At 43.4% G+C, this 204,928-nt stretch overlaps 3 protein-coding genes across 12 annotated transcripts; all 3 read left to right on the top strand.

Moving 5' to 3' along the window:
* The first annotated feature begins 1,153 nt into the window (after nucleotides 1–1,153).
* creb3l2.S (cAMP responsive element binding protein 3-like 2 S homeolog) lies at nucleotides 1,154–33,590 on the top strand. The gene is made up of 12 exons (XM_018254781.2): nucleotides 1,154–1,607; nucleotides 23,362–23,581; nucleotides 26,900–27,087; nucleotides 27,388–27,475; nucleotides 28,502–28,689; nucleotides 28,817–28,963; nucleotides 29,112–29,170; nucleotides 29,776–29,844; nucleotides 29,990–30,089; nucleotides 30,245–30,374; nucleotides 31,588–31,801; nucleotides 32,383–33,590. Exons 1-12 carry the CDS (start codon nucleotides 1,509–1,511, stop codon nucleotides 32,456–32,458), a joined length of 1,578 nt encoding a protein of 525 aa, XP_018110270.1. The 5' UTR covers nucleotides 1,154–1,508; the 3' UTR covers nucleotides 32,459–33,590.
* A 1,111-nt stretch (nucleotides 33,591–34,701) lies between these two features.
* Nucleotides 34,702–125,382, top strand: LOC108712247 (diacylglycerol kinase iota). Of its 10 annotated transcripts, none has more exons than XM_041587881.1 (34): nucleotides 34,703–35,541; nucleotides 79,773–79,872; nucleotides 80,802–80,897; nucleotides 81,136–81,210; nucleotides 82,207–82,263; nucleotides 83,945–84,010; nucleotides 84,374–84,445; nucleotides 85,099–85,215; nucleotides 86,348–86,422; nucleotides 86,861–86,956; nucleotides 87,089–87,171; nucleotides 87,844–87,904; nucleotides 88,023–88,136; nucleotides 88,273–88,410; nucleotides 88,681–88,759; nucleotides 90,603–90,658; nucleotides 90,785–90,847; nucleotides 91,595–91,668; nucleotides 92,049–92,160; nucleotides 97,911–98,110; nucleotides 99,058–99,120; nucleotides 101,696–101,796; nucleotides 104,937–105,016; nucleotides 106,199–106,237; nucleotides 106,778–106,847; nucleotides 109,409–109,449; nucleotides 111,369–111,496; nucleotides 112,647–112,775; nucleotides 114,268–114,293; nucleotides 115,050–115,087; nucleotides 119,675–119,795; nucleotides 122,301–122,337; nucleotides 123,444–123,543; nucleotides 124,837–125,382. In XM_041587881.1, the coding sequence occupies exons 1-34, from the start codon at nucleotides 35,378–35,380 to the stop codon at nucleotides 124,951–124,953; spliced, it is 2,988 nt and encodes a 995-aa protein (XP_041443815.1). In that variant the 5' UTR covers nucleotides 34,703–35,377; the 3' UTR covers nucleotides 124,954–125,382. The 10 variants fall into 10 exon arrangements, with proteins under 10 accessions (XP_041443821.1, XP_041443824.1, XP_041443820.1 ...); XM_041587882.1 differs by having other exon boundaries at nucleotides 83,942–84,010; nucleotides 85,099–85,200; XM_041587880.1 differs by having other exon boundaries at nucleotides 34,704–35,541; nucleotides 83,942–84,010.
* Nucleotides 125,383–141,793: 16,411 nt separating this feature from the next.
* Nucleotides 141,794–166,998, top strand: ptn.S (pleiotrophin S homeolog). The gene is given in 6 exon segments (NM_001197277.1): nucleotides 141,794–141,991; nucleotides 155,552–155,649; nucleotides 155,966–156,139; nucleotides 157,324–157,485; nucleotides 164,707–166,179; nucleotides 166,334–166,998. Coding segments are annotated over 4 exon segments (486 nt in total). The 5' UTR covers nucleotides 141,794–141,991; nucleotide 155,552; the 3' UTR covers nucleotides 164,760–166,179; nucleotides 166,334–166,998.
* Nucleotides 166,999–204,928: the final 37,930 nt, after the last annotated feature.

Here is a 204,928-nt window from a genome sequence, read left to right as displayed (position 1 = left end):
GGTTCAGGTTTGTCCCGTGTCATCAGGTAAGCGCCACACGTGGAGTGTAACACCGACACAGGGGTGTCGAAAAGGGTTACATGTATAACAGAGCATTCTGTCCCAGTGGCTGCACAGGTCCTATCTGATCCCCATTGTAAGCAGCAGTCCTGTCCTGCTTTATGGCAGCTGAGATTCTAGCTTTCTGTATAACAGAGCATTCTGTCCCAGTGGCTGCACAGATCCTATCTGATCCCCATTGTAAGCAGCAGTCCTGTCCTGCTTTATGGCAGCTGAGATTCTAGCTATCTGTATAACAGAACATTCTGTCCCAGTGGCTGCACAGATCCTATCTGATCCCCATTGTAAGCAGCAGTCCTCTCCTGCTTTATGGCAGCTGAGATTCTAGCTATCTGTATAACAGAACATTCTGTCCCAGTGGCTGCACAGATCCTATCTGATCCCCATTGTAAGCAGCAGTCCTGACCTGCTTTATGGCAGCTGAGATTCTAGCTATCTGTATAACAGAACATTCTGTCCCAGTGGCTGCACAGATCCTATCTGATCCCCATTGTAAGCAGCAGTCCTGTCCTGCTTTATGGCAGCTGAGATTCTAGCTATCTCTATAACAATTCTGTCCCAGGGACACAGAGACCTGCAGCTGTAGTTTATACAGAAACCGAGCCCCGTCCTTATTTCAAACCAGTAACGTTATATTTGTGTGGCCCGCAGGTATATTCCTGTCAGATAACAAACACAACACTAATTCTCACAGCTCATTATGTGTAACACTCGTATAACATTTCACCGTTCCAGAGGGCGGGACCTACACTGTGTTGGTCGTCCTGATATTCTTGTCGCTATTACATTGGCCGCGCCATTTTCCACCTCCCACCTCATTGGCTCTTACGTACGCCCATTATCTGATCGATCCCAGCGTTCCTGTTACTGTAAAACAGAACATCGCCTTCCCATTGGATGGAGCTATAATCAAACAAACCTGGTGCCGCCTACATTCCAATACGATCCTGGCGTGGGTTTCCTGAGGGGGGTGGGGCTTATGGCTGCTTCGGATTGGCTGTTGTTGGTTAAGAAAATAAGGAAGGGAAGCGGTGATTGGTTAAGCGCGGTTTAGGGGTGTGGTTAGACTGCAGGATGGAGGCGTCGCACTAATTACCCTGTCAGTCTCATCTGGAGATTGTAGAAGGAACGTTGTTAGTTGAGCTTTTGTAGTTACTGCCCTGACCTCCCACTGGACCTCAGTGCAGTTATACACAGGGGCAGTAAATCTCCTTAAAGTCATATTAGCCCAGATAATACCTGCAATTAGCACCTTAGGGATTCTTTGCCCAATTAGTGCAGAAAAGCTTTGTTTCAACCAAAAAAAGCTTTTATTTTCACTTTTTGAGGAGGTAGGAAGCAACATTAAGGCTCCCAAAACTCACCAGAGTCTTCAGACCCTTCCTCAAGGCGTTATATTTTGCTCCCTGTTCACTTAGTACATATTTATTGGTAATTGTTTCAATACCATGGAAATAATGGAGAGCTGCGATCCGGTGATACAGTGGGACCGCAAACTGAGCGAGCTGTCTGAGGCTGCCGAGAGCGACTCCTTGTACAACAACACGGTGAGACCTACTTTATACATAGGGACTCCATGTCAGTGTTTGTGGGGTTCTAAATGGGGTGCACTTTTAATACTGAAACTGGAGGCGGGCTCAGATTATAGTGATATGCCCATATCATCCAACGATGGCCAGTGGAGCAGTCACTTTAAGTCTCTTGGAGGGTCACAGCATGGGGGGGTCCTGCCTTAGGATGGTTAAGGTTACACTCCTACATGGAGTAAGTTCTAAGTATTGTTTAGCGCCTTCACAGTGACCCTCTAACTTGACGTGAGCCCACCAGTTAAAGGGCCGGGAAAGTGACGGTTGAATGAGGTTCTTGCATCACTGCTGCACATCTGTGTCCCCTTATCCAGAATCAGAGATAAGGACCAGAACCACTAACAGCTGTTCCCTGTTGTACGTTAGGAACTTTGCTGTGGTCCTGATGAAGGTTCCTGTTGAGGAGCTTGGGGTGTTTGTTGTGTTATTTATGGGTATATGTGGGTGCAGGCCGGAATCGGTGATGCCTCAAAACTTTCACTGTCAGTTGGGTTTTTTCCATGAATCGGGCCAACTCTGACAAACACATGTGAAAGGGCTGGATCTGATTCCAAGCAAATAAAAAGCATTTGGGAATAGGATCATTGGCTCATGAAGGGTGTAAGTAACATACAAAGTTAGGTTGAAAAAAACAACACACGTCCATCAAGTTCAACCTTTTTAGTCTATATATAACCTGCCTAACTGTCAGTTGATCCAGAGGAAGGCGAGAACCTCACTTGAAGCCTCTCCAATTTGCCTCAGAGGGGGAAAAAGTTCCTTCTTGAACCCCCCAAAATTGTGTAGAGCTGCCCATACTTGTAAATATTGAGCGGATGCCCATCCATGTGCCGGGGCAGATCAAGCTGATCCAATTGTTGCCCCATGTCTACAGGGTATGATGCTCCTCTATAATGTTCATCCATCAATAGCCCCAAACTTTTACCCCTAATGCATCTTCCAGGTGTATCTTCTGCCCACAGGTGAAGCACTTACACAGCAGGGCTTTAGGATGATTGACAGCACTCGGGGGAGGGGCAATGGACACAATGAAACCTGGACCTTAAAGTTGAGCTTGGGGATGTATTGGGTGCGTGTTTGGGGTAGGAGTTATCAACACAAACCCAATTTGTGGTCCTAAATGGTTGGATTTATGGTTTGGCCATTAACCAGATCGGCCAGCAATGTAGGTCCAAACAGAACCTAAAGGGAGCCGAGGAGACTGCTGGTTCCTGACCTGCTCTATCTATTTTGATTTAACTTTTAGAATGTTATGGAATGGCTCATTCTAAGCATCGTTTCAGTTGGCCTTCATTTTTTCATAGTTTTGAAAATAAATCTTTCCAGCTTTCGAATAGGGGTCACTGACCCCATCTAAAAAAAAGAAATGCTCTTCAAATTCTATAAATTTATTGTTATTGCTACTTTGTTTGTTTCTCATCTTTCTATTCAGGCCTCTCCTATTCATATGCCAGTCTCTTATTCAAATCAGTGCATGGTTGCTAGGGGAATTTGGACCCTGGCAACCAGTGGAGAACATCTGAACAAAAAACTCAAAAACCACAAATAAGAAAAAATGAAAACCGTCCCGCTCTATGTCATACTAACAGTTTATTTAAAGGTGATCAACCCCTTTAAGGAGTGCACAAGCACGTGCTGACCCTGCCTGGGAGTGAAACAAAAGGCTGGCATTCCGATGGTTAAAAAAAAAAGGGGTCGGGCAGTTTATATTATCCAGTAAAGGGCAAGTGCGCATGCAGAAAGACAGGAATCCCACACAAAGGTTTTTGGTTTCTGGCCTTCCTTTTAAAGGAGAACTAAACCCTAAAAATGAATGTGGCTAAAAATGTCCTATTTTATAGAGTGAACTTATCGCACGAGGCTAAAGTTTGAGCTTGTCAATAGCAGCAATGATCCAGGACTTCAAACTTGTCACAGGGGGTCACCATCTTGGAAAGTGTCTGTGACACTCACATGCTCAGTGGGCTCTGATTGGCTGTTGAGAAGCTAAGCTTAGGGCTCGTCACTAATTATCCAGCAGAAAATGAGCTTCCCTGGCTGTAATATAAGCTGATGCTACAGGTTTGCTGATTATTAAATTCTGATGCTAATTGCACTGGTTTCTGTGCTGCCATGTAGTAATTATGTGTATTAATTACTAATCAGCCTTATATTGTGACATTTCTATTCTATGTGTACTGTATATTGTGAGTGGCTCCCTAAGCTCAGTAAGTGACAGCAGCACAGAGCATGTGAATCAGTGAATCAGCAGAAAAGAAGATGGGGAGCTACTGGGGCATCTTTGGAGACACAGATCTTTACTGCTAAAGGGCTGTGGTTGCCTTGGGCTGGTACAGAAGCACAAAACATCACGTACAACATTTCTACCTACTTCTTTAGTTAGGCTTTAGTTCCCCTTTAAATGTCACTGACTTACACAGGTAAGTACGTTTTTTGACATCCTCTGGGGCAACTTTGCTTGATGGCATTGTCCTGTTTCTGCACGTGCTGTTTCCTAAATTGCTTTAGCGGAGGATTTTGAAGGCCCGTCAAGCAACCCCCTGAATGTTACTGTTTGGGCAGAGACGCTCGGTTTCGGGGAGATTAGTCGACCAGCGACAAATCTCCTCTTCTTTGGGCGACTAATCTCCCCGAACTGCCTCACCGCCGCCTAGAGTGGAAATCGACGGCCGGATGTCACTCGGAGCGCTTGATTTTCCGAAGTTGTCTCACAAGGAAACTTCCGGACGACTTCGGAAAACGAAGCGTTCTGAGTGCCATCCGGCCGGCGATTTACATTCTAGGCGGCGGTGAGGCAGTTTGGGGAAATTAGTCCCTCGAAGAAGAGGCAATTCATCGATGGGCGACTAAATCTCCCCGAATCTGAGTGTGTGTCTCTGCCCCTAAGGTTCTGGATGGTGGATTTTGATTGGTGGCCTGGGAATGAATTGAAAGCAGCTTAGCCTTAAAGTGGGCATCCAGTTGGGCACAACTGCCAGTTACCTCCCATGTCGCAATATTGATTATTTAATTTGTATATAAATGTGAGCCTAGTAATGTGTGGTTGCATCATTACTGTTTATACGCAGCTGCACAACTGACCTGGGCTTCTCATAACACACAGGGTAAATATTTACATGGTCTGTACTGGGATCAGTGATTGGTGTCGGCTGTTGGTGATGATGACAGTTGCAGTTCAGCCTGTGGAGCTATTCCTGCAGGTCGCTACATGTATTTGTAAGTCGCAACTTGCAGTGCAGCCAGGAGTAGCCCATGTGCTTTTTATTGAGTCATTAGCCAGCATCTAGAAATACCTACGGCTTTGACTGGGGCTACCCTCACGCTCCCCCCAAATGACTGGTGGGGGGGGGGACATGTACAACGTATACTTCCTCCCCCACATAATGTATTTCCTTTCAAAGGGATGTGAACCCAAAAATAACATTTTGCCTTATGATCGTTAATGTAATTCTAAGCCACTTCCCCATATGCGTTCATGGCACATTTTCAATGGTGTTAATGTTAAGGGTTCCGTTATCTGGTAACCCGTTATCCAAAAAGCTCTGAATTATGGAAAGACTGTCTCCTGTAGACTCCATTTTATCCAAATAATTTTTTTAAAATGATTTCCCTTTTCGGTGTAATAATAAAACAGTCGCTTGTACTTGATCCCAACTAAGATATAATTAATCCTTATTGGAAGCAAAACCAGCCTATTGGCTTTATTTTATGTGTAATTGATTTTCTAGTAGACTTAAGATATGAAGATCCAAATTACAGAAAGATCTTTTATCCGGAAAGCCCCAGGTCCTGAGCATTCTGCATAACAGGTCCCATATCTGTATTTGTAAATGTAATTGCTAGGGATGCACCGAATCCATTATTTTAGATTTAGCTGAACCCCTGAATCCTTCGCTATGCAAATTAGGGGTGATAAGGGGAAAACATTTTTTAATTCCTTGTTTTGTGACAAAGTCATGCGATTTCCCTCCCCACCCCTAATTTGCATATGCAAATTAGGTTTTGGATTCAGTTCGGCTGGGCAGAAGGATTCGGCCAAATCCCGAACCGAATCCTGGAATTCGGTGCTTCCCTAGTAATTGCTATTGAAAGCCGTGTCTGTCTGGGCTGTTGCTATTCTCTGCACTGCTGGTTCTGACTATTGAAACAGAAGCCAGCTGATTGACCATCCCGGACAGGGCTGGACTGGCCGTAGTAATATGCTGCCCGTTAAAAATTCGACCTGCACCCGACCATAACCCACTGCTCTTCCACCTGCACCCGACCCTAACCTGATGCTCCTCCAACTTTATAGACCCTCGTTAACCCCACTATGATGTCACAGAATGGGGTGGGTCGATAAAAGGCACAAGCTGGAGGCAGAAGTCGGATCTGCAAGGTCACAAGCGGGGAGAGCGGAAGGAAGAAATTAACCTGAACCCACCGAAGTCCCAAAAATGCAGTGCGGAGGTCGTCCTGACCTGTCCGACCCACAGCTAGGGTTGCCACCTTTTCTGAAAAAAAATCAGAATCTGAATGCCCAGACTCTACAAATTGTTGTATCTTTCCACCTTCACATTGAGCTGCTGAAACAGATTGGGCTTCTAGGAAAGAACATCTGCCTTATTAAAGAAGCTCTAGTTCAGGTGCAGGCAGCATGGAGCCTGAGGAACACCCCGGAACAAATTCCGTCTGTCCTCCTTTCCAAATTTGCTAAGGGCAAACTGCAGAATAACACACATGCCTGGAATTCTTACAGCAAATAGGGGCTGAGAATACAGATGGGCACACTTCCATGAGTATTTTAAATAATGTGGAGTCAGCAATGCAATTGACTCGGGATGCACCGAACCCTGCAGTCGGGAAGGGGGGAGTTGAGCCAAATCTTTGGGAATGAATTCAGACAAACACTGAACTCAACCCAAATCCTTGGTGGCACCAGAAAATCCCGACGTGTGCACAAAAATGTAACAAATTTTCGGCTTCGGTTTTGCCAGGCTCTTGAATTCAGCCAAATCCTGCTAAAAAAACAAAAAAAAGCTTGGATTCGGCCGAATCCAGGACCTAATCCGGGATTTGGTGGTTTAATTGAAAAATTGTATTCTTCCAATCCCGACGATGACTTTCTTCAGACTCGAAACAGGCAAATGTATTTTAATTAGGGATGCACCGAATCCACTATTTTGAATTCGGCCGAACCTCAGAATCCTTCGCACAAGATTTGGCCGAATCCGAATCCTAATTTGCATATGCAAAGTAGGGGTGGCAAGGGGGAAAACATTTTTTACTTCCTTATTTTGTGACTAAAAGTCACGGGATTTACCTCCCCTAATTTGAGGAATCCTGCTAAAAAAGGCAGAATTCTGGCCGAATCCTGACCCAAATCCTGGATTTGGTGCATTCCTAATCTTAATGGGTTAAAACATTGGTCGGGTTTAAAATGAAATCCATATGGTGGGCCAGTCGCGGCTGGGCTGGTGGTAGACCCAGAAAAAAGAGACGATAGTGTTTAGCGGCTGCAGTCGGCCCATTTCTAACAGAACTGCCTTACCCCTCAGCTGGGCTTGGGACCGCAACTGTCTTGAAATAACAGTCTCTGCATTTGTTTTTAGACTGGCTGTCCCGCTTTCTTTGTCTTCCCTCTCATTGTCCCAACATGCCGAAGCCTTTGAAATCCGACCCGTCTGCAGCTGATTGTAGGTGCTCACCCGCTAAATGCCACCCTAACTGTCGGCCCGCATATTTTCAACGACTTAAGAGGTTAAGATGTGGAAATCGGCCAAGTCCAAATACTAAAGTCCCAGAATTGGCCGAATAGGCAGGGCTTGGAGATTTCCTAACTTTAGCCTAAGTAGTTTCACATTGCTGTGCATTCTGGGTATTCAGGGGGCCCTTAAGCTACCAGTGGCCCTAACAGCCATCGACTGGTAGTTAGAGATCACCAATAGCACAAAGGCATAAATAGTGGTGCACGAAATTCTACATTTTTGGATTCAACAGGACCAAATCCGTGCACCCTGGCACAACAAGGTGGCAGTGCTACTCCAAATTCACAAATAGGACCGCACAAGGCACCCAATTCCAGGTCTTAGATTACAAGCTCTTTGCACACATGCTAAGAAATATGATGCTGGACCAGTAGGGCATGAGTGTGGTTGCCCATGCAGTTATGCCTTATTACAACTGTGTCTGTGTGTCTGTAAGGCTGGTGCCAAGCCTAATCTCAGAGCCTTCGAATAACCTGGGAGCCAGCCAGAATCCTGGGAAGCATCACGGAGAACCCTGGCTCTGATTTCTAGAATACTGAACTACACGTCTCATGTTGTTATTCGTTTTCCTAGACTCTATAATCAGAAGGCGAGAGAGACGGATAAACATAGTACATGGCTAGACGCTCACATCATCCCCTCTTACCTATATAACTGCTGCTAAGCACAATGGCTTCTTTCGGCTGGACCTGGGCCAGAACTGGGTCTCTACTAGCAGTTATACGTATAGTCACAAAGGCCTCCCTAAAATCAGAATTAGTATTTCCTGAAATTTAGACCATGGCTGAAGGCCCACCGGCAGAACATGGCCGACCATGGGATTCTTTATGGCCTCTACTTTGCACCAAGACTCTAGAATCTTTTTAATATAATCTGTGCCTCTAATAAGAAATATTCTCATCAGAGCTTACAATCGTTCGAGGCTCTTTTCTTTAACCTGGCACTGTATGAATGTGTCTCATCTATCAACGCTCATTTGCCCCATTGTGGTGCTCAGTGGCAGCCTCCTCTCTAATACCCAGAGGCATGAAGCTTGTGACAATGTTAGAAGTAGGGTGTTCCCAAAATTGGAAGGAGAGAGTTGGATGGGATTTGCCTGGCAGCCTATAAAGTTATCTGTGCATTCCAGACAAAGCTTTAACCTTAGGTGACTCCGCAGCTGCCGGCTTGTGGGAAAGGTTCTCCAAGCTTTATCTGTTGAACTTTTAGCCGGAGTTCTATACGAGTGCTTTATGTTCACTATTCCAGCATGTGCGGGCATCTCTGTCTGGGTATCTGAGAGTGCCAAACCCAATCTTTTGTCTATAAGGGAGCAGGGGGCATCCTGAAGTCCTCTAGGGTTATCCTGAACGTCTCAAGTTGGATCTTTGTTGAGTGATCTTTTGAGATTCTCCACTTGGGAATATGAAATCTCTTAGTTTTTTCCATGACCATGTCCCTAATCTTTCACCCTCCTCGGAGTTCCTGTCCTATTGGTGCCAAAGATACAGAGAGGTTATGCAGGTCATTGGTGGGCGTCTTCTTCATCCATGACTCTAAGCAAGGTTCCTAATTACTCTTACTGGAGCGAGTTGGGTGTAGTAGATTTACCTTTTACTCCCATCTACATCCAACTGTTCTTACTCCCCAAACCCATCTGCTCCAGTGGACCACTCCTGGTTGCACCCTTGATGGCAACAAGCCATGCAAGCCCAGCAGTGCGGATGGTCATGCCCTGTAAGATGTCAACCAGTTTCCTTGCCGATGCAGGTCATGGGTCTGGCCATTTCGTGCAACTGTCATGCCATGCAGATTTCAGTTAGCTGATGTCATTGGTCTGTGACTTACAACCCCTTTCTGTATCTATTACCCAATAACAAAGACTTCATGTATGTAACATAATAGGGAATTTATATGGCAGTCCCCATTCCTGTTGGTCCGTGTCAATTTAAAGGAATGGAAATATCCTGTTTATTGGATCTGCTCCCATGACAACACCAGTCTCAATCCTTCCATCTGACTCATTGGCTGGAATGGGATTCTCTGCTTTTTCCCAGGGCGGAATTCCTCTGGTTTCTTCTTTCTAATGGTCACTGGAATGCATTGAAAATGGGCCTGAAAAACAATTCTCAGCTGGAACATTTGTTTTACTTCTTGAGTAATTAAAAAATTTGAGGGTGTATCTTATTTTGTGCTGTAAACATGCCTTCTCCATGTGTTTGTGCTCAAATATATGGGTGGGAGCTTGCCTTCTGTAGACAGTACAGTATAAGGGTATAACTTATTGTGTGCCCAGAACATTCCTTCTCTGTATATTTGTATTTATACATATGGGAGGAGGGAGGTGCCATATTGATTCCCTTAGACAGTACAGTATGAGGGTATAGCTTATTGTGTGCCCAGAACATTCCTTCTCTGTATATTTGTATTTATACATATGGGAGGAGGAGGTGCCATATTGATTCCCTTAGACAGTACAGTATGAGGGTATAGCTTATTGTGTGCCCAGAACATTCCTTCTCTGTATATTTGTATTTATACATATGGGAGGAGGAGGTGCCATATTGATTCCCTTAGACAGTACAGTATGAGGGTATAGCTTATTGTGTGCCCAGAACATTCCTTCTCTGTATATTTGTATTTATACATATGGGAGGAGGGAGGTGCCATATTGATTCCCTTAGACAGTACAGTATGAGGGTATAGCTTATTGTGTGCCCAGAACATTCCTTCTCTGTATATTTGTATTTATACATATGGGAGGAGGAGGTGCCATATTGATTCCCTTAGACAATACAGTATGAGGGTATAGCTTATTGTGTGCCCAGAACATTCCTTCTCTGTATATTTGTATTTATACATATGGGAGGAGGAGGTGCCATATTGATTCCCTTAGACAGTACAGTATGAGGGTATAGCTTATTGTGTGCCCAGAACATTCCTTCTCTGTATATTTGTATTTATACATATGGGGGGAGGAGGTGCCATATTGATTCCCTTAGACAGTACAGTATGAGGGTATAACTTATTGTGTGCCCAGAACATTCCTTCTCTGTATATTTGTATTTATACATATGGGAGGAGGAGGTGCCATATTGATTCCCTTAGACAGTACAGTATGAGGGTATAGCTTATTGTGTGCCTAGAACATTCCTTCTCTATATATTTGTATTTAAACATATGGGAGGTACTGACTAATTTAGTGCCCAGAGCATTCCTTCGCTAAGACTTCATGTTATTTCTCTGAGTATCTGCACCGGTATTGTGCCTTCACTGGATGTGACTGTGGCAAGAAAGACAACTGTAAAGGGTATTTGGCTTTCCAGATTTCTGCTGATGCTCGGAAACGTTAAAATCCAGATTACAGTAAAGTTGCATCAGGCTCAACGTGCGCTTCCAATCTGAATTTTATTTCTCCAGGCTCAGGAAGAATCCAGCGCTCTTGGCCAATACAGATGGCGAGCAGAACTTTGCCTTGCGGCTGTGCAGCTTTCACATTGGGACTTATGGACCCATCTGTCACACAAAGCTTAAAGGGACACGCACATTGCAAAATAAACTTATCTGGCCCTGATAGCAACCTGTAATGGTTATTTTGTACTTGCATAGGCAAGCTTTAGTTTTATTGGTGACATCAGAATTATTTTTATATCAGAGCATTCTGTCCCAGTGGCTGCACAGATCCTATCTGATCCCCATTGTAAGCAGCAGTCCTGTCCTGCTTTATGGCAGCTGAGATTCTAGCTATCTGTATAACAGAACATTCTGTCCCAGTGGCTGCACAGATCCTATCTGATCCCCATTGTAAACAGCAGTCCTGTCCTGCTTTATGGCAGCTGAGATTCTAGCTATCTGTATAACAGAACATTCTGTCCCAGTGGCTGCACAGATCCTATCTGATCCCCATTGTAAGCAGCAGTCCTGTCCTGCTTTATGGCAGCTGAGATTCTAGCTATCTGTATAACAGAACATTCTGTCCCAGTGGCTGCACAGATCCTATCTGATCCCCATTGTAAGCAGCAGTCCTGTCCTGCTTTATGGCAGCTGAGATTCTAGCTATCTGTATAACAGAACATTCTGTCCCAGTGGCTGCACAGATCCTATCTGATCCCCATTGTAAGCAGCAGTCCTGTCCTGCTTTATGGCAGCTGAGATTCTAGCTATCTATATAACAGAACATTCTGTCCCAGTGGCTGCACAGATCATATCTGATCCCCATTGTAAGCAACAGTCCTGTCCTGCTTTATGGCAGCTGAGATTCTAGCTATCTGTATAACAGAACATTCTGTCCCAGTGGCTGCACAGATCCTATCTGATCCCCATTGTAAGCAGCAGTTCTGTCCTGCTTTATGGCAGCTGAGATTCTAGCTATCTGTATAACAGAACATTCTGTCCCAGTGGCTGCACAGATCCTATCTGATCCCCATTGTAAGCAGCAGTCCTGTCCTGCTTTATGGCAGCTGAGATTCTAGCTATCTGTATAACAGAACATTCTGTCCCAGTGGCTGCACAGATCCTATCTGATCCCCATTGTAAGCAGCAGTCCTGTCCTGCTTTATGGCAGCTGAGATTCTAGCTATCTGTATAACAGAACATTCTGTCCCAGTGGCTGCACAGATCCTATCTGATCCCCATTGTAAGCAACAGTCCTGTCCTGCTTTATGGCAGCTGAGATTCTAGCTATCTGTATAACAGAACATTCTGTCCCAGTGGCTGCACAGATCCTATCTGATCCCCATTGTAAGCAGCAGTCCTGTCCTGCTTTATGGCAGCTGAGATTCTAGCTATCTGTATAACAGAACATTCTTTCTGTGCCTCTAATATTCCCAGTCCCTATAAGGCTCTGTAAAGCCATCAAGACAAGCTTTGTCTGCCAACAGCAGGTTCTGTGTGTGCAGGAGAGACTGGCATAAGCTGGCACTCATAGAATGGTGTGGGCAGGTCAGGGAACAAAGGGGACTTTGAGCAAGAAAGTTGATTTAAAGGGAAAAAAATGAGAAGTGTGTGTGTTTAAGCTGTGTCCAGATGTAAGATGTCATTGTGTGAGTTGGGGGTATAAGTGAGCTCAGCTCTGGCACACATCTGGAAAAACTGTGAGTCAGCCCCCAGTGCAAAATAGCCGCTTTGTCCCGTTCCGCCAGTACACAATTGTGTTCTCCTTAGTCAGCTGAGATAGGGCCCTTAACCCTTGAAGTTCCCCTTAGATTGTATAGTCTCTGGGAATAAAGGTTCAACTCGCTTAACTCCCAGGTTACAGAATTAAACACCCTTACACCCCTGCCTTTGTGATGGTCTGAGCCAGTTCCTCCCGTTTGCCCCATTCTGTATTGACCACTTGCAGGTGTGCGTGGGGGTCCTCTCCCCTTGAATCCACTCCGGGTGAGCTAAATGTCATTATTATGTATGTAAACAGTAGGAGTGTTTGCTTGCCCTTTACATGTGTGCTGCCTCTTCTTATCCCAAACTACTGCTATATGGGGGCCTTGGGGGGACATCCTAGGCATGGACTGGGATTCAGAATCAGCCAACCCCCCCCCCCCGCAACAGCCGACTAAATAGTGTCTCTATTGGATCCTTCGGGGGTTTGCCAGAATCCACAGACTGGGTCACCCCCATTTGGATCCTCCTAGTTGGACAGATCCCAGCCTTGGGCATGAATGAGCCGCCAGACTTGTTGCCTCTGAGTATCCAGGGAGCAACGTCCAAAGATCAACGGCTGCATCTTACTCATCAGTGCCCTTATGTGTTTTGGCAACAAGCCTCCTCCAAACCCCCAGGAGCAGGGTCCAAACGGAGTCTACGTCTACGCTGTTGTCCTTCAGTCTATCCAACAAAACATTAGAGCAGTGCCTTCAGGCATGGGGCATGCTGGGAACTGTAGTTGAGCAACAGCAGCAGGTTAAAGATCACAGAACCTGAAGGATGATGGAACCTCTGGGCACTAAGGTGAATATTCTAAAATTGCACTTGTGAGTAGTTGTGCAAGAGATTTACTGCAGGCTGAGCTGCCATTAGAAATAACATAATTAGAGGGTCCTCCAGCTTTGGGCAGTGGGTTTTGGCTACTAAGTAGTTGGAAAATGGTTTTTTTAGCCAAATATAGGTCGGGCAGGCCCATCAGAGGGCCCCATACACCGGCTTTCGATTCGGCCTGCAAGGAGCCTTTGTCCACCTGTGAATGGCCAAGTTTAAGGCACAGAGGGGATTTCGGATATTCTGGGCTGGGGAAGAGGCTCTTTCCTTCCCTAAAGCTGGTCACAATTGAGCAGATCTTTCCTCGCCCGATCATGGGTCCAACATAATACGGGCGGGCGAATCTAAAACCGCAACAACCATACTCCATCGTACGGTATTTTTTAAACCTGCCCAATCGACATCTTCCCAACTTTTGGCCAGATATCGATCGGGGGAAGCCCATCTGCTCGGGTAGGGGGGACCTTAGCCCAGCTCTATGCAGTAGGAATGTACCAAATCCAGGATTCGGTCTTTTTGAGCAGATTCAGCCAAATCCAATCCCCGGCATGAACCCGAATGCAAAATCCTTGAAGGGGTTGTTCACCTTCGAAATACTTTTTGCAGTTCAATTGTTTTCAGATTGTTCCCCAGAAATAAAGACTTTTTTTCACTGACTTTCCATTTTTTGTTTTTTTACCGTTTTTTCCAAAAAAAAATGATGTCCCTGTCTCTGGCTTTTGAGTCTGGCAGATCTGGTTGATCCATTTCTCAGTAGGGGGACTATAAGTGCAACTATTGTATCAAGTCTAACAGTTGCCTTTAATGAAACCCAGCTCAACAGATAAAGATTAGAAATGTATCAACTAACAGTTTACAGGGTCGGCGACCCCCCTCCCAGAGCTGCTTTAGAAGGTGAAAAATGAAAGTTTACACTTCAATATTAGAAAAACGGGCACACATAGAAAATAGAAAGTATTTGGAAAAAAGTCTTCATTTCTGGAGAACTATCTGAAAGCAACTGAACTGTTTAAAGGTGAACAACCCCTTTTAAAGTCATGTGACATTTTATGTCGTGCAAACCGCAGCACGCCATTCTCATTAACCCCTCCAGGCCCAAATTTGAATATGCAAATTAAGGGATTCGCCCCGAATCTTTTGCAAAGGATTCGACTGAATCACAGAATAGTGGATTTGGTGCACCCCTACTATGCAGGGAGAGCTCTGATTGGAGAACTATATAGACATAGGGAATATGGCTGTCCTCCCTGTCCTTGAGGGGAGTTTTTTTTTTAATAAAGCTTCAGTGTTTCAGTAAAAAGAGATAAAACAAAAACCGTGGTACCGTGTTAGCCAGTAGCAAAAATAACAAATAAAAAACAAACAAATACAAAAGTATTGTAGAAGTGATACCTATATTGGCTAACAATAAAAAAAAAAAAAAATTTGCAATGTATTTGTTTATTGTTAGCCAATTTTTTATTTGTTAGTAAAAAGAGATTAAAGAGTGTGAGGGAGTTTTACTTCGAAATAGTTGTTGATTTTCTCCATCTGTCCCCCTGTGTGTTACGGTGCTGTACACACCTGTATACTCTTCCCCAGGAACGTGCCAGCCCATTGGATTTTGGGGGAGGGCTGAGATAGCCAAACACAGATGTTGAGAGCCTTATCCAGAGCTGAATGCATGTTCCAAATCCAGCCCCGTACTATACACAGGACTACTACTATACACAGGACTACTACTATACACAGGACTACGGCTCTTATTAAAGGGGTTGTTCCCCTTTAAATTAACTGTTAATGTGACTTAGAGAGGGATATTCTGCCCGTACTATACACAGGACTACGGCTCTTATTAAAGGGGTTGTTCCCCTTTAAATTAACTGTTGATGTGTCATAGAGAGGGATATTCTGAGATAATTTGCCATTGGTTTTTAATTTTTTATTATTTGTGGTTTTTGGCTTTTTATTCTGCAAAAACTTACCTAGCAACTAGAAAAAAAGGAATAAATAAAGGCCAATTGAAAAGTGGCTTAGAATTGTCCGTTCTATAACCTCCTCACCTGAACTACCCCTTTAACTAATGGCCGGGTGCAATAGGGCCACAAACATCTGGCAGTCATTACCCGACCAGACTGTTAGCCTTTGTGCAGTCTGGTGACTTGTATTTGTGTCAGGGTGGAAACAATAAAACCCATTGCCCGGGGCAGCAGCATCTGAAAGCTGTTGGTGTAATGTCTTTACAGGGCCATAAATATCTGTGTGCTTATAGCAATGCAATCTGGGAATTCTGATGGATTTAACCTCCTTCTCTTCCTTTACAATAAGTACAGTAAGGTGGAGAAGGAGTTAATAATAATGATAATTATAGTCATTTAATAACAACGTAATTCCTTTCAAATGTAAAGAATCCCAGCCTTGTGCCTTTATATGGTCACAGACCCCCTCAATGATTTCTGATATCCTTATCATTTACAGTAGGGGGTACATTATCCCTTATAATACATGAGTGATACTCAGAGTTCCCTGTATAACTCAGCCTGCAGCCTTGTGCCTTTATATGGTCACAGAACAACCCCTCAGTGACTTCTAATATCCTTATCATTTACAGTAGGGGGTACATTATCCCTTACAATACATGAGTGATACTCAGAGTTCCCTGTATAACTCAGCCTGCAGCCTTGTGCCTTTATATGGTCACAGAACAACCCCTCAGTGACTTCTAATATCCTTATCATTTACAGTAGGGGGTACATTGGCCCATTTAGGAAATGACAAACTCTAAATGTAATGAAGTACATAGAAGATCAGGTAGTGCTGGGGGGTACAGGGGAATCAGTGAGGCTTTGTGCTGGGAATAGAAGAGGTGTGTATATGAGAAATGCTCTATGCCTCCCTCCCATAGGAATTTGCCCTGTCTGGACTACTCTCTTCACTGGAAAGAACGAAGAATGTCTCACCCACAGCTGCTCCTGTAGATCCAGGGGGGTTTATGCAACTTTTCTCATATTTAAATATTTTTCTTATATTGATTGTTGTGCAAGGCGGCAGCTCGGCGTGGCACTTTGACATGGGGAATCAGGTCGCCGCAAACTCTATTTACTGCCAACAGTTCCAGTTTCCCTTTAACCTGCCCCATTCTGCAGTGTTACTAACTAGAACTTTTTAATTAGCCAACCCCCATATTTAAAAGGGGTTGTTCACCTTTAAATTAACCTTCAGTGTGATCCAGAGAGGGACATTCTGAGACAGTTTGCAATTGGTTTTTATTTGTTGTTATGTGATTTTTGAGTTATTTAGCTTTTTATTCAGCAGCTCTCCAGTTTGCAATTTCAGCAATCTGGTTGCTAGGGTCCAAATTCCCTTAGCAACCATACATTGATTTGAATAAGAGACTGGAATATGAATAGGAGAGGCCTGAATAGAAAGAATAGTAATAAAAAGTAGTAATAATAATAAATGCATAGGCTTACAGAGTGTTTTTTAGATGGGGTCAGTGACCCCCATCTGAAAGCTGGGAAGATTCAGAAGAAAGCAAGACAAGTAATTAAAAAAAACTCTAAAAAATAAATAATAAAGGCCAATTGAAAAGGTGTTTAGCATTAGCCAGTCTTTAACATACTAAGAGTTAACTTAAAGGTGAAGTGGTCCTTTAACATAGAGCTCAGCCCTCCAGCTGAAAGACCTGGGGCATGTCAGCGTCTCCTTGGGCTGGGAGGGGTGATGCTTCTGATAGAAAGCAGATGTTTGTACCTTCTGTGTACCCCCCCCCCAACAATAACTGTAGAATAGAAAAATCAGCTACAAGTTGAACTTTCCCTTTAAATTGAATTTAAATGGAATTCCAGCATATTGAACAGATTAATGACCGGTAGGGACAGTGATTTTTTTTATGTATTCTGGTCTAATAAATCCATTGCAAAAGGTTCAAGCACCACTGTCTATATAATAATATTAAATCTCATGGGAAGGACAACTTTCCCTTTAATAACTGCACACTGGCAACTGCTGATAAAGTGTAACAGCAGGAAATGGTTAAAGTAACCAACTCAGATAAGATTATCACATATACTCATCCGTTATTTTATCTGGCTTATACCATTTACTGAGCAATGTCCCCCCTATTTGTATATGCGGGGGCCACTGGGTTCCTCTAAGAAACATTTGGGGGTAGACAGGGGCGTAACTACAGTGGAAGCAGACCCTGCGGTTGCAGGGGGGCCCAATGAAGCCCTAATCAATTTTTTGGGGCCCTTAACTGAATTTGCTGTGGGGCCCAGTAACATGTAGTTACGCCACTGGGGGTAGGAACAATGAAATCCTGGATTATAGTAGGGCACGATGGCCTTTAATGGGGTGCCCACTGCATTGCTTTGGCCTCTAATGGGGGGCCCAATGTTTTACTTTGGCCTCTAACGGGGGGCCCAATGTTTTACTTTGGCCTCTATCGGGGGGCCCAATGTTTTACTTTGGCCTCTAACGGGGGGCCCAATGTTTTACTTTGGCCTCTAACGGGGGGCCCAATGTTTTACTTTGGCCTCTAACGGGGGGCCCAATGTTTTACTTTGGCCTCTAACGGGGGGCCCAATGTTGTACTTTGGCATATAATGGGGGCCCAATGTTTTACTTTGGCCTTTAATGGGGTGCCCAATGTTTTACTTTGGCCTTTAATGGGGTGCCCAATGTTGTACTTTGGCCTTTAATGGGGGGCCCAATGTTGTACTTCGGCCTGTAATGGGGGCCCAATGTTGTACTTAGGCCTATAATGGGGGCCCAATGTTGTACTTTGGCCTATAATGGGGGCCCAATGTTGTACTTCGGCCTGTAATGGGGGCCCAATGTTGTACTTTGGCCTATAATGGGGGCCCAATGTTGTACTTTGGCCTATAATGGGGGCCCAATGTTGTACTTTGGCCTATAATGGGGGCCCAATGTTGTACTTTGGCCTTTAATGGGGGCCCAATGTTGTACTTTGGCCTATAATGGGGGCCCAATGTTGTACTTTGGCCTATAATGGGGGGCCCAATGTTGTACTTCGGCCTTTAATGGGGGCCCAATGTTGTACTTTGGCCTATAATGGGGGGCCCAATGTTGTACTTCGGCCTGTAATGGGGGCCCAATGTTGTACTTTGGCCTATAATGGGGGCCCAATGTTGTACTTTGGCCTTTAATGGGGGGCCCAATGTTGTACTTTGGCCTTTAATGGGGGCCCAATGTTGTACTTTGGCCTATAATGGGGGGCCCAATGTTGTACTTTGGCCTATAATGGGGGGCCCAATGTTGTACTTTGGCCTATAATGGGGGGCCCAATGTTGTACTTTGGCCTTTAATGGGGGCCCAATGTTGTACTTTGGCCTATAATGGGGGGCCCAATGTTGTACTTCGGCCTGTAATGGGGGCCCAATGTTGTACTTTGGCCTATAATGGGGGCCCAATGTTGTACTTCGGCTTATAATGGGGGCCCAATGTTGTATTTTGGCCTGTAATAAAGTGCCCTATGCAATAGATTGGACTGTAATTAGTGGTTCTTCAGCCTGTCATGGGGTGCCCAGGGCAGGTGCTTTGGACTATAATGGGGTACACTGCAATTCTTTGGCCTGTAATTGGGGGCACACTGAGTTTCTTTGAATTTGGCTCCACTAGAATTCTATTCGGATTGGAAATAAGGAGGGGGCTTTGGACCCTTTTCATCCAGCCCCCCCCTTCTCATTGGGGATCACTTTCCCAACTCACCTGTAGGTAGGAAGGATCTGGGGGGCAAGTCGGTGATACAGGTGGGCACGGGGTGCTACTAAGTGATAGGGACACGTGTGAGAATGTGGCAGTTGCAATTTAACTGTCGGGGAAGTGAAATGAATATTATTTGAGGTTGTGCCCTGAGAGACTGGGCCTGGTTCACTTTGGAGTCAAATCTGCAGCCCATGGGCCAACACTGACCCCCACCGGGCAAGGAACCTATCAGAACTCACAAATGGTCAAAATAACAAATAAAAAAAACAAAGAAATACAAAAAGTATTGTAGAAGTGATACCTAATGGTCAGGGACTGTCCAGCTGGAGAGCGACAGACAAAATGAGTTATTGGGAGGATTTCCCCTTTAAATGCCATTGCTCTTATAATGCAAAGGAAGGGTTAATGGTGAGTGTCTGGGAATGATGAATGGGTGGCTGGAGGGAATAGGAAAAGCAGAAGAGATGTTAAAGCCCCAGAGGCCTGTGAGATCATTATGGCAGTTCCTTAGCAGGAGATTCCCTGATGGAGGGGAGGGGCCTGTGTAATGGGCGGGGCACAAGTTCAGAGCGATCCTGGGGCTCCTGTTGGCCCATGGCAAGCTCCATATTTCTTACTAGCCATCATGTTTTCTCACTGCCCCTCCACCAAGTTTTCTTGTTACTCCCAGCATTGAGGATGAGAGTTGTAGTTCAGCTACAGCCCCTGTATATGCGGCTGCTAATAAATCCACTGCCTGGAAATCTTTATTGTACCTGTGCCAGGGTTTAAAGGGAAAGTCACATCTCATAATTCCTCCCTTTATATTATATTCTATTTATACATAGGGCCAGTTATATATTAAATATATTTATACAGGTTGTTTGTTTCCTATCTCTTCCCAGTCTCCAAGCCTTAACCCATGCCGGTATCACCAGGCAGCAGTGCTGCACATGTATGTGAGTCTATGGGGCAGATATTCACCCCCTTGGAGACTGGAGGAGAACCCTGGGTTGTGACTCATGGAAAACTGATTAGGTTTCAGGCTGTGAAATGTCTGGATTTCTGCTTCTTCCACACAAATGTCTGGTTCTATTTTTTTTCCCTGACTGATATATTTGGCCCCAGATCTTTTACCCTGTGTGTCCCGGAGTCAAGAGCAACACATGGCAGGGAAGTCTGAGCACTGAGAATGAAAGGGTTAAACATTTTGACACCCCCCTCCCCTCTTCCTTCCTCTATTGCAACTAAACAATATTCCAAATGTTGCCTATTACTCCTGCTGAGACTCCTTTATGGGATTTAGGCTTGTGGCCCTTTAACCAGACCAGACTCATGCTGAGATTTAAAGGGGAAGTAAACCCAAAAATGAAATATCTTTCTAAGCAACTTCCCAATATCCATTCATTCCTCATTCTCACTGGGTTTATAGTTCTGTGTAACTGTCATTGTGTCTGTCCCTTTCTCTGCACTGCTGCTCCTGACTCCTGATACAACTTCCCAATATCCATTCATTCCTCATTCTCACTGGGTTTATAGTTCTGTGTAACTGTCATTGTGTCTGTCCCTTTCTCTGCACTGCTGCTTCTGACTCCTGATACAACTTCCCAATATCCATTCATTCCTCATTCTCACTGGGTTTATAGTTCTGTGTAACTGTCATTGTGTCTGTCCCTTTCTCTGCACTGCAGCCTCTGACTCCTGATACAACTTCCCAATATCCATTCATTCCTCATTCTCACTGGGTTTATAGTTCTGTGTAACTGTCATTGTGTCTGTCCCTTTCTCTTCTCTGCACTGCTGCTTCTGACTCCTGATACAACTTCCCAATATCCATTCATTCCTCATTCTCACTGGGTTTATAGTTCTGTGTAACTGTCATTGTGTCTGTCCCTTTCTCTTCTCTGCACTGCTGCTTCTGACTCCTGATACAACTTCCCAATATCCATTCATTCCTCATTCTCACTGGGTTTATAGTTCTGTGTAACTGTCATTGTGTCTGTCCCTTTCTCTTCTCTGCACTGCTGCTTCTGACTCCTGATACAACTTCCCAATATCCATTCATTCCTCATTCTCACTGGGTTTATAGTTCTGTGTAACTGTCATTGTGTCTGTCCCTTTCTCTGCACTGCTGCTTCTGACTCCTGATACAACTTCCCAATATCCATTAATTCCTCATTCTCACTGGGTTTATAGTTCTGTGTAACTGTCATTGTGTCTGTCCCTTTCTCTGCACTGCTGCTTCTGACTCCTGATACAACTTCCCAATATCCATTCATTCCTCATTCTCACTGGGTTTATAGTTCTGTGTAACTGTCATTGTGTCTGTCCCTTTCTCTGCACTGCTGCCTCTGACTCCTGATACAACTTCCCAATATCCATTCATTCCTCATTCTCACTGGGTTTATAGTTCTGTGTAACTGTCATTGTGTCTGTCCCTTTCTCTGCACTGCTGCCTCTGACTCCTGATACAACTTCCCAATATCCATTCATTCCTCATTCTCACTGGGTTTATAGTTCTGTGTAACTGTCATTGTGTCTGTCCCTTTCTCTGCACTGCAGCCTCTGACTCCTGATACAACTTCCCAATAAAGGGCAACACTGTCAGACGTAGGAAACAAAGGAGACTGTGGGGGGGTCGTCGGCACAAGGAAACTCTGTGATTAGTAGAGGGGGTTCCATCCTGTTTACTCTACTCCTGGCCTATGTGAGGTTTCATGTCCACACAGCTGGAAGACTGTCACTTACCCCCCAATGTCATCTTTGCACTCACACCCTAAACCCAAACAAAGGGCTGCTGTTAGTTTTCCCACCAGCTGTAGTGTAACTGGATTCCAGCCGAGGCACCGCTGGGGTTACCTTTCCCTTTCACTGTTTGACTGCAAAATGTACTGTATTTATCAAGAAGGTGTTGTCTTTCATTTACTTTCCATTGTGTGCCCAGAACATTCCTTCTCTGTATATTTGTATTTATACATATGGGAGGAGGGAGGTGCCATATTGATTCCCTTAGACAGTACAGTATGAGGGTATAGCTTATTGTGTGCCCAGAACATTCCTTCTCTGTATATTTGTATTTATACATATGGGAGGAGGAGGTGCCATATTGATTCCCTTAGACAGTACAGTATGAGGGTATAGCTTATTGTGTGCCCAGAACATTCCTTCTCTGTATATTTGTATTTATACATATGGGAGGAGGGAGGTGCCATATTGATTCCCTTAGACAGTACAGTATGAGGGTATAGCTTATTGTGTGCCCAGAACATTCCTTCTCTGTATATTTGTATTTATACATATGGGAGGAGGAGGTGCCATATTGATTCCCTTAGACAGTACAGTATGAGGGTATAGCTTATTGTGTGCCCAGAACATTCCTTCTCTGTATATTTGTATTTATACATATGGGAGGTGGGAGGTGCCATATTGATTCCCTTAGACAGTACAGTATGAGGGTATAGCTTATTGTGTGCCCAGAACATTCCTTCTCTGTATATTTGTATTTATACATATGGGAGGAGGGAGGTGCCATATTGATTCCCTTAGACAGTACAGTATGAGGGTATAGCTTATTGTGTGCCCAGAACATTCCTTCTCTGTATATTTGTATTTATACATATGGGAGGAGGAGGTGCCATATTGATTCCCTTAGACAGTACAGTATGAGGGTATAGCTTATTGTGTGCCCAGAACATTCCTTCTCTGTATATTTGTATTTATACATATGGGAGGTGGGAGGTGCCATATTGATTCCCTTAGACAGTACAGTATGAGGGTATAGCTTATTGTGTGCCCAGAACATTCCTTCTCTGTATATTTGTATTTATACATATGGGAGGAGGAGGTGCCATATTGATTCCCTTAGACAGTACAGTATGAAGGTATAGCTTATTGTGTGCCCAGAACATTCCTTCTCTGTATATTTGTATTTATACATATGGGAGGAGGGAGGTGCCATATTGATTCCCTTAGACAGTACAGTATGAGGGTATAGCTTATTGTGTGCCCAGAACATTCCTTCTCTGTATATTTGTATTTATACATATGGGAGGAGGAGGTGCCATATTGATTCCCTTAGACAGTACAGTATGAGGGTATAGCTTATTGTGTGCCCAGAACATTCCTTCTCTGTATATTTGTATTTATACATATGGGAGGTGGGAGGTGCCATATTGATTCCCTTAGACAGTACAGTATGAGGGTATAGCTTATTGTGTGCCCAGAACATTCCTTCTCTGTATATTTGTATTTATACATATGGGAAGAGGGAGGTGCCATATTGATTCCCTTATTCCTGCTTATTCTCTTCCTCTTTTATGTCTTTCCAGCCCTTCTCGGAACTCCTCGATGACTCGGCCCTGCTGGATGTTCTGGGGCAGCTGATGGGGGACCCGTTCCTCACAGACAAGTATGAGATGATGGAAGTCGAGATGAATCCGAACTCCCCATCCCCCATGATTAAAGCGGAACACAGCTACTCCCTGTGTGGAGACTCTCGCCCTCAGTCGCCCTTTACTCACGCCTCCTCTGACGACAACTTCAGTGACAGTAAGGGCAAAAAACGGTTTTATTTTAAACGCATGTCTTGTCATCTCTGATTTTTCTCGACTTTTTTTATTTTGAGGCTGCTCTCCTTCCCATGATCAGGTGGGGGCGGGGCTTGTTTCTTTGTGACAAGCAAGTTAGTTGGTCCTTATAAATAAAATCTTGTTGCTCCATCGACAGCTTTTAACTTTACCCCCAGTCTCATAGATACAAAAGGGATAACGTTTCAGCTGATTTAAATAAGCCACGCCTCTTGCCTGGCCATGGGAAAGAGAGCAGCCCAGATGCAGGGAGTTTATAGAATTTGATCTCTATACCTGGGCAGATACGTGGAGTAGATCTGATCGTCCGCTTTCTCAGTGAAGATTCTGTCTGACCATGAGAATGGGAACTAACTCAGTAACTTGATATTAAAGATCTTACCCCAAGAGCTGATAATCTAGGGATTAAACTAGAGATTAGATATTACATGATGCACAGTCTGCCTATTAAACACTCTCTAGTCCCTATGTAAAATAAATATGCATCGTAGCTAATGAGCAATCAGCAGATGCTGCAGACTGTGCTGTTTTCTAAGCAGCCATGCAGTATTCAGCTTCCTTGACAATTAATTAAACCTGCAACATGTGGATTGTGTATCTTCCCCTTAACAGAATTTACCTTGTCCTGCCTTTACTCTGTGATCAGTTCAACCCCAGTCTGCTGCTGACTGTAAGGGCAAGGGTTAAACTTTTCTCTAGAAGGAAAGTGCCGGAAGCTCTGAGCCCGGAGATTCTCTTCCAGTGACATCAGTCGTTCCGGAGAAAGTCATTAACCCCTGCGCGGCCTTTAGCTTATACAGTAGCTCCACTTGACTCTGGATGGGGCAGTTTTAGTGCAAAGATAAAAGGCGAGTTGCCCCAGGGAATGTGTTTAGGGCAAGAACAAGTCACAGAATTGTCTGAATATAAAGGCACAGGCTGCAGCTCCAGGTTTGGAGGAAGAAGAAGGAACAGGTTTTGGTTGTGCAATAAAGATTGGTTTTAGGTTCTGACTCCTGAAACAAATTAGCAGATTAACAGACCTGAAGTAGAAGCGACTTGTTTGCAGAGACTGATAAACGTTCATTCTGTTTCTACATGGAGGCTGCAGGGAGTTTATATTCTGTGCCATCAATAGCAAGGGCAAGTAGGGAGTTGCAGGAGGGCTGCAGGGAGTTTATATTCTATGCCATCAATAACAAAGACAAGTAGGGAGTTGCAGGAGGGCTGCAGGGAGTTTCTATTCTGTGCCATTCAATAGCAAGTATGGAGTAGCAGGAGGGTTGCAGGGAGTTTATATTCTGTGCCATCAATAGGAAGGCAAATAGGGAGTCGCAGGAGGGCTGCAGGGAGTTTCTATTCTGTGCCATCAATAGCAAGGGCAAGTAGGGAGTAGCAGGAGGGTTGCAGGGAGTTTATATTCTGTGCCATCAATAGGAAGGCAAATAGGGAGTCGCAGGAGGGCTGCAGGGAGTTTATATTCTGTGCCATCAATAGGAAGAGCAAGTAGGGAGTTGCAGGAGGGCTGCAGTGAGTTTCTATTCTGTGCCATCAATAGGAAGAGCAAGTAGGGAGTTGCAGGAGGGCTGCAGGGAGTTTATATTCTATGCCATCAATAGCAAGGGCAAGTAGGGAGTCGCAGGAGGGCTGCAGGGAGTTTATATTCTGTGCCATCAATAGGAAGAGCAAGTAGGGAGTTGCAGGAGGGCTGCAGTGAGTTTCTATTCTGTGCCATCAATAGGAAGAGCAAGTAGGGAGTCGCAGGAGGGCTGCAGGGAGTTTATATTCTGTGCCATCAATAGGAAGAGCAAGTAGGGAGTTGCAGGAGGGCTGCAGGGAGTTTATATTCTATGCCATCAATAGCAAGGGCAAGTAGGGAGTCGCAGGAGGGCTGCAGGGAGTTTATATTCTGTGCCATCAATAGGAAGAGCAAGTAGGGAGTTGCAGGAGGGCTGCAGGGAGTTTATATTCTATGCCATCAATAGCAAGGGCAAGTAGGGAGTTGCAGGAGGGCTGCAGGGAGTTTATATTCTGTGCCATCAATAGGAAGAGCAAGTAGGGAGTTGTAGGAGGGCTGCAGGGAGTTTATATTCTATGCCATCAATAGCAAGGGCAAGTAGGGAGTTGCAGGAGGGCTGCAGGGAGTTTATATTCTGTGCCATCAATAGGAAGAGCAAGTAGGGAGTTGCAGGAGGGCTGCAGGGAGTTTATATTCTGTGCCATTAATAGCAAGGGTAAGCAGGGAGTTGCGCTTCCGCCATCAACAGTTTCAGGTGGACTTTGCCTGCGCAGTCAGACCCAGTGGGCACAGTCCATCTCTGTATATTGTTTATCTGAGAAGCTGCTGATAGTCGGTCCTCGTGCCTCGGCCTAAGGTTCATGGTGTTTCTGCTCAAGATCAAACTGCCCTGGGTCAGACCCAGTATTGGTCAATAATGTTTTATAGGTTGTATCTCCACAGCACCCTCTGGTGGACAGTAAAGGGTTACACGGGCCCATAAGGAATGACTGACAGCTTCAGGTTTTGGTTGTGCAATAAAGATTATTTTTAGGTTCTGACTCCTGAAACAAATTAGCAGATTAACAGACCTGAAGTAGAAGCGACTTGTTTGCAGAGACTGATAAACGTTGATTCTGTTTCTACATGGAGGCTGCAGGGAGTTTATATTCTGTGCCATCAATAGGAAGGGCAAGTAGGGAGTTGCAGGAGGGCTGCAGGGAGTTTATATTCTGTGCCATTAATAGCAAGGGTAAGTAGGGAGTTGCAGGAGGGTTTCAGGGAATTTAAGTACTTTTAGTATGTTCTACAATGGCCAGTTCTAAGCAACTTTTCAATTGGTCTTCATTATTTATTTTTTTATCGTTTTTTAATTATTTGCATTTTTCTTCTGACTCTTTTCAGCTTTGAAATGGGGGTCACTGACCCCATATGACAACAAATACTCTTTAAGGCTACAAATGTATTGTTATTGTTACTTTTTATTCCTTATCTTTCTATTCAGGCCTCTCCTATTCATATTCCAGCCTCTTATTCCAATCAGTTCATAGTTGCTAGGGGAATTTGGATCCTAGCAACCAGATGGCTGAAATTACAAACTGGAGAGCTGCTGAATAAAAAGCTAAACAACTCAAAAACCAAAAATAATAAAAAATGAAAACCAATTGCAAATTGTCTCAGAATATCCCTCTGTACATTATATATAACAGTTAATTCAAAGGTGAACAACCTCTTTAAATTGATTTTGAATGAATGATTTTGCTGGCAGGCCTGGTTATTTATTTATTCTCTCTTTCTGTTTAGCCGATCTGACAGGTGATGATTGGTGCCTGAATGGGGAATTTACTGCCACGACCCCCACCACCAAAATTAAGATGGAAATCCCTCTTGAAGAGACCCCTGGCCTGACCCCATCTGTTACCCTGGCAACCAATGCAGTCTCCGCTTCCCCAGAGGTGGATGTCCTGTCCGAATTGCCAGTTCCAGAGCAGGTAAATAGTTCATAGAGGGAGAAGGGTATTTATTTGAATCTGCTCATGTGCTGTAATTCTGTCTTGCTTTATGGTAGGGGCTCTAGATATATAGTCTCGATCATGTGACATGGGAATCATGGCGGGATCAGTTGCCTTTATTACAGCACTGCTGTTAGAAGAGGCCCGTGCCTGATATAGCCAGGAGATTGTATTATATTATAAGGCTAAAGCTGAATAAGCACAATGACATATATATATATGTCAAATCTAAGCGTCTGTATGGATAGAAATGTTACATATTCATTTTTATGATTTCAGGGTCAGATTCTGAACCCCGTTGCCCTGCCGCAAATAAAGCTGGAGCCGCACGAGGTGGACCAATTCCTTAATCTGTGCCCAAAGGAAGGTGTGTCCTCTCACTGGAGTCATATTGATTCCCTTAGACAGTACAGTATGAGAGTATAGCTTATTGTGTGCCCAGAACATTCCTTCTCTGTATATTTGTATTTATACATATGGGAGGAGGTGCCATATTGATTCCCTTAGACAGTACAGTATGAGGGTATAGCTTATTGTGTGCCCAGAACATTCCTTCTCTGTATATTTGTATTTATACATATGGGAGGAGGAGGTGCCATATTGATTCCCTTAGACAGTACAGTATGAGGGTATAGCTTATTGTGTGCCCAGAACATTCCTTCTCTGTATATTTGTATTTATACATATGGGAGGGAGGTGCCATATTGATTCCCTTAGACAGTACAGTATGAGGGTATAGCTTATTGTGTGCCCAGAACATTCCTTCTCTGTATATTTGTATTTATACATATGGGAGGAGGAGGTGCCATATTGATTCCCTTAGACAGTACAGTATGAGGGTATAGCTTATTGTGTGCCCAGAACATTCCTTCTCTGTATATTTGTATTTATACATATGGGAGGAGGGAGGTGCCATATTGATTCCCTTAGACAGTACAGTATGAGGGTATAGCTTATTGTGTGCCCAGAACATTCCTTCTCTGTATATTTGTATTTATACATATGGGAGGAGGAGGTGCCATATTGATTCCCTTAGACAGTACAGTATGAGGGTATAGCTTATTGTGTGCCCAGAACATTCCTTCTCTGTATATTTGTATTTATACATATGGGAGGAGGGAGGTGCCATATTGATTCCCTTAGACAATACAGTATGAGGGTATAGCTTATTGTGTGCCCAGAACATTCCTTCTCTGTATATTTGTATTTATACATATGGGAGGAGGTGCCATATTGATTCCCTTAGACAGTACAGTATGAGGGTAAAGCTTATTGTGTGCCCAGAACATTCCTTCTCTGTATATTTGTATATATAGATATGGATAGGAGTTGTTAAACAGTAGAGTATGAGGGTACTTAATCACACTAACCCCTCCTTTATCTGCAATTCCAGTTGCCTCAACAGAAGCTCTACAGATGCCTCCTACCCCTCCCAGCAGTCATGGCAGTGATTCAGAAGGGGGTCAGAGCCCCACCAGGTCTCTCCCACCCTCCAGCCCAGTCCAGTCACAGGGTGGTGGCAAAATGCCTGCAAGGAGCCCCTCTGCACTGTCCAACTCACCTCTACTGACTGCCCCTCATGTAAGTCTAACACTTCTGTATGATTTATGCCCACGTCTGAGCCAATCGCTCCTGTTCATCATACGAGTGATGTCACAATTGCAGCCATCTTGGTCACCAAGCCACTTTTCTCCTTCGTGTCCCACAGAAGCTGCAAGGGACTGGCCCTCTCATGCTCACGGAGGAGGAGAAGAGGACTCTGGTAGCTGAAGGTTACCCCATTCCCACCAAATTGCCCCTAACCAAAGCAGAGGAGAAGGCGCTGAAGAAGATCCGCAGGAAGATTAAAAACAAGGTGAGAGAGAATCCAGGGGGTGCCCAACATGGTGCACCCTAATACTTTAACCTTTAGTTCTCCTTTAAACCTGCCAGAGCACAGAGAGGAATGGATAATTCAGCATCATTGTGGGGTTACTTACCCTTTATTTGCAATCTCTTCCCAGATCTCTGCCCAGGAAAGTCGCAGGAAAAAGAAAGAATATATGGACAGCCTGGAGAAGAGGTACATTGTGGTGCTTTCTAATAGGGTGAAAGGGGAAATTTAGGGAAGACAAGATTTGGGGTTATTTGGGTACTAGTGGAGCTCTATAATTGGGTGAAGAGGAGACTCTGGGTTATTGGGTACTAGTAGTGCTCTATAATTGGGTGAAGAGGGGAATTGAGGGAACAGGGTTTTGGGGTTATTGGGTACTAGTTGTGCTCTATAATTGGGTGAAGAAGGGAGTTGGGGTTATTGGGTACTAGTTGTGCTCTATAATTGGGTGAAGAAGGGAGTTGGGGTTATTGGGTACTAGTTGTGCTCTATAATTGGGTGAAGAAGGGAGTTGGGGTTATTGGGTACTAGTGGAGCTCTATAATTGGGTGAAGAGGAGACTCTGGGTTATTGGGTACTAGTAGTGCTCTATAATTGGGTGAAGAGGGGAGTTGGGGTTATTGGGTACTAGTTGTGCTCTATAATTGGGTGAAGAAGGGAGTTGGGGTTATTGGGTACTAGTGGTGCTCTATAATTGGGTAATGAGTGGAGTCGAGGGAAGAGGATTAACTAAAATTGCCAGGCTGCCAATCATACAGAATTCCTGTTCCATTGAGTTTCTTCCTTTTTAACAGGGTTGAGAATTGTTCCTCTGAGAACAGTGATCTGCGCAAGAAAGTGGAAGTTCTGGAGACGACCAACAGGTTAGAACCTTGTCTAAAAACATGACCCTTCCCCCCCCCACCGTCCTTTTATAAATAAACCCTTTTTATAGTGCTTTCTGCTGTGCTGTGATTGGCCGGCATGTACTGGCTAACTTTTTCATTGGCTGTCACTCTTCCTGTGCAGGACTCTTCTTCAGCAGCTCCAACGTCTGCAGGCAATGGTCACAGGCAAAGTCACCCGTTCCTGCAAAGCCGCCGGCACCCAAACTGGCACCTGCCTCATGGTGAGAGTCTTGTCCTTCTCGGGGCTTATTAGCATCACTGCTTGTTTAATGGCTCCAACAAGAAGACTCCCCCCTTTTGGAAACTTTGCGCATCTTTAATACTAAAAAAAATTTTTTTTGCTCTTCTCTGACTTTTTCATTCCTCTCTTCTTCAGATGGTGGTCTTGTGCTTTGCCGTTGTTTTTGGAAGCTTCACTCAAAACTTAGATCTATATTCGTCATCAAGTAAAACTATGCATGAGCCGAGCCAACATTCAGCTCTGGAGTCCTACACGGCTTCTATTGGTAAGTCTTTCTGCCGCAGATCCCACATGTCTAGGGACACGCAGGGTTAATTGTGTTACTTTAGAGTAATGTAGAGTGTATGTATAGAATATATGGCCCTGCACTCACCCCAAATCTCCCCCTAACTGACCTAAAGGCTAGGCCCCCTTAGCTCATAACAAGGTTACAGATATATAGAAACATTGGGGTGTCACCCTGCTATAGTTCCAGGGGTACCCAGGGCACAAATAAACACTCACCCCAAATCTCCCCCTAACTGACCTTCAGACTGGGCCCCCTTAGCTCATAACAAGGTTACAGATATATAGAAACATTGGGGTGTCACCCTGCTATAGTTCCAGGGGTACCCAGGGTACAAATAAACACTCACCCCAAATCTCCCCTAACTGACCTTCAGACTGGGCCCCCTTAGCTCATAACAAGGTTACAGATATATAGAAACATTGGGGTAACAGTCACCCTGCTATAGTTCCAGGGGTATCCAGGGTACAAATAAGCACTCACCCCAAATCTCCCCCTAACTGACCTTCAGACTGGGCCCCCTTAGCTCATAACAAGGTTACAGATATATAGAAACATTGGGGTGTCACCCTGCTATAGTTCCAGGGGTACCCAGGGTACAAATAAGCACTCACCCCAAATCTCCCCCTAACTGACCTTCAGACTGGGCCGGCCCCCTTAGCTCATAACAAGGTTACAGATATATAGAAACATTGGGGGTTCACCCTGCTATAGTTCCAGGGGTATCCAGGGTACAAATAAGCACTCACCCCAAATCTCCCCCTAACTGACCTTCAGACTGGGCCCCCTTAGCTCATAACAAGGTTACAGATATATAGAAACATTGGGGTAACAGTCACCCTGCTATAGTTCCAGGGGTACCCAGGGTACAAATAATCACTCACCCCAAATCTCCCCCTAACTGACCTTCAGACTGGACCCCCTTAGCTCATAACAAGGTTACAGATATATAGAAACATTGGGGTAACAGTCACCCTGCTATAGTTCCAGGGGTACCCAGGGTACAAATAATCACTCACCCCAAATCTCCCCCTAACTGACCTTCAGACTGGGCCCCCTTAGCTCATAACAAGGTTACAGATATATAGAAACATTGGGGTGTCACCCTGCTATAGTTCCAGCAGCAGAAAACTGTCATTACTATTAGTTGCCACACTTGCTTACCCTCTAACGATTCACTGTCCCCTCCCAGTTCGTTCCCGCAAACTCCTTATCTTCGAGGAGCACCAGGCTGTAGAGAAACTGCACAGCTCTGCGGTGATGTTAGAGACGCAGGACGCTTGGGAGATTCAAGCTGATACCATCTCTAAACACCAGGCGGCGCTATTGGAAGAACTTAATTTTTCCCAAGAGAAAGCCTTCAGCCTATCAAATGACAGCAGCAGCGACATGCCAGTCCGGCATAGGTAAGAGTTGCATTATGGGTAATGGTCAGGATTATATCTTGGCATCAGGTCTTTAAAGGATAAGCAAACCTTTAAAATAATTGACCAGGCTGCTCTGATATTCTTCTGCTTAGGAAAACAATTAAACCTTTCTCACATCTTTCCTAAGCAGAAGAACATCAGCCTCTTTCTTTCTCCTGACAACTTCCTTGACTACTTGCTGGTCAGACTGATCAGAAACTGACCAGCAGGTGGCGCTGTTGGAACAAAATCCATTCATATTAACAGCACATGTATCCCTTAATATCTTGGAATCAAAAGAAAATAAATAATGAATGTAAATGACAAACGTGCTTAGAATAACCCCCTCATCAATTTTACGCTTTGGTTGTTTAAAAGGTTTACTTATCATTTAAATGAACCTTAGCTAAAGGGCAACTCATCCTTTTATGTCTTTTGTGAGATTCTGCTCCTGAGCCATAAAACAAGACAAAAGTGTTGGGAGTTCCCAGTAAGGAAGTAGCCGTGACACAAATAATATGTTTAGTAGCCACTGGGACCCTCGCTCCTTGTCTCATCTTCCCGCTTTAAACCCATTTTAGGTTCACTTCAGAATTTGGACATAATGACACCACCAAAGTCATAGAGTTGGACCGGACTGTCAACACAACTTCCTAATGGAGGATCCTGTCCCCCCCCCATCCCTTCTATCAGCCCCCTTGGCGCCCCCCGCTGAGCCCACCCCTTGGACTTGTCCCGCTGTGCTGGGCTTAGGAGGCCGGGACTCTGATATCGGCGAATGAGAGTCGTTTGCAACAAACGAGATGCTGATTCCTCGTCAGGATCCAATATGGCCGCCTCGTGGACTTAATCGCGAGGGCACCATTGGGAGTGTCACTTGTTTGCCAGGGCCGAGGTTGGAGGTGGAGCCATTCGCTGATTCTGAAACCCACATCTTGATAACTCCCTGCAGCCTTGGTCAGGAATACACTGATTTTCCGCATCAATACAACCAGTCAAGATAGAGAAATTCAGGTTCTGGGACAAAATGAGCAATTATTTTCATTTATATGGACACGATACAACACTGCCACCTACGGGCCAGGACATGTACGGTGTCCCCTCTGAGACAAAAAGGCTTTAGGTTTAAGTTATAGCAATGAACACTGTAACAAGCCTCCCCTTTAAGGCTTCTATCCCTGCCAGACTATATAATCTGCGTGCCTTAATAACTCCCAATCCCTCGCGTATAAACCTGCAGTTTCAGCCTTGCCACCCCCACATCCATTGTAGCCCTTATCTTAAACATCATGTGCTCCCATCATGCACTGCAAGCCCTAAGGTTGTGCCGTCGCTTTAAGTGGCAAGTTCAGAACGTCAATGAGTCGGACTTGTACTCCCAGGATATTTGGGGGTGTTCATAGCCAATGCACCCACAATCCTCTCTGCCCCTGTCACTGTTGTAAATAGTATTTATTAGTTTTGCTCTGTTAAGGGGAAGTAAACCCATCTCAGTATATTATTGTCTCGAGATCCTTCTGATGCTCCCCATTCCCTCTATTCATGGGTCGTCCCCCCACTTCCCGCTGAGCATTTACCCTTTAATACCCCAAAAGGGTTTCTATTTCTTTGTGTCGGCCAATCGGCTTCCTCCCCTGACGCGAGTCAAACAAGACGGGACATGCGCCCCCCCTCTCCAGACAGCGAGGGGTTAAACCTCCTCTTATTGTGACTTTTAGCTTCTCTATTTTTTGGTATATTTTTTATAAAATGTAAAATGAAGAAAAATCCAATAAAAAAAATAGCTGCATTCTGATTGGTGCCTTTGTCCTGAGTCTGACATTGGGGGGGGATTATTGGAACCCCATTAACTCTGCTCTGGACGCCCCTAAAGATACCAGAGTCCCTAGGAGGGGCCCCCCTGTACTCATTCATAGAAAGTCACAAGTGATTGGCAGCTGCAATGTTTCTGGATTCAATATTTGTAAATAGATGAGAAATATCGACTCTCCGGCCACAGAGCGTTTGTCATGTGACAAGTCTGAGCAGCTGCCGCACTCTCATTAACACCATTAATTAATAATCTAACTGGCACCTGGTTACACCCCTAATGTAGAAACTTATTCCTCATTGGCACAGGCAGGCCAGCAGCATCATACAGTAATGGGCGGAGTCAGAGATTCCCCTGTACTAAGCACAATTCAGCAGGAACAGCCCCTAAGTTTGCTCATAGTCTGTACAGAGAGATCCCATAAAACTATGGCAGCATAGGTATTCCCTGTACTAAGCACAATTCAGCCGGAACAGTCCCCTTATCTCTTTCCTTTAACTGAATTGTGCTTAATGTTATCGGGAAACCATGAAAGAATTGCAATGTGTGTTTTGGCCAATATTCACCCCTGTCCCTGAACATGGGAGGAGTCAGGAAAGCCCCACCCCAAACCAGAGCAGCCATGATATGGTATATAAATGCTGTAAAGGGTGCCCTTTAAATATTGGCCAGCCCCACCAGAGGGCAGCACAAACCAGATTAGAAATTGGACTGCCTGTATTCCAGTATGTTCAGAACATTGAGAGGATGCTGGGAGTTGTAATGGGATAATGTAAGTGTATAATATATAGGCACAGCCCCCCATCTTTCGCCAGAATAAAACAATGTTTTTATAACTGTTTGGTAGCCAATAAGTCAATTTATGCTGAATTGTGCTTAGTACAGGGAATACCTATGCTGCCATAGTTTTATGGGATCTCTCTGTACAGACTATGAGCAAACTTAGGGACTGTTCCTGCTGAATTGTGCTTAGTACAGGGAATACCTATGTACCATAGTTTTATGGGATCTCTCTGTACAGACTATGAGCAAACTTAGGGGCTGTTCCTGCTGAATTGTGCTTAGTACAGGGGAATTACCTATGCTGCCATAGTTTTATGGGATCTCTCTGTACAGACTATGAGCAAATGTAGGGGGCTGTTGCTGCTGAATTGTGCTTGAGTCTGGTGGAGTCTGACCATTATAAAAGAAAGGGTGGGGGCAATATGGAGAAAATGGAGCCCCTGGAGAAATAAACAATTTCATATGAGAATAAAGATATGGCAAGGCCCTTATAATTCGAGGTCTCTATATAAATAATCAGGAGTGCCCCTATAATTATAATCAGATTAGGAAGAGCAGAATTAATATCCTCTAATCAGAATACTATATTGATCGCTATGGGAGGGAGGCACCTGCAATAAAAACCTATACTGAGGCGGCTGCTCCAATCTAAGAAAAACTAGAAAAAAAATAGTAATACTTCCAAAAAAAATAGGACGGGTGCCCTTATAATAACCCCATTGTGATCAATCAGGGGCCGAGCCTATGATTATAATATTCCCATGAGGAGGAGGCAGTGCGCTGCTATAATAAACTTATAATAAAGAGAAGGGGGCGTGGCGCTATCGGGGCCGCTTTGCGATTGGCCGGGGAGGAGTTTCCCACAATGCCCCGCTCTCCCCCAGGGATGCTGCGAGAGCCGCGCCTCCTCCATTTGCAGCGAGTGGGAACTGAGATCTGTCTGTGCCCGGGACTCCCCGCGCCTCCCCCGGCCCGGCACAGACATGAACCCGCCGCCCGATGGAGCCCAGGACCTGAGCGGATGCCGGGGAGCCGAGGGAGGGCAGGACACGGCCGGGGAAACAGCTGTGCAAGAGCCGGGGAGCAGGGACGAGTCGGTGGAGGAGAAGCTCCGGAGTCTGACCTTCCGCAAACAACTGTCATACAGGTAATACAGGTGTATAGGCAGCAGGTTATCCCTTATAATACATCAGAGTTCCCTGTATAACTCAGCCTGCAGCCTTGTGCCTTTATATGGTCACTGAACAACCCCTCAGTGACTTCTAATATCCTTATCATTTACAGTAGGGGGTACATTATCCCTTATAATACATGAGTGATACTCAGAGTTCCCTGTATAACTCAGCCTGCAGCCTTGTGCCTTTATATGGTCACTGAACAACCCCTCAGTGACTTCTAATATCCTTATCATTTACAGTAGGGGGTACATTATCCCTTATAATACATGAGTGATACTCAGAGTTCCCTGTATAACTCAGCCTGCAGCCTTGTGCCTTTATATGGTCACTGAACAACCCCTCAGTGACTTCTAATATCCTTATCATTTACAGTAGGGGGTACATTATCCCTTATAATACATGAGTGATACTCAGAGTTCCCTGTATAACTCAGCCTGCAGCCTTGTGCCTTTATATGGTCACAGAACAACCCCTCAGTGACTTCTAATATCCTTATCATTTACAGTAGGGGGTACATTATCCCTTATAATACATGAGTGATACTCAGAGTTCCCTGTATAACTCAGCCTGCAGCCTTGTGCCTTTATATGGTCACAGAACAACCCCTCAGTGACTTCTAATATCCTTATCATTTACAGTAGGGGGTACATTATCCCTTATAATACATGAGTGATACTCAGAGTTCCCTGTATAACTCAGCCTGCAGCCTTGTGCCTTTATATGGTCACAGAACAACCCCTCAGTGACTTCTAATATCCTTATCATTTACAGTAGGGGGTACATTATCCCTTATAATACATGAGTGATACTCAGAGTTCCCTGTATAACTCAGCCTGCAGCCTTGTGCCTTTATATGGTCACTGAACAACCCCTCAGTGACTTCTAATATCCTTATCATTTACAGTAGGGGGTACATTATCCCTTATAATACATGAGTGATACTCAGAGTTCCCTGTATAACTCAGCCTGCAGCCTTGTGCCTTTATATGGTCACTGAACAACCCCTCAGTGACTTCTAATATCCTTATCATTTACAGTAGGGGGTACATTATCCCTTATAATACATGAGTGATACTCAGAGTTCCCTGTATAACTCAGCCTGCAGCCTTGTGCCTTTATATGGTCACAGAACAACCCCTCAGTGACTTCTAATATCCTTATCATTTACAGTAGGGGGTACATTATCCCTTATAATACATGAGTGATACTCAGAGTTCCCTGTATAACTCAGCCTGCAGCCTTGTGCCTTTATATGGTCACAGAACAACCCCTCAGTGACTTCTAATATCCTTATCATTTACAGTAGGGGGTACATTATCCCTTATAATACATGAGTGATACTCAGAGTTCCCTGTATAACTCAGCCTGCAGCCTTGTGCCTTTATATGGTCACAGAACAACCCCTCAGTGACTTCTAATATCCTTATCATTTACAGTAGGGGGTACATTATCCCTTATAATACATGAGTTATACTCAGAGTTCCCTGTATAACTCAGCCTGTAGCCTTGTGCCTTTATATGGTCACAGAACAACCCCTCAGTGACTTCTAATATCCTTATCATTTACAGTAGGGGGTACATTATCCCTTATAATACATGAGTGATACTCAGAGTTCCCTGTATAACTCAGCCTGCAGCCTTGTGCCTTTATATGGTCACAGAACAACCCCCTCAGTGACTTCTAATATCCTTATCATTTACAGTAGGGGGTACATTATCCCTTATAATACATGAGTGATACTCAGAGTTCCCTGTATAACTCAGCCTGCAGCCTTGTGCCTTTATATGGTCACAGAACAACCCCTCAGTGACTTCTAATATCCTTATCATTTACAGTAGGGGGTACATTATCCCTTATAATACATGAGTTATACTCAGAGTTCCCTGTATAACTCAGCCTGTAGCCTTGTGCCTTTATATGGTCACAGGACCCCTCAGTGACTTCTAATCTCCTTATCAATACCAAGTACAGAGGTAGGGGCTGACAGACTGTAGGTGAGGAGAGTTTAGGGGGAGAGATAGGAGTGTGACGGAGATAATTACTATACAAGTGTAGGTGGGAAAGTGTGGGGGAATCACTCACAGGCGAGGGGGGGGCAGCTGATAATTGAATTCTAGAGACAGAAGGGTTAATAGTTGAGCAGCCCCACTAGGCAAGGAAAGGGTGTATAGTGGGCTCTGCTCGTTACCTTATGATAAAACCATCCATTTCCATTAATAAAGGGGGTACTGGGTCCTTAATGTGAAATAAAGGTTTTAGACTTTGAATATGGGGGGAGGGAAGGAATTTGATTCTGTTACATGAGACTTCCTCAAATACTGCCTCACTGAGCATGATGGGACTTTATTAACAGTAACTTGACGGCTGTAATATGTTTCTCACCTGCAGCATTTGTTATAATTATATTTATATACACAGATCCTATCTGATCCCCATTGTAAGCAGCAGTCCTGTCCTGCTTTATGGCAGCTGAGATTCTAGCTATCTGTATAACAGAACATTCTGTCCCAGTGGCTGCACAGATCCTATCTGATCCCCATTGTAAGCAGCAGTCCTGTCCTGCTTTATGGCAGCTGAGATTCTAGCTATCTGTATAACAGAACATTCTGTCCCAGTGGCTGCACAGATCCTATCTGATCCCCATTGTAAGCAGCAGTCCTGTCCTGCTTTATGGCAGCTGAGATTCTAGCTATCTGTATAACAGAACATTCTGTCCCAGTGGCTGCACAGATCCTATCTGATCCCCATTGTAAGCAGCAGTCCTGTCCTGCTTTATGGCAGCTGAGATTCTAGCTATCTGTATAACAGAACATTCTGTCCCAGTGGCTGCACAGATCCTATCTGATCCCCATTGTAAGCAGCAGTCCTGTCCTGCTTTATGGCAGCTGAGATTCTAGCTATCTGTATAACAGAACATTCTGTCCCAGTGGCTGCACAGATCCTATCTGATCCCCATTGTAAGCAGCAGTCCTGTCCTGCTTTATGGCAGCTGAGATTCTAGCACTAGATAGTAATAGAGGAAACTCTTAAAATCTGTTATGCTATATACATTATCTCTTTTCTGCCTTATGAGGTCACAGATCATCATGATGTCATACTGTTTGTGTCCCGTCACGTGACCTCCGGTGTTAAACTGCTTCTCTCTATAACCAGGCAGGTATTGGTTTCCCTATTTGTCTCCATTCGCCACGGCTCCTATTAATAGACAGCGCAGCTCACACTCCGTTGGTTACACTGTTGCCTTTGCTTGAGAATGGTATCACTTCCCCTTTATCACATGGGCAGCGCCGGATTTCATTTCTGGGCGCCCCTAGGCCGCGCGGTCCGACCAGGTGGCCGCGCGGTCCGACTAGGTGGCCGCGTGGTCCTAGCGCCCGCCTTCCCAGCGCGCCAGCGAAAAAACGCTGGCGCAGCTGGTGTAGTTGAACGGGGACGCGAACGTCCCCATAATGCGGCTGGGCGGCATGCCGCCCCTATTTTTTTGCCGCCCTAGGCCCAGGGCCTATGCGGCCTTGCTGCAAATCCGGGCCTGCACATGGGCTGAATATAATAAATGCAGAGCAATCTGTTCTCTCATTCAAGTGACTGGCTAATGTTGACTATAAGGACATTGTAATGATTCAGTATCGATCATTCTGGGGCCCTGTCTCTAGGGGGCCCTTTCTGTGTTTCCCGTTGGGGCCCGATGATGATGATGATATGACTCTGTTCTTTCTAAACTCATTTATTGGATGTTTAGCCATAAACATTGCGGCTTCCCTGAGGGATAATTCTGCTTGTGGAGAGGGGATCACTTTCCATGTCTGAAGCTGATATTCGAGTGGTTCTGGCGTCTCGCTGTCCCATTGATGCGTTGCTTGTGGGCACTGAAGCAAAACCTCTGTATACTGGGTGGGTTTCACTCATGGAACAGTGTCGTCTCTTTCTGTCCTTGTCTTGTTGCTGTCCGTTCTTTTCCAGCTCTGTTAATCAGCGGATTTATTGTATATAGTTCCAGGAGTCAGAACCAGTAGTGCAGAGAGACTCCTGAAACAATGGAGCAGAAGCAGCTGATAAACGGACCTGACTACGAGGGTCCACTCTCACATTGTCCAACTGGCCATTTAAAGGGGTTGTTCCAATTTAAATGAACTGTTAGTCTGATGTAGAGAGGGATATTCTGAGACAATTTGCAGTTGGTTTTCATTTTTTATTATTTGTGGTTTTTGAGTTATTTAGCTTTTTATTCAGCAGCTCTCCAGTTTGTAATTTCAGCCATCTGGTTGCTAGGGTCCAAATTTCCCTAGCAACCATGCACTGATTTGAATAAGAGACGGGAATATGAGCAGTAGAGGCCTGAATAGAAAGATGAGGAATAAAAAGTAACAATAACAATACATTTGTAGCCTTTCAGAGTATTTTTTTTTAGATGGGGTCAGTGACCCCCATTTGAGAGCTGTGATTAAACTTTGAAATTACTACGTCTTTATTAAGACATAACTCTGCCTGCCCTCCTCTTCAGAAAAGGTGACAGGGCGTTGATCCATTGTGCGGTGCTCGATTTCTCCCCCCTGACTATATCTTATAAGGAAGGCAGGGAGGAGCAATCGAGTGCCGCACAATGGATCGCCGGCGCGCAAACAGAGTTTCGGTAAGTTATTTCTTAATAAAGACTTAGCAAGTTTAATTTGTATTAATTTGTATTGTATTTGTGTTTTTTTTTAGTTGTATACTAACGAATTAAAAAAAATTGATGTTACTGGTCCTTTAAGGGACCCACTAGAGGAATTATAGACATTGGAAATGGAATAGGTGTCATGTATGGGGGAAATAAGAAAGGGCTGATGGGATTGATCCTTGGTTGGGGCCCACTAGCAGATCAACTGAAACACTTCCAGGCCAACCCACCAATCAACAGTGCAAGCAATGACAGGGTTAATCACTACAATTAATTCAGTAGGGGGATGGCAGGGCAATAGTCTGCTCGATCATTATACAGAGGTTGATTTATTACTATTATTATTATTGTGTATTGTGTCAACCCTCCAGCTGCTGTAAAACTATAACTCTCACCGTCCTCTGGCTGGGAGTAATAAGGCAACAGCTAGAGGCCTGTGAGTGCAGAATGATAGACATTTAATAAATATATGCAAATTTGAAAATAAATGCAATTTAAAATAAATATATATCATTGTTGAATATATAATATACACATAAGGCACATACAGTTTTATAACCTTTAGTTTACCTTTAAATCCTTAAACCCTTGTATTAGTCTTTTATGCAGCTGCATTGAGCGATCAGCCCCCTCTCTGCCCGTGTGCTCCGAATACAAAGGAACCTGTGGCCTATACTTTGACTCCATATAAAGCCTCCCTGCTATAAATAGATTCCAGCTTCTATAAATAGCCCCGTGCATCCTATAGAAACATTCTGTAATCTTGTAAATAATCCTGACTCAGACCCCCCCCTGGACAATCATCTCTGTCACTCATTGAACAACCCGTAGCGTTTGATTGGCTGCTGTTTTATTGGGCAACTTTACATCACGTGAGACTCACACGTCAACCAATTACAATATACAGATACTGTACATGAAACAATTGGGGTAACAGTCACCCTGCTATAGTTCCAGGGGTACCCAGGGCACAAATAAACACTCACCCCAAATCTCCCCCTAACTGACCTTCAGACTGGGCCCCCTTAGCTCATAACAAGGTTACAGATATATAGAAACATTGGGGTGTCACCCTGCTATAGTTCCAGGGGTACCCAGGGTACAAATAAACACTCACCCCAAATCTCCCCCTAACTGACCTTCAGACTGGGCCCCCTTAGCTCATAACAAGGTTACAGATATATAGAAACATTGGGGTGTCACCCTGCTATAGTTCCAGGGGTACCCAGGGCACAAATAAGCACTCACCCCAAATCTCCCCATAACTGGCCTTCAGACTGAGCCCCCTTAGCTCATAACAAGGTTACAAATATATAGAAACATTGGGGTGTCACCCTGCTATAGTTCCAGGGGTACCCAGGGCACAAATAAACACTCACCCCAAATCTCCCCCTAACTGGCCTTCAGACTGGGCCCCCTTAGCTCATAACAAGGTTACAGATATATAGAAACATTGGGGTGTCACCCTGCTATAGTTCCAGGGGTACCCAGGGCACAAATAAACACTCACCCCAAATCTCCCCCTAACTGACCTTCACACTGTGCCCCCTTAGCTCATAACAAGGTTACAGATATATAGAAACATTGGGGTGTCACCCTGCTATAGTTCCAGGGGTACCCAGTGTACAAATAAACACTCACCCCAGATCTCCCCCTAACTGACCTTCAGACTGGGCCCCCTTAGCTCATAACAAGGTTACAGATATATAGAAACATTGGGGTGTCACCCTGCTATAGTTCCAGGGGTACCCAGGGTAAAAATAAACACTCACCCCAAATCTCCCCCTAACTGACCTTCAGACTGGGCCCCCTTAGCTCATAACAAGGTTACAGATATATAGAAACATTGGGGTGTCACCCTGCTATAGTTCCAGGGGTACCCAGGGCAGAAATAAGCAGTCACCCCAAATCTCACCTTCAGGCTCTACCACCACCCACTACTAGAGACCCCACTGCTGATTCTGTCGAGTGCCATTAGACTGTATTTCATTTATTCCCGGGGGGATGAGCTGCTTGTGTTTACACTAAATAGCAGTCTAATTACCTTTACCTGTAATTCCCGGCACCCCAGAGATCGCTGTAATTGTATTAAATCTCTGCTCTACTCCAACACCAGGAACCCTGCAACGCATGCTAATGTGCCACAACCTGAGTATTAGTATTATGTACTTATCCAGGAAAGAGCCCTAATACTCTGTAATTAAAATAACAAAATAAAGTAAAAAGGATATTTATTTTCCTCCCCTTAACTAATGGGAACAAAAGGGAACATTTTAATCAGTATCAAAGAGTGCTGCATTCCTTTAAAGGAAAACTATACCCCCCAAACAATGTAGGTCTCTATTAAAAGATACTGAGTAAAACAGCTCATGTGTAAAAGCCTGCTTCATGTAAATGAACCATTATCATAATAATATACTTTTTTAGTAGTATGTGCCATTGGGTAATCATAAATAGAAAATTGCCATTTTAAAAAATAAGGGCCGCCCCCTGGGATCATAGGATTCACTGTGCACACATACAAACCACATGTAAGGTCACATGAGCCAATTAACAGACAGAGTTCTGCCTTTTGCTTCCTCACTTCTTCCTGTTACAGTTAGTGTTGTAGTATTTCTGGTCAGGTGATCTCTGAGGCAGCACAGATAGAGTCACGAAATGGTGGTTCAAGGCAAGAGATGTAAAAGGGCAATATTTATGTAAATATATATTCCAGTTTGGGAAGATTCTTTAATATGTCATTCAATTTGATATAATCTATCTGTTGCTTAAGTTTTCATTTTGGGGGTATAGTTTTCCTTTAAATAATCTTAAAGTATTTATAGAAGGTCTACTCTTCCTTTGAAAATCAGAGGATAAATACAAATATACAGAGAAGGAATGTTCTGGGCACACAATAAGCTATACCCTCATACTGTACTGTCTAAGGGAATCAATATGGCACCTCCTCCTCCCATATGTATAAATACAAATATACAGAGAAGGAATGTTCTGGGCACACAATTAGCTATACCCTCATACTGTACTGTCTAAGGGAATCAATATGGCACCTCCTCCTCCCATATGTATAAATACAAATATACAGAGAAGGAATGTTCTGGGCACACAATAAGCTATACCCTCATACTGTACTGTCTAAGGGAATCAATATGGCACCTCCTCCTCCCATATGTATAAATACAAATATACAGAGAAGGAATGTTCTGGGCACACAATAAGCTATACCCTCATACTGTACTGTCTAAGGGAATCAATATGGCACCTCCTCCTCCCATATGTATTAATACAAATATACAGAGAAGGAATGTTCTGGGCACACAATAAGCTATAACCTCATACTGTACTGTCTAAGGGAATCAATATGGCACCTCCTCCTCCCATATGTATAAATACAAATATACAGAGAAGGAATGTTCCGGGCACACAATAAGCTATACCCTCATACTGTACTGTCTAAGGGAATCAATATGGCACCTCCTCCTCCCATATGTATAAATACAAATATACAGAGAAGGAATGTTCTGGGCACACAATAAGCTATACCCTCATACTGTACTGTCTAAGGGAATCAATATGGCACCTCCTCCTCCCATATGTATAAATACAAATATACAGAGAAGGAATGTTCTGGGCACACAATAAGCTATACCCTCATACTGTACTGTCTAAGGGAATCAATATGGCACCTCCTCCTCCCATATGTATAAATACAAATATACAGAGAAGGAATGTTCTGGGCACACAATAAACTATACCCTCATACTGTACTGTCTAAGGGAATCAATATGGCACCTCCCTCCTCCCATATGTATAAATACAAATATACAGGGGAGCTCAGAGCAGGGAAGAAATGATAGTGGGCCTGAAACATCTGCTGCTTTTCTTATTTAATCATAGCGTTTTTTTTTAAGTTCATGAGAGTTGGTAAAAATACAGTGTCAAGTGTGGGGTGAATCCAACATACTGTGTCTTACAAAATAAAATGTTATTATATTTGATGTAGAATAGCAGAATATCCATTTACCTTATAGTCCCACCCACTGCTCAAGTTACAGACTCTCTGCCTCTCCCCCTGTAGGCTTCCATCAGAGTGTTCTAGCCCCACCCATTGTTTGAGTCACAGACTCACTATACCTCCCCCTGTAAGTATCCATCAGTGTCTAGTCCCACCCACTGCTTGATTTACTGACTTATATTTATGGGGCGGTAAAAATACACTGTCAAGTGTGGGGTGAATCCAACATACTTCTTGTAATAAAATAAAATGGTATTTGAAGAATAGAATAGTATGGCAGAATATTTTTTTAGGAACACTATTGCTATTTCCCTTACCTTCTTGTTCTACTCACTGGTTGAGTTACAGACTCCATACCCCATCCTCTGTAAGCAGGCCCGGATTTGCGGCAAGGCCGCATAGGCCCGGGCCTAGGGCAGCAAAAAAATAGGTGCGGCATGCCGCCCAGCCGCATTATGGGGACACGTGCGTCCCCATTCATTTACAGCAGCTGCGCCGGCGTTTTTTCGCCGGCGCGCTGGGAAAGTGAGGTGAGGTGGGCGCTAGGACAGCGCGGCCGCCTGGTCGGACCGCGCGGCCTAGGGGCGCGCCTCAGTGAAATCCGGCGCTGCCTGTAAAATGCCATTAGAATGTTCAAATCCCGCCTACTGCTTGAGTCACAGACTCCCTTCCCCTTCCCCCTATAATCTTCAATCAGAGTGTTCTAGTCCCACCCACTGCTTGAGTCACAGACTCACCGTGCCTCTCCATATAATCTGCCTGCAGAGTGTTCTAATCCCACCACAGCTTGAGTCACAGACTCTCTGTCCCACTATAAGATTCTATCAAAGTGTTCTAATCCCACCACAGCTTGAGTCACAGACTCTCTGTCCCACTATAAGATTCAATCGGAGTGTTCTAATCTCACCCACTGCTTGAGTCACAGACTCTCTGTCCCACTATAAGATTCAATCGGAGTGTTCTAATCCCACCCACTGCTTGAGTCACAGACTCTCTGTCCCACTATAAGATTCTATCAAAGTGTTCTAATCCCACCCACTGCTTGAGTCACAGACTCTCTGTCCCACTATAAGATTGTATCAGAGTGTTCTAATCCCACCACAGCTTGAGTCACAGACTCTCTGTCCCACTATAAGATTCTATCAAAGTGTTCTAATCCCACCCACTGCTTGAGTCACAGACTCTCTGTCCCACTATAAGATTCTATCAAAGTGTTCTAATCCCACCCACTGCTTGAGTCACAGACTCTCTGTCCCACTATAAGATTCAATCGGAGTGTTCTAATCTCACCCACTGCTTGAGTCACAGACTCTCTGTCCCACTATAAGATTCAATCGGAGTGTTCTAATCCCACCCACTGCTTGAGTCACAGACTCTCTGTCCCAGTATAAGATTGTATCAGAGTGTTCTAATCCCACCCACTGCTTGAGTCACAGACTCTCTGTCCCACTATAAGATTGTATCAGAGTGTTCTAATCCCACCCACTGCTTGAGTCACAGACTCTCTGTCCCACTATAAAATTCTATCGGAGTGTTCTAATCCCACCCACTGCTTGAGTCACAGACTCTCTGTCCCACTATAAAATTCTATCGGAGTGTTCTAATCCCACCCACTGCTTGAGTCACAGACTCTCTGTCCCACTATAAGATTCTATCGGAGTGTTCTAATCCCACCCACTGCTTGAGTCACAGACTCTCTGTCCCACTATAAGATTCTATCGGAGTGTTCTAATCCCACCCACTGCTTGAGTCACAGACTCTCTGTCCCACTATAAGATTCTATCGGAGTGTTCTAATCCCACCCACTGCTTGAGTCACAGACTCTATGTCCCACTATAAGATTCTATCGGAGTGTTCTAATCCCACCCACCGCTTGAGTCACAGACTCTCTGTCCCACTATAAAATTCTATCAGAGTGTTCTAATCCCACCCACTGCTTGAGTCACAGACTCGAGGCTGCTTACAGTTTAAGACACAGGACTATGGTTCACAGGTAAAGCTTACGATTTTTTAAATTTAAAAATAAACTAATAATCAAAATAGAGCAGTTCTGAACTATTAGAGAAAGCAAAGCTTATTCATATATTATTGGGCATCAAATAGATTTAGTTAGGATGATTGAGTTACTAATGCCCCATAGACAGGAGCCAACCTGTTTCCCACTTCAGGACCACGGAGAGCGAGAGTGATAGTTCAGTACCACGGACGGCTCCCCAGCAGGGTCAGCACCTTGGAAAGCTCCGTAGCTTGTGTACCTGCCTTTTCTCTTGCAGCAGAGATGGATCAATAGTTCCTTGTGGGATTCTTTAGAAATTAACACTTTCACGGCACGTCAGAGAACATTCCATCGGGGCAGGAGCTGGGCTCTTGGGTTCCTATATAGCAAATAAGGCCCTGCCCAATCTTCTCTTTGCCTAATGATGTCTTCACTCTCACCTCTTTACCCCCTTATATTTTGGGCGATTTAAATGTCCAGCATGACGCCTTGTCTGTGTTTTTACATCTTCCTTCAACCTCTAATTTGAGATCGGCTTCTTTCATGGATTATCCACATTTTCCCTCTCCCCTGCTGGGAGGTATCAGCATTTTCTTCTCCCATCAAGTCATTTGCACCGTGGGCTGCTGAGCTGAGTGATGATCACTTTGAAGTTTGTGTTGGCTGCTATGGAGAGAACAAAAATTAACCAACACAATAGAATATACAGTGCCAACATATTTCACAGCCCTGTACAGAGATTATATATCAACCCCTGACCCAAAGGAGCTTACAGTCTAACGGCCCTATCCCATTCACACAAACTAGGGTCAGTTTTATCAGGAGCCAGTGAACCCGTCTGCATTTATTTGGGTTGTGGGACTTCTGTGGATCCAATCTCAGTCTCTACTCTCTTTGGCTGTTGCGGTTTGATAGTAGCTCTGAATGTATCATCAAATATTTACTTTGTTTGAGAGTTGGGCTTAAAGATTTCCATTAGATCTCTTGCCTGAGACTAGACGCAGAATATTGACTCGCTCTAAACACTGCGTTTTGTGGCATTTCATGTAAAGTTTTCACAGTCAATAAATATTAAGATGTTTTTACTCATAACCTGTACAGAGATATGCGATAAAACTATGGCATCATAGTTATTCCCCTTTACTAAGCAAAATTCAGTAGGAACATTCCCTAAGTTTGCTCATAGTCTGTACAGAGAAAGGGAATCAAGATGGCACCCCCTCCTCCCATATGTGTAAATACAAATATACAGAGAAGGAATGTTCTGGGCACACAATAAGCTATACCCTCATACTGTACTGTCTAAGGGAATCAATATGGCACCTCCTCCCATATGTATAAATACAAATATACAGAGAAGGAATGTTCTGGGCACACAATAAGCTATACCCTCATACGGTACTGTCTAAGGGAATCAATATGGCACCTCCTCCTCCCATATGTATAAATACAAATATACAGAGAAGGAATGTTCTGGGCACACAATAAGCTATACCCTCATACTGTACGGTAAGGGAATCAATATGGCACCTCCTCCTCCCATATGTATAAATACAAATATACAGAGAAGGAATGTTCTGGGCACACAATAAGTTATACCCTCATACTGTACTGTCTAAGGGAATCAATATGGCACCTCCTCCTCCCATATGTATAAATACAAATATACAGAGAAGGAATGTTCTGGGCACACAATAAGCTGTACCCTCATACTGTACTGTCTAAGGGAATCAATATGACACCTCCCTCCTCCCATATGTATAAATACAAATATACAGAGAAGGAATGTTCTGGGCACACAATAAGTTATCAATATGGGGGGGTTTGTGGATGCACACCTAAGGCCAATTTCAAAAAGTATAATTTCAAAAAGTATAAAGCCCTGTCTAAGTAATTCAAGTAAATATGCCAGTGCATTTAATTTTGAAACAGGGTTTTTTTGTTACAAAGTTATGATCATAATATTGATAAGCCACCATACCACGTCAAGGTAAAACCCCACATGGTGGTCCCTAACTTATTTATCTTTAGTCATAGTAAACAAGGTACATTACCTCTCTGTAGTAGCAATTCTTTGTATAAACATCTCCTGTGCCTTGGTTTCAACTCTGTGCTAGATCCTCCCCCGCCAACTTTCTGAGCGGCTTTTAAGAGGGAGAGACTGCCTTAACCAATGCCCATTTTAGAAAAGTAGAAATCAGGTGTTGTAATTAAAATCAAGGTAGAGTGATATGTGCAGTTGCACAATAGTGTGTATACATGTGTAAGTGAAAAGTGAAAGTATGTATGGTAGTGGTAAGGGAAAGTGTATGTGTATTTGGGAGTATATGTGTAAGAAAGCATAGAATAAAAGAATGTAAAGAAGAAATAAATGAGAGACATAATAAGTATATGTGTACATAGAGTAGTGTCTAATGGGACGTTGGTTTTTTCACGGCTAGACCCTCCCATGCCGCCAGCACTTATGGCTTTTGGCGGGGGAGGATCTAGCACAGAGTTGAAACCAAGGCACAGGAGATGTTTATACAAAGAATTGCTACTACAGAGAGGTAATGTACCTTGTTTACTATGACTAAAGATAAATAAGTTAGGGACCACCATGTGGGGTTTTACCTTGACGTGGTATGGTGGCTTATCAATATTATGATCATAACTTTGTAACAAAAAAACCCTGTTTCAAAATTAAATGCACTGGCATATTTACTTGAATTACTTAGACAGGGCTTTATACTTTTTGAAATTATACTTTTTGAAATTGGCCTTAGGTGTGCATCCACAAACCCCCCCATATTGACACAATAAGTTATACCCTCATACTGTACTGTCTAAGGGAATCAATATGGCACCTCCTCCCATATGTATAAATACAAATATACAGAGAAGGAATGTTCTGGGCACACAATAAGCTATACCCTCATACTGTACTGTCTAAGGGAATCAATATGGCACCTCCTCCTCCCATATGTATAAATACAAATATACAGAGAAGGAATGTTCTGGGCACACAATAAGCTATACCCTCATACTGTACTGTCTAAGGGAATCAATATGACACCTCCCTCCTCCCATATGTATAAATACAAATATACAGAGAAGGAATGTTCTGGGCACACAATAAGCTATACCCTCCTACTGTACTGTCTAAGGGAATCAATATGGCACCTCCTCCTCCCATATGTATAAATACAAATATACAGAGAAGGAATGTTCTGGGCACACAATAAGCTATACCCTCATACTGTACTGTCTAAAGGAATCAATATGGCACCTCCCTCCTCCCATATGTATAAATACAAATATACAGAGAAGGAATGTTCTGGGCACACAATAAGCTATACCTTCATACTGTACTGTCTAAGGGAATCAATATGGCACCTCCTCCTCCCATATGTATAATTACAAATATACAGAGAAGGAATGTTCTGGGCACACAATAAGCTATACCCTCATACTGTACTGTCTAAAGGAATCAATATGGCACCTCCTCCTCCCATATGTATAAATACAAATATACAGAGAAGGAATGTTCTGGGCACACAATAAGCTATACCCTCATACTGTACTGTCTAAGGGAATCAATATGGCACCTCCTCCCATATGTATAAATACAAATATACAGAGAAGGAATGTTCTGGGCACACAATAAGCTATACCCTCATACTGTACTGTCTAAGGGAATCAATATGGCACCTCCTCCTCCCATATGTATAAATACAAATATACAGAGAAGGAATGTTCTGGGCACACAATAAGCTATACCCTCATACTGTACTGTCTAAGGGAATCAATATGGCACCTCCTCCTCCCATATGTATAAATACAAATATACAGAGAAGGAATGTTCTGGGCACACAATAAGCTATACCCTCATACAGTACTGTCTAAGGGAATCAATATGGCACCTCCTCCCATATGTATAAATACAAATATACAGAGAAGGAATGTTCTGGGCACACAATAAGCTATACCCTCATACTGTACTGTCTAAGGGAATCAATATGGCACCTCCTCCTCCCATATGTATAAATACAAATATACAGAGAAGGAATGTTCTGGGCACACAATAATCTATACCCTCATCCTGTACTGTCTAAGGGAATCAATATGGCACCTCCTCCTCCCATATGTATAAATACAAATATACAGAGAAGGAATGTTCTGGGCACACAATAAGCTATACCCTCATACTGTACTGTCTAAGGGAATCAATATGGCACCTCCTCCCATATGTATAAATACAAATATACAGAGAAGGAATGTTCTGGGCACACAATAAGCTATACCCTCATCCTGTACTGTCTAAGGGAATCAATATGGCACCTCCTCCTCCCATATGTATAAATACAAATATACAGAGAAGGAATGTTCTGGGCACACAATAAGCTATACCCTCATACTGTACTGTCTAAGGGAATCAATATGGCACCTCCTCCCATATGTATAAATACAAATATACAGAGAAGGAATGTTCTGGGCACACAATAAGCTATACCCTCATACTGTACTGTCTAAGGGAATCAATATGGCACCTCCTCCCATATGTATAAATACAAATATACAGAGAAGGAATGTTCTGGGCACACAATAAGTAAGTGTATGTATTTAGCAGTATTGGGCACAGTGGTTAGGGAGCGGTGCCCATAGCTCATTATGTGGCGTCGCAGGTTATTGTGTTTGTTGACTGGTCAGTGCCGTGAGCTGTTGAGTTTGTCGAGAGGATACAATAACCATAAATAGTAACTAATTAGATATGAGTGCTAGTTAACTCAGCTTGGCTAATGGAAAATCCTCTTTCCTGGGCATTAGCCGTGATGCTGATTTCAGATTAGTCTCTGGCTCCATTAAATATGAATTGGTACAAGAGTGTCGCCCATTGTTACTTCACTCCGTGCAATTGAATCCCAAGTATCGATTCCACTCCGTGCTTCAATCACTGGACGGGGCTGCAGTTTTTCACTGGAGCGTGGAGCTCGTTTACCTTGTCAATGGGATGTGACAGCCTGTTAAAGGCTCTAGGGCACGAAGGCCGAGCCTGGGAGTCTCACGGGGGGCTCAGGAATGCTGAGAGATTTCTATATAACCATTGTTAGTAAGGCTATAGTATTGTATGTGCTTGTAACTGTATGTAAGATGTACTGGATGAACCCCTAGGTCTTTGTTAGGGATGCACCCAATCCAGGATTCAGTTCGGGATTTGGCCAGGATTCAGCCTTTTTCAGCAGGATTTGGATACGGCCGAATCCTTGTGCATGGCTGAACCGAATCCTAATTCGCATATGTAAATTAGGGTTGGAAAGGGAAACCATGTGGCTTTTTGTCACAAAACAAGGAAGTTAAAAACATTTTGTCCCACCTTTTCCTTTGCCGTCCCTAATTTGCATATGCAAATTTGGATTCGGTATTTGGTTGAATCTTTTACAAAGGATTCGGGAATTCAGCCGATTCCCAAATGGTGGATTTGGTGCATCCCTTGTCTTTGTGCCCTTTCCATGCATTTGTTTTCCTGACAGGTGATCTGGGGGGGGGGGAGACTCCCACAAATCTTAGGCAGTGCCAATGAGCTTAAGGTGCTTGGGTGCCCTGTGCTGCCAATCCATTTCCGGGCTCCAGTTCAAGGTGCAGCAGATCTCATGGGTGCCAGTGCATAGTGCATGGGTCCTAAAGTCTTGTAGTTTTGCACCTCTGGGTTTAGTAATTGAACTAGGGATGCACCAAATTCAGGATTCGATTCGGGATTCTGCCTATTTCAGCAGGATTTGGATTCGGCCGAATCCTTTTGGTGCATCTCTAAATTGAACCCTATAGTGCAGGGCTACAATCAGTAACCGTGGGGCCCTCTGTCCATCACTCACTTGGGCCCCTTGGAGGTGGGCTCTGCTCAAATAGACTGAGGCACCAATAGAGATAAAAACGGACACATAGTCGCCCGTTATATAAATCGGACAACCGATATCTACCTACTACTAACAAGCCTCGCTCCTCACTGTGGGGGGTTGACCAGAGATCAAATGTCCCCAAAAATATCATTACATTGATAATCTGTGACACCCAGAGGGCATTTATAGAGGGTGACCTTGAGTGCGGTGTTGTCTGTCTTTGACGTTCTTGGGTTACTGAGCAGAAATAGATCCACTCACTCCCGTGTTAATTCCGTGCTTGGTTTTCTGTTGCGTGCGTAGACGCGAGCTCATTCATTACACGCCGTGTCCTCCCCACACATAAACATATGACCCTTAACCTGTGCTCCCTTTTGTCCCAAAAAGCTACCGGCTGGGAGTTGCAGTCAAACAACTGGAAGGGCAGAAGTAGATGGAGATTGCCTTCAGTTCTACTCTCTCTGCGAGTACAACATGTGTGCAAACAACTTAGAAGTATTTTGGGTCAAGAAACAACCTGCAGCCAATCAAAATGCTTTATCAATCACAAACCCAAGGTAAACAGGTGTGCAGACCAGGTGTCATGGCCGTCTCTGGTGACGCCACTGATATACAACTATAGAAGTTCCCATTTTAAGCTAAAATTTAGTGTTATCCTGATTAACATGTATTTATAAAGCACCGACACATTCAGCAGCGCTGTACAATTAATAGAAGGGTACAAAGTTAACAATTACAGGAGGAAAAGGAGTCCCTGCTCAGTAGAGCTTACAATCTAGAAGAAGATGAAATTAGACGCAGCGCCACAATATTTATAGAGCAGTTATATCAGTGGAGGCTGGGGATCTGTTTGTTAAATTTCTCGAATCGAAATCTGTGGAAATCAGTATTTCTGACATATTAATGGGAATAAATGCAACTATGAATTAGGCTTTCTGTGCAGAATCAGTGTGGGGAGGTTTTACTGAATGTTTGGAAGGAGATAAAGGGCAGTACAATTACTCCTGTGATTTTAGGTTTCATGAGTGATGCTCTCAAGAAGGCAGGGAGAGATAGCACCATTGGCACCTGGTGGAGAAAGTAGGGCAAAGTATCAGCAGTTGGACCAGATGGAGATACTAGAAAGAAATAGCAAGACCACATGGAGACAGTATGAAAACAGGCCAAGACAGTGTTGGACTGGAGTGTCCGATGCCCACCAAGGGTTCCAACAAAGGGGCCCCACCACCCTCCTCCTGGTCTCCTGCCCAAGCCACAACCTCCCTCCAGGCCCCCCACACCGTCACACATACCTGTACTCTTAATTGGGGATCAGGGAGCAGCCCGAGCTGGCAGTGGACAGGTGTAGGTTGGGGTTGGCAGGACCCGGTGCCCTGCCAGCCCAGTCCAACCCAGAGGCAAGATAGCAATGTTAGGATGGAACATATCAACAGTACACCCTGATAGCACAGTAAGGCAATTTAGCAACAGTATGACTGTATGGAGAAAGTAGGACCTGATGAAGGAAGTAGAACCGCACAGCAATATATAAACAGTAGAACCTCGTGAAGGCAACAGGACAAGATAGAACAGAAGGTCCAGATGAAGGCAGTAGGGCAAGAAAACATCAGTAGGACCTGATGGAGGCAGTAGGAAAACATAGAACAGAAGTTCCAGATGAAGGCAGTAGGGCAAGAAAACAACAGTAGGACCTGATGGAGGCAGTAGGGTAAGATAGAACAGAATGTGCAGATGGAGACAGTAGGGCAAGAAAGCAATTATAGGTCCTGATGGAGATAGAAGGGCAACATAGCAACAGCAGGACCTGATGGAAGCAGTACAACAACATAGCAACAGTAGAAGCTGACAGAGGCAGTAGGACAAAATAGAACAGAAGGTCCAGATGAGTCAGTGGGGGAAGAAAGCAACAGTAGGACCTGATGGACGCAGATAAAACAGAAAGAAAGGGCAAGAAAGCAACGGTAAGACGTAATGGAAACCGTAGGACAGTTGGGCAACAGTAGGACTTGTTGGAGGCAGTAGATAATGTCAGTAGGGCCAGATGGAAACAGTAGGACAGTAGGGAAAATAACAGTAAATCCTGATGGAGACTGAATACAGTCGGACCAGATGGCAACAATAGGTCTGTCAGTGGGTGTCGGGGAGTTGTGAGTCAATGACATCTGTAGGGACACAGGTTGGACATTGTGACTATGTCTGGTGAGCTCCATCCCTGCCTCTCTGAGTTTATGGGACTGGTAATGAATGAGTAGTTTGTCCCACTTGCTCCAAGCGGCCTAGGGATTAACTCTGTCCTTTCTCTAGACTCCTTCCCTTCCCCCATCTCACATACAGCAAAGGTGTCTGGGAGTTGGGGGGATGAGTGTTATGATTAGAGGTGGGATCAGGATCAGAACAGAATACACTGAGCTGCTGTATGCCTATAGCATTATAAGTGTACAACAGCCTGAGATATTACTGGATATATAGTATATTATAACAAGAATTAGATTGTCAGCTCTTTGGGATACTCTAAAGGAAATCAAGTTTCTCTGCATGGACCAATAAATCCTAAACAAAAAAGCTCTTCTTTCTAATAGGCCAATGACTGCCGGTGATCCCAGTATATATCCCAGCGGGAGCTGCCATACTGCATAGTCTGTGGGAGGAGAGATTGGTTTATTAATTTTTTCGCAAGATGTTGCTTCTGTTAACTGATTTTTAACCCCTCCTCCGTTCTCTGTGTCAGACTCTTGAAACAATGTAGCGGAAAGCAGTTCTGCTTCTGTTACTTCTCCTACATTGTTTCAAGAGTCAGAACCAGAGACAAAATGAGCAGGAGAGGCCATGATTGTCACCTACACGAACGGGTTATTTTTACTTCTCCATTGGTGGAAACTAGTCCCTTATATAGTGTATAATATGAATATTATTAATAGTACCTAATATAATGTATAATATTAATTTTATTAATAGTACCTAATAAAATGTATAATATGAATTTAATTAATAGTATAATTCCCAAAGTGCAATGGGTCAGCACAATTCAGCAGGAACAGCCCCTAAATTTGCTCATAGTCTGTACAGAGAGATCCCATAAAACTATGGCAGCATAGGTATTCCCTGTACTAAGCACAATTCAGCAGGAACAGTCCCTAAGTTTGCTCATAGTCTGTACAGAGAGATCCCATAAAACTATGGCAGCATAGGTATTCCCTGTACTAAGCACAATTCAGCAGGAACAGCCCCTAAGTTTGTTCATAGTCTGTACAGAGAGATCCCATAAAACTATGGCAGCATAGGTATTCCCTGTACTAAGCACAATTCAGCAGGAACTGTCCCTAAGTTTGCTCATAGTCTGTACAGAGAGATCCCATAAAACTATGGTACATAGGTATTCCCTGTACTAAGCACAATTCAGCAGGAACAGTCCCCTAAGTTTGCTCATATTCTGTACAGAGAGATCCCATAAACTATGGCAGCATAGGTATTCCCTGTACTAAGCACAATTCAGCAGGAACAGTCCCTAAGTTTGATCATAGTCTGTACTGAGAGATCCCATAAAACTATGGCAGTATAGGTATTCCCTGTACTAAGCACAATTCAGCAGGAACAGTCCCTAAGTTTGCTCATAGTCTGTACAGAGAGATCCCATAAAACTATGGCAGTATAGGTATTCCCTGTACTAAGCACAATTCAGCAGGAACAGTCCCTAAGTTTGATCATAGTCTGTACTGAGAGATCCCATAAAACTATGGCAGTATAGGTATTCCCTGTACTAAGCACAATTCAGCAGGAACAGCCCCTAAGTTTGCTCATAGTCTGTACAGAGAGATCCCATAAAACTATGGCAGTATAGGTATTCCCTGTACTAAGCACAATTCAGCAGGAACAGTCCCCTAAGTTTGCTCATAGTCTGTACAGAGAGATCCCATAAAACTATGGCAGTATAGGTATTCCCTGTACTAAGCACAATTCAGCAGGAACAGCCCCCTCAGTTTGCTCTTAACCTTCAGCAATTGTTGGGATGCTTAGCTGAAGAAATGACTGATATATATAATTTCAGTAAAGTGCTGTGTAAATGTGTCAGCACCATATAAATCAGGGATAATAACAGTATCTAGAGGGTCTCCATTCGCTAATGCTTTAGAGACGCTGCTGAAAGACCCAGACAGTAAAGAAAGGAAATAATTGTTATTCAAATAAAGAGACCAGAGTACAAACAACTGGGGAGACACAAGTCTGTATGGGGAAGAGATAGGGGCCCATTCTCATAAGTGACCCTCATACTCTTCTGTTTAGGAAAATAACATGGAAGCTCCTAATGCACAAAAACCAAATAAGCATTTTTTTGGCACACAAACCTTGCTTTTTATTCGTAGCGTTCATAGAAAGCAGCAGCCGCTTAACCTTCCAGAATATCATATTTCTGTCACTGTGAAACTGTAAATACAGTACCGGGGGGAATGGGATATGAATGATATAAATAGCGATATAAATAGCGATATAAATAACCCAGCCACACGTTTGCTGCTGTAAAAAGAAAGGAGACAGATGTTTCCATTCTGCGCCGAGCAGATTGACGCTCATGCACCACTAACTTTAGTACTCGAGTAGTACAATATACCTTTATACTCACTCTATATGGGCAAAATGATGGGGACCCCTGCCTGTCCAACATCTCATTCTCAAACCAAGGTCATTAATTTAATAAGATGCTAACTGTCCCTTCACTCCAATAACTGCCCCTACTCTTCTACTCTTCACTAGGTCTTAAAACATTGTTGCTGGCAGTTGCTTCCATTCAGCCATATTGATGTTGGGGATCAGGCTGACAGTCGGGGTTCCAATAGATCCCACAGGGGTTCAGTTGGGTTGAAGGCAGTCAGGTTCTTCTCATCTCAGCAAACCCATTCTGTAGGGACCTGGTTTTGTGCTTGTAACTGGAAAGGGTCTTCTTCAAACTGTTCCACAAAGTAGGAAGCATGGACTTCTCAGGACCATCTTGTCCAAGTAAAAGACTGAGACCTTGGTAGTTTTATGTATCAGAGGCGATTGAGGTTGGAGAAGGTCAAGGCTGACAATGGAAAAAGCCTCAGTGTAGCTAAAGAGAGACAAAACCAAGATGGCAGGATGACAAGTCAACAAGAAGAAGTTGAAGAAGTAGAGATGGTGTCTATAGTAACAGTGGATAATAGTCTCTGGGAAGGGAGTGTGACTGTGGGATAGCAGGTATAGTAGGGAGAGATGGTGTCTATAGTAACAGTGGATAATAGTCTCTGGGAAGGGAGTGTGACTGTGGGATAACAGGTATAGTAGAGAGAGATGGTGCCTATAGTAACAGTGGGATAATAGTCTCTGGGAAGGGAGTGTGACTGTGGGATAGCAGGTATAGTAGGGAGAGATGGTGTCTATAGTAACAGTAGATAATAGTCTCTGGGAAGGGAGTGTGACTGTGGGATAGCAGGTATAGTAGGGAGAGATGGTGTCTATAGTAACAGTGGGATAATAGTCTCTGGGAAGGGAGTGTGACTGTGGGATAGCAGGTATAGTAGGGAGAGATGGTGCCTATAGTAACAGTGGGATAATAATCTCTGGGAAGGGAGTGTGACTGTGGGATAGCAGGTATAGTCGGGAGAGATGGTGCCTATAGTAACAGTGGATAATAGTCTCTGGGAAGGGAGTGTGACTGTGGGATAGCAGGTATAGTAGGGAGAGATGGTGTCTATAGTAACAGTGGATAATAGTATCTGGGAAGGGAGTGTGACTGTGGGATAGCAGGTATAGTAGGGAGAGATGGTGCCTATAGTAACAGTGGATAATAGTATCTGGGAAGGGAGTGTGACTGTGGGATAGCAGGTATAGTAGGGAGAGATGGTGCCTATAGTAACAGTGGATAATAGTATCTGGGAAGGGAGTGTGACTGTGGGATAGCAGGTATAGTAGGGAGAGATGGTGCCTATAGTAACAGTGGATAATAGTATCTGGGAAGGGAGTGTGACTGTGGGATAGCAGGTATAGTAGGGAGAGATGGTGCCTATAGTAGTTGTTGTGCAAGATGCATCTCTTTGCAGTCAAAGGGGAAGGATCTGTGTCACCCTATGGTATTTAATCAATAGTACATGTAGGTAACATTACACTTATCATGACCTCTGGCTCAGTAATTGAACGGGTTATAATTCCAGCAGTTATAAAAAATATACTTCATGTTTTGATTAAGATGTTATAAATCTGGGTATTTATATAAATGCAGATAATACAGAGATAAACCCGTTTGTTTCTCACCACCTCTAAATAGTAAATGGAAATATATTCCGGGATATGAAAAATGTGAGAGATCTGTACGTTTGTGGAATACAGAAATACTTATAGATATAGAACGTTACTTTATTCTCACTCTCGGCTGTCTCTCCGGGGAAATAAAGGTTATTCTGTCGTTTTTGAAGTAGCAGCAATTAAATATTTTATTATAAGTTGTGGGGGGAAACTGGGGGATGGAAACACAAACAGATACATGGATACAGAATACAGACAATGAGCTAGAGATAGATGCATAGATACAGATGGATGGATAGAGAGATAGAGAGATAGAGATATATAGATATATAGATAGATTGATGGAGAGATAGAGAGAGAGAGAGAGAGAGAGAGAGAGAGAGAGAGAGAGAGAGATAGATAGATAGATAGATAGATAGATAGATAGATAGATAGATAGAAGATAGATAGATAGATAGATAGATAGATAGATAGATAGATACATAGATAGATAGATAGATACAGATGGATGGATAGAGAGATAGAGAGATAGAGAGACATAGATACAGTATATACAGTAGATAGATGATAGATTGATGGAGAGATAGAGAGAGAGAGAGAGAGATGATAGATTGATTGATTGAGAGAGAGAGAGACAGACAGATAGATAGATAGATAGATAGATAGATAGAGAGATAGATAGATGATAGATAATAGATAGATAGATAGATAGATAGATAGATAGATAGATAGATGATAGATAGATATATAAATTGATAGATAGATAGATAGTTTGATTGATTGATTGATGGAAAGATAGATAGAGAGAGAGAGAGATAGATATATATATATATATATAGAGAGAGAGAGAGAGAGAGAGAGAGAGAGAGAGAGAGAGAGAGAGAGAGAGAGAGAGAGAGAGAGAGAGAGAGAGAGAGAGAGAGAGATTGATTGAGAGATAGATAGATAGATAGATAGATAGAGAGAGAAGGGAGAGAGAGATAGATAGATAGATAAATTGATAGATTGATTGATTGATGGAGAGAGAGAGAGAGAGAGAGAGAGAGAGAGATTGAGTGAGTGAGTGAGTGAGTGAGATAGAAAGATAGATTGATGAAAGAAAGAAAGAAAGAAAGGTGACAGAGATGGATAGAGATAGATAGATAATTGATAGAAAATAGATAGATAGATAGATAGATAAATAGATAGATAGATAGATTAATTGATTGTTGGATAGAGAGATACAGGCAAATATAAATGGATAAAGAGATAGACAGACAGATAGACAAATGGATAAACAGTCTAATATAGAGAAAAAGATATTTATGCAGAGAGACAGCCAGAGAGAGAGCTTAGCTAGATAAAGAGACTGACAGAAAAGGATGGGGCCTGATGCAGAAGGACAGTGACCAAGAGAGGGAGAGACAGAGGGAAAAGGGGAGAGAGGTGGAAAGAATATTTAAAGGGGAGAGAGAAGTAAAAGGAGATAAAAAGGGGGAGAGATGTGGGGATAGAGATATGGGGGCGGGGGCAGAGAGGGGGATACACTACAGTATATACAAGAGAGGGGGATACAGTATATACAGAGAGGGGGATACAGTATATACAGAGAGGGGGATACAGTATATACAGAGAGGGGGATACAGTAATATACAGAGAGGGGATACAGTATATACAGAGAGGGGGATACAGTATATACAGAGAGGGGATACAGTATATACAGAGAGGGGGATACAGTATATACAGAGAGGGGGCTACAGTATATACAGAGAGGGGGGTACAGTATACACAGAGAGGGGGCTACAGTATATATACAGAGAGGGGGGTACAGTATACACAGAGAGGGGCTACAGTATATACAGAGAGGGGGATACAGTATATACAGAGAGGGGGTACAGTATATACAGAGAGGGGTACAGAGAGGGGGGTACAGTATATACAGAGAGGGGGGTACAGTATATACAGAGAGGGGGTACAGTATACACAGAGAGGGGGCTACAGTATATACAGAGAGAGGGGCAGTACAGTATATACAGAGAGGGGATACAGTATATTACAGAGGGGGGATACAGTATATACAGAGGGGGATACAGTATATACAGAGAGGGGGTACAGTATATACAGAGAGGGGGGTACAGTATATACAGAGAGGGGGGTACAGTATATACAGAGAGGGGGTACAGTATATACAGAGAGGGGGGTACAGTATATACAGTAGAGAGATGGGATTGTCACACTGAGGTGCAGCAAATCCACAATCCAGGCAATTGGAGGCTAAAGAGGATTAGTGGGATTGCTGTATAAATCTTAAGCACCGCACAGGATCAATCCACTAAATCTCAGCCTGTTTATCTGCCCCACCCCCACACACAACTCCCCTCCCCTGGCACATTCCTGGGTACCCCGGGCACATCCCCACCTTCTCCACAATCTACACCCCCCAGTGCCCTTCTCTCTTGTCTCCCACCTCTGCTGGGGAACGGGGAGGAGCGGGGGGGATACTCTGTGACCAGTTTGCCAGATTGCTTAGAAGCCACCGAGGATAAAGATTAGTGTCCCCATGGCAACCGCATCTTGGTACCAGCCAAGTTCTGATGGGAGTTGGGATAATATTCCGGTGTATTCAGTGCCCGGGACACAAATGCATGTTGTGCGCTCACCCTCGGCAGCCTCTCTAATTTGTATATAAACATTTACTTGCATTAGCTGGCTTCTGCTACATTGTTACAGGAGTCAGAACCAGCAGTGCAGACAACAAACACACACAGACACTGCCTTCAATAGCAATGACATTCATCCATAACTAGAAACCCAGTGAGCCGAGGAATGAGTAAATATTGGGAAGTTGCTCAGAATCCTATATTTTGCGGCAAACTTGAAGGCGCATTGGTGGAAACCTCAGGGACAGTTGAGCCGCATGTTCTTCCCGTCTTGGTTAAAGGAGAAGTTGGAGTGATCGGGGGATCAGGAGGTTAATTCTGATATGAATATTCTAGTGCCGATGTACTTGGTCTTGTCCTTTCTCTGGGGATAATTGTGTTTGTCTGTCTGTTATTGTTGTTCTGTGGCTCTGAATGACTTTGAGTCTCTCGACTTTCCCCTGCTGTCCCTGACTGACTGACTGACACTGATCCCTGCAGCTGTCTCTTCCTCTCCCCTCCTTCCGCTGCCTCCTCTCACTTATTAGCCACGGGGGCTGCTCAATCCTTCCTCCCCCAAATATAGATCCATATCAGCCTGTTCTCTGGGGTACAGTGACAGTGTCCCTCTATTCTTCCTTAGAGTGTAAGCTCTTGTTATCAGCTATGGGGGCCCAGTTAGGGGAAGATTTGGGGTGAGTGCTTATTTGTGCCCTGGGTACCCCTGGAACTATAGCAGGGTGACACCCCAATGTTTCTATATATCTGTAACCTTGTTATGAGCTAAGGGGGCCCAGTCTGAAGGTCAGTTAGGGGGAGATTTGGGGTGAGTGTTTATTTGTACCCTGGGTACCCCTGGAACTATAGCAGGGTGACACCCCAATGTTTCTATATATCTGTAACCTTGTTATGAGCTAAGGGGGCCCAGTCTGAAGGCCAGTTAGGGGGAGATTTGGGGTGAGTGTTTATTTGTACCCTGGGTACCCCTGGAACTATAGCAGGGTGACACCCCAATGTTTCTATATATCTGTAACCTTGTTATGAGCTAAGGGGACCCAGCCTGAAGGTCAGTTAGGGAGAGATTTGGGGTGAGTGCTTATTTGTCCCCTGGGTACCCCTGGAACTATAGCAGGGTGACACCCCAATGTTTCTATATATCTGTAACCTTGTTATGAGCTAAGGGGACCCAGCCTGAAGGTCAGTTAGGGAGAGATTTGGGGTGAGTGTTTATTTGTACCCTGGGTACCCCTGGAACTATAGCAGGGTGACACCCCAATGTTTCTATATATCTGTAACCTTGTTATGAGCTAAGGGGACCCAGTCTGAAGGTCAGTTAGTGGGAGATTTGGGGTGAGTGTTTATTTGTACCCTGGGTACCCCTGGAACTATAGCAGGGTGACACCCCAATGTTTCTATATATCTGTAACCTTGTTATGAGCTAAGGGGGCCCAGTCTGAAGGTCAGTTAGGGGGAGATTTGGGGTGAGTGTTTATTTGTACCCTGGGTACCCCTGGAACTATAGCAGGGTGACACCCCAATGTTTCTATATATCTGTAACCTTGTTATGAGCTAAGGGGCCCAGTCTGAAGGCCAGTTAGGGGGAGATTTGGGGTGAGTGTTTATTTGTACCCTGGGTACCCCTGGAACTATAGCAGGGTGACACCCCAATGTTTCTATATATCTGTAACCTTGTTATGAGCTAAGGGGACCCAGCCTGAAGGTCAGTTAGGGAGAGATTTGGGGTGAGTGCTTATTTGTCCCCTGGGTACCCCTGGAACTATAGCAGGGTGACACCCCAATGTTTCTATATATCTGTAACCTTGTTATGAGCTAAGGGGACCCAGCCTGAAGGTCAGTTAGGGAGAGATTTGGGGTGAGTGTTTATTTGTACCCTGGGTACCCCTGGAACTATAGCAGGGTGACACCCCAATGTTTCTATATATCTGTAACCTTGTTATGAGCTAAGGGGACCCAGTCTGAAGGTCAGTTAGTGGGAGATTTGGGGTGAGTGTTTATTTGTACCCTGGGTACCCCTGGAACTATAGCAGGGTGACACCCCAATGTTTCTATATATCTGTAACCTTGTTATGAGCTAAGGGGACCCAGCCTGAAGGTCAGTTAGGGAGAGATTTGGGGTGAGTGCTTATTTGTCCCCTGGGTACCCCTGGAACTATAGCAGGGTGACACCCCAATGTTTCTATATATCTGTAACCTTGTTATGAGCTAAGGGGACCCAGCCTGAAGGTCAGTTAGGGAGAGATTTGGGGTGAGTGTTTATTTGTACCCTGGGTACCCCTGGAACTATAGCAGGGTGACACCCCAATGTTTCTATATATCTGTAACCTTGTTATGAGCTAAGGGGGCCCAGTCTGAAGGTCAGTTAGTGGGAGATTTGGGGTGAGTGTTTATTTGTGCCCTGGGTACCCCTGGAACTATAGCAGGGTGACACCCCAATGTTTCTATATATCTGTAACCTTGTTATGAGCTAAGGGGGCCCAGTCTGAAGGTCAGTTAGGGGAGATTTGGGGTGAGTGCTTATTTGTACCCTGGGTACCACTGGAACTATAGCAGGGTGACACCCCAATGTTTCTATATATCTGTAACCTTGTTATGAGCTAAGGGGGCCCAGTCTGAAGGTCAGTTAGGGGGAGATTTGGGGTGAGTGTTTATTTGTGCCCTGTGATCCTTGAATTTCTGCCCATGACTTGTGTTCCCATTCATGCAGAACTACAGCTCCCATATCCCCTGCCAGCTTGCTTGGATGTAATTGTTTAGTCATAGCTTGAGGGAGTCCTAGACTTGTCAATTTTTTTTTTTTTACACCTAATTTCCTTAATAGGCACTTAATAGTGAATTTCCCCTTCGTTCTGGTTCCCACTCACCTCTGCCCACTCCCAAATACAAAACAAACAAGAAAACTCCCGGCATTAAGTCCACTTCAGTTGCTCGGTGCCCCTGGGTCCTGCAGGAATGGCGGAGGTGGAGGGAACGTTGATTCGGAGCTTAATTAAGGCCTTAATTGGATTTCCACTGTGCGGCTGTTTGAGAAAAGCCTGAGTGCAAGTGATACGATTCCTTCCCCTCCCAATCAGCTTTCCAGAGAAGAAAGGCGACTAATAATCAGTGTGATGGGGAGAGAGCGGAAACACCAACCTTCCTGGTGCCAACGATCCTCGGCAACCGGCTTAAGCCGCCACTTGGTGCCATTTAAGTAATAGCTTGGGAAATTGCTCTGGTAAATCACTTAATGACAAGGAGATTCCCGACAGAGAAACAATATATATATATGAATAGTACTTCTATTGAGGCCAGAGGCGTATTTGCTATACTGTGGGAGCCTATAGAGCAATCAATCAATCAAAGGTGCCCAGGTCCCAACCCACTTCAGTTCAGGAGAGGTGACCTAGAAACTCAAGAGCCTTTCAAGGAGTTGAAATCCAGGAACAGACTGTAGAAGAAGAATTAGCAAAGGATAAAGAGGAGCTGACATTCTTTTGTTGACTCATTGAGGCTTGAATAACCCTCTTTATTATTATATTTAAGAACCAGCCGGCACTTAAGGCCTGAAAGTGCCATATTGCTTTACATGGCGATTCCATTGGCTCTCAGATGAAAGGGAGGAAATTAGATTATATCAGGGGATTGTCCATGATGTCAGTGTTTGAATAAAGTTGTCTTGCTATTGGGTCTCTCTCCATATTTCAAATGATATCTGGTTGCCAAGGGGAGATGAATCTGGGCTGTGGGAATGGAGCTGGTTGATAACACAATAAGGGAGAGAGGAGATGGTGGATAACACAATGGGGAAGAGAGTAGATGGTGGATAACACAATGGGGGTAGAGAGGAGATGGTGGATAACACAATGAGGGAAGAGAGGAGATGGTGGATAACACAATGAGGGAAGAGCAGAGATGGATAACACAATGAGGGAAGAGAGGAGATGGTGGATAACACAATGGGGAAGAGAGTAGATGGTGGATAACACAATGGGGGTAGAGAGGAGATGGTGGATAACACAATGAGGGAAGAGAGGAGATGGTGGATAACACAATGATGGTAGAGAGGAGATGGTGGATAACACAATGAGGGAAGAGAGGAGATAGTGGATAACACAATGGGGAGCTAGTGGGTAACAGACTGGAGGAAAGGGGAGCTGGTGAGACAGAAGTAGGGAGAGAAGCTGAAACAGGAGGGGGAGGTAAAACAATTGAAGGCAAGGGCGGAGGCTCCAATGTATTGGTGGAGAAGTGAGGTAGAAAAGGGGCGACTTTCTTCTCTTGCTTCATGTTACATCGGCAAACAAAAGCCAATCCTATTTATAGCCCTGTGTGTCTGTCACAGCACCTTGTACATCTATTCTTAGTCCCAGCTGGTGCTCCATCAAGTATCCATGGGGTTAATGGAAGAGAAATCCTTACTGTGTGTGAGCAGCACCCTGGGGAGAAGCCAACAGGCAGGAAAGGGCACGGACTAAAGTAACTATAGAGGGAACCATGGAAGAACAATGAGCTCCAATATACAGAATGATATGGGGGTGACAGGGGAAAGATGGGGGGCTGTGCCTATATATTATACACTTACATTATGTGCATATATGATATGGGGGTGACAGGGGAAAGATGGGGGGCTGTGTCTATATATTATACACTTACATTATGTGCATATATGATATGGGGGTGACAGGGGAAAGATGGGGGGCTGTGCCTATATATTATACACTTACATTATGTGCATATATGATATGGGGGTGACAGGGGAAAGATGGGGGGCTGTGCCTATATATTCTACACTTACATTATGTGCATATATGATATGGGGGTGACAGGGGAAAGATGGGGGGCTGTGCCTATATATTATACACTTACATTATGTGCATATATGATATGGGGGTGACAGGGGAAAGATGGGGGGCTGTGTCTATATATTATACACTTACATTATGTGCATATATGATATGGGGGTGACAGGGGAAAGATGGGGGGCTGTGCCTATATATTATACACTTACATTATGTGCATATATGATATGGGGGTGACAGGGGAAAGATGGGGGCTGTGCCTATATATTATACACTTACATTATGTGCATATATGATATGGGGGTGACAGGGGAAAGATGGGGGGCTGTGCCTATATATTATACACTTACATTATGTGCATATATGATATGGGGGTGACAGGGGAAAGATGGGGGCTGTGCCTATATATTATACACTTACATTATGTGCATATATGATATGGGGGTGACAGGGGAAAGATGGGGGGCTGTGCCTATATATTATACACTTACATTATGTGCATATATGATATGGGGGTGACAGAGGAAAGATGGGGGGCTGTGCCTATATATTATACACTTACATTATGTGCATATATGATATGGGGGTGACAGAGGAAAGATGGGGGGCTGTGCCTATATATTATACAATTACATTATGTGCATATATGATATGGGGGTGACAGAGGAAAGATGGGGGGCTGTGCCTATATATTATACACTTACATTATGTGCATATATGATATGGGGGTGACAGAGGAAAGATGGGGTATATCTGTGCCTATATATTATACACTTACATTATGTGCATATATGATATGGGGGTGACAGAGGAAGATGGGGGCTGTGCCTATATATTATACAATTACATTATGTGCATATATGATATGGGGGTGACAGGGGAAAGATGGGGGGCTGTGCCTATATATTATACAATTACATTATGTGCATATATGATATGGGGGTGACAGGGGAAAGATGGGGGGCTGTGCCTATATATTATACAATTACATTATGTGCATATATGATATGGGGGTGCAGGGGCTGTACATAGGGAGCCCATTTATTATAACATGAGTCTTTTCTCTGCCCTGCTGTCTCCCTCTCTGATGTCTCAGCACAATATGCTTCTCGTCTGCCAATTCAGTAATGGCATCTGCTGGCGACTGTCCTGTCCAACATCTCTGGTGCGTGAGATACTCAGCGACGGATCAGGAAGAATTTATTTCTTTTGCATATACGTCCCATGTACCTCTCTTACCTTGATTTGTCCCCCTGTACAGAATTGTCACTAAAGGACAAGTTAGAGATGAAATGAGGAAAGCGGAATTATTCACCTCCTAAAAATCCTCAAAAACATATAATTCCCTTCTGTTTTCTGTTATTAATGAGCAGTCCTGTGGATTCTATTACCTACATTACATGATTAGTGTCACTGTCCCTTTAAGATAAAGGCCCATGTTCCTGCCGTGGGTCTTATGACGCTACTGTTTTTGTCTAAAAAATCCCTGCCATAAAGTAAGTCAGTCCTGCTGTGCTCTGCAAAGAAAGGAAGTAGAGAAAGTCACACGAGTACCTGGAAATGAAACCTTCATTTACACAATATTAAAGGGGAAGTTAATCCCTTCAGCATTGTTTTCAAATAGAACAAACCAAAGAAAGGGCTTTTCAGTTGCTCTTGTTCTCTAGGTTTTGCCTTTTTTTCTAAAAATTAGGTTTAAAAACTGAATTTTTTTTCCTTTTCTTCCCTGCCATATAAACTCTGTATCTGTTACGGTTGGATACTTAATACATTTCTCAGTTGCAGAAGGAAATCCCCACAAACATTGTATCAGCAGCTCTGGGAAAGATGCAAAAAAATAGAAAGGATAACAAAGCCCCCCCCATAATACATGAGTAATACTAGATATTCCCTTATAATAAACAAGCAACACTGAGAGTTCCCTGTATAACTCAGCCTGCAGCCTTGTGCCTTTATATGGTCACAGAACAACCCCTCAGTGACTTCTAATATCCTTATCATTTACAGTAGGGGGTACATTATCCCTTATAATACATGAGTGATACTCAGAGTTCCCTGTATAACTCAGCCTGCAGCCTTGTGCCTTTATATGGTCACAGAACAACCCCTCAGTGACTTCTAATATCCTTATCATTTACAGTAGGGGGTACATTATCCCTTATAATACATGAGTGATACTCAGAGTTCCCTGTATAACTCAGCCTGCAGCCTTGTGCCTTTATATGGTCACAGAACAACCCCTCAGTGACTTCTAATATCCTTATCATTTACAGTAGGGGGTACATTATCCCTTATAATACATGAGTGATACTCAGAGTTCCCTGTATAACTCAGCCTGCAGCCTTGTGCCTTTATATGGTCACAGAACAACCCCTCAGTGACTTCTAATATCCTTATCATTTACAGTAGGGGGTACATTATCCCTTATAATACATGAGTGATACTCAGAGTTCCCTGTATAACTCAGCCTGCAGCCTTGTGCCTTTATATGGTCACAGAACAACCCCTCAGTGACTTCTAATATCCTTATCATTTACAGTAGGGGGTACATTATCCCTTATAATACATGAGTGATACTCAGAGTTCCCTGTATAACTCAGCCTGCAGCCTTGTGCCTTTATATGGTCACAGAACAACCCCTCAGTGACCTCTAATATCCTTATCATTTACAGTAGGGGGTACATTATCCCTTATAATACACGAGTGATACTAAGATTTTGGGCATTTTCTGCCTACACTACAGGGGTCCTATGAGTCCTGGAGATGTTGTAGGCAACACGTCATACTTTTTTTATCCAGGAGGAGAGCAGGGATTGTCTTCTCTGCAGCTTTTAAACTACAACTCCCAACTGTCCCGACTGCTAATCCTTATCTAAGTGCTCAGCTGTCACAGATTCCTCTGTTGAACAATCCCCAATAGAAACATTAGTGTCTGTCTCCAGTACATGAGTAGGGACTGTCACTCTCTCTGTCTCAACTGGAGGGGAGACACTCGCTCTGTTCTGCGGGACCCTCGCTGATCCCAACATGGACCTTTATTACAGAAAGGACTGGCAGCCGCTTCCATTGAAACAAAGCTTTAGTTTCTCCGGGAGGGGAACATGGGATAATTGGTGAGTCTGGAGCCTTCAAAGCACTTTTTTATCCTCCGTGAGCCTTGATGGGATTATATTCTCGGCTTTATCCTGGATTTAATTTTCTTCCATTATTCTGTTCTAGCAACAAGTGAATAATAATGTTATTGGGTCATTATTAAGGTGCCACACAAGTATATATATATATATATAAACATTCCAGCGAGGTGCCGAGTTGGTACAAGGGAGTGGGTGAGATTTGGGGCAGAGAAACACTAATAGGTCCCATTGTTCCTTTCTGTAGCCTTTTGCATCAAATTATAGATTGTAAGCTCAGTGGCACAGTGTCATGAAATAGACACTGATTTAGAAGAATATGTTGCCTCAGGTTGCTAATTATTGATGCGCAGGAAACCGGCCAATCTCTGCCGCCCCCTCTCTAATGTATTTACTGTAACCAACATGGACGTCTGCTCTTTTGTTTCCCTTTCTATAATGAGAGGCCTGGGGATGCCATTGTGATATCCGGCTGCCCCCTAGGGCTGGAGTCCCAAAATTCATGGAACCTGGTCCAGCAGCTTTCACTTCCCAGGCCTTTGGGAACAGACGAAATGTAACAGGCGCTGGAAACATGAACAGGACAATGACAGCTGAGCTCCCCTATTCCCTGTTTCTTTAAAACACATTTTTTCTCTGTCACTAACAGTCTTGTGTCATTCTCTAATGGGCTCTGGATGCAAGGGCCACACTACAATACAGCTGCTTGTTCATATAGGGGTAAACCTATACTGCCATAGTTTTATTGGATCTCTCTGTACAGACTATGAGCAAACTTAGGGACTGTTCCTGCTGAATTGTGCTTAGTACAGGGAATACCTATACTGCCATAGTTTTATGGGATCTCTCTGTACAGACTATGAGCAAACTTAGGGACTGTTCCTGCTGAATTGTGCTTAGTACAGGGAATACCTATACTGCCATAGTTTTATGGGATCTCTCTGTACAGACTATGAGCAAATTTAGGGACTGTTCCTGCTGAATTGTGCTTAGTACAGGGAATACCTATGTGCCATAGTTTTATGGGATCTTCTCTGTACAGACTATGAGCAAACTTAGGGGCTGTTCCTGCTGAATTGTGCTTAGTACAGGGGAATACCTATGCTGCCATAGTTTTATGGGATCTCTCTGTACAGACTATGAGCAAACTTAGGGGACTGTTCCTGCTGAATTGTGCTTAGTACAGGGAATACCTATGTGCCATAGTTTTATGGGATCTCTCTGTACAGACTATGAGCAAACTTAGGGACTGTTCCTGCTGAATTGTGCTTAGTACAGGGAATACCTATGTACCATAGTTTTATGGGATCTCTCTGTACAGACTATGAGCAAACTTAGGGACTGTTCCTGCTGAATTGTGCTTAGTACAGGGAATACCTATGCTGCCATAGTTTTATGGGATCTCTCTGTACAGACTATGAGCAAACTTAGGGGACTGTTCCTGCTGAATTGTGCTTAGTACAGGGAATACCTATGCTGCCATAGTTTTATGGGATCTCTCTGTACAGACTATGAGCAAACTTAGGGGACTGTTCCTGCTGAATTGTGCTTAGTACAGGGAATACCTATGTGCCATAGTTTTATGGGATCTCTCTGTACAGACTATGAGCAAACTTAGGGACTGTTCCTGCTGAATTGTGCTTAGTACAGGGAATACCTATGCTGCCATAGTTTTATGGGATCTCTCTGTACAGACTATGAGCAAACTTAGGGGGCTGTTCCTGCTGAATTGTGCTTAGTACAGGCGAATACATCTATACCTTTGGTTCCGAGAGATAAAAATAGGGTTATAGGGTTGGACTGGGCTACCGGGACACTGGGAAAAAACCTGGTGGGCCCAATTCACTGCCGTTGCTGCCCCTGACCTCCCTCTCTGATCCTGGTTGTGGCAATAGAAAGCATGCGGGTGGGCTGAGAGGGTGCGGCTGCAGCCGGGGCCTTGTGGCAGGAGCAGGGGGGCTTTGAGACAGCCCAGTCTAACCGTGGGGTTTGGAGACTGCCCTGCTCCCAACTGTCCAATCAGGCAGACTTGCTGTACATACGATATTGGGCCAGTAGATGGCGTCAGAGCAGCAAACTTTTCTGGTGTAATATCTAAGTCCAGTACAATGAAATATGCTATATATATAAATATATAGGGACACTGCTTAGAATTACATTGTCTTTCAATAGGCAAAAAAAACAAGGACAGCGTTTGGGTAAAATTCCCCTTTAAAGTTTAAAGATCCAGCCCAGTATTTCCACCTGCCAAGGATCATATTAGGGGGGTCTGTCCATTTCTGACACACTGAGACTAGCGTGTAATTTAATCCCTACCGGCTTTGTACAAATCTAGGCACCCGATCATTAATGTCATCCGTGTTTAGGAGTTAGGCCCCGTTTCCACGGAAACAGTGGGTAATGGACAAGGTGGTGGGGGGAACAGGATTTCTGTTTATCTCCTACTTTCAGTTAATTTATTTATATCTGAATTAGTGCCAGGGATATAAATAGCCATAATATCGATTCCCTCGTAAATGGACTTAATCTCTGTATTTTATATGTACCGAGGGAATAGCGCTGTTTGTCTGTGCAACAATAACATTTGCACAAAGTACCGGGAATAAAGAATACTGTAAATAGTTTGTATAGTAGGGAGAGATGGTGCCTATAGTAACAGTGGATAATAGTCTCTGGGAAGGGAGTGTGACTGTGGGATAGCAGGTATAGTAGGGAGAGATGTGCCTATAGTAACAGTGGATAATAGTCTCTGGGAAGGGAGTGTGACTGTGGGATAGCAGGTATAGTAGGGAGAGATGGTGCCTATAGTAACAGTGGGATAATAGTCTCTGGGAAGGGAGTGTGATTGTGGGATAGCAGGTATAGTAGGGAGAGATGTGCCTATAGTAACAGTGGGATAATAGTCTCTGGGAAGGGAGTGTGACTGTGGGATAGCAGGTATAGTAGGGAGAGATGGTGCCTATAGTAACAGTGGATAATAGTCTCTGGGAAGGGAGTGTGACTGTGGGATAGCAGGTATAGTAGGGAGAGATGGTGTCTATAGTAACAGTGGGATAATAGTCTCTGGGAAGGGAGTGTGACTGTGGGATAGCAGGTATAGTAGGGAGAGATGGTGTCTATAGTAACAGTGGATAATAGTCTCTGGGAAGGGAGTGTGACTGTGGGATAGCAGGTATAGTAGGGAGAGATGGTGTCTATAGTAACAGTGGATAATAGTCTCTGGGAAGGGAGTGTGACTGTGGGATAGCAGGTATAGTAGGGAGAGATGGTGTCTATAGTAACAGTTGGATAATAGTCTCTGGGAAGGGAGTGTGACTGTGGGATAGCAGGTATAGTAGGGAGAGATGGTGTCTATAGTAACAGTGGATAATAGTCTCTGGGAAGGGAGTGTGACTGTGGGATAGCAGGTATAGTAGGGAGAGATGGTGTCTATAGTAACAGTGGATAATAGTCTCTGGGAAGGGAATGTGACTGTGGGATAGCAGGTATAGTAGGGAGAGATGGTGCCTATAGTAACAGTGGGATAATAGTCTCTGGGAAGGGAGTGTGATTGTGGGATAGCAGGTATAGTAGGGAGAGGTAGTGTCTATAGTAACAGTGGGATAATAGTCTCTGGGAAGGGAGTGTGACTGTGGGATAGCAGGTATAGTAGGGAGAGATGGTGCCTATAGTAACAGTGGATAATAGTCTCTGGGAAGGGAGTGTGACTGTGGGATAGCAGGTATAGTAGGGAGAGATGGTGTCTATAGTAACAGTTGGATAATAGTCTCTGGGAAGGGAGTGTGACTGTGGGATAGCAGGTATAGTAGGGAGAGATGGTGTCTATAGTAACAGTGGATAATAGTCTCTGGGAAGGGAGTGTGACTGTGGGATAGCAGGTATAGTAGGGAGAGATGGTGTCTATAGTAACAGTGGATAATAGTCTCTGGGAAGGGAATGTGACTGTGGGATAGCAGGTATAGTAGGGAGAGATGGTACCTATAGTAACAGTGGATAATAGTCTCTGGGAAGGGAGTGTGACTGTGGGATAGCAGGTATAGTAGGGAGAGATGTGTCTATAGTAACAGTGGATAATAGTCTCTGGGAAGGGAGTGTGACTGTGGGATAGCAGGTATAGTAGGGAGAGATGGTGTCTATAGTAACAGTGGATAATAGTCTCTGGGAAGGGAGTGTGACTGTGGGATAGCAGGTATAGTAGGGAGAGATGGTGTCTATAGTAACAGTGGATAATAGTCTCTGGGAAGGGAGTGTGACTGTGGGATAGCAGGTATAGTAGGGAGAGATGGTGTCTATAGTAACAGTGGATAATAGTCTCTGGGAAGGGAGTGTGACTGTGGGATAGCAGGTATAGTAGGGAGAGATGGTGCCTATAGTAACAGTGGGATAATAGTCTCTGGGAAGGGAGTGTGACTGTGGGGTAGCAGGTATAGTAGGGAGAGATGGTGTCTATAGTAACAGTGGATAATAGTCTCTGGGAAGGGAGTGTGACTGTGGGATAGCAGGTATAGTAGGGAGAGATGGTGCCTATAGTAACAGTGGATAATAGTCTCTGGGAAGGGAGTGTGACTGTGGGATAGCAGGTATAGTAGGGAGAGATGGTGCCTATAGTAACAGTGGATAATAGTCTCTGGGAAGGGAGTGTGACTGTGGGATAGCAGGTATAGTAGGGAGAGATGGTGTCTATAGTAACAGTGGGATAATAGTCTCTGGGAAGGGAGTGTGACTGTGGGATAGCAGGTATAGTAGGGAGAGATGTGTATATAGTAACAGTGGGATAATAGTCTGTGGGAAGGGAGTGTGACTGTGGGATAGCAGGTATAGTAGGGAGAGATGGTGCCTATAGTAACAGTGGATAATAGTCTCTGGGAAGGGAGTGTGACTGTTGGATAGCAGGTATAGTAGGGAGAGATGGTGTCTATAGTAACAGTGGGATAATAGTCAGTGGGAAGGGAGTGTGACTGTGGGATAGCAGGTATAGTAGGGAGAGATGGTGCCTATAGTAACAGTGGGATAATAGTCAGTGGGAAGGGAGTGTGACTGTGGGATAGCAGGTATAGTAGGGAGAGATGGTGTCTATAGTAACAGTGGATAATAGTCTCTGGGAAGGGAGTGTGACTGTGGGATAGCAGGTATAGTAGGGAGAGATGTGTCTATAGTAACAGTGGATAATAGTCTCTGGGAAGGGAGTGTGACTGTGGGATAGCAGGTATAGTAGGGAGAGATGGTGCCTATAGTAACAGTGGATAATAGTCTCTGTGAAGGGAGTGTGACTGTGGGTTAGCAGGTATAGTAGGGAGAGATGGTGCCTATAGTAACAGTGGGATAATAGCCTGTAGCAGCATATAAATGTATTGGCTATATATTGGCATGGAAAGGGTAAAGTGAGATAGAAAAGATTGGGGAGATTCGGGAGCAGAATACGTGACACAGTGGCCCATGGCCGTGGACTTATGAAAGTGAAGTGACAGAGGGGAGAGGAGAGTGTGAGTAATTATTGTGCAGTAGAAGAGCCAGTGAGGAGTCAGAGGGGCTGGGGGAGACAGGGAGATATAGTGCTTGTTTGCTGTAAGGGACCAAATAGACATTAATTAGGGATTAGGGAAATATCTACAGTTGTGCTGATAAGTTTACACACCCTGGCAGAATTTATGATTTCTTAACCATTTTTCAGAGAAAATCTTTCACTCATGGTTAGTGGTTGGAGCCATTTATTGTCAAACAACTGTGTTTACTCTTTTTAAACCCTAATCACTACACAAACTACCCAACTGACCCTGATCAAAAGTTTACACACCCCAGTTCTTAATACCGTGTATTGCCCCCCTTTAACATCAATGACAGCTTGAAGTCTTTTGTGGCAGTTGTGGATGAGGCTCTTAATCTTCTCAGACGTTAAAACTGCCCATTCTTCCTGCCAAAAAGCCTCCAGTTCCCGTAAATTCTTGGGCTGTTTTGCATATACTGCGCGGGGTTTGAGGTCTCCCCAGAGTGGCTCAATGATATTGAAGTCAGGAGACTGATGTGGCCACTCCAGAACCTTGACTTTATTTTGCTGTAGCCAATGACAGGTTGACTTGGCCTTTTGGATCAACCCTTTTAGTCTTGTAGAAAGTTTGGCAGAACTATTGTGCCAATGCTTTTGACTCTATGGTCATGAGTTCTGGCAAGAGACAATGGATCCTCTCATCCTCCAACCAGAAATGAATAATGGTCTCAGATCTCTGATTCTCTTTCTTCCTGCTCTTGGGCAGTTCTCTCTCCATGGCCAGTGGGTGGGGCCCCAGAAACAGCTCTAATTCTATGTATTTCTATGTAAGATTTTCATAGACAGGACCCACCTCATTGGTAGGCATTCCAGTCTCCCCCAGTTCTACCCTGGTACAAATGTCTTGTTCTACCTACCCTCTCATTTTTGGTCCCAGAACATAGTCAGGTGCCCCTCAGAGCAGCAGTTGTAGTTAACAAGAGTGAGGGAGAACAGATACAGAACATTACATCATAATAGGGCAAAGTGGAGCTGGCTGGCTACAGTAAGAGGACACGGAGACAGTAGGGCAAGATGGAGACAATAGGGCAAGATGGAGACAGTTAAGATCATGGAGACAGTAGGACAAGATGGAGACAGTAGGAGAGGGTGGAGGCAGTAGGACAAGATGGAGACAGTACAAAAAGGTGGTGACTGTAGGAGAAAGTGGAGACAGTAGGGCAAGATGGAGACAGTCCAAGAGGGTGTTGCCAGTAGGACATAATGGAGACAGTAGGGCAAGATGGAGACAGTAGAACAAGATAGTCAGGTGCCCCTCAGAGCAGCAGTTGTAGTTAACAAGAGTGAGGGAGAACAGATACAGAACATTACATCATAATAGGGCAAAGTGGAGCAGGCTGGCTACAGTATGGAGACATGGAGACAGTAGGGCAAGATGGAGACAATAGGGCAAGATGGAGACAGTATAATACCATGGAGACAGTAGGGCAAGATGGAGACAGACGGGCCATTTGGAGACAGTACAAGAAGGGGTAGACAGTAGGAGAAGGTGGAGACAGGGCGTGAGACAATGGAGACAGTAGGGCAAGATTGAGTCAGTACAAAAAGGTGGTGACTGTAGGAGAAAGTGGAGACAGTAGGGCAAGATGGAGACAGTCCAAGAGGGTGTTGCCAGTAGGATAAGATGGAGACAGTAGGCAAGATAGCGTCAGTAGGGCAAGATGGAGACAGTAGGACAAGATGGGGACAGTAGGACAAGATGGAGACAGTAGGACAAGATGGAGACAGTAGAACAAGATGGAGACAGTAGGACAAGATGGAGTCAGTAGGGCAAGATGGAGACAGTAGAACAAGATGGAGACAGTAGGGCAAGATGGAGACAGTAGGACAAGATAGCGTCAGTAGGGCAGTTTGGAGGCAGTATGAGAAGTTGGAGATGGTGTGAGACAATGGAGACAGTAGGAGAAGATGGGGTCAATAAAAAAAGATGATGACAGTTGACAGTTGAGCAAGATGGAGAGTACGGGGCATGATAAAAACAGCAGGGCAGGATGGTAATAGTAGACTTGGATGGGTTCAGTAGATCAGGACTAGATAACTGGCAGTAGGGCAAGATGACAGTAGGGGTAGATGGTTTGTATGAATATTACACAACTCACTTGCTACTTTGGATGCTGTGGGTGTCGCTGCTGAAATAACTTGGGTTCCTCTTTGGCAATTTTTTTTGCCAAATATCAGTTAATTTCCTGTTTCTTTTTAATTTGCCCTAAAAGAAAACCCCCAATGAATAGGACCAAATTACTGAATTATCATGTTCTGACTTTTTATAATGAGAAAATTACTTTCCTGCGCTGGGAGTAGCAGATCCCGTGCTGAGCGGCCGAATTAACTGCAGATTTAACGTTTCCATTTCCACTTCTGTTCTGCAACACGCGGCCCAGCTAAGCCTCCAGGGCTCTCAAATTCTAAGGGGAAGTTAATATTTTCAATGAATTAGCATCAAAACAACTTTTGCTGAAGGCTATCCCAGAGGGGCTGATGGGAATGTGCTAGTGACTTTATATTGTAAGCTCACTGGGGCAGGGACTGATGGAAATGTGATAGGACCTTAGATTGTAAGCTCACTTGGGCAGGGGCTAATGGGAATGTGATAGCGATCTTAAATTGTAGGCTCACTGGGGCAAGGACTTATGGGAATTTGATAGGGACCTTAGATTGTAAGCTCACTGGGGCAGGGACTGATGGGAATGTGATAAGGACCTTACATTGTAAGCTCACTGGGGCAGGGACTGATGGGAATGTGATAGGGGTCTTAGATTGTCAGAAGTAGCAGTACAGGCAGTGAGTCTGGCGTCTGCATCATAACAATTTTTGTATTTATAAACAGAGAAGGAATGTTCTGGGCACACAATAAGCTATACCCTCATACTGTACTGTCTAAGGGAATCAATATGGCACCTCCTCCTCCCATATGTATAAATACAAATATACAGAGAAGGAATGTTCTGGGCACACAATAAGCTATACCCTCATACTGTACTGTCTAAGGGAATCAATATGGCACCTCCTCCTCCCATATGTATAAATACAAATATACAGAGAAGGAATGTTCTGGGCACACAATAAGCTATACCCTCATACTGTACTGTCTAAGGGAATCAATATGGCACCTCCTCCTCCCATATGTATAAATACAAATATACAGAGAAGGAATGTTCTGGGCACACAATAAGCTATACCCTCATACTGTACTGTCTAAGGGAATCAATATGGCACCTCCTCCTCCCATATGTATAAATACAAATATACAGAGAAGGAATGTTCTGGGCACACAATAAGCTATACCCTAATACTGTACTGTCTAAGGGAATCAATATGGCACCTCCTCCTCCCATATGTATAAATACAAATATACAGAGAAGGAATGTTCTGGGCACACAATAAGCTATACCCTCATACTGTACTGTCTAAGGGAATCAATATGGCACCTCCTCCTCCCATATGTATAAATACAAATATACAGAGAAGGAATGTTCTGGGCACACAATAAGCTATACCCTCATACTGTACTGTCTAAGGGAATCAATATGGCACCTCCTCCTCCCATATGTATAAATACAAATATACAGAGAAGGAATGTTCTGGGCACACAATAAGCTATACCCTCATACTGTACTGTCTAAGGGAATCAATATGGCACCTCCCTCCTCCCATATGTATAAATACAAATATACAGAGAAGGAATGTTCTGTGCACACAATAAGCTATACCCTCATACTGTACTGTCTAAGGGAATCAATATGGCACCTCCTCCTCCCATATGTATAAATACAAATATACAGAGAAGGAATGTTCTGGGCACACAATAAGCTATACCCTCATACTGTACTGTCTAAGGGAATCAATATGGCACCTCCTCCCATATGTATAAATACAAATATACAGAGAAGGAATGTTCTGGGCACACAATAAGCTATACCCTCATACTGTACTGTCTAAGGGAATCAATATGGCACCTCCTCCCATATGTATAAATACAAATATACAGAGAAGGAATGTTCTGGGCACACAATAAGCTATACCATAAATGTGTGACATCAGAAATAAAGTCATTAATATGAAGCAGTAACAGCTGAGCTGATATCAGCCCCAATGAGTCATAACTGGAATTAGGTTTGTTCCGGTGGGAGACGACAGTTAGAGGCGAATCCGCCCTCCTCTCGAGAACTAAAAGTGGTGCTTTTCATGTATCTGTCCCTCTAATAGAGAGATGCACCATAATCTCTGCTCCCCAAACCTTCCTCCGTCTTCTCTCCATATATGGGCATATGATTTGTTATCCACATCCTATAAAGAATATTCTCCTGTTTCTGCTTCAGGAGTCAGAACCGGCAGTACAGCACAGAGAATACAAACAGCCAGCGAGACAGGCGCCTCTTCCAATAACAATAAACCCAGCGAGGAATGAATGGATATCAGGAAATTGCTGGATTCCAGAGGCTGTTTAATGTGTTCCCGGGGTTCTGCTGGGAATATTATTGACTATCTTGTCACAAACAAAATAGGTCATTAAAGCAATTAAGCCCTAATGGTAATCTCAGAATTTACTGCTCAGAGGAGACTGTTGCTTTCTGACAATGTCATAATAATATCTGGGCACAAGGGACTGTATCCTGCATTGCACAACGATTGGCTGCACTGCTGCAAATGTATTTCTTTATTCTGATGTACCAGTATCTGTCCCCCCTTGTCTCCGTCCCTATATATTAGGCACCTATGTACCCCCTACTGTAAATGATAAGGATATTAGAAGTCACCGAGGGGTTTGTGAACATATAAAGGCACAAGGCTGCAGGCTGAGTTATACAGGGAACTCTGAGTATCACTCATGTATTATAAGGGATAATGTACCCCCTACTGTAAATGATAAGGATATTAGAAGTCACTGAGGGGTTGTTCTGTGACCATATAAAGACACAAGGCTACAGGCTGAGTTATACAGGGAACTCTGAGTATCACTCATGTATTATAAGGGATAATGTACCCCCTACTGTAAATGATAAGGATATTAGAAGTCACTGAGGGGTTGTTCTGTGACCATATAAAGGCACAAGGCTGCAGGCTGAGTTATACAGGGAACTCTGGGTGTCACTTGTTGATTATAAGTGAATATCTACCTCAATTGTAAATTTTAAGGATATTAAAAGATATTGAATAAAAGTTATAACACGCACATTTCAGAGAGTCATGTGACAGGAAGAATATTACAAAGCACTAATTATAACTGGTGAAAATAAGGATATACTTTATAGGGCTCATGTATAGTATAAAATAGTAAAATATTGCCATTTTTATTATTTCCTTTAGGAAAGCGATTTCCCGATCGGGGCTCCAGCATCTGGCTCCTGTGCACTGTCCAATCTCCAATGGTCCGGCCAAGGAACTGAGAATGACCCTGGATTGGACTGTACGGTTTGCTCTTTTTACAGTAAAGCAACTACCTGGTGCGGGGCCCGGATTCGCGTCTGCGGGGCCCTGGTGCTGTCGCACCCCCAGTGGGGATCATTTATCAACACTGGGCAAATTTGCCCATGCGCTGTAACTCATGGCAACCAGTTAAATTGCTGCATTCATTGTTTTACTTGGCTTTAAAAGCTAATAACTGATTGGTTGTTATTGGTAACTGCGCATGGGCAAATTTGCACTGTGTTGATAAATGAGCCCCAGTGTCTTTTTAATACAATTTAAGGGGATACATTGATTAATTGGAAGGAGGCAGGTGAAGGACTTCAGCAGGGTAAGGGGAAACAAGTCTGTGACTCAAGCAGTGGGTGGGACCAGAATGCTCTAATGGAATACCTCCCAACTGTCCCATTTTGTGCGGGACAGTCCCGCTTTTGACAGCTCAACCTGCAGTCCCGCATTTGTACTGAAATCTCCCGACTTTCTATTGGATCTCCTGAACTGAACAGCCAGAAAAAGATACAACGTTTCTAACTTATTTAGCTTTTGGCAGAGATCCCAGAATAGACACTTAGATACTTTTGTAACAATTTAAGAGAAGCAGGTCTCTTGGGAAAACGACGACTCGCATCTTAAAGGGCAATTCACCTTCATCAGCAAAACTGTAATAAGACGTAACAACCACAGAAATGTGTTCAAACTTTCATAACCTGTCAAATTTTGTAAAATGGACATGGTAATTAGGGGGTGTGGCCACCAAAATGTGTCCACGCCGAATGTTTTCGTCCCTCTTTCTGTTTCCAAAATGTTGGGAGGTATGTAACGGTAGCTTAGGGGGTAGGGGAAGAGAGTCTGTGACTCGAGTAGTGGGTGGGGCTTACGGGAGCCTAAATCTTTGCAGCGTATGGGTTAACATTGTCCCATTTGATTCAGGAGAATGCAGTGAATGGGGAGCACCTCTGGCAGGAGACAAATGTATCTGGAGACCTGTGTTACCTGGGGGAGGAGAACTGCCAAGTCAAATTTGCTGTAAGTGATCTCCACCTTTCCCCTTATGAAGCCTGTTTCTAGTTGCTAGGGGCAGTGACTCTAGCAACCACATGAGATACATGGATATCTGATTTCCTGTAATTTCATTCCAAAGATGGGGGATCTAGGCTTGCAGTGATGCTAGGGTCCCATCTTTTCACTTGTTCTGCTCACTTTACTGTGCAATAATAATTATTATAACGCTACAAATAATCCCCTCCCATTGAACCCTGTGCAGAAGTCGGCGCTTCGTAGGAAATGTGCAGCCTGTAAAATCGTGGTCCATACGGCCTGCATGGAGCAGCTGGACAAGGTAAGAGCTCGCCATCTACTGGCCGCACTTGAAATGGGGATTTTGCTTGGTTACCGCTACGGGCTGCGGCAGTCGTGCAATTCCTTAGTCATCGTTAGTCATTCGCCCGTCAGTTTTTATTCATCTGCATCGGTGACAAAATGCTGCTCAGCTCCATCGTTTGCTAATCGGCTTGAGGAGGTCAAAAGGCAATGGGTGATTGGACAAGGGACACAATCAGGGGAGAAACAATAAATAGGGGCCGTTGTGAGTTCTCTCGGGTTTAAAGGGAACATTGGGTCTTGTTTTAATCAAGGCTTAGCTACTGTTTATTTGCTCATCACCAGGCAATACTATAGGGAATGGATTTCTGTGCATGGAGCATAGGAAATGTTAGAGAGAGATGCCATATAGTTCTGGTAGAGTTCAACTTAATGTTTTGGTAGAACAGTCTCTCCCTATAGAGAGTCTAAATGATTGCAATGAGCCCAAGTGAGTTTTACTGTAGTAATAACTATATGCTGAGTCTTCTATACTGTGAATCCCCTATACTGTAAGTCTTCTATACTGGGAATCCCCTATACTGTAAGTCTTCTATACTGGGAATCCCCTATACTGTAAGTCTTCTATACTGGGAATCCCCTATACTGTAAGTTTTCTATACTGTGAACCCCCTATACTGTAAGTCTTCTATACTGTGACTCCCCTATATTGTAAGTCTTCTATACTGTGAATCCCCTATACTGTAAGTTTTCTATACTGTGAATCCCCCTATACTGTAAGTCTTCTATACTGTGAATCCCCTATACTGTAAGTCTTCTATACTGGGAATCCCCTATACTGTAAGTCTTCTATACTGTGACCTATACTGTAAGTCTTCTATACTGTGAATCAGGGATAGACGGTTACTGGGGAGCCCCCAGCCCCCCTACATGTCACCCGTAGTCACTGAACAGACGTAGGACACTGGTGTGGCGTTTGCTATATTTAGATGCCCTAATTCTATGTTTCTCTTAGATTAATTTTAGATGCAAACCCACTTTCCGCGATGGAACCTCTCGGACCCCAAGGGAGGTAAGTGAGCGTGTGGGTGTGTGAGATTTCCAAAGTGTAACTACTAACTGTGTCAAGGAGAAAGCTGTGCAGGTTGAACAAAGGAAAGTCTAGCAAAATTATATCTGGGAATCCCAAAGTCACGGATATAAGTCTTTGCTCCCATAGAGAACATTAGTTGCATGTCCGACCTTTCAAGTGACACTGTTAAGGTAGCAGAAGAAGCTGGAGGGGACCCCAGGGCAGTAAAGTTATTGGGGTCTCATCTGTTGAAAGTCACATAAAGCATCTTCAGGGCTTCAACCTCTCATTCCCAAAAGGTTCCTTGAATAGGTTGAGCTAGGTAATGGGAACAGATGCCCTGGGCCCTGCAGGACCTTAGGTGGGCAGGGTATGGAGAAAGCACATCTAGTAACATAGGATGGAGACAGTAGGGCAAGATGGAGACAGTAGGAAAAGATGGAGACAGTAGGGCAAGATGGAGACAGTAGGAAAAGATGGAGACAGTAGGGCAAGATTGAGACAATAGTACAAGATGAAGAAAGTATGGCAAGATGGAGAAATTCAAGGTAAGATGGTAGCAGTGAGATGCAGATATTGGGCAAGATATTCACAGTAAGACACAACAGAGACAAGTAGATCAAGTTAGAGAAAATCTGAAGACAGTAGGACAAGATGCAGACAGTAGGACAAGGCAGAGAAAGTATGACAAGATGGAGACAGCAGGGAATGATTGAGACAGTAGGGAAAGATATAGACAGTAGGTCAAGATGGAAACAGTAGGTCAAGATGGAAACAGTAAGTCAAGATGGAAACAGTAGGTCAAGATGGAAACAGTAGGTCAAGATGGAAACAGTAGGGCAAGATAGAGACAGCAGGGAAAGATGGAAAGAATAGCACAAGAGAGAGAAAGTAGGGCAAGAGTGTCACAGTATGGCCATAATACAGTAAGACACAATAGACACAGTAGAGCAAATTGAAGAAAGTAGAACAAGACAGAGACAGCAGGAAAAGATAGAGACAACAGGACAAAATAGAGGTAGTAGGATAAAATAATAATAACAGGGCAAGACAGAGAAAGTTGGGCAAGATGGAGATTGTATGAAAAGATGGAGCCAGTAGGGCAAGATGGAGACATCAGGGCAATATGATGACAGAAGGATCTGTACAGAGACAGCAGATGAAGATTTTTACAGTAGGGGCTTGATCACTGTTGGCCAACCTGCGGCCATGAGTTGTTGAAGCACAAGGCTGAGCTAGTTCTATTGTATTTAGCTGCTGACAAGCAAAGTGAGGCTCGGCAGAAGGCTAATTAATGACTCACGGAGCAGGGGATATTCCTCCACCACAAACTGCCGATTCTCAGCTCTGCCTTAATTGGGTGTCAAGAAAAGTGTTATAACAGCCAGCTTCCCATGTGTATGTATTTAAGTAGGAAGAGCCATTTGTACTCTCAGTTCCCAGAGCTGTCAAGGTTCCTCAAACAGTGCGAGGGCTCAGAGTTGTTGTGAGCTCTTGTTCAAGGAATATTAAAGGGTACGTTTGTAATATGTCAAGGAAGCTTCTCTGTTCTCCCCTAATTGTCCAAACCATAAATGAAGTCATGGAGACCCTCTCACACCCCTGATATGTGTTGCTAGACAGAGACGCTCTGATGGTTTTTTCTTAGGTCAGACATTTTTCTTGTTGTTCTAACCAGCAGAATCTGGTGAGACATCACTGGGTCCATCGACGGAGACAAGAGGGCAAATGCAAGCAGTGCGGGAAGGTAAAAGAATTTAAAAAACTTGTCCCAAAGTAAGACTAACCCTAAACCAATAAATAGTAAGAGGAGGGTTTTGAGGACGTGAGTCCAAACATAATAGGAGCCATAGTCTAAGAGCAAACATTGTAGTAGTAGAGTAGGCTCAGCCCATACATTTGGCAACCTCCATGGGCCTCTTAATAGCTTTCATCAACATCATCATTATCATCATCTTAATATTTATACTGTGCATTCCCCTACTTTGCAGAGAAATTTCTTCCACTTCAGAAGTGCCAAAGATCGTTCCACAAATGGAAGGTGCACCACCCATTTCCCTCCATATTGTTCCTAATTAACTGTTATTCCTGTTGTGTTTGTGCCACCCAGGGGTTCCAGCAGAAGTTTTCATTCCACAGCAAGGAGATCGTGGCTATTAGCTGTTCCTGGTGCAAACAGGCGGTAAGGAGTGTTAGTTGTTACTCAATGAACTTGATGGTTTGTTGACTTGGATAGAAAGTCATTGATGTCCTCAGTTCCAGATGGCCAAATAATAATTTTGTGCAAAAACATGAGCATTGTAACCTTCATGGTCAATGATCCCATGTGTGATATCACTTTTGGCTTTTGGTCCACCAATTCTGGTCTTTGTGACATCAGTCCTGGGATTACAAAGCTTGTGCAAGGAGGTGGGTAATGCTAGTAATGTGCTTGGGAAGGATTGAATAGTGGTGTATTGGGGTCAGAATGTGGCTAAGGGTCAGGCTGAGCCCAGTAGAAGGCATCTGGTTGACCCCTTGGTAGAGTCGAATTGGAATGAACCATGCCTGACCCAAACCCACTGACCCCTAACCTGCACCCGCCACCCTGACACAATGACACAGAACTATAAACCCAGTGAGAATAAGGAATTTATGGATTTTGTTTCAGTATTCAGAACCAGCAGTGCAGAGAACAGAAACATCTGAAATATGTTCTATTCATTGATTGGTGCTGTTTCCATGGCATTATAATATTAGACACTATTACCCAATCTTTGTCCCCAGTGATTGTCCTACTGTTCTATGTAATACAGCATATGGGTTGTGCTTGATTCCCACATTTGTGTATTTCAGTTCCACAACAAGGTCACCTGCTTCCTGCTGCATCACATAGAGGAGCCGTGCTCCTTGGGGGCCCATGCGGCTGTTATAGTTCCTCCAAGCTGGATCATTAAGGTGAAGAAACCTCAGGTAACTGCATGCTTTGCTTTGTTTGTGATGGTCTGGTCTCCTCTTCATGGCCCACCAAGCCTTGACATTGTCCAAGACAGCATCTGTATGTAAGGCATTAGTGTCACCGTACCGCATGTGTCCCTTGGGAGTAACTCCCTTTAACTATCCTCTTGTTGTTCAGTTGATGGGAATCCCATAATTGCCTTTACACCTCGTTTGGACCCTTTGTAGAAGATATCATAGCCCAACGTGCTGTCTATGCTAGAGGGCTTGGGAATATAACAAGGAGAGGACCAATATGATATTGATATTAGCTTATGAGTAACCTGTTCGATCTCATCCTGGAGCCGACCCAATTTAATGTTGACAAGAGGCTTCAGGAACCATGAGCAACCTGCCTCTCTGATGACATTTGAGATGAAAACATAGAGGAGCAGATTCTCCACTGGCATTCTCGCTGGACTAGACAGTGAGGGGCCTTGTGGGTAGTCAGCTCCTGCCCCATCTCTGGAGTTGATGCTGGGCTTGAGGGCCTGGCTAAGTTACAATAGACTGGGGCACTGTTTCCTTGTTAGAGACATTGTACGACCGAGGGATACTAAAGACCTGCATGTTGTTGTATAACAAAGTAGCTTGTGTGCATATTACTAAGTTTGTCAATAATTGTCTGGAGGAACTGTCCGTGAGTGCATGGAGTCATTTGCACCGCTCAACAACTTAATTTAAAAGAAATGCCCCGTGAGTGCTGTGTAAATGTGGGAATATATATGGGAAAACCATTGAAGACCATCTCTATGGTCTGAGGAAAGCTGTATAGCAGAAGTCTGGTGGTGTTGGTCTAGAACAGGGCTGTCTAATTGCAAGCTGTACTGAGCCCTCCAAGAAATTCACATGACCCTCAGACTGCTCAAGGGCTCCACTGACCCTTTCATGACATAGAAAAGAATCGGGCCACTGTATAGAAACAGTTGGACAGCACTGGTCTAGAAGTTCAAGGTGGAGAGCCCATTGGACTTTATTGCATTTGCAAATTTTCAATGCAGTTTTTCTTTAACAGTTCTGTTTAAGTAATATTCAGTCTTCTATTGAAAGGTTAATATGGTTGGAAATCAAATGGGGGTTCATATAAGACTCCCTTTGGATTTTGCAGGTGAACACAAAAAACTCCACAAGAAGGAAGAAGAGGACTTCGTTCAAGAGGAGAGCCAGCAAAAAAGGTTTGGAGGTAAGGAGCTCAGCTTGGCGATGGTCCTTGGGTTTTGGGGTCATGTCCATTATGGACCTGGATATATTCAGATTTACTGTTTGTGGATTAAGGAATCCTGATGGAAACCATGGAACCATGTATGAGACCATGCTCAACTGCATCAGTGCTGGTTATCAGTCTTTATCTCTGCCCCATTTTACTATCATCTCATTATTGTCTTCTGTTTCAGTGACTGGCCAAGAATCTCCAAAAATACTCACTGCCACCATAATTGGTTTAGCTCGAATTCAATCACTGCCGTTCTTTTGAGAGTATTGTGGTGATTATGCCACCTTTTGTGCAGTTGTGCTTATTGTGAAGCTTTGCTACTCTATGTTGGTATTTCATGAATGGCCATCATCCTGATTTTGACTATAAGTTCATACTGACTACAATGTCTCTTGTTTCAACCAACAGGATATTAAAGGCAGAGCCTTCATAATAAAACCGATCTCTTCCCCGCACATGAAACCATTGCTGGTTTTCGTGAACCCAAAAAGTGGAGGGAACCAGGTGAGTTCTGGTTGATCCAAAGAATCACATACGGCCGGTCTTTATAATTGGATTAAAGTTTAAACGGAACTTATGGTGAATGGAAGGCAACACATCTTTGCATGGGACCAAATTCTTGTTTTTTTGTTTCAGGGTACGAAAGTTCTCCAGATGTTTATGTGGTACTTGAATCCTCGGCAGGTCTTTGATCTCTCTCAGGATGGACCACGGGGAGCGTAAGTGAGGAACATGTCCTTGTTATCCCATTATCCCATCCCATTATGGTTTCCACCATTTATAGTTGACTTAAGATGTCTCATTGTGCCCCTGGTTCATCCTTTCCATTGACAGTGGAAGGGGAAGGCAGTCTCCGCAGGCAGTTAGAGATGACACACATGATCGGTATAAAAATAAAATCCACATACTCCATGCAGTATTTAATTAAGGTACCCTCAAAATGTTCTAGTCTACTGCATGTGTCTTTTACTACATGGACCAGTCCCTAGTATTAGGTATGGACATGGTCCACACCTTGGAGAACATGATATCACCCACCTTCATGCAAGTGATTGTCAAGAATGAGAATGATTTGGGTCATTGGGTAGGCTCAGGCTGTTGCCCAACAATGTCCTACAACTCTCCCAACCCAGTTAAAAGAGATTCCATGGCCAACAAAAGATCTTTCAAAAGTAAGACCACCACAAGCATGTGCCGTGTTGCCATCTACAAAATGTTGGGAGAATGAAGTAGGCATGTTTTGTAGATGTGAGGTTTCACTGGTAGAACTTTGCCGCATAACTCTTCTTATGGTCCTTTCTTATAGCAGTGGAGACTTCAGTGGTCATCGTCATCATTTCTTAACTCCATCCCATCACATCACATCCTCTCTCTTCTCCTCTGTTCCTCAGGCTGGAGATGTACAGAAAAGTGCCAAATCTTCGTATCCTTGCCTGTGGTGGTGACGGGACGGTAAGTGGGCAACTCTGATGTGTTTCTCTCTGTTTCTGAAACGTGCCTTTATGATTTGTTCAGTAGTGAAGAAACTAATACAAAGTTATGGGCCTGTTCTGTTTGATGTCATTGGCAGGTGGGCTGGATCCTTTCTGTCTTAGATGAGCTTCAGTCGAACCCTCCGCCTCCTGTAGCAGTTTTGCCCCTTGGCACAGGGAATGACCTTGCACGCACCCTTAATTGGGGAGGGGTACGTTTTTGATTCCATTGTTGAAAGGGATCCCAAAGTCCATTGGTTGGTTCAGTCATTGAACTGCATTGCGATGGTAGTACTCTTACTGGCCACTAGATGTCACTGCATGACCATAGAGTTCTGTTGCTTTTAGGGGTACACCGATGAGCCCGTGTCAAAGATCTTGTGCCACGTAGAGGACAGTACCATTGTCCAGTTGGACCGCTGGAACCTGCACGTGGAGCGGAATCCCGACTTACTCCACGAGGAACTGGATGATGGGACACATAAGGTCAGAGGTCAGACGCTCTGTCTGTGCATATGGGGGGTTGTAAGATATACTCGGAGCATAGTCTATTGTACCCCACGATAATCCAGCATTCCTTCAAGGCCTAAAATAGTGAAAACAATGAAAAAATAGTTATTGTCTTTTGTGGTTTTAAAAATGATCCTTAAAGGGGAAGTAAACCCTATGAAAGTGACTTCTCAATGTGCAGATTAATTCCAGGTTATGTGTAAATGTAATTTCTATTGAAAGCAGCGTCTGTCTGTCCCGTTGCAGCTTCCACTTAACGTATTCAATAACTACTTCAGCCTAGGGTTCGACGCCCACGTCACTCTTGAGTTCCACGAGTCTCGGGGTAAGTTTGGAAATGCCGACAAACCATCTCTGGTTTAATGTTTTATCAGGAGCCAATTAAAGGGGTGGTTCACCTTTAACTTTTAATTTTACCCATTGTTAGCAACTTTTCAATTGGTCTTTTTTTTAAATCATTTTCAGTTTGTCTTCCTCTTCTGCGTCTTTTCAGTTTTCAAATGGGGGTCGCCGACCCCGGCAGCCAAGAAACTATTGCTCTTTGAGGCTACAATTTTATTGGCATTGTTACTTTTTATGACTTATCTTTCTATAAAGCCCCTCTACTATTCATATTCCAGTCTGTCATTCAAACCACTGACTGGTTGCTAAGGAATATAAGACACTTGTAACCAGATAGCTGCTAAAATTCCAATAAAAAAAACAATAAAAAAAATAAATACTATATGCAAATTGTCTCATAATTGTCTCTACTGTCACTCCTGGGATATAGTGCTGCTTGAAATTCAGCCAATTGCAGAGAACAAGCTGCCCTTCGATTGGCTGTAATTCAATAACTCGCAGGGACCTCCCCATAAAGCTCTTCCATTGTTGCTACAAACCACGGTGATGGCAACAGGTAACCCCAACATTGCCAGGGATCAATTTCCATTACTGCCTTTATAAAGCTAGTTTTAATTATCATTTAGGGGCAGGACAAGAAATCAATACTGAGAGTTAAAGTGGAGGCAGACATTGAATCCAATTAGAATTCTTGATGGCATATTCCAATCTATTGCCCTTTAACCCCTTGTTGCTCAGTTAAACAACCGGCTGTTTGTATAACAGAACATTCTGTCCCAGGGCTACACAGATCCTATCTGATCCCCATTGTAAGCAGCAGTCCTGTCCTGCTTTATGGCAGCTGAGATTCTAGCTATCTGTATAACAGAACATTCTGTCCCAGTGGCTGCACAGATCCTATCTGATCCCCATTGTAAGCAGCAGTCCTGTCCTGCTTTATGGCAGCTGAGATTCTAGCTATCTGTATAACAGAACATTCTGTCCCAGTGGCTGCACAGATCCTATCTGATCCCCATTGTAAGCAGCAGTCCTGTCCTGCTTTATGGCAGCTGAGATTCTAGCTATCTGTATAACAGAACATTCTGTCCCAGTGGCTGCACAGATCCTATCTGATCCCCATTGTAAGCAGCAGTCCTGTCCTGCTTTATGGCAGCTGAGATTCTAGCTATCTGTATAACAGAACATTCTGTCCCAGTGGCTGCACAGATCCTATCTGATCCCCATTGTAAGCAGCAGTCCTGTCCTGCTTTATGGCAGCTGAGATTCTAGCTATCTGTATAACAGAGCATTCTGTCCCAGTGGCTGCACAGATCCTATCTGATCCCCATTGTAAGCAGCAGTCCTGTCCTGCTTTATGGCAGCTGAGATTCTAGCTATCTGTATAACAGAACATTCTGTCCCAGTGGCTGCACAGATCCTATCTGATCCCCATTGTAAGCAGCAGTCCTGTCCTGCTTTATGGCAGCTGAGATTCTATCTATCTGTATAACAGAACATTCTGTCCCAGTGGCTGCACAGATCCTATCTGATACCCATTATAAGCAGCAGTCCTGTCCTGCTTTATGGCAGCTGAGATTCTAGCTATCTGTATAACAGAACATTCTGTCCCAGTGGCTGCACAGATCCTATCTGATCCCCATTGTAAGCAGCAGTCCTGTCCTGCTTTATGGCAGCTGAGATTCTAGCTATCTGTATAACAGAACATTCTGTCCCAGTGGCTGCACAGGTTCTATCTGATACTAAAATGCTTTATTCTGCACATATAAAGCAAAAAGAACAATGGCAAAATTTGAAGGCACTTTGTTTTGTCTTTATTCTCCTTTCAGAAGCAAATCCCGAGAAATTCAACAGTCGCTTCCGTAATAAGATGTTCTATGCAGGGGTAAGTGAGGGATGATCCTGTGCAGTGATTGGTGGATTAAGAAGAGTAAGAAGAGAGAATAATAATAATAAAATGATTCTATTGGTGGGCAGTTTATATCCTTTGTATTTTTTGTCCATTCTATAGGCCGCTTTCTCTGATTTTTTGCAAGGAAGCTCCAGGGATTTATCGAAGCACGTGAAGGTTGTGGTGAGTATTGAGTTAATTACACCCTGGGGGTCGGTCACATGACTGGGAGAAAGTAGACGGGTCGATGGGTACCAGGAAATATACACCCGGCCTCCCAAACATGTGATATTAAAGGGGCGGTTCACCTAAAATTTAAGAATGTTATAGAACGGCTCATTCTAAGCAACTTTCAATTGGTCTTCATTTTCCCTTTTTTTTTGTTGTAGTTTTTGAATCATTTGCCTTCTTCTTCTCTTTCCAGTTTTCAAATGGGGGTCAGTGACCCCATCTTAAATAAACAAATGCTCTGTAAGGCTACACATGCATTGCTATTGCTGCTGTTTATTACTCCTCTTTCTATTCAGGCCTCTCCTGTTCATATTCCAGTCTCTCTTTCAAAGTAATGCATGGTTGCTAGGGGAATTTGGACCTTAGCAACCACATGGCTGCAATTGCAAACTGTAGAGTTGCTGAATAAAAAGATAATAACTCAAAAACCACAAATGAAAAACAATTGCTCATTGTCTCAGACTATCATCATTTTAAATTTTCATATAAAGGGGAACAAACCCTTAAAGAGACCAAAGGAATTTCAGACCTCTGACTCTTTTTTTTGGGTGTGGCTGAGACCGTGTCACATGACTGGGAGAAAATAGACAGGCACAAGCAGAAAAGCATCAAAATGAAAGAAAAATCACATTTTACTGACACTTGTAAATGTTTCCTTCAACATTCAACGTCTTTGCGGCTCCCCATTCTTTCTTGCAGTGCGACGGCACCGACCTCACCCCAAAAATCCAAGAGTTGAAATTCCAGTGTATTGTCTTCTTGAACATCCCCAGGTACCAGAACCGGAGCAGAAAACGCATTGTATCCCCCTCCTGATACAGAAAGTATCTCATCCGTTTCCATTATATTATTCTCTGTAATATTCTTTATTCTGAGTCAGTGATCCCTCTAGTAAAGCTCCTGCTGTTCCGCTATCTGTGTCCCCATCTATTGCTTTATGATGATCTTTATTTTGTGGGTCTCTAGAGCTTTGCAGGGAGCGGAAGGGAGAGATATAATTGTCTCTAATAGACATTGTTCCCTACTGTTGTATTGTCCGTGCTCGGATACGTGGATATTAAAGGGGAAGGAATTCTTCATTAATAAATATAAGCCTTCAACTGCTGGGGGCCCTGTACTCTCCCCTATAATCATTCCTCACTTTTCATTGTAGGTATTGTGCTGGCACAATGCCCTGGGGCAATCCCAGCGACCACAGAGACTTTGAGCCCCAGCGGCACGACGATGGTTATATAGAGGTCATCGGATTTACTATGGCTTCACTGGTGAGTTGCACCCAGATTATGGGCCCTGGAACTATGTGTTTATTTGTGCCCTGGGTACCCCTGGAACTATATCAGGGTGACACCCCAATGTTTCTATATATCTGTAACCTTGTTATGAGCTAAGGGGGCCCAGTCTGAAGGTCAGTTAGGGGGAGATTTGGGGTGAGTGTTTATTTGTACCCTGGGTACCCCTGGAACTATATCAGGGTGACACCCCAATGTTTCTATATATCTGTAACCTTGTTATGAGCTAAGGGGGTCCAGTCTGAAGGTCAGTTGGGGGAGATTTGGGGTGAGTGTTTATTTGTACCCTGGGTACCCCTGGAACTATAGCAGGGAGACACCCCAATGTTTCTATATATCTGTAACCTTGTTATGAGCTAAGGGGGCCCAGTCTGAAGGTCAGTTAGGGGGAGATTTGGGGTGAGTGTTTATTTGTACCCTGGGTACCCCTGGAACTATAGCAGGGTGACACCCCAATGTTTCTATATATCTGTAACCTTGTTATGAGCTAAGGGGCCCAGTCTGAAGGTCAGTTAGGGGGAGATTTGGGGTGAGTGTTTATTTGTACCCTGGGTACCCCTGGAACTATAGCTGGATGACACCCCAATGTTTCTATATATCTGTAACCTTATGAGCTAAGGGGGTCCAGTCTGAAGGTCAGTTGGGGGAGATTTGGGGTGAGTGTTTATTTGTACCCTGGGTACCCCTGGAACTATAGCAGGGTGACACCCCAATGTTTCTATATATCTGTAACCTTGTTATGAGCTAAGGGGGCCCAGTCTGAAGGTCAGTTAGGAGGAGATTTGGGGTGAGTGCTAATTTGTACCCTGGGTACCCCTGGAACTATAGCAGGGTGACACCCCAATGTTTCTATATATCTGTACCTTGTTATGAGCTAAGGGGGCCCAGTCTGAAGGTCAGTTAGGGGGAGATTTGGGGTGAGTGCTTATTTGTGCCTGGGTACCCCTGGAACTATAGCAGGGTGACACCCCAAATGTTTCTATATATCTGTAACCTTGTTATGAGCTAAGGGGGCCCAGTCTGAAGTTCAGTTAGGGGAGATTTGGGGTGAGTGTTTATTTGTACCCTGGGTACCCCTGGAACTATATCAGGGTGACACCCCAATGTTTCTATATATCTGTAACCTTGTTATGAGCTAAGGGGGCCCAGTCTGAAGGTCAGTTAGGGGGAGATTTGGGGGTGAGTGTTTATTTGTACCCTGGGTACCCCTGGAACTATAGCTGGATGACACCCCAATGTTTCTATATATCTGTAACCTTATGAGCTAAGGGGGTCCAGTCTGAAGGTCAGTTGGGGGAGATTTGGGGTGAGTGCTTATTTGTACCCTGGGTACCCCTGGAACTATAGCAGGGTGACTGTTACCCCATTGTTTCTATATATCTGTAACCTTGTTATGAGCTAAGGGGGCCCAGTCTGAAGGTCAGTTAGGGGGAGATTTGGGGTGAGTGTTTATTTGTACCCTGGGTACCCCTGGAACTATAGCTGGATGACACCCCAATGTTTCTATATATCTGTAACCTTGTTATGAGCTAAGGGGGCCCAGTCTGAAGGTCAGTTAGGGGGGAGATTTGGGGTGAGTGCTTATTTGTACCCTGGGTACCCCTGGAACTATAGCAGGGTGACTGTTACCCCATTGTTTCTATATATCTGTAACCTTGTTATGAGCTAAGGGGGCCCAGTCTGAAGGTCAGTTAGGGGGAGATTTGGGGTGAGTGTTTATTTGTACCCTGGGTACCCCTGGAACTATAGCTGGATGACACCCCAATGTTTCTATATATCTGTAACCTTATGAGCTAAGGGGGTCCAGTCTGAAGGTCAGTTGGGGGAGATTTGGGGTGAGTGTTTATTTGTACCCTGGGTACCCCTGGAACTATAGCAGGGTGACACCCCAATGTTTCTATATATCTGTAACCTTGTTATGAGCTAAGGGGGCCCAGTCTGAAGGTCAGTTAGGGGGAGATTTGGGGTGAGTGTTTATTTGTACCCTGGGTACCCCTGGAACTATAGCAGGGTGACACCCCAATGTTTCTATATATCTGTAACCTTGTTATGAGCTAAGGGGGCCCAGTCTGAAGGTCAGTTAGGAGGAGATTTGGGGTGAGTGCTAATTTGTACCCTGGGTACCCCTGGAACTATAGCAGGGTGACACCCCAATGTTTCTATATATCTGTAACCTTGTTATGAGCTAAGGGGGCCCAGTCTGAAGGTCAGTTAGGGGGAGATTTGGGGTGAGTGCTTATTTGTGCCCTGGGTACCCCTGGAACTATAGCAGGGTGACACCCCAATGTTTCTATATATCTGTAACCTTGTTATGAGCTAAGGGGCCCAGTCTGAAGTTCAGTTAGGGGGAGATTTGGGGTGAGTGTTTATTTGTACCCTGGGTACCCCTGGAACTATATCAGGGTGACACCCCAATGTTTCTATATATCTGTAACCTTGTTATGAGCTAAGGGGGCCCAGTCTGAAGGTCAGTTAGGGGGAGATTTGGGGTGAGTGTTTATTTGTAACCCTGGTACCCCTGGAACTATAGCTGGATGACACCCCAATGTTTCTATATATCTGTAACCTTATGAGCTAAGGGGGTCCAGTCTGAAGGTCAGTTGGGGGAGATTTGGGGTGAGTGCTTATTTGTACCCTGGGTACCCCTGGAACTATAGCAGGGTGACTGTTACCCATTGTTTCTATATATCTGTAACCTTGTTATGAGCTAAGGGGGCCCAGTCTGAAGGTCAGTTAGGGGGAGATTTGGGGTGAGTGTTTATTTGTACCCTGGGTACCCCTGGAACTATAGCTGGATGACACCCCAATGTTTCTATATATCTGTAACCTTATGAGCTAAGGGGGTCCAGTCTGAAGGTCAGTTGGGGGAGATTTGGGGTGAGTGTTTATTTGTACCCTGGGTACCCCTGGAACTATAAGCAGGGTGACACCCCAATGTTTCTATATATCTGTAACCTTGTTATGAGCTAAGGGGGCCCAGTCTGAAGGTCAGTTAGGAGGAGATTTGGGGTGAGTGCTAATTTGTACCCTGGGTACCCCTGGAACTATAGCAGGGTGACACCCCAATGTTTCTATATATCTGTAACCTTGTTATGAGCTAAGGGGGCCCAGTCTGAAGGTCAGTTAGGGGGAGATTTGGGGTGAGTGCTTATTTGTGCCCTGGGTACCCCTGGAACTATAGCAGGGTGACACCCCAATGTTTCTATATATCTGTAACCTTGTTATGAGCTAAGGGGGCCCAGTCTGAAGGTCAGTTAGGGGGAGATTTGGGGTGAGTGTTTATTTGTACCCTGGGTACCCCTGGAACTATAGCAGGGTGACACCCCAATGTTTCTATATAACTGTAACCTGGTTATGAACTAAGGGGGCCCAGTCTGAAGGTCAGTTAGGAGGAGATTTGGGGTGAGTGCTAATTTGTACCCTGGGTACCCCTGGAACTATAGCAGGGTGACACCCCAATGTTTCTATATATCTGTAACCTTGTTATGAGCTAAGGGGGCCCAGTCTGAAGGCCAGTTAGGGGGAGGATTTGGGGTGAGTGTTTATTTGTACCCTGGGTACCCCTGGAACTATAGCAGGGTGACACCCCAATGTTTCTATATATCTGTAACCTTGTTATAAGCTAAGGGGGCTCAGTCTGAAGGTCAGTTAGGGGGAGATTTGGGGTGAGTGCTTATTTGTACCCTGGGTACCCCTGGAACTATAGCAGGGTGACTGTTACCCCAATGTTTCTATATATCTGTAACCTTGTTATGAGCTAAGGGGGCCCAGTCTGAAGGTCAGTTAGGGGGAGATTTGGGGTGAGTGCTTATTTGTACCCTGGGTACCCCTGGAACTTTAGCAGGGTGCCACCCCAATGTTTCTATATATCTGTAACCTTGTTATGAGCTAAGGGGGCCCAGTCTGAAGGTCAGTTAGGGGGAGATTTGGGGTGAGTGCTTATTTGTACCCTGGGTACCCCTGGAACTATAGCAGGGTGACTGTTACCCCATTGTTTCTATATATCTGTAACCTTGTTATGAGCTAAGGGGGCCCAGTCTGAAGGTCAGTTAGGGGGAGATTTGGGGTGAGTGTTTATTTGTACCCTGGGTACCCCTGGAACTATAGCTGGATGACACCCCAATGTTTCTATATATCTGTAACCTTATGAGCTAAGGGGGTCCAGTCTGAAGGTCAGTTGGGGGAGATTTGGGGTGAGTGCTTATTTGTACCCTGGGTACCCCTGGAACTATAGCAGGGTGACACCCCAATGTTTCTATATATCTGTAACCTTGTTATGAGCTAAGGGGGCCCAGTCTGAAGGCCAGTTAGGGGGAGATTTGGGGTGAGTGTTTATTTGTACCCTGGGTACCCCTGGAACTATAGCAGGGTGACACCCCAATGTTTCTATATATCTGTAACCTTGTTATGAGCTAAGGGGGCCCAGTCTGAAGGTCAGTTAGGAGGAGATTTGGGGTGAGTGCTAATTTGTACCCTGGGTACCCCTGGAACTATAGCAGGGTGACACCCCAATGTTTCTATATATCTGTAACCTTGTTATGAGCTAAGGGGGCCCAGTCTGAAGGTCAGTTAGGGGGAGATTTGGGGTGAGTGCTTATTTGTGCCCTGGGTACCCCTGGAACTATAGCAGGGTGACACCCCAATGTTTCCAAAATCTGTAACCTTGTTATGAGCTAAGGGGGCCCAGTCTGAAGGTCAGTTAGGGGGAGATTTGGGGTGAGTGTTTATTTGTACCCTGGGTACCCCTGGAACTATAGCAGGGTGACACCCCAATGTTTCTATATAACTGTAACCTGGTTATGAACTAAGGGGGCCCAGTCTGAAGGTCAGTTAGGAGGAGATTTGGGGTGAGTGCTAATTTGTACCCTGGGTACCCCTGGAACTATAGCAGGGTGACACCCCAATGTTTCTATATATCTGTAACCTTGTTATGAGCTAAGGGGGCCCAGTCTGAAGGTCAGTTAGGGGGAGATTTGGGGTGAGTGCTTATTTGTACCCTGGGTACCCCTGGAACTATAGCAGGGTGACTGTTACCCCAATGTTTCTATATATCTGTAACCTTGTTATGAGCTAAGGGGGCCCAGTCTGAAGGTCAGTTAGGGGGAGATTTGGGGTGAGTGTTTATTTGTACCCTGGGTACCCCTGGAACTATAGCAGGGTGACACCCCAATGTTTCTATATATCTGTAACCTTGTTATGAGCTAAGGTGAGTAAGGGCTCTTACAGACGAGCGTTTTTACCTGCGCTCCCCTGCGTTTTCCGGTTTTGTGCATTCAGCCTCAGGGGAGCGCAGGCGTAGACGTACTGAATTCTTTTCAATGGGGCTGTACTCACACAGACGCATGTAAGCGCTGAACGCAGGTTGGGACGCAGCATGTTGCATTTTACCAGCGTTCGGCGCTAACATGCGTCTCTGTGAGTACAGCCCCATTAAAAAGAATTCAGTACGTCTACGCCTGCGCTCCCCTGAGGCTGAATGCACAAAACCGGAAAACGCAGGGGAGCGCAGGTAAAAACGCCCCTAAGAGCCCCTAAGGCGAATGTTGATAAAAAAGGGGGCATACAACCTCTACTACAAAGAGATTTAGAAAGTGGTAAATCTATGATATAGATCACATGATCTGTAACTGTTGGAAATGAAGCAATTCTGTATATTGTGTGTAGTTTTGTCATTGTCAGCGCATGGTTTGGGCAGCAGCGGATTCACTCACCTCATTGTGTTTTAGGCTGCCCTGCAAGTTGGAGGTCATGGAGAGAGGCTGCACCAGTGCAGGGAGGTGACCTTGTGGACATATAAGGCTATCCCTATGCAGGTAGATGGAGAACCATGTCGACTGGCACCTTCCCTCATCCGGATATCCCTAAGGAACCAGGCCAACATGGTGCAGAAGTGCAAGCGCAGGACTTCTATGCCTTTACTTAATGAGTAAGTCACAGCGTCACCCTCCCTGTCAAAAATCATAGATGTCGAGGAAGCAAAAAGGCATTTGATGAGCTTTATTTTCATGTATCTGCTCATTGTATCAATATGGTCTTCTCTCCCATCATTATCAAGCGCTTTCTGGCATTGCTGGGCTCTCACTTTTCAATATGATTATTTAATGTAGCAGGACCCTCCATCGCAGGTTAAGGGCACAGGGAGAGACGTTTGGGAGCAGCTCCAGACTGGCCAATAACTACATATATCCAAGAATGTAAATGAGACCTTTCAGCAGTTGTATCTCCTAGCGCCTAAGGGTAAATGCCTTCTGTGTTACACCCTCAAACTGTCATGTGTCCCAGTCTACCACCAACCAAAGCCACTACATCACTGACCGCCATGTTGTCTGGTGATCTCAAGCAGAGTCCGTAGCTTCTGAAACAGTGGTCAGGAGAAGGCTGGAGATGTTCTGCTAGTTTGATTGGCTACTTACTTCACCCCTACTCATGTTGGAATCTTCCGACTGCCTGTAGGTTTGTTCTACCGCTGCCTTATTCAAAGTTGATGGTGCCCACAGAAGAAATGGGACACCAGTGGGGTGTGGAAATGCTCATTGTGAAGGGCTGAAAGGATAATTTGAGGGATATCGGGATTGGATCACTTGAGTTATGGGTGTTTTAGGGCAACAAGGAGAGGGTTTCTGGACCAAGTCTTCCTTGAGTTTCCCCATCATGCCACAAGGTGAGCTCCTAAAGGTTCATAGGGTTCTGGTATCCAGTTAAGGGCAAAGGTTCTCCATCTCATGCCCCCCCCCCGTGTATCGTCAATTGTGGAAATCACTCGTCTCCGTTAAAACTGTTGTGTGTCTGTCTCTTTCTCTCTCCCTTCTCTCATGTGCTTTCTCCTTGGCTTGTGTCCTCTCTTGTTGTGCTGCTTTGTGCTGTCCACCCAAGTGTCCATAAAGTGCACTCGGCCGACCACCGGCGCGTCTCTGCTCCCCCGGACTCCTTCTCCGTGTAAGTACTCCATGCTGCTTCTCATTATGTACGTCCAGTTCTGTACTGAGGTTCCAGACCTCCCTGTGCCCCACCCCCACTTGCACCTGTGATTCCCTTACTTATCAGCACCCAAACAAATTGCACCCTCGCGGCTCCCGTCATGTTCCATCTTGCACAATCCCTACTTGGCCTTGGGGGAGGACATTCGGTTCTGTGAAACTTTTAACCAGCTTTTTCTCTTTAAAGGAGAAGGAAAGGCTAAAATTAAGGAAGCCTTAGCAGAAAGGTCTAATACACCAGAAGACCCTCAAAGCTCTGAGTCCTCTGTCAAAAGAAACAGCACATTTCTTTCCTTCTATTGTGTACTCATGGGCTTCTGTATCAGACTAACTGTTTTCAGCTTAAATCTCCAGGGCTAGGGCTTGAGCATGCTCAGTTTGCTACTCTCTCCTTTTCCCCCCTTCCTGCTGTAATCTGAGCCCAGAGCTATGAGTGAGCAGGGAGAGACTCAGGCAGGAAGTGATGTCAAAACAAACTAATATGGCAGCTGCTATCCTAAACAAATAGAGAGCTTCTAGAGCTGGTTACTCGGGTATGGTAAAGCATTCTACGGAATAAATATAGTGTTATAGCTTGCACTATTGCAGCTAATCTATTGGCAATTAACTGCTTAGGTAGCTCTCCTTCTCCTTTAAAGATAAGCTTTTCTGTTCATTGAGTTGAAAATGAATTTATATCTAAAGGGAGATTAAAGGATAATTAAACCTTTAAGTGTAAAATTAATGAGAGTGCTATTCTAAGTACTTTTGTAATTTACATTGATTATTTATTTTCTTTTTATTCCAAGATATTAAGGGATACATGTGCTGTTAATATGAATGAATTTTGTTCCAACAGCGCCACCTGCTGGTCAGTTTCTGATCAGTCTGACCAGCAAGTAGTCAAGGAAGTTGTCAGGAGAAAGAAAGAGGCTGATGTTCTTCTGCTTAGGAAAGATTTGAGAAAGGTTTCTAATTGTTTTCCTAAGCAGAAGAACATCAGAACAGCCTCTTTCTTTCTCCTGACAACTTCCTTGACTACTTGGTGGTCAGACTGGTCAGAAACTGACCAGCAGGTGACGCTGTTGGAAGAAAATTCATTCATATTAACAGCACATGTATCCCTTAATATCTTGGAATAAAAAGAAAATAAATAATGAATGTAAAGGACAAAAGAGCTTAGGTTAATTGCTTGGATGTTTCCATAAGGCTGTTAGATGCCTGGAGTAAAATAAAACATGGGCAACAAAGGAATTAATTAAAGTTCTTTCCATATCTGGTATCTTTATTAACCATTACATTGGTTATAGTTATAATTGCTGCAGGCCTGGTGGCAGCCAATCAGAACGCCCCGCTTGAAATCCTATGCTCCAGGCTGAGCTTACATTAGAACTTGCCCTCTGCAACAGAAGCAATAGAAAGATTTTATTGTGGTCCCCACCCCATGTGAATTTCATTTTTTTGTTTTAAGAAGCCACAAGGAAAGTGAGCCTGCCCAGACTGCTGGATAGCACTTACAAGTGCCTAATAATGTAACAATGCAGCCTGAAACTGTCAGGAGAGACTGCCAGAAACTGAGCCTGCCCATGTTGGCAGATAGGATGTATAAATTATTATCAGATCTGTCTTACGGCTCTCAGAGAGGTGCTGGGAGTTGTAGTTCAGCAGCAGGGGAGGAAAGAGCAGCATCAATTTAAAGTTTTTCTGAAAAGCAATGAAAGAAACGCTGCCCTGTGCACTCACATGTATATATATATCTGTCTGTTTGTCTGGGGGACCCATGGACCGTTTTGTGTCTATCCTTCGAGGGTCTGTCTATCTATCCATACACTTCTATCTGTGTGTCTGCCTAACCAGAGGCCTGTGTGCCTGCCTTTCTACACAACTCCAACTATGTCTGTGTGTCTGTCTGTCCATAGGCCTCTATCTGTGTGTCTGTCTCTGTCTATCCATGTACAACTGTCTCTCTCTCTGTGTGTCTGTCTGTTCAAACCCCTGCCCAGTGCCACCTCTCTGTCCTTAGTCCTCCAATGTGCCATTGCCCTCTCTGTCTGTCTGTCTGTCTGTCTATATAAAACGTACCTATGTCCCTATACCATTCTATGAATGGCAGAATTTGAAGTGTTCATAAGCAGCTAAGGGTGCTGGGAGTTGTAGCTAAGCAGGTTCCTGCCCTAATCCCTGCAGGGTGACCCAAACCTTCAATCTTGCAATATCTCAGTCTCACCAGCAGAGGCCGCTCATGCAGCTCATGCAGCTCATGCAGTTTATTCTGGCAGGTCCCGTGCAACGTTCATTGTTATTCTAAGAAGCTGCAACTGTGCTTTGCGGCACGGAATTATTTAACCCTCTGTTTTCCGCCCAACATGTCTGACATTTGCAAACTGGGCTGTTGAATGATCCCCCAGATTGGAAGCCAACAGGGTTGGGACAGTGACCCGGGCATCGATCTCTTTTGGATTCACTTTTTATGACAACGGAGACTGGTATTTGCAATTGGTCTTCGTTTATTGTAGTTTTTAAGAATTATTTATGCTTCCTCCCCTCCCCCCCAGCCCTCATTTGGTACCGGATCGGCTGCGCATTCGAGTGAACAGGATCCGCCTGCAGGAATACGAGGGGAGGCATCATGAGAAGGACAAACTCCGAGACGCCTGTAAGTCCGTCCATATCTGCTTCCCCTTTACATGGAATACAAGGCAGTGGAGTTTCCTATATTATCCCTGGCAGCGATTCTACTTATATCAATATGGCAGCTCCCTTCCCCAGAGAGACAGAAAAAAAAGCAATTACACCTCCCTGGCACTTTCTTATTTATTTCCCCGATATCTCAGCATCGACTCGTTTAGCTCCAGCGTTCATTACCCAGGGGCCCCAGTGCTCCCCGCGCTTCAGAAAAGCGAAATGAGCTCATAACAATAGTCAGGTTCTGCCTTGGCGTCTGGGGGACCCAATACCTAATGAAAGGAAACTTCATACAATATAATTGTTTTGTAGTGTGAACAAAACTCATCTGGGGGCCCCGCACGCTCTCTCCGCACTCAGCCATAATGAGGCCCTTCTCTGGGCGACTGTAAAAGTCATTAATCAGCGGCGCTGATAACAGTCTAATAGAGTCGTGTTCGTTCCCGGGACTCATTATTCATAACGAGTTGAGAGTTACAAGCCCAGAGCATTACAAGGAGCCCAGATGCGGTGGGACCGCGTTTTATTACAAGGGGTCCATGTACCTCTCACAACGAACACAAGGACCCCAAGACCAGTGATTAAAGCAGGAACATGTCGACTTTAGTGATGGGCGAATTTATTCACCAGGCGAAAAATTGCGGCGTATTCCCGCGATTCGCCGCCAGCGAATTAATTCGAGAAACAGCCGCGAAAATTGACCAGCGAAAATTCGCCGGCGTAAAAAAAATGGACACCGGCATTCATTTCGCAGTTTCTCAAATATTCTCGCAGTTTCGCGAATTTCACGGGAGATTCAGAAATTTTTCGGCGAAGCAATACGCCCCAAATTCGCCAATCACTAGTCGACTTCTATCTTATCCGATTCTGGGGGGTTATTGATGATACACGAGAGACAACCTTAGGGTAGATACATGGGGCCAGATGTTGGGGATCCCTGATATTGTCAAAATTCACCACCCATAAGCACGGCCAGATAAAATAACATCCAAAGGGGAGCACTCTTCTCCAAGGGGGTCAGTGTTTAATCTTGCCCTGGGTACCCCTGGAACTATAGCAGGGTGACACCCCAATGTTTCTATACATCTGTAAACTTGTTATGAGCTAAGGGGGCCCAGTCTGAAGGTCAGTTAGGGGGAGATTTGGGGTGAGTGCATATTTGTACCCTGGGTACCCCTGGAACTATAGCAGGGTGACACCCCAATGTTTCTATATATCTGTAACCTTGTTATGAGCTAAGGGGGCCCAGTCTGAAGGTCAGTTAGGGAGAGATTTGGGGTGAGTGTTTATTTGTACCCTGGGTACCCCTGGAACTATAGCAGGGTGACTGTTACCCCAATGTTTCTATATATCTGTAAACTTGTTATGAGCTAAGGGGGCCCAGTCTGAAGGTCAGTTAGGGGGAGATTTGGGGTGAGTGCATATTTGTACCCTGGGTACCCCTGGAACTATAGCAGGGTGACACCCCAATGTTTCTATATATCTGTAACCTTGTTATGAGCTAAGGGGGCCCAGTCTGAAGGCCAGTTAGGGGGAGATTTGGGGTGAGTGCTTATTTGTACCCTGGGTACCCCTGGAACTATAGCAGGGTGACACCCCAATGTTTCTATATATCTGTTACCTTGTTATGAGCTAAGGGGGCCCAGTCTGAAGGCCAGTTAGGGGGAGATTTGGGGTGAGTGCATATTTGTACCCTGGGTACCCCTGGAACTATAGCAGGGTGACTGTTACCCCAATGTTTTTCTATATCTGAGCAAGGGTTAACCAGATCAGATGTTGGATCAACATGAATTGAAAATGCCTGAAGACCATCTGCCCTTGAGATTTCTGCCCATTTATCACATACATTCCCTATAATGACTTAAAGATCCCACATTGACACCCCCCACCCATTGCAACTTTATTCATCTTTACCTGCAATGACTGATGGGTGACGATAAATGAGACGCATTGGATCCTATTGGTTTGGATTGGATGCATGTAAATATTTGAATTATTCAAGAGAATGAGTTGTATGCCATGGTGAACTTGAACCCCAATTTGGCCAATATGTGCCTGAATGTAGACCCAAAAGAACCCGACATTTGCTGTGCTGAACAGACTCTAAATGGAATGTATCTTATCATCCAATGCACCTAACAGCCTGCTGGGGTCTTCCCACCAACTGTCCAAAGACCATATCTAGTCTTTTATTGGGCCAACTTGCCCTTCCACATTGTGACTTAAATACTCACAATCCACTTTCCCAATAGTCTGGTCAAATGGCCGTATCTGCTTGGGGTCCAGATCTTCTTTAAAAACATGGAGCCCCTGTTGACTTTTCTTTTCTGCTCATCCTTGTCCCTTCTTCCTTTGCGTCTTGCATAGAAAGCTCTGAGCTGTGGGAGTATGAGAAGTCTTTCATTGCCGGCCACCACATTTCAGTCATAATTAAAGCAATTAGGGCCTTCATCTCCAGCCTCGCTGATAACAATAATGAGGAGATGGCGGGCGGCTGAGAGGAGAAAGGGTTTGATTAAAGCCTGAGCCGTGAGATTACTGGACCATAAGGGAAAGACAAGATTAAAGATGATGTTGAGTAAAACGAGTGCATCGGCATGTTCTGGGGACTGCGGCTCTTGGCTCTGGAGCCGTTTCTCTGTAGAGCCAATTTGCTGCGACTCAGGAGGTGACAAAGCCAAGCTTGAAGAGCTCAAAGGCACGAGAAGAAGGGGAATATTCCATTTAATTGTATTTACCTGCACCATTAAAGCCTGGGATGGCCCAAATGAGAGTTGGAGGGTCCACATTGGCTTTGACCTTAACAACATATGTGATAATTGGGGGCTCCTATAAACCCAAGTGGTCATTGAATCATTCACCTGGTTTGGCTGCAAATGTCCCCGGTTTTCAGGATCATGTTAAATTATCCCTGACATTGTCATTAGGATTTCCAGAAATATCAGTTAAAATCTCATATAAATAGGCTGAAATGATCCAAGAAAATAAAAAAAAAAAATCTGAAATTTAGACTAAACGGAACTTGAATTTCAAATTCTGATGATTTACAAATAGGCCCATGGGGTACTTGTTCCATGCACACCCCAAAATATTTCTGCTTCCTTCTGCCAGCTATTCCCCTGGGTATCATTGTGGTACGGGGAGACTGTGACCTCGAGACCTGCAGGATGTATATTGACCGCCTCCAAGAGGTACGTTCCTTCATCATAGATTATTTTAAACAATTTTGAATTCATTTAATTTGAATACATTTCTGCTAATTTCTCGGTTGGAAAATTCATACCAAATCATCTTCTTTTTCAAAATTTTGTGAACCCAGTCATAAAAGTGGCTAGAAAGCAGGCAAACATTTTTTTTGCCCGGATACTTGAATTTTTATTTGTTGTGAAAATGTAACAGGCCTGTGGGGCAAATTTTTCATGAAGGGAGCATGACCTGGGCTGGACAAGGGTAGAACTATGGGCAGAATGAGTGTGGCTTGGTGAAATTGGGGTGTGGATAGGTAAGAGCTCCAGCCTTCCTGCATCTTCTGGGACCCCTTTCTTTCTAATTCTTTCTAATTCCAGCCCCAATGCTCAATTTTGTTGACCTTGAGTAGAATGGCACCTACATTGAGTAGAATGGCACCTACTCTGGGAGCTCTCTTTGGGCACAGTGCTTAAAGTTAAATATCTTGCAAGGTCTTTGGTCAAGTTGGGTCAGTACACCTTGCAGGAGAATCCACCTACATGTACTAAAGGTGAGCTACAGCCTATTTATAATTGATTTGGTCAAGTTGGGTTGGGACTCTTGTCTTACAAAGTCTATTCAACAACAGACCTTCAGAACTCAAGGAAACCCCTAGGTAGAGCTTCTAGGTAGAGCATATTAGACAGGAGAAGGACCTTAGATTCTTATTTAATCAAGAGGATCATGAAGAGCCTACAGAAGTCCTTCAAGGTTACCTCCATTGGTTTATGACCTTAACTTGGACCCCTCAGCAGCTGCTATCTCTTTTTTCGTATTTAATGATTGGGGATTATGGTCAAAATAAGAAGAAAAATAAGATATTTTATTCCAACAAAGGAAAAACATGTTGATAGTGAAAACACAAAGATAGCCAACTAACCTGGTTCCCTTATCTCAGCAAGTTTAAATTGGACTTTATTTTCAGGCCGGCTGATAAATTGGGATATTTATGTTCTTTACAAAATGTAATTGCCTTTTCTGCAAAAAACTAATTGCCTTTTTTTGCAAAGGCCGGTAAACAGCTCAACTAATCAGTGCATAGGAGATTACACTGGGCTCGGACTTTAACCCCTCTGGTACTTTAAGGAGAGACTTTACTGTGGGGTTCTCTGGGATCGTAACATTGAACTATACCTTTCTCCTAGGATCTTCATTCTGTGACATCCCCCCGAGATCACTGCCAGGTAAGCAGCACATGTAGGACTTCACCCCTCCATGTATGTCTCCCACCTTCTATTTACAAAGTATCTTCGGGGCGGATAGCAAGTAGCTATAGATGACTTGGAATGTCCGAGCAGTCCAACCAATTCTAATGGTGGTTAGACTTATCCTTGGTTGGATGGAGGAACCACACACTGAGGGTCCATCTGGAGCTCATCATGATAGGCTTAAGTAAAAAAAAAAAGTCTCTATGTTTTAGGAACCCATAGAAACCAAGTGGCCAGTAAATACTACCTCCTGGTTGCTATGAGGTCCTAGACCTGCTGTGGGGCTTGAGGCAGAAGCAGGGAGGCTCAGTCTGATGGCTGATTATGGAACATTTGGGTTGAATGTCTAGTTGAATCTTCTAGAGAAACCAGAAAGGTGGTCAGCTATGGTAAAAAAATCGAGATTTACTGGAAATTTGACTGAATCACCCATTTTATTTTAGGTCAACAATGTGCATAAATGTAAGAGCTGCCTCCCCTAAAATCCCCCCTTTCTCCCTGTTTTCCCCCCTATAGGATCACCATAGCTCCTTCCCACGGTTGCTCTCTGCTCAGCGACTCAACCCTCGTTGGTGCTTCCTAGACGGTGACTTTCTCTGCAACTTTCTTTCTCTTTTCACCTTCTGTGTGTTTCTCCCTGTTCCATTGCATGCTGTTAACCCTTTTCTAAAAAAATTTAATGAGAAAAGGATATGCCTCTATATACAACACAACAGGAGGGCCATGAGTGAATATAAGAAATGTGTTTCCAAATGGTCATGGAACAATGGAGTGTCAAAAAAGTCTGAAATAGAAACGGTAACAAAGGGGTAAATTCATGAAAGGCACAGTGTTTATTGCGGGTCTAGAGACCCATAACCACCAATCAAATGCCTGCTTTTCAGACAGAGGCCCAGCTCATGCTGCCTGATTATTGGTTGCTGTGAGTTGCAAAAACTGGATTCTATTAATACAGATATTTAATATTGCACAGTGATTTCCTACATTACACAGTGATTCCCTTCATTGCACAGTGATTCCCAGAATTGCACAGTGATTTCCTACATTACACAGTGATTCCCAGCATTGCACAGTGATTCCCTTCATTGCACAGTGATTTCCTACATTATACAGTGATTCCCTTCATTGTACAGTGATTTCCTACATTACACAGTGATTCCCTTCATTACACAGTGATTCCCAGCATTGCACAGTGATTCCCTTCATTGCACAGTGATTTCCTACATTACACAGTGATTCCCTTCATTACACAGTGATTCCCAGCATTGCACAGTGATTCCCTTCATTGCACAGTGATTTCCTACATTGCACAGTGATTCCCAGAATTGAACAGTGATTCCCTTCATTGCACAGTGATTCCCAGAATTGCACAGTGATTCCCAGCATTGCACAGTGATTCCCTTCATTACACAGTGATTCCCAGCATTGCACAGTGATTCCCTTCATTACACAGTGATTCCCAGCATTGCACAGTGATTCCCTTCATTGTACAGTGATTTCCTACATTACACAGTGATTCCCTTCATTGCACAGTGATTCCCAGAATTGAACAGTGATTCCCTTCATTGCACAGTGATTCCCAGAATTGCACAGTGATTCCCAGCATTGCACAGTGATTCCCTTCATTACACAGTGATTCCCAGCATTGCACAGTGATTCCCTTCATTACACAGTGATTCCCAGCATTGCACAGTGATTCCCTTCATTACACAGTGATTCCCAGCATTGCACAGTGATTCCCTTCATTGTACAGTGATTTCCTACATTACACAGTGATTCCCTTCATTACACAGTGATTCCCAGCATTGCACAGTGATTCCCTTCATTGCACAGTGATTTCCTACATTGCACAGTGATTCCCAGAATTGCACAGTGATTCCCAGCATTGCACAGTGATTCCCTTCATTACACAGTGATTCCCAGAATTGCACAGTGATTCCCTTCATTACACAGTGATTCCCAGCATTGCACAGTGATTCCCTTCATTACACAGTGATTCCCAGAATTGCACAGTGATTCCCTTCATTACACAGTGATTCCCAGCATTGCACAGTGATTCCCTTCATTACACAGTGATTCCCAGAATTGCACAGTGATTCCCTTCATTACACAGTGATTCCCAGCATTGCACAGTGATTCCCTTCATTACACAGTGATTCCCAGCATTGCACAGTGATTCCCTTCATTACACAGTGATTCCCAGCATTGCACAGTGATTTCCTACATTACACAGTGATTCCCTTCATTGTACAGTGATTTCCTACATTACACAGTGATTTCCTACATTACACAGTGATTCCCTTCATTGCACAGTGATTCCCTTCATTGTACAGTGATTTCCTACATTACACAGTGATTCCCAGCATTGCACAGTGATTCCCAGCATTGCACAGTGATTCCCTTCATTGTACAGTGATTTCCTACATTACACAGTGATTCCCTTCATTACACAGTGATTCCCAGCATTGCACAGTGATTCCCTTCATTGCACAGTGATTTCCTACATTGCACAGTGATTCCCAGAATTGCACAGTGATTCCCAGCATTGCACAGTGATTCCCTTCATTACACAGTGATTCCCAGAATTGCACAGTGATTCCCTTCATTACACAGTGATTCCCAGCATTGCACAGTGATTCCCTTCATTACACAGTGATTCCCAGAATTGCACAGTGATTCCCTTCATTACACAGTGATTCCCAGCATTGCACAGTGATTCCCTTCATTACACAGTGATTCCCAGAATTGCACAGTGATTCCCTTCATTACACAGTGATTCCCAGCATTGCACAGTGATTCCCTTCATTACACAGTGATTCCCAGCATTGCACAGTGATTCCCTTCATTACACAGTGATTCCCAGCATTGCACAGTGATTTCCTACATTACACAGTGATTTCCTACATTACACAGTGATTCCCTTCATTGCACAGTGATTCCCTTCATTGTACAGTGATTTCCTACATTACACAGTGATTCCCAGCATTGCACAGTGATTCCCAGAATTGCACAGTTATTCCTTTTATTGCACAGTGAATCCCAGCATTGCACAGTGATTCCCTACTCAAGATATTAACTCCCATATCTCACCTGAACCCAAATGCATCTTTGTTCCAGATCTCTGATTTTAGTTCTGATCTCCCACAGCTACCTCTGCTGATCGCTTTTATCGCATCGACATATCTCAGGTAAGTGGTTCTGCTTTCCCTTCCTTTAGACTTTGTTGCCCTTGAAATCCCTTTGCCTAATTCTTTGTTCTTTTGGCCTCTCTTGCTGTTCATTTATAGACTCCCTTAATAGGGGGGGGGGGGGTTCACCTCTGGTTGACGGTTTAAAGTCAAAGGCCCAAGTGCTTTTAACTGAGGAGACCCCCCCACACACAAATGATCATCACTGTGTAACTTATCATCATGATGTATTGACCCAACATGAGCCTTAGGCCTCAGATCTTTATATTCTAATCAGTTCAGGTCCAACTAATCCCTCAGCTGCTGACAAATGATAAGGTGTGTGATCAAGCCCAATAGGGCACTTTATTTATTTAGGAAGTTTCTATTGACTTAATGGCATCTACTCGGGGGGGGGGGGGGGGTCAAGTGTCTGTTCCTTTAAACAATCTGTTCTAATGTTTTTTTAAAGTAATAAAATTAACAACTACATTGAGTTGTTTGGGTTTTAGGTATAAGGGCCCCTCAGCGTTCTGACCCATTTAGCCTTTCTAGGAGCCTTTTGTAGCAGAAGTAACGATGGCGGCTTCTGTCCCTATCTCTTTGGTAATCGTCTCATTTATCATTGCCGCGCGCCTGTGTCCCAGTAAATTATTTATGTGGCCAGTTCATATCCTCTTGTGGTGAATTTTGGCAGGACCCCCAATTAGCAACAAATGACTCACTCAGCCCCTAACTATTAACTTTGTTACCACTAATCCCTCTTATGAATCCAACATAGACTAGAGACCAGAGACTAGAGACCAGAGACCAGAAACTAGAGACCAGAAACCACAGACTAGACTAGGACAAGATGGAGACAGTAGGACAAGATGGAGACAGTAGGACAAGATGGAGACAGTAGGGCAAGATGGGGACAGTAGGACAAGATGGAGACAGTAGGACAAGATGGAGACAGTAGGGCAAGATGGAGACAGTAGGGTGAGATGGAGACAGTAGGACAAGATGGAGACAGTAGGACAAGATGGGGACAGTAGGACAAGATGGAGACAGTAGGACAAGATGGGGACAGTAGGACAAGATGGAGACAGTAGGACAAGATGGGGACAGTAGGACAAGATGGAGACAGTAGGACAAGATGGAGACAGTAGGACAAGATGGAGACAGTAGGACAAGATGGGGACAGTAGGACAAGATGGAGACAGTAGGACAAGATGGGGACAGTAGGACAAGATGGGGACAGTAGGACAAGATGGAGGCAGTAGGACAAGATGGAGACAGTAGGGCGAGATGGAGACAGTAGGGTGAGATGGAGACAGTAGGACAAGATGGAGACAGTAGGACAAGATGGGGACAGTAGGACAAGATGGAGACAGTAGGACAAGATGGGGACAGTAGGACAAGATGGAGACAGTAGGACAAGATGGGGACAGTAGGACAAGATGGGGACAGTAGGACAAGATGGGGACAGTAGGACAAGATGGAGACAGTAGGACAAGATGGGGACAGTAGGACAAGATGGAGACAGTAGGACAAGATGGGGACAGTAGGACAAGATGGGGACAGTAGGACAAGATGGGGACAGTAGGACAAGATGGGGACAGTAGGACAAGATGGGGACAGTAAGACAAGATGGAGACAGTAGGACAAGATGGAGACAGTAGGACAAGATGGGGACAGTAGGACAAGATGAAGACAGTAGAGCAAGATAGAGACAGTAGGGCAAGATGGAGACAGTAGGACAAGATGGAGACAGTAGGACAAGATGGAGACAGTAGGACAAGATGGAGACAGTAGGACAAGATGAAGACAGTAGGACAAGATAGAGACAGTAAGACAAGATAGAGACAGTAGGGCAAGATGGAGACAGTAGAACAGGATAGAAGATTTCCCTTAGGACTGATGGATTTCTGACTGATCTCTTTCTTCCTTGTATTTAGGAACATCTGCATTTTGTCACTGAGATTTCCCAAGATGAGATCTTCATTCTGGACCCTGAAGCTGATGGGACACTCCAGGGCAACACAGGGATGGTAATGCCAGACCTTGTGGTGGAGCAGCTGCCTGGGTGAGTAAATGGGGGTCCATTTCAACATGTTGTCAAATGCTGTGCAATAGATAAATGCATCCATATTTCATTGCAACTCTGAGAAATACAAACCTGTTCAATGGCTGTTCCTGCTGAATTGTGCTTAGTACAGGGAATACCTATGCTGCCATAGTTTTATGGGATCTCTCTGTACAGACTATGAGCAAACTTAGGGGACTGGTCCTGCTGAATTGTGCTTAGTACAGGGAATACCTATGCTGCCATAGTTTTATGGGATCTCTCTGTACAGACTATGAGCAAACTTAGGGACTGTTCCTGCTGAATTGTGCTTAGTACAGGGAATACCTATGCTGCCATAGTTTTATGGGATCTCTCTGTACAGACTATGAGCAAACTTAGGGACTGTTCCTGCTGAATTGTGCTTAGTACAGGGAATACCTATGTACCATAGTTTTATGGGATCTCTCTGTACAGACTATGAGCAAACTTAGGGGACTGTTCCTGCTGAATTGTGCTTAGTACAGGGAATACCTATGCTGCCATAGTTTTATGGGATCTCTCTGTACAGACTATGAGCAAACTTAGGGACTGTTCCTGCTGAATTGTGCTTAGTACAGGGAATACCTATGCTGCCATAGTTTTATGGGATCTCTCTGTACAGACTATGAGCAAACTTAGGGGACTGTTCCTGCTGAATTGTGCTTAGTACAGGGAATACCTATGCTGCCATAGTTTTATGGGATCTCTCTGTACAGACTATGAGCAAACTTAGGGACTGTTCCTGCTGAATTGTGTTTAGTACAGGGAATACCTATGCTGCCATAGTTTTATGGGATCTCTCTGTACAGACTATGAGCAAACTTAGGGGACTGTTCCTGCTGAATTGTGCTTAGTACAGGGAATACCTATGTACCATAGTTTTATGGGATCTCTCTGTACAGACTATGAGCAAACTTAGGGGACTGTTCCTGCTGAATTGTGCTTAGTACAGGGAATACCTATGTACCATAGTTTTATGGGATCTCTCTGTACAGACTATGAGCAAACTTAGGGGACTGTTCCTGCTGAATTGTGCTTAGTACAGGGAATACCTATGCTGCCATAGTTTTATGGGATCTCTTCATTTGTCCCCCTCTGAATGTTCCTTCTCTATCTCTGACCCCCACAGGCCATCAGAATGGTGGACCCCAACGTGCCGTAAGAGGATAGTAAGTGACAGTTGTGTGCCAGGGAGGGGGTCTCTGCAATACGAAACCTTGGAAAAACGACAAGACTTGTCCCCGTCTAGTGCACTGCAGTAAGTAAGAGCTGTAGTAGGTGAGATACTACGACCTCAATTCTACTGATCTTCTGCATTAACACTTTCCCTTCAATGAACATGATTAAAATCTGCATTTAACACAAACAGCTCAAAAAGAGAAAGGAGCAGAGCTTGGATTTCCCTGGCACAATAAGGGTTAACCTTCATAGCTTTGTTTTTACAAAGGGAGAAAATACGTATAAATAGGGGGGCCCCAGGGGTATAACGAAGCAGACCCTGCGGCTGTTCCCCTTTAAATTAACTGTTAGTATGATGTAGAGAGGGATATTCCGAAACGATTTACAATTGGTTTTAATTTTTTACCATTTGTGGTTTTTGACTTATTTAACTTTTTATTCAGCCGCTCTCCAGCTTCCAATTTACTGCAATCTGGTTGCTAGGGTCCATATTAGCCTAGCAACCATGCACCGATTGGAATAAGAGACTGGAATATGAAAAGGAGAGGCCTGCATAGAAAGATGAGGAAAAAAAAGTAGCAATAACAATAACCTTACGCAGCAGTTGGTTTTGTAGATGGGGTCAGTGACCCCCATTTGAAAGCTGGAAATAAAAGAAAAAAAGGCAAATAATTCATAAAATATAAAGAAATAAAAAAATGACGGCCAGTTGAAAAGCTGCTTGGAATGAGCCATTCTTTAAAGGAGTGGTTCAACTTTAAGGTAACTTTTAGTATGTTATAGAATGGCCAGTTCTAAGCAACTTTTCAATTGGTCTTCGTTATTTATTTTTTAGTTCTTTGCCTTTATCGTTTGACTATTTAAAAGTGCGTCGCTGACCCCCTCTAAAAACAAATACTCCATAAGTATTTGTTACTTTTTATTCCTCCTCATTCTATTCAGGCCTCTCCTATTCCTATGCCAGTCCCTTATTTATATCAATGTATGGTTGCTAGGGGAATTTGGACCCTAGCTACCAGATGGCTGAAATTACGAACTGGAAAACTGCTGAATAAAAAGCTAAATAAGTCAAAAACCACAAATAATAAAAAATGAAAACCAATTGCAAATTGTCTCAGGATATCCCTCTCTACATCATACTAACAGTTATCTCAAGGATACACAATCCCTTTAACATACTAAATGGGACCCCTTTAAGGGCTCACTGATCATACTTAGTGCTGATTGGTGCATTTTGAGCACGATGATGATGTCATGAGTTGGGGTGTTCCAAGGTTGAGCTCTGTATGGTGGGCTGCACGGCACATTAACATTGAATTCACATGCAGCCTGCGGGGCGGAGCAGAAATCAGTGCAGGCAGCAACATGAACTGCTAATTATAATGTGATCTATTTTAAAGGGCAAGTCAAGGGGTGGCAGGAGAACTTACTGTTAATGAGCATTGCTAACCCCAATACCTTCACCAGGTGGATACTGATTGTGACGCCCAGTTTGGGGGGGGTGACCCTTCTATTCCCATATGACTAATATAAATCCCTATTTGACCAATAATATGTTTATTTTATTTCAGGTCGCCGGTCTCAGTGGATGAACAAGGTGAGTGGCTACCGACCCCCCTGTAGTGACCACGGGGCCCCATTGATGAACGCAAAGGCCAATTTGCTCCCAGTGACCCCCAAATGCACCAGTGCCGCCGGCATTCAGTTCAGGTGCAATTTAAAGGGCCACGACATTGGGACTAGTGATTTGCGAATTTCTCGCAAAAATTTGCTCTCTGCGAAAAAATCGTGAAATCAGAAATTTCCCGAAAAAATCTTGAAATTCGGACCTTTTTTACGAAAAAATCGTGAAAATCGGACATTTTCACAAAAAAATAGTTAAAAATTGACGCCCTTGTCCAAACTGACGCTGGCGTTTAAGTTAATGGGTGTCCGAATAGTGTTGACGCGCGCTGATTTTAATGCAAGAGCATTTTCGGACGCACGTCCAAAAAATTTTGATGCCGACGAGATTTTGCCGCCGAATTTTCGAGGGAGATTCGCGAATTTGCACCCCAAAATTTGCAATATTGCACCCCACAGATAAAATAACCCCCTCCACGTGCTGAACGACGTGTCTACTAAACTGTGTTGTGCATTAAAGAGACACCGAGATATTTGTATTTGTACATTGTCTGACCCATTCTGGTTGCGACTCCTGAAGCAATGTAGCAGAATCTGCTATAAGGTTTGTGCTTTTTGCGAGTCAGAAGCAGCAGTGCAGGCCGAGGCGGCTTTCGTTATGAAACAATGGTGGAAATGAGCAAATACAGACTGGTTTATTAAATTCCACCTTTTCGGATTTTTTTTTCAGCCCTCGCAGAAGCGGTTGCGGCGGGGGATCTTTGCAAGGTGGGTGCCTGAGCTTTTAACCCACGCTGTTCCGCACAAAATTAAACTGTCCGTTTTGTTAGTTATAAAATAGAAATGATATCTGAAAAAAAGGCTACATGGGCCCCTGATCATATTGGGCCCCTGGGCTATAGTCTAGGATAGCCTGGGCATTAATCTGCCCCTGTTTAAAAGGGAACTTAACCTTATTATTTTATGCTCTTTGCCTTAGTCCAACAATTTTTCCAGTAAAAGGCTTAACCCTAAGGGATGTTATAGAGTGTCCTATCTACAGCAATTTTGCAATTGGTCTTCATTATTTATTTTGGATCATACTGGGCCCCTAGGCTGCAGCCTGTGCATTAATCCGTCCCTGTTTAAAGGGGAACTTAACAATATTATTTAATGCTCTGTACTTTAGTCCAATAATGTTTCCAGTGAAAGGGTTAACCCTAAGGTATCTTATAGAATGTCCTATTCATAACAATTTTGCAATTGGTCTCCATTACTTTATTTTTTTTTATCATACTGGGCCCCTAGGCTACAGCCAGTGCATTAATCTGCCCCTGTTTAAAGGGGAACTTAACCTTATTATTTTATGCTCTGTGCTTTAGTCCAACAATCTTTCCAGTGAAAGGGTTCACCTTTAGGTATGTTATAGAATATCCTATTCACAGCAACTTTGCAATTGGTCTACTTTATTTATTTATTTTTTAATATTTATTTTTTAATTATTTGATTTCCTTTTCTGCCTATTGGCATGGGGTCACTGACTCTGGCAAACAAAAAAACAAACAAACAAACTAATGTTCTCTGAGGCTATTATTTTAATGTTATTTTTTTATATATATAATGTCCCTCCCTAGTACTTTGCCTATTCACATTCCAGTCTCTCATTCAAGTTACTGCTGGGTTACTAAGGTAAATTTGACCGTAGCAATCAGATAGCTGCTGAAATACCCAACTGGATAGTAACTAAATAAAACACCTAAATAACCTAAATAAACACAAAAAATAAACAATAAAGACCAGCCATCTCAGAATATCAATATCATATTAAAATTTAATTTAAAAGCAACCCACCCCTTAAAGTCTGAACTTTTTTTACAGACTCTCTCCCACCTGTAAGCTGCCATAAGAGCGGTTAAGTCCCACCCACTGCTTGAGTCACAGACTCCCTGCTTAGGGAACATTTAGCTTAGGGCACATTCTTGTATTCTGATTGGCTACTGGAAGCTCTAGCTAATACCCTGTTAGTTCTAAGGCTCTGATTGGCTACTGGAAGCTCTTGCTAATACCCTGGTTGGTTGTAAGGCTCTGATTGGCTACGGGTTGTTGGAACATTGGAAATCTTGGAACAGCTGCAGGGATTGGAGGCAACTGGGATGATCAAGCATATATTTCATTTATTATATCTAAAAAATGAAAAACTTTACCTTTATAAGAAAAGCAGAACTCATAGTATATTGCAAAGCCATGCAACAGGCATATTGCTGCCTACCCTACTTGCTGCTATGGAACTACAATACCCATAATCCTCAGCGGAGTGGCTAAACCAACATCTGTCTTGAACGTAACTATCCTTTATCTGATCCCTCCCATCACTAATTCTGATCCTCAGACTCCCCCAATAATTCATGCTTTGAATAATGATCCTGACCCCCACTCTAAATGATTGAATTAAACTTCCCCTCCCACCCCCCAAGCCATTAATCTTCTCCCTAGAGATGAGAAGCCGATTGATTAGAAGGAATACGAGGAACTGTGTATCGATCGCTTTCCTTTGTCACTATATAACGTTGCTGACAACATGAATCTGAATCTGGAACATGAGGCGCCCCCTGCTCTTCTGCCTAGAAGGACTGGATAGATAGAATGCTAGAAGCTTACGTTACTGATTACAGGAAGCATCTCTTGATGCTTCTCTGCTCAGCTCTATGACTTATTTATTTTTTTCCTAATATTGGGAGTTGCTAATAGGTAATGCTAGCAGCCAGAACACCAAAAGCCTACCCCGGATTTTTTGGACTAAACCGACTGCTTTGAAGATATTCTGTGGGTACCGGACCCTTTACCTGATCAGAGCAGCATCAGCAGACACTTCCTGCATCAGTAAATGAAGTGTCTGCCATTATGAGTGTGGGTGCTCATGTTACTATCAGAGAACAAGAAATGAGCGCTATCACTTTGTTGCTTTGGTAGGTACAGGTCCCCTTCAACCATTCACATCTATCCCCGTGGAGCTTGCCATCTAATTTTCTATCTTCCAGATCATTCTGCAATTTGTTTTTTTTTTTCTCTAATTAAACTAAAATAATTACTATAAATGTTATCTGGATACAAGCGCAATGCGGCGTAACTGGAAGGTTAATGATTCTTTGTTTCACAAACACAATGTATTTCTCGTCCTTAAGTTCCGCCAGGGAAATTCATTTGCATCTACACAAAGAGGGGCATTTTGCTCCTGAAACGGCGAGATTGGGGTTTCACAATCAGTGTTTATCTAATAAATACTAACAGTGTGTTATACTAATATCTCTGTATATCTCATGATCAGCATCGTTTGCTAAACTCAACTGAAATATTCTGTCCAATATTTATATGATTAATGGGGACGTCGTTATCAGGAGAGGAGTCATTTTTGAGAAATAATTACATCTGATTCCCAATGTAAGCAGCAGTCCTGCCCTGCTTTATGGCTGAGATTCAAGATACAGGTATGGGACCTGTAATCCAGAATGCTCGGGACCTGGGATTCAGAGCAATTGAATATTCATAGGGCTAGATCATTACATAGCCAATGAGATCACTGTAATATTCATAGGGCTGGGCCAAACGGTAGCCAATCAGACCACTGAAATATTCATAGGTCTAGGCCAACCTGTAGCCAATCAGAGCACTGGAACATTCATAGGGCTAAGCCAAGCTGTAGCCAATCAGAGCACTGGAACATTCATAGGGCTAGGCCAAGCTGTAGCCAATCAGAGCACTGGAACATTCATAGGGCTAGATCATTATTTAGCCAATCAGAATACTGGAATATTCATAGGGCTAGATCATTACGTAGCCAATCAGAATACTGGAATATTCATAGGGCTAGATCATTACGTAGCCAATCAGAATACTGGAATATTCATAGGGCTAGATCATTACGTAGCCAATCAGAATACTGGAATATTCATAGGGCTAGATCAATGATCCCCAACCAGTAGCTCGTGAGCAACATGTTGCTCCCCAACCCCATGGATGTTGCTCCCAGTGGCCTCAAAGCAGGTGCTTATTTTTGAATTCCAGGCTTGGAGGTAAGTTTTGGTTGCATAATAACCAGATGTAGAGCCAAACAGAGACTCATGTAAGCTGCCAGTCCACATAGGGGCTACCAATAGCCAATCACAGCCCTTCTTAGGCAGTGCACCCCCAGGAACTTATGCTTGTGTTGCTCCCCAACTATTTTTACATCTGAATGTTGCTCATGGGTGAAAAAGGTTGGGGACCCCTGGGCTAGATCATTATGTAGCCAATCAGAATACTGGAATATTCATAGGGCTAGATCATTACGTAGCCAATCAGAATACTGGAATATTCATAGGGCTAGATCATTACGTAGCCAATCAGAATACTGGAATATTCATAGGGCTAGATCATTACGTAGCCAATCAGAATACTGGAATATTCATAGGGCTAGATCAATGATCCCCAACCAGTAGCTCGTGAGCAACATGTTGCTCCCCAACCCCATGGATGTTGCTCCCAGTGGCCTCAAAGCAGGTGCTTATTTTTGAATTCCAGGCTTGGAGGTAAGTTTTGGTTGCATAATAACCAGATGTAGAGCCAAACAGAGACTCATGTAAGCTGCCAGTCCACATAGGGGCTACCAATAGCCAATCACAGCCCTTCTTAGGCAGTGCACCCCCAGGAACTTATGCTTGTGTTGCTCCCCAACTATTTTTACATCTGAATGTTGCTCATGGGTGAAAAAGGTTGGGGACCCCTGGGCTAGATCATTATGTAGCCAATCAGAATACTGGAATATTCATAGAGCTAGATTATTACGTAGCGAATCAGAGAACTGGAATATTCATAGGGCTAGATCATTATGTAGCCAATCAGAATACTGGAATATTCGTAGAGCTAGATTATTACGTAGCCAATCAGAGAACTGGAATATTCATAGGGCTAGATCATTACATAGCCAATCAGAGGACTGGAATATTCATAGGGCTGGGCCAAACAGTAGCCAATTAGACCACTGAAATATTCATAGGTCTAGGCCAACCTGTAGCCAATCAGAGCACTGGAACATTCATAGGGCTAGGCCAAGCTGTAGCCAATCAGAGCACTGGAACATTCATAGGGCTAGGCCAAGCTGTAGCCAATCAGAGCATTGGAACATTCATAGGGCTAGGCCAAGCTGTAGCCAATCAGAGCATTAGAACAGTCAAGGAGTTTGATGATATCAAATGTGCGCCACTTGCTTTTGGGATGCCCCTGCCATTCCCTGTTATTTAGACTATTAGACCTGCCAGATCATTGTAGAATTATAGTGTCGCTGCCTCTTTAATGCCCCCATTGTTGGACGGTACTCAGTGTTCTGTCCCCTTTCCGCAGGTCGTGGAGTGTTGCAAGAAGAGGACGAGTCTGCGCATCCAGGGGCCCGAGACCTGCTCTCTGCTCCACCTGGCGGCACGGGCTGGACACGGAGAGATAGTAACGTACATCCTACAGAATGGTGAATAATGTGCAAATAGTGGGGTTTTATTGCAAAGCCGGGTCCCTAATTGATATGCATGTTCAGCCCTCCAATCAGAGCTCAGATGGGGCTCTCCAGCATTGCTGGCCTGTACTGGCCTGAACTGGCCTGTATTTGAGGTCCCTTCATCTGGGAGAATTAATATGGGTGGGCACCTCCTGGAAGCCCCCTGAGCATGCGTTGCATTCAGACATGTAAGGGGCACAATTGTCTACCCTTTGCCAGTGCCCCCAGCTCCTGCAATAAACTCACTTGCATTTGAGACACATTCATTCCACATTCTATCATAAAAACCACAAGTCTTCCTGCTAATAAATATAGTTGCCCTTTAAAGGGGTGGGTCACCTTTAACTTAACTTGTAGTATGTTATAGAATGAACATTTCTAAGCAACTTTTCAATTGATCTTCATTATTTATATTTTTATAGTTTATGATTTATTTGCCTTTTTCTTTTGACTCTTTCCAGCTTTCAAATGGGGGTCGCTGACCCCATCTAAAAAAAAGCCCTGTAAGGCTACAAATATATTGTTATTGCTTTTTTTTTGCTCATCTTTCTATTCAGGCCTCTCCTATTCATATTCCAGTCTCTTATTCAAATCAGTGCCTGGTTGCTAGGGGAATTTGGACCCTAGCAACCAGATGAGTGAAATTACAAACTAGAGAGCTGCTGAATAAAAAGCTAAATAAGTCAAAAGCCACAAATAATAAAAAATGAAAACCAATTGCAAATTGTCTCCGAATATGCCTCTCTGCGTCATACTAAAAAGCGAATTTAAAGGTGAACAACCCCTTTAAGAAGCCCCAGTTAGCCCCATGGTTGCCCCTAACATTGAGCCTTAACTATATTCCCAGGCCGTACATGTTGCCAAACTCCCCTGCAGGTTGCCGGCAGCCATGACCCCCCTCTCCCCCCAGCGTCTCACGTTCCTCCCAAACAGTCCCCCCTTTTTCTTGCAGGATTTTCCCTGCTGCCTCCCTGCGCTTTCTCTTTGTTTCCCCTTCCTCCTGCTGCTCCTTTCCCACCCTCTCTTCCCTGCAGGACTTTTGTCTTCTACTCTGCGCCCCCCTCTCCCCTTCCCTCGGCCCCCTCGGCCCCTGCTGGGAAATGACTGACAGTCCCGTAATAGAATCTTCTCCAAAGCCTCGTCCCTTATTTGGGATTTGTGACGCTCGGCTGGTGATGTCAGGGTTACAGTCCCGTGATGTGGGTGACAGTTCTGCTGAGAATCAAAGCCAAATTATTAGCGCACCCCAGTCTGCCCAATTTCTCCACCGTTCTGTGTCCTTTTACTTTATATGTTATAGTCTAGAGATCCCGAGGTCTGGTCTGACTTCACTGGGGTGGGGAGAAATCCCAGAAAGGGGCCAGAAATAGAAAACTCTCAAATGAGTAACTGCAACTCTCATGTCTGCTTACAGCCTGACACTGTATTATAAAACATAGGTATTCCCCTGTACTAAGCACAATTCAGCAGGAACAGTCCCTAAGTTTGCTCATAGTCTGTACAGAGAGATCCCATAAAACTATGGTACATAGGTATTCCCCTGTACTAAGCACAATTCAGCAGGAACAGTCCCTAAGTTTGCTCATAGTCTGTACAGAGAGATCCCATAAAACTATGGCAGCATAGGTATTCCCTGTACTAAGCACAATTCAGCAGGAACAGTCCCTAAGTTTGCTCATAGTCTGTACAGAGAGATCCCATAAAACTATGGCACATAGGTATTCCCTGTACTAAGCACAATTCAGCAGGAACAGTCCCTAAATTTGCTCATAGTCTGTACAGAGAGATCCCATAAAACTATGGCAGCATAGGTATTCCCTGTACTAATCACAATTCAGCAGGAACAGTCCCTAAGTTTGCTCATAGTCTGTACAGAGAGATCCCATAAAACTATGGCAGCATAGGTATTCCCTGTACTAAGCACAATTCAGCAGGAACAGTCCCTAAGTTTGTTCATAGTCTGTACAGAGAGATCCCATAAAACTATGGCAGCATACGTATTCCCCTGTACTAAGCACAATTCAGCAGGAACAGTCCCTAAGTTTGCTCATAGTCTGTACAGAGAGATCCCATAAAACTATGGCAGCATAGGTATTCCCTGTACTAAGCACAATTCAGCAGGAACAGTCCCTAAGTTTGTTCATAGTCTGTACAGAGAGATCCCATAAAACTATGGCAGTATAGGTATTCCCTGTACTAATCACAATTCAGCAGGAACAGTCCCTAAGTTTGCTCATAGTCTGTACAGAGAGATCCCATAAAACTATGGTACATAGGTATTCCCTGTACTAAGCACAATTCAGCAGGAACAGTCCCCTAAGTTTGCTCATAGTCTGTACAGAGAGATCCCATAAAACTATGGCAGCATAGGTATTCCCTGTACTAATCACAATTCAGCAGGAACAGTCCCTAAGTTTGTGAATATTGTAAAAAAAAAAAAAGTCAGATTTTCACTGTAATTTTTGTCTCATTACCCAGGGCCAGCGGAATTGCTGGAGATGCCAGACAGAGCCAAGTAAGTGAGGAGTAAATATTGACTGTGTTTTCCTATTGTTGCACAACTGCCTGTCTGGGGATGCTGAGAACTGTAGTTTAGCGAATGAAGTGAAATTATGTTTATGCTGGGCTTAGCCTGTTTAGATTAGAGGTGGCCACTAACCTTCCCAGTCAATATCTGAACATGAATTGTGCGAAGGTTGTGACAGAATGTTCTGTTATACAGATAGCTAGAATCTCAGCTGCCATAAAGCAGGACAGGACTGCTGCTTACAATGGGGATCAGATAGGATCTGTGCAGCCACTGGGACAGAATGTTCTGTTATACAGATAGCTAGAATCTCAGCTGCCATAAAGCAGGACAGGACTGCTGCTTACAATGGGGATCAGATAGGATCTGTGCAGCCACTGGGACAGAATGTTCTGTTATACAGATAGCTAGAATCTCAGCTGCCATAAAGCAGGACAGGACTATTGCTGACAATCTGTAATCAGATAGTAATCAACCAGTTAGAATGAGAATATCCCTGATATCAGAGATTATAATTTTTTTTTCCTGTCCACAAACATTCTTGACTTTTTCCTGCTTCCTACTTTGTGGAACAGTTTGGGGGGTCCCTTTCCTGTTTCAGCACAATAATGCCCCCCTATGCACAGAGCCAGGTCCCGACAGAATGGGTTTGCTGAGATGGGAACTGAACCCCTGTGGGATGAACTGGAACCCCAACTCTGAGCCCCAACACAATGTCCAACCTCACTAATGCTCTTGTGGCTGAATGGAAGCAACTCCCAGTAGCAATGTTCCAACGTCTAGTGGGAACCTTCCCAGAAGAGTTGGGACAGTTATGGCAGCAAAGGGAGGGGAATATTCATATTATACTCCTTGGTATGGGAATAAGATGTTGGGGCGTATATTTTTGGACATAGTGTAAAACGCTGTCCTTATCTGCCCTTTTAATATTGATGTCATGGTCGTTTCAAGTTGCTCTTGAGTCATAAAGTTCCCTCATGATCTGAATTCCTTTTTGTATTACTAATTATACCAAAAACGCCTGTTTTTTTTTTTTTATCAGGTTTTATTTCCTCATATTCCTTTTTCTTTGCCTTTTTCATCTCTTGGTTTAGTGGAGAGACGGCGCTGCACAAAGCTGCTTTCCACGGCCACCGGTGGGTTTGCCAAATCCTAGTAGATGCCGGTGCCTGTGTAATAAAGAAAGATGCCAAGGTAATTCATGTCAAGCAGATTGCATGGTAACAACCAAAGGAAGAGAGAAGGCTTTGAAGTTCTCTTTATCGATCTATAGTTACTTTTTCCTGATTCCCATATGCCATTTTCCAAACACTTAGGGGCAAATTCACTAAGTGCCGAAGCGCCAAACGCTAGCGTTAATTCGCTAGCGTTTGGCATTTTCATTACTGGGCAAATTCACTAACGAACGCTGGCGTAGTTTCGCTAGTGTTACTTCGCACCCTTACGCCAGTCGAATTTTCGCTAGCGACGTAACTACGCAAATTCACTAACGCGCGCATTGTTCTGAACGCTACCTTTTACGCTAGACTTCCTTCGCCACCTCAGACCTGGCGAAGCGCAATAGAGTAGATAGGGATTGTTTCAAAAAAAGTCAAAATTTTTTCTAAGTCCCAAAAAACTCTGGCGTGTTTTCTACATTATGGGTGATAGGCTGAAAAAGATCGAAATTTTTTTTGGGGCTCCCCTCCTTCCCCCCTACATTTCCTGACTCATGGCAACTTACCTAGACAGTGGGCACATGTGTAGGGCAAAATAACATTTTTATTTGATGATTTGAAGGTTTTCTTGGCATTTGTAGTGCTGATACGTGTTCCTCCATTGAAATTTGAATTTCGCACCGTATGCAAATTAGCCTTCGCTAGCGTAACTTCGCTTTGCATATCGAATCAACGCTAGCGCAACTTCGCAACCTTACGCTACCCCTGAGCGCAACTTCGGATTTTAGTGAAAACTACGCCTGGCGAAGTGCGGCGAAGCGCGGCCAAGTTTTGCCTGGCGAAACTACGATTGTTAGTGAATTTGCCCCCTACCCATTCTTTTGCTCTTCTCCAAGCCTTGTTCTCATCCCAAGTGTATAGTTAGAAACCATGCTATGTAGCAAGACAAGACTAGCGAGGATCTAGACCAGTGATCCCCAACTAGTGGCTCATGGCAACACGCTGCTCCCCAACCCCTTGGATGTTGCTCCCTGTGGCCTCAAAGCTGGTGCTAATTTTTAAATTCCAGGCTTGAAGCAAGGTTTGGTTGCAACAAAAACCAGATAAAGTCTAATGTAGCTGCCAGTTCGCATAGGGGTTACCAAATAGCAATCACAACCCTTATTTGAACTTTTTCATGCTCATGCTGCTCCCCAACTCTTTTTACATTTGAGGGTGGGGACCCCTGATCTAGAGTCTTTCACTTTGGGTGTCAAGAAATATACCTTTCACCATGAAAGTGTTGAAGTCTACTCTTCGATCTTACCTTTCTCTTGTACCCCCCTCACAGGGCAAGACTCCTTACGACAAAGCTCAGGAGGCAGGGGACTCCGAACTTGCATCCTACTTGGACACTTGTCAAGCCAAGCTACTTCTTTCCAATGAAGACCTTGAGACCGCAGTCTGATGTGGGCAGCAGAGTTGTAGAAACTTCAGAGAGGAGACAACCTCAACCATCTGGAGAAGGTCGTCCCAGGAAGAGGAAACCCTCCCCACATGCAAAATAACCAGTGGAGGGTGTATTGTCCAGTTTCTTAAGGGCTACTGTGTATTGCCTCTTGATAGAGGTGGAAGTTGTGTTTGGAAAGGAAGAAATGGGGCGGACCATTGACGTCATGTGGATCCTTTTCTGTTTTCCAACCAGAAGCATGATCCTATCCAGTGTCTATCTCCTCACTTCAGTTCCAAGCCTGGTCAGAATGATGAACTTGTAGGTCTGCACTGTGTCCATAAGCCTCACTTCTGTTTGGTATCTGCAGTGCCGACTTATTGAACATTGATGAGACTGGATTCGAATCTCACAGTTGTGTGATTAAAGCTGTTCTTTTAAATATTATCCATCTGTCCGACTTTTATATTGATACTGCTCTGCTGGCAAAATAGCCTGGATTCCTTGGACTCTTCCAATGTACCCCCTACCATAAATGATAAGGATATTAGAAGTCACTGAGGGGTTGTTCTGTGACCATATAAAGGCACAAGGCTGCAGGCTGAGTTATACAGGGAACTCTGAGTATCACTCATGTATTATAAGGGATAATGTACCCCCTACTGTAAATGATAAGGATATTAGAAGTCACTGAGGGGTTGTTCTGTGACCATATAAAGGCACAAGGCTGCAGGCTGAGTTATACAGGGAACTGAGTATCACTCATGTATTATAAGGGATAATGTACCCCCTACTGTAAATGATAAGGAGATTAGAAGTCACTGAGGGGTTGTTCTGTGACCATATAAAGGCACAAGGCTGCAGGCTGAGTTATACAGGGAACTCTGAGTATCACTCATGTATTATAAGGGATAATGTACCCCCTACTGTAAATGATAAGGATATTAGAAGTCACTGAGGGGTTGTTCTGTGACCATATAAAGGCACAAGGCTGCAGGCTGAGTTATACAGGGAACTCTGAGTATCACTCATGTATTATAAGGGATAATGTACCCCCTACTGTAAATGATAAGGATATTAGAAGTCACTGAGGGGTTGTTCTGTGACCATATAAAGGCACAAGGCTGCAGGCTGAGTTATACAGGGAACTCTGAGTATCACTCATGTATTATAAGGGATAATGTACCCCCTACTGTAAATGATAAGGATATTAGAAGTCACTGAGGGGTTGTTCTGTGACCATATAAAGGCACAAGGCTGCAGGCTGAGTTATACAGGGAACTCTGAGTATCACTCATGTATTATAAGGGATAATGTAGCCCCTACTGTAAATGATAAGGATATTAGAAGTCACTGAGGGGTTGTTCTGTGACCATATAAAGACACAAGGCTGCAAAGTATTTTTGTGGTGTTTATATTACTTGTTTTAGAGAAATTAATAGCTTCTAGACAACAAATTAGCTCCTAACTAGGGGCACTGGGTGTTACTGTTACTATAGATCAGTCAAGCAGCAGATGAGTTAAACTGTAGTCTTTCTATTCCCAGGGGGAAGCGGCTCCCCATATACCAGGTTTAACATACAACACGAAGATGTTCCGGTGCTACAACAGACAGTTCCCTCTGGAGCTTCTTATTCCCAGTTTTGGAAAGATTTACTGCTGCTGCTGAAGTGTGATTATATTAGACTAGAAGAGGCGGCAATAAGTCCAACACATTCACCCAATGTCAATGGCAGTAAATAAGTATATTGTGAGAGAAGAGCTGTCTATGGGGGCTTATGTGAGTCTGAATGCCCTGTGACCTGCAAATAATGTGGTGGGGCCCTATAGAGTAACATCTACATGTACAGAGAGTGTGGGAAGTTAAATAACATATAACACATTCATCTTCTTAATGTGCGAGTAATTCAGCAGCAACTGTAGTCTCTCTATAATATATATAATAGTCTCTGGGAAGGGAGTGTGACTGTGGGATAGCAGGTATAGTAGGGAGAGATGGTGCCTATAGTAACAGTGGGATAATAGTCTCTGGGAAGGGAGTGTGACTGTGGGATAGCAGGTATAGTAGGGAGAGATGTGTCTATAGTAACAGTGGATAATAGTCTCTGGGAAGGGAGTGTGACTGTGGGATAGCAGGTATAGTAGGGAGAGATGGTGTCTATAGTAACAGTGGGATAATAGTCTCTGGGAAGGGAGTGTGACTGTGGGATAGCAGGTATAGTAGGGAGAGATGGTGCCTATAGTAACAGTGGGATAATAGTCTCTGGGAAGGGAGTGTGACTGTGGGATAGCAGGTACAGTAGGGAGAGATGGTGTCTATAGTAACAGTGGATAATAGTCTCTGGGAAGGGAGTGTGACTGTGGGATAGCAGGTATAGTAGGGAGAGATGTGTCTATAGTAACAGTGGATAATAGTCTCTGGGAAGGGAGTGTGACTGTGGGATAGCAGGTATAGTAGGGAGAGATGGTGCCTATAGTAACAGTGGATAATAGTCTCTGGGAAGGGAGTGTGACTGTGGGATAGCAGGTATAGTAGGGAGAGATGGTGCCTATAGTAACAGTGGGATAATAGTCTCTGGGAAGGGAGTGTGACTGTGGGATAGCAGGTATAGTAGGGAGAGATGGTGCCTATAGTAACAGTGGGATAATAGTCTCTGGGAAGGGAGTGTGACTGTGGGATAGCAGGTATAGTAGGGAGAGATGGTGTCTATAGTAACAGTGGATAATAGTCTCTGGGAAGGGAGTGTGACTGTGGGATAGCAGGTATAGTAGGGAGAGATGGTGCCTATAGTAACAGTGGATAATAGTCTCTGGGAAGGGAGTGTGACTGTGGGATAGCAGGTATAGTAGGGAGAGATGTGTCTATAGTAACAGTGGATAATAGTCTCTGGGAAGGGAGTGTGACTGTGGGATAGCAGGTATAGTAGGGAGAGATGGTGCCTATAGTAACAGTGGATAATAGTCTCTGGGAAGGGAGTGTGACTGTGGGATAGCAGGTATAGTAGGGAGAGATGGTGCCTATAGTAACAGTGGGATAATAGTCTCTGGGAAGGGAGTGTGACTGTGGGATAGCAGGTATAGTAGGGAGAGATGGTGTCTATAGTAACAGTGGATAATAGTCTCTGGGAAGGGAGTGTGACTGTGGGATAGCAGGTATAGTAGGGAGAGATGGTGTCTATAGTAACAGTGGGATAATAGTCTCTGGGAAGGGAGTGTGACTGTGGGATAGCAGGTATAGTAGGGAGAGATGGTGTCTATAGTAACAGTGGGATAATAGTCTCTGGGAAGGGAGTGTGACTGTGGGATAGCAGGTATAGTAGGGAGAGATGGTGTCTATAGTAACAGTGGATAATAGTCTCTGGGAAGGGGAGTGTGACTGTGGGATAGCAGGTATAGTAGGGAGAGATGGTGCCTATAGTAACAGTGGATAATAGTCTCTGGGAAGGGAGTGTGACTGTGGGATAGCAGGTATAGTAGGGAGAGATGTGTCTATAGTAACAGTGGATAATAGTCTCTGGGAAGGGAGTGTGACTGTGGGATAGCAGGTATAGTAGGGAGAGATGGTGCCTATAGTAACAGTGGATAATAGTCTCTGGGAAGGGAGTGTGACTGTGGGATAGCAGGTATAGTAGGGAGAGATGGTGCCTATAGTAACAGTGGATAATAGTCTCTGGGAAGGGAGTGTGACTGTGGGATAGCAGGTATAGTAGGGAGAGATAGTGTCTATAGTAACAGTGGATAATAGTCTCTGGGAAGGGAGTGTGACTGTGGGATAGCAGGTATAGTAGGGAGAGATGGTGTCTATAGTAACAGTGGATAATAGTCTCTGGGAAGGGAGCGTGACTGTGGGATAGCAGGTATAGTAGGGAGAGATGGTGTCTATAGTAACAGTGGATAATAGTCTCTGGGAAGGGAGTGTGACTGTAGGATAGCAGGTATAGTAGGGAGAGATGGTGCCTATAGTAACAGTGGATAATAGTAATAGTAGAGAAGGGAATGTGACTGTGGGATAGCAGGTATAGTAGGGAGAGATGGTGCCTATAGTAACAGTGGATAATAGTCTCTGGGAAGGGAGTGTGACTGTGGGATATCAGGTATAGTAGGGAGAGATGGTGCCTATAGTAACAGTGGATAATAGTCTCAGGGAAGGGAGTGTGACTGTGGGATAGCAGGTATAGTAGGGAGAGATGGTGCCTATAGTAACAGTGGATAATAGTCTCTGGGAAGGGAGTGTGACTGTGGGATAGCAGGTATAGTAGGGAGAGATGGTGTCTATAGTAACAGTGGATAATAGTCTCTGGGAAGGGAGTGTGACTGTAGGATAGCAGGTATAGTAGGGAGAGATGGTGCCTATAGTAACAGTGGATAATAGTCTCTAGGAAGGGAGTATGACTGTGGGATAGCAGGTATAGTAGGGAGAGATGGTGTCTATAGTAACAGTGGATAATAGTCTCTGGGAAGGGAGTGTGACTGTAGGATAGCAGGTATAGTAGGGAGAGATGGTGCCTATAGTAACAGTGGATAATAGTAATAGTAGAGAAGGGAGTGTGACTGTGGGATAGCAGGTATAGTAGGGAGAGATGGTGCCTATAGTAACAGTGGATAATAGTCTCTGGGAAGGGAGTGTGACTGTGGGATAGCAGGTATAGTAGGGAGAGATGGTGCCTATAGTAACAGTGGGATAATAGTCTCTGGGAAGGGAGTGTGACTGTGGGATAGCAGGTATAGTAGGGAGAGATGGTGCCTATAGTAACAGTGGGATAATAGTCTCTGGGAAGGGAGTGTGACTGTGGGATAGCAGGTATAGTAGGGAGAGATGTGTCTATAGTAACAGTGGATAATAGTCTCTGGGAAGGGAGTGTGACTGTGGGATAGCAGGTATAGTAGGGAGAGATGGTGCCTATAGTAACAGTGGGATAATAGTCTCTGGGAAGGGAGTGTGACTGTGGGATAGCAGGTATAGTAGGGAGAGATGGTGTCTATAGTAACAGTGGATAATAGTCTCTGGGAAGGGAGTGTGACTGTGGGATAGCAGGTATAGTAGGGAGAGATGGTGCCTATAGTAACAGTGGATAATAGTCTCTGGGAAGGGAGTGTGACTGTGGGATAGCAGGTATAGTAGGGAGAGATGTGTCTATAGTAACAGTGGATAATAGTCTCTGGGAAGGGAGTGTGACTGTGGGATAGCAGGTATAGTAGGGAGAGATGGTGCCTATAGTAACAGTGGATAATAGTCTCTGGGAAGGGAGTGTGACTGTGGGATAGCAGGTATAGTAGGGAGAGATGGTGCCTATAGTAACAGTGGGATAATAGTCTCTGGGAAGGGAGTGTGACTGTGGGATAGCAGGTATAGTAGGGAGAGATGGTGCCTATAGTAACAGTGGGATAATAGTCTCTGGGAAGGGAGTGTGACTGTGGGATAGCAGGTATAGTAGGGAGAGATGGTGTCTATAGTAACAGTGGATAATAGTCTCTGGGAAGGGAGTGTGACTGTGGGATAGCAGGTATAGTAGGGAGAGATGGTGCCTATAGTAACAGTGGATAATAGTCTCTGGGAAGGGAGTGTGACTGTGGGATAGCAGGTATAGTAGGGAGAGATGTGTCTATAGTAACAGTGGATAATAGTCTCTGGGAAGGGAGTGTGACTGTGGGATAGCAGGTATAGTAGGGAGAGATGGTGCCTATAGTAACAGTGGATAATAGTCTCTGGGAAGGGAGTGTGACTGTGGGATAGCAGGTATAGTAGGGAGAGATGGTGCCTATAGTAACAGTGGGATAATAGTCTCTGGGAAGGGAGTGTGACTGTGGGATAGCAGGTATAGTAGGGAGAGATGGTGTCTATAGTAACAGTGGATAATAGTCTCTGGGAAGGGAGTGTGACTGTGGGATAGCAGGTATAGTAGGGAGAGATGGTGTCTATAGTAACAGTGGGATAATAGTCTCTGGGAAGGGAGTGTGACTGTGGGATAGCAGGTATAGTAGGGAGAGATGGTGTCTATAGTAACAGTGGGATAATAGTCTCTGGGAAGGGAGTGTGACTGTGGGATAGCAGGTATAGTAGGGAGAGATGGTGTCTATAGTAACAGTGGATAATAGTCTCTGGGAAGGAGTGTGACTGTGGGATAGCAGGTATAGTAGGGAGAGATGGTGCCTATAGTAACAGTGGATAATAGTCTCTGGGAAGGGAGTGTGACTGTGGGATAGCAGGTATAGTAGGGAGAGATGTGTCTATAGTAACAGTGGATAATAGTCTCTGGGAAGGGAGTGTGACTGTGGGATAGCAGGTATAGTAGGGAGAGATGGTGCCTATAGTAACAGTGGATAATAGTCTCTGGGAAGGGAGTGTGACTGTGGGATAGCAGGTATAGTAGGGAGAGATGGTGCCTATAGTAACAGTGGATAATAGTCTCTGGGAAGGGAGTGTGACTGTGGGATAGCAGGTATAGTAGGGAGAGATAGTGTCTATAGTAACAGTGGATAATAGTCTCTGGGAAGGGAGTGTGACTGTGGGATAGCAGGTATAGTAGGGAGAGATGGTGTCTATAGTAACAGTGGATAATAGTCTCTGGGAAGGGAGCGTGACTGTGGGATAGCAGGTATAGTAGGGAGAGATGGTGTCTATAGTAACAGTGGATAATAGTCTCTGGGAAGGGGAGTGTGACTGTAGGATAGCAGGTATAGTAGGGAGAGATGGTGCCTATAGTAACAGTGGATAATAGTAATAGTAGAGAAGGGAGTGTGACTGTGGGATAGCAGGTATAGTAGGGAGAGATGGTGCCTATAGTAACAGTGGATAATAGTCTCTGGGAAGGGAGTGTGACTGTGGGATAGCAGGTATAGTAGGGAGAGATGGTGCCTATAGTAACAGTGGATAATAGTCTCAGGGAAGGGAGTGTGACTGTGGGATAGCAGGTATAGTAGGGAGAGATGGTGCCTATAGTAACAGTGGATAATAGTCTCTGGGAAGGGAGTGTGACTGTGGGATAGCAGGTATAGTAGGGAGAGATGGTGTCTATAGTAACAGTGGATAATAGTCTCTGGGAAGGGAGTGTGACTGTAGGATAGCAGGTATAGTAGGGAGAGATGGTGCCTATAGTAACAGTGGATAATAGTCTCTAGGAAGGGAGTATGACTGTGGGATAGCAGGTATAGTAGGGAGAGATGGTGTCTATAGTAACAGTGGATAATAGTCTCTGGGAAGGGAGTGTGACTGTAGGATAGCAGGTATAGTAGGGAGAGATGGTGCCTATAGTAACAGTGGATAATAGTAATAGTAGAGAAGGGAGTGTGACTGTGGGATAGCAGGTATAGTAGGGAGAGATGGTGCCTATAGTAACAGTGGATAATAGTCTCTGGGAAGGGAGTGTGACTGTGGGATAGCAGGTATAGTAGGGAGAGATGGTGCCTATAGTAACAGTGGATAATAGTCTCAGGGAAGGGAGTGTGACTGTGGGATAGCAGGTATAGTAGGGAGAGATGGTGCCTATAGTAACAGTGGATAATAGTCTCTGGGAAGGGAGTGTGACTGTGGGATAGTAGGTATAGTAGGGAGAGATGGTGTCTATAGTAACAGTGGATAATAGTCTCTGGGAAGGGAGTGTGACTGTAGGATAGCAGGTATAGTAGGGAGAGATGGTGCCTATAGTAACAGTGGATAATAGTCTCTAGGAAGGGAGTATGACTGTGGGATAGCAGGTATAGTAGGGAGAGATGGTGTCTATAGTAACAGTGGATAATAGTCTCTGGGAAGGGAGTGTGACTGTGGGATAGCAGGTATAGTAGGGAGAGATGGTGCCTATAGTAACAGTGGATAATAGTCTCTGGGAAGGGAGTGTGACTGTGGGATAGCAGGTATAGTAGGGAGAGATGTGTCTATAGTAACAGTGGATAATAGTCTCTGGGAAGGGAGTGTGACTGTGGGATAGCAGGTATAGTAGGGAGAGATGGTGCCTATAGTAACAGTGGATAATAGTAATAGTAGAGAAGGGAGTGTGGACATTGGGTTCTCAGGGGTACTTTAATTCTATCATGATGTATTGCTGTTATTTTCTATTGATTATATCACATGACCATGAAATATTCACATGACTCTCCAGGGAACCTTTTAAAACTCCTCTAAGGATCATTAACTTAACTATACACCAGGGTCCACTTAATCCAGCATTTAATCTAGGTAAGACCTATCTGGGGGTAATCAATAAAAGGAAAGCAGCACCACCCGTGTCTGCTGGGAAACTAGCTGTAGCATCAAATATCTGTTACTCCAAGGTGGAGAGACCTTTACAAATGTGGTGATATTTTCTTTTATTTCCTTTATATATTCAGTAAATCCTTTTTTTATGTGGGGTGCGTTCCGTAGAAAAGATAGTGCCGCCTGGGTACTTGTAGGACTTCTTGGGGTGGGAATGTTTTTCAATAACTGGACTTTTTGCATCTATGAGAAGCTATTATTCTAATAAGGAATGGAGGTGCCAATCATACCCCCTTTGGACATGGCCAACAATTCTTGCTGTGCCAAGCAGACGTCCCTTAGAGTCACCATTTTCACTTCTTACTTCCATCTACAAGAAGCTTTTATTCTAGTAAAGACTCACAGCTTCATGGACTGTCTTTAGGGTGCCAAGCACACAAGGACTATCTTTAGGGTGCTAATCACACCACATTGAAATCCCCTATGTCAGACACCCTTTAGAGCCCCCTTAGTCTCTTCTATTGTCCATCTATAAGAAGCTATTATTCTTATAAGGACTCACAACTCCATGGATTGTGTTGAGGGTGTCAATCACATAAAGACTGTGTTGAGGGTGCCAATCACATCCTATTTTCTCTTCTTATTTCCATCTATAAGAATCTATTATTCTTATAAGGACTCACAACTCCATGGATTGTGTTGAGGGTGCCAATCACATAAAGACTGTGTTGAGGGTGCCAATCACATCCTATTTTCTCTTCTTATTTCCATCTATAAGAATCTATTATTCTTAAAAGGACTCAGGACTCCATGGACTCTGTTGAGGGTGCCAATCACATCCAAAACATTTCGCTATGTCAGACAGACACCCTTTAGAGCTCCCATTTTGTCTTCTAATTTCCATCTATGAGAAGATATTATTCTTATAAGGACTCAGGACTCCATGGACTGTGTTGAGGGTCCCAATCACATAAAGACTGTGTTGAGGGTCCCAATCACATAAAGACTGTGTTGAGGGTCCCAATCACATAAAGACTGTGTTGAGGGTGCCAATCACATAAAGACTGTGTTGAGGGTCCCAATCACATAAAGACTGTGTTGAGGGTCCCAATCACATAGTTGACTGTGTTTAGGGTCCCAATCACATAATTGACTGTGTTGAGGGTCCCAATCACATAGTTGACTATGTTGAGGGTCCCAATCACATAGTTGACTGTGTTGAGGGTCCCAATCACATAGTTGACTGTGTTGAGGGTCCCAATCACATAAAGACTGTGTTGAGGGTCCCAATCACATAGTTGACTGTGTTGAGGGTCCCAATCACATAAAGACTGTGTTGAGGGTCCCAATCACATAGTTGACTGTGTTGAGGGTCCCAATCACATAAAGACTGTGTTGAGGGTCCCAATCACATAGTTGACTGTGTTGAGGGTCCCAATCACATAGTTGACTGTGTTAAGGGTGCCAATCACATCCTATTGAAGTTCAAATATTTTTGCTATGTTAGACAGAAACCCTTTAGAGCTCCCATTTCATCTTCTAATTTCCATCTATGAGAAGATATTATTTTAATAAGGACTCACAGCTCCATGGACTCTGTTGTCGGTGCCACTTACATATGGAGCCCCATTCTCTTTTCTAATTTCCATCTACGCTATTATTCTAATAAGGACTCACAACTCCGTTTTCACTTCTTATTTCCAACTATGGGGCAAATTCACTAAAGCGCGAAGCGCCTAACGCTAGCACAGATTCGCCAGCGGGACGAAATTTAGTTACTTCGCCAATTTACTAACGGCCGATGGCGTAAATTCGCTAGCGAAGTGGACCTACTCTAGCTCTACTTCACACCCTTACGCCAGGTGAAGTTGCGCTATGGTGAAGGGACGTAACTACGCTAATTCACTAACTTGCGCATTTTACTGAACGTTACCTCTTGCGCCAGACTTGCCTTCGCCACCTCAGACCAGGCGAAGTGCAATAGAGTAGATAGGGTTTGCTTCAAAAAAAGTTGAAATTTTTTCTAAGTCCCAAAAAACGCTGGCGTCTTTTCCTTTTTTAAGGGTGATAGGCTGAAAAAGATCTTACTTTTTTTGGGGGTACCCTCCTTCCCCCCTACATTTCCTAACATATGGCACCTAAACTATACGGTGGGCACTTGTATAGGGCGAAATAACAACTCTATTTTATCTTATGAAGCTTTCCAAGGCTTGTGTAGTGGAATGTATTTGCATATATGTCCATTTTACTTTAACTTGGCGCCGTATGCAAATTAGGCATCGCTAGCGTAACTTCGTTTTGCTTGATGAATTAACACTAGCGCAACTTCGCTACCATTCGCCTCCCTGAGTGCAACTTCGGATTTTATTGAATTATCGGCACCCTAGCGAAGTGCGGCGAAACATGCTCTAGCGCGTCTCCGCAGGTTAGTGAAATTGCCCCAATGAGAAGCTATTATTCTAATGAGGACTATGTTGAGGGGGCCAATCACAGCCCCTAAATAAACACTAAATATCACCAACCATACAATACAGCTTTAAAGAAGCTACTTGAAGAACTTGGAGCCTCACTAGCTCAGCTCTAATTGTTTTATTTTCCCAATCCATGGTTGGTCGGTATAATATATTCCTAAGCCTAATGGGCCGGCAGGATGAACTGTTATCCAGCGAGTGAATATCATATTCTCATTCTGAGATCCTTCTTCCCCCCAGGAGAATGTGAGGGCACTTTAGCACATCAGCTTCAATAAATTGCAAGGATTACAATCAATAACATGTCAGCATGTTTGCACGGCTGAGGCAGAGTTTATTCTTTACAGTCTGTGCATTTTGCCTTTAATAATACACAGCCCCAGATTTACAATTCAGCCGGTGCTGCAGTGCAAGCAATGCTTTATGGCTTGTGAATAGAAGAATATGCTCCATTTCAAATCTGCCACAATTCTCTGCACCTGAGTCGTAATTCAGCATCAAATGAAACGGAAATTTACTGCCTGCTGGGGACCATGAAAACTCAAGGTGGACTCTTAAAGGCAAACTGTCATCTTCTGCAAACCGGCTTTCAGAAGGCTGCCCCAGATGTTTAAAAAAGGGGGATGCATAATTGGAATTGGAAATATATATAAATATAAATATATCAGAAAAATGCAGAAAATGCAGAAAAATGCTTAATTGGGTCAAGTGGGAGCACATGCGTCAATGATCATAGAGCTTGGATGGAAAGCAAACACTTGGGGGCCGTTTCACTAAATTCGAGTGAAGGATTCGAAGTAAAAAAAACTTTGAATTTCGAAGTATTTTTTGGGCTACTTCGACCATCGAATGGGCTACTTCGACCTTCGAACAACGACTTCGAATCGAAGGATTCAAACTAAAAATCGTTCGACTATTCGACCATTCGATAGTCGAAGTACTGTCTCTTTAAAAAAAACTTCGGCAGCTAAAAGCTACCGAAGTCAATGTTAGCCTATGGGGAAGGTCCCCATAGGCTTTCCTAAGTTTTTTTGATTGAAGGATATTCCTTCGATCGTTGGATTAAAATCCTTCGAATCGAAGGATTTAATCGTTCGATTGAAGGAATAATCCTTCGATCATACGATCGCAGTATTTGCGCTAAATCCTTCGACTTCGATATTCGAAGTCGAAGGATTTCAATTCCTAGTCGAATATCGAGGGTTAATTAACCCTCGATATTCGTCCCTTAATGAATCAGCCCCTTGGATAAAAGAAAGACCCTTTTTAATAGTAAAGTTTAATTGGTATTAGGGGCACGCCCCATTGCAATTATCCTTTAATTCTTAATATCCCATTTGCCCCCTTGCTACAACTTGGTCCTTCTAAACCTAGGGAGCCTACAACATGAGAAGTGAGGTGCCAACCAAGTACTCTCCTTAGCCCCAGGGGTAGTGGAGGCAGAGAACCTTACCCAGAAGGTAAGTCAGGATTGACTTGGGGCTGTAATTTACCTCCTGGCCCTAATCAGGTCAGTATGTTGTTCCAGGATTCATGACCCACAGCCAGATGGATGGAATGAAGCTCTAATTATTGGATGGATAAGAGGCTCCTCCTGCTTGAATGTAAAGCATTATTGTCATAAAGGACATGTTGATATGGAAGGAATTGGGAGAAAGTGGACATGGCATGGAGGTGGGATAAGGAACTGGGAGAAGGCAGAGAGGGCATTGAGGGTGAGGAAAAAGCAAAAAGTGGTTGGACAGGTCATAAATATGGGGGATGGAGGAGAGAGAAGGCAGAAAGGGCATAGGGCTTAGCTTTCATGTGTCCAAGGTGGTCTTGGCTCCACTCAGGTCAACGTGCAACCTGAATTCCATTGGTGAGTCCATGACCGGCATCAAAACCACACGTGTCCCCCTTGTACTGACTATTGCAAACAAATGTTTTTCAGGTCCTACACATGATGAACCCCAAATCAATAGTAAACCTAAAAACTCTAGGGTTGGCTCCTCTAGTTGACCAATATTTCCGCATGTCTCTTTGCATATCGTTTTTAGATTCCCCTTAGCAGTTGAGAGGTTAAAGCAGCCACAACTTGTATTGACATTTCTGGCCACCTTGACAAAATAACAACCCACATCCCAGTTATTTAAAGGACATTGAGCTTTCCCTTTGATTGCCTGCTTGCATTTGCAATAACGTTAAAAGCTTCTGTTCCCTGCTCATAGAACTATTCATGAGGCCTCTAATATATTAGCAAACTGGTGCCAAGGAGGCGAACTGCCAGAACAGGATAATTGATTCTGTGGAATATTCAGTGCTTGGCGCTTTTAGGAGGGGCCATTCACTATATTCATCCCTCATATTACTCTTGCATTGTCTGCCCAGAATAACTGAGAGATTAATCAACAATGGCGTCTTCATGAACACAACAATGATTCTTTACAGTGTTTTATGTTCTCCAAAGAGCATGAGGTTTGAGAAGAAACTGTTCTTAGAGTGGGAAATGTATAGTTATTATCATTCTTTATTTATATAGCCCGATAGAAATTAGTAGTCCCTGCCCTGTGGAGCTTTCAGTCTAAGATCCCTCTCATAGAACTATGGATTAATTTTATCTAACTGGAATACTTGGTGGAAACCCATACAGACATGAGGAGAACATGAAAACTCCTTGTAGAAAATTCCCTGTCAAAGCCATGATCCCAAAAGTAAAGGCAGCATTTCTACTGTGCCAACATACATGAGCAACGCTTAATTGGGGTGCATCACAAAATACTCGAGAATAGAGAGATTGTAGCCAAAAATTGTGATGAGTATAAAGTAGGAAGGAAGGTAGTTGCAAAAAGGTGCAGGTATAGGCTTGTAAGAGGATAAGGGAAAGTGTTGAGGAAATGGTGAGTAGAGAACAATATGGGAGTGTATTAATAGAGGGTGGACATTGGAGAAATGTGGAGCTTTATGAACAGGACGGGGAATTGGAAAGTTGAAGGGTAAGAGGAAACAAATGGAGGTTGATTTGAGTTTATGGAATTTGGAGGAAGTGGTGAGTGAACAGAGAGTTGAGAAATATGAGAAGAAAGAGGACTTGAGGGACAGATGAACATGGTGTTGGGGAAAGTAAGTAGAGGTGGGAGCTAATGGAAGAGGATGTTTGGAGAAGAAGGAATAAGTAGGTATGGTGTGTAAACATTTGTGGAAAATATGGGAATGGATTATTCAAGGAAGGTGGAGTTAAGTGAGAGAGGAGATGGCTGAAGCTGAGTAGAAGGGCAGATAAGAAAGGTGAAGGTTGTTGAGCAGGTGGAGAAGGGAGAAAGGGTGAGAAACTATTGGGAAGGTAGAGGAAGGAAGTATTAGAAAGTAAGGAGAAGGTGAGTAGAGGAAGGAGCAGAAGACCCTGCAGTAACTGTTTGGATATGAGCAGTTGAGGAAGGTGGGTAGGAATGAGTAAGTGGTACTGAGTGGGTGAGTTTATCACTCACATCAACACTAGTGGGAATTGGCGTTAGGAAATGTGCCTAAGTTTCCCTTAACTATTGAATCCACTGTATATTAACTTGGCCTCGCTACAAATTATTTGCAGTTATCCTATATGATTATTGCTGGCACTAGTTAACCTGTTCATTCTACAGCAAGTGGCATCATCTCATAGGATTGAATACACATTTCAGTTATTCCTGTGCTTAAGGATCTGCTTCCATCCCATCCCCCCTTTCTCTTTGCCCACTGACTCATTAGATTTCCAGGAATACTTTAATGGACTATCCCTAATGTGGCTTTCACCCCAGGGATCGTTCTACATGAGCCTTCAACATGAGTGTTGGTAGAGTTCAACATCATACTCTACATTCTATTGACCCATGTTCTTTGAGTTCTTTCATTATTTACATCTTCTATCAGCTCTTTAGGCATTACCTTCTCCAATCGATCCCTGCTCTCACTTTATTGGTGGGGGACCTTGTGGGTGTTTTTTTATATGGTCTTAACTGGTTTCCTCGCCAATGTTTGTCCATCCACTATGCCTCAACCAGACTTATTCACCTTACATATTGGTCTTCAGTATCTCCAATAATCCAATCCTGTAATGTACAACTCCCATTAATTTTATAAATTATTCAGTTGGAGGTTCCCCAGACACCTCTTCATTCAAACACTCTTTAAAAACTAAACCTCTTATAGAAGTCTATTCCCTATCCCAAAGCCAGATATTTATTTCTATTTCTTCTTACCCTAAACGTGAATCTGTGATGTCATGTGTAAAATTAGGAGGGACCTTAGATTGTCAGCTCTTGTGAGCAGAGATTTCCCTTTCATTTACTGTATATTAGCTTGGCTCAAATGAAAAAACTTTAAAAATAAAGTTACAAAAATATTGGTATTTTATAATATTGGATAAAGATTTTTTTAATATTTTTTAATATTTTTAAATATTTTCTTGACAAATGGTCACCTGACAAAGCAGATAAACCGAGTAAAATTGATATGAAACCATTTATCAAGATGAGCATTAAAGATCAGTTTTTTTAAATGTAATTTTTCTTGACGAAGGTCGCGTGAAAAATAACAATGGGTTGCTAATCAATTTCTATTTGATCATAAAACGTTTTTTTTTTCTTGAAAAAGATCCCCTGGAAACGAAATGGGTTGATAATTTTATTATAATTCTTTTTTTTAAGATGTTATTTTTATTATTATTAAAAAAAATTTTGTCTTGAAATAAAATCGCCTAAAAAAGAATTTAAAAAAATTCTTTAAACAATTTTCTAAATTTTTTTCAATTTTTAATAATTTTTTTTCTCAGCAAAGGTCACCTCACATCACTTCGAAAAAATTCTAAGAAGTCCTTAAAAAATGGATGGCTGATCAATAGTTTTTTTTTAATTTTTTTTAAAGGGATACTGTCACCGGAAAACATGTTTTTTTTAAAAATACATCTGCTCCAGCAGACTTCTGCACTGGAATCTGTTTTTCAAAAGAGCAAACACATTTTTTTATATTTCATGTTGAAATCTGACATGGGGCTAGACATATTGTCAGTTTCCCAGGTGCCTCCAGTCATGTGACTTGTGCTGATAAACTTCAGTCTCTCTTTACTGCTGTACTGCAAGTTGGAGTGATATCACCCCCTCCCTTTTCCCCCCCAGCAGCCAAACAACAGAACAATGGGAAGGTAACCAGATAGCAGCTCCCTAACACAAGATAACAGCTGCCTGGTAGATCTAAGAACAACACTCAATAGTAAAATCCAGGTCCCACTGAGACACATTCAGTTCCATTGATAGGAGAAACAACAGCCTGCCAGAAAGCAGTTTCATCCTAAAGTGCTGGCTAGTGATGGGTGAATAAATTCTCTAGGCGCAAATTCCCTGTGAATTTCTGTGTTTCGCCGCCGGTGAATAAATTGGAGAAACTGCAGTGAAAACACGCAGATGAAAAATCTTTAAAAAAATTTGGACACGCGTCAGAATAGTCGCATGCATAAACATTTTAGCGCGTCAAAATTATTCAGACGCCCGTTGACCTTAATGCATTTGCCCAAAGTAGGTGCACGTATAACAATAGTCAAGGGCGTTGAAATTGACACAAATCAAAATAATTTGAGGCCCATTGACTTCAATGCGTTTTGTGAAATTTTCAGGACAAATTCGCCATCACAAAATGACCTGAGATGCACCTACACACCAATATTACAACTTAAAAAAAAATAAACTTCAATACAATTATTTTCAATACAATTATTTGCAGGGTAAACAGTGTAATTTAGAAATAAAAACTACATCATAAAAATCAATATTCAATATTCAAAATTTAAATATTTTTTCATTTTGTTATAGATAAAGAGTGCCTGACATCATCTAAAATATATAAAAAAATCCTTAAAAATGGGGTGTTAAATATATTTTATAAAGATTATTTTCAATGTTTAATCTAGCTATCAAAAGGGCAGGGAAGAAGAACTAAAGGAAGAAGAAACCTCATGAAGAAGTCAATAAGATAATGTGTTTGCCAGAGATCTTGTGTTATTACACCCAGGAGAATTTAGAGTGCAACCCCCCCTCTCCAACACACACACACGCACTGAACATACAAACTCCCAGGGCTGTGCCTGCTCTAAACAGAGAAGCCTCAGAGTATTCTCCCTGGTCCTGACTGATTGGTACAACCATAGACGTAAACACAATTCAACACTCAACACAGAGCAGGCAGGGAAGCAAACTCCAAGGAGAAGTTTGCATTCGAGGGACAAAAGGGTTTAAATAAAAAATACAAAAAGTCAGAGTCCTACGTAAACAAAATTATTTGAAGAGAGAGAGAGACGGAAGCAACGGAGAGAGATCTTTGAGATCTTCCAGGGATTAACAGTGAGCGAGAAAGGAGGAACATTAGCTCAGCTCCTGGCAGCCTCCAAGTAAGTGTTTCTCTTCTTCTTCTTCTTCTTTGTCTCCCAACATTTTCTGTACGTTTCAATTTTTCGATTTATTTTGCGCAATTGAAAATTTCTTCACAGTGTTTCCAGTTAGATTCTCCTGCATGATTCCAAAAGAAAGAATCTGTATCATTCTAAAAAAAAAAGGAAATATTAAGTCATTTCTGTTTATTGATATCGGGGGAACAAATGATTTTTTTTGGGTAAAATGACTTTGAAGATAAACACATGTGAATTATTCGTGTTGGAAAAAAAAAATCCCAGAAAGTTTAGACAATAGGTTGGAAACATCTACCAGTGAACCATATTGGATATTTTGCCATATTTTGATATTGGAGCCCCTGCTCTTTGGGCTTCATCAGGCAACAAAAACACCAGGACACACAGGACAAATTATTTTTGGATTTTGGCTCTTTTTTACCCCAAGCAGAAACCTGAACCTCAAGTAGGACACTTAGAAAATTCATTATATCCTAGTTATTGTGAAACTCCGTCTATCGGCAGCCCCCCTCCAAATCCTCGAAATATGCACATGATACCCTGCAGTTTGGGTCTTTCCAGGGAAGGGACAATGTGGTTTTTGTGCTGCTGTGGCCCCCCGTGACCCACTCTGCATGCTTGATGGGATGGCTGTTTGTTTTTTTTTAGCTGTTGGATGGTTTCTTTTGATTAAAGAAGTTTTGTGATGGGAGGGGTAGTTGGGATATGATTTAATGCTTCTCACTTGAACCTTTGTAATGAAGTGCACCAGGTTCAATTGTAAATAAAATTTAACAACATTATTATACTTTGTAATGGCATTTTCTATTTTTAATGGGAAAAAAACCTTGATTTAAAAGTAGCATTTACCCTTTACTTTCCTCTAAATTCTTAGTTAACCAAATTGGACCATGTCTAGAACCTTATCTGTTCTGAATTTTGATTAAAAATGTTGGTGGCCAAAAAGTTCCCCATCAGAGCAACTCATTAAGTCTCATTCCTGGATTCCACAGAAATGGAGCCATGCATTGGCCAAATTGCTCAAACTCTTATTTTGGGCGCCAGAAATTGGAGTTTGAGGCTCCTGTTTACTGGGCTGCTTTTTGGGATAGTTTGTGGGATGGTCTTGGCATGGACTCGGTTATGTCTTGATGACCAAAGACATTTTATTAATCAAGTTTGTCTTGGTCTTGCCTGGTCTTGACTCAAACACTACAAGTCATTAATGTCCTAGATTGAGACAAGACCAAGTGTATCTATGTTTATGTCTTTGTTTTTCATCTAAGAGAAGATGATACCCCATATGAAACCCCACCTTGCTTGACGCTGCCATGTAATAAACATTAAGTCATGGTCTTATGGACGGCTTTACATTCTTTTACATTCATCTAGTTGTGAGACCTACACAGCTTCTCCTTCCAGCCTTGATTTTGGCTTGACCCATCCTGACTTCACTCCTAGTGGAACCATCTATGTTCAGACTTGGATTAGGTGATCCAACACTACTGCCATCATGAACACTGCTGGTGAGGGGTTCTCCTTGTGACCTAAAGTCTATGCCAACATTATGACTCTTGGCCTTTACCCTTGGCCACAGCAGAAGTTCCAAACCTTAATGTCCTGTGTTCTCGTGAACATCTGCTCCATCAGAAACCCTAAGAACTTATACAAGTAGGATGTCAGTAACCCATGCTATGAATAAATGCATGTCATGTACTTCCAATATACATACAGAAAATGGTTCAAAGGACCAAATAAGTCATAAGAAATATTTTTAAAGGGACAGGGGGAACGAACCAGAACATGGAGAAAGCTGAAAAAAAAGGAAAAGGCTAAAGTAAAGCAAAATATAGCATAAGAATAAAATATTATATTTAACGGGCTACATTTTTTAGTTTTCTTATAAAGCAAAACATATTTTTATTTCACACTCTTGAGCTAGTTTTGCACCTTCCCTCAAGCCTGCAGCTGAAAATACTGTCTAATTGCAGGGGTCACTGACCCTGGTAACCAAAAATAGATTCCCTGTGAGGCTTTATTTTATTGTGATTCACACTTTTTTATTGCTTCTATCTCTTTTCAAGGCCTCGACTGCTCATCTTCTGTTTTCATTTAACCAATTGGTCTCTGGTTGCTAGGGTAATCCCTAGCAACTGGATAGCAGTTAAAATCTCAAGCTGGAGAGCTGCAGAAAAAGAAAGTAACACACTTATAAGGTGAATAACCCCAGTAAGCAGTGTAGTGGTACAAACTTTCAGTCAATGCCAGAGCAGACAGCCTCATTGTGTAGCTTGAGGGCAGTTTAATAGGATTGTGAATATATTAATAGACAGCTTGTACCTGAGCTTTCCAACCATCTGGATGTACAAGCTCAGAGCTGTGAAACATCTCCGATAAGCTGCCCTTTGGCAGGATTCCTTGTGCCAGATGTTTTCTGCCTCCCCCTACTCAGTACAGGCAGCAGATCAAACACGTCTTGGTCTCTAACTACCCAAACACGATGCCAAGGTGGCACCAAAGGCCAAGCAGCTGGTAAACAATCCTTGTGCAGAACAACTAAGTCCTGATTTTCCCTCTAAGGATCTGGATTTATAACTGTTTTAGTACAAGAGTTTCAGCCAACATGCACAGTTGTGTAAAGCCAGTACATTGGCATGAGATAAAATAAACCTTGTAGGCTCAAGCATTGAATGGCCCTCTTACATCTATATTTAAGAGTGGGTTTTGGAGCTGGGAAGTCCACAGGAAGGTCTTTGTTCATGCACTCACATGACTTGGTTGTTTGTCCCTAGTAGACATAAGAGCAGTCTAATTAATGACTCAGGTTGTTACCAGGGATAGGCAGCATGGATCACTTTGTTGTCCCAGTAGAAATCTTGTCCCAATGCCAGCTTGACTTCCCAACACTTTTTTCCATTAGCTTCTTCTCTTCTGGAAGCTACACCAGTAGGCACTGCTGTTTGTGTGTGGTCATGTCCTTGAGCTCCCTGAAAGTGACTATTGGCTGGCAGGGCACATTGCAGAATCTAGACTAGGCCTCCTAGGGCCCACTCTTACTACCATGAGCACATTACTTTCATTATTACGACATGGCTGAAAACAATACAACTAAAAGGAAATACTCTACAGTGAGGCCTATCTGGATGTGCTCTGCATCCTTGTAGGCCAGTCAATCATTGGTATCTAATCCCTGCATGTGCCTCCTACAGTATTTGTGTAGTACTAGCTAAGGTAACAAGTTCTACTGAGAAGCTTTGACCAGGAGTGTCCACTGGAGCTGACATTGTTACTTGTATTAGGCCAATACCTTAACTGGTTCAACTTCAACTAACATTTGGTGGAACTTTTTCCTTTTTAAATGGCATGGAAACCCAACTTGGACAAATATGGATCAAATTCAGTCTACAGACCAACACTTTTAATCATAGATAGGGAATGTGAAGAAAGTCAAATGATTCGGATTCAACATACAATCACCACCAAATTTTGTTATAACTGGACCCGATTTGCATATCAGGGAAAGAATGTTGCATTGTGGTTTTTCTGCAGAGCTTTTGGTTTGCATGTAGTCTACTGAAAGGTACCTAACTCCTTAGGGTCTGTAATTCCGGACTGTCTTGTCTAAATGTTTATTATATCAGATGTAAAACACTTCTTCTGTAATGACTATGATGTAGATTTCCGTTCTACTGCTATATCTGGCACCTATACGCTAAGCAATGCAATTTTTATTGTATAAGTATCTCAGCATATATTTATCATTCATTGCCTCATTGTTTAGAGCCATTTATTTATGATCCTTAGCCCTCAGCCGACATTGTTATAGCTACTGGGGGACTTTTCTCGGAAAATTCTCTATTTCCTGCAGCTGTCATGAATAAGTCAATCCCCAAGATAAACTTGGGTGGGCCAAGGAGAGTGCATCATAAAACCTATTGCCTATATGTCAATTGATTTGGCTCTAGACACCATAGAAAGCATTATTACATCTATCTACTCTATCAATCTAACCTCTGTCTCATGCATTTCTCTCCATTGTACTGGGAAATAGAGATCTAGGTATAAAACATACAGTATAGTGTCAATCTTGAGCAAACATCCCATCATGCATAGGTGCCTGTCTCAAAATGCTTGCCAGGCATTGTTGCCCAGTATAGTGTCTCCAACCATTGGAAGAGCAAGAGCCCTCTGATACTGTAAGAGAGAGTTGGAATTGTTGGGGCACATTTGGCAGGAGATAAGAGAAGTTGATGCTAAACTTGCTGAAGTATCACAAGGGATTATGGCTATGGGAATATTGGCTTGGAAACCTGAGGATATCATCAACTAGGGGGCTTACATTCTGCCCCCTTGATGTCTTCTGAGCTAAATTCATCATGTAAGAGAAGTTATTGAAGTTATTGAAGGGCAAAATTTCATATCTAGATGTCATGGTACCTTGGACAGTGCTTCTTTAGAGTCATTGTGGTTTATAAGAGAAGATGAAGGCCAACTTGCTGAAATATTTAAAATAGATAATGGTTAAGGGAAAATTGGATTGGAAACATGATGATTTCATCAACTAGGGGTTCACATTCATCTGCCTTGATGTCTTCAGAGACAATGTCATAATTTAAGAGAAGTTATTGATGTAGAGGGAAACATACATCAAGATGTCATGGTACCTTGGACAGTGCTTTTGTAGAGTCATGGTGGTTTATAAGAGGAGATGAAGGCCAACTTGCTGAAATATTTAAAATGAAGAATGGCAAAGGGAATATTGGCTTGGAAACCTGAGGATATCATCAACTAGGGGTTCATATTCGTCTGCCTTGATGTCTTCTGAGTCAACATCATTGTGTAAGAGAATTTCTTAAAATAGGAGGCAACATTTCATATCTGCATGGCATGGTACTTTGCTCAGTGTTTCTGTAGAGTCATTGGTGGGTTATGAATTCTATTTAAAGATGGAGGCTGCTCTATCTATCTTCCATTTCCTGTGGCATCACCATAACTGGACAGAGGAGGGCAGGTGTTTTAACATTAGATCACAGGGCAGTCTGGAACCCAACAGGTTGGAGGGTTCCACCAAAAAGGTTGATAGATCGCTCAACCCCAGCAGTGGTAGGCTTATACAGTCTTACATTGGGAAAGTAAAAGCTGGAGGAACCATATGAACTAATACATTAGATAGTGAGGGAGCAGGAAAGGAGCAGTTATTTAGATGCCATCTCATAGCCCTTTAGATGTTGGAGGACTACAACTCCCAGAATGCCTTAAAGCCATCTGTAATTAGCCATGTAATAGTTTATTTAAAGTATAGTTTATGGGCAGAATCTCACTCTCCTTCCATAAAACCAGCCCTGAACTCAGGATAAGACCCTCAGTATATATCCCATGAAATCAATCAGCTTGGTGAGGATATTGTTCCCTCTCCATTTATTCTTCCCTCCTCATTCTTTGCTTCTCTCTTGAATGAAATTTATTCAATCACTCTGCTGGGGGCCCGGGGAAGGTTCAAGCATTGCCTGCTCTCATTTTTCACTCTCTGCTACAAGTTTCCCTGGAAACGAGAGAGACCAAAACATCAACAGAATGATCCTGACCGTATATATATATAATTATATATTTCCCAAGAAAAGTTGGCCACAGAAAAGGGGAATATATAAAAAAAGGCTATATTTATTTTGGTTGGAAGGGTTCAAGGGCAGCTACACTTGATGGTCCAAATTTGCAGAAGTATTTCAACCGGAAACTGTAGAGGCATTTGAAATTTAATTTGGAACTTTTAAAAATGTAGTAATATTTTTTTCTGGAACGAGAATTTAAATTTTAAAAAATTTGGTCTACATAAAAAAATTACCTTTTTTGGATTGAGGGTTTTTAAAGACTTCTTGAAAAACTTGATCCGATGGTGGTTCCAATGGTTATAATGGTTTTCACAAAATAAATAGTAGAAACAAATGTGCAGGAATTTAGTTTGGTTGGCTTGCTTTTTTTGGATTCTTGACCTTTTTTCCTTCATGGTTTCTCTCATGTAGGAAAAAAAAGTTTCTCTGCTGTTTTTGTGAAAATATTTTTCTCACAGATAGCCAGAATCCAAGTATTTTTGGATAAAGATTTTTTTTATAGAGTTCTTGTAAAAATTGATACAATGTTGCCCTAGGTTGTTGTGTGTGTGGGAAAAACTGTAACTAAAAGTGTTAGAAAACCCCAAACTTTCTTATTAGGTTCAGTTACCCTTTAAAGAATCATGACCTTTTTGCAGATCTTGTACTACTTCAGTTAATACTTGTATTACCTGGGGCTGCTCTGCTACCAGTCAGTTTGAACATAACCGAGGGGTGTTCTTCATGAGTCGTAGCTTTTAAGTGCTTAAAAGTAGCTTATGTTTTAATTTCCTGGGAGATTTGGCAGCGGATGGGGTGTTTCAGCTAGACATAAAAGTGAAATGTGATTCCCCTTGTCCCTAAAAATGGGAAAAGTGTACGTTATATTCTAGCAGGAAGAGAATAGCCACTTCTTGTAGATGCCCTGTATGGAATTGAACCTAGGACTTAGTGCTGCTGGGGTCCTAGGTTCGATTCCAGCCTGGGCACAATCTGCAAGACGTTTGCATGTTCTCCTTGTGTCTGTATTGGTTTCCTTCCACAATACAAATACATACAGGCAGGTTCATAGGCTCCTGATAGCACAACCTACAATTTGATAGAGACCTTAGACTGTAAGCTCCATTGGGGTAGGGACTGATGTGTATGATATAGAATCTCTTTACAGCACTGAGGAATATAATGGCACCATATCTCCGGCCTTGCAGTCTCGGTTCTAGAAGCATCAGTTCCAGGCTGCCTTAGATTTTTTATATCAGACTCATGATTTGCAGGAAAGTGATTTAAACACAAGTCTGATTTGGAGCATGAAGGAAGAATATGTGATTCTGAGGGGACAGGTCCACATTCTTTGCTGAAGGCTCCGTCTATATTCCATCCTATGACTGCAACAGCCGACCAGTGATTCTCAGTCTTTGCCCTCAGGCGTCTGTCAAATATGCCAGATTGTCATCTTGGTCTTTCTACAATTTGATACTCTCATGGGTAAACTAAATATGGCGGCTCCACTGTTGACTTGACATGTTATTATTAGGAGAATAAAGTTAATGTTCTGTATATTGAATGAATAAGCCATCCTCAGTCTGTAGCTCCTAATCCTTTCTACAACATTCCTTTTCTGTATGTGTGCAGGAGGGGCCATATTGATTGCCTTAGACAGTACAGTATGAGGGTATAGCTTATTGTGTGCCCAGAACATTCCTTCTCTGTATATTTGTATTTATACATATGGGAGGAGGAGGTGCCATATTGATTCCCTTAGACAGTACAGTATGAGGGTATAGCTTATTGTGTGCCCAGAACATTCCTTCTCTGTATATTTGTATTTATACATATGGGAGGAGGAGGTGCCATATTGATTCCCTTAGACAGTACAGTATGAGGGTATAGCTTATTGTGTGCCCAGAACATTCCTTCTCTGTATATTTGTATTTATACATATGGGAGGAGGAGGTGCCATATTGATTCCCTTAGACAGTACAGTATGAGGGTAGAGCTTATTGTGTGCCCAGAACATTCCTTCTCTGTATATTTGTATTTATACATATGGGAGGAGGGAGGTGCCATATTGATTCCCTTAGACAGTACAGTATGAGGGTATTATTGTGTGCCCAGAACATTCCTTCTCTGTACACATAAAAGTACACCTTGTTATCAACTAAGGGGTTTCTGAACCAAGGTTGAACCTTGAAGCGGGGCTTGAACTGAAAAGGTCTAGTGGTTATAAGCAAAAGGCCCAGTAGTACCTGGAGTAATATACTCAGAGTCAGTCTCTTTCGCCCCCTACTTGCCATTCTGGGGTAACAGCCTAAAGTCTCCAGAGCCAAACAAGCCCAATGGAATGAAAAACACAGAAGACATTTCTGATTGAACAACCCAATCCCATGTATCCACCTACCTACCTGCACCTCTCCTCTCGCCTGTCATTTACAGTAGGAAACTGCTTATATTTCTATTTGGTGGCACCTGATTAGGGAGATTTCCCTATGTGAGTATCACAGACTTTATTAGTCACCTCCCAGACTCCGGCAGATGGTTAGTGGAACAGATGGAAGAGGGTGAAAGGTACAACCATGAGTCAGAGGAACAGATGGAGAACCTTGTGCTCCAGTCGGTGGTTGTGATGGAGACTGCTAATAGGGGATATGGATTCCAGGTCTTATGGGGAATGATTAGAACGGGTCAGAACCAGGCTCATAGTCTGTCAGCATAGGTATTCCGCTGTACTAAGCACAATTCAGCAGGAACAGTCACTAAGTTTGCTCATAGTCTGTACAGAGAGATTCCGTAAAACTATGGCAGCATAGGTATTCCCTGTACTAAGCACAATTCAGCAGGAACAGTCCCTAAGTTTGCTCATAGTCTGTACAGAGAGATCCCATAAAACTATGGCACATAGGTATTCCCTGTACTAAGCACAATTCAGCAGGAACAGCCCCTAAGTTTGCTCATAGTCTGTACAGAGAGATCCCATAAAACTATGGCAGCATAGGTATTCCCTGTACTAAGCACAATTCAGCAGGAACAGTCCCCTAAGTTTGCTCATAGTCTGTACAGAGAGATCCCATAAAACTATGGCAGCATAGGTATTCACTGTACTAAGCACAATTCAGCAGGAACAGTCCCTAAGTTTGCTCATAGTCTGTACAGAGAGATCCCATAAAACTATGGCAGCATAGGTATTCCCTGTACTAAGCACAATTCAGCAGGAACAGTCCCCTAAGTTTACTCATAGTCTGTACAGAGAGATCCCATAAAACTATGGTACATAGGTATTCCCTGTACTAAGCACAATTCAGCAGGAACAGTCCCCTAAGTTTGTTCATAGTCTGTACAGAGAGATCCCATAAAACTATGGCAGCATAGGTATTCCCTGTACTAAGCACAATTCAGCAGGAACAGTCCCCTAAGTTTGCTCATAGTCTGTACAGAGAGATCCCATAAAACTATGGCAGCATAGGTATTCCCCTGTACTAAGCACAATTCAGCAGGAACAGTCCCCTAAGTTTACTCATAGTCTGTACAGAGAGATCCCATAAAACTATGGTACATAGGTATTCCCTGTACTAAGCACAATTCAGCAGGAACAGTCCCCTAAGTTTGTTCATAGTCTGTACAGAGAGATCCCATAAAACTATGGCAGCATAGGTATTCCCTGTACTAAGCACAATTCAGCAGGAACAGTCCCCTAAGTTTGCTCATAGTCTGTACAGAGAGATCCCATAAAACTATGGCAGCATAGGTATTCCCCTGTACTAAGCACAATTCAGCAGGAACAGTCCCTAAGTTTGCTCATAGTCTGTACAGAGAGATCCCATAAAACTATGGCAGCATAGGTATTCCCTGTACTAAGCACAATTCAGCAGGAACAGTCCCTAAGTTTGCTCATAGTCTGTACAGAGAGATCCCATAAAACTATGGCAGCATAGGTATTCCCTGTACTAAGCACAATTCAGCAGGAACAGTCCCTAAGTTTGCTCATAGCCTTAGTAAAGCAATGTCTATCATATATTTTTCCTCCATTCAATACCAATAAGCAGAGAATATTTATGGACGTCTGGTTGGAATGAAACTCTGAGCTCTGGTTGTTGGGAAGTTGTTGGTTTGATTGGGGGCAGTAGAAGGGCAGAGAGGAGAAAGAAGTGAGTGACAGGAGTCACATTCTCAGCCTCCTGAATGGAAATTCTTTTTGTAATATCCAAAGAAACTAAAAACAGATGAATGTTTGTATCCGGCCGAGCAGATGGGACATTGTGATGTAACTGCCGAGAGTCGCTGACCCAGTTACAGCAAGAAACAATATTCCGTCCCTCTATTCCTTAAAGAGATACTGACATCTTCCAATAAACTGTATATTCTATGTGTCCTGTGCAGCCCCCCGACTTCCAGGCCTGACTAAACGGTGGTGGAAGGTCAGTGAAAAAAAGTGTGTATCACTTTAAATCTTATGCAAAGCTGTTTTTAAATGGGGTGCAAGATGGGGTGCCACAGCTCTAGCAGGACCAAGAGCTGTAGTTAGGAAGATAAATTGCTACTGAGAAATAATTTTTTTTAGCTCAGAATTAAATATGAATTAGATTTAAAGGACAACTAAAGCCTAGACAAGAACCTCGTTGTAATGGCACTTACTCATCTCTCCCAGTTCTCCCACCCAGATATTTTATACCCCAAAGAATTCATGCCGGGAATGATCACCATATCATTAAAGCTAACCCTGAATATAAACGTACTTGTCCTGTCTTGTGCACATGGCATTGGGCCCTTCAGCATGAAAGGTCATACTACATAGGCGCTAGGGGCCCCTCTTAAGCTCAAGGACCCAGTTGTGGCTTTGGCAGTTACACCTCTGGGCCCAGAACCTTCTAGTTGCACCAATGCTTAATGTAGAGTGACTCCTCTGTGCCAACCCATCTACTGGGTTCTCTGGTCTTGGTTATCTCGTCTTCATTTTCCTCAGGGGCGTGGCGCAGGTACTAAGCAAGGGGAGGAGCTCTGGGGAATGGGTGGGAAATAACACATGCTTTATGTCAGCTGAGATTCTAGCTATCTGTATAACAGAACATTCTGTCCCAGTGGCTGCACAGATCCTATCTGATCCCCATTGTAAGCAGTAGTCCTGTCCTGCTTTATGGCAGCTGAGATTCTAGCTATCTGTATAACAGAACATTCTGTCCCAGTGGCTGCACAGATCCTATCTGATCCCCATTGTAAGCAGCAGTCCTGTCCTGCTTTATGGCAGCTGAGATTCTAGCTATCTGTATAACAGAACATTCTGTCCCAGTGGCTGCACAGATCCTATCTGATCCCCATTGTAAGCAGCAGTCCTGTCCTGCTTTATGGCAGCTGAGATTCTAGCTATCTGTATAACAGAACATTCTGTCCCAGTGGCTGCACAGATCCTATCTGATCCCCATTGGAAGCAGCAGTCCTGTCCTGCTTTATGGCAGCTGAGATTCTAACTATCTGTATAACAGAACATTCTGTCCCAGTGGCTGCACAGATCCTATCTGATCCCCATTGTAAGCAGCAGTCCTGTCCTGCTTTATGGCAGCTGAGATTCTAGCTATCTGTATAACAGAACATTCTGTCCCAGTGGCTGCACAGATCCTATCTGATCCCCATTGTAAGCAGCAGTCCTGTCCTGCTTTATGGCAGCTGAGATTCTAGCTATCTGTATAACAGGATCTGTGCAGCCACTGGGACAGAATGTTCTGTTATACAGATAGCTAGAATCTCAGCTGCCATAAAGCAGGACAGGACTGCTGCTTACAATGGGGATCAGATAGGATCTGTGCAGCCACTGGGACAGAATGTTCTATCTGATCCCCATTGTAAGCAGCAGTCCTGTCCTGCTTTATGGCAGCTGAGATTCTAGCTATCTGTATAACAGAACATTCTGTCCCAGTGGCTGCACAGATCCTATCTGATCCCCATTGTAAGCAGCAGTCCTGTCCTGCTTTATGGCAGCTGAGATTCTAACTATCTGTATAACAGAACATTCTGTCCCAGTGGCTGCACAGATCCTATCTGATCCCCATTGTAAGCAGCAGTCCTGTCCTGCTTTATGGCAGCTGAGATTCTAGCTATCTGTATAACAGAACATTCTGTCCAGTGGCTGCACAGATCCTATCTGATCCCCATTGTAAGCAGCAGTCCTGTCCTGCTTTATGGCAGCTGAGATTCTAGCTATCTGTATAACAGAACATTCTGTCCCAGTGGCTGCACAGATCCTATCTGATCCCCATTGTAAGCAGCAGTCCTGCCCTGCTTTATGGCAGCTGAGATTCTAGCTATCTGTATAACAGAACATTCTGTCCCAGTGGCTGCACAGATCCTATCTGATCCCCATTGTAAGCAGCAGTCCTGTCCTGCTTTATGGCAGCTGAGATTCTAGCTATCTGTATAACAGAACATTCTGTCCCAGTGGCTGCACAGATCCTATCTGATCACCATTGTAAGCAGCAGTCCTGCCCTGCTTTATGGCAGCTGAGATTCTAGCTATCTGTATAACAGAACATTCTGTCCCAGTGGCTGCACAGATCCTATCTGATCCCCATTGTAAGCAGCAGTCCTGCCCTGCTTTATGGCAGCTGAGATTCTAGCTATCTGTATAACAGAACATTCTGTCCCAGTGGCAGAGTTCTTATGCCAAATGTGTTTGCTTTTTGCAGTGCTAATTTGCACTAATAGCTCTGTGCCATTTCTCTCATCAATTATTTATCTAATTCTTTCCCAGATTCACCTTCGCTTCCACTCTCATTATATATACAGTACATTATACTAACAGTTAAGTCTAAGGTGAACCAATCCTTCACGGGGGAACAATACACCTTTAACCTCCTTTTTCAACAGGAGCAATAGAATTTATGCTGAAAATAATTTTTTGCCCATTATTTGAATTTTAAGATTTTTTTTTATTAATTTTAGATTGTAAGCCCCTCTTCACCTCTTGTGTTGGTTATTGGTTGCTATGCATGTAACTCTGTATAGTTATGGTACAAACCCAAATTTGATCTTGGCCTCTGCCCAGTAATCTGTCAGTGCTGGTTCTTCATCATCACAGAATAAAAGGGTGTTTTTTGGATTGATGGGAATCTAAACACACTTAGCTCTTCTCTTCCGCTACTTGACCGCCCCATTGTCTCGCTCCATTGACACCTAAAATTGTTGCTTTTTACCTCCCTCAGCATCAGCGATTGATAACAGATTGGACCACACAATCTCTTAATTCAACTTGTCAACTGCTGACAGAATCCCCTTTCCTTCTTTTCTTCCTTTCTCTCTCCTTCACTTCATTTTTCTTTTATTCTTTCCCATCTCGTCCCTTTTAGGAGACCTTGGCATTTGTCATTGTTTTATGAGCCAACAATTATTTCATGGTTAATTCCAGCCGGGGTGAGGAAAGGGGAGCTGCCATGCTGAGAAGATACCCACATCTTATTGGTGTTGGGTTCCTCCAATAATAATTCACTTTGGTCTATTCACCAGTACCATCAAGAAAACCATTGTGTCCCTAAATTCCACAAGACTCTTAGGCTATTGGCTCATGAGGCATTTTTATTCGCTGGTGGAGAATTGGCCAAATGCTGCCTCCCATATATCAACCCAAAAATGCCCTAGTAAGGGGGCACATTTAAGCACTACTGCAGTAAAAGACCCTTTATCAATAAATCCCCCAACCATTCCAGCCAATGACCTCAGATTGGTTTTCAAGATTGACCAGGGGATAGACCTCCTCTGGAGCTTTAACAGGGCTGTGTGGTGGCAAGTTGCCCATGAAGTTGCCCATGAACTCCATTGTATATTACTCTACTGCAGTATGGCACTGACACTCTACCAGCCATAGTAAAATGAAGCTGGACGGAGCCAGCCTATGAGCTCAGCTCTCAATGAACTCATTCATTAGACGCATCGCTTTAACAATAAACCGATAAAATATTAATTGATTCATTGTTTTTGTTTTTTTTGGTAACAGAATGCATCATCAGCATGGACTCTTCATGCTCGCCCTCATGGCATTCCTGTTGGTAATGACGGTTCTTGGCACAGATACTGGCAAGAAGGATAAGCAAGGTGAGAATCGTATATATGAGGGTACATAGTCCCCCCTCTAAAATGTTTTTCCCAACATGGCCTATATCTGGGTTTTAGCTGGAGCCACTGCCATCTGCAATGCCCAGTTAAGCCCTAACAGGGTCCATGCATGTGCATATCTCAAGAGCTTCTCTATCACATTATAAGAATGTGATAGAGCCTCCCATGATGTCGATATGCATGGGCCCCATTAAAGCTGCTTTATGACTCCAAACTGGGATGGGGGGGGGGCAGTCAGCAGTAGTAGTTGCTGTAGGGTACAAGTGGCCAATCTCAACCTCTTTGTGCCTCACAGAAAAGAAAGTGAAGAAATCGGACTGCGGGGATTGGCAGTGGAGTGTGTGTGTGCCCACCAGCGGAGACTGCGGCCTGGGGACCCGAGAGGGCACCCGTTCCGGAACAGAATGCAAACAAACCATTAAGACGCAAAAGTGCAAGATTCCCTGCAACTGGAAGAAGCAGTTTGGAGGTAAGAACATGAGGGACCCCATTCATTCATATTCTCAGTGTCCTATGAAGATCCATAGCATTTTTTTTAATACTGGAAACAGTGTGTGTATTTTAGAGACAAACTTTCAGCTGATGATGTCATAAATCATGGGATAGGGGTTCAAGAGGTTGGACAGTGCTTCTTGGGAAGAAGGCAAATTGCAGCTGATGAAGGAGTGAAGACAGGTTGACAGTATTAAGGATTGGGGTGCACTGAATGGTTTTGGATAGTTGGTTGGATGACTGGTTGGTTGGTTGATTAGATAGGTGGTTGATGGCTAGTGGATTGGTTGAATGGTTGGATGGCTAATTGATTGGTTGAATGGTTGGTAGTTGGATGGATAGATCGTTGGATGACTAGGCTGCAATTTGATGGCTCGGTCTGCCCAATTTGGACACCTGCATTCTGAGCCAAAGCAGATAGTCCTGATCACTGGCCCCAGATCACATTGTGGGAGTACAGGGCCCACCATGCGAGGACCGGTTCGTGTCTAATGGAATTTTCAAACTTTCACAATAGATGTTTCATTTTTAGGGGCATCCTTGCAGCCCTGAGGCGGCATTTCTGACTGCCATTTCTAAATGGCAGTCAGCAGTTTTTATCTACCCAACGTTAGAGTGTGTGACCCATGTGGCAACTGAAATGAATAGTGGGAATATAGTGAGACTTTGATGGGAATCTGGAGGAAGCTGATGGGCTGATGTCAGAATAATTAAATTTTTTTCCATTCCTTTGAATTAAACCCATGGTTGGGGCCTGTCTCTCTCCTTGACTGAGACCTGTCTCTCATACGCTCAGGCCTGTCTCTCTTTCTGGTACTTACATCTAGAGACTTAATCAATACTGTCATTGGCAAATGGATGATGAGCCGAGCGCTCTATTATTCTCTTTCTAATTGTTTGAGATTGAAAGCCGCACTTTGTTACAAATCCACTGAGAAACATGAACTTCCTATGAATGGTTATAGAATATCAAGGCTTGCAGCATCCAACTTGGACCTAGCCTGACCCAGTGAGCCCTGATAATTTATATACCACCCCCCATGAGTACAGCACTGCCAAACTGCACTCTTATTGATGTGCCTGGAACTGCCTCAGGTCATATGACTGTAACTGTGATCCATCTACCAGTACCGTCTAACCATTAATCCCTGGGTCCAACAGCCGAGTGCAAGTACCAGTTTCAGGAGTGGGGAGACTGCGACCCCGAGACAGGCCTGAAAACCAGGAACGGCAACTTGAAAAGAGCCCTGCACAATGCTGAATGTCAGAAAACCGTGACCCTATCCAAGCCCTGCGGGAAGCTCACCAAACCAAAACTTCAAGGTGAGTCCCCCCTTGTTTTATGTCACACATGGAAACGTTTCTGCTAAAGTTTTTATTCCATGTTACTCTCTCTACTTCCTTTCTGGTCAAACAGCAGGAGCCCTGTTGTGCTTTATGGCAGAGATTCTAAATATGCCCCTGGGATCAGAGCTATAAAGATGTTGGGGTAGTTCAGGGGTCCCTACAATGAATTGCGTCATCCTTTACCAATGGGTCCCCAAAACTGTGTTCCTTATGCTATTTAGGCTGAGCCTCCTAAATAATGGGACCTTGTGCCCAGCACCTCATTTTATAGTCAGTTGGCAGAGACTTCAACCTTCCAGGACTGAAATTTGGAAGGTGTTAAGCCAACACCACACCATTGCCCGGGTAGGCTCTAATGCTCACCTCTAGCTCCGTCCCAAGGGAGCGTTGACAAAGTGCAAAGTAGCATGGATGTTTGCCCTTACTATTGCCCAGTGTAGCAAATACATGCCCAGTGCCCTTTAAATAAAGGTTTATATACAGAATCTCTAGCAGCTGCAACAACAGAAAGAGAAGTTTTTGGTAAATAAACAAGTGACTGTGAGAAGAGCTGTTTTTGGCACAAGCAGACACGTTGACTTTGGCTGTTCTATCCAGTGCCATGTGGCACCTCTCATCTCTCCATATCAACGCCAACGTGATTTCATTGGAACAGATGGCTTGTTACAGTGCAAAAGAAACGTGGCCCAGACGGGAATCTGAGGTACTGGCAGAACTGAGACGCCTACAAATAATCATATGCGACGGTGCAGCAACTGCTCGGGGGCCACGGGGGTTGCACTGTGTAACACAGGGCTACTACAGTAAGTACTAGGGCCATATAAGCACAGACTGAGATATGGGGCATTCAGAGTGTCTCAGTTATGCCAGTTCCGCTGCTTCCTTCCTCATCAGGGGATTCATTTCTGAATCCAAGTGAAGCTGAATTCTTATTTTATTCCCCATCCTTTCTTCTTCCATCCCTTCCTCCTTCCCCCCATTACTGATCACAGGCTGGGAAATAAGAGAGTGCTTATGTCTGTCTGTCCATCTTCCTCTCCTTTCTTTTCCATCCCTTGCCTTCCTTTCCCTTTCATTTCCTTTCCTTCCCTCTCTTTTGTTTTACTCTCCTGCCCTCTCTTCTCCTTTCCATTACTTCATTTTCATTTCTCTTTCCTTTCTCTTGCTTTCCTTCTCTTTTATTGCTTCCCTTCCCTTCCCCTTCCATTCTCTTTCCTTTCATTTCCCTTTGCTTTATTTTCTTCACTTCACATTCTTCCCCTTTCCTTTGCTTCAATCTCCTCTCCTTCCCTTTTCATTTCTTTTTATTCCCTTACCTTCCTTTCCATTTCCTTCCCTCTATTTTCTTTTCCTTTTTTTCCCCATTTCCTTTCATTTCCCTTCCCTTTTACATTCCTTCCCTCACACTTCTCTTTCATTTTATTTCCATTTGCTTTCCTTCACTAACCTCCCCTTTCCTTTCTTTTCCTCTAATTTCCTTCCTTTCTCTCTTTTCATTTCCCTTTGTTTTTTTCCGTCCCTCTCCTTTCCTTTATTTTCGTTATCTTACCTTCCCTTCTCTTTCCTTTCATTTGCCTTAGCTTTTTTCCATCCATTCCTTGCCCTTCCCTTTCCTTTCTTTTCCCTTTATTGCAATTGCTCTCCTTCATTTTCCTTTCCCTTGCTTCCATTACCTCTCGTTTACTCCGCTTTCTTTTGCTTCCCTTTCCTCTCTTTCCCTTCTTTTCCTTTTGCATTACTTTTCTTCCCCTCCCTTCCCTTTCCTTTCCCTTCTTTTCCTTTCATTATTTTACCTTCCCTTCTCTTTCCTTTCTTTTCCCTTTGCTTTTTCCCCTTCCCTTCCTTGACCTTCCCTTCCCTTTCCTCTCTTTTTCCTTTATTCCCATTTCTCTCCTTCAATTTCTTTCCTTTGCTTCCATTCACTCTCTTTTCCTTTATTTTCCTCCCTTCCTTTTGCTTTACTTTCCTTCCCTTCCCTGCCCTTTCCTCTCCTTTTCTTCCCTCCCCTCTCCTTTCCTCCCCTTCCCTCTTCACGTAGTAGAGACAAATATTAGTCCAAAGAGCTTATATTCCTTTTCCCTAACCATAACCATCCCATCTCACCATCATTCTGGCCTCCCTATGGGTTACACAAGAAGAGGACCTGCGCTTGATGTTCATTGGCCAGTTTCCATTACAAACTCTCCCCAGGACAGGGAATCCATTGCAACCTGACATGATTATCCTGTTTATTCTGAATGGTCTGAATTATTAACCAGCGCTGCAAGTGCTCCTGGGAAGATACTGACCCAGAGGCATCAATATTAATACTAATGAGCTGCAACTTTGTGCCATTTATAATGTGGTCTTTACGCTGCCCGAGCCGCTTCTTGTACTAGAATTAGTTTTACCTCGGTGTCCAGCCTTGCTTTTTGGCTCTTATATTCAGACTGGCTTCAGATAAACTCATACTCCCATTGGAGCTCAATTACTTGTCTGTCTGGATGATGCCAAGGGGATGCCCACATGCAGCCAGTGTCTCCCCCTCCTCAATACAAAACTAAAGTGCCTGGGCCCTCAGTACAATGGGGGTACAATAAAACACTGGCCTGATCTAGAGCCCCTCATTGGGCTGGTAACTGTGAGATCCCCAGGTACGACTTGCAGGTTTGGGTGCAGGTTGGCAGGTCTAAACAATATAATAATATAATTTGCCCCCTCCCCTGTCCTCTGAGGATGTCCCTTCCAGTTGGGGAACAGGCCCCACTGACTGTTGGGGATATACTGTAACTGCTCTGGCAGGGTTGGCTGTTCCTTTACATACAAATATAATTAAAGACGATATGAAGGTCTGAGTTTCCCATGTGGCTGCGGCACATACAATACAGGCGCAAGACATCAGCATTAGGGAAAGGCCTTTCTGGGCCATGTGATTGTGCAGGAACTTTCCATAAAGGGAAGAATTTGCTGAATTGATTTTGACAATGATTTGCACATATTTATCCCCTAAACACAGTTTATTCTTCTCCCCGCCCTGTATTTTATACCAAACCTGTATCATTACCTGTAAGAAATATGGAATTAGTGTTTATGTTGTGCCAGGCTGGATCAAGGGAGCAATTTAGAAAGTTAAAAGCAGAGAACAATTACCCTTCGTTTGCTAAAATGACTGTAACGTTATCTCTGCGAAAGCAACGGCGCAGCATATTATTTGCTTTTATTGAGATAATGTTATGATTATACCGTGTGATGTGTTTATCAAATGATATAGACAAAAGTTGTTTGTTTCTGTGCCCTGTTATTTTAAATTTATTTTCTAAGATAACCAGGTTGGTAAACTGTCTGATGAGCTTCTCTTTCTCCTTTTTTGGACTGTAATTCCTTTCATTTCTATTTCTATTGAACTTTGAAAGTAAAAAGGAGCAGCAGTCCCGGCAGCGAGTCAATTGGGAAAACAATTTCCTTTGCTCCAATGAATGTTGATTAGAGATTAGATATGGATAGATAGATAGATAGATAGATAGATAGATAGATAGATAGATAGATAGATAGAGAGAGAGAGAGAGAGAGAGAGAGAGAGACAGACAGACAGACAGACAGACAGACAGACAGACAGACAGACAGACAGACAGACAGACAGACAGACAGACAGACAGATAGATAGATAGATAGATATGGATAGAGAGAGAGACTCTTTGGAAAGTGGCATAAAAAGAAAAGATAAAATAGATACAATAAAAATTCTAATACTTGCAGAAAAGTTTCCTTTATTAAGAAAGAAACTTTTACTTTTCAACCTTAAAAGAATAATAAAACTATTGAGTTTTTGCTTCAAAAAAACCTTCCCCAACATCCAACTTTTTATATTTATATTAGTTTGGTACAACCTACGATACCCCTTTGTGATTGGTTCCTATCTGGGACAGCCTGAGATACCCCTTTGTGATTGGATCCTAACTGGGACAGCCTGAAATTTGTGATTGGTTTCTATCTGGGATAGTCTGAGATACCCCTTTGTGATTGGTTCCTATCTGGGATAGTCTGAGATACCCCTTTGTGATTGGTTCCTATCTGGGATAGTCTGAGATACCCCTTTGTGATTGGTTCCTATCTGGGATAGTCTGAGATACCCCTTTGTGAGAAACCTTGGATAGAGTTAGATTTCAGTCTAGGTCTGTCTAGGGCTGTTATGGTGACTCATAGGGGTGCTAATGCCATGAGAGACAAATGAAGTGTCAGCAGTGTGACAGAGAGAGAATAAGGTTTCCATTAATAGTCCATAATAATAATATCTGGGGCAATGGAACAATTAACGCAGCATCAGCCTCATCAGGCGTTTGCAAATAAACACGTGTATTTGTACAATTTGTCTCCAAATGAACTTCCCCGATGTCCATGGGATGTAAACCTTTTTTTTAAAGGAAAAAAATCTGAAAATAAAGAGAATGAGATATGAGTTTTCTGGGATTAAAGGGTAAATTCACCTGCTGTTTATTATTACGTGGCAAATCAAGGAAATCAAAGTCATTTTTTGGCGTTTTTTTACAGACAATAGTAGGAAATGCAGCTTTCCAACAAAATTTCAGATGAACTGTGGATTCCTGCTGTTTCCGTCTGGCTTGGAAATTGAAGCTTTGCAATTGGCACTTATGGTGAACGTCTGAATGGCTCGGGCTGGATGTACCTTTGTAAAGTTGATGTTCAGCTCAAATGACTCTTTATATTGTATAAAGTTACCAGTATCCCGTTTTTTTTGGTACTTTTAAAAACTTTACTTGGAACTTGGAATCTGTTGGCTGGTTTGAATCATTAGGCCACCTGTGAGCTGTCGGTTCCTAATTAGCAATCAGTGCCAGCGCGTCTCCCTTTATCATCAACTCAATACATTCATTGGCCCACTCTCCGCCCGCTCTAGGTGATGGCTCTGATATCTAAAGGGTGTTGTCATCCAAATCCATCTGTTTCCTTATGTTCACTTTGGCCTCTTTATAGACAGTCGCTGTCACCCATCTGTTCCCCCGTGGGAATAACGAGAGCTCAGTGTGCCAACATTAGGCAATGTGCATCTGACAGTTAGTCCACATTCCCCGTCCCTAAATGAACAATGGCACTTTGATATGCAGATCTGATCAGATGGGCAACTTCTACTAAGGTTGGGAAAGACGAAAGCACCTGGATCATTCTCAGACAAAGCAGAATTCATCCCAGTGGAAACACCTTATGTTCCAATAGCAAAAACTGTCCAAAAACTCCTAGAAAACTAAAACTAAATAAATATCAGCTATCCCATTGTATTATGTTCTGCAATTGGGCCTGTGATTTTTTTATCGAGCAGTCTAATCCTCTGATTGGCTACATTTAATTTCCTAATGCTCTGATTGGGCTGCAAGTTGGAGTAGTGGGAATGTTCTAATTATATGATTAAGTGTTCTAATATTCTGATTGGTTGCAGGTTGATCAGGTTCTATGAATATTCTAATAATCTGATTGGCTACAGGTTGGTCTAGCCCTGTAACTGTTCTAATAATCTGGTTGCAGGTTGATCAGACTCTGTGAATATTCTAATTATCTAATTGGTTGCAGGTTGGTCTAGCCCTGTAAGTGTTCTAATATTATGATTGGTTGCAGGTTGATCAGGCACTGTGAATAATCTATTAATCTAATTGTTGCAGATTGGTGTAGTCCTATAAGTATTCTAATGTTTTGGTTGGTCTGGGTCTGGTAATGTTCTAATGGTCTGATTGGCTACAGGTTGGTCTGGTAATGTTCTAATGGTCTGATTGGCTGCAGGTTGGTCTGGGCCTGGTAATGTTCTAATGGTCTGATTGGCTACAGGTTGGTCTGGTAATGTTCTAATGGTCTGATTGGCTGCAGGTTGGTCTGGGCCTGGTAATGTTCTAATGGTCTGATTGGCTACAGTTTGGTCTGAGATTGGTAATGTTCTAATGGTCTGACTGGCTGCAGGTTGATCTTGTCTTATAAACTTATACTTTGATTGGCTGCAACATGGTTTTACTCCTCGTATACATTCTAATTCTCTGATGGACTGTAGGGAGGTTTAGCCATGACACTTTAAATTTGCAGGCACCCAAAAGGACCTACCACCCCATTGACCCATGTATATACATATTGTATACGAATAAAAAAGGTCCTAGAGCCCAGACTGATACGTTGACCATGGCCCTATCTATGAAGTGGGAGAGCAACACCCCATAAACCCCTTTACATGGTTACATAGAGCCTGGCAACCAATCAGATGTTTACTTCCATTATTCTAACTGCATTAGACCAGAAAATGTTAACTTCTGATTGATTGAGGGCATGGCAAGCTATAAACATCACCTCCATCCCAAATTGTGGTGGTACAAAGTAGAGCCACATTAATATTAAGCTCTCTGCTCCAACGGGCTAGACACCCCTGCAGGAGGCACCCTGAATAATGAAAGGCCTGTGCATTTTTGGCAATACTCTTGCCCTTGGAAAAGAATGAGGATGGAAGTCTGGTAAAGACAAGTTTGGAAAGTGTAGGCTAGAACAACGAAAAGATAAAAGGAAGGCAGAAAAGGGAAAAAGAGTCTCCATGCGAGGCCGGGCCTCCTCCAGCTTTCTGAGCCGTGACCTGGTTTCTCCAGTGGCCGCCTGCTGTTTCCTTCCTCGCACAGAATGGCAATGATGAGTGACACAGTACTTGCCATTCAGAGCTGAGACGTTCTGCTTAGGGGGCTCATTGGATCCTTTGTTAAACAGTGAGTCAGCTGTTAAAGCCAAAACGCTGGCAGGACTGAGTTGGGTCACCCGAGTAAGAATTGTCCAGTGTCTCCTGCCGTAAGTAAGCAGCTTAGCTATAGCTGTGTAAATTAGTGTACTGCGCCTTTAAAATGATCCTTCACTCACCAGAGCTATGCAGAGGTCCTCACCCCTGAGGTGCAACAAAAGCTGTGCACCCACATATCCAACTGCCCCAAGTTGAGCTAAAGGATGCAATGGGAAAGGGGCTGGGGGTCCTCTGCACTGATCCAAAAAACAAGGATAGGAGGAATAGTTCCCCTTTAATATAGGTGCTAGTAGCGTTAACCATAGCAACCAATCAGATCTTTGATTTTCTTTTCTAAGCTGTGGAAGACTATTCAAAGCTTATTGCTGATTGGTTGCACAGTTGCGCCGGATGCATTAATATGGTTGAAAATGAAACTGGACATTTATTTTTTTCCATTTCAGAATCCAAAAAGAAGAAAAAGGAAGGAAAGAACAAAGAGAAGCTTCTGGATTGAGAGGGCGGAGCCAGCAATGGGAGGAGAGCGCATGAGTCTGGGCAGCGGGAGGTTGAAAGGACCAGTTCATTCCTACCTAGGACTGTCCCCTAAGGTTGCCTCCTAGCCCAGTGGTAGAGTAGTGTAGGCAGGGAGAGGGGGGATTTAGTGTGGGGGGGGGGGCAGGGATTGGGGACTGCTGTGGGGTATATTTTTTAAACAATAACACCGTATTAGGCGGCCTTAAACCAACGGGTAGTACTTAAGTTGACTACAAGCGTATAGAGCTCAGTGAACAATGGCGTCTGTGGGGGCCAAAAACGTAGACGCACCTTCTTTACTTAAAAATGGAATAATGGGTTTGTATATTGCACCTATCTATGACAATGTTACCCATAATGCAACACTAGAGAGTTTATTTAATGAAGGGTCCTGTAGAAGAAAGCTGAATCAAAATCAACGCAAGAGCACTGAGGGCCACTGGTCTTCTATAAGATACATAGACCCTCCCCCTGGACTTGTGAATTGGGGTGTGGATAACTGGTCTGGGAGAGAGTGGGAGTGGCATCTTAGATCATGGCAAGGCTTGGGTAGATTGAGATTTTGCTAAAAATGTCAGGTGACTGTACCTATAACTTTGTCCCACCAGCACTTCATGGGTTGAATCAGTCATAGGATGGGTTACAATAACATCCAGATGGCTAATACTCATTTGCTGCTGGTGCATCCAAGTGATAACCATGTTCATACTCAAGCCCTGGTCAACATGCAAGTCATGAGTCAACCCCAGAGCACTCCATTGAGTTGTCTCCACCAGCCTTGGTGACCAGTCCCAACCAGTCTTCTACTAATCAACTATTAAGGCTGCCAAAGCGTCTGCCAGTATTGATATTGACTACTCCTGTCCAACCTACTTCTACTTGCAAGTAGCAAATTCTATCATATTTATTGCCATCTGCTCTTGATATTGTTGGTTCCTTGTGAGGTCAAAAATAATCTGCCTATAGTAGAAGTGGAGATAATAGTTTCTGGGAAGGAGCTGTGGGATAGCAGATAAACTAGGGAGGTGGTGCCTATAGTAACAGTGGATTATAGTCTCTGGGAAGGGAGTGTGACTGTGGGATAGCAGGTATAGTAGGGAGAGATGGTGTCTATAGTAACAGTGGATAATAGTCTCTGGGAAGGGAGTGTGACTGTGGGATAGCAGGTATAGTAGGGAGAGATGGTGTCTATAGTAACAGTGGATAATAGTCTCTGGGAAGGGAGTGTGACTGTGGGATAGCAGGTATAGTAGGGAGAGATGGTGTCTATAGTAACAGTGGATAATAGTCTCTGGGAAGGGAGTGTGACTGTGGGATAGCAGGTATAGTAGGGAGAGATGGTGCCTATAGTAACAGTGGATAATAGTCTCTGGGAAGGGAGTGTGACTGTGGGATAGCAGGTATAGTAGGGAGAGATGTGCCTATAGTAACAGTGGATAATAGTCTCTGGGAAGGGAGTGTGACTGTGGGATAGCAGATATAGTAGGGAGAGATGTGTCTATAGTAACAGTGGATAATAGTCTCTGGGAAGGGAGTGTGACTGTGGGATAGCAGGTATAGTAGGGAGAGATGGTGTCTATAGTAACAGTGGATAATAGTCTCTGGGAAGGGAGTGTGACTGTGGGATAGCAGGTATAGTAGGGAGAGATGGTGTCTATAGTAACAGTGGATAATAGTCTCTGGGAAGGGAGTGTGACTGTGGGATAGCAGGTATAGTAGGGAGAGATGGTGCCAATAGTAACAGTGAGATAATAGTCTCTGGGAAGGGAGTGTGACTGTGGGATAGCAGGTATAGTAGGGAGAGATGGTGTCTATAGTAACAGTGGATAATAGTCTCTGGGAAGGTAGTGTGGCTGGTGGAGAGAAGGTATAGTAGGGTAAGAGAGGAAGAGTAACACCTGATGTTAGTGTTGTCCAGGCAGCAGACAACTCCCAGCTCCCACTTGCTTGGCTGATCATTTTCCCCAGGTCAGTGACGATGCAAATGAAACTCCAGGACACTCCCGACATCTCATCAAGGTGTTGACAACGTGGTGCTTTGATAAATTTCTCCGGAAGACGAGATCCATCATTGTGACGCTCTCAGAGGTTGTCTGGATTATCAGACCGTGATATTATACTAAGGACGGTGCTGTTCTAACGCTGTAAATGATGATTTTTAATCAGATTTCCTTATCTTCTGTATAATCAATTTGCTTAGCGGAATGAAGAAATTAAATAAACTAATAAACAAGACTGAAAGTTTTTTTTAAGCTCTTGGCCAGAGTGGAATCAGCTGGTGTTAGTTGGAATCAGGAGATGGGGTAGATCCTTGCGCTTTGTACCCATGGGCATTAATACTGGTATTACCCTGTGGAATAGGGCTTACCATACATGGGTATAGACCACAAGGGCAGAATGATTTTAGGTAGATGATGGGGTACAAAGGAAATATATGGGGCAGAAAGATACATGATGGTGGACCTCATTCTTCATGGTGAGTCTTGGTTTCCATTACCGTGCCATAATTCTTTCCCTTGGAGCTTTATTCATCACAAAGGACAGATCTATATCCATTGGTGAATTGAGAATTTGGCTTGGTTCTATTATTCCAAAGCAACTATGTTGCAACCAATAGCATTTTGACTTTCAAGCTGAAGAAGAACATACCTGGTCAGCCTATGCCCTAGATTGACTACAGTGGAATGACTGTAGAAGGAGAAGACCCCATGACAACGGGAGTCCTACTAAGATCCCTGGAGGTGCGGTCCACTCATAAAGGAAATATAGTTACACAGTAAGTTAGGTTGAAAAAAGACCCATGTCCATCAAGTTCAACCTTAAGTCTATATACTGTATAACCTGCCTAACTGTCAGTTGATCCAGAGGAAGGTGAAAACACCTCTTCAGAAGCCTCTCCATCTTGACTCCAAGATGCAAAGGGACCAGTCCCTGGATCAACTTGTCCTATGAGTTATCTCCCATAACCCTGTATTCCCTCACTTGCTAAACACCATCCAACCCCTTCTTAAAAGTAGAGGAACAGAGAAGGGATCAACGGTGTCGTGCCTTATAAACCTAGGACATGGGTTCGATTCTGGCCAGTGTGTGTAGATAAACAGAAGGTCCTGATGGAAATGGTCCAATATTATACTAAACTTTTCATCATCATCTTCATCCTCATCATCAACACCCAGAATAAATTAAAATTCTAGGGGTTTACTAGACGGCAGGTGTGGTACTGGTCCTCAAACACTAGAGAGAGCTCTTGAAACATTATATATACACTATTGCAGGACGTTTACAATCAGAAGACTATGGCTGACAATTCTTAGTAAACATGGGGTGAGGGGGGATGTAAGAGTATATATATTTTTTTTTTCCTTTGGGTTAAAGGGGAAGTAAGCATGGCCTTGAACCCATAATGTTTATATCAACCATCCACTGAATAGCAGCAACCTGTTACTACCTGGGTTTGTTTCCTTCTTCTGTTATCTTTATTCTATATATATATCTATATATATATATATATATATATATATATATATATATATATATATATATATATATATATATATGTTTCAGGGGTGTAACTGCAGAGGACGTATAGGGGTCCAGGAGGTATAGGAGCCGCACGAGGCTCAAATACAATTTCAATAAATATTGGTAAAACAAGTCAACCTCTAGAGATTTTGGGAGCCTGAAAAATAATTTGCTGGGGGGCCCTGTAATATCTAGTGACGCCACTGGTCAGTTTCCTTCACCTTTCGAAATTCCACGAGTCCGATAAAAAAAACATCTCTCCTAATAAAAATTCAACTTTCCATTACCCGACTCCATTTTTCCTCCGCAGCCGGAATACAGAGCATCCGTAAAAAAAAGATCAACGAATTAACGTCCCATAATGGGCTCTGAGACTTATTTAATTTCAAGAAAGCGAACCCAAATTATCGGTTTTTCCAACCCGGCGGCCGGGGATATGAGCTGCTGGCAGATCTAATGACAACAGAAACGAATTTAGAAACTTGCCTGTGCCGCGTACCTTGTGCTACTGCCTGTCCCCAATTCCGAAAAGGAGAATACTGGGGGGAAAATTGTGAAGCCGTTTCCATGGGAACCGCAGTTTCTATGGTGAAAGCTGATTATGTTTATTTATATATGGTTTTTTTTTTATGACTCCCAAGAACATTTCAATATGATCCGTGGACCTAAACGGTATCACAGTTGACTTGCTGCTGCCGAGAGCAGTGACCTAAATATGTTCCTGAGCTTACGATCTAAAGTCAGAATCATTTCCAACACTTCGGAAAAGTTCCTAAACTCATGAAACGGACAGCGATATTGGAAAAGAAAGTTCTTGGGTTTCAACTTTCTCCCAGTTCTAGGTGCCATGTGTTTGTTACTGTTACCCCAATGTTTCTATATATCTGTAACCTTGTTATGAGCTAAGGGGGCCCAGTCTGAAGGTCAGTTAGGGGGAGATTTGGGGTGAGTGCTTATTTGTACCCTGGGTACCCCTGGAACTATAGAAGGGTGACACCCCAATGTTTCTATATATCTGTAACCTTGTTATGAGCGAAGGGGGCCCAGTCTGAAGGTCAGTTAGGGGGAGATTTGGGGGTGAGTGCTTATTTGTACCCTGGGTACCCCTGGAACTATAGCAGGGTGACACCCCAATGTTTCTATATATCTGTAACCTTGTTATGAGCTAAGGGGGCCCAGTCTGAAGGTCAGTTAGGGGGAGATTTAGGGTGAGTGTTTATTTGTACCCTGGGTACCCCTGGAACTATAGCAGGGTGACACCCCAATGTTTCTATATATCTGTAACCTTGTTATGAGCGAAGGGGGCCCAGTCTGAAGGTCAGTTAGGGGGAGATTTGGGGGTGAGTGCTTATTTGTACCCTGGGTACCCCTGGAACTATAGCAGGGTGACACCCCAATGTTTCTATATATCTGTAACCTTGTTATGAGCTAAGGGGGCCCAGTCTGAAGGTCAGTTAGGGGGAGATTTGGGGTGAGTGTTTATTTGTACCCTGGGTACCCCTGGAACTATAGCAGGGTGACACCCCAATGTTTCTATATATCTGTAACCTTGTTATGAGCTAAGGGGGCCCAGTCTGAAGGTCAGTTAGGGGGAGATTTGGGGTGAGTGTTTATTTGTACCCTGGGTACTTATAGAGATTTGTAATGTTCTAGATACTCTAAGGTAAGGGGGCCGAATCCATATATTATACTGTAGGTCTTCTACAAATCAAGAACATGCAGGTACAATCTCACACACACAGTTTTATCCCCACATGCACAGAAAGGTAGGAGACTCCCCACAGCAGGCTGGAGACACACACACACACACACACACACACACACAAGCAAACAACACAACAGAGTCAGTTTCACACCTGTACGGTTCCCTTCTTGCGGCTGCGGAGACGTGAGATTTAGTAGCCTCGGGATTTGGATGAAACGGAAAGTGTTTGCTATTCACAAGCAGCAGATCCAGTTGGCAGCTCTGTGTGAAGATGAGCAGAGAGGGGATTTCACTATCACAGGCTGCCGTGTTGTGTGAAGTAATGCGGGTAAATTTAATTGGGTGTCGTAGTGGTGCAACTTGCAGAGACATAAGGGGTCTGGACTATTGCAGTGCTCAGGGAAACAAGACTTTATTTTTATTTCAGGGCCCCTAAGAACATGGGTATTGTGTACTACTGGGCCCCTTGTGTAGCCTCTATTTATCTCACCCCTTGATATATCAAAGGTCACCAATGAAAGACACACAGAGACCTGTGATTAATTCATTTCATCCCTTGAGGACTAACATAATCAATGCTAAAATGCTGAATTTTACTCTACTCGGCCTCAGAAACACAAAGACCCACCAGACCAGAGATGTTTATGAAATATGCACCACCACTGGGTTCCTTTTGAATTCCTATTGATATTGTATGCTTTTTGTATCCCTCGTACTCATAATCATATCCTGGTGGAACCATTTTAATCCTGTCCCGGCTCCCGGGTGAGTTGTACCGGGTGGAAATTGTTAGTTTGAGAGGACGAGACATTAATTTCCCTTGGTGCAACGAGCTGCCTCTAAAATGAGTTAACAAGCGGAATTCCAAACTGAATTGAATGTATAGCTGGATACACAGCAGGAGTCATTTGGTTGCACCAGGGACAAAGTCCAATGTAGTAGGGGCCACTCTCGCTGCTCAGATATTCAATGTCATTGGAATCCAGTAGTGTCTGAAGAGTAACCCAAGATGCCCCCTTGAATATAAGCATAAGACTCCTTTGTGAATGTACAATGACCAATTATCCTCTTGAATGTTGGTCCTTCTTATAGAAGCAATGGTTGGTAAATGATGACTGATGGACCACACTTGGGTCTAGCTCTTTCCCACCAAGGCTGAATGCTCCTCTACTTACTTCTTTTCTTACTGATGCCTAGTTTGTTGGCTGACATATCAAGAAACCTTTGGTTGTACGCAACGTGGCTTCTAAGGTTGTCCAAAAATTTACCATACCCCACTTTTGAGAGGTGGCAAATAGATCTTTGCCTGGTTTGGTTTCCCTATTGGGGAAACCAAACCCATGTAAAATACCCCAGAACACACGTCAGGATAAATACAGGGCCAATTCCATGTATAATACCCCAGAACACACAGCAGATAAATACAGGGCCAATTCCATGTATAATACCCCAGAACACACAGCAGATAAATACAGGGCCAATTCCATGTATAATACCCCAGAACACACAGCAGATAAATACAGGGCCAATTCTATATAATACCCCAGAACACACAGCAGGATAAATTACAGTGCCAATTCCATGTATAATACCCAGAACACACAGCAGATAAATACAGTGCAATTCCATATATAATATCCCAGAACACACATCAGATAAATACAGTGCCAATTTCATGTATAATACCCCAGAACACACAGCAGATAAATACAGGGCCAATCCATGTATATACCCCAGAACACACAGCCAGGATAATACAGTGCAATTCCATGTATAATACCCCAGAACACACAGCAGATAAATACAGGGCCAATTCCATGTATAATACCCCAGAACACACAGCAGTATAATACAGTGCCAATTCCATGTATAATACCCCAGAACACACAGGCAGATAAATACAGGGCCAATTCCATATATAATACCCCAGAACACACAGCAGGATAAATACAGTGCCAATTCATGTATAATACCCCAGAACACACAGCAGATAAATACAGTGCCAATTCCATGTATAATACCCCAGAACACACAGCAGGATAATACAGTGACAATTCCATGTATAATACCCCCAGAACTCACAGCAGGATAAATACAGTGCCAATTCCATGTATAATACCCCAGAACACACAGCAGATAAATACAGGGCCAATTCCATGTATAATACCCCAGAACACACAGCAGATAAATACAGTGCCAATTCCATGTATAATACCCCAGAACACACAGCAGATAAATACAGTGTCAATTCCATGTATAATACCCAGAACACACAGCAGATAAATACAGTACCAATTCCATGTATAATACCCCAGAACACACAGCAGATAAATACAGTGCCAATTCCATGTATAATACCCAGAACACACAGCAGATAAATACAGTGCCAATTCCATGTATAATACCCAGAACCCACAGTAGATAAATACAGTGCCAATTCCATGTATTTATACCCCAGAACACACAGCAGATAAATACAGTGTCAATTCCATGTATAATACCCCAGAACACACAGCAGATAAATACAGTGCCAATTCCATGTATAATACCCCAGAATACACGGCAGATAAATACAGGGCCAATTCCATGTATAATACCCCAGAACACACAGCAGATAAATACAGTGCCAATTCCATGTATAATACCCAGAACACACAGCAGGATAAATACAGGGCCAATTCCATGTATAATACCCAGAACCCACAGCAGATAAATACAGGGCCAATTCCATGTACAATACCCAGAACACACAGCAGGATAAATACAGGGCCAATTCCATGTATAATACCCAGAACACACAGCAGGATAAATACAGGGCCAATTCCATGTATAATACCCAGAACACACAGCAGGATAAATACAGTGTCAATTCCATGTATAATACCCCAGAATACACGGCAGATAAATACAGGGCCAATTCCATGTATAATACCCCAGAACACACAGCAGATAAATACAGTGACAATTCCATGTATAATACCCCAGAACACACAGCAGATAAATACAGTGCCAATTCCATGTATAATACCCAGAACCCACAGTAGATAAATACAGTGCCAATTCCATGTATAATACCCCAGAACACACAGCAGATAAATACAGTGTCAATTCCATGTATAATACCCCAGAACACACAGCAGATAAATACAGTGCCAATTCCATGTATAATACCCCAGAATACACGGCAGATAAATACAGGGCCAATTCCATGTATAATACCCCAGAACCCACAGTAGGATAAATACAGTGCCAATTCCATATATAATACCCCAGAACACACAGCAGATAAATACAGTGCCAATTCCATGTATAATACCCCAGAACACACAGCAGATAAATACAGTGTCAATTCCATGTATAATACCCCAGAACACACAGCAGATAAATACAGTGCCAATTCCATGTACAGTATAATACCCCAGAACACACAGCAGATAAATACAGTGCCAATTCCATGTATAATACCCCAGAACACACGGCAGATAAATACAGGGCCAATTCCATGTATAATACCCCAGAACACACAGCAGATAAATACAGTGCCAATTCCATGTATAATACCCCAGAACACACAGCAGATAAATACTGGGCCAATTCCATGTATAATACCCCAGAACACACAGCAGATAAATACAGTGACAATTCCATGTATAATACCCCAGAACACACAGCAGATAAATACAGTGCCAATTCCATGTATAATACCCCAGAACACACAGCAGATAAATACAGTGTCAATTCCATGTATAATACCCAGAACACACAGCAGATAAATACAGTACCAATTCCATGTATAATACCCAGAACACACAGCAGATAAATACAGTGCCAATTCCATGTATAATACCCAGAACACACAGCAGGATAAATACAGTGCCAATTCCATGTATAATACCCCAGAACACACAGCAGATAAATACAGTGCCAATTCCATGTATAATACCCAGAACACACAGCAGATAAATACTGGGCCAATTCCATGTATAATACCCCAGAACACACGTCAGGATAAATACAGTGCCAACCCAAGCTTTCATTAAAATCCACCCATAGTAACTAGAACTTGAACCCCCCCCTCAAGGTCAACTTTGTTGCCTTTAATTTTGCTGTGAACCCAGTTATGATGTAACAAACCCCTAGGGTGAGGGGTCACAGGATAAAGACCCCCTTTTTAGGGCTGAGTTTTGGGCAACCCTTTCTTAGATATGTGAATGTTAATTGCTAATTATTATTGATGCAATTCGGCCAACAAAAGGCCCTGCTCACCCAGTGGTTGAAAGGCCATGAAGAAAGATGCTAATGAGGCCCCGTTTCTGACGACCCCTGTCTTAACGACACAAAGGGAGCAACTGGCCGGTATTACATTAATTGATTTCTAATTGATTCGCTGCTTTTTCTCTCTATGACAATCAATGGCACATTGACGGCTTCTCACAGTTCATACAAATCTTGGGATGTATCGACACAAACCCCTTATAGATTTAATGTGGGTCCCCTGGGATTTCTACCATTGCTGGGCTTGGACAGTCCCTTTTAAAGGTCCCAAAACTGCTCTAGCCCCCCAGTATACAGTCTGTGTAACGTGTAAACAATCCCACTCGTGTGCCTTATACAATGGGGTTCAGCAGTCGATCTGTAAAAGCCCCTCTATACAGACAATAGCGGCCATTGTGAGCTCGGCTCTTACTCTGTTCCCTGAATATTGATTTTCTAACCTGTTGAGGTTCATTCTTATTCTTTAAAAAAGCGACAGCTCTCAAGTCATTCTTCACCGGCTCAATAACCTCCCCTCATTCTAATGTGCCCAACACCTATAAAACGCTGGAGACCTTTCTCTCCGCAGCCAGACTCGTAATTCATCATTGATTTTGCAGTCACTCTGTAACTACACTTTCAATTGAGCTTGTGTCATTAATGTTACTGGGGACGAGAAGCTCACGCTTAGGAACATGTGTGCCCCCCCCACCCGGCCGCTCTGCAGGAAGGAATGAGACAAAACTTGGGAGTTTCTTTTACTGATCTAAAGTCTCTACTAATAAACAACAACTTCAACTTCAAAATATCAATCTCTAGTAGCCTTTCTTCCTGCCATCTGCTCAGCGACTTCTAATATCCTTATCATTTACAGTAGGGGGTACATTATCCCTTATAATACATGAGTGATACTCAGAGTTCCCTGTATAACTCAGCCTGCAGCCTTGTGCCTTTATATGGTCACAGAACAACCCCTCAGTGACTTCTAATATCCTTATCATTTACAGTAGGGGGTACATTATCCCTTATAATACATGAGTGATACTCAGAGTTCCCTGTATAACTCAGCCTGCAGCCTTGTGCCTTTATATGGTCACAGAACAACCCCTCAGTGACTTCTAATATCCTTATCATTTACAGTAGGGGGTACATTATCCTTATAATACACGAGTGATACTCAGAGTTCCCTGTATAACTCAGCCTGCAGCCTTGTGTCTTTATATGGTCACAGAACAACCCCTCAGTGACTTCTAATATCCTTATCATTTACAGTAGGGGGTACATTATCCCTTATAATACACGAGTGATACTCAGAGTTCCCTGTATAACTCAGCCTGCAGCCTTGTGTCTTTATATGGTCACAGAACAACCCCTCAGTGACTTCTAATATCCTTATCATTTACAGTAGGGGGTACATTATCCCTTATAATACATGAGTGATACCCAGAGTTCCCTCTATAACTCAGCCTGCAGCCTTGTGCCTTTATATGGTCACAGAACAACCCCTCAGTGACTTCTAATATCCTTATCATTTACAGTAGGGGGTACATTATCCCTTATAATACATGAGTGATACTCAGAGTTCCCTGTATAACTCAGCCTGCAGCCTTGTGTCTTTATATGGTCACAGAACAACCCCTCAGTGACTTCTAATATCCTTATCATTTACAGTAGGGGGTACACTATCCCTTATAATATACAACTGCACAGAAACAAGCAGAGGATTATATATAGATTGAGGCATAAGGAATTGTGTCAAAGGGGGAGGGGGGTTCCCTTAAAAACAAAACGTGTGTTTTATAATAAATCCTGGAGCGCAGGAGATGGAATAGGAACAGGTGTTGTCACAGGGAGACCCCCGGGGGGTTATATCCGGAGCTGAAGACTCTCTAGAGAGAAACTCCCACACTTCTGTGTTTGCTCAGGTAGATCCATTGCAGTCATTAATCTCCCGGAAAGGATGACTGGAGCCCTGTGAATGGCTAATGATCTGCCTGGGAATAACTTCCAAAGCAATTTCTGTTTTATTGTGGGGGCGGCTGGGGGAACGAGTTGCACAAAGTACACTTAATAAATGGGCTCAGGGTTATTCCTTTATTTTTTAATCTTCTCTTTATAATTGTTACTTTAGTCGTCACGACTTGAATGTATAATAATATCCCCTCTCTCTGTGTTTCCTTAAGCTCTTCTGAAGGTCTTTGTGGCTGAGCCCTTTAGTTTTGGTTTGGAGATTTAACTACAGCCTTTATTATCAGCTCCATAGCCCTTCTTCAGGCTCAGTATGGCAGCATAGGTATTCCCTGTACTAAGCACAATTCAGCAGGAACAGTCCCCTAATTTGCTCATAGTCTGTACAGAGAGATCCAATAAAACTATGGCAGCATAGGTATTCCCTGTACTAAGCACAATTCAGCAGGAACAGTCCCCTAAGTTTGCTCATAGTCTGTACAGAGAGATCCCATAAAACTATGGCAGCATAGGTATTCCCCTGTACTAAGCACAATTCAGCAGGAACAGCCCCTAAGTTTGCTCATAGTCTGTACAGAGAGATCCCATAAAACTATGGCAGCATAGATATTCCCTGTACTAAGAACAATTCAGCAGGAACAGTCCCCTAAGTTTGCTCATAGTCTGTACAGAGAGATCCCATAAAACTATGGCAGTATAGGTATTCCCTGTACTAAGCACAATTCAGCAGGAACAGTTCCTAAGTTTGCTCATAGTCTGTACAGAGAGATCCCATAAAACTATGGCAGCATAGGTATTCCCTGTACTAAGTACAATTCAGCAGGAACAGTCCCCTAAGTTTGCTCATAGTCTGTACAGAGAGATCCCATAAAACTATGGCAGCATAGGTATTCCCTGTACTAAGCACAATTCAGCAGGAACAGCCCCTAAGTTTGCTCATAGTCTGTACAGAGAGATCCCATAAAACTATGGCAACATAGGTATTCCCCTGTACTAAGCACAATTCAGCAGGAACAGTCCCCTAAGTTTGCTCATAGTCTGTACAGAGAGATCCCATAAAACTATGGCAGTATAGGTATTCCCTGTACTAAGCACAATTCAGCAGGAACAGCCCCTAAGTTTGCTCATAGTCTGTACAGAGAGATCCCATAAAACTATGGCACATAGTTATTCCCTGTACTAAGCACAATTCAGCAGGAACAGCCTATGGGATAAGTGGGAACTCCGACTGTGAGCCCCAACATCAATGTCCAACCTTACAAATGCTCTTGCGGCTGAAGAAACTCCCAATATGTCACTAGTTTCATTACTACTTGGAAAATAAATGCATTTTCCTCCGACTTCACTGGAAACTTTTTGACACTTTGTATGAACAATAATTGATGGTTCTGTGACAAACGTGTGATCATTAGCATTTCCCTTTCACATACATGTTGTATCCCTCCTGTGTGAGAGCTCATAGCAACCGGTCAACAATTAGCTTTGGTGCAGCAAATGAGACAAAAAAAGCAGGTACCTGATTGGTTGCTATGGGTTACAGCACTGGTCCAACTTATCACCTTCTGTATGGTTGTAAATTAGATCTAAACACAGTATTTACTGTCATTCAAAACAAATCCATTTACAGAGCCTTTCTTATCCGACACTTATATCATGGTGCAATATTTCCCCAGCTTCTGTGAAGGTGCCATTAGCCTCCTGGGTCAGCCAGGTTACATATATATAGAAACATTGGGGTGTCACCTGCTATAGTTCCAGGGGTACCCAGGGCACAAATAAGCACTCACCCCAAATCTCCCCCTAACTGACCTTCAGACTGGGCCCCCTTAGCTCATAACAAGGTTACAGATATATAGAAACATTGGGGTAACAGTCACCCTGCTATAGTTCCAGGGGTACCCAGGGTACAAATAAGCACTGACCCCAAATCTCCCCCTAACTGACCTTCAGACTGGACCCCCTTAGCTCATAACAAGGTTACAGATATATAGAAACATTGGGGTGTCATCCTGCTATAGTTCCAGGGGTACCCAGGGTACAAATAAACACTCACCCCAAATCTCCCCCTAACTGACCTTCAGACTGGGCCCCCTTAGCTCATAACAAGGTTACAGATATATAGAAACATTGGGGTGTCACCCTGCTATAGTTCCAGGGGTACCCAGGGTACAAATAAACACTCACCCCAAATCTCCCCCTAACTGACCTTCAGACTGGGTCCCCTTAGCTCATAACAAGGTTACAGATATATAGAAACATTGGGGTGTCACCCTGCTATAGTTCCAGGGGTACCCAGTCGTTGGAAGGAACGCTGATTCTGTACAAAGGAGTCAGTGTCTGATAATCCATGTCCATGATAATTTCTGGGTCTCTAGGGAAAGGTATTATTGCACCTGCAGAAAGAAGGGAAGCTCAGAGGGATTGAACTTGAAAAGTTTTGGATTGTGCTGAACAGAGTCATAGTGATGTAACAATGGAGGCAGCAGACCCTGTGGCTGCAGAAGGAGGCAGTGTTAAATGCATTAAATGCCACCTTGCCAACACAACTGTCACTAGAGGTAAAGATGCCATAATAAAAATGATAATGTCACAGGGTTAAGTTGTCCTTTAAAATCAAAAACAACACTGGCTCAGCTAATGTGTAAGTGTCAAAGAGATATAACCCCCCAACACAAACAGCACCCCCCCCTTCAAACCATTAAAGACACCTGTCAAGTTGACTGTTCCTCCATGCATTTCAGGTTGAGCTGTTTCCATGACAACACGTCGTTTGCTGCCCCTCACAAGCCCCCCTCCCAGCAGAAAAATGCACCCACTTATTGCTGTTTTTTTTCCCCACAATGATTTATTTTTAGAATAGACAATTCAATAAATCCTCGGCGCATCCACGATCAACATCCGCTTGTCACATTCATCCCCTATTGTTGTTTAGTTGGGGGGGGGGGAGATTTCCATTTAAATAAGATTCCGGGCCCAGAAAATCCATTTTTCACACTTTCCTGTGTTTTCAGCAGCAATTTGTATCCAGCGAGGCCTCCAATCAGTTGGGAAGGGAAGGGGCACAGAATGGGGATGTTCTGTTATACAGATAGCTAGAATCTCAGCTGCCATAAAGCAGGACAGGACTGCTGCTTACAATGGGGATCAGATAGGATCTGTGCAGCCACTGGGACAGAATGTTCTGTTATACAGATAGCTAGAATCTCAGCTGCCATAAAGCAGGACAGGACTGCTGCTTACAATGGGGATCAGATAGGATCTGTGCAGCCACTGGGACAGAATGTTCTGTTATACAGATAGCTAGAATCTCAGCTGCCATAAAGCAGGACAGGACTGCTGCTTACAATGGGGATCAGATAGGATCTGTGCAGCCACTGGGACAGAATGTTCTGTTATACAGATAGCTAGAATCTCAGCTGCCATAAAGCAGGACAGGACTGCTGCTTACAATGTGGATCAGATAGGATCTGTGCAGCCACTGGGACAGAATGTTCTGTTATACAGATAGCTAGAATCTCAGCTGCCATAAAGCAGGACAGGACTGCTGCTTACAATGGGGATCAGATAGGATCTGTGCAGCCACTGGGACAGAATGTTCTGTTATACAGATAGCTAGAATCTCAGCTGCCATAAAGCAGGACAGGACGGCTGCTTACAATGGGGATCAGATAGGATCTGTGCAGCCACTGGGACAGAATGTCCTGTTATACAGATAGCTAGAATCTCAGCTGCCATAAAGCAGGACAGGACTGCTGCTTACAATGGGGATCAGATAGGATCTGTGCAGCCACTGGGACAGAATGTTCTGTTATACAGATAGCTAGAATCTCAGCTGCCATAAAGCAGGACAGGACTGCTGCTTACAATGGATATCCAAACATGTGACTGCTAGGTTACTGTTTGTCAATATATACTAGTAAATTTAGCTTCCCCTTTATTGTTTGAAAAAAATGGTCTCCTTTGAAGTTGCTTTCCAGTAATTGAGTTTATTTGCCGGTTCCTTTAATCAAAGCGATGCAGTGATTCCTCTCCCGCTTAGAGTCCTCGTTGCAGCGGGTGGGGGCGCATATTTGCATCGATATCCTGCGGTTTGTTCTGGGTATTTTTAGACGCTATTAGTAATAATCAAAGGGCTCAGAGCACTTAAAATAGTAGTGAAATCTTCAGACATCAAAAATAAAAAGCGCAACTCCCGTTGCGGCCAGATGTTCCACCCATGAGTTTGAGTCGCATGCCGCTGGGTTCGGTGCTTCAGTGCAGCTTCAGTGGGTTTTTGGAGAGGGCACAACTACGTTGGCTATGGGGGGGGTGCAGCGCATTTGTTTATTCTCTTAAAAAATGCGTGGAGTGATTTTCATATTCTCCTTTATTTTTACAGCTCCAACATATGCTGCAGCGCTGTACAGAGATTACTGATCATTCCCATCAGTCCCTGCCCCAGTGAGTTTACAATCTATGGTCCCTATCACATTCCCATCAGTCCCTGCCCCAGTGAGCTTACAATCTAAGGTCCCTATCACATTCCCATCACTCCCTGCCCCAGTGAGTTTACAATCTAAGGTCCCTATCACATTCCCATCAGTCCCTGCCCCAGTGAGCTTACAATCTAAGGTCCCTATCACATTCCCATCAGTCCCTGTCCCAGTGAGCTTACAATCTATGGTCCCTATCACATTCCCATCAGTCCCTGCCCCAGTGAGCTTACAATCTATGGTCCCTATCACATTCCCATCAGTCCCTGCCCCAGTGAGCTTACAATCTATGGTCCCTATCACATTCCCATCAGTCCCTGCCCCAGTGAGTTTACAATCTATGGTCCCTATCACATTCCCATCAGTCCCTGCCCCAGTGAGCTTACAATCTATGGTCCCTATCACATTCCCATCAATCCCTGCCCCAGTGAGTTTACAATCTAGGGTCCCGGTCACATTCCCATCAGTCCCTGCCCCAGTGAGCTTACAATCTAAGGTCCCTATCACATTCCCATCAGTCCCTGTCCCAGTGAGCTTACAATCTATGGTCCCTATCACATTCCCATCAGTCCCTGCCCCAGTGAGCTTACAATCTATGGTCCCTATCACATTCCCAACAGTCCCTGCCCCAGTGAGCTTACAATCTATGGTCCCTATCACATTCCCATCAGTCCCTGCCCCAGTGAGTTTACAATCTATGGTCCCTATCACATTCCCATCAGTCCCTGCCCCAGTGAGCTTACAATCTATGGTCCCTATCACATTCCCATCAATCCCTGCCCCAGTGAGTTTACAATCTAGGGTCCCGGTCACATTCCCATCAGTTCTCCTTTATTTTTACAGCTCCAACATATGCTGCAGCGCTGTACAGAGATTACACATCATTCCCATCAGTCCCTGCCCCAGTGAGCTTACAATCTAAGGTCCCTGACTCCCTATAACATTCCCATCAGTGCCTGCCCCAGTGAGCTTACAATCTATGGTAGCTATCACATTCCTATCAGTCCCTGCCCCAGTGAGCTTACAATCTATGGTCCCTATCACATTCCCATCAATCCCTGCCCCAGTGAGCTTACAATCTAGGGTCCCGGTCACATTCCCATCAGTTCTCCTTTATTTTTACAGCTCCAACATATGCTGCAGCGCTGCACAGAGATTACACATCATTCCCATCAGTCCCTGCCCCAGTGAGTTTACAATCTAAGGTCCCTGACTCCCTATAACATTCCCATCAGTGCCTGCCCCAGTGAGCTTACAATCTATGGTAGCTATCACATTCCTATCAGTCCCTGCCCCAGTGAGTTTACAATCTATGGTCCCTATCACATTCCCATCAGTCCCTGCCCCAGTGAGCTTACAATCTAAGGTCCCTAACACATTCCTATCAGTCCCTGTCCCAGTGAGCTCAAAATCTAAGGTCCCTATCACATTCCCATCAGTCCCTGCCCCAGTGAGCTTACAATCAAAGGTCCCTATCACATTCCCATCAGTCCCTGCCCCAGTGAGCTTACAATCTAAGGTCCCTAACACATTCCTATCAGTCCCTCCCCCAATGAACTCACAGTCAAAGGTCGCTATTATATTCAGATCAGTCCCTGCCCCAGGAAACTGAATTATCAGAGGGACCTAAAATTGTAAGCTCTTTACAGTCTTAGGTCCCTCTGACAATTCAGTTAAATGATGGGCCACAATAAGGGAAAACATAGTCACTTTCTAACAGTCTTCAAGGTAACGGCGAAATAGAAGAGAGATAATATATTTAAAGGGCAAGTAATGTGTTGAAATAAAATGTACCTTTACCCATCACGGGTCTTTGCTGAGGCTCAAATATACTGTAGCTGATAGACATAAGGTATGGGGGGCCGGAATTTAAGTTGAAATAGGGAAATAGGGCAAGTGCTCACATAGCAAAGCATTAGATAAAAACACTTTTACATGCAAGGGATTTAACTGGTTGCTCTGATGAACATCAATACGTCCTCTCCTACACACAGGAATAATAATTGGATACAACTCAAACTGTGCACAGGCTCAAAATAGCTCCTTGTTGTACATTTTATAAAAAGCAAAATATCCCAGCAAGTTGGATGGGCCCCATCTTGCACCACTTCAGGTCCTCTTTGATAGCTGACACTGATAATGCCCAGTAGAAGCCTGGTCAAGATAGACTTCAACTGAGCTGGAAACCTATATTTGTCTGGTTTGTACATTGTATTACCTTCACTTAGATACAGTATATAGTGCCATGTTGACAACTACTTCACAGATTTTGGTCGTCATTCACCCAAGTCCCTGCCAAAGGCCATCACTAGCTTCTTGACCCAATTTTCACTTTTTACTAGGGAATCCCACCCAAGGTTATGGACTATTTACCTTCTTTATTAAGGAAAAGATAATGACCGTTCCACTCTGATGAAGATGTTTTTGGACTTTTTTAGTTCAAATGCCAAATTGGAAGTCCAACATTTGGTTAAGACTAACCAAGAAAATCACTCATGATCTCAGCCTCATTAACCATCAAGATGGGCTTTCAGAAGAATCTAGGAATAGGCATTTCCCCCCAAATCTCATCATAACTGGTCATCAGTCTGGTCACTTCCCAGCCACTGTTCTGGGCAGCAGTTGGGAACCTCTACATTAGGTGGCCACCTAACACCAATAGGACTTATGACTATATATTACTGTCTTGAGGACAAGACAGTGACTGCTGCACCCTAATGTAGAGGTTTTTGGAATTTTCTAGTTCAAATGAACTAGAAGGTCCAACATGTGGTCAAGATCAACCAAAAAAAAAAAATCACTCATGATCTCATCCTAATAACCATCAAGATGGGCTTCCTGAAGAATCTAGGAATAGGCATTTCCCCCCAAATCTCATCATAACTGGTCTTCAGCCTGGTGCAGCAGTTGGGAACCTCTACACTAGGTGGCCACCTAACACCAATGGGTCTAAGAACTATATACTGTCTTCATTGAGGAAAAGACAGTGACTGCTCCAACCTAATGAAGAGGTATTAGGACTTTTCTAGTTCAAATTTCACATTGGAGGTCCAACATTTGGTCAAGACTTCTTAAAATATCACCCATGATCTCAGCCTAATTAACCTTCAAGATGGGCTTCCAGACGAACCTAGGAATAGGAATTTTCCCCCAAATCACCCTAATTGTCCATCAGTCTGGTCACCCCAGCCACGGCTCTGTGCAGCTGTTGGGAACCATTTCCCTTGATGGCCACCTACACCAATGGGGTCATTCTAGCTCTCCTAGAGATCATGTTATGGTTGACAGCCATTACGTTTCTATGTAACCTTCTTTATTTCTTGTTACAATTGATAGCAATGAATGTCCCTAAAATACGAAGAGTGTGACGAGATATATTTCTAAAATAGACTTTGCATACTAATTGAACAATCTTGCGCTTGATTAGGAGTCACATTTTATTATCATGTCTGGAGGCTCAAGGACTTATCGTCTTCCGGATTCTACTCCATCGATGCAATATAAATCAAGAGTGTGCCTTATAGGAAGGGTGATGGCACATTATGAGAGATAAAATGATTTTTTTTCCATCAGTAAATTCTACCAGTAAATGGGACGGAGAGATGGTGTCTATAGTAACAGTGGGATCAAGCTGCTGTTTGGAAATGGGTGCTGGAACTGGCAGCGGAATAGCATCTAAAGGATCCTTGTTTGAATTTCCACTTCATATAACTAATGTATAATAAATAAATAAATAAATATAATAAGAATAAGAATAAATAAATAAATAAAATAATATTTATGTATAACCCAACTCTATTAAATGTAAACAATGGCGCAGTATAAAGTTCTCCACTGGAACCTTCTCCTACAGATCATGACAGAACCTCATTGAATCAGGAGCATGTTGGGTAGGGCGTCTGGCAGAAGCTTTACTATTAGCATTTCCCTGCTGCACAGAGTGGGATATTGTTATTCACTGAGTGTAATATTTGTGCAAAGTGACTTTCATGGTGCATTATCCTGAGCGAATGCTAATGCTCCGTGATGGGAAGGAAGGCCCGAGGCAGGACTGCTTAGGGGAGCTAAAGGTGAGTACGGACTCAACATCTGAGGTTTTTACATTCGGTGGTTTCTGATGATGGGACATAATGTAAGAGACATGGGATACAAAGGTGAATGGAATTGGACATGGAAGAGAGGGGTTAAAGTAGAACAACTTGCATATCATAGTATCTATCCATACTGTGTTCCGAGGGCCCCCTCTTTCCCTGATGCTTATATAACATGCCTGAGGGATGTTTGTTGGATAACATTAAAGGGCAAGTGTTCCTGAATCACTAGTTGGCCCCTTATCTTTCATGCTGATGCCGGTACAAGGCAAATTTGTGACAAAGTCTTTATTTCCAGTATTCTTCAGCGACTCCTTTTGTTCTTACCGTGTTTGGATCAGTCTGGAGACCACATCCCGGTGTCTGTCTAAATGACCTCATTACATATTTTACCTCTAATTGCCATCGGCGTGTGCAACAAAGTTATTCATATGGTGACCTGCCATTGCAACAGGATCTGGGATGTACTAGCTGTGCATTAAATGAAAGGTGCTATTAGTATGTAATAGTGACCAAAAAAATGATCATATAATGCTATGACAAGACAAGAGATTGAACGTTAAGACCCCTGCAGTGGCCTATAATAAAGAAGAAGCACATTTGGTGGGCAATATCAGACAGATGTGATCATTGGGCCCTCGTACGATTATTTATTTATAGTATGACTTAAAAAGGTGGTATTTGGTTATTCAAGGTCAGTAGTCAGTAATAATTTCAGGACTAAATGGTATGAAAAAAGGTTAAGGCCCAAGGGAGTCAGTTCCATGACAAAACTGAAACCGGTAGGGTATGAAAAGGCTTAAAAACAAGTTGGTGGGTTATCTCTCCGATGGTATTGGTAGTAGTAACATTTTATGATTTCAATGAAATTTTCATTGTGACTCTTTATCAATAGGCATTGCTACTTCTACTACTAACTGAGCTCTTGTCTCATAAGTGCAGGGACAAAAATAGGGCTAGACATCATTGTCCAACCACCAAGATAAGACTGACCAACAGAACACAAGAAGAAAAAAAAACAAGACAGAGCCAGGACTCAATACAACAGTCCAAATCAGCAAGATTCAATACAACAGTACAAAAGACCAAGACAAGACAGTGCCAACGCTCAATACAACTATACACAAGACCACAACAAGACCAAATATAAGAATATACAAGACCAAGTCAAGGTGAAAAAAAATCAATACAATGGTACTCAAGACCAAGACAAGTCTCAATACAACAATACACAAGAGACAAAAAAATTAGGGCTAGACATCCAAGATACAACTGACCAACAGAACACAAGAAAAAGACAAGACAGAGTCAGGACTCAATACAGCTGTCTAAAACAGCAAGACAAGATGTTGGCAAGATTAAGTACAACAGTACACAAGACAAAGACTTAATACAACAGTACACAAGACCAAGGCAAGATGAAGCCAAACCTCAATATAATGGGACTCAAGATCAAGATAAGATGAAGCCAAACCTCAATACAACGGTAATCAAAACCACAATGTAGCATATACTCAAAACAATAGTATGCAAGATCGGGACTCAATAAAACAATATTAAAGACCACAACAAGACAGAGCCAAAGCTCAATAAAACAGTACACAAGACCATGACAAGACTAAATATAACAATACACAAGACCAAGTAAAGGTGAAACAAAAACTCAATATAATGGAACTCAAGACCAAGACAAGATGAAGCCAAAACTCACTACAACAGGACTCAAGACCAAGATGTAGCATATCCACTATACAATACTACACAAGACCAAGATGTAGCATATACACTATACAATAGTACACAAGACAAAGACACGTCTCAATACAACAATGCACAAGACAAAAAAACTTGCAGAGACAAAAATAGGGCTAGACATCATTGTCAAACCACCAAGGTACAACAGAACAGAAGAAAAAGACAAGACAGAGTCAGGACTCAATATAACTGTCCAAAACAGCAAGACAAGTGATTTCAGTACAACAGTACACAAGATAAAGACTTGATACAACAGTACACAAGACCAAGACAAGCTGGAGCCAAAACTCAATGCAACAGTACACAAGACCAAGAGAAGATGAAGCCAAACCTCAATACAGCGGGACTCAAGACCAAGACAAGATGAAGCCAAAACTCAATACAACGAGACTCAAGACCAAGATGTAGCATATACTCTATACAATAGTACACAAGACCAAGACAAGTATTAACACAACAATGCACAAAACTTGCAGAGACAAAATTAGGGCTACACATCATTGTACAACTACCAAGATAAGACTGACCAGCAGAACACAGGAAAAAGACAAGACAGGGCACGGTCTCAAAACAACAGTCCAAACAGCAAGATAAGACTTAGGCAACATACAGTACAACAGTACACAAAAACAAGACTTAATACAACATTAACACAAGACCAATAAAAGATGAAGCCTTAATAAAAAAAGTACCGAAGACCAAGACAAGACAAACCTAAAACTCAATACAACAGAACTGAAGACCAAGACAAGACAGACCCAAAACTCAAAACAACAGAACTTAAGAATAAGACAAGTCAGAGCTAAAGGTCAATCCAACAGTACACAAGAATATGACAAGACTCGATATAACAATACACAAGACCAAGACAAGATGAAACAAAAACTCAATACAACAGTACTCCAGATCAAGAAAACATGGAGAAAAGTGCAATACATAAAAATCAAGACAAGATTCAACACAATAGTACCCAAGACAAGATCATATACAACAAAACAGATGGTCACAGGTGACCTGAGAGGGTGAGGTAAGTGAACCTTATGGAAGATCCCACTGAATATATGATTCCTAAACATGTAAATAAATATAAATATTATTTATAACTGGGTATAGTTACCCTTAAACATGTTAAGGCAAAGGTCCCTCAGCCTAATGAACCAGTAAAGAAAAAGCCGTAACACCAGTAAATGTTTGTTATGGTGATTGATTTGAAAGATGTGCAGTAACTGCAGTTAGAATGGGGATGCACCGAATACACTATTTTGGATTCGGAAAAAATTCGAATTCGGCCGAACCCAAAAATTCGGATTCGGCCGAACGCAAAAATTCAGATTCGCCAGTACCCAAAAATTCGGATTTAGTTCGGCCTGGCTGAAGGATTCGGCCAGTGTCGGACTTGGACACCAGAGGCCCACCCAAAAACCTTAGACCAGGGGCCACTCTCAGTATTAATATTCTTCATCTCCTCAGTCAACCTCTATTCTTCTAGTTTGTTTTCTTTACATACTATAATCTATCATTCCATCTATTTAGCCTCTTTGCTTTCATATAATAGGGATTGGCCATGAAATAGGCCAAAAGTTTAGCAGCATGAGGGGCCACTAACACTTTGGCCCACCGGGAGTTTTCCTGGTATCCCAGTAGGCCAGTCCGACACTGGATTCGGCCGAATCCTGCTGAAAAAGGCCGAATCCTGGCTGAATCCCAAACAGAATCTTGGATTCAGTGCATCCCTAGTTAGAATGCATTATCAGACATACATCATCCATCCAGGCGTGTCACGCAAGCACATACTGGAATGGTGTCAGATCATAAATATAATAATAAATATAAATATAACCAGCCATATAGGATTTACATATCCTGAAATTGCTCGGGGATCCCAAATGCTTCTTGTCCCTTGTCACTTGCTTCAAGGGTTATTTAATGCAATGAAGTCGACCGGGGGGAAATGTTACCCCCCGAGACCCTTTCCTTAATTGCGTCTCTGCTCCGAGCCAAGAGCGCAAAGGTCTCATTATATTTAAACAAAGAGCCCCCGGCGCTGGCCTTTGGGTCGAAACCCTTTGCATTTTGATCGGTTTTAATTTTCCCCGGCAATTACTTAATGGAGCGCGTCACATTCTCATTAACGGGGATCAAATGTCAGTGCTTTATAAACTGTTCATTTACTCATGTAAATATGTTTAAGAAAAAAAAGCACGTGGAATTGATTTGTCTGGAAGCACCGAAGGGGGTAAAAAAAGGCGTCTGAAAAAGTGCAAGATGGGTTTAATTAAGGGTAAAATGAAAATTCCAGAGGAACAGTAAATGTGGGCTTATTTTATTAGGTGAAAGACATGATATATGGATTAATGATGAATTTCTAAAAACAATAACAAATGTATGTCTCAGCTCCCTCCCATATGTATAAATACAAATATACAGAGAAGGAATGTTCTGGGCACACAATATTGTGCCACATTGATTCCCTTAGATAGTACAGTATGAGGGTATAGCTTATTGTGTGCCCAGAACATTCCTTCTCTGTATATTTGTATTTATACATATGGGAGGAGGAGGTGCCATATTGATTCCCTTAGACAGTACAGTATGAGGGTATAGCTTATTGTGTGCCCAGAACATTCCTTCTCTGTATATTTGTATTTATACATATGGGAGGAGGAGGTGCCATATTGATTCCCTTAGACAGTACAGTATGAGGGTATAGCTTATTGTGTGCCCAGAACATTCCTTCTCTGTATATTTGTATTTATACATATGGGAGGAGGGAGGTGCCATATTGATTCCCTTAGACAGTACAGTATGAGGGTATAGCTTATTGTGTGCCCAGAACATTCCTTCTCTGTATATTTGTATTTATACATATGGGAGGAGGGAGGTGCCATATTGATTCCCTTAGACAGTACAGTATGAGGGTATAGCTTATTGTGTGCCCAGAACATTCCTTCTCTGTATATTTTATTTATACATATGGGAGGAGGAGGTGCCATATTGATTCCCTTAGACAGTACAGTATGAGGGTATAGCTTATTGTGTGCCCAGAACATTCCTTCTCTGTATATTTGTATTTATACATATGGGAGGAGGGAGGTGCCATATTGATTCCCTTAGACAGTACAGTATGAGGGTATAGCTTATTGTGTGCCCAGAACATTCCTTCTCTGTATATTTGTATTTATACATATGGGAGGAGGTGCCATATTGATTCCCATAGACAGTACAGTATGAGGGTATAGCTTATTGTGTGCCCAGAACATTCCTTCTCTGTATATTTGTATTTATACATATGGGAGGAGGTGCCATATTGATTCCCATAGACAGTACAGTATGAGGGTAGTGAAGCTGCTATCAGAGCTTATTGCAGTTACAATGCCTGACAATCCGATCAAGCGTCTCATGCACCGTAGCCCAGAGCATGGAAAGATAAGGGCCTTATCTGGGCCCAGTAGAATCACAGCACATAAACGATAAGATAAATTCTTATTGAGTCAAGTGCTCATTATTTTCCGACTGATATAATTTGCTAAAGAAAATGCGTGTTTTGGGTATTGTGCAGCGTAACAATATGTCGCATCTTGTGATTGTGTTTTCTCTCTATGCGGCACATCCAGGCTGGAGAGCTTCCAGTATAGTCTAGACATAATGTCATAAAACTCCTGGAAATCTTCCAAAGACTCTTAATGGATCCGTGATCAACACCATCTTTTTGTCTTTGGTGCATTGATTTTTTTTTTTATGTGCATGTGGGGGGGAATTTTGTGAATGAGGCGCAGCCTGATCCCGTAATTAAACGGCTTGGAATCCACACAGGAAACATTGTAGATATAAGTGTAGATATGTCTGCGCTTGGCTGTTTCTCTTCTAATTAGAGCAACACGAAGCCTGGGTTTCAGAAATACCCCCCGATAATCGGTTCCCTATAGACGCAGCATGTATTACTTTGGGATAGAGAACGGCTTGCGCTAGACTGATATACAGTCCTTTTTTGGAATAGACAGGGCTGGACTGGGCTGGCAGCCGGGGCGCAACTACAGAGGAAGCAGACCTTGTGGTTGCAGGGGCCCCAGGAGGTATAGTAATAATGAGTAGTGATGGGCGAATTTGCGCCGTTTCGCTTCGCCGAAAAATTTGCGAAATCGCGCCGGCGTCTCGTTTATTGACGCCGGCGCCCATATTTGACGCCGGCATCCGTTTTTTCGCCGCCAGCGCCAGTTTTTGACACCGGCGCCCGTTTTTGACGCCGGCGCCCGTTTTTACGCCGGCGCCCTTTCTTGGCGCCGGCGTCCGTTTTTTCGAAAAAAAACATTTTTTTGACGCCAGCGAATTTTTGCCGCGAATTTTAGCGGGCGTTTCGCGAATTTATTCGCTGGCGGCGAATCACGCAAATTTGCCGCAAATTCGCGCCTGGCGAATAAATTCGCCCATCACTAACAATGAGCAATTTCAGTATGTATTGGCAGAACAGGAAAACCTCTGGATATGTTTGGGGCCTTAAAATTAATATTCTCTGGGGCCCAGTAACATATGGGCCCCGCTCAGTACCGTAACTAGAGGGTTACGACCCACATTTCAATGGCACGCAGGCTGCCGGGGGGCCCTGAGGGGGCTCTGTCACTGGCCCTGCTGAACCAGACCTGCTCCCCGTAGCCTGTCCTCCCCTAGTGGCCCCATTTCATCAAGTCTTGAATAAAAAAAGGTAGAGCAAGATGGGGGGCTGGCGGTAGAGTTCCCACCTTTCCTCCCGACTAACTCCGGGTGGGGAGGCGGTGCCGTGACTTAGTGGGCAGAATGTGACTTAGCGGGAGAGGGGCTATGACACTGCCAATCGCCGCATCAAATTCAGGAAATCCTGACGATTTTCCTAATTTGGAAAACTGGGCAGGCAGTTTTGTCCTGGACAGTCCTTCAAAAAAAACCGGACAGGTGGCAACTAGTGATGGGCGAATTTATTCGCCAGGCGTCGCCGGCACCAATTTCGACACCCACAAATTGACGCTGGCATCACGGATTTTTCGGCCATTTTGCGGATTTCGCTGGAAATTTCGTGTCAAAGCAAAATGGGACAAATTCTCCCATCACTAGTGGGAACCCTAGCTGGGGATCTGGGGGCCAGTCCAACCCCAAGTCCAACGCCAGAAATAGACTCCTATTACTATTACTACTAACGTCATCACTTTTATACTCGATGCCCAGTCCCTGTTTATAAGGGCAAGTGATACAGTCGCAAAACCAAACAGGTTGTCCAAAAACTGTCATATCCTGGGAATCAATGTTAAACGTCCCAATAAAGTCCTTTCTGGGTAGATTTAACCTTTACACTCCTCGTTTATGAGTCAATAGCGGAAAGAGCAAAAGAAGGGACTCGGATAATTATTAACCTCAAACTAAAGGAGTCAACCCTCTCCTGGGGGTTCATAAATCTTCCCCAATAAGCCTGAGCTTTATACAGAGGAGATTAAATGCGTAAATCAAGATTTATTTTCATTATTCATAATCAGCTGCTCGACATGTTTATAAGGCCTGGAGACGACAGATAAAAAGGGTAAATGCCTAATAAAGGTTTATAAAAATGTAAATGTATTAATTCTATTTATCAGAATGAGAAGAATCTGACTGCTCAGAGCCCTGAACTCAACCCAACTGAACCCCAATGCCAGAATGGGACCCGAACTGTGATCCCCAACATCAGTGTCCATTGCTGTTGTGACTAAATGGAAGCGAATATAAAAGGTTAAATGTAACCGCCTGCTTTATATACAGGTAATGTAGTGTAAGTGCCTGTCAAACTGCCCATTTATTATATATTATCAGCCTTTCCCTCTCGCTAACCCTCTAATTGACTTGACTCATAATGATAAAAGCCCATTAGCCAATTACTCCCTGTAATTTATTACCTGTCTAGTCTGGCGCTGTCCAGTCCTGAAGTCCAGACACTGATTATGTGCGTGTGTTCTGGTCTCCCCTAGCTCCCAGCCTGCCCCCCTGAAGGTCAGTTAGGGGGAGATTTGGGGTGAGTGTTTATTTGTACCCTGGGTACCCCTGGAACTATAGCAGGGTGACACCCCAATGTTTCTATATATCTGTAACCTTTTTATGAGCTAAGGGGGCCCAGTCTGAAGGTCAGTTAGGGGGAGATTTGGGGTGAGTGCTTATTTGTACCCTGGGTACCCCTGGAACTATAGCAGGGTGACACCCCAATGTTTGTATATATCTGTAACCTTGTTATGAGCTAAGGGGGCCCAGTCTGAAGGTCAGTTAGGGGGAGATTTGGGGTGAGTACTTATTTGTACCCTGGGTACCCCTGGAACTATAGCAGGGTGACTGTTACCCCAATGTTTCTATATATCTGTAACCTCGTTATGAGCTAAGGGGACCCAGTCTGAAGGTCAGTTAGGGGGAGATTTGGGGTGAGTGCTTATTTGTACCCTGGGTACCCCTGAAACTATAGCAGGGTGACTGTTACCCCAATGTTTCTATATATCTGTAACCTTGTTATGAGCTAAGGGGACCCAGTCTGAAGGTCAGTTAGGGGGAGATTTGGGGTGAGTGGTTATTTGTGCCCTGGGTACCCCTGGAACTATAGCAGGGTGACACCCCAATGTTTCTATATATCTGTAACCTTGTTATGAGCTAAGGGGACCCAGTCTGAAGGTCAGTTAGGAGGAGATTTGGGGTGAGTGTTTATTTGTACCCTGGGTACCCCTGGAACTATAGCAGGGTGACACCCCAATGTTCTATATATCTGTAACCTTGTTATGAGCTAAGGGGGCCCAGTCTGAAGGTCAGTTAGGGGGAGATTTGGGGTGAGTGCTTATTTGTACCCTGGATACCCCTGGAACTATAGCAGGGTGACACCCCAATGTTTCTATATATCTGTAACCTTGTTATGAACTAAGGGGGCCCAGTCTGAAGGTCAGTTAGGGGGAGATTTGGGGTGAGTACTTATTTGTACCCTGGGTACCCCTGGAACTATAGCAGGGTGACACCCCAATGTTTCTATATATCTGTAACCTCGTTATGAGCTAAGGGGACCCAGTCTGAAGGTCAGTTAGGGGGAGATTTGGGGTGAGTGCTTATTTGTACCCTGGGTACCCCTGAAACTATAGCAGGGTGACTGTTACCCCAATGTTTCTATATATCTGTAACCTTGTTATGAGCTAAGGGGACCCAGTCTGAAGGTCAGTTAGGGGGAGATTTGGGGTGAGTGGTTATTTGTGCCCTGGGTACCCCTGGAACTATAGCAGGGTGACACCCCAATGTTTCTATATATCTGTAACCTTGTTATGAGCTAAGGGGACCCAGTCTGAAGGTCAGTTAGGAGGAGATTTGGGGTGAGTGTTTATTTGTACCCTGGGTACCCCTGGAACTATAGCAGGGTGACACCCCAATGTTTCTATATATCTGTAACCTTGTTATGAGCTAAGGGGGCCCAGTCTGAAGGTCAGTTAGGGGGAGATTTGGGGTGAGTGCTTATTTGTACCCTGGATACCCCTGGAACTATAGCAGGGTGACACCCCCATGTTTCTATATATCTGTAACCTTGTTATGAGCTAAGGGGGCCCAGTCTGAAGGTCAGTTAGGGGGAGATTTGGGGTGAGTGGTTATTTGTGCCCTGGGTACCCCTGGAACTATAGCAGGGTGACACCCCAATGTTTCTATATATCTGTAACCTTGTTATGAGCTAAGGGGGCCCAGTCTGAAGGTCAGTTAGGGGGAGATTTGGGGTGAGTGCTTATTTGTACCCCGGATACCCCTGGAACTATAGCAGGGTGACACCCCAATGTTTCTATATATCTGTAACCTTGTTATGAGCTAAGGGGGCCCAGTCTGAAGGTCAGTTAGGGGGAGATTTGGGGTGAGTGCTTATTTGTACCCTGGGTACCCCTGGAACTATAGCAGGGTGACACCCCAATGTTTCTTTATATCTGTAACCTTGTTAAGAACTAGGAAGGAAGTGCCATTAAAACCCTGGTGGAGGATCTGCCACCTCTTAGAGACAGATAAAATATTTGTCACTTTAATTCATTCTTCTCTTGTTTCAAAGCCTGTTTCCTTACAGGGGTAAAACCCCAAGGGGTGACTCTCTAGTTACTGGTTCTCAACTGAAGTATCTCCCAATGTCAAGCTGTAAATGAATGATTCTTGAGAAGAGCCAAAGGCAATTAAGTCAACTTAGTGCAAAGTTGCAGTAAACTAACTTTTAATGTGATATAGACAGAGATATTGAGACTTTGTCTTCATTATTTATAGTTTTGTGGTTGCTAGGGTCTAATTTTTCTTAGCAACCAGGAAGGAGAGACTGGAATATGAATAGGAGAGGCCCTGAATAGGTAAATATGTAATAAAAGACAATAGTAACAAAAAAATCAGTTTCTTATTTTTTTGGCTGATAGTGTCACGACCCTATGATAGCTCCAAAACTATTAAAAAATTAATTAAGACCAATTGCAAAGTTGCTAGGAAATGATCTCTCCTAACATCCTAACAGTTACCTTAAAAATCAATCGCTCCTATAATGCCCTTGCATTCTCCTTATACTATAAACAAGCTCCCATTTGGGGTTTATTACGCGCAGGGCAATTTCATTAAAATAAGTCGCTTTATAACGAAAAAAGTACAAACATATCATTGAAAATAACTGAGTTCTTCTACCTAATCTTTGTGTCCATTAAAAGGAAACGCCAGTAAAAACTAGTGAAGTGTTTGGAGCCCTTTGTTGATGGGTTCTGGGAGTGACTGGGCATTAAGGGCAATGGCTGCATGAAACGCATCGTGGGGCTTGCGCTTCATAAATCTGTTTCAAGATGAAGCTGCGCTGGTGTGTTAGACTATAATGTTCCAGCCAATTCTCCGGCACCTCAATGTCCTTGGTTTTATGAAGCTCTGAGTCATGAGTCATGTCAGGGCTTATAAAGTAACAGCTATTGTTATGATGAGAGATGAGCTGCCCTCATTAAACAAAGACTGCGCTTGTTGTGGCACTTTATACTCACACCCGAAATTCTGCTTACAGAGAGATCCCATAAAACTATGGCAGCATAGGTATTCCCTGTACTAAGCACAATTCAGCAGGAACAGTCCCTAAGTTTGCTCATAGTCTGTACAGAGAGATCCCATAAAACTATGGTAGCATAGGTATTCCCTGTACTAAACACAATTCAGCAGGAACAGCCCCCTAAGTTTGCTCATAATCTGTACAGAGAGATCCCATAAAACTATGGCACATAGGTATTCCCTGTACTAAGCACAATTCAGCAGGAACAGTCCCTAAGTTTGCTCTGAGTATCACTCATGTATTCTAAGGGATAATGTACCCCCTACTGTAAATGATAAGGATATTAGAAGTCACTGAGGGGTTGTTCTGTGACCATATAAAGGCACAAGGCTGCAGGCTGAGTTATACAGGGAACTCTGAGTATCACTCATGTATTATAAGGGATAATGTACCCCCTACTGTAAATGATAAGGATATTAGAAGTCACTGAGGGTTTATGTGACCATATAAAGGCACAAGGCTGCAGGCTGAGTTATACAGGGAACTCTGAGTATCACTCATGTATTATAAGGGATAATGTACCCCCTACTGTAAATGATAAGGATATTAGAAGTCACTGAGGGTTTATGTGACCATATAAAGGCACAAGGCTGCAGGCTGAGTTATACAGGGAACTCTGAGTATCACTCATGTATTATAAGGGATAATGTACCCCCTACTGTAAATGATAAGGATATTAGAAGTCACTGAGGGCTTGTTCTGTGACCATATAAAGGCACAAGGCTGCAGGCTGAGTTATACAGGGAACTCTGAGTATCACTCATGTATTATAAGGGATAATGTACCCCCTACTGTAAATGATAAGGATATTAGAAGTCACTGAGGGCTTGTTCTGTGACCATATAAAGGCACAAGGCTGCAGGCTGAGTTATACAGGGAACTCTGAGTATCACTCATGTATTATAAGGGATAATGTACCCCCTACTGTAAATGATAAGGATATTAGAAGTCACTGAGGGGTTGTTCTGTGACCATATAAAGGCACAAGGCTGCAGGCTGAGTTATACAGGGAACTCTGAGTATCACTCATGTATTATAAGGGATAATGTACCCCCTACTGTAAATGATAAGGATATTAGAAGTCACTGAGGGTTTATGTGACCATATAAAGGCACAAGGCTGCAGGCTGAGTTATACAGGGAACTCTGAGTATCACTCATGTATTATAAGGGATAATGTACCCCCTACTGTAAATGATAAGGATATTAGAAGTCACTGAGGGGTTGTTCTGTGACCATATAAAGGCACAAGGCTGCTCACTCATGTATTATAAGGGATAATGTACTCAGTATTAGTGTTTGTGTATTTTAAGGGACCCTTATATATAATAGTAGGGGCACATGATCTAATAGATTTGGTTTTGGAGCAAAAGACACTATTTTCATAATGTAGAGAGAGAGAGAGAGAGAGAATATGGTAAACCAGTGAATGTGCAGCCAGGAGAATAGATTCCACCATTGATGAATATGCACCTTGACCCCAGAAGTTATTTCACCCCCAACGCTCTATTCACAGGCTGAAGATAAAATATAGTGATAGGAAAGCTCAGCCTCCCAGACATCCCTGTGTCACGTCTCTGTTTTATTGTCACAGGGGAACTGTGTTTCAGGCTCAAGAACTCACACTCAGAAGCTAATAAAGCTCATTATTGTGGCAGCCGGTTCCTTTTAAAAACTCTGGGAGCCAGTTTGTGCCGGGCCTATGATTAAGTGTCCCAGTGACACGAAACGCGTCAGACAAGAGATGATTATATAAATAAAGCATTCATTTTTTATCCATAAACTTTGGTCTGATCAATAGGTTACCAGTGTGCCCTGCACCAACATATTTGCTTCAATTTCCCCACCTGCACCCATGCCCACCCATGCCACCCACCTTTCACTAGAACAGCAAATATCTCAATGAGTGGCATCTCTCCAATGCCAGTGGGGACAGTTTTAAGGCCACGGATGGACAGGTACAGTCCTGTGATCAATTCCAAAGTGCAAACGAATTTTCGTAAGCAATAAGGTCGGATATTATTTCTGACAATTTAAACGCCAAGACTTTAAATGGGAGCATTTCCTAGTGTGTCTTGTTGCCTTTATGTATTGTAAGTGGCCTATTATCTTCATCTTCTGTATTTTCTCTTGTTCCACCTCAAGTAACATTACCTTAATGCAGAATGTAAGAATTACAGTCTCTGTACAGACTATGAGCAAACTTAGGGGCTGTTCCTGCTGAATTGTGCTTAGTACAGGGAATACCTATGTACCATAGTTTTATGGGATCTCTCTGTACAGACTATGAGCAAACTTAGGGGACTGTTCCTGCTGAATTGTGCTTAGTACAGGGAATACCTATGCTGCCATAGTTTTATGGGATCTCTCTGTACAGACTATGAGCAAACTTAGGGACTGTTCCTGCTGAATTGTGCTTAGTACAGGGAATACCTATGTACCATAGTTTTATGGGATCTCTCTGTACAGACTATGAGCAAACTTGGGGACTGTTCCTGCTGAATTGTGCTTAGTACAGAGGAATACCTATGCTGCCATAGTTTTATGGGATCTCTCTGTACAGACTATGAGCAAACTTAGGGGACTGTTCCTGCTGAATTGTGCTTAGTACAGAGGAATACCTATGCTGTCATATTTGTATGGGATCTTTCTGTACAGACTATGAGCAAACTTAGGGGACTGTTCCTGCTGAATTGTGCTTAGTACAGGGAATACCTATGTGCCATAGTTTTATGGGATCTCTCTGTACAGACTATGAGCAAATTTAGGGACTGTTCCTGCTGAATTGTGCTTAGTACAGGGAATACCTATGTACCATAGTTTTATGGGATCTCTCTGTACAGACTATGAGCAAACTTGGGGACTGTTCCTGCTGAATTGTGCTTAGTACAGAGGAATACCTATGCTGCCATAGTTTTATGGGATCTTTCTGTACAGACTATGAGCAAACTTAGGGGACTGTTCCTGCTGAATTGTGCTTAGTACAGGGAATACCTATGTGCCATAGTTTTATGGGATCTCTCTGTACAGACTATGAGCAAACTTAGGGACTGTTCCTGCTGAATTGTGCTTAGTACAGGGAATACCTATGCTGTCATAGTTTTATGCAGGGGCGATCCTGGCCCCTCCGCCGCCTGAGGCAGCAGCAGTTGCTGCTGACCCCCCCTCCCCCGGAAATTCGCTCTTAAAGTACCAGGAGCAGCATTTCTGCTGCCCCTGGTACCTAGTGGGGCGCTGCCGCCTGAGGCGACAGCCTCAACTCGCCTCCTTGGCGAAGCACCCCTGGTTTTATGGGATCTCTCTGAACAGACTATGAGAAAACTTATGGGCTGTTCCTGCTGAATTGTGCTTAGTACAGGGAATACCTATGCTGCCATAGTTTTATGGGATCTCTCAGTACAGACTATGAGCAAACTTAGGGACTGTTCCTGCTGAATTGTGCTTAGTACAGGGAACACCTATGCTGCCATAGTTTTATGGGATCTCTCTGTACAGACTATGAGCAAACATAGGGACTGTTCCTGCTGAATTGTGCTCCTGATTGCCTGGGTCCCCTCCCCCCTCTTGATATTTCCATCAGCTAAATAGTCAAAAGATAAATGAATGTACAGTTGCCCTTTGCTCATGGATATGCTGCTGCCCTAATATACTTTCAGACGTGCAGGTTCAACAGGCTCCTGTCATTTGTTTTACAGAACATTTATAGGAAAACAATCTCTTTTTTTAGTCTGATTTCCCTTGAAAGGAGCAGATATAATGGATCAGTGGAGATACTGCAGTAGGAGGTTGTTTTAATGAATCTGCTTTGTGGCTTGTAAATAGATATTATTTCTCATAGAGAGCACAGTGAAAGTTATTATTTTAGGTGTCAGGTACAGAAATTATTTGTACCCAGAGATCACAAACTATAGATTTGTTTTCCTTATAGAAATTATAAATATTTCTGCTGAAATATCCACAAAAAACTGAATAACATTCAAATCTCCCCCTAACTGACCTTCAGACTGGGCCCCCTTAGCTCATAACAAGGTTACAGATATATAGAAACATTGGGGTGTCACCCTGCTATAGTTCCAGGGGTACCCAGGGTACAAATAATCACTCACCCCAAATCTCCCCCTAACTGACCTTCAGACTGGGCCCCCTTAGCTCATAACAAGGTTACAGATATATAGAAACATTGGGGTGTCACCCTGCTATAGTTCCAGGGGTACCCAGGGTACAAATAAGCATTCACCCCAAATCTCCCCCTAACTGACCTTCAGACTGGGCCCCCTTAGCTCATAACAAGGTTACAGATATATAGAAACATTGGGGTAACAGTCACCCTGCTATAGTTCCAGGGGTACCCAGGGTACAAATAAGCACTCACCCCAAATCTCCCCCTAACTGACCTTCAGACTGGGCCCCCTTAGCTCATAACAAGGTTACAGATATATAGAAACATTGGGGTGTCACCCTGCTATAGTTCCAGGGGTACCCAGGGCACAAATAAGCACTCACCCCAAATCTCCCCCTAACTGACCTTCAGACTGGGCCCCCTTAGCTCATAACAAGGTTACAGATATATAGAAACATTGGGGTAACAGTCACCCTGCTATAGTTCCAGGGGTACCCAGGGTACAAATAAGCACTCACCCCAAATCTCCCCCTAACTGACCTTCAGACTGGGCCCCCTTAGTTCATAACAAGGTTACAGATCTATAGAAACATTGGGGTAACAGTCACCCTGCTATAGTTCCAGGGGTACCCAGGGTACAAATAAACACTCACCCCAAATCTCCTCCTAACTGACCTTCAGACTGGCCCCCCTTAGCTCATAACAAGGTTACAGATATATAGAAACATTGGGGTGTCACCCTGCTATAGTTCCAGGGGTACCCAGGGCACAAATAACCACTCACCCCAAATCTCCCCCTAACTGACCTTCAGACTGGGCCCCCTTAGTTCATAACAAGGTTACAGATCTATAGAAACATTGGGGTGTCACCCTGCTATAGTTCCAGGGGTACCCAGGGTACAAATAAGCACTGACCCCAAATCTCCCCCTAACTGACCTTCAGACTGGGCCCCCTTAGCTCATAACAAGGTTACAGATCTATAGAAACATTGGGGTGTCACCCTGCTATAGGGATGTAGCGAACGTCGGAAAAAAAGTTCGCGAACATATTCGCGAACTTGCGCAAAAACGGTTCGCGAACCCCATAGACTTCAATGGGAAGGCGAACTTTAACATCTAAAAAAAAAAATTTCTGGCCAGAAAAATGATTTTAAAGTTGTTTAAAGGGTGCAACGACCTGGACAGTGGCATGCCAGAGGGGGATCAAGGGCAAAAATGTATCTGAAAAATCTGCCTGTGTGTGCTTGGAAGAGATAGTGTAGGGGGAGAGCTGTTAGTGATTTCAGGGACAGATGATAGTAAGTTTGCTGGCTAGTAATCTGCTTGATACTGCTCTGTATTGGAGGGACAGAAGTCTGCAGGGATTTGAGGGACATTTTAGCTTAGGTAGCTTTGCTGGCTAGTAATCTACTGTTCTCTTTAAACAACTGCCATACGTTGACCTTGTAGGCATTGTTTGCCCAGTTTTTTTGGACGCAGCCACTGAAGCACAGTTGCCAGAAAAATATGCCATATAAATGCTGAAAATAGTCATTTTTCGCCATACGTTGACCTTGTAGACATTGTTTGCCCAGTTTTTTTGGTTGCAGCCACTGAAGCACAGTTGCCAGAAAAAATATGCCATATAAATGCTGAAAATAGTCATTTTTCGCCATACGTTGACCTTGTAGACATTGTTTGCCCAGTTTTTTTGGTTGCAGCCACTGAAGCACAGTTGCCAGAAAAAATATGCCATATAAATGCTGAAAATAGTCATTTTTTGCCATATACGTTGAGTCAACGTATGGCAAAAAATGACTATTTTCAGCATTTATATGGCATATTTTTTCTGGCCTCTGTGCTTCAGTGGCTGCGGCCAAAAAAACTGGGCAAACAATGCCTACAAGGTCAACGTATACACTACTACAGCGGTGGATACGGATTACGTAAAATATATGAATGCTGCTTGAAAAAAGTCACTCCGGTGTTTTTTCTGGAGACGGTAATATTATGGATATTTAGACAGAATGTGAACAAGGTCACACAGCTAGATGGCGGGTTGAAGAAAACAGTGTGCAAATAATGCCTACAAGGTCAATGTATACACTACTACAGCGGTGGATACGGATTACGTAAAATATATTATGGCTGCTTGAAAAAAGTCACTCCGGTGTTTTTTCTGGAGACGGTAATATTATGGATATTTAGACAGAATGTGAACAAGGTCACACAGCTAGATGGCGGGTTGAAGAAAACACTGTGCAAATAATGCCTACAAGGTCAACGTATACACTACTACAGCGGTGGATACGGATTACGTAAAATATATTATGGCTGCTTGAAAAAAGTCACTCCGGTGTTTTTTCTGGAGACGGTAATATTATGGATATTTAGACAGAATGTGAACAAGGTCACACAGCTCGATGGCGGGTTGAAGAAAACAGTGTGCAAATAATGCCTACAGGGCAAATAATGCCTAAAAGGTCAACTTATACACTACTACAGCGGTAGTAAAATAAAAAAAAGTAAAATAAAAAAAAAATGAATATTAAAAAAAAAAAATTAAAGTTGGTGCTGCTGAACTACTAGGAGCAGCAGATTAGCACACCAGTCCCACTCCCCAACACTGCTAGACTAATAGCACTGGGCTCTTATAGTAGTAGTAGTAGTAGTAGTAAAACAACAAAAAAATAAATAAAAGCAGTCCTTACAAGGACTACTGTTATTGCAGCAGTCAGCAGATGAGATCAGAAGCAGGACAGCTGCCCACTGCAGCTACATACAGAGCACTGCAGTAGAAGGTAGATTACTAGCCAGCAAAGCTACCTAAGCTTAAATGTCCCTCAAACCCCTGCAGACTTCTGTCCCTCCAATAACAGAGCAGTATCAAAACGATTACTAGCCAGCAAACTTTCAACTGTCCCTGAAATCACTAACAGGCAGCAGCTCTCTCCCTACACTATCTCTTCAGCACACACAGGCAGAGTGAAAAAACGCTGCAGGGCTTCGGTTTTTATAGGGAAGGGGAGTGGTCCAGGGGAGAGCTTCCTGATTGGCTGCCATGTACCTGCTGGTCTGGGGTGAGAGGGCAAAAAAAAGCGCCAACAATGGCGAACCCAAAATGGCGAACGTCGCGCGACGTTCGCGAACTTCCGGCGAGCGCGAACACCCGATGTTCGCGCGAACAAGTTCGCCGGCGAACAGTTCGCGACATCTCTACCCTGCTATAGTTCCAGGGGTACCCAGGGTACAAATAAGCACTCACCCCAAATCTTACCTCTCCCCTTGTCTCTGGATCACAGGGATATTGGCTGTAACAAGAATTCCCCTAGAGTTTCCTGCACGTTTGTGTGAAACAAGTTGCTCGGGGGGTTTCTGTACCTTGTGCTATAGATTTTTTTCGCACTAACAACTTTTTTTTGGCCGAGAGACATCTTCCAATTTTCTGTTCTATTTATAACCCCCCTCCCTTTTTAATCTGTAGATCAGTTTTGCCACAGAGCAGCAGCAGCAGCAGAATGCGGGGAAATAAAAGTCAATAGAATCTCGCTCCTCTGACTTATTGATTTTCTTGAAAACATTTTTATTCTCCATCTTTATACACAAGCGCAGAGAGAAGTTCCTCGGAACAGTATATGCTATGTTGTATTTTCCACTTGTATCTACAGGGACTGAAGAGCTTCAACCACTTCCAAGCTCAGAACCTAGAGGGCCAAGATGGGGCCAAATATTTTGATGTTCCCGGTGGAGAGAAATTCCCAATCAACATTTGGAACAAATAAATCTGTCTCTGGTGGAACACTAGGGTTGGTGGAACACTAGGGTTGGTGGAACTCCATCTCGATCTAGTGTTTCTTTGGTGACTTTCCTTTGACCCCCAAGCTTGACTATTGTGTATCAACTTTAGTATCTGGAAGGCCATAACCATGGATAGGAATTTATGATCCTCATATTGATTGGATACTGTAAGTCTATCCATGGTTGGACACTAGATAGTGTTGTGTCCCAACCTTATAATTGTCCCTTTATTGAAAAGAGCAGCTTTTTCAACTTTTGTGAGACACATTCTGAACAGTGTTTGACAAATTTTGTAATAGGTAGTAGGGTAAGGACCTTCCACCCTTGGTTCATTTATTCCTTTCCCAGACAATTTGTGGCTTGTGTTTGGTTACTCTCTGTAGACCACCAAGCTGGACCATTTTATATCAAATTTGGTCATAATCATGGATAGAAATTCCTGAAATACATATTAACAGAATAATTCTGTCTATGGTGGGACACTGGACATTGTTGCATTTTAATCCTAAAGTGATCCTTTTATTAAAAAGAGCAGCTTCTTGAACCTTTTTGATGCAAATTCTAGATGGTTTTCAAGGACAAAATGTGAGATATGGAATTTCCACCCTTCCTTACCCAGGTTGTTTCCTTACCCAGATAATTCATGGCTTGTCTTTGGGGACCTTGGTAGGACATCAAGCTGGACCTATCCCCTGTGGCCTTTGGAAGGCCGGTAACCATGTATAGAAATTCCTGATCTTAATTTTGATAGAACAAGTCTATCCTTAGTGAAACTATAGAGTTTTCTTTTGCATTCCAACTCTATGATCCCTTCATTGAAAAGAGCAGTTTCTTGTACCTCTATATAATAAAATGTCAATAGTTTTTAATGACCGACCAATTTTATCAACCCCATGGCCTTAAAGTACTAGCCCATCTCACAAATGCAAGAAATAATATTCTGAATGTACAGTGTCCTGTTATTTTCTGGTTTTGGACACTGCCCTGAATTTGACTACACAAAATATCTGGTTGGTCCATTCATTCCAGTGCTTCAAAGACATTGTTGGTTTCTTGGAGGCAGGGGTGCTTCGCCAATGAGGCGAGTTGAGGCTGCCGCCTCAGGCGCAGCGCCCCACTAGGTACCAGGGGCAGCAAAAATGCTGCTCCTGGTACTTTAAGATCAAATTTCCAGGGGAGGAGGGGCAGCAGCTACTGCTGCTGCCTCAGGCGGCAGAGGGGCCAGGATCGCCCCTGCTTGGAGGTCCAACCTCTGTTAAGGCCCCCTTCCTTAGCTCCTAACAAGGTTGTACATGTAAGAAAACAGATACTGAGTCAATTGTCCATAGATATAATTAATAAGTGTTGACCCCGTATTTTTCACTTAAATGACCTTCATGGGTATCTGGAAAGCAACAAGGTGTTACCTGCTCACCCTACCGTTTGGGA

The sequence above is a fragment of the Xenopus laevis genome, chromosome 3S (assembly GCF_017654675.1).
Source record: "Xenopus laevis strain J_2021 chromosome 3S, Xenopus_laevis_v10.1, whole genome shotgun sequence".
NCBI lineage: Eukaryota > Metazoa > Chordata > Amphibia > Anura > Pipidae > Xenopus > Xenopus laevis.
Note: the sequence above shows the minus strand (reverse complement) of the source record. Positions and strands in the feature narration are given on the sequence as shown.

Excerpts from the sequence above, each read along its gene's own strand:
- LOC108712247 (XM_041587880.1), top strand. The coding sequence starts at position 35,378 with ATGAACCCGCCGCCCGATGGAGCCCAGGACCTGAGCGGATGCCGGGGA. Across the intron at positions 92,161-97,910 it reads GATTTACTATGGCTTCACTG|GCTGCCCTGCAAGTTGGAGG; the intron begins GTGAGTTGCACC and ends ATTGTGTTTTAG. Across the intron at positions 123,544-124,836 it reads TAATAAAGAAAGATGCCAAG|GGCAAGACTCCTTACGACAA; the intron begins GTAATTCATGTC and ends CCCCCCTCACAG.
- creb3l2.S (XM_018254781.2), top strand. The coding sequence starts at position 1,509 with ATGGAAATAATGGAGAGCTGCGATCCGGTGATACAGTGGGACCGCAAA. Across the intron at positions 1,608-23,361 it reads ACTCCTTGTACAACAACACG|CCCTTCTCGGAACTCCTCGA; the intron begins GTGAGACCTACT and ends ATGTCTTTCCAG. Across the intron at positions 27,476-28,501 it reads TAATCTGTGCCCAAAGGAAG|TTGCCTCAACAGAAGCTCTA; the intron begins GTGTGTCCTCTC and ends CTGCAATTCCAG.